This window comes from Nelumbo nucifera, chromosome 6, assembly GCF_055504915.1.
Source record: "Nelumbo nucifera cultivar China Antique chromosome 6, China Antique-T2T, whole genome shotgun sequence".
Taxonomy (NCBI): domain Eukaryota; kingdom Viridiplantae; phylum Streptophyta; class Magnoliopsida; order Proteales; family Nelumbonaceae; genus Nelumbo; species Nelumbo nucifera.
In genome coordinates this window covers 581,044-822,500 of record NC_142654.1, presented here as the reverse complement: position 1 = coordinate 822,500, position 241,457 = coordinate 581,044, and the positions used below count along the sequence as shown (strand labels likewise).

Here is a 241,457-nt window from a genome sequence, read left to right as displayed (position 1 = left end):
AAAATTGGTTGAGATGATTTATCAAGTGCACTGAAGAATGAATAATAATATCTGCAATAGCGACAAGCATCTTGTTGCAAGTTGAAGGGTCTAAAAGGGCAAGGAAAAGGAAAGAACATGAATAGAACTACACAAGTACTGGAAATGAGACAAGAAGAGGACTTTGTAATTTAATAGTTAAAATATGGATAAGACATGTGGAACAGTGGAGAAAGACTGTAGCCAACAGAAAATAGTTGAAACTTGATTGAGCTGAGCTGAGAACATAAACACAGCATGGGCATGGACAAGCACACTTACAGCCAATGGGAGAGAGTAATACTTGTCAAATAAAAGAAAACAAGAAAATGTGTTTCATCAGTACCAAGATCAAAAGAGTTTTATTATTTTAAACAAGGCAAAGGAGTAAGAGTACAATCACCTAATAGCCAACAAAGTTAGATACAAGAACTCTATCTCTGAAAATTTGCTCTATGCATGGCAAGTGGTGGAACTACCTTACACCTACTAATATCTCCTGTTACATCTCATACATTTGGTTCTTTGGCCTCTTTGGATGCAGATGGGCACCCTCAGGGTCTTGGCAAGCCTCTTTGAGGAGTTTTTCTTCTCTCCATCCAAAAAAAGGTGGAAGATTATTTACAAATGCACAAAAGCTGCCTTCTTGTGAGTAGAACTGCAAATGAATTGAATTTAATCCGATCCAAATATTTTATCCAATTCATTTAGGTTGGATTCAGATATCCATTTAGCCATTAATTGATCTGAAAATATGATCTGTAATCAGATCAATTCAGATATTGCTTGATCCAATCTGATCCAATAATATACATATACATATAAAGACCAGTTTTTAGTATTTTTAGAAAAAGGACTCATGCAGCCATCTCCATATAGATGATGAGGCTTGGGTGATGATGATGAGGAGGAGGAGTATATAACTATGTATTTAGTGGGGAAGGATAAGAGAGCTTATCATCTGGTATCAAAGCATAGATTCCATGGCTAGCACAGGGATTTACCAATGGAGACTAAGGTGAATCAGATGGCGGCGGAGCTTCATAAAGTTAATACTGACCTGAAGGATATTAAAGAAACACTCTCAACAGTGATGTTCAAGATCAATAAATTGTCTCAGGCAAGCAGCAAGGAGAGTGGGCAATAAGGGTCAAGTTCCAATAGAAACCACCAATCTGGTTCAACGACTGGTAAGTCGATCAAGCTTGTTTTTTCCCTCTTTCAATGGCGATGATCCAATTTCATGGATCTTCCGTGCTGAGCGCTACTTTGGTTACAATGAGGTTTCCGGACCAAATAGAGTACCCCTGGCTTCTATCCACTTCAAAGGAGAGGCAGTGCTCTGGTATCAATGCTACCGCCACTCCCATCCCAGAATGACTTGGGCTGACCTTACCAAGGCTATCTCAGTGCGTTTTGGATCCACCGGTTTTGAGGACTACAATGAAAGCTTGTAAAAACTCCAGCAGATAGGAACAGTGCAGGAATACCAGGTGGAGATGGCGGCAGCGGGAAGTAAAGGCCATGCAGCCTGATATGGTGATGGCGGCAGCGGGGCTGGCCAGTTAATAAGAACTCAGGTGGAGCAATAGAGTTTGATGGGCTTCTGGGCAGGCCCTCTAATTCCCCAACTGGACCCAACCTTCCCTATAAGAAATTAAATTGGGCTCAGATGCAGGCAAGGAGAGAAAAGGGATTGCGTTATAATTGTGAGAAAAATTTGGGTTGGGACACCCTTGCAAGGCCCAACAGATCTTCTTACTCCAATCTGACAACCCTGATCCAAATGAGGACTCTAACCCAACCGAGGGCCCAAATAACATTGTTAGAGTTCAAGAAGTTGACACCCCAAGATTTCTCTCAAGGCCCTCACTAGACTACCCCCTTCTTGAACTATGAGGGTAAAAGGGTTGTTGTAAGTAGGGGTGTCAACAGTATCCAAAAATCTGATTTCGAACCTCATTAATATTGATAACACTATAAAATATTCAGTGTATTATCTGTCCGCCTGGGTTGAGATGATCCAAAGATGATGTTGAAGTTTGGAGCTTCTCACATTTAGCATTCCAATGGTTTGTTCTCTCTGCTCCCAGCCTCCTACTTTATCCTACATTTTAGTTACTTAGATAACCATACTATAAGCACCATATAATTACCACTTTTAATTGTTTTTTGGTAATAAATAAAAAAGACAATTTTATTAATAAAAAAGAGTACATCAAAAAAGGTGGCAAGAGATCACCAATACAAACATCTCCAAAATAAAGACGACAAACTAAACATCCCAAAAATCAGGAAAAAAAAACTTCTCAATTCTCATTCAAAAAAGATCAAAAAATCATTTCGAAGTGCTTAGAAACTCTTTCAAATTCTGGAAGAATGAGAATCTCAACCCATGATTCTTTTTCCACATAAGATGGCAATTTGATCTCTACATTAAGCCTTTTAATTGTTGGCCATAGAATCTACCTAATTGTTATTTGACAAACAGTAGAGAATCAGTCAACATAAAATAATGCAATGGCACTGTATGTACTTAAAGTAGTTTATCAATATTGAGCAAGCAAATACCAATGAAAAGTCCAACAGCTTTTGGAGTTGTTAGCTGTGTAACATGTGCGTAAACCACTAAAGGAAAGCAACTCTTGTTCCAAGACTAAGACACAGAACAGAAATAACATGAATTAAAAGTTCACCATCATCCGAAGGGGCTGGTAAGTTGATTCCTCCGGTGGTATCTCAGTGGGAGAAGTACAAAAAGTTTGATTTATCAGGGATTACAAGTAAGGATGGAACTGATGTAGATGAGGCCTCTGTTGAGGTGTTGCCAGAGGAAAGGGATGTGAAGAAAGGAAGTGTGGACTTGAAGACTCAGGTTGATAAAGAGGTGGAAATTGGCAAGTCTTTAGGCTTGTTTTTCCTAGGATGAGAAAGCTTTGCCAGGAGAGCTTTTGAACTGTTCAAAATGTTGAGTGGGCCGGTTTGTTTTGTTGAGTGGCCCGGTTTGTCTTTAGTTTGTTTTATTTGATTAGGAAGTTGTTGGGCCTTCGGCCCATTAGTTTTTTATTTTTTAAAAGTTGTGACTATTCAGTTTTAGTAGCCACCCTACTAAGGGCATCCTTGTAATATCTCATCTTTAAGTTAAATATAAATATAATGAGGGGCTGGCGGCTAGGGTTAACTTTTCTCATAACTCTAGTTGACCTCCTACTCTTTTCTTCTTCTCCTTCCTTCTCTACTGCTGAAATCTTCACCTTCCCCCTCTTTCTCTCACAAGAAGCTTGACTGAATCAGAAAATAGTGATTTCTACTTGGTATCAGAGCAGGTTGAAGGTTCTTGACATTGTTCTCTCATGCAGCCCTAGATCGGCCGACTGCATGGTGATTTAAGAGGCTGATCGAAGCTCTCAGGTAAGCCCAGTTTTTGGATTTTCTTGATGGATCTGTGTGCCTTGTAGCTGGTCTAGGGTTTCTCATCAGAATCAGGAAAAACTAGAGAAAGGGGAAGAGTCATGTTTTTGTTGGACTCTTCAATTTTGACCTAGGAAGTGGCGCCCTAGTTTTTTAGGGTTCCTTGGAGTTTTTTGTAAGGGGCGATTCAAGTCCCCCATGGTTTGGAGGCTTCTAGAGAGGGCGGTTGTCTTTTCTCTCTCTTCTCCCATCCCATAGAAAATGAATCTTTTGTGGAAAGAAAGCCCATGACACCAAGAAAGTGTTGTTGGTTCCAAAAAGTGTCTTGTTTGATCTTGCTGCAATTTTTAGTTATTTTCTTTACCTTTTTTGAGAAGCATGGAGGGCCATAGAGTTGAAAATAAGCCTGGGAGTGAAATGGGACCAGTGGGAGGGGGTGCTAGAGACCCCTTCGGGGCAGGAACCATTACTACAGTTAGGTTGGATGGTGCAAACTACTTGGAATGGTCACAATCTGCAAAGATGGCCATTGGGGCTCGTGGGAAATTAGGGTATATCACTGGTGAAGAGGTGAAATCCGAAACTAGCAACTCCCGGTGGGTGCAGGAAAATTATATGGTGACGACTTGGTTGTGTAATTCCATGTTGCCACATATAAGTAAAAATTTCTTATGGGCAAACACTGCTAAGGAAATATGGGATGGAGTTGCAGAAACCTATTCACAAAGGGAGAATGTTGCTAGGGCTTATCAATTGAGAAATCAGATTATTGCTACAAGGCAGGGAGATAGATCTGTTGCAGCCTATTTTTCAGCCCTTAAGACCCTGTGGCAGGAGATTGACCATTTGGAGACCTTTGATTGGGAAACCACCAAGGATGCAGCTACCTGTCAGAGACATTTAGAGAAGTATAGGGTGTTTGAATTCCTTGCTAGCCTTAACCCTGAGTATGATATTGCACGACAGCATCTTCTTTCTAGGGATAGTGTCACTCTCTCCCAAGCATATGCTTCTATGTAAGGGGAGGAGTGCAGGAGGGATGTGATGATAAAAACCCAAATTTCTGATCAGTCTGCCATGGTAAGTGCTGTGAAACCTAAACAAAGTGGCGGTGAAATCAAGAAGGAAGACAAAAGAGACTTGGTTTGTGACTACTGTAAGAAGCCTAAACATACGAGAGATACTTGCTGGAAGCTTCACCCACATCTTGTGCCGACTAGATTGAGAAATAAGAAGGGAAATGCGCACATGGAAGTTACCGATGACACTCCGGCCCCTCCTACTACAGCTACTTTGGAGTCTGTTGCAGCTGTTGCAGTAAGGGCCGAACTTGAGAGGTATGGGCTACTTCTGAACCAGCGGGATACAGCTAGTTCCAGTTCAGCCGCAAGCGGACAACAAGGTACAAGTGGCACTGGTGGAACTCACTCTACCTCCTTTGCTCACACAGGTAGTTCACACGTCACTGCACTTCAGGTAAGGAGGGACCTCCTTGGATTATAGATTCTAGAACCTCAGAGCACATGACCCATAGCTCCATTATTTTTTCCTCTTACCAGCTCTGTTCTGGCAGAGATAGGGTCTCCACTGCTGATGGATCCCATGTTCCTATTGCTGGGAAGGGATCTAATGATTCTATTTGTTTACCCTCTGTCCTTCATGTTCCCAGACTGAGCACAAATTTGTTATTTGTTAGTAGTTTGACTAAGAATTTGAACTGCTCAGTAATTTTTTCTCCTGGACGTTGTATTTTGCAGGATCTGGATTCAAAGAGGATGATTGGGAGTGGTCGTGAAGTGAATGGAATCTACCTCCTAGATGTTCCCCCTCATCAGAGTCATCAAGTTAACAGGGACAGTGAGTCAGATTATGCTTTGGCATAATCGTTTGGGCCATTTGTATTTTTCTTCTTTGAGTTCTTTGTTTCCAAAACTTTTTGAGTATGTTAGCCTGTCAAGTCTAGAGTGTGAAGGTTGTCAACTTGGAAAGCATTGTAGACATTCTTTTAAGCCTAGTAATAAAAGATGTTCTTCTTTTGATGTTATTCATTCGGATGTGTGGGGTCCTTACCATGTTCCTTCTATGGGAGGCTATCGCTATTTTCTCCTATTTGTGGATGATTTCTCTCGATACTCTTGGATTTACCTGATGAAATCCTGCGATGAAGTACCACCCTTGGTGCGGCAATTTCATCAAATGGTAGTGTTCAGATCTGACAATGCTAGGGAATATTTTGAAAGACATCTTGCCTCGTACTTGTTAGAATATGGTGTTGTCCATCAGAGCAGCTACTCCTATAGTCCACAACAGAATGGTGTTGCAGAAAGGAAGAACAAACACATTGTTGAGACCGCAAGAAGCATGATGATCACATCTACAGTTCCGGTTCGGTTTTGGGGTGATGCAGTTCTCATAGCAGTATATCTGATTAACAGGGTGCCTTCTCGTATACTTGGATTCAGCACTCCATTCAGCCTTCTTTTTCCTCAGGGGGAGATGTTTCATGTTCCTCTCAAGGTGTTTGGGTGTGTCTGCTTTGCACACATCCTTGGTCCTCACCGCTCGAAGCTTGATCCCAAGGCAAAGAAGTGTGTCTTCCTTGGATATGCAAAGAATCAGAAAGGGTACCGCTGCTATGATCCAATCTCTGGGAACCGATATGTTACCATGGATGTCACCTTTTTTGAATCCACGTACTTCTTCTCAAAGAATCCTTTTTAGGGAGAGTGTTTTGGGGAAGTAAGTTAGCAGTCTATCCCTCTCCCAGTTCCAGTCCCTGTGTCACTTCCTATGCTTGACCACCACCCGATGCCACATCCTTTGCGCTCTGTTTCTCAGCATTACTCACGACAGAGACTTCACAAGGCGGTTGATTCCACTACAGCAGAACTCACACCACTTCCTGTCGATCCCTTGGAGACTCCAGATTCGGCTGATATGGATTCAAGTATTCCTCTTGATCCCGCTACTATTTCAGTTCCCATTGATCCTACTAACTCTGTTACCGATAACCTTGATCTCCCTATTGCTCTTAGAAAAGGGAAGAGAAAATGTATTGCTCATTGTATTTCATAGTACTTATCCTACAGTGGACTTTCTCCTTCCTACCGTGCTTTTCTCTTTTCTCTTGATTCAGTGTCTATACCCAAAGGTGTTAGTGAGGCTCTCTCCAAACCTGAATGGAAGACAGCTATGCAGGAAGAGATGAAAACTTTGATTAAGAATCAAACATGGGACATTGTGGACCTACCAGAAGGCAATGAGACAGTTGGATGCAGATGGGTTTACACAGTAAAATATAAGGCAGATGGAAGTATAGAGAGGTACAAGGAAAGACTTGTCGCAAAAGGATACACACAGACCTATGGCATTGATTATTTAGAGACCTTTGTGCCAGTTGCAAATATGACCTCCGTTCGGATGCTCATTTCCCTTGCTGCCTCATACTCTTGGCCCTTGTTTCAACTGGATGCGAAGAATGCTTTCCTAAATGGGGATCTGCAAGAAGAAGTGTATATGGATCTTCCTACTGGTTTCTACAATGATACTAAAAAGGGAAAAGTATGCAGGTTTAAGAAGTCACTATATGGCTTGAAACAATCTCCCAGAGCATGGTTTGACAAATTCAGAAAGGCCTTGATTGATTTTGGCTACACTCAAACTCAATCCGATCACACTTTGTTTGTGAAGCGCACGGGATCTTTGGTGTCAGTCCTAATTATTTATGTGGATGATATTGTTGTCATTGGGAATGATCTGAGTGAGATTGATAGTCTGAAGAGGAACCTACATAAGGAATTTGAGATTAAGGATCTTGGAGAACTGAGATACTTCTTAGGCATCGAAGTTGCAAGTTCGAAACATGGAATTTTTATCTCTCAAAGGAAGTATGTCTTGGACCTTCTTCAAGAGACAAGGAAGCTTGGAACAAAGTCAATTAGCACCCCTATTGATTAAAACCATAAAATCAGTGCAACAGAAGGTGAACCAGTAAAGGACATTTGGAGATATCAGAGACTTGTGGGTCGGCTGCTATACTTGTGTATGACAAGACCAAACATCTCCTATGCAATGAGTGTAGTAAGTCAATACATGCATGCCCCACGAGCCCAGCATTGGGAGGCAGTTGATAGGATCCTTGCTTATCCGAAGGGACATCCAGGTAGAGGCATATTGTTTACTGATCATGGACAGTTGAAACTAGAGGCTTATACAGATGTCAATTGGGCAGGATGCCTTGATGACAGGAGATCAACTTCAGGAGTGTGCACTCTAGTTGGGGGGGTAACCTAGTCTCATGGAAGTGTAAGAAACAAACAGTGGTAGCAAGATCAAGTGTTGAAGCTGAATACAGGGCCATGGCGCATGGAGTTTCAGAACTTCTCTGGATCTGTTCTCTGTTAGAAGAAATTGGTGTACAGGCAGAAGAACCCATGATGCTATACTGTGATAACCAGGCAGCAATTAACATTGCCCATAACCCAGTCCAGCATGACCAAACTAAGCACATTGAAGTGGATAGACATTTTATCAGAGAAAGGGTAACTTCTGGAGAAGTCTGTCTTCCATACATTGCTTCTGATCTACAGCTCACTGGTGTTCTCACAAAGGGTGTTGCAAAGAACAAGCTAGAGCATGATCTACGCAAGTTGGGAATGTGTGACATTTACTCCCAACTTGAGGGGGAGTGTTGAGTGGGTCGGTTTGTTTTGTTGAGTGGCCCGGTTTGTCTTTAGTTTATTTTTATTTAATTAGGAAGTTGTTGGGCCTTCGGCCCATTAGTTTTTTTTTTTAAGTTGTGACTATTCAGTTTTAGTAGCCGCCCTACTAAGGGCATCCTTGTAATATCTCATCTTTAAGTTAAATATAAATATAATGAGGGACTGGCGGCTAGGGTTAACTTTTCTCATAACTCTAGTTGACCTCCTACTCTTTTCTTCTTCTCCTTCCTTCTCTACTGCTGAAATCTTCACCTTCCCCCTCTTTCTCTCACAAGAAGCTTGACTGAATCAGCAAATAGTGATTTCTACTCAAATGAAAGAGGTAGGAAGAGAATATGAGAAAGGCTTCTGAAGCCTTAGGGGAAGAAATCTGGGATGAGTATGGAGACCTAGAAGAGTTTGGTGAGGTGGAAGATAGATCTTTCCTAGTAGTCTTGTTTTGTTGGTGTTGTGGTTGTTGTGCAAGTGTAGCTTCTCTTTCTGTTTTCTTTTCTGTTTTGTTGATGTAGGGGAGTAGTAGGAGATGTTGTTGGGTTTGGGGGATGTTGTCTTAACACCTGCCTTTAGGTTGTATCCAGTTTTTCTTTTTAATAATTTTTTATTGTTACTTATCAAAAAAAGTTCAATATATATTTGCACATTCAGGATAACTTATTAATGTCTATTAGATACTGAATGGCAGGCATGTTTACGTAACACTACAATTTTTTTTAATGAACACCACAATTTTGGATGTTCATTTGGCTAAGTAACACCAAAATGATAGTTACAGAAGCTGGAGGAGAAAGATAAAAAGGAGCACAACACATGTTGGTGAGCATGTAATTGGCAACCTAGGTGCTAAGATGAAGAATGAAGATACCAAAAGCTAAAAGGAAAAGGAAAAAAAAAAACATACCTTAAGGACACGAACAAGAAAGAATGCTACCACACCAGAAAATCCCATATGAATCATGGTAAGTGTTATAGGGAAAGGAAAATTGAAGTATTTTGGAGATAAAACCCACTGCAAATGAATGAAAATAGACATAAATCAAAATCAAGTTTAGTACATAAATCAATATTATTCAGAGTGTAAACAAACTAATTATAGATTGAATACCACCTTCAGCAATAAATTCTATGACATGAAATATGTAGATGGAGAAAATTAAGTGAGATAAATCAATGCAAACTACAAAAAAGGCAGATATTTAAGACCACATAACAATCCTTACTTGTTTGAAACATGCATAGACTGTGGGCATTCTTCTTAAATTTTTATTTTGTTTATCTACTTCTCATCTGTATACTGTGGGCATTTTTTTGAAAGGTAAAAATAAAATTCATTAAAAGGAAAAAGGAAGAGGATATAAGCAACAAGCGGGCGTTAAGATAACACCCCAACAATAAAACGACAAAGCAGATATTACAAAACAGAAATAATAGAAAGCCCTGACAAGCTTAATCATCAACTTCAAAAGTTTTGTCATGCCTGTCCCCATCCTCATTCCACGCTACTCCACCTTCACTGAATGGCTAATGGAAATACAAAATACTAATTCAGTTTAAAACTTCTACCAATTAAACCTGTAAAATCAAATAATTTCCATAACAATAAAATCAAATCTGTGAGATGTGATAAACTAAGTTTCATTAATCTAATACATGCAGGTATGATCAAGATCTTCTGTTCCCTTATAGCCCACCATTATAAAATATCCTACAAAATTTTATTAAAAGTTTCCTTGATTTTATCTTTAATTCAGTCCTTGGAGAATCTGCAGTTGCAGATTCTGAAGTAGAAGGCTTTCTAGGTAAAATCACAGTTAAATAGCCCCAATAGACTTTCTCTCGCATCTAAACTATCTTTCTTGAGTAATTCCCCTAATTTACTAAGCCCACCAAGCACTTTTAGCATTAGCAGAGCATAGCTTTGGGCCAATCACAAATTTTCTATCATTTTTTGTTTCCTAGAAATCCAATTTCGCCTTGGTTTTCAATTTGAAGAACCATATGCACTTCAGGTCAATATTTTAAAACATTAAGGCATGAGGAAAGGAGTTAGGGTCTCCCAATGCATAGGGCCTAAGCCTTATGATATCCCATTATTTCAAGGAACAATCACGAACTGAAATGAGAAAAGTATAAAGCTATACAAAAAAGGACTATAGTTGTAAATGAGAAGAATGTATAGATGAACTACTCAGCATATAAACAACAATTACAAGGTAGTAAGAGCTTTCTTACAAGTCCTATGAAGCTCTTAGTGTAAAGCAAAATAGATATAAAACTGGAAATCTTAGAATTGATCTTCAACAAGTTCTTGTGATGAAAATCATACTTAAATGAATGCATTATGTTTTTTGGTGTGAACCGCCAGGTCAAGACTCGTAGCATTTCCCTCTTACATGCCTCACATTACCTTGAGTTTTCCATAAAATTATCTTTTCCAAATATTGATGATTGAGCACAAACAATTTTCTAATTTTGGAAGGTAATAATCACCTACAAGTTCAAGGTTTTTTCCAAGAAAATATAACCACAGTAGTGGTTTCTACTTCACATAAAAAGCCTATAACATGAAGAACTATTTTCAATACCCATTGTTCTTCAATGGAAAAAAAAATGTTCCATCATTTTCATGATGCCTTTGTTTCATCTTTCTTCACAGTGCAACCAAAACGAAGTGCATAAGGGTGAGGACTAAGAATATTTCTGTATGCTTGAAGGGAGCAAAAGGAGCATACAGCTAATTGAATGAGAACCACAGATAGCCAATGAATTTAGGAAGGACTTAGTGGTCTAGTGTGATGGTATGTTAGTGGAAAGGAGGACATGGGTGATTCTTCACAGGCTTTGGCCCAATGGGAGATACTGGAGTACTGTGTTATAGAAGCAAAGAAGAGGGGGAAGGGAGAGTTTCTAGGAGTTGGAGAGGTTTCAGGAACGCCATCCAGCTTTTGATCTACAGCAGTTTTCTGTTCCATAGAGGTTGGAAAGGAATATGCAAAGCTTCGAACCTTTTCAGAAGGGAAGTTAGATTTAAAGTTGGGAATGAGAGAAGGATCAGGTTTTGGTTGGATGCCTGGACAGGGGAGAATTCCCTTAAGGATATGTTTCCCACCCTGTTCAGTTTGGCTGAAGATAAAGAAGCAGTGGTAGTGGATTCATTTGTGATAAGGGATAATGCCCGTCCAAAGGGGGGAGACTCACTCTCACTAGAGCATCTTTGGCAAACCTACCCACCTACTACCTTTCTATTTTCAGCTTGCCAAACAAGATTGTCATTCAGTTGGAAAAGCTTCAGAGAAATTTCATTTGGGAGGGAGGTGGGGAAAGGGGCTCTCACCTTGTGAGTTGGGCTCAGGTCTACAAACCAAAGGAGGGAAGTGGGTTGGGAATTGGCCACTTGAAAGAAAGAAACACAGCTCTCCTCAGTAAATGGTTGTGGCGATTCCCCCTAGAATCAAGTGCTCTATGGACTGCTGTAATCACTAACAAATATGGGAAGCACGCCAACGGTTGGGATAGCAACCTTCACTTGAACCAGGTCAAAGACAATCACCCTTTGGGTATAACCTTGACTTACACTTTCTTTATCTCTTTTATTAGACATAAGAGGGTGATAGAATTAAGTTCTGGACTGATCTTTGGTGGGGGGCAATTCAACCTTGGCTAACTCCTTCCCTCGCCTTTTCAGCCTTATCACAAACCAAGAAGCTCTCATATCCCAGGTTTTACCCTCTTCCCCCCCCCCCCCCCCCCCCCCCCATCATTTCAACTGGAACCTAACCCTTAGGAGACCACTAAGGGACCTGGAACTTAGTGAAATCACTAACTTCTTGCACACCCTGAGAGAGGTATACCTCTCCCAAAATTCCCCTGACCTTCATGTCTGAACCCTTCACCCTTCTGGTAAGTTTTCAACCAAATCTTGCTTCAAGGCTTCAGTGAGGGAAGAACAAACCACTGATCAGTACCCCTGGTCCCCTACAAGAGAATTTGGTGCGCCCAATATCCCTTCCAGGGTCAGTTTTTTTTTTTTTTTTTTTTTGTGTGTGTGTGGGAGGCCAGCTTAAAGAAAATCAACACCTATGATCTCCTTCAGAAAAAGAACCATGGAAGATCTTATTTATCCCCTCGTGTCTGTTGCTTCTGCCTTAAAGCCAGGGAATCTACCAACCACATCCTACTTTACTGTGAGGAAAGTAAGAAACCAGAAAATTTTGGAACTTTTTCCTAACTTTGTTTGAGTACAGTTGGGTCTTCCCAGAATATGTGGTTGAATGTTTAGGACAATGGACAAGAAGGGGTTTAAGAAAAAGAGGGAAAACTTTGTGGCAATCAGTTGCACATGCTATATTTTGGAGCATTTGGGAAGAGAGGAATAATCGGGTGTTTAACAACAGAACAAAAAACTGTGAGGAGCTTATTTCTCTAATCTGTTATAGATGCTTCCTGTGGACTTCCAGCTCAGTTTATTTCAGAGGTGTCACATTTGCTGACCTCCAAAGAAATGCTATAAGCTTTCTTCACTCCAATCACATACACCTCAACACTTCCCGCAGTCTCAGATTTGCCGAGGAAGAGGAGACAACTCTGTACTTTGATGGGAATGCCTTCGGAAACCCAGGTGCAGCTGGTATTGGAGGTATAATTCGAAGAAGAGATGGTACTATCAGTTGGGCTTTTAGTGGACCAATTGGGATAGCTTCCTCAACAAAGGCTGAAGTCTTGGCAGCATTAACTGGCATCAGGATTGCAAGAGACCCAAATCTTACCATTAAGGCTCAATTTGGTAAGAGTATGAATACAAATATGTACAGTGCAAATATTCATAAAAAAATATATATGTACAGTGCAAATACATACAAAATATAAGGTTTTGCGCTTTACATATTTGTATTTGTACTCCTTCCAATTAAGCCTAAAGGAGATTCAGCCAACACCATTAACTGACTCACCAATCCTGATAGTGGAAATCGGGCCTTAGCTCACTACTTGGCTGAAGCGAGAGACGTCCTCTCCTCCTTGAATGCACATGTGGGCTGGATTCCAAGAGAGCTAAATTCTGAAGCTAACAATCTAGCTAAATCTGGAGCTCACAGGGAATTCTTATTCAGTGATAATTTTCTGCCTATGTCACTCTTTGAGTTTCTTGATCTGTGTACATCTCCTCATGTACCTTTCTCTTCATGAATAAAGTTAACTTTTTCTCGGAAAAAAAAAAAACAAGGGATAATGCTATTTGCTGGGCTCCAACCTTTAGAAGGGACTTAAATGATTGGGAGATTCAGCAGGTGGGGAATCTCTTGGTTTTGCTTCAGTCTCAGGTTTTGAATTTGCATTCCGAGGATTCTCTAGTGTGGAAAGGGAACAGAAGTGGGGAGTTTTCAGTTAAACCCTTCTACAATGCCATAAGGGGAGGCTTTGAAGCCCCCTTCCCAAGCCGGGCCATTTGGGGAACAGTGGCTCCCTCTAAAGTAAAGTTTTTTGTATGGGGGGCAGCTTTAGAGAAATGTCTCACCAGAGAGATGTTGGTAAGAAAAGGTTTTAACTGCAGTGACCTGAGGTGCAGTTTCTATGGTGGGGAAACAGAATCAGTAAACCATCTATTTTTACACTGCAATTTTGCCTCAGAGATCTGGAGCCACTTCTTAAGTAGTCTGAGGGTAAGCTGGTGTATACCAGCTTCAGTTAAAGCATGCCTGGAGGCTTGGCAGATCCGAGGGATGACTAAGAAAGGAAAGATTTGTTGGTCTTCTATTCCCTTAGCAATTATGTGGACGGTTTGGACAGAAAAGAACAGCAGGGTCTTTGATCTTAAATCCTCTACTGAAGCTGAAGTCATCAATTCGGCTTTAGGTTTTGTTAGAAGTTGGCTGTCTATACATAATGAATTTAAAGAGGTTACTCCTGATTGTAATTTTTTGAGGATGGCCTTTTCTTGAGGTCCTTCTGTTTTGGTGTGTATAGCTTCGCATTGTACAAAGGACCTTTTACATCAATACAATTATACTTTACCTTTGCTCAAAAAAAACATAGAGGTTGGAAAGCTTTAGTAGGGTGGGAAATGGGAATATGGTGGAAAGCTTTTCTTTTGTGGGCTGTTAGGTTGATAGATGTGAATGGAGAACTTTGGAATATTTTGTTTTGATTTTGGACCCTTTCTCTCTGGAAATAATGCATGTTGATAGGTTTCCATTGCATACATGAGGCTTTAGGACCTCTTTGTGGGATCTTAGGCACTGTGGTGTTTTATTTTTCCTATACCTTTATTCCATATGGTTACACATAGTACATTTTATGCCATTTTTTATTTTAATATTTATTACATTAAAAGAAATTTTCATTAAAATAAAAACAAGGAGAATACATTTCTTTAAATTTTAGCATGGCTTCATCACTGATCAAAAAAAATACTGGTCAGGGCAAACAATGAAATGAAATTAGGTCCAATTTCCAGATTCAGGCTAATATTCAAGGCTTAATATGCAAATGAGGCTGGGAGTTACCTGGATTTGAACAGAAAAGTAAGTTTAGGATGACCCCAAAAACTCTAGACCAAATTTGACAACATCCTATTCCAATTTTCTTTTCTTTTTTCTTTAACTTTTGTACTATGTGTGTCTGTGATGAGTAAATTGGCACAAGTAGAATGTTCTGAAAGAGCAAGGGGAAGACCAAAGAAAATGTGGGCTAAAGTGGTAAGAAATGATCCAATGATTTACAATTTGACGGAAAAGAGAAAGCATTAGTCTTAATAGAGCAAAATGTAGGAAAATACTCGGGGTTAAGGCTGAGTTTAGTTGAATGGTTGTGAGAAAAAGATTTACAAGTAACACCCATGTACAGCGAGAATTATATAAGAAAGGATCCCAACAAAAGAAAATAGTTGAAACTACTCACAATCTATGCACAAAAACAAAATTCGGAGGTTCACAATTTCTTGGATAGACAGTTGTGAGTATAAGAATGATATCTAATAAAGTAAGGCAGAAAAAGAAATGATATTCCTTTGTCCCAAGCCACTAATACCCTAAGAATGATTTTACAACAGCCAGAACCCTTTGGTAGATGGATGTTGATCAATATGGATCCAATGTTAATGGTGATAAATTCAGAAAATCAACACCAACCAAAAAAGCATGCAAGCTACAAGGATATACACAACCACAACAAAATGAAAAGAATAAAAAACATTTAGGTGCATTACCTTGTTGTACAAAATAACACCTGATGAGAGCAATATATACACCAGCAGGTAAAGGTAGGTTAACAGTAGCGACTTTCCAATCATTGTAACAGCTTTTTACTTCAAAAGACGATCCTCTTCTATCAATTTCTATCTTGCAAATAATATGAAAACCTAAAACTTCCACTTAAAACCAGGAACACAAGGATCCTACACATTTTTCACAAGAAATATAGTCCAAGCTATCTAAACTCGCAATTGAAACCCATCTCGTCAGCCATCGGAGAATCAACTTTCCCATTTAAATTTGTTGAATTTCTGAAATGTCCAAAGCTATGACCTGGAAAAAAATTAAAAAGAAAGGAGTAAAAATCCAGGCAAGCCCAGAATGATACAGTAATGCAATTTTATGAGTAGCCCATTTTACTAATTGAAAAGAAAGCGAGTGTGCATTAGAAGTAACGGCCTAAACTGAGGCCAGATCATGCACTGTGACAGATGAAACAACTTCTGCAGAACATATAGACCCACTCTCTGACTCTCACATCACTTGAATGGTTTCATTTCAGGGTGTTAAGAAAAACAAGAAATACAGAAAAGATTTCACCTCCAATATTGCATTAACAATCAGGAATAGAACCCTTTAAGATGGTGCAATTGTGTTCAAAAAACAAAGTTCAAAAGAAATTTTCAGGTAGCAAAATACACAATTAGAATATGGGTTTTCAATTTTTGCCAAACGTTTTCAAGATTTCAGGGTTTTCTTGCCAATCTTGAGAGATTAGCATGAAATCCCATGATGACAGGCTATAAATCTGAAAGACTCAGTTGGTAGATCTGGATTCCTGGTGTGTAGAAATCGTATAGGGCCCTTATGTCAATGTCGATGGGATCGTCGGTTAAGTTGGATCTGGAGATTTAAAGTGACAGGCATGGTGAGAGAGAAGTTACCTCGAATGGGTGGTTAGCCGTTCTGAATAGCTTGATAATGGCAGCAGTGAAGAAACAGGGCAACGAAGAAATACAGATCTTTGCTTGGTTGCAATTTACGCAGAGACCCAGACAGTGCTGATATACAATAAAGAAATGGAGAAAGACCGAATAATGTTGCTCCCTGTTAATACTTGTTGCGAGTTTATTGAAGAGTCTCAAGACTTTGAGCTTAGGAGAGTAGCTTCGGGGAGTGCTACCATAACGCTCCTTGATGACACGTTGATAGACATCTGCTAAAAGACAAAAACTTGTTACATGCAAAAAGATTAACTAATCAGTAAAGCAACCGGTCGTATTTTTTATGTAGTATAAGACCTCTATGAATTCGGCTTCAGTCAGGCCCGTTCGAATAATCTTTATGGCCTTACATTGGGAATATCTCCTCATGATATAAGGTACGAAAATATTCACAATGTAAGGCTGTTCGAACGGCCCCTGCACTTACTGAAGCCGAAATTACACTCGGGCGGGTTGGGTTGAGTTTGATTTGGATTGGGTGAAAAATTGTCACCCCTAATCTCCTCCGTCATACACCGAAATTACTCTTGCCGAATGGTGTGGAAATGTAGTACAAGAGCTCTCTCATCCCTTGTTCCCTTACCAACATATTAGGTAACGTAATTACGAAAACACCCTCATCTTTCTTTCTTAAAATTTTTAAACGCGTTATTTTTTATGAAACATGTGGAAAAGGTGAGGGCAAGATGGATCATATTCTCCTACTTCCTCGCTTGTCATGATTCTGTGAACTTCCTAATGTTAGTGTATTTAGTCATCCATTGACTATTGGAAACGATTTAGGCATCTAGATTTTGCCAAGATAGTTTAGTAAGAATAAATACTTAAATCTGCCCTTTGTACGTTTATTAAGCTTTTAAAACCTCCCCTTGGTTTTTTTTCCTCTTTTCTTTTTTTTTTTTTTTTTTTTTTTTTGGATGACTGAAGTGATAGACCACCCCTTTTTTTTCTGGTAAAGATAGACCACCCCTTAGGTATGTGAAATAACTATGACCTCCCGTCGGCTGACCGACATAGCAGGATATAAATTGGGTGGCCCAATCCACGGCTTTGCATGATTTGGGCTTGAACCATCGGGTTACGACTGAGCCTGGCCCAAAAGCAAAGGCATGACCCAATATGAATCCACATAAGAGAAGAAGAAAGTCAGAAACACAGCACAGGTCCGAGAATACAACCAAGATTGGGGGGGAAAACGTAACAGAAAAGACAACTCAAACAGAGCCTATAGAATCAGCAGCAGTCAGGGTCAGCTCTAACAACCAGCTTCGGACAAATAAACTGAAAGCGCTCCTGCACCGACAAGCCTCGTTGAGCCGGATAATGCGCCGCACCATTGCTCAACCTAGGAACAAAATAAAAAAAAAAAAGACTTTGAAGCTAGCTGAGCAATAAAACACCTCATCCATTGGCTTATCAAAGGAATGATTTATATAATATAGGTCTTTTGTCTACTAACGGGCCCCGTGCGATGTACGGGCTTTCTTTTAAATAAAATTCAAGTTGTATTCTCTTAAATAAAATTCAACGTCTTTTGCTGAAGGAGTTCCAAGAGAATTGAGTTTTATTTGTTTCAGCGTTCTGTGGGGACGTGCTTCCCCCATCTTTCGGCTTACCAAAAGAAAATATAATTCAAGTTGCATGTCCCTTTATGATATTAAAAAATGGGCAAGGCCAAATTTATTCCAACTCAGACATTATTTTTGAATTATGTATTATTAGATAAATTTGCATTAATTTTTATATTAATGTTTACTAATTTTTATTATGGTTAAATTATTATTTGTTGTTAATTTTTATTATTCTAAATTGAATTGAAATGAATTTTCTTTTTTTATTATTTCCATTATTTTTTGTTAAATAAATTTGTGTTAATTTTTACTAACTTTTATTAGATTTTATTCATTTTCATTTATTTTAAATGGAACATGAGATTATGCATATATGGGAAAGTACATGGAGAAGATGAAGAACCATCTAAAGATTTTCTAAACGAGGGAAATGGGCCTTAAAAATGGAGAGACGGGAATAAAAGATGAATAGAGGGAAGTTGGGGAGTTTCATTTGAACCAAGGTTTTTAAAACCAAACCGAACAAGGGGTCTGGTTCTCAGGTTGAACGATCCGATCGTTTGAACCGAATGGATGATCCGTTTTAACAAAAAAATAAAGAAAAAATTAAAAAAAAAAATGGCCAAAACCGTTGGATGGTTCAAATGATTTGATCGTTCAAGTTAGTGGTTTGTTGATCAAATCAATTTTTTAAGTAAGTTTTACATAAAAAATTGATGTAAATTCCACTCATGGTGGAGTTTTACACCGATAAGCGATGTAAAGGCTACCTAGATTTTATCGATGTAATTTTTTACACGCACTAACTATACCTTTTTCACTTTAACGGTTCATTATATTTAAACTGATCGTTTCACTTTTCAAATGATGTACTTTTTACATCGTAGTGTTTGTATTTTCTACCTCAATAATGAAAAGAGAAAATTACATTAACACATATGCTCATGAGAGAAATTTTCATTTATTGAGAATTTTTCTCTCAATAATGAAGAGAAAAATTCATTGTTATTATTATTATATATGCTCATTATTATTATTGAGAGAAAAAATCATTCTCTCATTATTATTCATTTTTCTCTCAATAATGAAGAGAGAAAAATTCATTATTATTATTATTATTATTTTTATTATTATTATTATTAAACAAGAAAGAGGAGAGGTGAAGGGTCTTGCTCCACAATGCTCACACGGAGGCTTCTCATCTCTTTGGTTCTTACATGTGTGGATAATTTTTACTTAAAAACTAAAACATGATAGTATCCTTTATTTTTTGTATTAATACTAAGGGAAAATTCCTTATAGGTAACATGTACTTTAGGCCAAGTACCAATTTAGTATCCGAACTTTAAAACGCAACAATCTAGTATCCAAACTTTCATTTTGCGACGATTTAGTACATGAAGTTAACTCACCGTTAAGTATCATGGGAAAAAACACAAATGCCCTTTACGTGTCATCTAATTTTCTTTATCAACCTTCCATTAGTAGCTGATCCCAGGAGTTGCTAAGCTCGTTCCCTCAACCATGTCCACTAGCCCATCCTTTCCAACATTGACAACCTTCCAGTCAAGCCCTCGTTCTAGGTTATGGTTAATGACTCAATGCTTACCAAACGCGAATGGATGTCAACCATCAACCGTCAACCATCCCAACATCTTAACCATGGTTAAACCTAACTCTTCATTTGAAGCCAATGGCAATAAAACCCTTCACTACCCCATCCCCCTGCCCCCCAAAACCCAAACAGGACAAGCTCTGAAGAGAAAAACAGAGCCAGCCAACCAAGAGGGGTAGAGGGCAAACCATTAACAATGGCATTGTTCGTCGACGACGAAGAAGCTTGGAGATGTTGGAATCACCCTTCCAAGCATTCAACCACCGACGTCCGCCCCTTCTACCTCAGAGACCGCCTCATCACTCTCTACCTTGAATGCGCTAACATCCAACCCTAGTAAATCGGATCAGGCCGGCCCCTTTAGGAAGGGGCCCAACGACTAGTTTCAGCTTTTGGGGGGGTTTACAGAAATACTCCCAATAGCTATAAACAACCATATTAGGGGGGTATTTCTGTATTTTGCTTATGGGGGTTGAAAAAATGACATAAATGCCCCCCAACAGCTATATAACAACTAGTTTAGGGGGGCATTTTGGGTAAAGTTATAAGTAACTTTACAATGACCAAAATACCCCTCCCAACAACCAAATAACATATAGTTTTTTGGGTATTTTGGATAATTGAATTATGTCCAATTCCTATAAATAGCCCTATCCTCCACCACTCTCATCACACCAATTCACCAATTTTCTTAATTCTCTCTCTCTCTCTCATACTCATATATTCTCAATTATCTGCAATCTGAGAAATTTTGATTAGTTGATTGTCTGATTCTGCATTCTCCAGTTCTCAAGTCTCAACTTTATCGAAGTTTCAACTTTCAACAAGAAGAAGGCTTGCTCAACCAGCTCAAATATCTCAATTTGGGAGGCTTGGACGTTGAAAGGATTCAACCGTTGAAATTAAGTTGGGATTTTGAACCGACAATCCGGGTAAGTCGAATTAGATTAATTTTTATCTTTTTAGAATAAAAAAATGGTTGACCCTTCACAAAACCGATTCCCCAACATGTTCACCATGGATGACATTCAATCGCATCACGATAGTATTAGTGTTAGCACTGATGCGTTTGATGTCGATGAAAGTGGAACTCTTACCCCCAGTAGTAGTAGTACTATGGGAAAAAGGAGGGCTTCTAAGCTGAGTGACCCTGTTTGAAAATTTTTCAAAGTAGAGAATATTGAGGGGAAGAGTAAGGGTCATTTTTCAAAAATGTAGGAAATACTTTAGCTATTGTAGCAAGGGTGATACGAGTCATTTGAGTAGACATTTGCTCACACATGAGCGAGAGGAAGATGAAGGGAGAGAAACAACCCAAACATAGATTGAGAGGGGGACTAGCTTTGGTACTTTTAGATATTCACAAGAAAAAAGGAAACAAGAACTTGCTAAGTATATTGTGCGTGTAGAACAACCATTTATGTTAGCTGAAGATCCAAAACTAGAAAAATGGTTGCGTAGTTCTGTAAACCCACAATATAAAAAAGTTTATAGGAATCCTATAAGAACTGATGCTTTAGAAATTTTTTATTCATATAAACAAAATTTAATTTCTTTGTTAGCAAATCTTAATTCTAAAGTTACAGTTACTTCAGATGTTTGGACATCCAAATTTAATATTAGTTATATTTGTGTTACCGACCATTTCATTGATGAAAATTGGCTTTTGAATAAAAGAATTTTAAGTTTTACTAGGCTTGGCCAGCTATTGCTGCAAGTATTTTAAATACTTTGCATGCTTATGGAATAGAAAACAAATGCTAGCAATAATGATCTTGCAATAAATATTTTAAAATCTCAATTAAAACCATGCTTAAATGGTAAATTATTTCATATTAGATATGCATGTCACATCTTAAATTTATGTATTCAAGATGCCTTGAATATTATTTCAAATCATATTTCAAAAATTAGAAATTGTATTATATATATATATAAAGTTCAGGAGCAAGAAAACAAGAATTTAAATATTTATGCCAAAATTATGGTTTAAAATATAAACATTTTATATTAGATCTAATGCATAGGTGAAATACTACCTATGCTATGTTAGAAAGTTGTATATCTCATAAACAAATTCTTTCTGATTTTTATAATTTAAAAATGCCTAATGATATGATATTTGAGGAAGACTGGGAAATGGTAGTTTGTATAAGAGATTATTTAGAACATTTTTATGATGCAACAAATAAATTATTTGGAATTTATTATCCAACTAGTTGTAATTTACCGTATCAATTAATGGTAATTAGTAATTGTTTTTCCAAATATAGAAATAATCCACAATTTCAATGTATTGTTGAAATTATGGAAAATAAATTTAAAAAATATTGGGAGAACATTTATCCCCTTTATTGTTTAGCTACAATATTAGACCCTAGGATTAGGAATGATGGTTTAGATATTTTACTTGAAACATATTATGAAAATATGAATATTGATATAGGAAATAAAAAAGAAGAAATTAATAATTTATTATTTGAAATGTACAGTTTGTATGAATCTGAAGTTGTAGGAAATATTCTTACAACTTGTTCCTCTTCTTCTTCTTCTCCTTCTGACTTTGAGCCCAGTAGTATAGGAGAAAAGCTTTTTTATTTAATAAGTAGAAGGCAGAAATCTACTAGTTCTACAACAAGTTCATTTACTAAACTTAATTTTTATTTGCAAGCAATTTTTTCTAATTTAGGTGAAGTATCAAATAATTTTGATATTTTAGCCTGGTGGAGTGAACACTCGAAAAGTTATCCGGTTCTCACCGCCATGGCACGTGATCTACTAACCCCTCCGGTGTCTATAGTTCCATCGGAGTCTTGTTTTAGTGCAGGTACAAGGGTGCTAGATGACAAAAGAAATTGCATGAACGATGAGAGCATAAAGATGTGCATCTGCTTCAAGGATTGGCTAGATGCGGAAAATAGATTACAAGACAAGGGAGGGCATGATACAACACCGGACATTTCACCTAAAGCAGATGATGAAAGTCATGAATGATGATTCATGAATTTGACTACTTGTAGAATTTTCATTTTTTCAAATTATTGTGATATATTTTTTAATTTTTTAACAATGTAATTTTGTATTTTTCAATTTGTAACCATATTGTATTTTTTATATTTAATTAATTTATTCCATTTTTATATTTCATTCATCCAAGTATGCAATGATCCAATCATTGTATTTGTAATTCACTAATTTGTACCATTCTAATTTAAATGAAATAAAATTCATATTTTTCTTCCAATTTGTTATTCCATCATTCTTATTTTAATTTGGTTAAGTATTTTTTTTTCATTTATGTATTAAATAACTTAGATTTCTCATTTCTTAATTTTTCAAATAGTTCATAATTCCCAAAGTTCATAGGAAAGTTAAATATTTTAGTTTTACAATTTCACTTAGAAAAGAAATAAAAAATTTTAAAAATAAAAAAACAGTGCAGCCCGGTTTGGCCTAGGCGGCCCGCCTGTGGCCCAGCCCAGCACTGTCCAAGCCCACGACACGGCCTGCAGCCCAGTCGTGGGCCGTGCCTGGCCGACCCCCAAAATTTTCACCGGGAAGGACGGCACGACCCACTTTACACCTCTACGCTTGTTACCCCACTTCATCCTCTTCGTCTTCGTCCTCTTCTTCCTTCTTCTCTCGTTCCTCCACTAAGTCTAACATCGGGATCAGGGCCACTGGCCACATGTTGAATCTCATCGATAGCAAATGCCCTTTCCAATGCTCGAGATCCACTTCTTTGCCTTTTTTCCAACAACATATGGACAAAAAAGATGATGAAACAGGGAATCTTCCTCCTCTGCGTCACAGGAGCATAACCTCGTTGTGGTTCGTTATTAAGGCCAAGCATGGTAAAAAGACTAAAAAGCCTGAAGAAGTCAAAGAAGTGCAAGATGAAGGCGAAGCCAAGAAGAAGATGACGAGGTCCAAGTCGGTTCTGTTTCCATCGTGCTCACATTTCGATGGTAATGAGAAATTGAAAGCAAAAAGTTGGCATTTTTCCGAGCCCAATGAAAGTTTTCCAGCATCATAAGACACCCAAGGTTGTGTGAGAAGGGTCACCATTGAGTAGAGTCTAATCAAAATCAAATTAACCATCAACAAACTCCAATTGGAAAAGTCGTTTTTTGTATGTGTTTTCTTGCTCTCCTCTTCTGCAGTTCCTATTCCGCCTCTATCATAGTTCGTTTTCTCTCTCTTGATCAGGAGCGTCAAGCGTGAGCCATGGTGGCGGTTACGATGGCAAACTGAGAACACCACCCCTCCCGCTAGCCATGGTGGTGGCTAGCGGCGAACCCTTTATTTTGGAATCTTGGGTTTTCATCATGAAATGATGGTCTGAATTGTTGAGAGCTTGGACTCTATTTCATTTTATTGAGGAAGAAGATGATGAACAGTGTGTTTTATTTTCAAGGGTAATTTTGACATTTTCAAAAGTCTTAAATCGCACATGAGGTCACGTGATAACATAACTGACAATCCATTAACGATAGGTACTAGATTGTCGCATTTCGAAAGTTCGGGTACTAGATTGTTGCATTTTAAAGTTCAGGTAGGCACTCGGCCTAAAGTTCCCTAACACTTATCATTTTTAATGTTGTTAACATTACATTTCTACCATTAGTATTAAATAATTCCACATCAGTAAAGATTGAGGGGTATTTTGGTATTTTCATAAAAATGGGTGCCTTAAAAGATTTTTATTCTCTTATAGTCTTTCAATCTTTCCACCCTCATCCCTTTCCCATTGCTACATTTTTTAGTCAAGTGTATTTTTGGAAGATAAAAAAAATATATATTAGATAAGAGAAAGATGTACAAAGTTATAAGCTCTTGGAATCCCATCAAGATAATCATAATATTCAAAAAAAGATAAAGGATGTTTTTACCCTGTTGGAAGACTTTATGAGCTAGTACATTAAAAGTCCTATTTACAAAACGAAAAGTAATGTTAAGGTTCAAAGAAGAAATTAAGTTTTTGGTTCTCAGTAAAAACTAGTGGCAGAACCAATGAAGAGTAAATATCTTTTGTGGAGCTTGGACTATCTGTTTCACATCTAAGCGTATAACTATTTCTTTTTATTCCAATGTTGTAATTCCATCATCAATTGCATAATGGAATATAGTTCCGCTTGGTCAATAGAAGTAGGATGTGATGTTCTTCCTCCAATAACTTTTAAACATTCCAAGCCTGTATTTAATATTACAATAGCAAAGTTGTATAAAGAGTGAAATTTTCCTTGCATCAGTGAAGACAATCAACTCAGTAGTATTATTAATAGTCAAATTCATTCTTTGAGTTTCAAAGAGGGGTGATGTAAATTTTCCTACGGTCTTGATTCCATGGATTGTTAGAAGATTCTATTAACAATAGAAATAATTTGAGAAGGTAAAATTTGTTTTTTCGTGAATTTTTTTTTCATTCCTGGCATACCATATGTAATAACATGCAATAGCTAACCAATTCAAACATTGAAGGAAAAGGTGATTGTCAACTAGTTGGTTATAAAGTTCCTTAAGACAGGAAGTCCAAGAGTCCTGAAAAATATTTTGCAAGTTGAAATTGTAGGGATTTCCAAATAACATAACTTGAGAGAATTGGCAATTAATAAACAGATGAGTAAGTGTTTCTTCTGATTCTTCACACATAGTATACGGCTTGTCTATCGGATCTATAAAAAGAGAAGTTTTAACTGGAATGAAGTTGTTAAGAATTCTCCAGAAAAAAGAGTTGATAACGAGGATGAGTAGTCAACTTCTAGATCTTGGATAAACAAAATTTGAAATTTTCTGATAGATTTGGAAGAATAGTCCTTTGTTTAATTTTGTATTCCTCCTTAACTGTATACTTCCCAGAATGATGAGGGGTCCAGATCCAAATCATTTCATTATCGGAGGGAAAATAGGGGTTTGTAAAATATCCCTTGCTTCTTCTCTTGGAAAGAGTAGTTGAATTTCACTCATATGCCAATGCCCCATAGAAATTAGGGATGAAATATTCAAGTTTTGCAAATGAGGGGCAGTATGCAAAGTAATCCAATGCAAATTATGATTTTTCTGGATCCAAGGGAACTGATAAACCAAAAAGTTCGAATTTTCATTCACTAGATAACCTACTTCAGAAGCCAAATCTATTAATTTGGGACAAACAACTTTCCAACATATAGAACCAGTAGAGGCAAAGGCATAGGGAATTATATTATGCTTTTTGAGATATTTAGATTTCCAGACTTGTGCCCATAATTTGTGTTGCTCATTTAAAAATTTCCATGCTATTTTCTTAAGAAGAGCATGGTTTACCAAAGTAAGATTTTTAAAACCTAAACCACCAAAAGCTTTGGGTAACAAGAGAACATTCCAAGGACACCAACGATGAGGATGTTTTCGAGTAGCAGACACACCCCACCAGAAATTTTTAATTATTATTCTTTTGATCTATCATTTTCTGGGGAAATTGAATAAGACTCATAGTATGAATAGGTAAAGCTTGAAGAACAGATTGAATAAGAATTTTCTTTCCAGCTTGACTAATTGCAGAGGCTCTCCAACTGTTTAATTTGGCTTTCATATTGTCCAGAATAAAGTTAAGTTGAGAATGTCTATTACGGGACCAAAGAAGAGGAAGGACTAAATATTTTGAATTTTTGTTAAGAGGGCCTATACGCAGTTGTCTTTTAATCATATGTTGATGTCGAAGGTGAATATTCTTATTGCAAAAAACTATAGATTTTTCTAAATTAATCAATTGCCCATAAGCTTGTTGAAATTTAGTAAGAATTTGGAGTAAATTGTCTAAATCTTCCATATGAGCTTTCAGAAAAAGCATGACATCATCCGCAAAGAAAATATGATAAAATTTAGGGGAGTTAGAAGTTAAGGATATGCCTTGTATTTTGCCTCTAGTTTCAGCCTGAAAAAGAAGACGACTTAACGCTTCCATTGCTAGGATAAATAAATAAGGAGATAAAGGATCTCCTTGTCTTAAGCCTCTAGAGGGGCAAAAATGTCCTTAAGAAGTACCATTGATTAGAATTGAATAGGATATCGAGAAAATGCATTATTTAATGATTTGACAAAAGTCCTCAGAGAAACCTAAGAGAGAAAGGATATTTAAAAGAAAGTTCCATTCAAGGTGGTCATAGGCTTTTGACATGTCTAACATTAGAGCAAGATGGCCCGTACCGCGTCTCTTATGTTTTAAATAATGTAAAACTTCATGAGTCAGGATAATATTGTCAGATATCTAATGAACTGGAACAAAAACTATTTGATTTGGAGCTATACACTTATCCAGGAGGGTACGAAGTCTAGAAGCTATCAATCTAGTTATCACTTTATAAATTACATTACATAAACTGATAGGCCTGTAGTCTTAGACTTTTATTCAATCAATCTTTTTAGGAATAAGACAAATGAAAATATGGTTCAACCTTCTGAGCATTTTCTTATTCCTAAAAAATTGCTAAACCACTTGTACAATTTATGACCCCATCAAATCCCAACATTCCTTAAAAACCAAGGCTGGCATTCCATTTGGACTAGGAGATTTCAAACTGCCAATACTAAAAAGAATAGATTTAACTTCTTCTTTAGATGGAATATTTAGAAGCCTAGTATTATCCTTTTCAGTAATAATTGAAGGAAATAAATTTGGTAAGTCTTCAATTTCTTGAGTATCTTGGGAAGAGAAAAGCTCCGAGAAATAATCCACAAAAAATTTTGCAATATCTTCATGAGAGGATTTCCACTAATTATTGCCATCCATTATTCCTTCAATATAATTTATTTTCCTTCTAAAAAGAGTATTTTTATGGAAAAAATAGTATTTCTATCACCTAAATGTAGCCAAGTGTGGTGAGATTTCTATCTCCAAAAGATTTTCAATTGCCACGTAGTTTCTTCCAATTTTTTATAAAGGCTATGAATGTTTGAGTAATCTTTCAATTGTTCAACCTGAATGATTTTGGCTTCCAAATTGTTTATTTTTACTTCCGGATCAATAAAAGATGTTTCCTCCAATGGATTAGATTTTTCTTTGCTCTATCCAACTTTTGAGTTATCCAAAAGGCCGCATGACCATTGATTTGACAGTTCTAGCCTTCCTCCATAGCTTGTTTGCAAGAGGACTCTGCTAACCACATCTCAAAGAATCTAAAAGGTTTAGGTAGATTTTGAGTCTATGGATGGAGATTTAGAAACAAATGGTGATGGTCAGAACCCCATTTTGAACCTAGAGATAAAAAAAATCATTTAGAAATAACTGTAACTAGTCTGGAGACAAATTTTCTCTATCTAAAGTCCTATGAATATGACCCACTGTTCTTTTGTTTGATCAAGAAATTCCATCGCCTTGAAGATTTAATTATAGAAGATTATGATTTAAAATTAAATTTCTGTATTGAGTTGAGGTTAAATGAGTTATGTTAGAAGATGAAGAGGAAAGGATCTAGGGAGTCTAGAGAAGCAACTTCATTAAAATTGCCTATTAAAACAAAAGAGATAGCAATTGTTTGTATGGGAGCATTTGAATTTGCCCAAAAGGTATTCCTATGGTGCTTAATTGATGGGCCATAAATAAAACCTAACAGCCAATAATAAAAATTTGATTGCATTTTCAAAAAAAAAAAAAAAAAACCCTAGAGTGTGACAAAAAAACAGAAGCTCATAAACCCGCTTTCCATAATACTGCTAATCCCCCTGCTCGACTTTCAGGATTGATTATGAAAGAGTTAGGGTATGTAAGAGTATTTATTAAAGTATCTAATTTAACTTCAGGGATTTTTGTTTCACAAAGAAAATAACATCGGAATTAAAACGAGAGACAAAATCCCTCAAACCTTGAACTGCCTTGGGGCACGAAGCCCCTCGGCAGTTCCAACTCATTATTAACATGGATATGGGTGGGGCTGATTAGGGCCAGTCACCTCCACCCATAGAGAAACAAAACAAAGGAACAAGAAAAATGATACCCTTACCGAGAGCTGATGATCAGGATCAGAGTTCGAGTCACGATACGTTGCATCCACTATAGTAAGACGTTTAGTTGAGGAGGATGGTTTTGACACCTCGAGTTGATCATAAGCAAGGATAAGGTTGGATTCAAACTCGATTTGAAGACCTAACAAAAGGTCCACACGAGGTCTTTTCCCTTGGACCCCGATTAAGTAAAGATTGTGTATTTTCTGCTAGGTGAAATGTTTCAGCAGAGATTCAGACAGAGGGGGGATTTGACAAAGACGCCACAACTAAAGGATTTGGAGGTTGATTATATGATGAAACATGTCGAGGTATGGAAGATACAAAATCAGAAGGTTGCTCAAGAGTTGCTTCACCATTAAGGTTAGTGGGAGGGAAAGGCGAAGTAGATGGAAGATTAATAAAGTCACTGAACTGAGGTCTTTTCCAAGTACGTCAGAGAGTTTGTTCAACTCTCAACCATGTTCTTGGATGATTCATAGTCCGTCGGTTAAAGAACTGATCATAAGAGAGATTAGTGATATGGGGCATTGGCTGAGAGCATCGACGGAAAAGAGGACCTACATAAGTAACCAATTGGTGAATACTAACAAAACAACCAGTTTTCAAAGGTCTATCAACCGAAATGGTTACTTTAGCTCGGATATAATTTTGAACTACAAAAATGAACATAGTAGGGCCTAGACATTCGAACAAAGGTTTTCCAATATCAATAGATAGGGTTTCAAAAGGCAAATCATGAAGTTGAACCCATAATTCAATTTGTTGAAGATTCCAAGAATACGGGGTCTGCTTGGGGCCCAAGGCTGCATGAGAATCCATTAACTGTTTAAAGTCCAGGGACCATTGTTGCGTATTTTGGTATAATCTTCTTCATAATAGAACTTTAAACGAAAATGACCTCGATGGAAAGGAGCTAAAAGTAATTGATCCGGACTGAGATTCCAAAGATCATAGAGCCTTTGAACCACTTCATCAAATTGGTTAGTAAGATGAGGAAATAGACGGCATATTAAAGAAAGATTCCAGGAATTGTTAGCATTAAGCGGGAGTAAAGATTGGATGTTAACTACTTCTAGGTTTCCAGATCCTTGCCCTTGCATCATATTCTGAAAGGCTGCATTAAGAGCTTCAATATTGTCCATGACGACAAGGAGAAAGCACAGGAGAAAGAAAACTAGCTGTGAAACAGAAAAGGAAAGAACAGAGAAAAATGATGTAGAAAAGGAAGAGGAACAAAACAACAACAGAGAGAAACAAGCGGAGAAAAGAGACTGCCAAGACAATAAAAGCTGAAAAGACCGTAACTTAAATCACTATAAAGAGGAGACCAACCATTCGAGATACTTAAATTTAACAGTAACCAAACTAAAAACATCTAGACAAACTAGTAAAACAAATAGTCAGTAACTAAACACAACCAAGTTATGAGATTTTAAACGGGTTAAAGGATACTCCCTGAGCAATAATCGGCTTTTGGTTCCTTCATGGGAAGATTTTGCAACGTGTTCAACACGATCCACTAAAAACCAAACTATAACTCTACTCTGAGAGAAAGAAAACTTCTGCCTCAAATCATTGATTTCGTCCGCCTGAATTTGATATTCATTACTAAGCCGTGAAGATTTTGTTGTTGTCATAACTACAAGTAATTAACATCTGTCTACTCCGGATAACATCCGTAGACTGTAGTCGTTTCTCAAACATTTTTTAGTCAAGTTACGGTTGGCTTTCACGGCTTCTTAAATCCAATGTACGTTACTCTGTAACAGGTGAATTCAATGTACGTTCCCCCTTTCATATTTGAACCATCAGGTATGCAATACTCGTTCAATCTTCTTTTTATTTTTTGATGTTTATTATCACAATCGTTTGTTTTCTTAGTTTATTGTTGCTTGCTACATTTATGATTTCTAACTAATCTTCCTCTTGAAGCTCCAGGGATGTTTTTGTAGTATAATTCCAATCCAATTCTTTGTCCTTATACGCCTTCCTTGCTCTCTCCCTAAACCCCCAATATCAAGGTATGTATGTATTACATTTTTTTACATAAAAAAAACTCAAATGCTAATTCTAAAAACACAATCACTTGCTCACTATCTCCTTGTCTTTTTTACAATCAATTGATCAATCATCGGTTGAATGTTATTTTCTCATTTTGTAAAGGAGATTCAACAAGGTTCCATCTGAAGCTATTCAATCAGATTTTGCTGCGGCACGTGTTGGACCAACTCACATGACTTCTTTGTTACTTATTTTGTATTCTCCGTGTTTATGTTTGATACTAATGGCAAAAGGGTAAAGCTACACCCTTCAAGCTAGGGCAGGATTAAGTTCCATAATACCAATTGTCATTTATACAATTGATGGTACCAACATTATTGGTTATCTTACCAATGAATTCAAAGAGTTATGAATAATGTATATATTTTCCAACGGGAAGTTTTAGCTTGACATGAAGTTTTCCTTTTCTGTTTGGTTTGTGGGAAGATTTGGGTGGGATGGGAAGGGGTGGAAAAATGTAAAAAGGGGGAGAAGTTTACGAAGGAACATTATTCACCCTCGTCCTCCTCTCAACTGAACAGAGTAGCGACTAGGAAGAGAAGCAGCGGATCTGAACCCAATTCTGGCTTCCCTCTCCCGCTCTCTCTCCCTGATCTTCTTCCCCTCTTCCTCCATTTTCTCTCTTGCTCCATCTCTAATCTGTGATGAGTAGATATGCGCATCCCATCTCTAATCTCTGATGAGAACGGTAGATCTGCTCGTCCCGTCTCTAATCTCTCTCTCTCTCTCTTCTTCTTCTTCTTTTGCTTATTTTTCTTTTTTGTTTTTCGTCTCCACTACTCTGCCACCACTGAACCAGAAATGACAAGAGTGGCAGCGGCGTACTAGTGGATTCCTTCTTTGTTACGGGAGGAGGGAAATGAAAACTCGAGTTTTCTCACTGAGGTTGCACGGTTTTGGTATAACCCCAAATCCATGATTTTGAGATCTGACATCCCACACTTTTCTTATCCCATCTCTCTCTTTCCCTCAAAGCAAATGAGAGAAAAGGGAATATTTTCTCTCTTTCCCTCAAAATATTCCCTTTTTCTCATCCCCATCCCATAAACCAAACGGAACCTTATTTTCCTGAACTTTCTTTGGGTTAAATTGGAGGACGGTGACAGCCGTGAAAATCAAATGCATAATTCATCGACCAATATATATAGATAGATGTCAAGCTATGATGTGGAGAAAAAACATTGATCCATTTTTTACTGCCACCTCATCTATCGCATCCAATAATTGAATATCTTAACAGGCTACCATATATGCTTTAGGTAGGAGACTCTGAGGGCTACTACTTACCACTGACAAGTTTCTTATAAAGTTTGAAACGATCTCAATCACCAAAATGGAGAAATAGCAAAGTTTATTTCTTTGAAATGTTAAAACCTTACAAACATATTTTTTTTGGACAGTAAAAGGAATGCCAACTCTCAAAGTAGATGTCTAATCATCTACAAAAATTGTAGCAGATGTTGAATGAGAAAAAGTACCCGTGCCTACAGCGAAAGAGTATTGTGTTATCGGCACAAAACCAACTCCACTGCACTCGACAATTTGTTGAAGCAAAAGAATTGTACAGCATAGCTGTGTAATCACTACACCATTCTATTATAATTCATCGATGACAATTGTCAGACTATTTTTTTTCTTTCTTTTTCCAATTATCGTAATCTTCACCGGAGGCATTTCTACCATCGGTATTGACCACTTTCTGCAAAATCTGCACCGGACAATCTAAACAGCTTTTCCCCCAACCATAAAATCTTCATGACTTCAGATTGTATGAGATGTTCGTATCGTATTTATGTCCAAATTCTTCAGTCTCATAACTGATTCCATATGTCCTTTCAGTGTATGCGACTCCCCCAACCTGCAATGTTAAGAGATTATTCCATTAACCATCCAATCATTGATACTTCCATCTAAAATTAAGAGTTATAATTGAATAAAATATATCAACTAAAGTAAATGTAAAAGTAAAACCACAAAAGGGTTATCTTTCCTTCTTGTACTTACTATTAAATCTTTTCTTGTGTATTTACATTTGGAATTTCAAAGTTGCAGTGCAGTAGCCCACTCAACTATGTTGCAGACTCAAGCCTTGACATATTTTTTTCTTTTATTTTCCCTGTTCCTTTTATGAAGCATCTAAGAAGTAGTTGAGGTTTCCTTAAAGTTAACATTTGGAATTTCAAAGTTGCAATGCAGTAGCCCACTCAACTATGTTGCAGACTCAAGCCTTGACATCTTTTTTTTTCTTTTATTTTCCCTGTCCCTTTTATGAAGCATCTAAGAAGTAGTTGAGGTTTCCTTAAAGTTAACATTATGGAAATCACATCAGGTGGATACACCTGAGCTCATAATTCTAATGAAACTAATTTTGGGTATATTGTGAAAAACAATAATATTCTCAGAGTTAAGAACTCATACAGCAACAAATTATTACATACATTATACGCTCTTTAGTGAATCTAGTGGTATTGACAGCAAAAATGAAGAAATAGACTCTGGGATAATGAGATGAAACTTGGAAAACAACCTAGTGGGTGAAAGTTCCTTGTACCTGGCTATTTCAGCACGGCGTCTGGCCTGTTCAGCAATCAAAGAAGACCGCCGCCCATTGGTCTCTAATTCTGAAGGTATCAACCCTTCTAGTGTTCTCTGAGAAAGTACCCACTTGGCTTCCCTGTCTTCCTTTCCATAGTCCTTTTTAGAAGTAAATGCCGTCTGTTGAAATTGAGAAATAAAAACCAATATCAAGGATTGTTGCAAGATGGATCTTATTACTATCAGATGACTGTGAAACTGTGCAACTGACCTTTCTCTCAAACAACAAGTCCCAGGCTTCTCCACTCAAAGCATAACGAACAGTGAATTTGATGATATCTAGTGGTAAGTAGAAGATCACACTATATATCCATATGATACCAGCCCAACCCCATCCAATGCCACGGATTGAAGCAAAGTTGATGTGTGCATAGACTGCAATTAGAGTAGCAACCTACATGGACAAATAACAAAGCTGGAGTAAATCAGACCTGCTTGGTTCTCTGGCATATTGTCACCATGAAAATACATAAAAACCAGGGAATCTAGTCTGTGATATACTACTGTGGACGTATTCCCTTGAATGTATAAAAAATAATCTAGCCTGGTAAGTTACCCAGCCACTATGTGGGATATAATAGAGAACGATGATGGTTATATTCACAGCTCTCCATTGCTTACAAGGATGGTATTTGTGTAGGCTACAGTCTAAGTAGCAACCTACAAACCAAGAAAACAAAAATTTAATTAAATGAGTCAAAATTTTCTTGTCAAAGTGAATAAAAGGATCAACTGCTAGTGAATTCCGTCCTGAATCTCCTGATATAGCAAACTAAGCCTATTCCTTGACAATTATAATAAATTAACTATACAAATTCCACATCATTTTTTTTTTCGGATAAGGAAAATGATGATGATGATGATATCTAGAGCCGTCCATGTATCTACAGCACACAATGAATTACGTAATACTTTTAATACTTTGCTTCTCCATTCTGTTTATGTGTGTGCATACACACACACACAATAGTCAGGAAGCTCCAACAACCAAAAATTTTAAATGGGAAAAAGTGGAGGAAGGAAGCTATATAAAAGCTATGCTCTTTGCATGAGTAGAGCCTACTTGGCCAATCGATGAGAGACTTACCAGTTGAGCCACCACAAAAGCACACATAAGGAGAGTCCCAGGCCTCTCCATGAAAGACCAACTTTGACTGCGAGTAACAAATATGAGAGCCTGGCTGATGATGCTGACTTGCAGATATACAGCAGAGGAGATCTCTTCGGTACTGCTGCTTAGGGACCTCACATGAAAGTGGGTCTGCCACCAAATATATGAATTTTCATGAGTTTAAATAAGGAATAGGAAAATACGCAAGTTATTTATTAGAATTTTCTTCGCAGCATCTCAAGAAACAAAACCAATAAACTTGTTCCATATTTGTGGTACCTCAAAGAAAGTGGTGCTTTTTACAGCCCAGAAAAATAAGACAGTAACTAACGCAAGGTAAGTTCCTATGACAATGCCTGTTGCAAAAATCTCATTGAGTTTCCAACTGTCTGGTCTGGGAGAAGGCTTCACCCGGTCTTTTGAAATAGTCATGATAGTCCCTGTTTGGAAAAAAAAAAATAGTAAGGGGCATTTTTTTAGGTGAAAGCAAATCTAACTCAATTTGGATATAGGTCAATTAAGATTAGGTGTTCAGTGCCTGAATCTCAACCATGTATGATGATCATGTAATATAATTCTAAGCTTGGTACTCAAGACAAATCATTTGAAAATTAGTGCATAATCATGGTATAATTGAATTTCCCCTGTTGTCTAAAAAATATTCTTCCCTAAATGTATAAATTTAAATTTTAGTGTTAGTACAACAAGGAAATGTCTTAAAGAGTGAGAAGCCACCACTTTTGTTTTGGATTCTTATGTAAAGAGCAAATAATTAAAGTTTTCTTTTTTCTCCTTATGTAATTATTCTGGCTCTAAGTTGTAGTGCCAGCAGAAACCACCACTTTTATTTTGGCTTCTTCATGATCTGTGGTTTCTAACTATGCAATATGATTGGTCTCAAGCTTCTGATAATTGGTGTCTTAGTTTGTATGCCAAAAGAGAAGACATCATTTTTTTCACGCATTGCATTTATAGAATATGAATAAAACTTCATAAGGCAAAATGACTATAGCAAATTATATCAATTAAGCAAGAATTGAAATCTCTGACCACAATATGTGCACAACCATCACCTGTGATTTATAAACAGTAGTGCAGCAATGTGATTGAACATATTCAGTAGCTTTCTATTGATGGGCAATGCAAAAGATAGTAAGGACTACACTATAACTACAAGAGAGAGGAAAGGAGCAAAATAATGACCACATTTTCATTTGTATGATGTAAAGATGGAGCAAAATGAAGGCCTACCATTGAACTCAACATGGAAAACTAGCACTTTAGAATTCTACCTCCTAGATTAAATGGAATATTTTTAGTGAAGCATACTATTCTCAGCATTTCAATCTTTACAAAGGAAAAGAACTAAAGGAATAAACGACTAAACTTGTGAAGATGCATTACCATCATTCAGTATTGCTATAATTAGAACCATGAAGGGTGGAAAATCATACTCCCAGATCAATGCAAGGAGCACAAAACCAAGCTGCAACAGGAAAAGAAGGCGGGTGAACTAATGGTAATCACAACACAAAAATAGAAGAATAACAAAATGGGGAACATGTAAAAACCAGCATACCACAATTCTAATGGTTATGGAAACGGCATAAATCTGCAAATTCATGTAGGATAATCAATATCATTTCATAATATTTATAGAAACTGGAAATATAAAAAAAAGAGTACAAAAGGGTATACTACTTCATTGTATTATATGCATCATAGGTTCATTTTTGGTGCAACGGTAAAATCTTGGGCTGACAATCATAAGAATGTTGGCTCAAGTCTGAGAAAAGAAACAAATATGCAAAAACTGCCAAAGGTTGGGTCCATATCTGGTTCACCCCTCCAAGACCATGGAAATTTTGGATCAGCATTGGGTAATAGCCCTTGGCCTTTTAGATTACAGGGTCCATTGCTTGGTGCAATGGTAAAATCTTGGGCTGACAAGTGTGAATTTCAAGTATGAGAGCAGACACCTATGTAAGAAAATGCAAAAGGTTAATTAGGTCCATATCCAGCCCACCCTTTCCCAGACCATGAATAGCGGGGACCAGCATTGGGTAATGACCCTTCATTTTAAGCATCATATTATGGGTTCTCTGAAGTGCCACACTTGCTTATTGATATGGAACATTAAAGTGACATGTTTCTAGAATATTTCCATCCCAAAACTCAAGAAATAGTAAAAACCTTTTGTGCAATTTTTGGGTTCCTGTAAGATTCTATTTCTTATTTCCTCTTTTTTGGGAAGGGGTGAGGAGAAGAGGCCATATGTGACTGTTCATCAAATGAGGTGGATCTTAGTAAGTGTATCTGATTGAATGCATAGGTAGAACTCTACTATACATCCACAATGTGAATGTTAGAGACCCAGAAATATTAAAAATTCCATTAGTATTGTCATCATAATAACAAAACAATACTTAACCGTATAGTTCTTCATTCTCTGGAATATAGCCCGGCTTGTCAGGACAGCACTGACGATGACACTTAAACCAGGTTCAGTTAAGACTAAATCAGCAGCACTCCTTGCAGCATCAGTAGCATCTGATACTGCTATTCCAATATCTGCCTTCTTTAAAGCAGGTGCATCATTCACACCATCTCCAGTCATCCCACAAATGTGCTTCTTTTCTTGAAGGATTTTCACAATTTCATACTTGTGTTCTGAAAGTGCATAGACACAACTAACATAATTAGTAATAGGATAATAAAGAAGATGGAAAGAATGCAGAAATCAAGATGATTCAAAGATAACAAAAATTGCATTCTATTTATATAGGCATTTGAGTTTCACAAAATTACTTTATAATGCTAACCATTATGAGATGAGTCATAACAATTATCTGTGATTTAAAACCTTCATTATTGAATGTTTGCTTCTACTACTTTCTGAAAAGGGTTCTATGGAGACCAACTCCAAGATTTTCAATTTCTGGGTATTGCTAGAACTTGTGAATTAAGATTACATCCAGTGGAGAAAGTTCTGGTGGGAGCTAAAAAAGTAAAATGTTGGTGGTAGTGCAAATTGTAAAACTAGGTTGCTTCAGAACATAGTAACCATAAAGATGAGAAGAAATAGAATGAAAGTGGAAATTTTTGCACTCCATTGGTAGCAAAAAGCCCACTGATGGAGGATGAAATATTTCTGAAGCATGCTGTGTAATGACAATGAAAGGAAAATCACGTAATGTGATCTGGTAAGTGGCAGGGAAAGGGATCATTGACTTGGATGTTATGTTCATTATCAACCGAATTTTGTATGTTTTTTTTATCAATAACCACGTTTTGTGTTTTTGAATATCTATGTATTAGAAGGCAATAAAAAAGGTAGCCAACATGGTGGCCAAAGAAGGGAGCAAGAGTAATATTTGTTGTTTCTTCCATCCTAATTAATTTTTTGGGATGTGTTTGGTTTGAAAGAGAAGGTAGGGAAAGGAAAGGAAAGGTAGGGAAACCTATACAAACCTTGAGAAACAAATTTGGGTAATTGCCTCTTTTCATTAGAATTCATCACTCTAAAAAAATAAATAGAAGAGAATATAAAATACAAATACACATCCATTAACATGCAAAATATTATAAAATTAACTCTCAAGAAACAGGTATCAAGGGTTATACCAGGAAATACACCAGCAAATCCATCAGCTTTTTCAATGAGCTCATCCACAGGAAGAGCTTCATTTTCATCTCTATCACGGCCCAACAATGATGAAGAGGGATACATATTTGTTCCCATGCCAAGACGTCGGCCTGTCTCCTTTGCAATTGCCAATTGATCACCTATTTTAACATAAGGAGAATTGGTTTTAATTTTTTTAGTGCCAAGATTTACATATTGTACACAATATCCTAGGTATTGATGCATATGAGACTTTACCTTGTAATCATTGTTGGAAAATGATATAAGATGGTACTAGGTAGCAGATGCTAGCCTGAAAAATAAGGGATTGTTGCACTTTGATGTACATAATTATTCTTTCTCATTATTAACAAAATTGGACAGTTATAAAAAAATCCTCATTGAACCTTTGCATTTAGGAAATTTCTTTGAAGTTCTATTCGTGAAAAATATCCTGCCAAATATGGGGCCATAGAAAAATCTTTATCTAAGAACTTTTACTTCAAAAGGATACAATTTGTATACATAAACTAATGCATATATGCATAGAAAAGGCTATTGCTTTGTGTAATGGTAAATTCTCAGGCTGAAAAGGTGAGAACATGGGTTCATGTGTGTGTGGGAGATCAGAAAATTTCTCTCTCTTTCAAATGATATACACAATTAAGGTAAGACCAGTTATTTTTGGACTATATGGCAACAAATCCATGCCACTAACCAGATTTTCATGTAATCAGAAAAATAACAAAACTACTAGAAAGAAGTTCTTGATTCATATGAAGTTCAAAGGCTGTTTGAGTGGTGGGTAGCAGTTAAATAGGTGAAGAAGTATGAATTTCTCTTTGCACTAACTTCTTCCTCTATCATAAAAATAAATAAATAAAATACATAGGAACTATGGCTGTCAAAAGAGGTGAAAGAAAGTGAAGGCAAGAGAAGAACATCAAATCATACTATCTTCATTGGGATATTTAAATTTAAAAAAAATATATAAATTAAATCACAATAGGAGTCGAAATCAAGGTATGTTAGGATTGGAGACCAAGAGATAAGCTTAATGTGAATCTTTTGTTACCTTGGTTTGATAATCCATAACAAGAGAGAGATTAAGGAGGATGTTGCCTAATAAGATAGGAAAAATGGAGAGGTGCATCTAGAGTCTTATGTTATAGGAGAACACCACTTAGGATGAAAGGAGAATTTTATAAAGCAGTTGTAAGGAAAGACTGTTGTATGGAGTAGTTTGGGCAGTCAAGAAACATGTCCAAAAAATGAGTGTGGCTAGAATGCGAATGTTGAGATGGATGAGTAGGAAAGCTAGGAAGGACAGGATCAGAAATTAACTTATTTGAAGAAACTTAGGAGTAGCTCCAATAGGTGATAAAATGATGGAAAGTAGACTAAGATGGTTTGGTCAAGTGCAGAGATAACCATCTACAGCACTAGTAGGACCAAGTGATTTGTTACAAGTTGAATGGGATAGAAAAGCTAGGAGTAGGCCAAAAAGGACATGGGTTGAACTAGTAAAAGTGATTTAAAGGCTCACAATTTAAAAATGGCTATGACACTGAACAGAATAGCACTAGGCTGGGTTGGGTTGCCATTTTTATGATATGGCACTGAACAGAATGGAATGGCAGAACAGGATTCATGTAGCTGACTCCATATAGTTGGGACAAAGCTTAGATGATGATTAATTATAAGAAAAATAATATGTACGTTGGGTTTCTTATATGAACCATACATATATTTTTTTCTATCAGGCTTAGCTGAATTATATTTAAAAGAGGGGTCATTACTCAATGATGATCCTGGCTATCTAGGGTCTTGGTAGATTGGACATTGACCAAACCCTTGGAGCCTGAAAATTTTTCTAGGGATGTTTTATTTTATTTGTTTGAAAGTTAGATAGTTGATAAATGTTTAGGATTCTTTTTTTATTTAATGGAATAACTCAAGAAGAGGTAGAAATTGAGGAGGCAAGAGAGGATTAGTTTGAAGAGGAAATGCCATTTTCACCTGCTATCTACAGAAGGGAAACTTTCAGTCAAATGATCCTTTTAGTTGTTTTTCTTATTTTATTTTCATTATTTTAATGAATTTAGGCTTGGATGATGTAGTAATTCTGGGTTACTTCAGAAAATTTCAAGGATTAGACCTTTATCAAAAGTTTAGGCTAACGAACAAGGTAAAATACAACTGGGTCCAAAACATTCAATTTCTTCTTTTTATTTTGTATTATTCAGTCATCTTGTGCCCTCCAAATTCTCTAACAAATGGAGGTAAGCTTGAAAAGAAAGAACCTTTAGATTGGTAAAAAGTAATTTCAACAAATTAGGGATAGGAATTAGATAGTAATTTCAACAACATGAATATTAGAAAATCGATCATTGAAGGAGACTCCAAGTTGGTTGTGGGTTGGTTTCAAAGTAAGGAGGCTATCTTGTGAAGCTACAACAATTAAAGAAAGAAACTCAAATGGTTGACACAAGATATGGAAGTGAGGTTGCAATTGGTTAAAAGATGTGCAAATTCACTGTCTGATGCTTTAGCTAAACAAGGAGTGGGAAATGATCAATCATTCTGGGCACAATTGTAAAAAGAAGAAAGAGTTCTTTGGGGAGAGATAAGAGGGTTTATCATTATTTCTTTTTTTTATTTAATTATATTCACTCCTTTTTTCCATCAATGAAACTTCATAGTTATTGATAAAAAAATGATAGGAATTAGATAAATTTTGGCTTGCTATTATCTAAGTAAATTTCATAAGTACCTGTAATCATCTTGACACAGACCCCCAAGTTAAGTGCTTTGCGAATGGTTTCTGCACTGTCATGTCTAGGCGGATCAAACAATGGCAATAGCCCACAAAATGTCCATGGACCTCCAGGGCTCTCTTTCGTCTTTTCAGGAATTTCCTGGAAAGGTGGTTAAAACAATCAAAGAACTTGTCATCCACAAATTTCTAATGATTTGATATGTGAATCATACTTTCATATTATGATTAGTTTATCCAACTCCTGAGTTTTTTTTTTTTTTTTGATAAGGTTCACAGGATAATCATCTTTTTCTTGAAACTTCAATTTTTAGCAATAATTTATAATTCCATAGGTGTTTGATCAAGACAACAGAATTATTAAATAGATAATACCTTCTTTTGGAACTGGAATTATTTATTATAATTTTGATTTTTTTATTGTCCATCCTGAAATTAACCCACAACTCATTTGGCTTAGATACTGCACACCCTTATTTGAGGTTCTGGCTATGGATTTAAAATTCAATCCCAGTGAACCCAACAGAAGCCTCATGTGTGTGTGTGTGGGGGGGGGGGGACTGGTTTCGTCCATACCTGAGAAGCAATTGCAAGAGACCGCAACCCCCTTTCTGCAAATTTGTCAATAATTGAATGCACTTTTCGAGCAATCTCTTCCTTTTCTTTGCATAGACTTAGAATCTGAGTTAAAAACAAAAGGAATTTAAGTTGAATATGCAACATTTTGTAATGACCAATCAATAGAAAAATGTCGTAACCAAAGACAATTATTGATTCATAAAAAATCTAAAAAACATGATACACTTGGGCAAGTCAAATCGAAGACAAACCTCGAACATATTCAAGATGGATTGGCATCAAGGGCTTTGATAAAGTAGAATATACAACATTTTTTAATGGTATCAAAGGTTTGTGTTTCTACTGTAGCTACAGTAGTTCGAACCAGTAAGGAGAAGAAGAAAGAGAAGGAGAAGAAGAAGAAGATGAAAGAACTGTCGAACCTGATAGCTAAACCCTATCAGTCGACCTCTTAATAGTGATTAGGCTTCTAATTAAATGTACAAGGACTAAACTGCCCCTACTTAAGTATGGGACAGAGAACCTCTAATAAGACTGCCACATAAGCTCATAACTTAACCAAGGTGAGTTGACTAATCTACCCTTATTCGGCTAACTCTAACACTCCCCCTCAAGCTGGAGAATATATGTCATATAATCCCAGCTTGTTACATATATAGTTCACTCTCCCTGAGCTTAAGGCTTTTGTAAAAAAATCTGCCCACTGATCACCTGAGCTTACATGTTCTGTGCTTATCTCTCCAGTAAGAACCTTCTCCCTCACAAAGTGGCAATCAATCTCTATGTGCTTTGTTCTCTCATGAAAAACAGGGTTGGATGAGATATGGAGCGCAGCTTGATTGTCACAGTACAACTTCATAGGTTTATCCATGTGGAACCCGATTTCTTGTAGGAGATTCCTCAACCACACTAATTCACATGTAGTGTGTGCCATGGCTCTGTACTCGGCTTCAGCACTGCTTCTAGCCACAACCGTCTGCATTTTACTCTTCCACGTCACAAGATTTCCTCCAAGAAATGTGCAGTAACCTATAGTAGATCTTCTATCAGACACAGAGCCCGCCCAATCTGCATCCGTGTACCCAACCACTTCAAGTTTTCCTCCTGGTTTATACAATAGCCCACGGCCTGGAGCTCCCTTCAAATATCTTACAATTCTAAGAACTGCATCCCAGTGAGATATACGAGGGTTCTGCATAAATTGGCTCACCACACTGACTGCAAAGGAGATGTCTGGTCTCGTGATAGTCAAATAGTTCAGCTTCCCCACTAGTCGTCTATACCTTCCAGGATCATCAAATATTTCCCCTGTATCACTGCTCAACTTAACATTTGGTTCCATAGGAGTCTCAGTCGATTTTGCACCTAACAGTCCTGTTTCGTCCAATAGATCGAGAACATATTTTCTTTGGCACAAGTTTACACCTTGTCTTGATCTAGCAACTTCTATACCCAAGAAATACTTCAATGTCCCAAGGTCTTTTGTGTGAAAATGATTTTGCAGAAAGACCTTGAGTTTGTCGATCCCCAATTTGTCACTGCCAGTTATGACAATATCATCCACATAGACCACTAATAAAATCTTTCCAGCTTTTAAGTCATAGCTGAACACTGAGTGATCAACCTGGCATTGTTTCATTCCAAAATTCTTCACCACTTCACTAAACTTCCCGAATCAAGCACGAGGCGATTGTTTCAACCCATAAATTGCCTTTTTCAGTCTGCACACCTTACCAGCCTCCCCCTGAGCAACAAACCCAGGTGGCTGCTCCATATATACCTCCTCTGTAAGGTCACCATGAAGGAAGGCATTTTTTATGTCAAGTTGAAATAAGGGCCAATCATACATAACTGCCAGGGAAATTAACACACGGACAGAGCTAATCTTAGCCACTGGAGAGAAGGTCTCCATATAGTCCACTCCATACAACTGTGAATACCCTTTAGCAACAAGTCTGGCTTTCAGACGCTCCACACTACCATCTGGCAAGTATTTAACGGTATACACCCATTGACAACCCACAACATGCTTACCAGGAGGAAGATAGACATTGAGTTCATTTCTGAGGTTCTTCATACTGGCATAGTACTCTTCTAGGGTTTTATTTCCTTGTTGCAAACCAAAGTACTCCTGATAGAGCTGATATACCCTTGTAGTATTATCTTGCCCAGAATACAGCTTCTTGGCATGTTCCCATATGTCCTTAGCTGTATCTAAGAACATGAAGTTGGCACTTATTTTGGGTTCTATACTGTTCCATAGCCATGTCATGATTTGAGCATCCTCCTGTTCCCAATCATCAAACCCTGGAGAGTCAGCCGGTGGTTTATCTTCTTTCACATGTTTCACTTTTCTCTTTGCCTTGAGAAAAACTTCCACCGACTTGGCCCATGGAACATAGTTCTCACCATTCAGTTTAATTGAGGTCATCTGTACACCTAGATAGTCAGAGGAAACCACCACACTAGGTTTCTGATCACTACAGCCATCTCCCATTGCTGCCATGATACTCTTTCAATGCTGCCTCTAATCTGAATTCCCAATCACCAACTAAGTGCTGCTGTCAAGAGTTTGATGTTCCAGAACCTACAGCAGTCCCTAAACACAATGATAGATACACACACCTTTGTTCTTATCCACACTACTACTGATTTCACAAAAAAAAAACACAGACTACACCAACATTAATTCAGCACTTACTAACCACATGCAAGCTCTCTTACAACTACTCAACAGAGTTTGTGCATCGCAAGCACCACCACACAGCCATAGCTGTCACACACAATACAAACCTGCTTTAACGCTTTTAAGAGGGCACCACAAGACCAACAAAAACTCAACTAGTACCATTGCATTACACCTTGCACCATTCGGCCACCTATAGTAGCAGCCCTTACACCATTTGGTCACTGTAAACACAGCCTGTTCTTGGAATTTTTCCAAGAACCAGGGCAACAACCAACCTAGTTCTCTAGGTTCTGATCAGTCCTCTCAAGTTCTTGAAGATTTTCAACCCAGAAATACCAACAGCACACAGAGGAGAGATAACCAACCTTCGTTTGAGAGCTTCAGCCAACCATTCACTGCTGAAGTTGTTTTCTTAGGAAAGGAGGTTCTGTGCACCAGAAAAAAGAAGAGCTGTGATGTTTCAGGCCTGGGACGAACCACTTTTTTCCATTGACAGCCCAGAGAAGAAAAGGAGAGAACTGAAGCACGAACTGAAGTTGTCACGAACTGAAACAGGTCACGAACTGAAGTTGTCACGCTCTGATACCATGTTTCTACTGTAGCTACAGTAGTCCGAACCAGTAAGGAGAAGAAGAAAGAGAAGGAGAAGAGGAAGAAGAAGAGAAGAAGAAGAAGATGAAAGAACTGTCGAACCTGATAGCTAAACCCTATCAGTCGACCTCTTAATAGTGATTAGGCTTCTAATTAAATGTACAAGGACTAAACTGCCCCTACTTAAGTATGGGACAGAGAACCTCTAATAAGACTGCCACATAAGCTCATAACTTAACCAAGGTGAGTTGACTAATCTACCCTTATTCGGCTAACTCTAACAGTTTGCTTTATATAAGTTGTGCCAATTAATTAGTTGAATACCAGAAAAGATAACAAATCATGGAAGATTTTGTTGTAATCAATCATATCACAGATACGTTGGTAATGGTTTCCAACTTACAATGATGCAAGTGGCATCATTAGTTGTACAACCAGAAGGAATCTCTATTTTATCTTTTATAATCTATTTTCCATCCCATTTTCTCATTTTTTAATGTTAATAATCTCCTATAGTCTATACTAATAGAACAAGTTCATCAGATGATAATATTAGTTTGTTTTCCATCCCTTTTTCTCATTTTGGAAGATTCAATGGGCAAGGAAAAGAAGGAGACTGAACAAGAAGACCAAGAGGTAGAACATTGAGAGGAAGAGGTAGGGATCTTAAAAGGGTCACTCAAATGCTCATTACTTAGGCAATAGTTGTCTCTGTGTCTAGAAGAGTTGGTTGATTAACTGGGAAGTGATTTTAGTGTCCCCGACCAGCTGGGAGTTTTTCATGGTTGAAGGATGTTTTGGAGCTATTGGTCTTTGTTGGTGTTCTATTTGGGTTAGTCTCATATCTAAGGCTAAAGCCTTTTCTTGGGGAGGGGGGGGGGATTGAGTGGCCTTTTAACTTTTCCTCAACATTTTCCCTTTTGCATGTATATTGTATACCATTTCTTTTTTTATCTATCTTTAATACATATGTTTACTACTACTGATACATAATCATCCATCTAAACACATACATACAAAGGGAAAGAGGGTTAGTGCTGATTAAATGTCCAAATACCTGTTCAGGAGCCCCTTTGCTAGCTCGATGCCAGTTACCATCAGAATCAATGTATGTAATTGCTGTCCTCTTATCCACAGGATTGAAAGGAAGAAAATGGACTTCTGTAATGTTTGCCCGTGCCTGTAGGGAAATTACAACTTAATATTTTCAATCTTTTGTTCTAATAAAACCTAGTCAATGGAAAATTATAAAACAAAGCAATTCCATGGTTGTCATTATTCTCCCCTCCCTCTCTCTTTTACCTCCTTAGGATCAGAAAGCATGCTAACTATGGCTGTATCAATAGCATCTTGGTTTTCAATTCTTGAAGCTCTTGCTGCAAGCAAGATAACAGTGTCTTTGTCCATGTCTTTATTAAAGACCTACAAAGGACATATTTTGAGTTATTAGATTCATAACATCTTTAATAGAAGTAATAAAGCACGAGTATTTGATTTCATCTTAGAGATCTCTGTCTAGAAACTCACAAGTTTCAAACCACGTCATAAAAATCTAGAACTATGATATACTGGCCTCTTTCTACTTAGTGGAAACCAATTGGCAGTAATACATCACCACTAAGAGTAAAAGGACATATTCATATCATGGTTTTCTAGTTTTATAGTATGAATAATTTGAGAAGAGTGATGTACATGCACTTCCAGAATATCTTGTCAATAAAATACATTATCTATTTTTTCCAGATAAGCATCCCTATATAACATCCCAACTGCCAAATATTTACTACTGTAAACAGAACATTGAATAATATATAAAAGTATTTGCTCAGAACAACTGCTAAACCCAAACCAGGACTGCACACCAACAGTTGGATGTAATTTCCTGGCAATTGGACCCTTAATACTACATCCGACTTGTCTAACCTCAGGATTGGAATACATGATGCAGGAAAAATTTTCAACATAAGAAAAACAACCAAATCGGGAGCAAAGGAAGAATTTTGTTAATGATAATTTAGATGTTAAAATGATAAAAGAAAGAAAACAAACATACAAGAAAGAGACTAAAAACACTCAATATATGGGGACTCTCTCAACCTATTGATAGGAATCACAAAACTCTCAAAGAAGAGTTATTCAACCCTCAAAGAGACTAAAAACACTCAATATACCTCAAACTTAATTCTAGAATGCCTCCTTGCTCCACATTAGGTGCTATTTATAGTGTAGGAACTGTATGGAGAGAATCACATCACCTTGCTTTGTTGCAAGCTTTTCAAGAACATCTCAGGTTATCAGATAGACTGCTATTAGTTGGATATGAAGCCCTAATTTAAAAGACTCTCAAGCTTTATATTTCCTAAACTTTCTGTTGCTCAAATAAGACCATTTAAGTATCTTTTGATTTTTACTTATCTAATCTGTTTATGGCACTGCCTACCATTGAAAAATTCAGATGTTTGTATGCGTACATTCTCCAACAAGGATAACTCCAATAGAACCAGTAAATTGACATAAAAAATACCTATCATTTTATCCAAAAAGGTTTTATATTTCATTTCAGATGTTGACAAAGACGGAAACATCTAATACAAACTATAGAAAAAGTTGACTCTATTATACAAATTTCAGGAACAACTGAAAATTTTTAAATAGCATAAATCATGCATTATGCTTTAGGTAATGATAAAAGAGACATAGTTATGCAACCAAGATCACTATGCTACAAATACTGTAACCTATTTGAGATAAGATAGAAAAAAAGTCAAACCAACTACTCCATTCTGAAACGCATGCCTGAGGAACCAAGAACCAGCTACTGTGCCAGTATTAAATATAGGTATACCATATAAAAATAAATGCAGGTAACATTTTTACAATTCCAATACTATGTAAAAAATTATAGAGCAAAAAAAATTCCATCCCCAACACAGACATAATGTACTACTTGGTGCTAATTAGAAAATTCAATTGTACATGCTGTTCCACCATTACACTCACTCTCTAATTACCTATGGATCTTCAAAGAATGTTTCTTGGACTTCTTGTGAGATATTAGCTTACTTTTCCATGTTACATATATTGCCAAAACAGATATTGTTTTTAATTTTATTATAAAATATAAATTCACGATATGTTTTGGTATGTTACTTCATCATTATGTAGAGATGGAAGTATCTGACAGGAAACACTTGTAGAGAAACGGAGATCATATAGACATTTAAAAACATCTTGAATTACTCTAACAAATATCTATCCTTTAATAAGATTGCTATAGACATAGCTGGCCAAATTTTATTTTAATGGGTGGGTTAAGAATTGATCAAATTTGCAAAAAAAAAAAAAAAAAGAACATGATCCACAGATAACATAAGATTTTTTTTATCTAATTATTTCATTTCTACATGGAACAAAGGAGCTGTCAGATGTTACTGATTATACCTCAATGAGGTTTCGATCAACAGTGAGGCGATTCAGAGTAAGAGTTCCAGTTTTATCACTGCAGAGGACATCCATTCCAGCCATTTCTTCAATTGCAGTCATCCGCTTTGTTATAGCACCCTTTGGGACAACAAAGTTAAAAATGCAAATGAATGAATGTTTTATTTTCCAACAAAGCAGAAGAAAAGTCGTGCTTTAGTCTCTTCAATCTGCTATCCACATGGCACAGATAGATAAGGTAAGGATAATTCAGTTGATGAAGGATCATTTGGATTAATCATGGCCAGTAACCAGTCCAGAACAGATGAATCTAATTACCCAGTGCTAGGATCTTCTTTCTTTCTGGCAATGATCCTTCCAGGAGGGATCCTCCATGACTTAGATTGTTTAGGATCATTCAATGCAGTTGTTGCTCTAGGCATACATTCTTATTGATCCCATTCTCTTGCATGGGGGTCAAGTAAATGATATATTTTTCGTGAGCATAAAATTGATGGTGATATTTGCATATCATAAGTCTGAAGGAAATACCTGTTGAGAGAGTCGATGGGAACCAATTGCAAGTGTAACAGATAATACAGTGGGCATCGCTATGGGTATTCCACCAATTAAGAGAACAAGAAGGTTATTAATACCATCTCTATATGAACGTTGTTGTATAGGAAACATGACAATGATTTCAAGAATCATTCCCACAGCTATTGAGCAAATACAGAAGTTCCCGATGGAAGTAAGGACCTGAAGAAAGATATGCCATCAATTACACAAGAATACACACACACACACAAACACAAAAAGGCAAGCATATAGACAAACACACATTTATGACTGAATTAAAATGGTAAGACAGAAATTGATGTTGGATGATGAAAAAGAATTCCCTGAAGTAATTAATCTTCAGACATCTTAAGGGTTTTTTTGATAGGCATCTTTAGGGGATTTCTTTACAGATAACAAGATCCCTTTTCCTTATTTCAGTAAATATTTCAAGGGAAGACTTGAATTTAAAGGAGGCGTTCTAGACTTAGGAATAAAGAAACTCCATGATCACCTTTTGGAAATGCCCAACAACTTCAGTGGAATCAACTAAATGTGCTGCCTTCCCAAAGAAAGTATGAACTCCAGTGGATATCACAACAGCTTCAATTTCTCCATGCTTACATGTTGAACCAGAAAAGACTTCATCTCCTGTCCTCTTTGTGACAGGAAGAGATTCTCCAGTAAGAGCTGACTGCACAAGGAAAGATGGATTTTTAGAAGTGCCAATAGAATGGTTATGCAAAGCTAATTAGCTATATAACAAATTTTATAATGTTTAGAAAGAAACACTAAACTAATAATAAAAAATCTGAAAGTTCAAGATGGAAGAAAATTGATCTTCTTGATAATGTTCAAAAGCATTTGCCTGGTCAATTTTTAGTGGGTCCCCCTCAAGCAGGCGAGCATCTGCAGGGATGATATCACCAAGCTTTATGCTGATTATATCTCCTGGTACTAGAATAGCAGCATCTTTTTCTTGCCACTGTCTATCTCTAAGGACCTACATTATAGACAGTCATTCAGAAAGGGGATCATATGTCATAAATTCTGAAAAGAAGAAAGGCTTCCAGAGAAAAAGGAAAAAAAAGAAAGGAAGGGAAACTGTGCATGGTAAACCTTCTTTTGGTAGGAAATACCAAATATTTTAAAGGGAGGTACAGAAGCAATATAAAGGCAATGAGCCTACACAAAAGAGAAGAAAGAAAAAGACCAAGCAGGAGATGCCAAACAAACATAACATATACTACACAGCTCCTCCCTATGCAACAACTGCCATACAAAAAGAAGATCCCAATGCTCAGAATAACCAGAGCAGAAACCACCAATAGCTAAACCACAAACGCAACAAGCAACAAAGATTTCAACAAAAATACAACATACTCGATAAAGACCCCACCAAACATGTTCCCCCCAACCAACTCCACCCAAATCCTAAGATAAAAGACCAAAAGATGGACTCTTGAGCTAAAGCTTCATTATACAGGTATTTTAATGCTCGGAAACCAACCTTTGTTTTTGGAGCTAAACGTGCCATGAGTGCTGCTGCTGCATTACCGGCATTATTTTCCTCTATAAAACTAATTGTTGAGTTGATGATCAATAGACAGATAATCCCCACAAAGTCCTGCCAATCAGGACCCTGCCCCTGAAATATTATATAAACTAGGGTTACTAATAAAGAAAAAGAAATAAAAGAATAACAATTTTCTTAAACTCTGAATATCATGTGTAATCCACATCCAAGAGAATGAAGGGATCAAGCATGCAAGGGCTTTTTCAACTTACTCCACCATTGGCAAGGACAATTGCCATCACTGCTGCAGCTTCCATAACCCATGACAAGGGATTCCACATAAAACTAAGAAATTTCAAGAATTTGTTCTCCTGCACTCAGAAGCATGTGGTATGTGACGGTAAGTGATGAATCATCTGCTAAATCTTATTTTTGTTGAAATAAAAATGAAGGTACTGAGGTACTTGAGCAGGTTCAATATGGGCATCTCTTGCTCCTTGAATTTTTAGGAAGTCGTTGATTTGGCTGAGTTCAATCTACTTTCAAGTTAATTTGAATTAAACATTGATTTGATAAGAGAGCCAAGTGATCTATAAACTAAATTGAATAACCCAATCAACTAGATGTTGACATGATCTAGTTCTATCTTTTCTCTATTCTTTTCTTTTTCTTTTAACTCTTGGTGCAGGTACTGTAAATGCTTTACCGAAAGTGAAAAAGGGGCACTTTTATTTATGCTTTTTGAATGGATGAGTGGTTAGAGGAATCATCTCACAAGGCCTACTTTTCAGGTAAATATATACCCTCTCAGATATTTGTTGACAAATTCCAACTTTATCATTCTAAAATTTCAATTATTTATCTAACTGTCTCTTTCTGAAATTGTCATTAATTACCAATATCACCAATATCAGCTACAAATTAACATAAAGTGTGCAACTTGAATCTTTCTTACGAACTTATCTACAAAATCCATAGCCTGTGACTCCTAGGTTGACTCCATGACTCCTTTGAGTTGGCTCTACTCTCAGGCTCAGGAATAGGGAGCCATGTCATGGTGGTAACTCCCAATGCTTTTTGTTTGGTAGAGATTACTCCCAATGCTTGTGACTCTTCTAAGTCAAGTGATTAACTTCAATATCTCCTTTCACTCCTGGCTGAGTCGTTTGACTCATTCCAGTCAATTTTCAATTTCTCCTATCCATTACTGATGTCAATAATTTTGATTTGAACCTTAAAACAAAAAGTACGTATACTAGGTTCTTAATAAAATAATTATACATTTTTTGTTCTGCATATTTTCTATGGCATCTTAAATAAATAATAAGAAGAAAGGTCCCCTAATCGGGTCAACTAAGTAGGTTCTCTAGATGATCCCAAATATTTCTGATACTTAAAAGAACCTGCAGCCAATCTAAACCATCCATAAAGTTGGGGATCCTCCATATTGGCTACAAGTTCACTTTCCCTATCCATGTCATCCATGTATCCCATTTTATATTGGATTTTTAACTACCAACACAAGCCATTGGAAGTTATACATTTATGAATGTAAAGTCTTCTTATGAATTTGGAACTTAATGTCACAAAATCATAAATTATAAAATTCCAATCTGAAACGTGATTCCCAAAGTAAATTCCTTGACTCCCTAGTTGACTCCAGTAATCTTTCTGAACTCAAGTTGGCAAGTTATGCCATATCCATGTTTTTTTGTTTTGTTTCTTGTTAATGGGTAACAAGTCAAGATTCAAACCTATAAAAAAGTCAAAAATTCAAGGTTTAGTATAAGAGTTGTTGTAAGTACTGGCTTTTCTTCAAGCTTATTTGGTCCAAAAATCTTTAAACGGACTTCTGCATCTTCTGATGAAAGTCCTCCTGCTGATGTTCTCAATTGCTCAAAAACTTCTTCCAAAGGTAAGCGCTCCTGCAATCAAATTGTTCAACAGAATTTGAATACTATGGATGAAACCCTCAATAGATAAATATTTTTCCCTTCTCAATTGGTAGATGCTGTTTCTGTCCCTAACACACTTCTTACCAGGTCAATTGCATCTCGGTTGAAATTCTCAGGAGCAAGCAGCGGCTTCTCAAGTTCATCACCCATGATAAATGCTTTAAGGTTCGATGTCAAGACAAAACCAGATTTTGTTCTCAAGCATCAACCAAGCATCCTCAGCACTGCATCAGGTCAAAATATCTAGTTATTCCAGAAAAGGAGCCAATATTTAGCATAGAAGTCCATCAATTTTTAAAATAGGTCCATTGACATGACCATTTTCCTGAATGTAAGAGTAAGACATTAAAAACTAGTGAGATTCATTCAAATCTACACTCCCTTTAGAAAATGCGAATGGGCCTTTAAATTCCTGGACTTACTATGACAAAAAATACTCCCATTTTTTAGTCTGACTTCATTCTATTGTGGGGGGTAATAAGGAGGCATTTCATTTGATCATATATTATTATACATTATGAGCAATAATTAATATGAAAAAGAGCTGTTAATGTTTCTGGTACTTTTTGTGGCTGAACTACCCCTGTTTTGCAATCTACTCTCATTGTATAGTGAGGGCAAAATCTTAATTGGCTTAGGTTGCATTGAAGGAAGCTGTCCTGTCTTTCTTAACAGATCTCCAGTGGTAGCAATTTCATTTTGGCTCAATATGACTAATTTTTCAGTTAATATTTAAAACATATTTTTGTAACAAGTTACTTATTGAATAGGTTTCATGACTCGTTTGCTTCTCAAGCTTCTATTTACGGTGACTCAAGTGATACTAGACCACTAAAAATCAAGGCTAGAATAAGGATATTGTTAGGCCAACCAGTTCAATGGTTGAGAATGGTTAGATGTGAGTCTTCTATATAGCTCGGCCTTTTCACTATTGAGAAGCCTTGGTGAAAATACACTTGGGTTGATGTAATATTTTAATAGGATGGTTTAAAACCATGCCATTCAAACTCGAATGGCATGTGCCTTGCACATGACGATTTCAAATTAATAGATCATACAAGCCTTCTTATTAGATTTTTTTTTTCAACATTCAAGAATTTACTACATTTTCTTATCATAGATTATAAATTATATATGCAGCCTGCCCATTTTATGCATTCCTATAGAGGTCGTAACTAATAGATCTTACACTTCAAATTAAACCACACACACAGGAAGGCACATGCATTGCAGTGGTATTGATAATGAACATAAAAGATAAGAGTTCTGCTTTATATAGTGTCTGCACTCTCCCTAAGTGGGGCATCCTCTTTTTAGAATAATAAACTCTTAATTAGTTTATTCTAAATGTAAAAAGTAGACAGTAGAAATGACTCACTGAATTAGATAAGAGAAATAAATGGTGCTATCTTAAGTCATCCTTAACTCACTACTGAAATTCAATTTATTCAACCAAATGAAACCTTCTTTCTAATATTCACTTTAGGCAGACTTGGCAATCAAGAAGTTCATCTGAACAACTCAATAAAGCCTTAACTATTTGTGGTTGGTTAGGACAAGTGCAGTAATTTTCAAAATATACTTTCCTTATCATATGACCAATCACTTGAATGTAAGAAACTAATACTGGCATAGTTCATTCGGACAGAAGAAAAAATGTAGTGGACCAACTTATTTTCACATCTATCCATTTTCAAAATTTACTGCATTTTCTTAATATGATCTAATATCCTGTTTAAGTCCATATCTATTGCACGATCTCTTAATAAACCACTTAGACTAAACCATCATACAGGCATTTCTGTTAAAGCCACACACGGATGCACTAGATGCATTCAACTAAACTATATAATTAAAGAATCTCTTACCCCAGATTATCCTAAACTGTAACAGCATACTGCTGAAATGATTTACTGAATCCCAACTAAATTCAATTCAAGAAAGCCTTAATATCAATTTCCAACTATTTGTGGTCAGTCACACGAATCCTGCCCGTCTATTCAAGTCAAAATGCAATTATCAGCTAAATAAAGCGTGATAACTAGATTCCAGTTCTGTTCTAGCATTACTAACTCAAATTAAATCCAAGTCAAGCACAAATTACTTCAAAACGAAATCCACACCAATTTTGATTGAATCAAGAAAAAATTCACTAAAGCCTTAAGCACATTGCAATATCAGCAAGCAGGATGTTCTATTAAATTAAACAAATATGTGAAACATATCAACGATTTCTATGAACACTGACAGATTATTCAAGTCTAGTCGACTTACCCTTGAGTGTTCCGAGACTGAGAGATTCCAGCCTTGAGGGAAGCAGGAATCTCAATGCTTCTCCGATGGATTTGATGTACTAGCTCTGTAGAATGGGTTTCCAAGGACTCGAAGGAATCCATCGGAAAAGTGATGATAAATAGGAGGTAATAGAGTTGGGAGTTGACTGTTGGGTAGTAGACGAGGCGAACAAAACTTTGGAGCACTCTAACTGCGTCCCGCCATCTTTCCAGAAGCCTGCCTAACGGTCCTTCAAAAAAAATAAACTTAACGTTCCTACCAAACTTTCCTCGAATACCCGATCTCCCCATATGAGCGTCAAACCAACTTGACCTTCGCCAAAAGGCCGAGAAAGGCATAGCCGCATAGCGTAGCGTCAAACCAACACGAGGCACACATTAATTAGTAATTTAGTATGGAGTGTGGACATGCTGGGACTTTGGATCTGCTGACCAATCCAATCCGAGCATCTGATGGCCTGGCCTCACCTGCCCAGTGTCCGCGCTATCCCCACCCTGTGATGTGTCCCTAGTCACTCCCTACTAACAACCATCTACAAACCCCCCGCGACCACGCCATCGCATGAATGTGGTTCCACGGCCCACTAAACAGATAGCCATCGTGTTCAGCTAATCTTTTCACCGCATGGTCCACATCTATATCTAGAATTCGGTAAAGTCCGTGCAGCCTTTACAGCCTTACATTGAGAATATTTCCCTGTTTATGTGACAAGATATTCCCAAGATTGTAAAAGACGGTTGGAAGGGTGTAGACACGGGTTTGTCCTGACGAAGCCGATCTCCTATATCAATAAGAAGGAAGGTAAGTAAAGGGAGTCCGGATCTACTCACAGAGTGCGCCTCACACCGATTTCATGGTATGTCTTGGCCGTATATCGGAAATATCTTCTATACTTTTATTTATTATTGAGATGTTCCCGATATAGGGTAGGATGTAGCTGTGAATACGCTCTGTGAGGAGTAGATCTAACAAAAAAAATTCAATAAGTAAACGAATTGATCAAATATGTATTCTTGTTTAATGTGTTTTCTATTTGAAAGTTCAAGGCAAAAAATCAGCATGCTTTATGTTTTTAAATTTTTAAAAATATGTAGCTAACAAATTTTCCATGGCTTAAAATGCCAAAATTCTCAAAAACATGTCAATATGCAATAATAAAATGGGATTTCTTGAAAGCAAAAACTGTACAAATTTATGTTTTTAAATTTTTAAAAATATGTAGCTAACAAATTTTCCATGGCTTAAAATGCCAAAATTCTCAAAAACATGTCAATATGCAATAATAAAATGGGATTTCTTGAAAGCAAAAACTGTACAAATACTCTAAGAGCACAACATCCAACTGAACATTGGGAATATCTCTCCTATAAATTTAATATAGATGTATGTCAAATATTTCTGACGTGTGGTTGGATGCCAATGCTCTCTTTACTTCTAGGAGATCCAATCTTGCAAATAATAGTTCTTGAAAAAAAAAAAATCATAGAATCGTCTCTCTGCAACAAGGACATTAACTAGTGGGGCCCACAAGGTTTTTGTTAGGTTGATGGTCAACCTAACAAAAACCTGAAGATTGGGTTTTCTCGATTTCTTCACTTATTTTTACTTTTGAATTTTGACAAAAAAAAAAAATCTTACTTGTTACTTCTTTAAGCTTACAATTGGGTAGTTATATTTAATGCACAGAGTTACGGTGTTTTAGGAATATTATACTTATGTTACATTAAAAACTATTGCATTTAAACTTAAAACCATTGATTCATATGCATCATGCATGCCGGTATGTGTGCATATTTATATAATATTTACTAATAAATGTTTATGTGCTTTGCACGTGATAGTATTAGATGATGATGATGATGATATTTTTTCAAATGCTTCTTTCTAAATATTTTTGTATCTTCTTGTATTTTGTGCTTGATATTTTTTTATTTTTATTATTTAATTACAACATCAAAGGTTGATATATTTAACCCAAAAGTTGAACCGTTGACTTGTCAATAGTGTTAATTTTAAATTTTGTATTTTATTTTCATGACCAATAAAAACAATTTCTTGTCTATTACACTTATTTTCCTTTAATATGAATAATATAAAGTATTAGAGTTTCCCAAAATTTCTATAATTTCTTTTTCTAATTTTTTATTTTTCTTTGACATGATAAATACATGATATTAAAGATGTACTCAAATTTATACAAAATTTCATTTTTAATTGTTTTATGTTTTTTTTTTATCTTTTTGTAATTTTTCATTGAATTATGATTTCACAAGTTGATACATTTGACCCTAAAGATTAAACTATTGACCCGCCACCAAATAGGAGACCAATTTCATTTTTAATTTAGTTTTTAAACTAATAATGCTTAGGGGTAGAAGTAGGAACAGAGAAATACATTTTAGCATGAAACCCAAAACATAATATTTGATTAGAATTTCAAACATGTAGCACCACATAGGACAATAAGTAAAGCTGGTTTGTTCTATTAGATGTTACATCTGGATCATATATTTTGCTAGTTTGTTTCATCTTTTTCAAATGATTTATTATTCTTTTATGCTGATTTATAGACATCTTTTCATATTTCATTGTGAAGTTTATGTAATAATCATTCTTGGTCCTAGATTAAATCTTACATGCAAGATACTTTGAATGGTGTGACATGACAATATTGACCCTAATGTTCAGTTAAATAAATTTATTCAAAATAAAACAAAAATAAAAATATCATTTTTGCCCTTAATAATACATGGGCAACCACTCTATTGGTTATATTTGGTCAATTTTGTTTTCTGTACAAAAAGTGTTAAGGGTATTTTTGGAATAAAAATTTATGGGCCTAATGGAAAATAAACATCCTTAATGAAAGGTTGATAAGTAAATAAGTTGTAAAATATATGGGATGTTTTAGTAAAATGAAAACTATAAGGTAGGTTTAAGTAAATATATAAAATTATAAGGTGGGGTCTAGTAAATGACCCTAATAGAAACACATAAGAGTATATAATTGTTTTATATTTTTAACTTTTTAAATAATTAATAATTATTCATATTTTATTTACTACTTTTAATAATTTTTTATAATATAAAAATAGCAATAATTAATTTTAGTTAGGTTTATTCATCAAATTGATGAAACCGACCAACCCGATGAACTTGACCCAAGTTAGTCGGTTTTCTAGTATTTTAGGTTGGCTTTGGTTAAAAAATTTCCCAATTTGACCAAATTGGATTAGTTTCACTTTGGCCATTTGTAAACCAACCAAAATCAAACGACCTAACCATGGATATATATTAATATTTTAATTTTAAATATAATTTAAAATATGGAAAAGTGAAAAATTTTCCTTATTTCTTAGTCTAAAATGTTTTATATCATAAATCTACTTTTTAAATTTATTTTTTAAAAATTGCATTATAATTTTTAAAATTAAATTTAAGTTTTAAGTTTAAATCTTTTGAATCGATTGATCAAACCAAAAAAATGGCCCAAACCAATACAACTTGAGTGGGTCGGTTTTCACAAAAGGTCAATCAGTTTCAACTGACTAACTCCCCAACCTAACTAGGTCAATTTGGTTAGCCAAATAGCCTATGGTCAAACCAAACAAACTCACGAACACTCATAATTTCAGCTAAATTAATAGTCTCGTCTTTGATAAATAGCAATAGTTTAATTTTCGATAATTATTAAAAATTTATAGCAAAAATATACAATTATTAAAAATATATTGATAATGAAAAAATTACAAAAATATAATAAATTCTAAAAATATATTAACTTAGTAAATAAATAATATAATCTCAAATAAAAATTTAATCTTTAATAAATATAAATCAATAAGTTATAATAAAAATACAATAAATTAAATTTAAAAATTTCAATAATAATAATTTAAATAGATAAATAGATTAATTAAACTCAAGTTGGCACTGATTCCCGATCTCGACAACACTAAGAAATAATGAAGGTAAGACAGCTCATATCACTACAAGGCTCTCTTATTCCAACCAAACCTTCTTCAATCAATCAACCTCGATGAGAGAAGAAATTTAGGTACGACAAGGGTGCATATTAGAAAAATCAAGCAAAAAGTTCCACCTCCAGGAGACATAAGATTTAGGCCTTACTTAAGGCATCTTTCGTATCAAGGGACTCATAGAAATGGGTCCCACTGCTTCGTTACAGCCAAAAAGAAACCTTAGCATGTGACTTAATATATGGACTATTTTGTGAATCTTATGTGAATTATTTTTTAATCATTTTATAGCGATATCTTTATTTGAGCTCAAAGGAACTTTCCTATACAAATATAAAAGAACATATACTTGTTATCACGTCTCAGGCCAATCTATCTATCTATCATCTATCAATATATATTATAGCGGGATGGGTGTTTGTTTTGAGAGACGTGGCCTTTTGACCATTGAAATAATGATATCTCCATGTGATTTTTTTCTTTGCATCGTGCCAATATATATAATTTTATTTATTATTAATTAATTGATAAATTAATAATCAGAAATTATTGTTAATTAATTATAAGTATTTAAAGTTATTATTAATATTTAAAATTTTAATAATTATATTTTTTATTTAATATTGATTTATAGAAAATAATTATTATTAATTTAATATGAACAAATATACTAAAACTAATTATAAAAACTAATATTTTTATTAATAAAACTAATAATTAACAATTATATAGGAATGACATGGGGTGGGATACTTCACCCCTGCCCTATAGTCAAGACACTCTACCCCATCCTCGCCCCGTCCCCAATGTTAGGCAGGTTCAAGGCAAGGCATCCACTCCCTGTTAGAGACGGGGAATCCTCAAATTTCCTTGCCTTGTCCCCAGTGTCAAGCGGGTTTAGAGCAAGATACTCACTCCCTATTAGGGACGAGGAATCCTCGAATTTCCCCACCCTGTCCTCAATGTCGGGTGAGTTTAAGGCAAGGCACCTACTCGTCATAAAGGATAAAGAATGATTTTCTCGCCTTGTCCCCAATGTTGGGCAGTTTTAAGGCAAGGCACCCACTCCCTGTCAATCCAATATTCAATTTGATAACAAAAATGATCAAAAGGATATACTGAGTATCAACCACATGGTAAATTTCTAAAATTACACTAAATTGTCTTTAATTTTCAAAAATGTAATTTTATGAAAATTTTGGTAAATTTATTACATTTCTATAATTTTGAAAATGTATTCAAATTTATTTTTAAATGGTTTACTTACAAAATTATACTAATTTATCTTAATAATTTGTGTAATTATTGGTTCAAATTACAATTTTCCCTTTCCCATACTCATTTATCTTTAATAATTTTCAATAATTTACAATGAAAATTGATGAGGGGAGATTTGGCCCGACCTACTCATATACAGACACGTGGAAGCGACCTGCTGATTGGACATTGACTCAACACTTTCTGCCATCTCAACAGGCCAGGTCACCTCAGGTACCTCGGGTACCTCAGGCACCTTGAGCACCTTGAGCACCTTGACCAGGACCGAGGTCCGAACAGCTCGTAACAGCCTGACCTACCGATGTGATAGGAAGCCATCTTCTAGAAGCAGGCCAGCTATCTCCGAGCTCTTCGGCATTACGTCGCACGAGTATAGGCCTTATCCTTATCTCACCTAGATCGTACAGACTCGATAAGCCTTATCGGCTAGCACAAAGTCCTCCTCCTGGTGCGGAATAGACTCCTAACAGCGCAGGCCAAAGATCTCGGAGGCATTTCGTGAGACCTGCGGTAGCTCACCTATTTAAGGGCACCAACCTCAATGGTACAAGGTACGTGCAATTCATTGCTCACTAGCCTACTTGCTATCAAAATTTCAGCTCGCACACTAAGAGTGCTAACTTAAGCATCGGAGCATCCACACCGGGTAAGCCACCCTTGGTCATCTGAGCTCTGTTTCATTGCAGTTTGACCAGCCAGCTAAGCAACCAATGACCGATCTGCCCTCCAGCTAGGAGCATCCAAATCGCACACAATCAATTGGCACTATCTGTGGGAACCGCCACAAAAAGCTAATTTCTCACCTTCCACTATTTACTTTTCTGCAAAAATTTCTCTAATGGCCTCTTCAAGTACTGGTAAGAGCGTCGAGATGCCCGTCACTAGGGGGCAAGACCAGCCTGCACTCAACCCTGAGGCCCCTTCAGTGACCATCGGACAGTTTACCATGCCCCTCACTATTCCAGGGGTATTGACAGTCTAGAACTCGATATTCACTACTCAATTAGTTAGCGCACCCATGCCTCATGTGAGCACCACAGTCCCAACTGTAGAGCTCTCTGTAGTTCCTATTGGGGTAGAAGCACGACAATTCCATGAGCTTGTGCAAAGCGTTCGAATCATGCAACTTCAGTTCCAATAGTTCCAACAGTTTCAATAGTACCAACAATACCAACAATATCAATAGTATCAATACCAACAACAGTTCCCTCCACTTCACTAGAATCAGCAGAACTAGAACCAGCAACATGGACGCCGGTCACCTCCTCGAGGACCGGTGCTGTCATGAGTCCCAACTTTTCCTCAGAACCAGACTCCACCTTGGGACCCAGCACTAGGTCGGCGTTCATCACCACCATGGCAGGTAGTTGACTAGAGAAACTAGCCGCAGTGCAGCTACCAAAGCGATCAACAGCAATGATCGCGCAATGATCAACAACATCGTCGCCAGCCCGAGAGAGAAGTAAGTAACCGACAATCCAAAGTGAGGGATGAGGATCCAGCCTGGGACCCATCCTATCACCCCAGCTAAGGCTGTTCATGAGAAGACCCAACCCGACCAAACTGACCAACCCGGACCGACCAACCCGAGTCAATCGGGTTTTCTTCAGCACCGGTCGGTTTCGGGTTATAAAAAATCATAAACCGATGATTCGGTTCGGTTTTGGTTTTCATGTGTGAAAACCGAAACCGACTTAGTAGTTAGTTCCTAGTTAGTAGTTACAACCTACTTAGTTCCTACTTAACTAAGTTGTCTTTATCCTAGTTACAACCTACTTAACTAAGTTGTCTCTCAAACTCTGCTCCCTCCACAACTAGATCCATGGATGGGCCACAAAACATTAAGGAAATGCTGGTTTCCTTTGGGAATGTAGAGTCAGAAATGAACACTTGAACAACAACTAAGTCACCACTAAGTAGAGCCGAAATCGACCCAAACCAACTCAAACCGATCAGGTTGGTTTTGTTTAACACAGGGCCGGTTTTGGTTTCAATTTCAGGTAACCTGACCAGGTCGGGTCGGTTGGAAAAACATCAATAAACCGACCCAACCCGACCGTGAACAGCCTTAACCCCAGCCAGCAAGATCCAGCTTGTGTTTGTGAGAACGCCAGTAATAGAGACCAATTCTCTGCTCGTGGTAGTGTCTGAGATTGGGAGAACACTAGGGTTATTCCGGCCCATACCGAGGTAAACAACACCAACAACGAAGTAAGAAAGAAGTGACACCGTTGTCGTGCACGCCGCACCTCGGGTAAGAACAGTGTCGCCCCAACAACAACAACAGAGGAAAGAAGGGAAGAAGTGAGCTCGGTAGCAGCATAGTTGGCTCTTATCTCATTGAGCTGGCCTTCCCCTCTAGCACCAAAGATCCTCTCAGCCCCAAGGCCGGAGAACTTTAAGACCCCAGCCCTAGAGACCTACAACGTAAGCACTGATCCAAACGACCATGTAGACAATTTCCAGTTCCTGATGTTGCTCATGGGAGCTGATGAAGCTAGTCTGTGCATGGCCTTTTCAACGACTCTTAAAGAAGAAGTGAGGTTATGGTATCGGACTCTACCTCTAGGTTTGATTAGGAGTTGGAAGCAGTTTGTCAACTTCTTCACGGTGCACTTCACTACCAGTAAGAAGTGCCCGAAGTCAATAACAAGCCTCCTGAACGTGGTACAAAAGGAAAATGAGTCATTGAGAGACTACATCAGATGGTTCAACTCAGAGACACTACAGGTACCCAACCTTGACCCAGCCGTGCAGCTCATTGTGGCCAAGAGAGGAGTATGCCACCCCGATCTTTGTTGGCACCTCGAGTTGAACCCGCCGAGAACCATGGAGGCGTTCCTCGAGGAGGCCGACAAGTTCATTAAGGTGGAAGAGGATCTGGGGTCCCGGTTACAGTTGTACTAGGCCAGGAAAAGGAAGAGAGCAGAAGAAGAACCAAGTAGCAGTAAGCATCAGCGATGAAAGAGTAATTGCTGAAACGAAACAAATTACCGTGCAGCAGGCAAAGCAAGTTGTCGAGAAAGAGTCGACCACCACCTCGGGGTTCTAGGTTAAGTCAGCGATCTAGGACCCCCCCAATTCAGAGATCCATCTACACCACCCTGAATGTCAAGCGGAGCGAAATCTTAATGCCTATCAAAGATATCGGCTACATCAAGTGGTACTGCCATTTTCCATCGGGACATTGGGCACGACATAGAAAGTTGTCACAACCTGAAGGATGAGATCGAGGAGCTGATCCATTGAGGTTACTTGAGGAAATTCATCAAGTACGAAGACAGAGAGATAGATCGCTGACCTGTTGAGCCGCGAAAGGACGCACCAGAGTCGAGCAGGCGAAACGATCGCGAGCAACCACCTCGGGATCCACCAGTAGATGAGAGACCGATCTACGGGGTGATTAACATTATTACCGGTGGGTCATTGTAGCATGTTGTAGTACGGTAGCAGGAAAAGCATTAGTTTGGGAGCTCGAGCATGAAGAGGAAACCCACCGAAGTGCCCTCGGGTTGAGGAGGTGATCTATTTCACTGAGGACGACGCTCGCGGGATCCAGTATCCGCACGATGATGCCCTCATCGTCAAAATGATAATAAATGACTTTGAGGTGAAGCGGATCCTATTAGACTCAGACAGCTCCACAAATATAATATTCCTGGAGGCATTCGACAAGCTGAAGCTGGAAAGGAAGGACCTTTAGCCGGCAAACACCCCCTGGTTGGGCTTAGTGGAGATGTGGAGAGGCCCCTTGGTAGAATCATGGTATCGATAGTAGCAGGAGCGAGGCCCAATACAGTCCAGTTTGAGCACACGTTCCTAGTGGTCGCTACCCCGCCCCCTTACACTGTGATTCTAGGTCAACCCATCTTGCATGCACTTTGCGTAGCGGTGTCAACCTACTACCTCGTGATGAAGTTCACGACGAGCTACGGAGTGGGGGTAGTATGGGGCAATTAGTTAGAGTCACGAAAGTGCTATGTCGCGGCGTTGAAGGGCAAGGTGAAACTAGAGGATGACGTTGAGATAGAACCTCCCCCCGAGCACACCGAGGAGCGAGTTGCACCAATGGAGGACACAGTCCAGGTTCCAGTCTCAGATACCAAGCTCACGAAGACTCTCCAGATCGGCGCTCGCCTAAAGGAACCTCTTCGGTCGCAACTGGTAAGTTTTTTATTGAATAATTTAGATGCTTTTGCTTGGTCAGCAGCAGAGATGCCCAACATTGACCCTAGTATAATAACTCACAAGCTTAATGTGGACCAAGTCCCCCCAACGACAAGTTTCAGCTTTTTTGGGGGGGTTTTACATAAATACCCCCTAACAGCTATAAACAGCTATATAGGGGGGTATTTATGTATTTTGCTTATAGAGGGGAGAAAAATGACACAAATGCCCCCAATAGCTATATAACAACTAGTTTAGGAGGGATTCCTGGGCAAAGTTATAAATAACTCTACAATGACCAAAATACCCCTCCCAACAACTAAAAAACAATTAGTTTTTAGGGTATTTTGGGTAGTTGAATTATTTTCATTTCTTATAAATAGCCTTATGGCTTCTATGCAGCTATCATCCACCATTCTTCTCATCACACAAATTCAACAATCAACATTCAATAATTCTCTTATTCTCTTAATCTCTTCCCTCTCTCAATTTCTCTCAATCTTTCATACATTCTCTACAATCTGAGTGAACTCTGATAATCTGATTGGCTGATTGTCTAATGCTCCAAGTTAGCAATTTGGGAGGCTTGGAGCCTTAGACGTTGAAAGGCTTTAACCATTGAAATCAAGTTGGGATTTTGAACTGGCAATCCGGGGTAAGTCCAATTAAATTAATTTTATTTTTTTAGAATTTAAAAAAAATGGCCAGCTCTTCCCAAAACCCCAAGTTTAGTAGCTCGATTTGGAAAATATTTAAAATAGAGGATGTTGAGGAAAAGGGGAAAATAGTAGTTTTCCAAAAATGTAGAAAAGACTTTAGCTATTGTAGCAAGGGTGGTACTAGCCATTTGACTAGACATTTTCTCTCACATGAGAAGGAAGAAGAAATAACCCACAATTTAAATGAATTGTTGAAATAATGGAAAATAAATTTTAAAAATATTGGGAGAAGTTGGAGAACATTTCTCACCACCAATCCCGCCATGGCATGTGATTTGTGATCTACTAACCCCTTTGGTGTCTACAGGCTATAGTTCCATGAGAGTCTTGTTTAGTTGTTTTAGTGCAGGACTTGCAGGTACCCCTATACTAGGGTTGGCTAGATGCAGTCATGATGCTGAATATAGATTACAACTTTACAATTACAAGACAAAGGAGGGCATGATACTACTACATACACCAAATATTTCACTTGAAGCAGATGATGAAAGTGTTAATGCTTTCATCATAATGTATATGTAAATTTTGTTTAAATTGTAAATTTTAACAAATAACCCACAATTTTTTATTTTATTTTCAAGTTATTGTAAATTTTGTTTTAATTTTATTTAATTTATTTGCTATTAATGTAATTTTATATTTTCAATTTGTAACTATGTTGTATTTTTTATATTTTATTAATTTATTCCGTTTTCATATTCCATTCATCCAAGTATGAAGTATGAAGTATGAAGTATCCAACCATTTTATATTTCAATATTTGTATGCTTTGTAATTTGTATCATTATTCATTCAAATTCAAATGATATAAAATTCCTATTTGAATTGTTTTATACTTTTATTTATTTATTTTTTGGACAATTGTAAATTCATCATCCATAACCATATCCATTTAGTCTAACCCGGTTCGGCCCCAGGCCGCCCTGTGGCCCATCCCGGCATGGCCTGCAACACGACACGGGCCTGGGCTATGGGCCGTGCCGAGCCAACCCCCAGAATTTTCATTGAGAAGGGCAGCATGGCCATGATGGCCCACGGGCCAGCACGGCACCGTGCCGACCCGGCACGGCCCACTTTACACCACTAAGCGTGGCTGGCTATAGCCTATAGCCTATCCACAACGATGACAATCCTCTCTTCTGTTATACATGTTATGTTATCTTGGAGGATAAATGGAACCCATTTGCAATTGAGATCTAGGAGGTCGTACAGAGCTAGACCATAGAAACTAATTTTAATTTGTAGAGCGATCCGATTCATGTAGTAGAATTGAATAAAATTAATGCGTTACAAAAGAAAAAAAAAAACTAGAAGTGGCTAGAGAAACTAGTTCAATACATATTCCGATGCCCTTCAATTCCTTAAATTAAGGTGATGCGGGCGCCTCGTTTTGAACCAACCATGCATTATGGCGTGGCGTGATTTGCACAGAAGCTCTGGGAGTGACCGGGGAGGCTGCTAGCTCATCTCCTTCAATATAATCCAATTCATTTGTGCGTGCATCGATATCTGATATCTCAATAATTAATGAACAACAGTAGTACTTGTGATGATGGTGATCCACATCATCATCGTCGTAACAAATATGAGAATTATCATTGAATTTTGGTGGCTTCTTATACCCGATGAAGCGCTGCTGGGTGTCTTGGTTTGTTCGTGCTTGCCCACATCAATCATGATCTCAAACCTGCAATTTTCTTGAGATGGATCTACGGTTGTAATGACCGATAGATTGGAGAATTGGCATGCTCCCTTCTGTTGATTTTCGGTCTGATAGAACATATTAAAAGCATACGAGGCATTGTTCCTTATATCCAACCCACCACAAGATGAGCCATATCCCAGACTGGTGCAATCCGCATATGTGCATGCATAGTTAATGCTCTCCGGAAAATTTGAGTCCATAATATTTGCTTCAGGCGACATAATACACCACTGCCTTGCCAAATATTCAACGCCCTTAGCTGCGACTAGATTCCGACCATTACCCAAGTCCAAGGAGTATTTAATCGCCCCATCAAAGTAGAAAATACCCCAATGCCGCTCGAAGTTTCCGGGTTCAACGCTTTTGATATCCTCATCCACCAGTCCGAAAAGGTAAATGTCGGGTGGGTTGGGACGTTTTGGGGTGCCTTTGCCTTGGACTATACGATTGACAAGGCCTTGGTTGAACCTACGGGCGTACTCCAAGTTTGCGTTGGGATCACCATCTGTGGGCCATCCGACTTCCCCAACAATGATAGGAACTGATGAAAACCCATTCTTCTGAAGAGCCCAAATCAGAGTATCGTAATTGGCCTCGAAAACGTTAGTGTAAGAGATGGAACCATCCACAACCGAGGAAGAAGTTCCATCGAAGAACGCGTAGTCCACTGGGAAATGGGGGTCAGCATAGAGACTAAGGAACGGATAGATATTGATGGTGAGTGGTGCACCGTTGTCGCTGAGGAATCTGATGATGGACACCATGAGCGTACGGATGTCGGAGCGGAAGTCGCCGCCGGAAGGTAGATTGTTGTCCGTTTGGTACACATCTGCGTTCAATGGGATTGTTACCTTCACTTGTCTACCTAGTCCGGCTTTGATTAGTGCAGCTTGGATGTTTTGTAGCGCGGGAAACGTAGTTTGTTTGTAAGTGTCCTTATAGGTCTTGAGAAAAGGTTCGTTACCAACAGCAACATACCTGCAAATTATTAAGAAGACAAATTATTAATTAATTAAACGGCCGGGAGCTAGTGATCATCATATTCATCACATCGATGAGTTTTTCTTTCTTTCTTAATTTAATTAATTTATATATACTTGTATTTCTAGCTAGCATCTCTAGGTGAAGACTGAAGTGCTCGCTCAAGCAGTCAATTAAGCTGCATGCATATATATATATATATATATATATATATATATGTATATATATTCAGAATAAATAACTAATTATTATTAGTTTGAATGCAGCAGTCAACAGAGACCAATTAGCTTACGTACGTACCTTATATCCACACCATACTTGGAAATATACAAGGAGACGTTCTGTTGAACCCAGTCCTCGGCAGCTCGCACGGTACTCGCAAGTGGTGCCAAGAAGTCATTGGGTATTCCCAACATAACCTCAATCCCAGATCTTCCTAAAGCCCTTAATGGTGCAGGTTCGGCTTCGAAGAGCTTCACTTTATCGAACCCATTGTCCTTCAATAGCTTGACTACGATGTTGGGTGGCAATGGATGTGAGGCACGAGTTCCCCAGTTGCATCCGAGGCCCTTAGCAACTGCAGGACCTTTGCATACCGCATAGACAATGAAAAACCATACCAAATAATTATGGAACCCCATTTCTTTTTTCTCTTTCCTTCAAGTCAGCTTTGCCTTTGCGTTTTCTTTTCCAAACGCTTTAATTTAAATCATTGGTAGAGAAATTGCCCAAATAACGAAAAGAATAATTATTGTTTGAGTTAACAAGGAATTGGATTCCTCAAGGAAGTCCGATTCATAAATAACCTCAATTCTTGGCTGGGTAGTGTAGAAGAGGTCCCAAGGAAGAAAGGAATAGAGTGAAACTTGTTGGTGCATCGGCATCAGCATCAGCATGGCCATTATTTATTTATTATTATCACCCCTCCATCCAGTGATGAGCTATTCCTTGGATGATAGAAAAGAGTTCGCACATGGAAGAAAGGTACCGTACCTTTCTTAAAAACTTTTTCTTTCTCCAGAATAAATATCACTCCAACAGTTATCGGTGGCGTTGGACGGAAAGTCTCTATTGTCTTTTCTACACCATTTCTCATTGCTGCCACCTTGGTAAAATAAATTAATATTCTAGATTTAAATTCGCATCTCCACTTTCAGAACCTTTCCCATTTTTAATTGGGAGAATGAGCAATCAGCCCAGATCAGAATTTTATAACCCCATAGTACAGGCTGGAATTCAGAATTCTGCATCAGGTGTATCCTTACTTCTCTGTTTTTAATTTGTTTCGATACATTAATTGGCATGCAGCTGCTAAAAGGAAGAGCAAAACCATCCCTTGAAAAAAATGGTGTATGAAGAAATTAAGCGATCAATTACACTTGAATCGCCCATATATTAAGTAGTTCATTATTATGAACATAGCATATTTTGTATACAAATACAATACTAAAAGCCTCGTATTTACATGCTATCATCATCTCCCCATGATGATGGTAACATGTAAATACAGAAGATGTTCCTAATATACAGCTGTAATATCAGGTGTGGGTAGGGGATTCGGATTCCAAAAAGTTAAACTAGTGACCCATCATGGGACGATTAGAATTCAAAAAAATATGAAATACTTCCAGAGTTTATACTTTTTTGTAAAGATATCTATTAATTCTTTTTTCGTGTTTCTTATTCATGTGTTTTTCATTAAATTACTTTTCTGACCCAATGCATAAAAAACTAAATTTGGAGAGAGTTAATATTTCTAATCTTAATTGATTTATTTATTTTTAATTATATTACTTTTTGTAATTAGTTTTTATATTAAGTAGTTTTTCTAATATAATAAATAGAACATTGGATTAATACCAAATTAAATGAAAAGATATTGAATAGACATTTTAGGTAATGACAATCAAATTCCTAAAGTTTTCGCAATTAACGACAATTGAGTTTCTAATGTCAAATGGCCACCTTTATCTTTAAAAAAAATGCAAGAAAACGGAGAACGGTCATGGCAAGCATAGATTGTTTCCTTGTATACCATTGTAATAAAAAGGAGAAAGTATATACAAATGCACAATTTGAAACTTTAAGGAAAATATTCTTGGAAGGTAGGATTTGTTTTCAAGAGTAAAGGGCTTGCCAATCTTGAGGCAAATGAAAAGAAGAAAAGTAAACTGATCAGGATGTATTCATGATTTTTTTTTATTTTTTATTTTTGAGAGAAGGTAATGTATTCATGAATGGTGACTTTGACCTTGAGTTATTTCTTCTTGACTAACAAACTACACACTTCTTGCCTCAGCTAGCTTGCCTCTTTCACCCCGAGCAATAAGCAACTCATAGTCCTGCATTTCTCAATATATTTCAAGGTGAGAGTTGAGTGCCAACAAAATTATGCTATGCATGGGTGCATACAAATTGTTATGAGGGATACAACGACAGGTAAACTTATCAGGGCAATATCCATATGAAGATTAAAGTGCATACAAATTGTGTCTTTGTTGGAGGAAACCTGGTATCTTGGAAGAGCAAAAAATAAAATGTTTTGAGGTGGATCGCTACTTTTTTAGAGAAGAGTTGTATTGTGACAATCAAGCAACCATCAATATTGTCCACAATCCAATATAGCATGATTGTACTAAACACATTGAGGTAGATTGCTACTTTTCTAGAGAAGAGTTACATCTCAAGAGGTTTATTTGCCATGTCATATCTGATCTACAACTTGCTGATGTTTTCACCAAAATAGTTACTAGAGCCAAAATAAAAGTTGATTTACACAAGTTGGAAATGATAAATATCTATTCCCAACTTGAGGAAGAATGTAGAGTTATAACAGATTGATTATGGGCCTGTTTTATTTTCTCTTATTTTGTTCTTAGGGTGGTGCGGCATTTTGATCATTGTATACTTTTTAAATCTCTCTTATGTAAATACAATTTATTGGAGCTATTCTACTCCCTTTTTATTCTCATTCTCTTCTCTATTTCTTTTCTCATTCTTCTTCTTTCTTGTCAGATTTCTGTTCTTTTTTCTCTCTTAAACTGAAATAGAGTTCTGCTACTTGATAGCTCGACAAGTGTACTAGCATTAAATACTTGTAAGGCATAGTTTGGAAAGAGTACAAATACAAATATGTACAGCGCAAATACAGGTTTAAAAATGCAAAATACAAGACTTTGCACCGTACATATTTGTATTTGCACCCTTTCCAGCCTAAGTCGCAAACTCGCAATTATGTCTACTCCACCGTTGGATTGAGTGGTCTATGGCCCTCAATTTATCCTCCATGTGTTGGACAAACCATGGGCCCACAGGACCAGCCACATGATTGATGGAGGAGGTTCATTCACGTAGATATACATGCACACACAAGATACCTTCTCTATTATTATTAATATTATTATTCTTATAAAAATATTTGTTATTTGGTTTAACCTTTTCGCAAACATTGTTCATGTGAAATAATATGTTATTTGGTTGAGAGAAGATCTCAACCACTTGGGACAGGTGTCTGAGGTCTCATCCCAAGTAAGAGATCAGCATAACGTTTTAGTGAAAGAATGGGGGCTGTTACCTATTATTTAGACCTGCCCCAACATTTTAATTGGAGTCTCTATAAAAGGAGTTCCAGAGTGAGATAGCCCATGCATGAATGAATAAACTAAGCTATCTAATCTAGAGAACTCTCTCTTAATCTATTTCATCTCATCATGCACAGATGCACTTTCATTGGAGAAGAAAAGTTAGGTGCAAAAGGACTCCAACTTTTCAACAGCCCGGGTTTCAGCTATCTATACGACCTACTTCCACTTAGAACCCCAACATACTGGTCTTACACAATCCACGATTGAAGGAGGAGCAGAAATCCACTATGAGATCGGCAATGGAGAAGATTACAAGGCTATACACTCACAATCTCACACAGAAAACCCTAAACCCCAAATACACCCACAATCACTCAACTTCTTTAACAAACCAAAGACCAATATGCAAGAGAAAAAACCCCAAAATACATAACTCTTCGTATTCAGGTCGGACCCATAAGCTGAATATGGATTGGGTCCCCAAGCCCATAGCCCATCACTAACCACTTTGAAAATTTGCCTTTAGTTTTTTTTTTTACCTTAATTCGGAGTGGATTCATGAAGCGGGCCACAACAAAGAATTCAAGGCACAAACATAACATTACTAATAAAAAGAGGTAATACAAGTACATTACTATACGTTAGTTTAGGAGATTGTTAGAGCCGGCTGTACAAGGGTAGTATAGTCCTTTTATGTTTAGTTATGTATGTATTGTTCAACTGATGTTGCTCTCACTTAAGTGAGGGCACAATGGTAATTCTTGTATATCTTAGAAGAGTATAAATAAAAGAAGGGCCGACTAGAGGGATTTGAATTTTTTCTCTGTAGTTTGGCTGTGACCTTTTCTCCTTCTCCTTCTCCTTCTCTCTCTTCTTCTCTTTTTTCTTCTGATCTGAACTTATACGAACATCTAGTCTGAGTTTTATCATGGTATCAGAGCCACGATAATCAGTTTAGATAAGTCGTCTCCTTTTCTCTCTGTTCTGCGCATTCCTTTCTAGGGTTTTGCAGAATTCTCATTGATACTGTTGAGCAGAAGAAGAAGAAGAAGAAGAAGAAGAAAGGAAGAAGAAGAAGAAAGGAAGAAGAAGAAGAAAGGAGAAGAGAAGAGGCTGCAGACTTAAGGCCTCAAAAGAACTGCTTCATGCGAGTGAAGCATTTGTATTTATACTATACTGGCCGTACAACACAAGAGGTCTACAAAATTACAAAATTACAAAAATACCCTTGCGGGCACTAAACCTGTGTACAATACATACAATACATCTGTCAACACTCCCCCTCAAGTTGGGGCATAGATATCAATCATGCCCAACTTGTCACAGAGATCTTGGTGTCTGGAATGGTTTAACCCTTTTGTAAAGATGTCTGCTAGTTGGTCTTCAGAGCTGATGTATGGAGTGCATACTTCACCTGTGATGATTTTCTCTCTGATAAAGTGCTTGTCAACTTCAATGTGCTTTGTTCTATCATGTAGTACCAGGTTAGCAGCGATACTTATAGCTGCCTTGTTGTCACAGAGTAGAGTCATGGGTTTATCAACTCGAAAACCCACTCTCCCAATAGATTCTTTATCCACATACCTTCGGCTATTCCGTGTGCCATTGCACAGTACTCAGCTTCAGCATTGGATCTAGCTATCACGGTTTGCTTCTTACTCCTCCAAGTAACAAGGTTCCCTCCTACAAAAGTGCAGTAACCACTAGTAGATTTTCTATCACTTTGAGATCCAGCCCAATCCGCATTTGTGTAAATTTCAACTCTCAAATGTCCATGTTTCTGGAATAATAAGCCAGCACCCGGGAACTTCTTAAGATACCGCAGTATTCTCTTCGCTGCTTCAAGATGAGTGGACCTAGGTGCATGCATGAACTGGTTGAGGACACCAACAACATATGCTATGTCTGGACGAGTCATAGAGAGGTACAACAATCTCCCTACAAGCCTCTGAAATTGCTTCACATCCTTAAGAAGTTCACCTTGGCTGTCACTTAACTTATGGTTGGGGTCAATGGGAGAGTCAGCCGACTTAACCCCAATCTTTCTAGTGTCCTTAAGCAAGTCTAGGACATATTTCCTTTGGGAGATGAAGATACCCTTTTTTGATCGGGCAACCTCAATTCCAAGGAAGTATTTGGCAGGTCCTAGATCTTTCACTTTGAACTGAGTGGCAAGGAAGCCCTTCGAACTTTGAATTTCATCATTCCAATCACCAGTAACAATTATGTCATCCACATATACTATTAGGGCAGCCATTTTACCTTCTCCCCTTTTTACAAACAGTGTGTGATCTGACTGATATTGCTTGTATCCCCTCTGCTGAACTATAGTATGAAATCTGCTGAACCAAGCTCTTGGTGATTGCTTCAGCCCATATAAAGACTTCTTTAACTTGCACACTTTTTGTTTATTTCCTTGAGCCAGAAAACCGGGGGGTTGAACCATATAAACTTCCTCTTCAAGGTCACCATTCAAGAAGGCATTCTTGATGTCGAGCTGATGTAGATCCCAATTCAGATTGAAAGCAAGAGAGAAAAGTACTCTAATAGAGTTCATTTTGGCAACAGGGGCAAAGGTTTATGCATAATCAACTCCATATACCTGAGTAAAACCCTTTGCCACTAAACGAGCTTTATACCTCTCCACGGTTCCATCAGCCCCATGCTTAACAGTGAACACCCATTTACATCCAACTGGATCCTTTCCCTTAGGGAGATCAACAAGTTCCCACGTGCCATTCTTGTGAAGAGCATCAACTTCTTCCTTCATGGCATTTGTCCATTCTGGTACTGAGGGAGCTTCTACCACATTCTTGGGAATAGGGATACTGTCAATGGAGGTAAGGAAGGCATGAAATGAAGGTGAGATGTTCTCATAGGAAACAAAGTTGGAAATGGGGTGTTTAGTGGTGCACGACCTAACACCTTTCCTGTGGGCAATAGGAAGGCCAAGATCATTAGCAACAGGGAGGTCAGGACCATCATTGGGAGTCAAGTTACCTGAGTGAGTATGATCTTCTCCCGAGGAATTTGATGGCACTTGAGGTACAACTTCTGGATTCTCCACAGCTCTTGAACCTGGTTGGCCTTTATGATGACGAGAAAAAACACGGAAAGGTGGAGGATCAGAAGGAGAAGGGGAAGGAGGAGAAGGATTAGGAAGAGGAGGAAGCTGAACCAGTTTCTCCTCATGTCTACACTCCCCCTGAGGAGAAACAGGAAAGAATGGCTCATCTTCAAAGAAGGTAACATCCATGGAGACGCAGAATCTTCGAGAAACATGATCAAAGCAACGATACCCTTTTTGAGAGAATGAGTAGCCAAGAAATATGCACGGGATAGCACGAGAGTCCAATTTCCCTTGGGTGGGAGATAGGGTTTGGACAAAGCACTGACAACCAAAAACACGAGGAGGGCATTCGGTTAATGAGGTATGTAGAACAAAGGACAGCCTCAAGCCAAAATTGTTTGGGAACATTCATGTGGAGTAGTAGACCCCGTGCCACTTCAAGGAGGTGTCGGTTCTTCCGTTCAGCCACACCATTTTGTTGTGGCGTGCGGGCACAAGAGCTCCGATGAAGTGAGCCATGTGAAGCAAAGAACTTCATGGGGTCACTATGAAAAAACTCTTTTGCATTGCTTGACTGAAATATTTGAATCTCGGTCTGAAATTGGGTAAAGACCATCCGCTGAAAATCTTGGATAATTTTTGGTACTTCCTTACGGGTTCGCATTAGATATACCCAAGTGTATCTGGAATAATCGTCAATGAAGGTAATGAAGTACTTGTAGTCACTCTCAGAAGGTAAAGTAACAGAGCCCCACACATCAGAATGCACAATGTAAAAAGGAAACTCAGATTTACTATTTCTTTGAGGAAATTGAGTTCTACAATGCTTGCTTAACTGACACGTTTGACAAGAAAAATTAGAAACAAACACTAACTTACACAGTTCTGGGAAAACAACTTTCAAGGACTCAAAGGACAGATGACCCAGACGACAATGCCACAAATATATTTTACTCTTTCTGAACTGACTCATAGACTCTGTAACATGAAGGCCAGCCGTATTCTCCAGCATGTAGAGTCCATCAACCATACGTCCCCTACCAATCGTCCTCCCCGAGGCCAGATCCTGAATCACACAATAGGAAGGGAAAAAAGTCACAGAACAGTTTAAGGAATTTGTAACACTACTGACTGAGAACAAATTCATAGGGAATTTTGGAACATGAAGAACATCAGAAAGAGTAAGGCCGAGGGGAAGAGAGAGAGTTCCTTGACCAGATATGGAAGTGTATGATCCATCAGCTAGTCTCACTTTATCTCTTCCAAAAAGAGGGTGATAAGTTTGAAAGTAAGAGGACACACCAGTCATGTGTTTTGACGCTCCAGAATCAATGATCCATGGAGAGTCAAGGTTGTGAGAAGCAACATGGAAAGCTGTGGCAGGATTACCTGATGTGGAAGCAAAAGAAGTGGTGGGAGGAGCATCCACCTGGCAAATTGCTCTACCATAAAGCTGCAAATGGTCACGGAAGGAGTTTACAATATCCTCGGGTCAGATCCAGAGTAGCTATGTTGGCCATGTGGTGTTTGAGTCACAGTAGAAGTGGAGGGCTGATTCTCTCGAGTAACCATGTTGGCCATGTGGTGTTTCTTGGTACCTTGTTGCCCGGGCCTTCTAATTACATCTGAGCCTTGCTCCTTAGGTAGATCCTGAGCCCACTTTGGTTTCCCATGGAGATCCCAACAAGTATCTTTGGTGCCGGGGCGGCTTCTGACAATTAGTGCACCACAATTTTTCCTTATCTTCTGCTTTCTTCTGGAGATCCCCTCTCTTGGAAGAAGGTCCACCACTAGTAGAGGTACCCCCCTTTGCCGCCACCAACACAATTGCATCCCCTCCGGTGCTGTTCATCAAGTTTCTCCTGCTTTCTTCAGACTAGACAAGAGCATAAACCTCCTGAATTGAAGGAAGATCCTTAGAATTTGTACTCTGATGGATTCATAGTTAGGATTGAGACCATGTAAAAAAGCAAACACTCTTTGCTGTGAGATAAGTTTCTTATACAATTTTGCATCTTCATCACACTTCCAATCAATATTCTGGTAATGGTCCAACTCCTTCCAAACAGTGGTCAAGTCAGAGTAATAAATTGACAAACTTCTCTCCCCCTGTTGACAAGTAGATGAGGCTGCTTGCAGTTGATAAATCTTGGCATAGTGTCGACGTTTAGAATATGTGGATTTTGCCTGTTCCCAGATCTCATTTGCAGTTTCAGCCCACATGAAGTTCTTCCTTATTTGCGGTTGCATAGAGATCAAAAGCCATGAAATAACCATACTATTTTCCTGATCCCATCTATCATGTTCTGCATTTCCAGAAGGTGGTTCTTTGATTCTTCCATTTATGTAGCCTATTTTTCCCCTTGCAGTTATGTATAACTTGATCCCTCTTGACCACTCTAGGTAATTTAACCCATCAAGAGGAACAACAGCCATAGGGAAGGATAGGCCACTACTCCCACTCATTCCATTCAGCATTGTGGAGATTCCGGATGTAGCTGAATCTTCACTATTCATGATTCTAGGTTTAGAAGTACACAAAACCAAAGGCACACTGCCTTACAGAGCTGCTACAGTCCACAACTAGGCACTTGCTGATTTTTGGTTTCACAGAGAACCAAGCACAAACATTGCAGCTGCAGTACTAGTTTGTATGACCTACACTTTGTAAGAGTCCATAGAACAATATACGAACACTGCACTTGCAGTGTAACCAGGTCTGAATGACCTACAGTTTTACAACTTTCATGAAGCTCTCTCAGTAGGAACAGCAATACAAGTGGTGGTTCACCACACCTAATCGACTGATATCCACTTTCCAGGGCAGCCAAACAGTCACTTAGGGTTTAGGGTTCATCAACAGTCCCTTCGAGAGCTGAATAGAGCAACACACAATCGGAGGAGGGAAAAAAAACAGCCGAACAATCCCTACTCAGATTTTAGGACATTAACAGTCCATCGAAATAGTGCAAGAAGAGAACCATAAACAGAGAAACTTCAGTTCAGTACCTAGGTCACCCGAACTGTGAATAGGCAGTACACTCATGGACTCAATCTTCTCTGCAGGCCAGAACCCTTCTTCGTACATCTGGGATGGTTTTCTACAATCTTCTTAGCCGAGCAACTCCAGTCACCAGCACCTGGGCTAGAGGATAAAGAAGAAAAAACTTGTAGCAGAACCCTTTTCTGCGCTAGGAAGTTGAACAGTCAGCTTTCTTGTAGTAGAACCCTACTCGGTAGTGGAGACTAACCGCATCACTAGAGAATGCTTCCTCTTCCTTGTCTTCGAGCATCAGGACTATAGCTTCTACGCAGCAGTGGAGAGAGACCTCAACTGGTTGTTTTCCAGGCCTGGTCGGTTCCGCTCTGATACCATGTTGAGCTTTAGAAGAAGAAGAAGAAGAAGAAGAAAGGAAGGAAGAAGAAGAAAGGAGAAGAGAAGAGGCTACAGACTTAAGGCCTCAAAAGAACTGCTTCATGCGAGTGAAGCATTTGTATTTATACTATACTGGTCGTACAACACAAGAGGTCTACAAAATTACAAAAATACCCCTGCGGGCACTAAACCTGTGTACAGTACATACAATACATCTGTCAACAGATACCTAGAGAGTTTTCTAGAAAGAAAGAAAAGGACTGGTTGTTTTCTCCTTCTAGGGGTTTCCATGCCTCCAATGAGTGCAGTCATTGTGGTTTTGTGTGGTTGGTAGAAAACCCTCTACTCGGCAATTCGAAGAGGGCTGGTTTTGTGATGGTGACAATGCAGACTTGGTACCCTCTACTCGACAGGTACATGATCTTCGAACTAAGTTGTGGTATGTAGCAAGTTTTTTTTATATGTTGCAGAACTGAATATCCTATTTGTGAGGTGCGTTGCAAGGGTTTCTGTTTTGGAATGGTAGAATACAGATTTGTTACATTCTATTGCCAATGGGCATATTTATACAGTAAGCTGCTGCAATAAATAGAAAGAAAGAAAAATAGAAAGAAAAGAAAATAGAAAGAAGAAAAAATAGAAAGAAGAGAAAATATAAAGTACAAAAATAGAAAGAAAAAACTTTCTAAATCAATCCTTCCACAATCCTAGGAATATATACAATTCTATTTTCAGATCTGAACCAGTAACCCCACGTTTTCCAACACTCCCCCTCAAGCTGGTGAATAGAGATCCTCCATTCCCAGCTTGGCTATAATTCTCCGAAAGTCTGTACTATTGAGCCCTTTAGTAAGTACATTGGCCAGTTGTCCTTTTATAGACACATAGGGAGTGCAAATCAACTTGCTATCCAATTTCTCTTTTATAAAGTGTCGGTCAATTTCGACGTGCTTCGTCCTGTCATGTTGAACAGGATTGTGAGAAATATTGATGGCTAACTTGTTGTCACAATATAGTTTCATAGGCTCTTCTCGTGGAATCTTCAGGTCTTCTAAAATTATCTTCAACCAGAGTAATTCACACACTCCTTGTGCCATAGCCCTGAATTCTGCCTCTGCACTTGACCGAGCCACTACATTTTGCTTCTTACTCCTCGAAGTGACCAAGTTTCCTCCTAAGAAGGTACAGTAACCAGAAGTGGACCGTCTATCTACTGGAGATCCTGCATAATCGACATCTGTATATGCTTCAAGAGTCAGTCCTCCATTTCTTCTGAATAAAATTCCTTTTCCTGGATTGGCTTTCAAATAGTGCATAATTCGATGAGCAGCCTGCAAATGAACTTCTTTAGGATTATGCATAAACTGACTTATTACACTTACAGCATATGCAATATCCGGTCGTGTATGTGCAAGATAAATGAGTTTTCCAACTAGTCTTTGGAACATCTCCTTGTCTACACTTGCATTCTCGTTGGCTTCTCCAAGTTTATGATTGGGATCTATAGGCGTGGAAGCTGGTTTACATGCCATATTTCCTGTTTCTCTCAAAAGATCAACAACATACTTTTGTTGAGAGATAAAGATGCCTTGTTTAGAATGTGCAACTTCAATTCCGAGAAAATACTTTAGTCTCCCCAAGTCTTTTATCTCAAATTCTCTGGCAAGGCAGTTTTTCAATGCTTCCTTCTCTTTTTTATCATTCCCAGTAACGATTATATCATCCACATAGACTAATAGTGCAGTAACTCCCCCTGAGGCTGTGTTTGATAAACAATGTGTGGTCACCTTGACTTTGCTTGTAACCTGTACTCAGCATTACCTTCGTAAACCTTCCAAACCATGCTCTCGGAGATTGTTTGAGAGACCGTATAGTGCTTTGTTCAACCGACAAACTTTGTTCCCTTCAATGCCTTCTCCAAAACCCGGTGGAATGTCCATGTATATCTCCTCTTCTAGATCACCATGGAGAAACGTATTTTTTACATCAAACTGTTGCAAATCCCAATTATAGTTAGCAGCCAACGACAGTAACACCCTTACTGTATTCACTTTAGCTACTGGGGCAAAAGTCTCCTGATAATCTACCCCATAAATCTGTGTATATCCCATGGCTACTAGGCGTGCTTTGTACCTTTCTAATGACCCATCAGATTTGTACTTAATTGTGAACACCCATTTACAACCTACCGTCTTCTTGTTTCTTGGTAGATCCACAACTTCCCATGTGTTGTTTTTTTCTAATGCTTCCATTTCCACTCTCATGGCTTTTCTCCACTCCTTATTAGAAAGTGCCTCGGCTAGAGTATTAGGAATTGGAATGGTGTTAAGGCTGGCTAGAAAACTTTTATGGGATTTAGAGAATCTTTGGAATGATACATATTTGGCTAAAGGGTACAATGGGCGTTTGGTACATTCTCTGGTTCCTTTTCTCAGTGCAATAGGTAGGTCATACTCATACTCAGACTGTGAAGGTGTTGGTTCAGGATCTAAGCATCCCTCAGTTCTAGGATTAGGAGTTGAATCTTGGACTTGCACAGGTTGAGAATTTGGATTTTTCCTCCTAGAGTAAATCTGCATATATCTCACATTATCATGCACATCATTCGTGGGTTTAACAGTGTCCGAATTTGGTTCAATGGTCGGGTTGTTTGACTCTTGTTGAGACTCGGGAATGTGGGGCTCAGAGGAATGTTACTTAGAGGGATGTGATTGTTGATGATTGAATGTCTGTGAGGAGGGTAATACATCTAGGGAGAGTAGATCCGAAGCCTTATCATCCATTAATGAGGGCTCCCCTTGAAGATAAGGTTGAGTGAAAAAAGATTTTCCTTCCTCAAATGTGACATCGATGGAGGTGTAAAATTTTCTGGTGGTTGGATGATAACATTTATAACCTTTTTGAGTTGGGGAATATCCCAAGAAGACACACCTGATTGCTTGTGGGTCTAATTTTCCCTTATTATGGACATGAACAAAGGCAGTGCAGCCAAAAATTCTTGGTGTGAGATTATTTGAGGCTCGAATATTAGGGTAAAATTGAGAAAGGACTTGTATTGAGCTTCGGTTGTCAAGAACTTTAGATGGTAGTCTATTTATGGTGTAGGCAGCAGTAAGGACAGCTTCCCCCCAATATTGTTTTGGCACCTGATTTTGAAAGAGAAAGGCTCGGGTGGTTTGCAAAAGATGGCCATTTTTTCTCTCAGCTACCCCATTCTGTTGGGGAGTGTTAACACAGGAGGATTCATGCACAATGCCTTCTTTCTGAAAAAATGGGGACAAATTCAGATTAAAATAATCTGTAGCATTATCAAATCGAAACCTTTTAATTCTCGCACCAAACTGAGTTTGGACAATGTTATGAAAGTTGGGAAGAATCGTACCCACATCAGATTTAGACTTAAGAAGAAAAATCCATGTGATCCTAGTGCAATCATCAATAAAGGTGACGAACCATCTGGAACCAGTAATGTTGGGAATTTGAGAAGGGCCCCATATATCCGAATGAATCAAATAAAAAGGAGTTGAAGATCTTTTATTGCTGATTGGGAAAGAAACCCTTTTGTGCTTAGCAAGTTCACAAACATCACAATGAAAGGCTTCAACATCAATTCCTTTAAACAAGAAAGGAAGCATTGTTTTTAAAATAGGAAATGAAGGATGACCAAAACGGAAATGATGACGCCAAATTAAATCTTTATTGGAGGTAGATAAGAATGACTCGTGTGTAACATGCATAACAGTGTGAGATGATTTGCTGGTTGCTTCAAGGTAGTAGAGTCCATGGAAAAACAAGCCTTATCTCTATATTGCTTCAAGAGGGTGTCATGTGGTCAGTAGCTCCAGAATCAAGAATCCATGGAAAAACACTAGCCGAGGCATGTAATCCTAGAGATAAAAACTCACTTGAGAGAGCAAGAGAGGTAGAACCACTTCCTGGTTTCAAGGATTTCAGGAAGCACCTTAGCCTTTCAATTTCTTCATCATTAAATGGTCCCTGACTTGAGTGTTCTTGCTGCGGGGTTGTGGAGACATTATGGGCCTGTTGAACTCCTTTTGAAACTCCTCGATTTCCCCATTCCTTGCTGGATGTGGGAGTTTCCCATGAAGTTTCTAGCACCGATCTTTCGTGTGTCTGGGCTTCTTGCAATAGGTGCACCAGAGGTTATCGTTAGAGTCACGGGTGGTTGTGTCACGAGCCAAGTTCTGATTGTTCTCACCCTTTGAGCCACTGTAACTTCCTCCCCTTGCCACCATGGTTGAGCCTTCAGGATCTTTAGGCTCAAGCATGATTCCACGACGGCTTTCCTCAGCTCTGACAAGGGCTATGACTTCATTCAATGGAGGCACTTCTTCTTTGCCAAGAATTTGTATTCGGAGATCAAATTCAGCATTCAGTCCGACTAAAAAATCATACATCCTATCTCTTTCAATAAAATTCTTCAAGATCACAGCATCATCTGCGCACTTTGTCTCAAGAACCCGATAATGATCAAGCTCATGCCATAAATTTTGTAGCAGATTTGCATACTCTGTAACACTCCTGCTCCCTTGTTTGGCCGCCACAGTCTTCACTTTGACCTCATAGACACGAGCAGCGTCATGGGCTTTGGAATAGGTTTGTTGGACAGCATCCCAAATAGCCTTTGCAGAGGGAAGAAACATACAAGTATCACTGATCTCGGGTGTCATTGAACTCCACAACCATGACATAATCATGGAGTCCTCTTCGTCCCAAGCATCAAAATTTGGCTCGCCCAACCTTGGTCCTGTTCCAAGGAGGTGACTAATTTTTCCTTTTCCCTTCAAATAGGTACGCACTAGTTGTGACCACTTCAAGTAATTCTGGCCATTCAGTCTATATGTTGCCTGAATATTCTGCAAATCACCAGTGTGAGGATGAGAATTTGTTGCTCCTTCATCGGTTTGGACGGGAGCACTTGTTGCAGTCATGTCGGACATTGTTAATGGAGGAAAAATAAGGCCAGCAGGAAAGGAGAATAAAGGAACACTTCTAGTTACAGATCAACACTGAAGGCCAGAAGAGAAAAACACAAAAAACTGGCAATGAAGGCCGAAAAAATCTCAAGGTTGACAAACCTAGAGCTCTGATACCATGTTTTGGAATGGTAGAATACTGATTTGTTACATTCTATTGCCAATGGGCATATTTATACAGTAACTGCTGCAATAAATAGAAAGAAAGAAAAATAGAAAGAAAAAAAAATAGAAAGAAGAAAAAATAGAAAGAATTTTCTCACCTATACACCCTGTCCTAGTACATGACACCCTGTTCACTACATTTTCTCACCTATACACCCTGTCCTAGTAATAGAAAAATTTCTGTTGCTGATGGTTCTTTCACCACAGTGGCAGGGATTGGGAATATTCAAATTACTCCATCCCTATTACTTAAAAATGTGCTTCATGTTCCTAAGTTATCCACTAGCCTTATCTCTATATATAAACTCACCCAGGATGTGAATGTTGTGTTCTTCCCTTCTTACTGTGTATTTCAGGACCAGGTTTTAGGGAAGAAGATTGGACTTGCTAAGGAAAGAGATGGACTCTACTATCTTGAAGCAACCAGCAAATCATCTCACACTGTTATGCATGTCACACACGAGTCATTCTTATCTACCTCCAATAAAGATTTAATTTGGCGTCATCATTTCCGTTTTGGTCATCCTTCATTTCCTATTTTAAAAACAATGCTTCCTTTCTTGTTTAAAGGAATTGATGTTGAAGCCTTTCATTGTGATGTTTGTGAACTTGCTAAGCACAAAAGGGTTTCTTTCCCAATCAGTAATAAAAGATCTTCAACTCCTTTTTATTTGATTCATTCGGATATATGGGGCCCTTCTCAAATTCCCAACATTACTGGTTCCAGATGGTTCGTCACCTTTATTGATGATTGCACTAGGATCACATGGATTTTTCTTCTTAAGTCTAAATCTGATGTGGGTACGATTCTTCCCAACTTTCATAACATTGTCCAAACTCAGTTTGGTGTGAGAATTAAAAGGTTTCGATTTGATAATGCTACAGATTATTTTAATCAGAATTTGTCCCCATTTTTTCAGAAAGAAGGCATTGTGCATGAATCCTCCTGTGTTAACACTCCCCAACAGAATGGGGTAGCTGAGAGAAAAAATGGCCATCTTTTGCAAACCACCCGAGCCTTTCTCTTTCAAAATCAGGTGCCAAAACAATATTGGGGGGAAGCTGTCCTTACTGCTGCCTACACCATAAATAGACTACCATCTAAAGTTCTTGACAACCGAAGCCCGATACAAGTCATTTCTCAATTTTACCCTGATATTCGAGCCTCAAATAATCTCACACCAAGAATTTTTGGTTGGGAAAATTAGACCCACGAGCAATCAGGTGTCTTCTTGGGATATTCCCCAACTCAGAAAGGTTATAAATGTTATCATCCAGCCACCAGAAAATTCTACACCTCCATTGATGTCACATTTGAGGAAGGAAAATCTTTTTTCACTCAACCTTATCTTCAGGGGGAGCCCTCATTAATGGAAGATAAGGCCTCGGATCTACTCTCCCTAGATGTTTTACCCTCCTCACAGACATTCAATTGTCAAGAATCACATCTCTCTGAGTCACATTCCTCTGAGCCCCACATTCCCGAGTCTCAACAAGAGTCAAACAACCCGACCATTGAACCAAATTCGGACACTGTTAACCCCACGAATGATGTGCATGATAATGTGAGATATATGCAGGTTTACTCTAGGAGGAAAAGTCCAGATCCTCAACCTGTGCAAGTCCAAGATTCAACTCCTAATCCTAGAACTGAGGGATGCTTAGATCCTGAACCTACACCTTCACAGTCTGAGTATGAGTATGACCTACCTATTGCACTGAGAAAAGGAACCAGAGAATGTACCTGTTAGAGTGAGCCGAATAGGGGTAGTTTAGTAATCTCATGTCAGTTAAGTATTTTGCTTATGTGGTTGTTTTATTAGAGTACTCTGCCCCACACTTAAGTGAGGGCAGTTTAGTCTTTGTAAGTGTAATTAGAACCTAATAAACATTAGGGGGTCGACTGAATGGGAGACTAATCAGTTTCGACTAAACCCTCCTGTTCTCTCTTTCTCTTGTCTTCTTCCTCATCTTCTTCTTCCTTCTTCACTGGTTCGGGTTACTGTAGCTGCTCCAAAACATGGTATCAGAGCGAGGTTTCTGACCTGCTTCTGCTTGTAAAGCATCTCAGCTGTGTTCGTGACACCTTCTTCTTCGTTTCTGGTTAGCTAATGGAGAGAGCTGGTTCGCCCTAGGTCTGAGACCTCACAACTCGTTGCTCTCTGCTGCGCACAATTTTCTTCATTAAGGAAGGTGATTTCAGCAGTGAATGGTTGGCTGATACTCTCAAAGGAAGGTTGGTTATTTAGTCCTTTTGTGTTGCTAGTATTTCTAGGTAGGAACCCTTCAAGAATCAGTTAGTACTGATTAGAACTTAGAGAACTAGGTTCATTGTTGCCCTAGGAAGGGCTGTGTGTGCAGTAGCCGAATGGTGTAGTGCTGCTGTGAGTTGTTGAGTGGTGTTAGGGCTGCTGTAGGTGGCCGAGTGGTGTAAGGTGGAATGCAGTGACCTTGCCAAGCTCCTTGTGGTTGTGTAATGCCCTCTTAAGTGTGTTAAACAAGTCTGAACTGGGTGTAGCAGTTTGACTGTGTTGTGGTGCTTGTGATGCACAATTTTTTTTTATTGAGTGGTTGTAAGAGGGCCTACTGTTGTGTTGTGGTGCTTGTGATGCTTATGTGGGTCGTAGGTGTGTGAAGTCAACAATAGTGTGAAGAAAAACAAGTGTGTGCTCCCACTGTTGTGTTTAGGGGCTGCAATAGGTGCTGAAGTATCAAACTGTGAACAACATCAATCAGCTTGTAGCTGAGAAGTAAGGTTAGAGGCAATTGTGAAAGAGTACAATGGCAGCAATAGGAGATGGCTACAATGATCAGAAACCTAGTGTGGTAATTTCCTCCGACTACCTAGGGGTACAAATGACCTCAATTAAGCTGAATGGGGAGAACTATGTTCCATGGGCTAAATCAGTGGAAGTGTTTCTCAAGGCAAAGAAGAAAGTAAAGCATGTAAGAGATGAGAAGTCACCGGAGGACTCTCCAGGGTTTGATGATTGGGAACAAGAAGATACTCAAATCATGACTTGGCTGTGGAATAGTATGGAATCCAAAATTAGTGCCAACTTCATGTTCCTTGATACGGCTAAGGATATATGGGAGCATGCTAAGAAGCTATATTTTGGACAAGATAACACAACAAGAGTGTATCAGCTTTATCAGGAGTATTTTGATTTACAACAAGGAACCAAAACACTAGAAGAGTACTATGCCTGCATGAAGAATATAAGGAATGAACTCAATGTCTATCACCCCCTTACTCCAGATATTAAAGTTCAGCAACAGCAAAGGGAGCAACTAGATGTTACAAGATTTTTATTGGGGCTGAAGTCGGAATATGAACCAGTTAGAGCCCAAATATTGGGGGGCTCTATTCTTCCTACCCTTGAGGAAGTATTCTCAAGGCTTCGTAGAATTTCTTTGGGACAGACAGAGAACTCCACACAGTCTGATAGATCAACACTTGTGACAGCTAGAGGGGTTGGACATAGTACAAGAGGGGGAGGTCATGCTCCCCGAGGAGGCCGTGGCAGTTCCATGATTAGTCGGGGTGGTCGTGACTCAGGGGGAGGCCGTGGTAGAGGGAAGAATAACTCTACAAGGAAATGTACTCATTGTGGTAGAGAGGGACACATAGTGAATTTCTGTTATGATCTACATGGCCCTCCCTCTAAATGGGCTAATCATGCTGTAGCAGGTGAGGTTGATATTAGTGACAGTAAACCGGCAGACCGAACACCTCCCACATCTACATCTACCTCTGGGAGGGAAATGGTGAGCATACTGCATGATGAGTATGAATGATTCCTTCAAACTACTTCACAACATACCACTGTCACACTTGCCCAATCAGGTATTGCTTGCATGTCATCTAAAACCTCTCCCTGGATTATTGACTCTGGAGCCTCAGATCATATGACCGGGATTCCAGGTGTGTTCTCTTCTCTTTCTGAAACCTCCACATCACAAACTGTTACACTTGCCAATGGGTCCTCATCCCCCATATGTGGTGTTGGTAATGTTGACATGGCTTCTGTGCTCTTATCATCTGTTTTATATGTCCCTAAGTTTCCATTCAATCTTATGTCTGTTAGTAAAATAACCAAAGCTCTTAACTATTCTATTACCTTCTTTCCTTCCACTTGTGTTTTTCAAGATCTCAAGACGGGGAAGAAGATTGGTGGGGGGCATGAAGCTGGTGGATTGTATTATCTTGACGGTGGTGGATCTTCAATTGCTCTTCAGACTTCACTTACTCCTCTACAATGGCATTGCCGACAGGGAGATCCATCTCTCAAGGCTCTCAAGATTTTGGTCCCGTCATTGAGTCATTTGTCAGTTTTGCAATGCGAGTCATGTCAGTTGGGGAAACATCGTCGTGTGTCCTTCAGTCCAAGAGTTGAGAGTCGTATGTTGAGTCCTTTTTCTTTGGTTCATTTAGATGTTTGGGGTCCAATCAAAATAGTCTTAAAATGGGTACAAGTATTTTGACTATTTTTTAATGATTGTTCAAGAATGACATGGATTTACTTAATGAAAGAAAGAAGTGAATTGTTTTCCATTTTTCAAAAATTCCATGCTGAAATACGCACACAATTTGGTGTTCCAATCAAAATTCTCCGTTCAGATAATGGTCGTGAATACTTTCTTACTTCATTTCAACAGTATTTAGAACAACATGGCATTATTCATCAAACATCATGTGTATTCACCCCTCAACAAAATGGGGTAGCTGAACGGAAGAACCGTCAGCTTCTTGAAACTGCTCGGTCTATTCTTCACCACATGAATGTTCCTAAACGGTTTTGGAGTGATGCTGTACTCACTGCATGTTTTCTCATTAATCGGATGCCCTCCTTCATCCTTCATGGTCAATCCCCCTTCTCTATCTTGTTTCCCACTTTATCTCCATTCCCATTAATTCCTTGTGTCTTTGGTTGTGTGTGCTTTGTCCACAATCTGAGCCCTGGAATAGACAAGCTAGATGCACGCTCAATTAAATGTGTCTTCCTTGGCTACTCACGGACTCAAAAAGGGTACAAGTGTTATAATCCCATTACCCGGAAGTGCTATGTCTGCCCTGATGTCACCTTTTTTGAGTCAATCCCCTTCTTCTCAAGTCCTGAAGCGCCTTCGTCTCCACCCGTCCTTCCTCTTCCTCTTCCTGTTAGTGATCCAGTTCCAGATGCTGTTGTTGGAGTAGACTCATCACCTCATCCCGTGTAGATCACCACCGAACGTCCACCAATCCGGCAAGTGTATACACGTCGAACGACACCGGCCCCTCCTCCAGCTTCTACCTCATCTGCGGATCCTCTCATGACTCCTATTGTTGAACCTTCAGACCTTGACCTACCCATTGCCTTACGGAAAGGTAAACGCAGTTCTACCCTCCATCCCATTTCCAATTTTGTTTCATTATCTCGTCTTTCTACCTCACATCGCCAGGTTGTTTCCCTTTTATCCTCTATTTCCATACCTAACAATGTTCAAGAAGCTCTTAGTTCACCTGATTGGCGCGGGCAATGGAGGAGAAACTTTCTGCTCTTCAACATACTCAAACGTGGGAACTTACTACTCTCCCACCTGGTAAGCATGCTGTGGGCTGTAAATGGGTGTATACTGTGAAATACTTGCCGGATGGTAGTGTGGAGCGTTTGAAGGCCAGACTTGTTGCTAAAGGTTACTCACAGTTGTATGGAGTGGATTACATGGAGCCATTCTCTCCAGTGGCTAAGATTGGTTCTGTTCGTGTACTAATTTCCCTGGCAGTTATGTATGATTGGCCTCTATTTCAGCTTGATATAAAGAATGCCTTTCTCCATGGTGATCTTGTGGAGGAGGTATATATGGAGCAACCACCTGGGTTTGTTGCTCGAGGGGAGGATGGTAAGGTATGCAGATTGAAGAAGACAATTTATGGGTTGAAACAATCACCGCGTGCTTGGTTTGGGAAGTTCAGTGAAGTGGTGAAGAGTTTTGGAATGAAGCAGTGCCAGGTAGATCACTCAGTATTCAGCTATGACTCAGAAGCTGGGAAGATTCTATTAGTGGTTTATGTGGATGATATTGTCATTACTGGCAGTGATAAATTGGGGATTGGCAAATTAAAGGTATTTCTGCAAAATCATTTCCAAACAAAAGATCTTGGAACATTGAAGTATTTCTTGGGAATAGAGGTTGCCAGGTCAAAACAAGGTGTAAATCTGTGCCAAAGAAAATATGTTCTTGATCTATTGGAAGAAACAGGTCTGTTAGGTGCAAAACCGGCTGAGACCCCTATGGAACCAAATATTAAGTTGAGCAGTGATACAGGAGAAGTATTTGAAGATCCTGGAAGGTATAGACGACTAGTGGGGAAGCTGAACTATCTGACTATCACGAGACCCGACATATCCTTTGCAGTCAGTGTGGTGAGCCAATTCATGTAGAACCCTCGTATACCTCACTGGGATGCAATTCTTAGAATTGTGAGGTATCTGAAAGGAGCTCCAGGTCGTGGACTATTGTATAAACCAGGAGGAAAACTTGAAGTAGTGGGGTATACAGATGCAGACTGGGCAGGCTCAGTGAATGATAGAAGATTTACTACGGGCTATTGCACATTTCTTGGAGGAAATCTTGTGACGTGGAAGAGTAAAAAGCAGACGGTTGTGGCCAGAAGTAGTGCTGAAGCTGAGTATAGGGCCATGGCACATACTACCTGTAAGTTAGTGTGGTTGAGGAATCTTCTACAAGAAATTGGGTTTCACATGGATAAACCTATGAGACTGTATTGTGACAACCAAGCTGCACTCCATATCTCATCCAATCCTGTATTTCATGAGAGAACAAAGCACATAGAGGTTGATTGCCACTTTGTGAGGGAGAAGGTCCTTGTTGGAGAGATAAACACAGAACATGTGGGCTTGAATGATCAATGGGCAGATTTGTTTACAAAAGCTCTAAACTCAGGGAAAGTGAACTATCTATGTAACAAGCCGGGATTATATGACATATATTCTCCAGCTTGAAGGGGAGTGTTAGAGTGAGCCGAATAGGGGTAGTTTAGTAATCTCATGTCAGTTAAGTACTTTTCTTTCTATTTATTGCAGCAACTTACTGTATAAATAGGCCCATTGGCAATAGAATGAAACATATCAGTATTCTACCATTCCAAAACAAGGAGGTCAGCATGGCCATGGTAGTGGTGGTGGACCCATGTATGGTTGTGGTGGTGGTGGCATGTATAATCGTGGTGGTGGTCATGTTGGAGGACGAGACTCAAGGGGAGCCCGTGGTAGGGGATGCGGTAATACTCAGAGAAGGTGTACTCGTTGTGGTAAGGAGGGACATACTATCAACTTTTGCTATGATCTACATGGCCCACCTTCAACCTGGCCAAATCATGCAGCTGTAAATAGTGGTAGCTCAAGACAAGAATCTCAAGTTACTGATCAGATCCCCACTACATCTATAGATGCTTCCAGAAAGGAGATGGTGAGTGTTTCACGGGATGAGTATGAGCGGTTCATTCAGGGTACATCTCAACAGAACATGGCTACCCTTGCACACACAAGTATGGCTTGTCTGGCATCCACACCTTCCCGTTGGATTATAGATTCTGGAGCTTCCGATTATATGATTGGAACTCCAGGTTTGTTTTCATCCATTTCTCCGTCCACTTCCCAATCTGTTACTCTTGCCAATGGCTCTACATCAGCCATACGTGGTGTTCGTAATGTTGACACAGACTCATTATCCCTCTCCTCAGTTTTATATGTTCCCATGTTTCCCTTTAACCTAATGTCTGTTAGTAAATTGACTAAATCTCTTAATTGCTCAATAACTTTTTACCCTTCCTCTCGTGTGTTTTAGGATCTCAAGACGGGGATGAAGATTGGTGGAGGGCATGAAGCTAGGGGACTGTATTATCTTGATGGAGGTGGTTCGGCAACAACCCTTTAGTCATCTCTCTCCCCTCATAAGTGGCACTGCAGACTTGATCATCCGTCTCTTAGAGCTCTTTAGTTACTTGTTCCGTCGTTGAGTCATCTTTCTAATTTAAATTGTGATTCGTGCCAGTTTGGGAAACATCATCGTGTCTCCTTTAGTCCTAGAGTTGATAGTCGTACATCGAGTCCTTTTTCTTTAGTCCATTCGGACATTTGGGGTCCAAACAGAGTAGTGTCTTATAATGGTTACAAGTACTTTGTAATTTTTGTTGATGATTATTCAAGGATGACATGGCTTTACTTTATGAAAGAAAAGAGTGAATTGTTTTCTATGTTCCAGAAATTTTATGCTGAAATTCGCAATCAATTTGGTGTACATATTAAAATTCTTCGTTCTAATAATGGCCACGAGTATTTTTCCACACCCTTTCAAGAATATTTGGAACAACATGGCATTATCCATCAAACCTTGTGTACCTACACCCCTCAACAAAATGGGGTGGCTGAAAGAAAAAACCATCACCTTTTGGAAACTACTTGGTCCCTCTTACATTAGATGAATGTCCCCAAACCCTTTTGGAGTGATGCTGTATTTACATCCTGCTTTCTTATTAACTGCATGCCCATGTCTATCCTTGAAGGTCAGTCCCCTTTCTCTGTTCTGTTTCCCACGTTGTCTCCTTTTCCCCTTACTCCTAGAGTTTTTGGATGCGTGTGTTTCATTCATAATCTTGGGCCTGGAATGGACAAGTTAGATGCTAGATCCACTAAGTGTGTCTTTCTTGGCTATTCTAGGACTCAAAAAGGGTACAAGTGTTATAATCCTCATTCTCGACGTTCTTTTGTGTGTTTTGTTGTTACATTTTTTGAGTTTGTTCCTTTCTTCTCTGGGTCGGATACTTCTCCTCTATTGCCATAATCCCCTCTTCCAGTTCCTGTTGAGGATCCTGTTCCTCTTGTTCTAGTTATGACTCAGTCTTTGCCTCTAGTGCAGCTACCTGAGAGAGGACCACCTATCCGACAAGTGTATACACATCGTCAGGCATTGGTTCCTCCCCTAGCTTCGTCATCGTCGATAGATCCGGCAGTTGTTCCCACCCCAACCTCAACCCCAAGTTCTGACCTTAATCTTCCTATTGCTTTGCGGAAAGGTAAACACAGTTGCACTCTCCACCCCATTTCCAATTATGTTTCTGTATCTCACCTTTCGGCTTCCCATCGACAGTTTGTTTCTATGTTATCCTTTGTCTCTATTCCCAAGGATGTCTAGGAAGCCCTCACTTCTCCAGGGTGGCGCCAAGCAATGGAAGAACTCTCGGCCCAGACTCGTACTCATACATGGAACCTCACCACTCTTCCGCCTGGTAAGCATGTTGTTGGCTGTAAGTGGGTGTACACAGTTAAATACTTACTTGATGGGAGTGTTGAACGGTTGAAAGCTCAGTTAGTTGCCAAAGGTTATTCACAGCAGTATGGTATTGATTACACAGACACCTTCTCTTTGGTTGCCAAAATTGGGTCGGTTCGTGTTCTGATTTCTCTTGCTGCTATGTTTGGTTGGCCCCTACTTCAGCTTGACATCAAGAATGCTTTTTTACATGGTGATCTTCTTGAGGAGGTGTACATGGAGCAACCACTAGGGTTTATTGCTCAGGGGGAGGGTGAGAAGGTATGCATACTTAAGAAGGCTATATATGGACTTAAACAATCTCCCCGTGCATGGTTTGGGAGATTTAGTGAAGTGGTGAAGAAGTTTGGAATGAAACAGTGTCAGGTTTACCATTCCGTATTCAGCTATGAATCAAATGCTGGGAAGATTCTCTTGGTGGTATATGTAAATGACATTGTTATTACAGGCAGTGACAGACCGGGGATTGATAGGTTGAAGACTTACTTGCATGATCACTTCCAGACAAAGGATCTTGGCAAATTAAGATACTTCCTAGGGATAGAGGTTGCGAGGTCCAAGAATGGTATTAATCAGTGCCAGAGGAAACATGTTCTTGATCTGCTAGAAGAAACGGGGTTGTTGGGTGCCAGATCAGCTGAAACACCTATGGAACTGAATGCTAAATTGGGTAGTGATACAAGTGAGGAGTTTGAGGATTCGGGAAGGTACAGAAGGTTGGTGGGTAAGCTTAATTACCTAACCATCACTCGACCTGATTTCTCATTTGCGGTCAGTGTAGTGAGTTAGTTTATGCAGAACCCTCGAATCCCACACTGGGAGGCAGTCCTAAGGATTGTGAGGTATTTGAAGGGTGCCCCAGGTCGTGGTTTGTTATATAAGATTGGAGGAAGTCTTGAGATAGAGGGATACACGGATGCTGATTGGGCCGGGTCCATATTTGATAGAAGATCCACTACAAGGTATTGCACTTTTCTTGGTGGGAACTTAGTGACATGGAAGAGTAAGAAGCAGACAGTGGTAGCAAGAAGCAGTGCATAGGCTGAATATAGGGCTATGGCACACACAACATGCAAACTAGTGTGGTTGAAGCATCTCCTAGAGGAGATATCCTAGAGGAGATGGGATACTCGATTGACACTCCTATGAAGCTATACTGTGATAATCAATCTGCAGTTCATATCTCCTCTAATCCAATATTTCATGAAAGGACAAAGCATATAGAAGTGGATTGCCACTTTGTATGTGAGAAGGTGCTTAGTGGAGTGATAAGTACAACATATGTGAACACAGGAAATCAATGGGCAGATCTGTTTACCAAATGGTTGAATCGGGGAGGAGTGGACTACATATGTAACAAGCTGGGACTTATGACATATACTCACCAGCTTGAGGGGGAGTGTTAGAGCCGACTGTACAAGGGTAGTATAGTCCTTTTATGTTTAGTTATATATGTATTGTTCAGCTGATGTGGCTCTTACTTAAGTGAGGGCACAATGGTAATTCTTGTATATCTTAGAAGAGTATAAATAAAAGAAGGGCCGACTAGAGGGATTTGAAAATTTTCTCTCTAGTTCGGCTGTGACCTTTTCTCCTTCTCCTTCTTCTCCTTCTCTCTCTTCTTCTCCTCTTTCTTCTGATCTGAACTTATATGAACATCTAGTCTGAGTTTTATCAGAGATAAAGCCTCTTATCTCCTACCCATTCACTCATTTTTCATTTACAACTTTGCCCAAAACATTTAATCTCTCCCCTACCCCTTGTTTAGCTAGATAGTCAACCATGCTATTTGCTTCTCTTTGCACCCATTGAACTCTCACTTTATATCATTAGTTAGCTACTTAAACATTTTTAATTCATTTCTGTAAACCCATAAAGCATTGTCTTTATTCTGTAGCCACCCCATCACCAATTGTGAATCTCCTTCAATGATCACTTTATTCATATTCATAACCTTTGCTCTTTGCACACCCTCCATTACAGCCATTATATCTGCCCTTAATGAGTCTCCAATACCAATTGGTCCTGAGAATAGCACAATGATGTAACCAGCTTCGTTCCTAAAAGTGCCTCCTACTCCTAAATGGCCTGAATTTCCCCTACTACTCCCATCAAAATTAAGTTTATGAACCCTCTTTCTTGTGACATCCCATTCTTGAGGATTATGTCTTTTCTTAGTGAGGACCTTGTCACTTCCTTCCATCTTCTAATATTATTATCTGTTGAGAATACTGAGAACAACTCTAAAAACTTCAGCCATTGAACCAATCTGATGGTTATGCATTTGATAATGGCTTCCCTGATTCTCTTTCTCCTTAAATATTCTTGCATTTCTTCTCTCCATATTTAATATTTATATCTTGCTAACCTTAGGAGTGCCCATGAATGGTGAAACAGGATTCATGTAGCCAACCCCATATGGTTGGGATAAGGCTTGGATGATGAAATGTTATATTGGGTGTGTATTGTGTCTGACATGGGTACACTAGGCATGTACTGGTACCCAGGTACCAATGGTCAAAAGCAGTCCTGTATAACATGATTTCATGTTTTCTACAAATGTTGATAACTGCATCATTTTTTCCTTAATTCAGAAAATGCCCAGAAAGAAGGGTTCACCTCATGGTTCAAAGTACCAATACGCCTCTGTGTATCGGCAGAGGCATATTGGTACTTAGATACACGCGGAAACGTGGTTTTTTTAGTTTTTTTTTTTCAAAATTTGGTTTTGGAGAGTTAAATACATGTATTTTTTATTAAAAAAGAGTGGGGTCCCGAAACACCTGTAAACAGGCGTATTGGGACCCAAAAGATATGATATGATATGCCCGATACGGGGCGTATTGTATAAAAAATTTGAACCTTGGTTCACCTTGCCAATGTAGCAATGGCTTTGGGCTGAAATATGCACCGTAAATAGATGGCAGGGAGGAAAACACATGGGGCCCTTTTGTCCATCAACATGGTGCCATATGAAGGGGCCCTTTGTCATTTAGACTTCTCTACATGATATATGGGATAAACATGAAAGCTATGAAATCACTGCTTCTGTTACCTGCACAATTGCCTGTGCACAGAGCTTCCCAGACAAAACAGCACCTTCCATTGAAGCCAAGTACTTCTGCTTTGTGTAGTCACCAGCCAGATAGAACCCTTCTATAGGAGATCTCTGTATGGGGCGGCATGGTTCACAATTAGGAACTGTTTTATAAACCGACCTGAACAGAAACATGCAAAATATCTTTTTTAGGATTTTTCTATATTGATCAAACAAATAACAAACTTGTATTTTGAACTGATGTAATATATGTCTAAGTTGTATCCAAATGCACTATTTAGACAGTTCTAAAGGTAAAACTTAGTCAGCATTACATAGCATATTATCAATGACTAATAAAAAATTTACAGGCATACCCCACTAAATCTGACACTTTGAGAAAGCATGATACTGGATCCATATTGATACCAAATACTTTTAGAAACTCATTAGCTATGAGACAGCACACCAAGATCTAAACAATAATAATAAATGTGAAATAGATTGCAAAAAGTAACAAATAAGCAAATTTCTAACCATCCGTGCAGCAGCATAGACCCAGTAAGCCAATTGATGTGTCACACTAACCTAGATCACAGCATAAATGCATCATATGCGAAATTTAACTGGAGAACTACTCATGTATAGTGGGGGTTCAAAGTCTGAATGTCAACTATATTAGAAATTTCTTACTGACATGAATGTACATTCATTCAAATATAGAACTTCCTCATTCCTGCACCTCATCATGCACATCACCATATATTAACCACCCTTGACATTCATACTGATGGTCCCTATCTTGAATGTACCAGATTTCATATTAGATATTTGGACAAAATGGATGATCTTCGTAAGGAATGCAAACAAGATACAATTTCCTCCTAGTCAAAAGAAAGTTTCTAATTGGATTGCTTTGGCTCTAACCGTGGTGTTTTAACAACGTGATACTTCAAAATCTTGGCTTTGCTTTGATCTGCAGATATTTCATCTGGAAAGAGTTTTTCAAGCTCCTTCATGGTAGCTTCAATAATTTCCGAATCACTGCAAGAGATCCAGTCCTTGGCAGGTGCAAAAACCAATTCCAGCATGGATCTATTTGGGTCATAATACTCCTGCATGAAATATATTATGAATGGAACATTAGATCTGATTCACTCATCTAGTTTTACTTAAGGTTTGAAAGTCACGCACAATTGTCATTATCCAAAATATTGGAACTGGTTCAGGAATGAAATTCAGCCTGCTGCGGTGCAGCTTCAATTCCATACCACAATTATGTTGGATAAAAGTGTCTTCCTTTTAGTAAATCAATATTTTGCTTTCTTTTACATTTCAGGAAAGTCATATGTAAAAGAGTGAGTTTATGTAGCTTACATTAGTGGTAACAAATTTTAGGTATTCTATTTAGGTCTTCCTTATGAGCCAAGTATTAAGATTGACAAATATATAAAAACATGTTAACTGTCATTTTCTTAAATTTAGAAAAAATATATATTTTTTGTGGGCAACTAGTCAGCCTCCTGGAAATGACAAATCAAAACATCATCTTGGGAGAATGAAATGATTAGTTGTCATTTCACTGCATTGCCAACACTTTTTTCCATAAAGTTTCCAGTATACAACTTTTACTTGCGGATGATGGAGGGAAAAAACCAGAGATACAAGGTATTCCAGAAGTATTATGCTTTTTCTGGAGGAATAAAAGTGATGTAGATGGATTTCAGTGAGCATCGAATAAAAGTAGATGTAAATCAGTCCTCAAAAATTAGGTGTAAATTTGAAAATTAGAGAGAAAAAGGAAGAAGAAAAGTAAGAACAGCAGTACAAGAGAAGAAGATGGCGAAAAGAGGAGGAAGAAGAAGAAAGGTTCGAATTATTCTTCCCTTTCTTCTCTAATCCTTTTTATTAATAATTAATGTTAGTAATTACAAGTATGCCCTTAAGTGGGCGGCTAGCTAGGTAGTAACATAAAGAGATCAAACAAAAAGAAATAACAGGCCCATTAGCTAACAAGAAAAAGAAAAGATATTACAAGAGAAGATACTAGGACCCATTCGGCCCAGCCTCTTTACACTCCCCCTCAAGCTGAGCATAGATGTCAATCATGCCCAGCTTGCTTATATAGTGTGTCATTTTCTCTCTCGGAACTCCCTTGGTCAAGATATCAGCCAATTGTTCGTCTGATGTGATGAATGTGAAACAAACTTCTCCTGAAGAAACTCTTTCCCTTATAAAATGTCTATCAACCTCAATGTGCTTAGTTCTGTCATGTTGAACAGGATTATGTGCAATATCGATAGCTGCTTGATTTTCACAGTAGAGCATCATTGCCTTCTCGTAGTCAACCCCCAATTCTTCTAAAAGGGATCGTAGCCACAGTAGTTCTGACACACCATGTGCCATTGCCCTGTATTCTGCTTCAGTTGAGGATCTAGCAACTACAGACTGTTTCTTACTCCTCCATGACACAATGTTCCTAGCGACCAAAGCACAATAACTTGAGGTGGATCTCTTATCATCAATACATCCTGCCAAATCAGCATCAGTGAAAGCTTCCGGCTTCATGTGTCCATGTTTGGCAAATAGAATACCTTTCCCTAGAGTACCTTTCAAGTAACATAGAATCCTTTCTACAGCAGCTAAATGAGTATCTCTGGGAGAATGCATAAATTGACTAATAACGCTTACTGCATAGGAAATGTCTGGTTGAGTCATGCAAAGATATAACAACTTCCCAAGCAGTCTCTGAAACATCCCCTTATCAGATAAAAGGTCACCATCTGTAGCAGAAAGCTTATGATTGGGATCAATAGGAGTGGAGATTGGTTTAGCTCTAAGTTTACCAGTTTCAGCAAGGAGGTCAATGACATATTTACGTTGAGAAATGAAGATACCATCCTTAGATCTAGCAACTTCAATGCCCAAAAAATACCGAAGATCTCCCAAATCTTTGATCTCAAATTCAGAGTTAAGAAATCATTTTAGTTTATTGACCTCTTGAGTGTCATTACTCGTGACCACAATATCATCAACATAAACTATCAAGAAGGTCACCAAAGAGCCATTTCTCTTCAAGAACAGGGTATGATCAGATTGAGTTTGTGTGTAACCAAAGGAGACAAGAGCAGCCCTGAACCTCTCAAACCAAGCCCGAGGAGACTGTTTGAGACCATAAATAGATTTCTGCAGTTTACACACCTTGCCTTGCATTTTCTTCCCATACACCCCTGGAGGCAAAGACATATAGGCCTCTTCATGTAGGTCTCCATTCAAGAAGGCATTTCTAACATCAAACTGGTGTAGGGGCCAATCAAAAGTAGCGGCTAGAGATAACAAAACCCGGACTAAGGTCATCTTAGCTACAGGAGCAAATGTCTCAAGAGAGTCAATACCATACATCTGAGTGTAGCCTTTAGCAACCAGCCTAGCCTTAAACCTCTCAATAGATCCATCAAAGTGATATTTAATGGTAAACACCCATTAACAACCCACCGGTTCTTTCCCTTCAGGCAAGTCAACAATATCCCAGGTATGGTTCTTATGCAAAGCATCCAGTTCAGCCATCATAGCATTCCTCCATTCAGGTTTAGATAAGGCTTCCGGTACGGACCTGGGTATCACATGGAAAGAAACAAAAGCAAGAAAATAGTAGTAGGAAGGAGAGAGAAGGCTGTAAGACAGGTGTTTGGAGATACAATGGGCTGTACACTTCCCCTTGCCCTTGCGGAGAGCAATAGGAAGGTCAAGGTCTGAGAAAGATGTAGATGGGTCAGAAGAAGGCTGACCTGTTACCTCAGTAATGATGGGAGGAGCAAGAGGCACTTTTGTAGGAATGGAAACAACCTGCCCATGTCTGAATCTGTGCCTTTGGTACCACCTTTGGACAACAAGATGAGGAGGAATTATAGGAGAATGAGGTGGAGGAGGAGGAGGAACAGGAATATCGGAGGTAGGTCCAGTGGGAGAAGTAGACACCTCATGAGAGGACTCAAGAGGAATGGGAAGAGGAACAGTTGGAGACATAGCAAAGGGCTCTTCAGATTTCTCCCCCTCAGGAGAAATACTAAAGAAAGGAGTCAACTCAGCAAATGTGACATCCCGAAATACAAAGCGGGTGCCACTAACTGGACAATCCTTCTGCTATCTTCACTACTTACCAAGGCATATGCTTGTGATAGTGAGACACTATCCTTGGATAAAATATTTTGTTTTGTAATATCATACTCTGGGTTTAGTCCAGTTAAGAACTCAAACATCCTATTTCTCTCAACCAGTTTTCTGTAGGTCTCTGCATCATTAGTGGTGTCCCAGGTTACAGCTTCTATCAAATCTATTTCTTGCCACAAAGACTTCAGTGTTGAGAAGTATACAGCTAAAGGTTTCTCCCCCTGTCTTAAATTCTTCACATCACTTCTCAACTTGTAAGCTCTGGCCACATTTAATTTTTGGGAATAGGTTTCAGCAACACTATCCCAAATTTCCTTTGCTGAATTCATCCACAAATAGTGCTGACTAATCTGTGGCTGCATTGAGTTCACAAGCCACCCAATAACAGTATAATTTTCTTGCATCCACTTCTCATAAGATGGATCATCTTCTGAGGGAGCCTTTTTGCTCCTGGAGATAAAACCCCACTTTCCTCTACTACAGATATGAATCTTTACCGGTTGTGACCATGCCAGATAATTAGTTCCATCCAGCTTGACTGTAGTTACAGTCAGTAAAGAGTCAACAGAGACTCCCGGAACCTGCCCGGATTCAGCAACATTCTTGTTTTCAATCTCTGAGGAGTTCATCTCTTTAAACACTTCAAAAAGATTTCAACCAACTTCAAAAGACACCAAATGAAGATAGAACAAGGACTGTGTTGAGCCTACCTCTATGCAGCAGTACCAAAAATCTGAGTCACACCTGGAAGCTGGGAGAAACAGAAAAGGAGCCGCACCTTGTAGACTACATGAAACACCAACTAACTTGGTTCGATCTTCAAGAAGGAAAATCAGAAAGCCTCCAGACCCTGAGCACCCAGTCCAAATACTCTGTGGGGCCCGCAAACAGATTTCTCTAGAATATTAGGGTTTCGGGCAATACACTTGAATCAACCAAGGAGGCGACAAAGTCAGTCCTCTTCTCTCTAGAGACAAAGGCATAGGCTTGAGAGAGTGTCACACCCTCCCTAGAAAGAATATGTTGCCTAGCAATGTTGAATTCAGGGTTCAGCCTTGCCAAGAACTCAAAAACCGTATTCCTCTCTTCCAGTTTGTGATAAGTTGCTGCGTCATTTACACTTTCCCATACCACAGTTTCTAAGTGATCTATTTCCTACCATAGGGTTTTCAGCATGGAGAAATACACAGCAAGAGGTTTTTCTCCCTGTTTCATACTTATAACCTGATTTCTTAACTGATAGGCTCTGGCTTCATTTTGTTTCTGAGAGTAGGTTTCTGTCACTCCATCCCAAATCTCCTTGGCAGTATTAGCCCATAGGAAATTTTTTGCAATATGAGGTAACAATAATTACACAGCCAAGACATTACCATGTAATTCTCTTGCACCCATCGGGAAGAGTCTGTATCAGGTTTCTTCTCTTCCCCAGTGAGATACCCTAATTTTCCACGGGCACCAATAGCCATCTTAGCTGATTGTGCCCACTCCAAATAATTTGTGCCATCAAGTTTTACTGTAGTAATGATCCCAGACCCAAAAATATCACTACTACCTCCAACACCCAGTCCCATAGTACCGGTAGATTTCATCTCAGTATTCCAACTCTCCATTTTACTTCAAACGGTTCAACAGTAAGAAAAAATAGATTGGAAACCTTCCAAAAACAATTTAATATCACACACAGAAACAACCCCTTCTAGAAGAAGAAAACCCTAGCTAGAGAGATTTCTCTCTCCTCCCCACGCCTCCCAACAAAGAGGAGTGAATCGATCACTCCAGGAGGCTCAGAAAAATCCAGAAACCAAATTGCACTCTTCAGAAAATCAAAAGAAAGCTAACAATACCTGGTCGCCCAAGATCAAATAAAAAACAAAGAGTCCAACTTTTCTAGGACTCTTCCCCGTACTCCAGTTCTTCTGATTTTGATGCCGAACAGTAGATCACCTTCCTAATGACTAGATCCCACCAAAAAATCCAAGAACTGAACAATCTACAGCAGATCGATCAGCCCTTTATTACTTCATGCATTCGACTGATCTAGGATTGCATGAGAATGCTTCTAGAAACCCTAACCGCTGCTCTGATACCAAGTAGAAAGCTTGCTGAATTAAAAAATATGAAATAAAAGGAGTTTCTTGAAGAAAGAAAGAAGAGAGAAGGAGAAGAAGAGAAGAAGGGAAGTTGAAAAGTGTTAGTGAAGGGGTGTTTCGGTCTTTGTACCTGTTGAGAATGCTGATGTGTACTATTATGTTAGTTCGAGTGCCTCTTACTTAAATAAGGGCACTTATGTCTTTTCCAATTATATTAATAATATAATAACAGGTCTGGCCGAAACTAGGGTTGACTTTTTCCTAATTCGAACCAGACCTTTTCTCTTCTTCCTCTTTCTTCCTTCTTTCCTCTCTTCCTTCTTGCTGTTTACTTTACTTTTCAGCTAACAAACAAAACAGACTTCTAGGGCAGGCCGAACTTCAACATGGTATCAGAGCCACATTAAACAAATCAGACTTGCTAGAATTCTGTTTTCTGCGCATTCGAGCTAGGGTTTCTCTTGGATTTCTCAGCTGTTGGTTGGAGACTGGGAAAAGGGCTGAAAAGGAGTGATCACCCTCTTCCCTTGGAGGTTTCTATGCCTCCGGTGGTGTCGTTGGTGATCGGTTGCTGTGGTTTATAAGCCCTCCCCTAATTAATGTAGGGCTGGTGCGTGTGGTGCAGTGGTGTTTCATTCCTTCGTGTGGTTGGCCTTCAGGCGATGAGGTAAGGAGTTTTTTTTTATGCATAATTTCTGTTATTGAACACATGAGAGGTGTGGTACAGATCATATGATGGGTTTTCAGATTGCAGTATGCTAGGGTTTATGCTGGTTTGTGTGTGATTCGAAGGGAAGTAGTGTTTACTTAATGGTGAAACTTCCGGTAGCTGTAGAGTAGGGTTTGTGGTGTTACAAGTACGGCTTTCAGCCTTTATTATTGCTGAAATCAGTGTGCAGATTTCGGTGAAGTGTCTGTGTGCAGTGTGCAGTGTGCAGTGTGTAGTGCTCAGGATTCAGTGATAAGGGAATTCGGCAATGGCAGATAATAGTGACAGTAAACCTAGTGTGATGATATCTACTGACTACCTGAATGTCCAAATGACCTCCATTAAACTGAATGGAGAGAATTATGTCCCTTGGGCCAAGCCTGTAGAGGTTTTTCTGAAGGCGAAGAAGGTAAAGCACATAAGAGAGGAGAAACCCCCCACTAATTCTCAGGAGTATGAAGACTGGGAACAGGAAGTTGCACATATCATCACATGGTTGTGGAACAGTATGGAACCCAGAATCAGTGTGAACTTCATGTTTCTTGACACAACCAAAGAGGTGTGGGATCATGCTAAGAAATTGTATTCTGGTCAGGATAATACAACTAGGGTATATCAACTGTATCAGGAATACTTCAATTTGCAACAGGGAAATTAGAGCCTTGAGGAGTACTATGCCAGTATGAGAAATATCTGTAATGAGTTAAATGTCTATCATCCTCTCATTTCTGATGTCAATGTTCAACATCAACAGAGAGAGCAGCTTGATGTGACTCGGTTTTTGGTGGCGCTGAAGTCTGGGTATGAACCAGTACGAGCCCAGATACTAGGAGGATCTGCCCTTCCATCTTTAGAGGAGGTGTTTGCTCGTCTTCGGAGGACTTCCATTGGATCTATGGAAAACTCTAATATCTCAGATAAATCAGCATTTGCAGTGTCGAGAGGTCGAGGTGGCAGAAGTGGGGCTCGAGGAGCCCAGCCTGGCCGTGGTGGCAATAGTGGTCCAGTGTATGGCCGGAGTGGTAGTGGTGGATCTACACATATCCGTGGTGGTGGTCGTACTAGAGGCAGAGATTCAAGGGGAGCTCGTGGTAGAGGACGTGGCTCGGGTCCACGGAGGTGTACTCATTGTGGTTTGGATGGACATACTATTAACTACTGCTATGACTTACATGGTCCACCCTCGACGTGGGCCAACCATGCCATGACTAGTGACACCAGTTCCAGCTTTAGACAGGAGAACCGGTCAGTTGACCAGATGCCTTCTACCTCTTCAGATGGTCCAGGCAAGGAGATGGTGAGTGTTCCTCGTGATGAGTATGAAAGGTTTGTTCAATCCACATCACAACAGAACACAACTACCTTTGCACACTTAGGTATGGCTTGTTTGGCATCCACACCCAACCCCTGGATTATTGACTCTGGAGCCTCCGATCACATGACGGGAACTCCAGGTGTGTTTTCATCTCTCACTCATTGCTCAACATCACAATCTGTTACCCTTGCTAATGGCTCCACATCATCTATTCGTGGTGTTGATAATGTTGACCTAGACCCTGTATTCCTATCCTCTGTTTTATATGTACCTAAGCTTCCATTTAATCTTATGTCTGTTAGTAAGCTGACCAAGTCCCTTAATTGCTCCATTACATTTTACCCCTCTATGTGTGTTTTTCAGGATCTCAAGACGGGGATGAAGATTGGTGGAGGGCATGAAGCCGGTGGATTGTATTATCTTGATGGTGGTGGAAGAACATCAACGGCCCTTCAGTCATCTATTTCTCCTCTCCAATGGCATTGTAGATTTGGTCATCCTTCGCTGAAAGTGCTGAAGTCCTTGGTCCCTTCATTGAGTCGTGTCAATTTGGGGTGTTCTAGATTGGCTATCTTGATGGTGGTGGAAGAAAGTGCTGAAAGTGCAGAACGTCGACGTGTTCTAGATTGTGAGTCGTGTCAATTTGGGAAACACCATCGTGTTCCCTTTAGTTCTAGGGTTGGTAACCGTGTGTCGAGTCCTTTTTCTTTAATTCACTCAGATGTTTAGGGTCCTTATAAAGTGATGTCGTATAATGGATACAAATATTTTGTTATTTTTGTTGATGACTTTTCAAGAATGACGTGGCTCTATTTAATGAAAGAAAGAAGTGAATTATTTGCCATCTTCCAGAAATTTTATGCTGAGATCCGCAATCAATTTGGTGTTTACATCAAAATTTTCCGTTCTGATAATGGCCGTGAATACTTGTCTTCATCTTTTCAAGAATACTTGGACCAACATGGCATTATACACCAAAATTCATGTACCTACACCCCACAACAAAATGGGGTTGTTGAGAGAGAACCGACATCTTGTAGAAACGGCATGCTCACTCATGCACCACATGAATGTTCCCAAACCCTTTTGGAGTGATGCAATGCTCACCTCTTGTTTCTTAATTAATCGGATGCCCACGTCTATTCTTGATGGTCGTTCTCCTTTTAGTGTCTTGTTCCCCAACATGTCTCCATTTCCGCTTCCTCCTCGGGTATTTGGGTGTGTCTGCTTCGTCCATAATCTGGGTCCCAGGACTGACAAGTTAGATGCACGATCCCTTAAGTGTATCTTCCTTGGCTATTCCCAGACTCAGAAAGGGTACAAGTGTTACCATCCCAGTTCTCGTCGTTCCTTGGTATGTGCTGATGTTACTTTCTTCGATTCTACTCTGTTCTTCGTAGGGTCCGGTGATGTTGCTTCCTCCACATCACCTCCTTCTCTTCCCCTTCCTGTGGCTGATCCTCCTCCTTTGGTTCCAGTCGTGCCTACGTCCTTGCCTTCGGTGCCACCGTTCGTTGACCGTCCACCTATCCGTCACGTGTATACACATCGCCCACGTGTACCGGCTACGACTCCTCCGGCTTCATCACTGTCGACAGATCCAGCTCTAGATCCGACACTAGCCTCCGACTTTGATCTTCCTCTTGCCTTACGGAAAGGTAAACGCACCTGCACCCTTCACCCTATTTCCAATTTTGTTTCCCTTACTCACCTCTCCGCCTCCCATCGCCAGTTCATCTTTTTGTTATCCTCAGTGGTTGTTCCTAAGGATATCCATGAAGCCCTTACCTCTCTAGAGTGGTGCCGTGTTATGGAAGAAGAGCTCTCTGCCCTCCATCATAATCACACTTGGGACCTCACCGCTCTTCCTCTTGGGAAGCAGGCTATCGGTTGTAAGTGGGTGTATACCGTTAAGTACTTGCCAGATGGTCATGTTGAGTGCCTGAAGGCGCGACTGGTTGCAAAAGGGTACTCCCAAACCTATGGCATTGACTACACAGAGACATTCTCCCCGGTTGCTAAGATAGGGTTAGTTCGTGTTGTCATCTCCCTTGCAGCTATGTATGATTGGCCTCTATATCAGCTAGATATCAAAAATGCCTTTTCGCATGGTGATTTGCTCGAGGAGGTCTACATGGAGCAACCACCGGGGTTTGTTGCTCAGGGGGAGGATGGTAAGGTATGCAGACTTAAGAAGGCTATATATGGACTTAAGAAGTCCCCTCGAGCATGGTTTGGTAGGTTCAGTGAGGTGGTCAAGAAGTTTGGTATGAAACAGTGCCAAGTTGATCACTCTGTCTTCAGTCATGACTCTCTGGCAGGCAAAATACTACTGGTGGTGTATGTAGATGATATCGTTGTGACTGGGAATGAAAAAATGGGCATTGACAGATTGAAGGCATTCCTACAGGAACACTTTCAGACAAAGGACCTTGGCAAATTGAAATACTTTTTGGGCATAGAGGTAGCAAGATCTAAGCAAGGCATTAATTTGTGTCAGAGGAAATATGTGCTTGATTTACTGGAAGAAACATGTTTGTTGGGTACTAAACCGACTGAGACACCTATGGAAACAAATACGAGGCTGAGTAGTGATATAGGTGAAGTATTTGAAGACCCTGACAGATACCGACGACTTGTAGGCAAACTAAACTACCTAACCATTACTCGGCCAGATATTTCATTTGCGGTTAGTGTGGTGAGTCAGTTCATGCAGAAACCTTTGGTCCCACATTGGAATGCAGTGCTAAGGATTGTGAGGTACTTGAAAGGAGCTCCTGGCCGTGGTTTGCTGTACAAAAGTGGCGGAAAATTGGAAGTAGAAGGATACACCGATGCTGATTGGGCAGGTTCTATGTCGGATAGACGGTCTACCACAGGCTATTGCACCTTTTTGGGGGGTAACCTGGTAACGTGGAAAAGTAAGAAGCAAACAGTTGTGGCAAGAAGCAGTGCAAAAGCAGAATATAGGGCCATGGCACATACTGCTTGTGAATTAGTGTGGCTAAGGAACCTTCTACAGGAGATAGGATATGACATCAGTACTCTAATGAAGCTCTATTGTGACAATCAGGCAGCGGTTCATATCTCTTCCAATCTGGTGTTTCATGAAAGAACCAAGCACATTGAAGTTGACTGTCATTTTGTGAGAGAGAAGGTGCTGAATGGAGTGATAGAGACTGCATATGTTAATACGGGAAACCAGTGGGCAGACTTGTTTACAAATGGTTTGAGTCGGGGGAGAGTGAACTACATATGTAACAAGCTGGGATTATATGATATATACTCACCAGCTTGAGGGGGAGTGTTAGTGAAGGGGTATTTCGGTCTTTGTACCTGTTGAGAATGCTGATGTGTACTATTATGTTTGTTCGTGTGCCTCTTACTTAAATAAGGGCACTTATGTCTTTTCCAATTATATTAATAATATAATAACAGGTCTGGCCGAAACTAGGGTTGACTTTTTCCTAATTCGAACCAGACCTTTTCTCTTCTTCTTCCTCTTTCTTCCTTCTTTCCTCTCTTCCTTCTTGCTGTTTACTTTACTTTTCAGCTAACAAACAAAACAGACTTCTAGGGCAGGCCGAACTTGAACAAAAAGAAAGGAGAGCAATGATCTGGCCGCCCCCTTCACTTATTATTTATATGAAAAATAATAGAGCAGTACAAAGACAACTATGCCCTTATAGGGTGGCAAGACATAAAACAGCATATATAAGATACATAAACATTATAAAATTTGGACTCACATAACTACTGTGGTCCCCACCTCCTATCTAACAACTAACATAAAACATCTACTCATAAAAAACATCATAAAACTGATTAAGCTTCAACAAGTTCCATATCTGACACCTTGTCTAGGCATGTCCTAGTCATATCTAGGTAACATAGTATAAAAGTTGTCAATAAAAGAGTCTTTTAAACATGTGGCAAGGTCTTTTAGCTGGAATTTTTTCTATGAGAAAATGTGGGGAGGGGAACATGGAGATTCCTTTCAAGCTCTGAAATAAGTTGCCACAAGAAGATTCATAGAACATTCAGGAACACTCACTAAAAAATACCATGTACTTCAAGAAAATTTTTCTTGATAGGCGTGAAGAAATAATTCATTAACCACCTTACCTTACATGTTACAGACATGTCAGCATAAACACTCAAAAGGGGACTTCTGCAATAAAAAAAAAGATAATAAATAAATCCAGTATTAGATGAATGGAATTCATTAGGAAAAAGAACCCCAAAAAAACTTGCCTTCAAACTACACAATCAAGCAAAATACTCCCAAGACTCAAAATGGCAAAACTAGAAAAATAGCCAACCCATATTACTACAAGAACAATCCTTAGGCTGACAATTCACACAAACCCTTACAGTAAAGCTCCTAACCTAGAAAACGTCAATAGACCAAAATCAGGCACTAAAAAGATGATGCATAAGCAACATTGATGATTAAAAAACCAAGAAAAAAAAAGAAACATGTGCCTTAAGGTGGGAAAAGGGATGTCCATCTCAACTAATGTCATACAACAAGAACTGTGGGTTGAAACACATCAAACTTTAGTCACGCATGAGAAATCTTCTCAAGCACCTGATTGGTTGATACTACCTACATTTTTCTGCAAATTTGTGATGCATAGATCACATATAATCTCAGTCCATTTTTTTGGACAACCCATTAGTTTATACCAGCAATTTTCTTGAATTATTTTCTGGTCCAAATGTGAATCTAGACAATGTGCAACTTGGTTTGGCTCAGGTATGCAATATCAGAAAGATTTGGTGAAATTAACCTGTAATCTTCCATTTTTCTGGAGGCAATACAAAATATTGCAAGGATATTTTTTTCCTAGTATATCTAACGTATTTCTGATATATTGATGATATTTCAAATTTTATTGATAAACTATGCTTTTAAGATTGAAGGGATTGTGAAAGCAATGTATTCAGGGCCAATTGGTGAAGAAGATTCTATAAGGGCTGAAGTAACTCTACAATTATTCACAACTCAAAAGAAGATGCCTTTATTAAGAGTTCTTAGCTGACCTGCTGAAAAGTAGATGATCATATGTATTCTTCAATTTCCTATCAAACCTGCGTATTCAACCACAAGAAAGCATTCAAATGTCAGTTAAAGGTATCGAAAACAGCAGCATCAAAAATAGTTTGTCAAACATTGAAGAGTTGATATTGGCATACTGATTAGGAAAAGTGGGCCAAACACCAAAAATCACAAAAGAGAACAACACCAAATATCAAGGTTCATGACAAGGCATCTTAGGCCAACAAAAAAGTGGGCTTAACTTGTATTTTTCTGGACAGTGATTTTTGGCCAATTAAACCAAACCGTATGGTGGCCTACTCAGTTCAATCTCCCATTGGATTTTCCACCTAAATAAACACGATTGGCAATCTGCATAATCTTTCTGTAGTGCATGTAGGTTGGGTTTGATGTGTTCAGCCATGCAGTTCACATGGATGATGTCTATGACATCAGATCTATTTTTAAAAAAATCATCATGAAGTTAATGGGCAAACTACAAAGTCTTACTAACAAGTGAAGACATCAGGATGCAATAATGAATTTTCGAATTGTTACTTTAGTTTTAATTTAAACTAGAATTTTAATGTTTTATACATGTAAATGAGATCTATCCTTTCATTCAGTGTTTTAAAAGGCGTGGGAGGCGTGTGCGCTTCCAGGTGTATGCCAGAGGTGCCCCCAAAATGCCCTGAGGCATATGCTAGAGGCGTATGCCTGACATTTTTTTTCATGAGGCATGCTAAAGGCGTACGCCTCATGCACACCTCATGTAAAATGACAGAAAAAAAAGGAAAGGAAGGAAAAGGAAAAGAAAGGGAAGGGGAAGAAAAAGAAAGAAAGAAAAGAAAAGAAAAGGAAAGGGAAGGGAAGGGAAGATAAAGGGAAAGAAAGTGGGCTGGGGGCTTCCTCTTCTTTCAACTAGTGCTATGCATCTTCATTTTTCTTAATATAAAGGATTTTTATTAAAAATAAAGAAAAATGAGATTTTTCTTCCTCTTCTTCCTCCCCATCCCCCCTCCTCTTAAGGAGGTGTACGCTTCCTTGTGTTTGGGAGGCTTATGCCTCTTACGTTTTGAACTATGACTCGTGCCTCTAGGTAGTGGAACACCTCGTGTCATGCCACCGCGTTTTAAAACATTTCTTTCATTTTGTTTTATTGCAACTTTCTCTCCTAGAGACATGTACTCATTTTAGTTCAATTTATTTATTTATTGTATGTTTCAATAGACTGTTATGTCCCAGAAATTTGACACGCAGTTCACAGACTCACAGCAGAACCTAAACCACTAGTACTTCAACAGGGAACTGATATTCATTCAGAAGAAAAGAGGATCACTTACAGTAGGTCGGTTCTTCGAGAGACCGCCGGCTCTCCCAAGCACTCTCAGAATTCTGTACTCAGAAAAAGTCTGTCTTCTCCATCCCCCAAAGCCCCTTCTTATACACATCTTACAGCATAACTGCCTTCCATAATAAATGCCCAGCTGGCCGAAATATAAATGCCACACTCTTCTTATTCCCACTAACAAGCTATAAATGCTAAATGCCCTATACTCTTCCTATTCTCAACTGACAAGCTATAAATGCCACAAAAACTCTCCTTATTCCCTCCAGCCATAAATTCCCCCATGTTCAATTATTTCCCCCCCTTGGCCGCCAGCTGACCTTTCCCCTTCCTGGTGTATGTAAAATTAATTGGGGGCCTATCATTACCCGCCGCCCAAAGTCTAACCTTGTCTTCAAGGTTGAAATGAGGAAATTGGTCGCGAAGTAAGTCAAAAGGCTCCCATGAATCTTCAAAATCAGGCAGGTCCTGCCAATGGATAAGCACTTCCGAACCAGTAACTCCAGGCATAGTGGATGGAGACACCCTCCGAACGGCCGTAGGTTCCACCAGCATTTCCATATCAGCTGACAAAGTGGAAGGAATCACGGGAAAAGAGATATGATTGCCAATTGCCTTCTTGAGTTGCGAGACATGAAAAACAGGGTGAATCCTTGCCTCTAGAGGAAGTTGAAGTTTATAAGCGACCACCAATTCTTTCCACAATAGCAAATGGTCCATAAAATCGAGGGGCAAGCTTTTCATTGGCTCGGCGAGCTAGAGACTGCTGGCGATAAGGTCGCACTCGTACATACACCAAATCCCCAACCTCCAAATTAACATCACGGTGGTTCACATCAGCCGAGTCTTTCATCTTTTGTTGTGCCAGGTGTAGATGAGCACACAACTCCCTGAGTATAGCATCTCGCTAAAGGAGAACGACTTCAACATCAGCATTAGCCGTAGAGCCAAGCTCATAGCGGATTAATGGAGGAGGATCACGCCCATAAACCACCTTGAAAGGTGCCATGCCAGCAGCAGTGTGAAAAGAGGTATTATAGCTGTATTCTGCCCACGATATCCAAGAAGACCAACGGGAAGGGGAATCAGCCGCAAAGCACCTCAAATAAGTCTCCAAACAACGATTAACCACCTCCAACTGTCCATCTGTCTGAGGATGGTAAGCTGAGCTACGACGCAATTCTGAACCCTGCAGGGTAAAAAGCTCGTGCCAGAAGAAGCTCATAAAGACCTTATCACGATCAGATACAATCGAGCGAGGAATGCCATGTAAACGGACTATGTTGTGCAGGAAGGCCTGAGCAACTGTGAGAGTTGAGAAGGGATGACTGAGAGGGATAAAATGGGCATACTTGGAGAGATGATCGACCACCACCATAATTGTATCAAACCCCTTTGATTTAGGAAGAGCCATAATAAAGTCCATAGCAATATCTTCCCAGATCTGTTCAGGTACGGGTAAAGGTTGTAAAAGGCCAGCAGGGGACATGGCTTCATATTTACTGTGTTGACACACATCGCAGGCCTGCACAAACTCCCGGACAGAACGCTTTATCCCCCCGCCAGTAAAATTCAGCTGCTATGCGCCTATATGTCCAGTGGATACCCGTGTGTCCTCCCACAACTCCCGAATGAAACTCCTTAAGTAAGAGGGGGATAAATGGGGAAGAAGCTGGCAGAACCAATTTACCCGAATAGGCGGGATAGGCAGCCGGATCCTGTTGTATGGTATGCTTGATGTTGGCCAGAAAAGGATCATCATCAATTTGCTCCTTAAGGTCATCAAAATCAAGAAAAATAGGTACTGTAAGTGAGTTTAAGTGCATTTTGGCAGGAACTCTGGATAGGGTGTCAGCCACGGTATTATCGACACCCGGTTTATACTGAATCTCGAAGTCATAATTCATAAGCTTAAGAAGCCACTTATGATGCTCACCTTCGACAATCCGCTGCTCCAACAGATACTTGAGACTCCGCTGGTCGGTCTGAACAATAAAGCGTCTTCCAAGAAGATAGGGGTGCCATTTTTTAATAGCAAAGACAATGGTCATGAATTCCCTCTCGTAGACAGATTTTGACTGTGCCGACGGGCTAAGCTTATGGCTATAAAAAGCTATAGGCCGATTATTTTGCATTAATACCGCCCCGAGACCTACCCCGGATGCATCTGTCTCAATCAAGAAGGGCTGGGAAAAATCTGGAAGGGCCAACACTGGTACGGTCGTCACGACCCGTTTCAACTCCTGAAATGCATTCTCAGCCTCCGCATTCCATGAGAAAGCATCCTTTTTAAGCTGCTGTGTCAATGGCCATGCTATTTTACTATAGTTACGCACAAAATGGCGATAATAGCCTGTAAGTTCCAAAAAACCGCGAAGAGCTTTAAGTGAAGGTGGTTGAAGCCAGTCAACCATGGCCTGGATTTTAGAAGGATCGGTAGAAACACCAGCCACGCTAATAATATGACCCAGGTACTCAATTCTAGGCTGAGCAAAGATACATTTCTTTGAGTTGGCAAAGAGATGGTGGGCGCGCAACACAGAGAAGACCTGTTGGAGGTGATCCAAATAGGCAGCTTCGGAAGCATTGTAAACCAAAATATCATAAAAAAATACCAGCACAAAGCGATGAAGGAAATCATGGAATACAGTATTCATTAATGACTGGAAGGTCGAGGGCGCATTGGTGAGACTGGAGGGCAAGGAATTCGTAATGGCCCTCGTGGGTGCGAAATGCAGTCTTGGGAATGTCCTCACTGTGGACCCGAATCTGGTGGTAGCTCGATTTAAGATCAATTTTGCTGAAAATAGAAGCACCATGGAGCTCATCGAGAAGTTCTTCGATGACTGGAATGGGGAACTTATCCGGAACCGTAGCACGGTTAAGGGATCTGTAATCCACACAAAAACGCCAACTTCCGTCTTTCTTTTTGACTAAAAGGACCGGGCTCGAGTAGGGGCTTGTACTTGGCTGAATAATACCCGTAGCCAGCATCTCAGAGACAAGACGTTCAATCTCATCTTTATGGAATTGAGGATATCTATAAGGACGAACAGAGATAGGAGAAGTGGCTTCCTGTAAGACAATAGCATGTCCGTAGCCCGTGCAGGGGGTAAGCCCGTAGGCATGTCAAAAATATCTTTGAACTCATCTAGTAAGGCGGAGATTGACGGGGATGTAGGCAAGACAGAGTTCAACGGAGGATCCACTATCTGCAATTGTTTTAATTCTATCAAAACCCCCTGTCCCTCATGTTGTAAGTTGCGCATCATGACATGCAAAGATACTTGAGAGGAACAGAGAGAAGGGTCGCCTTGCAACTTTACCCGGACACCTCCCAAATTGAGCTTCATAGACATGTTGCCCCAATTCATCACTGAGTCCCCGAGGGATGCTAACCAAGGAAAACCAAGAATGGCATCCGTAGAACCCAACTTTAAGGGAAAGAAATCAGCAATGACATCCAATTCGGGTAAGTTGAGGCAAACCTGACGACAGACTTCGGAAGTTCTCACCTCATCACCATTTCCCATCTGAACTCCAAATTCGTGTGTAGGGGTGCGGGGTAATTTCAATTCTTCCACTAAAGTTGCGGAGATAAAGTTGTGGGATGCACCCGAGTCTACCAGTATGACCACCTCATGTGACAAAATGCGTCCACGCACCTTAAGGGAATTTGCCGCACACAACCCAACAAGAGACGAGACACAAAGTGCGGCTGATTCTGGAGCTGGAGCAATTTCAGTGTCCCCGGAAGTGCAATCCCAATTAGATGCATCAGAATCAAGTTCCTCCACGTCATCTTGAACCCATAAAACCTGAAGTGATTTCTGAGCACAACGATATCCCGGGCTGTATTTCTTGTCGCAACGGAAGCATAGACCCTTTGCTCGTTTTTGCTGCATCTCTTTGTCGGTCATCTTTTTGAAAGCAGGAGGTGGGGCTTTAATAATAGGGGCTGATGCAGGAGGAGGGATTGCGACTCGTGTAGGTCGGGTGACAGCAGAAGTAGTCACTTGTGAAACCCGTGAGTTAAAGTGGGTTCCAGAGAGGGACGTTGCGGGCCCACGAGGATATGAACTGGATTGGTAGGCCCATAAGGCCTGAATCTTTTCCTCAAATTTCTGGGCTGCAACCATTTTTCTAATCAGCCCGACGGGTTCCATCTATCGGAGTTCGGTCTGGATATCTGGGCGCTGTTAGAATGTTAGAGTTATGTTCGGCTGATAAGTGTTCTTATTAGCCCATTCTTATGTTTAACTTATCTTGTAACTGGGCTTGTGTTAATGGGCCTAATCCTGTTTAATGATTTAAGTCATCTGGGTGTCCCATCACTAATCAGGGGCATCCCAGTAATTTCTTGTACCTTGTACTATATTCATCTATAAATAAAGAACTGGTCGACTGGCTAGTACAGTTCGACATTCTATTCTTTTCTGTCATTCTCTTTTCTTTCTTGCTACTTCGAGTATAGCACTTCAGATTACATGGTATCAGAGCATTAGCTCCTTCCTGGTTTCAGCAGGCGCACTCTCTTCTCTTGCTGTCTTTTCATCTTCTCTCTTCCTTTTCTGGGTTGTTGCAGTGAAGACCTAGGAGTGTAAGAGAGTAAAGCAAGTTCGAACCTAGGGTTTCTCTTGGTTGTAGGACTCAAGAGAAGTAAGACCCAGAAGTAGATGTCCTACTAGATTATCTCCAGCAAAGAGTAGCTATTGGGCTACTAAGAGAGGTCTGTATAGGACAGACCTAGTTGAGGACTGATTTCAGCAGTCCTAGCACTAGCCGAAAGAGGGAGAGCTTCCTCTACAGTTGCAGCTTCGTGCTCCAGCAAGACTTGCGCAGAACAAGTGGTAAAGACTTAGCCTTCTCTACAGTTGCAGCTTTGTGCCCCGGCAAGACTTGGGCAGAACTGTGGTAACTTCAGTTACAGATTCTCTTCAGCACTGTGAACTGGTTCAGCTACAGCCCTGTACTTGCTACTTCGGCCAGTCCTAAACAGCACTGTGAACTGGTTCAGTTAGCAGCCCTGTACTTGCTACTTCGGTTATCAGTACTGAACTGGTTCAGTACCCGAACTGTGAACACTTCTACCAGCACGGTGAACACTGTAACCACTTCGGCCAGTCCTAAACAGAATCAACTACAGCACTGTGAACAACTCCTGGACTGAAGTCAAGATGTCCTCACTATCCGGTGAAGTTTCCTCTAGAGATAACAGACCTGTTACAAGGTCCTCAAACCTGGAAAACCCTAATCTGCACAGCTTGCAGATTACAAGTGTGCTGCTAGATGAGTATAACTTCAGAGAGTGGTCTGTCTCAGCAATGCTGTTCATTACCTCTCGTGACCTCACAGGTTATTTGGATGGAGACAAGAAACAACCAGAAATTGGCAGTCCTGAATACACTGTGTGGCGTAAGGAAAATGCCACAGTCATGTCTTGGTTGCTGGCCTCTATGACTCCTAGGGTGGCCAGAACTGTTCATCACTTCCCCACAGCTGCTAAAATTTGGGAGAAAGTATCTAAGACATATGGCCAGAAAAAGAACAATGCTAGAATTTACAGGCTGAACCAAGACATTGCAGCCCTAAGGCAAGGAGACATGTCTGTGGCAACCTACTTTGCAACATTGGAAGGCCTCTGGGAAGAGCTTGACCACCATTTGATTTTGGATTGGGAAAATGCTAATGATAAGGAGAGGCATGATAAGCAGATTGAGGAGGGCAGAGCCTTCAAGTTTCTGGCGGGTCTTGACCCTGTATATGAAGGTATAAGGTCACAGATTCTAGGGAGAGATGAATTACCTGAGCTTCACCATGTCTACTACCTGGTGAGGAATGAAGAAGTAAGGAGAAAGGAGATGCAAGTTGACTCCCAGACACAGTCAACAGAACAACCTGGAGAACATTCAGCCTTAGTCTCCACTAAGGGGAATAGATTTTCAGACAAGAAGTCCCTCAAGTGTACACATTGTGGTGGTGAGAAACACACAAAGGAGAAATGTTGGGTCCTGTACCCTCATCTGAAGCCAGCTGCTCTGAGAAAGGACAAAAGGCAACAGAAGGGCCACACAACAAGTGGGAATCTTGCCACCAACAACAGTAGTGACAACTCACAGAGTATTCAGACAGTGTCATCTTCCACCACAAAGCAGGCTGCCGACTCCTCTGGACCAAGTACTTTGGGCTTCACAGCTAGTGAGGTAGAGGTTCTCAGTCGGGCATTAGCCCGTCTGAAGAACAATTCTTTAGCTTCCACCTCTCTTGCCAAATCAGGTACAGCCTCTGCATTTAGTGCATCTAGTTCCATTAATTCTACCTCTTGGGTGATTGATTCCGGAGCCACTGACCATATGACACATATGTCCTCCTTATTCTCCACATATCATTTGTTGTCTGGCCAGGATAAGATGAGAGTAGCTGATGGGTTCCTCTCCACCATCTCTGGAAAGGGGGTGGTTGACCTAAGCAAGGATCTCTCTCTTAAATCAGTCCTACATGTTCCTAGTCTTACCTCAAATCTGTTGTCTGTTTCAAAGCTTACAAAAAACTTGAACTGCAGTATAACTTTCTTTCCTTCTCATTGTGTCTTCCAGGACAGATTGACGAGGAAAATGATTGGGAGTGGTCATGAGTATGGGGGCCTCTACTACTTTGATGAAGATGTCAGCTCAGCCATGCAAGCTTCTACTACTAGTCCGGAGAGTGTGGAGTCAATAGCTAGACTGCACTTGTGGCATGCTAGGCTAGGTCATTTGTCTTTTTCTTCCTTAGCAATGTTGTTTCCCGAATTATGTAAGGGCATTTCGAGTCAGAGTTTAATTTGTGATGTGTGTCAAATGTCAAAACAATGTAGATCAATGTATCCAATTTCTAGTAATGAAATTCAAGCCCCTTTTGACTTGGTTCATTCTGATGTTTGGGGTCCTTCACCCATTGTTTCCATTGATGGCTTCCGTTACTTCATCAGTTTTATTGACCATTATTCTCGGTGCACTTGGATTTATCTGTTGAAAGGACGTGAAGAAGTTCCCCGGATAACTATGATGTTTTGCAAGATGGTTGAAACACAATTTGATAAAAAGATCAACCAATTCCGTTCAGACAATGCAGCTGAATACTTTGAAAGATCCCTGAACTCATTCATGGAAGATGCAGGCATGTTACATCAATCATCGTGTGCTTACACCCCTCAGCAAAATGGGGTCGCTAAGCACAAGAACAGACATCTATTGGAGACAGCTCGAGCCCTTCTTTTCCAGCACAATGTGCCCAAGCAATATTGGTCTCAAGCTGTTCTCACTGCATCATACCTGATAAATCGGATGCCATCTAAGGTACTGGGTATGAAGACCCCTTTCTCTGTTTTGTGTCCCACTCTTCCAGAATTTCCTCTTCCCCCGCGGGTTTTTGGTTGTACATGCTTCATACATGTGAAAGATCCAAAGAAGACCAAGCTGGATCCTAAGGCTACAAAGGGAATATTTTTGGGGTACTCTCCTACGCAGAAGGGGTATAAGTGTTATGATCCTGTCTCCAAGAAAAAATATGTCACCAGGGATGTAGCCTTTTTTGAGTCTCAATCCTATTTCGGGTCTTCTCAGAATCCTCTTCAGGGGGAGAGTAGTGGGTTGGAAGAGGATTCTCATTCTCCCTTCTTTTTTGTTCCCATTTCAGCACCTTCCACTACTACTAGCTATAACATTCCGGGTCAACCTAGTGAGACTTCCACTGTGCTAGTTGCTTCTCCAGATTCGGCTGATACTTCTGAAGGTTCTAGTAAACAAGAGAAAGAGATACTTACATACAGTAGAAGGAAGAAGGCCCCTCAACCTCATGATTGCAACCAGTTGAACTCAGATCAATCTGTCTCTGCAATCCAAGGTAATTCTGATTCACTCAATTCAGATTTGGATCTTCCTATTGCTCTCCGTAAGCCTGTTCGTTCTTGTACCACTCGGCATCCCATAGCCGATTATGTTTTTTACTCACACTTATCCCCTGCCTATCATTCCTTTGTGTCTGCTCTTTCCTCTGTATGTGTCCCTTCCAGGTATTCAGAGGCGGCATCTGATCCAAGGTGGAAAGAAGCCATGAATGAGGAGATGAAAGCCCTAATGAAAGCAAGGACATGGGAATTGGTAGACCTGCCAGAAGGGAAAGGCACTGTTGGGTGCAAGTGGGTATTCACAGTAAAGCACAGGGAAGATGGGTCAGTTGAGAGGTACAAGGCCAGACTCGTGGCAAAGGGGTTTACACAAAAGGAAGGAATTGACTACAAGGAAACCTTTGCCCCAGTAGCAAAGCTCAACACAATCAGGGTTCTACTGTCACTAGCAGCAAAATTCTCTTGGGAACTTCATCAGCTGGATGTGAAGAATGCCTTCCTAAATGGTGATCTTCATGAAGAGGTGTTCATGGAACCCCCACCTGGATATGATGTTGGAAAGAAGGTATGTAAACTAAGGAAAGCATTATATGGTTTGAAGCAATCTCCCCGGGCATGGTTTGAGAGACTTTGTTTGGCCATGAAGAAAGTAGGGTACACTCAGAGCAGTGCAGAGCATACATTGTTTACAAGGAGACAGGATGACAAACTTACAGCACTCATTGTGTATGTGGATGATATGGTGATTACTGGAAATGATGTGAGAGAGATGAAGAGGCTGAAGGAGTTCTTAGCTTCAGAATTTGAGATCAAAGACCTGGGAAATCTGAGATACTTTCTTGGAATTGAAGTTGCTAGATCAAGAGAAGGAATCTACATATGTCAAAGAAAGTATGTGCTAGATCTCCTAGAGGAAACAGGCATGATGGGGTGCAGGCCAGCAGACACTCCAATAGAACCAAGCCATGGATTACAAGAATCAATGGGTGAGGAATACTGTGATAAGAAAAGGTACCAAAAATTGGTAGGAAAACTGATATACTTATCCCTTACTCGGCCAGACATTGCCTATGCAGTACATGTTGTCAGTCAATTCATGCACTCACCAAAGACCCCTCATATGAGAGCAGTGGAAAGAATCCTCAGATACTTGAAGACTTGTCCAGGGAAAGGAATTTTATTCAGAAAAAACAGCAGACTTGAAATTGAAGCCTACACTGATGCTGATTGGGCTGGGTCTGTTGGAGACAGAAAATCAACCTCAGGTTACTGTACATTCTTGGGAGGAAACCTAGTCACATGGCGCAGTAAGAAGCAGAATGTTGTGGCTAGATCAAGTGCAGAAGCAGAATACCGAGCTATGGCACACGGGGTTGCTGAACTCTTATGGCTCAGGACTCTCCTTAATGAGCTTGGTATCAAGACAGATAGTCCTCTCAAGCTGTACTGTGATAATAAAGCTGCTATCAACATTGCCAACAATCCTGTGCAGCATGACAGGACAAAACATATTGAAATTGATCGACACTTTGTCAGAGAGAGAATTATTTCAGGAGAACTCTGTGTGCCTTATACTCCATCAGAGATGCAGATTGCAGATGTATTAACTAAAGGGCTGGCATCAACGAAGTTCAGGGACATACTTGGCAAGCTAAACATGATTGATATCTATGCTTAGCTTGAGGGGGAGTGTTAGAATGTTAGAGTTATGTTCGGCTGATAAGTGTTCTTATTAGCCCATTCTTATGTTTAACTTATCTTGTAACTGGGCTTGTGTTAATGGGCCTAATCCTGTTTAATGATTTAAGTCATCTGGGTGTCCCATCACTAATCAGGGGCATCCCAGTAATTTCTTGTACCTTGTACTATATTCATCTATAAATAAAGAACTGGTCGACTGGCTAGTACAGTTCGACATTCTATTCTTTTTTGTCATTCTCTTTTCTTTCTTGCTACTTCGAGTATAGCACTTCAGATTACAGGCGCAACCCATTCACAAAGGCTGCTTCAAGGACTGATTCTGGTAGGTCACGTAAGGGGGCAGAAAACACCTCGAAATGGCGACGATATTCCTTGACAGTAGTGGATTGACGTAATGATAGAAGCTGCTCCTGCAAGTTTCCCTCCTGAGTTGATCGGAAACGTTCAAGGAGGAGTTCCTTGAATTTTGCCCAGCTACGAAAGGGTCGCCGACCATCCTCCCAATAATACCACGCTAGTGCATCACCCTCTAAATAGACCACTGCCACCCGTAGACGTTCCGCCGGAAGCAAGCCATTAATCTCAAAATAGCGCTCCGCGCGAAAAAGCCCGCCGTCTGGATTTTCCCCATCAAAAATAGGCAGCTCCAACTTCCGAGGAAGTGAATCAGAAGTATGTTCCGGGACTGTCATTGAAGGGGACGTCGGGAAAGCTGCACCCTTCCCTTTGTCAGCTGCACGACTTGATGCGGATACAGGAGGAACATTGTCAGTTGTAGACAAAGGAGCTGACAAGGACTGTTGCTGCAGCAACTGATCAAAACGCCTTACCAAGTCTTGAACGCCTCCTTCCAGGGATGTGATCTTCGACAGTCCAGTTGTTATCTCATCATGCAAGCCATCCACTTCAGAATGTAGAGAAGTCAAGCGTTATTCGAAACCCTCCACCTGCGATGCCACTTCCTTAGCTGCCACCATGGCCGAGGAAAAACGTGCTCTGATACCACTGTTATGTCCCAGAAATTTGACACGCAGTTCACAGACTCACAGCAGAACCCAAACCACTAGTACTTCAACAGGGAACTGATATTCATTCAGAAGAAAAGAGGATCACTTACAGTAGGTCGGTTCTTCGAGAGACCGCCGACTCTCCCAAGCACTCTCAGAATTCTATACTCAGCAAAAGTCTGTCTTCTCCATCCCCCAAAGCCCCTTCTTATACACATCTTACAGCATAACTGCCTTCCATAATAAATGCCCAACTGGCTGAAAAATAAATGCCCCACTCTTCTTATTCCCACTAACAAGCTATAAATGCTAAATGCCCTATACTCTTCCTATTTTCAACTGACAAGTTATAAATGCCACAAAAACTCTCCTTATTCCCTCCAGCCATAAATTCCCCCATGTTCAATTATTTCCCCCCCTTGGCCGCCAGTTGACCTTTCCCCTTCCTGGTGTATGTAAAATTAATTGGGGGCCTATCATAGTCATTATTTTAATGTTTTCACTTAGTTCACTTTTTCCTCTTCGGTTTTATTTAGGTTGATTTTCTGTCAGCCTATGTTCAAGGGTTTGGTTTGGATTTTTTAATCTATGTATTCAGCTCTTTATTCTCTTGATGTCCCAGATTTTTATATAAGTTAAGTTCAGCTAGAGGACCTGCTTTGCATTTAATTTTAGCTAACTTGGATAAAAGAAACCAAAAACTATTTGTTTTTTTGATATAAGTTCAGTAGAAAAAGAAGAGAAAAGAAGGTCACGAACAGAAGAGAAAAAGAGAGAAGAAGAAGAAGAGAAAAGGGTGCGGTTAGATGATCTTGCCGCCCCATCTGATTAGTATTTATATGTTTGTAACTCAACATTAGTGGAGTTACACTAATACCCCTGCTGAAACAGAAATAAACATAAAACAAATATATCTGGGCTAACTATCTCTACACTCCCCCCTCAAGTTGGGAGTAGATATTAGTCAGTCCCAACTTGTGTAAATCTGTCTCCAACTTGGTCTTTGTAACCGCCTTAGTGAAGAGATCGGTTAGTTGCATATCTGAGGCAATATAGGGAAGAAACACTTCTTTATGCAACTCTCTCAGATAAAGTGTCGGTCCACTTCAATACGTTTAGTTCTGTCATGCTGTATCGGATTGTGAGAAATTTTCATTGCAGCTTGATTATTGCAATACAACATCAGAGGCTTCTCATATTCAACACCTAGTTCATCAAGTAAAGATCACAACCATAACACTTCTGCCACTCCATTAGCAATAGATCTGTATTCAGCTTCAGCACTGGAACGAGCAACAACATTTTGTTTCTTACTCCTCTAGGAAACAAGATTTCCCCCTACAAAAGCACAATACCCAGAGGTATATCTCCTATCATCAACACAACCAGTCCAATCAGCATCTATGTATATAATGTATGCTCCTATTTTCATGTGACCATTATTCTTGAAGAGTATACCTCTCCCTGGGCATCTCTTCAGATAGGCAAGTAGCCTTTCCACTGCAAGAAGGTGGGTGGTTTTGGGAGAACGCATGTACTGGCTAACAACACTGGTAGCATAAGAAATTTTTGGTCGTGTTAGGCAAAGATAAAGAATTTTCCCAACCAACCATTGATACATCTCTTGGTGAAGAAGTTGCTTAAGGGAGTCAATCACACCAATGTCACTTCCCGTCACTACAATATCATCAACATAGACAGCAAGCAATGTTAAAGAGGAGTCTATTTTCTTAAAGAAGAGTGTAATCTGATTGAGCTTGAACATAGCCAAATTTCTCCAAAGGCAGTATAAGTCTATCAAACCAGGCTCTTGGAGACTGCTTCAGCCCATATAAAGTCTTCTTTAGTCGGCAAACCTTCTTTCTTGCCTCTGCACTATAAAAGCTAGGGGGCAACTCCATGTACACCTCTTCTTGTAGATCTCCATTGAAGAATGCATTCCTAACATCCATCTGAACCAATGGCCATGAGAAATTTGCAGCAATGAATAATAAGACTGATAGTATTCATCTTGGCTACTGGTGCAAACGTCTTCAAATAATCTATGCCATAAGTTTGTGTGAACCCCTTTGCAATCAATCTGGCCTTATATCTCTCTACGGAGCCATCAACATTATATTTTACTGTAAACACCCATCTACACCGAATAGGTTTCTTCCCCTTAGGTTGGTCAACCAACTCCCATGTATTGTTTTTAACAAGAGCATCCACTTCTACTTTCATTGCATCTTTCCACTCAGGTATCAATAAAGCTTTCTGCACTATTCTGGGAATAGAAATAGCAGCAATAGAGGCCATGAAAGATCTATAGGATTGTGAAAGACAATCATAAGAGAGAAATTGGGAGATACAATGAGTAGTGGATGAAGTACAATGACGCTTCCCTTTACGAACTGCAATTGGGAGATCAAGGTCATCTGAAGGTAGGGGCCGAGGCTCAACATTGTTAGGTATATCATCTGTAACAATGAGCTCAGTGGACTTAGCAGTGAAGGTAGTACTTGGATCTGGAGCTGTAGAAGGAACTAGGATCAGCCTGGATTGCTGAGGACCAAATCAACCTGCCTCCACCATCTGTGAAACACCTTCAATTCCCTACACTTTTGACAACCCTCTTCTCCACTCTCCCCTTTAGTGATTGGAATAGGTAACGAAACTTCTGGGGCTGAATTACCCCCCTCACTACTCTCCCCCTGAGAAGAGACCCTATGATAGTAGGGCACATCCTCAAAGAATGTCACATCCATGGATACAAACCATCTACCAGAAATAGGCTCATAACAACAATACCCCTTTTTGATTTTGTGTATACCCAAGGAAGATACATTTGGTAGATTTGGGATCAAATTTGGAGCGATGAGGTCCAAAAATTTGAACAAAACAAATACACCCAATGATCACAAAATATCTCCATTTTATCTTCTTCACTTTCCTTTCCTTATCTCCCCCAAATTTTGGTTTTTTTGCTGCTAAGGCTGATTCCATAGGCTGAAACTATAACATCACCTTTCTCCTACTCTCTTCACTGTACACTAGTGAATAGGCCTGAGACAATGTCAGACTCTCCCTGGTAAGTAGTTGTTGTCTTACAATGTCAAATTCTGAATTCAGACCGGCTAGGAACTCAAACACTTAGTTTGTTTCAATCATCTTGCTATAAGTTGTTGCATCTCTCTGACTTTCCCACTCAATTGTCTCCAAGTGGTCAATTTCATGCCAAAGAGACTTCAACGTAGCAAGTAAATAGAGACTAGCTTCTCCCCCTGCTTGAGATTATTCACTTCACACTTCAGTTCATAAGCCCTAGCAACATTAAGGGGTTGGGGGTATTCTCTTTCATATTGTCCCAAATCTCCTTGGCTGTTTTTGCCCATAAATAATTTCAGCTAATGTGAGGCTGCATTGAATTGCACAGCCAAGTCATCACCAAATAGTTCTCTTGAACCCATTTGGCATGTGATGTGTCTTCCTTGGCTGGCTTCTTTATATCCCCAGTCACATAGCCTAATTTGCCTCTACCTCCAATGGCCATCATAGTTGATTGGGCCCATTCCAAGTAATTGGTTCCATCAAACCTAACAGTAGTAATTTGAAAAGAACTCTTAGTCATGCTTCCACCCCTACAAAACCTTCCCCTTGAGTCTTTGACTCACTTCCAGCCTTCTCCATTTTATATAAGACATTAACAGGTCACTATTTCAAGAAGGAAACCCCTGAACTGCCTTTTTTTTATGCAGAAAACCTTAGATGATTGAAATCAACCACCCAAAAATCACTTACAGTAAAGAATTATCATCTAGGAATCATTCACAGTTGAGAATCACCACCAAGAAATCAGTCATAGCCAAGAATCACCACCCAGAAACCATTCACAATTAACTATAATCACCCAGAAATCTTCCACAATCAAAATAACGTCTGGGAGTGTTAGAATCAACAGTACAAGGGTAGTTAAGTCTTTTGTCTATCTATTAAATTGTCTATTTTGTTTGGGTTTAAGTTGTCCCATACTTAATAAGGGACAAATCTGTTTTTTGTAATCTAATACAAAGAGTATAAATATAAAGTGGGTCGGCTGAGGGAGAGTGACTTTTCTTCTTCTCAGACCGAACCCTTTCTCCTTCTATTCTCTTCTCTCTTCTCTCTTCTTCTCTTCTTACTTACTTCAGACCTAGAACTGAACTAGGGTTAATCGAATCATTCACATGGTATCAGAGCCCTAGAAAACCACTTTGGGACTCAGTTTTTTTTCTCTCCCTTCATCCTCCTGAGATCGCCATACTAGAACTTCTCTTTGAAGTAACTCCTAAACAAAATGGAAGATCAATAAGGGACCAAAAAAGAGTGGTCGTTTTTCCTTCTTGGAGGTAAATATGCCTCGAGTTGCTGTGGTGGTGGTCGTTGCGGTGATTTGCTAGAAACCCTCTAATCGATGACACGAAGGGGGCTAGTTGTGGACAGGTGTGAACAAAAATCTCTAATCGATTGATAGTGGAGTGTGTTCTCTCTCTTTTGGGCTGGATTTCATCCATGTGGCAGTGTTGATTGGTAGGTATGCATATGAACTTTTTTTTTTCTGTTTATTCCTGGATATGCATGGTGATAGTAGCGCTTTTGGGTGCTGATCCCATGACAGCAGCAGTGTCATCATAACAGTACTTTATTGTGTGGTGTGTGGTGTAGTGCTAAAAAGTAAAGGGTGTTTTTTGCTTATCGTAGTTGAATCTTTTTTTTTTGTGGTGTGAGGTGATTTTGTTTTAATGGCAACAACTAGAGAGAGTAGTGATAATAAGATAGGTGTTATGATTTCTCCCGATTACCTGAATGTTCAAATGACCTCTATCAAATTAAATGGTGAGAACTATGTGCCATGGGCTAAATCAGAGGAAGTGTTCTTGAGAGCCAAGAAAAAGGTGAAACATGTGAGAGAGGAGAAACCCTCTTCTAACTCTCTAGGGTTTAGTGAGTGGGAATAGGAGGATGCATAGATTATGACCAGGTTGTGGAATAGCATGGAACCTAAAATTAATGTGAATTTTATGTTCCTGGATACAACTAAGGAAATCTGGGACCACGCTAAGAAACTTTATTCTGGCCAAGATAATACCACTAGAATGTACCAACTTTACCAGGAGTACTTTAACCTGAAGCAGGGTAATCAAAGCTTAGAAGAATACTATGCAAGCATGAGAAACCTTCGTAATGAGCTTAATGTGTATCACCCTCTAACTTCAGATGTTAAAATTCAGCAGCAACAATGAGAGCAACTTGATGTGACTGTAGAGGCAGTGAAATCTAGCCGTAGAAACAACATGTGTCGATTGACACCCTAAAAGAAATATTTATATTAAGTTGTAAAAGGACAGATCTGCCCTTAATATACATGAGAGATATAATACAAAGAGAGATATACATAAATGAAAAGTAAAAGTACAAAAATAGCCCTATGGCTAGATTTACTGTCTCTACACTCCCCCTCAAATTGATGCCTAGGAATAAGCATCAGTTTGTCCATGAGAAATAGATGCCGAGCCCGTGTCATTGCTTTAGTTAACAAGTTTGCCAGTTGGAGCCCGGAGGAGACATGAGGAAGAGATTTGGTACCCTCAAGAAGGAGATTGCGAATGAAGTGGCAATCAACTTCTGTGTTTGGTGCGTTCATGGAAGACGGGGTTGGATGCAATTTTGATTGCACTGATGTTGTCTGCATAAAGAGGAACAGACAATGGTGGCTCACTTAGTATTTCAAATAGAAGAGACCGAAGCCATATGATCTCACTACACACGGAAGACATAGCCTTGTATTCAACTTCAGTGGAAGATTTGGACACAGTAGCTTGTTTCTTGCACTTCCATGAGATAAAGGAGTTGCCTAGGAAGACACACCAACCAGTTGTGGACTGTCGGGTGTCAGGGCATCCAGCTCAATCAGCATCTGCGTAGGCCATAAGATGAATGGGAGATGAGGAGAAGAATATCCCATGTGACAATGTGCCCCGTACATATCTTATAATCCGATGAACTGCAGATAAATGTGGTTGTCTCGGAGAAGACACAAGCTGACTTACTATATGAACTGCATAAGATATGTTCGGCTGAGTCAGGGTGAGATAGATTAAACTGCCCACTAGCTGACGATAAAGGGTAGGATCTTCAAGAGGAGATCCATCATCTTTGCCGAGTTTCAAATTCAGTTCTAGTGGAGTCTCCACAATTTTAGAATCCCTAAGATTTGCCAGTTTAACCAAATCAGCCGCATACTTCTGTTGATTAACAAAGTAGCCTCGAGAATTTCTACTCACCTCAAGGCCCAACAAATATGTCAACGGTCCCAAGTCCTTCATCTTGAAGGATTCACTGAGTAACTGTTGTAGCCTAGAAGTTCCTTCTATGTCATCCCCTGTAATAAGTATATCATCAACATAAAGGAGTAATATCGTTACTCCTTGCGTCCGCCTTAGGGTGAACAAGGAGTAATCAGAAGGACTCTGAATAAAGCCAGCATCAGTGATGATAGATCTGAGCTTCTCAAACTAGGCCCTAGGAGCTTGCTTCAGGCCATAAAGTGACTTCTTCAGACGACAAACAAGCTGTGGATTTGAACAATATCCTGGAGGAAGCTTCATGTAAACTGTCTCTTTCAATTCCCCATGGAGAAAAGCATTCTTGACATTTATCTGGTGAATTGTCCACTGTTTGACTACAAACATAGCCATCAAAAGTCGTACGGTAGTCATCTTAGCTATAGGAGCAAAAGTCTCCTCATAGTCTATCCCATATTCCTGTTTGTAACCCAGTGCAACAAGCCTAGCTTTGTATATGTCTAGGCTTCCATCAGATTTTAGTTTCATAGAATAGACCCATCGGCTTCCTATGAGAGAGATCTCAGGTGGAGCTTTGACTAGGTCCCAGGTGTCATTCTCTAGAAGAGCTCGAATCTCAGAATCCGTTGCATCTTTCCAGTGTGGTTCTGCTACAGCCTGCTGATAAGATCTAGGAATGTCTGTGGTAAATAAAATGGTAGAGAATGAGCTATGGTCTGGTGAATAACTATAACGGTTAGGTGGACGAGAAATTCTAGAGGAATGGCATAAAGTAGGAGCAATAGGTTCAGAGGGAAGGTCTTGAACACTTACTGAGGCAGCTGGAGTGACCGGACCAGCAACTAGAGGCAAAGTAGAGGGGGGATGGAGACCGAAGAAGGTCGTTGCTTCCTAAAGTAGGTCTGAAGTTGTTGTGGAGGTGACAATGGAGTATCCGATGTACCTGTAGAATCAAAACTATGCAGCAAGGAAACAGAAGGAGCTGGGAACTTCACAATATGTTCAAAAAATGACACACTTTCAAGAAAAACTACATTACGAGAAATTTGAAGACGACGAACCAAAAGGTCATAACAAAGATACCTTTTATGTTTAGAGCTATACCCCATAAAGGCGCACAAAGCTGCTTGTGTAGTTAACTTTGTGCGTTCATGGGGTGGAAGGTGGATAAAACAAGCACATCTGAATACTTTGAGCATGGATAAGTCTGGGGATTTGTGGAAGAGGGATTGAAAAGGAGAGGAGTTGTTCAAAATTGATGACAGTAGACGATTTATGAGATACACAGAAGTGCTGGCCGCCTCCACCCCAAACCAAGAGGGTACGTGGGAATCCTATAAAAGGGTTCTGACTACACTCAAGATATGCCCATTTTTCCTTTCTGCAGCCCCATTTTGTTGTGGGGTGCCTGGACAAGACTTTTGGGTTTGAATTCCATGTTGTTTTAAGTAGTTTTGGAAATCTCCATCAATATACTCTCCCCCTGAATCCGATCATAGCACACAAATTCGGGCATCAAACTGAGTAGCAACATAGGTGTGAAAGTGCTGAAATACGGAGTACACTTCAGATTTCTTTCGAAGAAAATAGGCCCAAGTGAAACGAGTGCAGTCATCAATAAAGGTTACAAAATATTTAAAACCCATCATTGAGACAACTGGAGACGACCAAACATCACTATGTATTAAATAAAAAAGGAATGTTGCATGTTCAGAATGAGAAGGAAAATGCAAAATATAACTCTTACATAAGCCACGAGTAATGCAGTCTTTATTCACATTTTTAAGAGAAACATTAGAAACAGGTAAACTACCAGAGGAAAATAACTGATCAAATTTCTTAGAGAAAAGATGGCCCAGTCGTTTATGGCACAACTGCCAATCTTTATTACAATTAACAGATTAAAAACTAGAAGTAGTAGAAATCAAACATGAAGTAGAAGCAGGCATAGTTTTATTCTTCTCAAATTCTAGAGCAAAGAGTCTTCCCAGTCTACGCCCCTTCCCCTTCATCTCCCCAATTTGCCGGTCTTGTATCAAACAACCATCAGAAGTAAATGAGACATTGTTACCTTCCTCTACAAGTTGGCCAACAGAAATTAAATTGGTGGTAAGCTTAGGTACAAATAGGGTTTTGGACAAATGAAATGGAGATGGCTTAGAAGTAGATAAATATAAATCATCACATCCAAGTATATCTAATTTCTCACCATTAGCAGTGACAATGTGTTTATTGAGGAGATGGGGTTTAGGACACTGACCAAGAGTGGCCCCTATCATATGGTTAGAGGCTCCTGAGTCAGTGTACCATAGATGGTTTGGTGAGGAACAGTAGGTAGGAGACTTACCAGACAGGCCCATAGCAGAGAAGGCAGAAGAGATAACAGAGGACATGAGCTGTCGAATTCATTCTTCAAACATGCTACCTGAGGTGTCATTCTGCCCAGTCACAGAAGTAATGAAGGATGCTGCATCTGATCCATCTATACCTATCTGATAAGCATTGTAGCTTCCTTTCTTCTGATTTGATCCACTGCTTTTCTGAGGCCGAGTGGGGCATTCAGTGATAGTGGGAAGTCTAATCTATCTCACCATGATTCAACCATACATATCTTATGCAGTTTAGATAGTAAGTCATTTTGCTTCTTCTCCAAGACAACCACATTTATCTGTAGTTCATCGGATTATAAGATATGTGTGAGGCACACTGTCACATGTGATATTCTTCTCCTCATCATCTCCCATTCATCTTATGGCCTATGCGGATGCTGATTAGGCTGGATGCCTTGACCCCCGACGGTCCACTACTGGCTGCGCAGACCTGTTCATGGGCCGGGCCAGGCCGAGCTCGGGCCAGGCTTTCACTCTGTATTAACAAAATTTTTTAAGGCCCGAGCTTGAGCCCGGCCCAACCATCGGGCCTATAACTTGGGCTCGAGCCCGAAATTTAGCCCACACTGTTACTATTACTACTACTGAAGCGGCTGAATAGAGAGAGAAATTATAAAGAAAAGAATAAAAAATATATATATTAAATTATAAATATATATTTTAATAAATATTATATTATTTATATATTTTATATAATATATAAAATACATATTATATATTTTATAAAATATATAATGCTGAGTCGGGCCGGGCCGGGCCGGGCTGGGACCGGGCTTTTTTGACAAATCCCGTGCCCGGCTCGAAACACAGTCGGGCTTACTGTGTTAGGCCCGAGGTCAGGCCCGCGGGCCTAATTACATGACCAAGCCCGACCGGGGTGCGGGCCGGGCGAATAGGCTACCCGACCCATGAACAGGGAAATTGGCTGGTGTGTCTTCCCAAGCAACTCCCTTATTTCCTGGAAGTGTAAGAAACAAGCTACTGTGTCCAAATCTCCACTGAACCTGAATACAAGGCTCTATCTTCCGTGTGTAGTGAGATCATATGGCTTTGGGCTCTTCTATTTGAAATACTAAATGAGCTTTCATTATCTGTTCCTCTTTATGCAAACAATATCAGTGCAATAAAAATTGCATCCAACCCCGTCTTCCATGAGCGCACCAAACACATAATAGTTGATTTCCACTTCATTCGCAATCTCCTTAAGGGTACCATATCTCTTCCCCATGTCTCTTCCGGGCTTCAACTAGCAAACTTGTTGATTAAAGCAATGACACAGGCTCGACATTTATTTCTCATGGACAAACTGATGCTTAGGAGTGAAGTCTAGCCGTAGGGCTATTTTTGTACTTTTGCTTTTCTTTGCTGTATATTTATTCTTTGTATTATCTCTCTCTTGTACATTAAGGGCAGATTTGTTCTTTTACAACTTAATATAAATATATCTTTTAGGGTGTCGACTGACAGAAGGTGTCACACCCACCATTCGGCTATTCTCTCTGTCTATCTCTCTCTTTCTCTGACTTTCAAACTGACTCTGACAGTGACAAGGTTTTTAGTGGGTTTAAAACCTAAATATGAACCTGTTCGAGCACAAATATTAGGTGAATCTTCTCTCCCCTCTCTTGAGGAAGTGTTTGCTCGACTTCGAAGGATTTATGTTGAACCTATGTTTTCTTCCTCTCTCTTGGACAGGTATGGTTTTGTGGTGACAATAGGGGGAGGTCGTGGAAATAGAGGTGGTGGAAGTGATCATGGATTTCCAGGGCCCTGAGGTGGTCCTATGTCTAACTGCATTGGTGGCCGTAGTGGAGGTCGAGATTACAGGGGGAGGTCGTGGTAGAGGAAGAAGTACTGGTACTAGGAGGTGCACATACTATGGATTAGAGGAACATACTGTTAACTTCTGTTATGACTTACATGGTCCACCCAACACAAACCAGCAGGCTGATCAGACTCCCTCCACATCTACTGGTGCTTCTAGGAAGGAAATGGTGAGTGTCATACGTGAGGAGTATGAGAAGTTGCTTTAGACATCCTCTCAGTAGAACACAACTACTCTTGCACATTCGAGTATGGCTTTCTTGGCTTCCAAACCCTCACACTGAATTATTGACTCTGGAGCCTTTGATCATATGACTAGGACTCCAGGTGTGTTTTCTTCACTTTCTCAGTCGTCTACATCCAAACAGTTACCCATGCTAATGATTCTACCTCTCCCATTTGTGGTGTTGGTGATGTTGATCTTACCTCCTTCTCTTTATCCTCTATCTTATATGTACCCAAGTTCCCTTTTAATCTTATGTCTGTTAGTAGATTAGCCAAGTCATCCGTCGCTCAAGGCCCTGAAGTTATTGGTCCCATCTTTAAGTCATCTTCCATCTTTGGATTGTGAGTCATGTAAGCTTGGGAAACACCATAGAGTCTCTTTTGGTCCTAGAGTTGATAGTCGTGTTTTGAGTCCTTTCTCTTTAGTCCATTAAGATGTTTAGGGTCCAAATAAAGTAGTGTCATACAATGGTTATAAGTATTTTGTAATTTTTGTTGATGACTATTCAAGGATGACATGGCTCTATCTTATGAAAGACAAAAATGAATTGTTCTCTATTTTTCAAAAATTTTATGCTGAAATTCGTACCCAATTTGGAGTTCATATTAAAATTCTTCACTCAGATAATGCAAAAAAATACACCTCAACACCATTTTAGCAATACTTGGAGCACAATGGGGTAATTCACCAAACTTCTTGTTCTTATACCCTACAACAAAATGGCGTGGCTGAACGGAAGAACTGACACTTACTTGAAACTGCTCGGTCCATTGTGCTTGATATGAATGTTCCAAAGCGTTTTTGGAGTGATGCTGTCCTTACATCATGTTTTCTCATCAATCAGACGCCTATGTCCATCCTTGGAAGTCAATCTCCCTTCTCAATCTTGTTCCCTACTGTTTTGGAGTGGTAGAATACTGATATGTTTCATTCTATTGCCAATTGGCATATTTATACAATAAGCTGCTACAATAAATAGAAAGAAAGAAAAAAATAGAAAGAAGAGAAAATAGAAAGAAAAACTTTCTAAATCAATCCTTCCACAATCCTAGGAATATATACAATTCTATTTTCAGATCTGAACCAGTAACCCCACGTTTTCCAACACTCCCCCTCAAGCTGGTGAATAGAGATCCTCCATTCCCAGCTTGGCTATAATTCTCCGAAAGACTGTACTATTGAGCCCTTTAGTAAGTACATCGACCAGTTGTCCTTTTGTAGACACATAGAGAGTGCAAATCAACTTGCTGTCCAGTTTCTCTTTTATAAAGTGTCGGTCAATTTCGATGTGCTACGTCCTGTCATGTTGAACAGGATTGTGAGCAATACTGATGGCTGACTTGTTGTCACAATATAGTTTCATAGGCTCTTCTCGTGGAATCTTCAGGTCTTCTAAAATTATCTTCAACCAGAGTAATTCACACACTCCTTGTGCTATAGCCCTGAATTCTGCCTCTGCACTTGACCGAGCCACTATATTTTGCTTCTTACTCCTCCAAGTGACTAAGTTTCCTCCTAAGAAGGTACAGTAACCAGAAGTGGACCGTCTATCTACTGGAGATCCTACATAATCGGCATCTATATATGCTTCAAGAACCAGTCCTCCATTTCTTCTGAATAAAATTCCTTTTCATGGATTGGCTTTCAAATAGTGCAAAATTCAATGAGCAGCCTGCAGATGAACTTCTTTAGGATTATGCATAAACTGACTTATTACATTTACAGCATATGCAATATCCGGTCGTGTATGTGCAAGATAAATGAGTTTTCCAACTAGTCCTTGGAACATCTCCTTGTCTACACTTGCATTCTCGTTGGCTTCTCCAAGTTTATGATTAGGATCTATAGGCGTGGAAGCTGGTTTACATGCCATATTTCCTGTTTCTCTCAAAAGATCAACAACATACTTTTGTCGAGAGATAAAGATGCCTTGTTTAGAATGTGCAACTTCAATTCCGAGAAAATACTTTAGTCTCCCCAAGTCTTTTATCTCAAATTCTCTGACAAGGCAGTTTTTCAATGCTTCCTTCTCCTTTTTATCATTCCCAGTAACGATTATATCATCCACACAGACTAATAGTGCAGTAACTCCCCCTAAGGCTGTGTGTTTGATGAACAATGTCTGGTCACCTTGACTTTGCTTGTAACCTGTACTCAGCATTACCTTCGTAAACCTTCCAAACCATGCTCTCGGAGATTGTTTGAGACCGTATAGTGCTTTCTTCAACCGACAAACTTTGTTCCCTTTAATGCCTTCTCCAAAACCCGGTGGAATGTCCATGTATATCTCCTCTTCTAGATCACCATGGAGAAACGCATTTTTTACATCAAACTGTTGCAAATCCCAATTATAGTTAGCAGCCAATGACAGTAACACCCTTACTGTATTTATTTTAGCTATTGGGGCAAAAGTCTCCTGATAATCTACCCCATAAGTCTGTGTATATCCCTTGGCTACCAGGCGTGCTTTGTACCTTTGTAATGACCCATCAGATTTGTACTTAATTGTGAACACCCATTTACAACCTACCGTCTTCTTGTTTCTTGGTAGATCCACAACTTCCCATGTGTTGTTTTTTTCTAATGCCTCCATTTCCACTCTCATGGCTTTTCTCCACTCCTTATTAGAAAGTTCCTCGGCTAGAGTATTAGGAATTGGAATGGTGTTAAAGTTGGCTAGAAAACTTTTATGGGATTTAGAGAATCTTTGGAATGATACATATTTGGCTAAAGGGTACAATGGGCGTTTGGTACATTCTCTAGTTCCTTTTCTCAATGCAATAGGTAGGTCATACTCATACTCAGACTGTGAAGGTGTAGGTTCAGGTTCTGAGCATCCCTCAGTTCTAGGATTAGGAGTTGAATCTTGAACTTGCACAGGTTGAGAATCTGGATTTTTCCTCCTAGAGTAAAATCTTGAACTTGCACAGGTTGAGAATCTGGATTTTTTTCTCCTAGAGTAACAGTGTTCGAATTTGGTTCAATGGTCGGGTTGTTTGACTCTTGTTGAGACTCGGGAATGTGGGGCTCAGAGGAATGTGACTCAGAGGGATGTGATTCTTGATGATTGAATGTCTGTGAGGAGGGTAATACATCTAGGGAGAGTAGATCCGAGGCCTTATCTTCCATTAATGAGGGCTCCCCCTGAAGATAAGGTTGAGTGAAAAAAGATTTTCCTTCCTCAAATGTGACATCGATGGAGGTGTAGAATTTTCTGGTGGCTAGATGATAACATTTATAACCTTTCTGAGTTGGGGAATATCCCAAGAAGACACACCTGATTGCTCGTGGGTCTAATTTTCCCTTATTATGGACATGAACAAAGGCAGTGCAGCCAAAAATTCTTGGTGTGAGATTATTTGAGGCTCGAATATCAGGGTAAAATTGAGAAAGGACTTGTATTGGGCTTCGGTTGTCAAGAACTTTAGATGGTAGTCTATTTATGGTGTAGGCAGCAGTAATGACAACTTCCCCCCAATATTGTTTTGGCACCTGATTTTGAAAGAGAAAGGCTCGGGTGGTTTGCCAAAGATGGCCATTTTTTCTCTCAGCTACCCCATTCTGTTGGAGAGTGTTAACACAGGAGGATTCATGCACAATGCCTTCTTTCTGAAAAAATGGGGACAAATTCTGATTAAAATAATATGTTGCATTATCAGACCGAAACCTTTTAATTCTCACACCAAACTGAGTTTGGACCATGTTATGAAAGTTGGGAAGAATCGTACCCACATCAGATTTAGACTTAAGAAGAAAAATCCATGTGACCCTAGTGCAATCATCAATAAAGGTGACGAACCATCTGGAACCAGTAATGTTGGGAATTTGAGAAGGGCCCCCATATATCCGAATGAATCAAATAAAAAGGAGTTGAAGATCTTTTATTGTTGATTGGGAAAGAAACCCTTTTGTGCTTAGCAAGTTCACAAACATCACAATGAAAGGTTTCAACATCAATTCCTTTAAACAAGGAAGGAATCACTGTTTTTAAAATAGGAAATGAAGGATGACCAAAACGGAAATGATGACGCCAAATTAAATCTTTATTGGAGGTAGATAATAATGACTCGTGTGTGACATGCATAACAGTGTGAGATGATTTTCTGGTTGCTTCATGGTAGTAGAGTCCATCTCTTTCCTTAGCAAGTTCAATCTTCTTCCCCGAAACCTGGTCCTGAAATACACAGTAAGAAGGGAAGAACATAAATTGTAGTTCACATCCTGGGTGAGTTTATGTATAGGGATAAGGCTAGTGGATAACTTAGGAACATGAAGCACGTTTTTAAGTAATAGGGGTGGAGTAATTTGAATATTCCCAATCCCTGCCACTGTGGTGAAAGAACCATCAGCAACAGAAATTTTTCTTTTACTAGGACAGGATGTATAGGTGAGAAAATGTAGTGAAGAGGGTGTCATGTGGTCAGTAGCTCCAGAATCAAGAATCCATGGAAAAACACTAGCCAAGGCATGTAATCCTAGAGATAAAGACTCACTTGAGAGTGCAAGAGAGGTAGAACCACTTCCTGGTTTCAAGGATTTCAGGAAGCACCTTAGCCTTTCAATTTCTTCATATCATTAAATGGTCCCTGACTTGAGTGTTCTTGCTGTGGGGTTGTGGAGACATTATGGGCCTGTTGAACTCCTTTTGAAACTCCTCGATTTCCCCATTCCTTGCTGGATGTGGGAGGTTTCCCATGAAGTTTCCAGCACCGATCTTTCGTGTGTCTGGGCTTCTTGCAATAGGTGCACCAGCGGTTATCGTTAGAGTCACAGGTGGTTGTGCCACGAGCCAAGTTGTGATTGTTCTCACTCTTTGAACCACTGTAACTTCCTCCCCTTGCCACCATGCTGAGCCTTCGGGATCTTTAGGCTCAAGCATGATTCCACGGCGGCTTTCCTTAGCTCTGACAAGGGCTATGACTTCATTCAATGGAGTCACTTCTTCTTTGCCAAGAATTTGTATTCGGACCTGATCAAATTCCGCATTCAGTCCGACCAAAAAATCATACACCCTATCTCTTTCAATAATATTCTTCAAGATCATAGCATCATCTGCACACTTTGTCTCAAGAACCCGATAATGATCAAGCTCATGCCATAAATTTTGCAGCAGATTTGCATACTCTGTAACACTCCTGCTCCCTTGTTTGGCCGCAGTCTTCACTTTGACCTCATAGACACGAGCAACGTCATGGGTTTTGGAATAGGTTTGTCAGACAGCATCCCAATAGCCTTTGCAGAGGGAAGAAACATACAAGTATCACTGATCTCGGGTGTCATTGAACTCCACAACCATGACATAATCATGGAGTCCTCTTCGTCCCAAGCATCAAAGTTTGGCTCGCCCAACCTTGGTCCTGTTCGAAGGAGGTGACTAATTTTTCCTTTTCCCTTCAAATAGGTACGCACTAGTTGTGACCACTTCAAGTAATTCTGGCCATTCAGTCTATATGTTGCCTGAATATTCTACAAATCACCAGTGTGAGGATGAGAATTTGTTGCTCCTTCATCGGTTTGGACGGGAGCACTTGTTGCAGTCATGTCGGACATTGTTAATGGAGGAAAAATAAGGCCAACAGGAAAGGAGAATAAAGGAACACTTCTGGTTACAGATCAACACTGAAGGCCAGAAGAGAAAAACACAAAAAACTGGCAATGAAGGCCGAAAAAAAAATCTCAAGGTTGACAAACCTAGAGCTCTGATACCATGTTTTGGAATGGTAGAATACTGATATGTTTCATTCTATTGCCAATTGGCATATTTATACAGTAAGCTGCTGTAGTAAATAGAAAGAAAGAAAAAATAGAAAGAAGAGAAAATAGAAAGTACAAAAATAGAAAGAAAGAAATAGAAAGAAAAACTTTCTAAATCAATCCTTCCACAATCCTAGGAATATATACAATTCTATTTTCAGATCTGAACCAGTAACCCCACGTTTTCCAATACCTACTCTTTCTCCATTCCCTCTTACTCCTAGAGTCTTTGGTTGTGTTTGTTTTGCTCAAAATTTAGGGCCTGGACTGGACAAGTTAAATGCACGTGCTACAAAATGCATCTTTCTTGGCTACTCCAGAACCTAAAAAGGGTATAAGTGTTATAACCCTAGCTCTCATCAGTCCTTTGTGTGTTTTGAAGTCACTTTCTTTGAGTCAGTTCCATTCTTCTTGAGTGCTGATGTTCCTCCTGCTCCTATGTTTCCACTTCTAGTTCCAATTGAGGACACTCTTCCTATGGTTCTTGTTCTATCTTAGTCGTCGTCTTCTCCAGTGCAGGTTAATATTGTGAGGTCACCAACCACACAAGTGTATACTCATAGAAGGGCACGGCCCTTCCTCCAGTTCAACTCTTGTCGCTGGATCCTGTAATTGCACCTCCTCCTTCTGACCTTGATCTTCCTATTGCATTGCGGAAAGGTAAACATAGTTGTACATCTCAACCTATTTCTCATTATGTTTCTGTTGCTCACCTTTTTGCTTCCCATCGACAATTTATATCCTTGTTATCATCTATTTCCATTCCTAAGACTGTCCAAGAAGCCATCACTTCTCCAGGGTGGTGACAAGCAATGGAAGAGGAATTGTCTACATTGGCACACAATCACATGTGGGAACTTACCACTTTTCCTCCCGGTAAGCATGTTGTTGGATGTAAGTGGGTCTACACAATGAAATATCTTCCAGATGGTAATGTGGGATGGTTGAAAGCCAGGTTAGTGGCCAAAGGCTATTCTTAGTTGTATGGTGTTGACTATACAGAGACATTTTCTCTTGTGGCTAAGATTGGTTCAGTTTGGGTGTTGATTTCTTTAGCAACAATGTATGATTGGCCCCTCTTTCAGCTTGACATAAAAAATGCCTTCTTACATGGTGATCTTGTTGAGGAGGTATATATGGAGCAACCACCAGGGTTTGTGGCTTAGGGGGAGGATGGTAAAGTTTGCAGACTTAAGAAGGTGATTTATGGACTAAAACAATCTCCACATGTGTGGTTTGGCAGATTCAGTGATGTAGTGAAGAACTTTGGCATCAAACAGTGCCAAGTAGACCATTCTGTGTTCAACCATGAATCAGAAGCTGGGAAAATCTTGTTAATGGTGTATGTGGATGATATTGTCATAACTGGTAGTGACAACAATGAGATTGACATGTTGAAAAACTTTTTACAGGATCACTTCCACACAAAAGATCTGGGTAAGCTAAAATATTTCTTGGGGATAAAAGTTACAAGGACAAGGCATGGCATTAACTTGTGTCAAAGAAAGTATATCCTTGATTTACTTCAAGAAATAGGGTTATTGGGTGCCAAACCAACTGAAACACCCATGGAACCGAATGATAAGTTGAGTATTGATGCAAGTGAAGAGTTTGATGATCCTAGAAGGTACAGGAGGTTGGTGGGTAAATTGAACTACCTGACTATTATTTGGCCAGATATATCATTTGCTATAAGCATGATGAGTCAGTTTATGCAACATCCTCGACTTCCACATTGGGAAGCAGTTCTAAGAATTGTTAGGTATTTGAAGGGAGCTCCAGGTCGTGGACTGTTATATAAGAGTGGAGGAACTCTTGAGATAGAGGGGTATACAGATGCTGACTGGGCCGGATTTGTGTCTGATAGGAAATCCACTACAGGGTATTGTACCTTTCTTGGTGGTAGTCTGGTAACTTGGAAGAGCAAGAAACAAACAGTGGTGGAAAGAAGCAGTGTTGAAGCTGAGTACAGGGCTATGGCTCATACTACATGTGAACTAGTGTGGCTGAAAAATCTTTTGTAGGAAATTGGATTGTCAGTTGACAGACCCATGAAGTTGTATTGTGATAATCAAGCTACTGTCCACATTTCTTCTAATCAAGTCTTTCACGAGAGAACAAAGCATATCGAAGTTGACGGCCACTTTTTAAGAGAAAAGGTGATTAGTGGAGCGATAAATACAGCTCATGTGAGTCAGGAAACCAGTGGGCAGATTTGTATACAAAAGGATTTTTGTCGGGGAAGAGTGGATTACATATGTGACAAGCTGGGACTAATATGATATATACTCTCGAGCTTGAGGGGGAATGCTAGAATCGACAATACGAGGGTAGTTAAGTCTTTTGTCTATCTAATTAAGGTTAAAAGTTAAATTGTCTATTTTGTCTGTATTTCGACTGCTGCTACAGTAGTCCGAACAGGAAGAGGAGAAGAAGAAGAAGAAGAAGAAGAAGAAGAAGAAGAGAAGAAGAGGGGTCAGTCGAAAATCTGATGGTTAACCCATTCAGTCGACCCCCTTAATCTATATTAGCTTCTAATCATGTTTACAAAGACAGAAATGCCCTTACTTAAGTGTGGGGCAGAGTAACTCTAATAACACAGCCACATAAGCAAGTTACTTAATAAACAGAAGAAGACTAAACTACCCCTATTCGACACATCTTAACACTCCCCCTCAAGCTGGAGAATATATGTCATATAATCCCAGTTTGTTACATAGATAGTTCACTTTCCCTGAGCTTAGAGCTTTTGTAAACAAGTCTGCCCACTGGTCATTGGAGCTCACATGTTCTGTATTTATCTCTCCGGCAAGAACCTTCTCTCTCACAAAGTGGCAATCAACCTCTATGTGCTTTGTTCTCTCATGAAAGACAGGATTGGAAGAGATATGGAGTGCAGCTTGGTTGTCACAGTACAATTTCATAGGTTTATCCATGTGAAACCCAATTTCTTGTAGAAGATTCCTCAGCCACACTAATTCACAGGTAGTGTGAGCCATGGCCCTATATTCGGCTTCAGCACTGCTTCTGGCTACAACTGTCTGCTTTTTACTCTTCCATGTCACAAGGTTTCCTCCCAGAAATGCGCAATAGCCTGTAGTAGATCTTCTGTCACTCACTGAGCCTGCCCAGTCTGCATCTGTATACCCAACTACTTCAAGTTTTCCTCCTGGTTTATACAATAGCCCACGGCCTGGAGCTCCTTTCAGATACCTCACAATTCTAAGGACTGCATCCCAGTGAGGTATACGAGGGTTCTACATGAATTGGCTCACCACACTGACTGCAAAGGAGATGTCGGGTCTCGTGATAGTCAGATAGTTCAGCTTTCCCACTAGTCGTCTATACCTTCCAGGATCTTCAAATACTTCTCCTGTATCACTGCTCAACTTAACATTTGGTTCCATAGGGGTCTCAGCCGGTTTTGCACCTAACAGTCCTGTTTCTTCCAATAGATCAAGGACATATTTCCTTTGACACAGATTCACACCTTGTTTTGACCTGGCAACCTCAATTCCCAAGAAATACTTTAATGTTCCAAGGTCCTTTGTTTGAAAATGATTTTGCAGAAATGCCTTTAGTTTGCCAATCCCCAATTTATCACAACCAGTGATGACAATATCATCCACATAGACCACTAATAAAATCTTCCCAGCTTCTGAGTCATAGCTGAACACGGAGTGATCAACCTGGCATTGCTTCATTCCAAAACTCTTCACCACTTCACTGAACTTCCCAAACCAAGCACGTGGAGATTGCTTCAACCCATAAATTGCTTTCTTCAGCTTGCACACCTTACCACCCTCCCCCTGAGCAACAAACCTAGGTGGTTGCTCCATATATACCTCCTCCTCTAGATCACCATGAAGGAAGGCATTCTTTATGTCAAGTTGAAGGAGAGGCCAATCATACATAACTGCCAAAGAAATTAGAACACGAACGGAACCAATTTTAGCCACCGGAGAGAATGTCTCCATATAGTCCACGCCATACGACTGTGAGTAACCTTTAGCAACAAGTCTGGCCTTCAGACGCTCCACACTACCATCTGGCAAGTATTTCACAGTATACACCCATTTACAGCCCACAGCATGCTTCCCAAGTGGGAGAGTAGTGAGTTCCCACGTTTGAGTATGTTGAAGAGCAGAAAGTTCCTCCTCCATTGCCCGCCGCCATCCAGGTGAACTAAGAGCTTCTTGAACATTGTTAGGTATGGAAATAGAAGACAAAAGTGAAACAAACTGGCGATGTGAGGTAGAAAGACGAGATAATGAAACAAAATTGGAAATGGGATGGAGTGTAGAACTACGTTTACCTTTCCGTAAGGCAATGGGTAGGTCAAGATCTGAAGGTTCAGCAATAGGAGCCATGAGAGGATCCGCAGACGAGGTAGAAGTAGGAGGAGGGGCCGGTGTCGTTCGACGTGTATACACTTGTCGGATCGGTGGTCGTTCAGTGGTGACCTGCACTGGATGAGATGAGTCTACTCCAACAACAGCCTCTGGAACTGAATCATTGACAGGAAGAGGAAGAGGAGGTAAGGGTGAGGACAAGGGTGCTTCAGGACGGGAGAAGAAGGGAACAGACTCAAAAAAGGTGACATCAGGGCAGACATAGCACTTTCGGGCAATGGGATTATAACACTTGTACCCTTTTTGAGTCCGAGAGTAGCCAAGGAAGACACATTTAATTGAGCGTGCATCTAGCTTGTCTATGCCAGGACTCAGATTATGAACAAAGCACACACAACCAAAGACACGAGGAGTTAATGGAAACGGAGATAAAGTGGGAAACAAGATGGAGAAGGGTGACCGACCATGAAGAATAAAAGAGGGTATCCGATTAATGAGAAAACATGCAGTGAGTACAGCATCACTCCAAAACCGTTTAGGAACATTCATGTGGTGAAGCATAGACCGAGCAATTTCAAGAAGATGACGATTCTTCCGTTCAGCCACCCCATTTTGTTGAGGGGTGAAAGCACATGATATCTGATGAATAATGCTATGTTATTCTAAATACTGTTGAAATGCAGTAAGAAAATATTCACGACCATTATCTGAACGGAGAACTTTGATTGGAACACCAAATTGTGTACGTATTTCAGCATGAAATTTTTGAAAAATGGAAAATAATTCACTTATTTCTTTCATTAAGTAAATCCATGTCATTCTTGAACAATCATCAATAAAGGAGACAAAATACTTGTACCCACTGTAAGACTCAATTTTGATTGGACCCCAAACATCTGAATGAACCAAAGAAAAAGGACTCAACATGCGACTCTCAACTCTCAACCCCAGCATGATTAGCTCATTTAGAGGGAGGGCCATGTAGGTCATAACAGAAATTCACTGTGTGTCCATCCCTACCACAATGAGTACATTTCCTTGTAGAATTATTTTTTTCTCTACCACGGCCTCCCCCTGAATCACGGCCACCCCGACCAATCATGGAATTGCCACGGCCCCCTCTGGAATGACCTCCCCCTCTTGTACTATGTCCACCACCTCTAGCTGTCACAAGTGCTGATCTATCATACTGTGTGGGGTTCTCTGTCTGGCCCAAAGAAATTCTACGAAGTCTTGAGAATACTTCCTCAAGTGATGGAAGAGTAGAGCCCCCCAATATTTGAGCTCTAATTGGTTCATATTCTGACTTCAGCCCCACTAAAAATCTTGTAACATCAAGTTGCTCCTTTTGCTATTGCTGAACTTGAATATCTGAAGTAAGGGGATGATAGACATTGAGTTCATTCCTTATATTCTTCATGCAGGCATAGTACTCTTCTAGTGTTTTGGTTCCTTGTTGTAGATCAAAGTACTCCTGATATAGCTGATATACTCTTGTTGTGTTGTCTTGTCCAGAATATAGCTTCTTAGCATGCTCCCATATATCCTTAGCCGTATCAAGGAACATGAAGTTGGCACTGATTTTGGGTTCCATACTATTCCACAGCCAAGTCATGATTTGAGCATCTTCTTGTTCCCAATCATCAAACCCTGGAGAGTCAACCGGTGGCTTCTCATCTCTTACATGCTTTACTTTCTTCTTTGCCTTGAGAAAAACTTCCACTGATTTAGCCCATGGAACATAGTTCTCTCCATTTAGCTTAATTGAGGTCATTTGTACCCCTAGGTAGTCGGAGGAAATTACTACACTAGGTTTCTGATCATTGTAGCCACCTCCTATTGCTGCCATTGTACTCTTTCACAGTTGTCTCTAACTTTACTTCTCAGCTACAAGCTGATTGATGTTGTTCACAGTTTGATATTTCAGCACCTATTGCAGTCTCTAAACACCACAGTGGAAGCACACACTTGTTCTTATTCACACTACTGCTGACTTCACACACTTACGTCCCACATAAGAATCAGTTTACCATTCATTAATCACAAGTAGAGGCCCTCTTACAACCACTCAAGCACCACAACACAGCCAAATCTGCTGCACCCAGTTCAGATTTGTTCAACACACTTAAGAGGGCATTACACAACCACAAGGAGTTCGGCAAGTTCACTGCATTCTACCTTACACCACTCAGCCACTTACAGCAGCCCTACACCATTCGGCTACTGCACACACAGCCACTCAACAACTCACAGCAGCCCTACACCATTCGGCTACTGCACACACAGCCCTACCTAGGGCAACAATGAACCTAGTTCTCTAGGTTCTACTCAAAACTAACAGCTTCTTGTAGGGTTTCTACCCAGAAATATAAGTAACACTAGAAGAAGAGAGAACCGACCTTCCTTTGAGAATATCAATCAACCATTCACTGCTGAAGTTACTTTCCTTGTTGAAGAGAGTTATGCGCAGCAGAGAGACAAGCTGTAATGTTTCTGACCTAGGGCGAACCAGTCCTCTCCATTGACTGACCAGAAACAAAAGTGAAGAGTCACGAACAACACTGAGGTGCTTTACCAACTGACTTAGATCAGGAACCTTGCTCTGATACCATATTTCGACTGCTGCTACAGTAGTCCGAACAGGAAGAAGAAGAAGAAGAAGAAGAAGAAGAAGAAGAAGAAGAAGAAGAAGAAGAAGAAGAAGAAAAGAAGAGGGGTCAGTCGAAAATCTGATGGTTAACCCATTCAGTCGACCCCCTTAATCTATATTAGCTTCTAATCTTGTTTACAAAGACAGAAATGCCCTTACTTAAGTGTGGGGCAGAGTAACTCTAATAACACAGCCACATAAGCAAGTTACTTAATAAACAGAAGAAGACTAAACTACCCCTATTCGACACATCTTAACAGTCTGGGTATAAGTTGTGTGTCCCATACTTAATAAGGAACAAATCTATCTTTTGTAATCTAATACAAAGAGTATAAATATAAAGTGGGTTGGCTAAGAGAGAGTAACTTTTCTTCTTCTCAAACCGAACCCTTTCTCCTTCTATTCTCTTCTTACTTAGAACTCTAGGGTTGATCAAATCATTCACAGGGAGCAAAGAACTGATCATAGGGTTTGAAAAACCCTAGAGAAAAGAATAGGGAAAACAGAGATATGTCAAAAACCCTTGAGAAACAAACAGGGAAAACAGAATCTGTCAATCATTGCTTCCAAAGTGGTTTAAACTGCTCTTATTCAAGGCTGGTCTCAATAAAAAGTTCTTTCTCAAAAAGAAACTGATTGCCACCTACAATCTCCAGTTTAAACCCTAATCTTGGACTTACCTATTTTCTTTGATCCTTCTTGGTCCTGGGCATTCTCCAAAGGTCATGCAATCCCTTGGGCAGCAACTAAAGACTCCAGCAACCTCCAAGAATCAGGCAATGATGCAGAGCTTCCGGTCCTAGAAAGTTCTCATTGCAGCCAGCTGGATTAGGCTTACATAAGAACCCTAATCTGTCCTAGGTTGGCTCTGATACCAACTTGGATAAAAGAAACCAGAAACTGTTTGTTTTTCTAATATAAGTTCAGTAGAAAAAGAAGAGAAAAGAAGATCTTGAACAGAAGAGGAAAAGAGAAAAGAAGAAGAAGAAGAAGAGGAGAAAAGGGTGCGGTTAGATGATCTTGCCGCCCCATCAGACTAGTATTTATATGTTTATAACCTAACACTAGTGGAGTTACACTAATACCCCTTCCGAAACAGAAATAAACATAAAACAAATATATCTGGCCTAACTATCTCTACAAGCTACATAACCTTATATTTTCCCAATTTTTTGGTTGGATAACTTAAAATCTCATTGAATTTGAATAAAAGACTTGGTATTTACAATGTGCCCTAAACCCTGCACCCCTTTTACAGAAATGGTAAAAACACCCACTTAAAACCAATTATTAGTTTACATTCATTCTGCATTTGTCTCCAAAGCAACTATTTGCTATGTAGCCAACCCATTGACTTGTTGTAGAGGAAGTATCTACCTGCTGTCATGCTTAAATTTTCCATTTTCTGCAGCCCTTTTCACCATGTTAAATTCAAAAAAATCCTATTTGAGGCATCACTTTTTTTATTGGTATTTGAGACATCATTTTTATGCCTATATGATTGGTTATTTGAACTACCATTCCCGAAATGTCGTCTTTATTATTACCTAAATAAGAACAAACAGTATAAATGATAAAAGAAGGATTTTGAGGGAAAAAATTGTTTGTGCTCCACTCCTTTAACAAACATATCAGTTTGAAATAAATATATACAATTACACATCTACCCTTTGTGAGTAAACCCTAGTAGATTCTAGGTCAAAGTAGAGAAGAAAGAAGAAAGAAGAAAGAAAGGAGAAAGAAGAAGATGAATAAGAGTATTCGGCCAGACTAGAAGAGAGAATGTAAAATCACTCCTCTCCTAGCCGACCCACTTGAATTTATTCAAAAAACTTAGAGTTACAAGAAAGACTATTTTGTCCCTCATAGAAGATGGGACACATAACTTAAACTCAGATACAATAGACCTTTCACTTTCAAGAAGATAAACCAGAATGACCAAAATACCCCTGACTCGAGCATTCTAACACTCCCCCTCAAGCTGGAGAGTATATATCATATAGTCCCAGCTTGTTACAAATGTAATCTATTCTTCCCCGAGACAATCCCTTTGTGAAGAGATCTGCCCACTGATTTCCTGAGCTCACATGAGATGTAGTTATTACCCCACTTATCACTTTCTCTCTCACAAAGTGACAATCCACTTCAATATGTTTAGTTCTTTCATGGAAGACGGGATTGGATGAGATGCGAACAGCAGCTTGGTTATCATAGTATAGTTTCATGGGTTTGTCAATTGAGAATCCCATCTCCTGTAGTAAGTTCTTCAGCCATACTAGTTCACATGTGGTATGGGCCATAGCCCTGTACTCTGCTTCTGCACTACTTCTTGCCACCACTGTTTGCTTCTTGCTCTTCCAAGTTACAAGATTGCCGCCCAGGAAGGTACAATACCCTGTGGTTGATCTCCTGTCTGATATAGAGACAGCCCAGTCAGCATCTGTGTACCCTACTATCTCAAGAGTTCCTCCATTTTGGTATAACAAACCACGACCTGGAGCACCCTTTAGGTACCTAACAATTCTCAGAACAGCTTCCCAGTGAGGAACCCGGGGATGTTGCATAAACTGATTCACCACACTCACAGCAAATGATATATCTGGTCGGGTAATGGTCAGGTAGTTCAACTTTCCCACCAACCTTCTGTATCTTCCAGGATCATCAAACTCTTCACCTGCATCCACACTCAACTTGGCATTGAGTTTTGTAGAGAAGATGGGCCGAATGGCCCCTAGGCTGTTACTGTATATTATCTTTATGTTATTCTCTGTAATGGGCCTTATTCTGGGCCCATACTCTTCTATGTTCCTTTTTTGTAATTTCTTGTCCATCTAAGGACCTCTCTTGTAATTACTAAAAGATTAACTTAATAAAAGAGTATTAGTGTTAGAGGGAGGTTAAGTTCGAACTCCTCATCCTCTAACTCTCCTTGCCGCAGCTCTCTCTCTCTCTCTCTTCTTCTCTAATCTTCTCTAATCTTCTCTTGTTAGTTTTTTCTGGTTTTCTAGCACAGTCCCATACTTCTAGGACTGTTTTTCACCTTGGTATCAGAGCGGGTCACTGCTTGGCATGTCCCTCATGTGGTTCTAGTTCAGCCAACTGCATGAGGAGGTTCTAGGGCTGAATGTTTACAGTCATTCACCTGGTTCTTGGAGGTCATTGGAGGGTGCCCAAGTTTCTATACACTTGGAGAAGGGTTCGGTGACCAGGAAGAATCAGAGAGCAAGTTTTCAGCCTGATTTGAAATCAGAGAAAAAGGGATTTCAAAGCTAGCTCAGGGAGCAAAGTGTTCGGCCTGGTTTGAAGTTCAAACCAGAGATACTGTAAGTTGTTTTCTCAGTTCTTTGCTAAGTTATTTTGTTATTTGGAAGGTTTGTTAAAGCATTCAAAGCACACCTCCATTCGGCCCACTGTTGCTGGACTGATTCTACTCAGAAATTTCTGGGTTATTCTGGAAGTGTGGTTCGGTTGTTATTGGACTTCCAAACTGCTGAAAACTGATCTAAACTAAGTGGTACAAGCCTCTACTTTAGTTCAGCTACTTCTTGGACCTATACGGAATGTTCTTGAAGTGATTCCTACTTGTTAACAGTGGAGTGTTGACTGCTGCATACATAGTGTTTGTAAAAAGGTCCCTTAAGTACTGTGGATTATATTTTTTGTTCTCTTTGGGAAAATATTGTTGGGAACCAAGAATACATACTGTTTGGAGGTCGGCTGATTGTTCCTTGAAGGCTGAATCAGGCTTCCTTCTTCTTGAAAGTGCTGCCACCGAACTTGGTCTCATGACTGTTAGGCCTGAACTGAGTTTGTGAGTTGCTGTGTTTGTTGTTTGATTCAACTCAATCTGAGTTCTTTAAAATCAGTATACTATTGGTAGCTTGCCGAAACCCTAATTAGAGTTGTTACATAATGGACTTCTCAGAAATTGAGAACAAGAGTACTGCTGAATATGGACATACTTCGGGAACTACAACTGATTCCTTGTTGGCTGTAACTACAGTTAAACTGGATGGAACCAATTATTTGGCTTTGTCACAATCCATAAAAATTCATATTTGCAGCAAAGGGAAGTGGGGGTTTATCTCTGGGAGCAAGAAAGCTCCCCTAGTGGATGATCCCTCTTATGAGAAATGGGTGCAAGAGAATTACACAGTGATTGGGTGGCTTGTGAATTCAATGCAGCCACAGATTAGTCAGCATTATCTCTGGATGAATTCGGCTAAGGAAATCTGGGATAGTGTTGCAGAAACGTACTCCCAGAAACTGAATGTAGCCAGAACCTATCAACTAAGGAGTGATGTGAAGAATCTGAGACAGGGGGAGAAATCCCTTGCAACATATTTCTCCACCTTGAAATCTCTGTGGCAAGAAATTGATCTAATAGAGGCAGTGACATGGAATACTCCCAATGATGCAGAGACCTACCGGAAATTAGTTGAAAGGAACAGGGCTTTTGAGTTCCTAACTGGGCTAAACCCTGAATATGACATCACAAAACAAAATATTCTGTCCAAGGAAAGTGTCTCACTATCACAAGCATATGCTTTAGTCAGTAGTGAAGAAAGCAGAAGACAGGTACAGGTACAGGTACAAGGAGTTGGCACTAATGCATTTGCAAATATGGGGGTTAAACCCAAAGGAGTTATAGGGGCTCCCAGTGGAACTGGAAAGAAAGAGGTTGTCTGTGAGTAATGCAAGAAGCCAAAGCACACCAAGGACAAGTGCTGGAAATTACATCCTGGACATGTTCCTGCTCGATTTCAGAAGAAAAATGATGGTAGGAAGACAAAGAGTGCAAATGCAGCCATGGGTACAGATGCTGAAATTGAGTCTGCCTGTGCACAATTGGCAGCCATGAAGGTTGAGTATGAAATGTTTGGAAAGATGATCAGCCATCTTGAAGGAGTGACCTCATCATCCAACCCTTCAGAAAATTCAATCACCACTGCATTTGCTCACTCAGGTATAAGGGCTTTTGCTAACCATGCAACCACCTCAGGTAATCCTAAGATCCCTTGGATCATAAACTCAGGTGCTTCTGATCACATGACCAATCTTTCCACTTTGTTTGTTTCATATGATTTGCTTCCTGGCCGTGACAAAATCACCTTAGCCGATGGCTCTCTTGCCTCTATTTCTGGCAAGGGAATTGTCAAGGCTATGGACTCCTTACTCCTACCCTCCACCCTTCATGTACCTAGATTGAATACTAATTTGTTATCTGTAAGTAACTTAACCAAATCATTGAATTGTTGTGTAACCTTTTTTCCTTCTCATTGTGTTTTTCAGGACCTGGAGTCTCGGAAGGTGATTGGGAGTGGCCATGAAGCGAATGGAATATACCTGCTTGACACTCCTGGACAATGCATTGATCAACCTAAGAATGCTGCCTTTGGATCTACCTTGTCAGAGTCTGTCAGTCGAATCATGTTGAGTCATTGTCGTTTGGGTCATTTGTCTTTTTCTGCTTTAAGTCATCTATTTCCTGAACTATTTAAGGGAGTCAGTGTGTCCAGTCTTAATTGTGAGTCTTGTCAGTTATCAAAGCATTGTAGAAACAGTTACCCTTTGGGCAATAAAAGATCCCCTTCTCCTTTTAATATTGTGCACTCTGATGTGTGGGGGCCTTACCACTTATCTTCTATGGGGGGCTATAGATATTTCATTCTGTTTATTGATGACTTTTCTAGATTCACTTGGATATACCTAATGAAATCTCGTGAAGAAGTTCCAAGACTTGTGAAGCAATTTCATGAATTTGCTTTAACTCAGTTTGATACCAGAATCAAGATTTTCAGATCTGACAATGCAAAAGAGTATTTTGAGAAGAGTTTATCCTTGTATCTCTCTGACATGGGAGTTGTTCATCAAAGTTCCTATGTTAAAACCCCTGAACATAATGGAGTTGCTGAAAGAAAAAATAGGCATATTGTTGAAGTTGCAAGGAGCCTTTTATTTGCCTCACAAGTTCCCACAAGATTTTGGGGTGATGCTGTTCTCACTGCTACCTATCTCATAAACCGTATGCCATCCAGGGTTCTAGGGTTTAAATCCCCCTTCAGTCTTCTTCATCCAGACAAGGATCTCTTCCCTATTCCTCTCCGTATGTTTGGCTACACCTGCTATGTTCACATTCCAAGTGTCCAGAGACGTAAGTTTGAACCAAAAGCCCACAAATGCATATTTCTTGGTTATTCCCCCACACAAAAGGGGTACTGTTGTTTTGATCCAAAGACTGGCACTCGATATGTCTCCATGGATGTTACCTTTGATGAACTTTCTCCTTTTTATGGGTCCTCTCAGGAAGGACATTGTCAACAGGGGGAGAGTTTGTCACAAGTGTTTGGTCTTCCTCTCCCTGTCCCAGTTGAGTCTCTTGATGGGCCCGTGTCCTCACAAAATGAATCAGGGGGGGACCGGTCACTTCATTCTTCTTGTCCTAGTACTTCTATCTCTTTACCTCCTCGTCCTACCCACAATCCCAAGGTGTATCAAAGGCAAAGGTCCAGGAATGAGCAGGTTGTTTCTCTTACTGCAGATGAGTCTCATACACTTCCAATTGCAGATGAGACAACAGGTGCTGTTTTAACCTCTTTGGAACCATCTTTCCCAGACCTTGATGTTCCTATTGCTGTTAGGAAAAGAAAACGTAAGTGCACTGCACACTGCATTTCCAAACACCTTTCTTATGACCTACTTTCTCCTTCATACTTGGCCTATCTCTCTTCAGTTGCTTCTAACCCTATTCCTAGATCTGTGTCAGAAGCTCTTGAGATTCCAGAATGGAGAGATGCCATGCAATCTGAGATGGATGCCCTACACAAAAATGATACTTGGGAAGTGGTGGATTTGCCTGAAGGGAAGGATCCGGTTGGTTGCAAGTGGGTCTTTACCATTAAATACCAGGCTGATGGGACTATTGAGAGGTATAAGGCCAGACTGGTTGCCAAAGGGTACACACAGACGTATGGGATTGATTACTTGGAGACCTTTGCTCCAGTTGCGAAGATGACATCTGTGAGAGTTCTCTTATCTCTAGCAGCTCACTTTGATTGGCCCCTTTATAAGTTGGATGTAAAGAATGCATTTCTGAATGGTGACTTACATGAGGAAGTCTATATGTCTCTCCCTCCAGGAATGTATGGAAATGAGATGCAAGGAAAGGTATGCAAATTGAAGAAATCTCTTTATGGCCTCAAACCGTCTCCTAGAGTATGGTTTGAGAAATTTAGAACAACACTTGTTAAATTTGGCTACACTCAGACACAGTCAAACCATACTCTCTTTGTGAAGAGAAGTGATTCCTTGGCAGTCTATCTCATTGTGTATGTTGATGACATTGTTGTGACTGGTAATGATGCCTCAGGAATTCGTGCTCTTAAGTCTTTCCTTCGTACAGAATTTGAGATTAAGGATCTGGGGGAATTGAGATACTTCCTTGGCGTAGAAGTTGCTAGATCCAAGAATGGGATTCTTATCTCTCAAAGGAAGTATGTCCTTGACTTGTTCTCTGAAATTGGGAAGATGGGTGCTAGACCAGCTGCTACTCCTATTGATATGAGTCACAAACTGTCTACTTCAGATGGGACATTGTTGGAAGACAAAGGGGTTTTTCAGAGACTTCTTGGGAAGCTTCTGTACATGTGCATGACTCGGCCAGATATTGCATATGCTGTTAGCTGTATTAGCTAGTACATGCATGCACCTAGAGATACTCATATGGTAGCTGCAGAACGAGTTCTGTGTTATTTGAAAGACTCTCTGGGAAAAGGGATTATGTTTACCAAGCATGAACATCTGAAACTCGAAGCCTATACTGATGCTGACTGGGCTGGAAATATTGATGACAGAAGATCCACTTCAGGGTATTGCAATCTGGTGGCTGGTAATGTTGTCTCTTGGAGGAGCAAGAAACAATCAGTTGTGGCCCGATCCTCAACAGAAGCAGAATACAGGGCCATGGCACATGGAGTCTCTGAACTGTTGTGGCTAAGGTCATTGATGGAAGAACTTAGGATTGATTATGACAAGCCAATGATGTTGTACTGTGATAATCAAGCTGCCATCAACATTGCCCACAACCCCGTATAACATGATAGAACTAAACATATTGAGGTTGATAGACACTTTATTCGAGAAAGAGTCTCTTCAGGTGAAGTGTGTCTTCCATTCATTACCTTTGAAGGACAATTGGCCGATTTCCTCACCAAAGGACTTCACAAGGCAAGGCTTCAGCATGACACTGGCAAGCTAGGCATGATTAACATCTATGCTCAGCTTGAGGGGGAGTGTAGAGAAGATGGGCCGAATGGCCCATAGGCTATTACTGTATATTATCTTTATGTTCTTCTCTGTAATGGGCCTTATTCTGGGCCCATACTCTTCTATGTTCCTTTTTTGAAATTTCTTGTCCAACTAAGGACCCCTCTTGTAATTACTAAAAGATTAACTTAATAAAAGAGTATTAGAGTGTTAGAGGGAGGTTAAGTTCGAACTCCTCATCCTCTAACTCTCCTTGCCGCAGCTCTCTCTCTCTCTCTTCTTCTCTAATCTTCTCTTGTTAGATTTTTCTGGTTTTCTAGCACAGTCCCATACTTCTAGGACTGTTTTTCAACTAGTTCCATAGGAGTCTCTGTTGGTTTAGCACCTAACAACCCTATTTCTTCAAGTAGATCAAGAACATATTTTCCCTGACATAGGTTGATCCCCTGTTTTGACCTCGCAACCTCTACTCCTAGGAAATACTTCAACTTCCCCAGATCTTTCGTATTGAAGTGGTCCTGTAAGAATTTCTTCAGCCTGTCAATTCCATTGCTGTCACTTCCAGTTATGATAATATCATCCAGATACACGACTAGTAAGATTTTCCCATCCTTTGAGTTATAGCTGAACACAGAATGATCAACCTGACACTGTTTCATCCCAAAGGCCTTCACCACCTCACTGAACCTGCCAAACCATGCACGTGGAGATTGTTTCAATCTATAGATTGCCTTTTTAAGCCTACACACCTTACCAGCCTCCCCTTGAGCAACAAACCCTGGTGGTTGCTCCATATACACCTCCTCAACAAGATCACCATGTAGGAAGGCATTTTTTATGTCAAGTTGTACGAGAGGCCAATCATACATAGCAGCTAATGAAATCAACATCCGAACTGAACCAATTTTAGCCACAGGAGATAATGTCTCCATATAGTCCACACCATATAACTGAGAATAGCCCTTGGCCACTGGGGGGCCACCACCATCAAGGTAATACAAACCACCTGCTTCATGCCCTCCACCAATCTTCTTCCCCATCTTGAGATCCTGAAACACACAAGAAGAAGGATAGAAGGTTACAGAACAATTAAGGGATTTGATTAATCTGCTAACAGACATAAGGTTAAAAGGGAACTTAGGAACATATAAAATAGATGCTAAAGACAATGAGGAGAAATCAACATCACCAACACCACAAATAGGAGATGTAGAACCATTAGCAAGTGTAACTGTCTGAGATGTGGAGGAGCGAGAAAGGGAAGAAAATACATCAAGAGTCCCAGACATATGGTCCGAGGCTCTAGAATCAATGATCTAGGGTGAGGCTTTGGAAGCTAAGCAAGCCATTCCTGAATGGGCAAGTGTAGCGGTGTTCTGCTAGGATGTTTGAAGGAATTGCTCATATACTGCACGTGGTACACTCACCATTTCCTGCCCAGAAGCACAAGTAGATGTGGAGGGGGTTCGGTCAGTTTGCTGGCTTTTAGTAATTGTGCTACTACTCTTAGACGTAGCATGGTAAGCCCAAGTGTTGGGTGGACCACGCAAATCATAGCAGAAATTAACTGTGTGCCCCTCTAAGCCGCAATGTGTACACTTTCTCTGAGCATTACTCCTTCCTTTTCCACGGCCTCCCCTGAGTCTCGGCCTCCAGTCCAGCCACTAGCCCGGTTAAACAAGTGTCCACCACGGTTGCTTGGAGGTCCACTGCTGCCACCACCACTTCTACTTCCACGACCACTCCCTTTAGTATCTACCAAACCAGATTTATCAGAGAAGGAAGAATGTTCTACCGGCTCAATGGACGTCTTCTTAAGACGGGCAAAAACTTCTTCAAGTGAGGGGAGAGCAGATCCCCCCAATATCTGTGCTCTGACAGGCTCATACTCAGCCTTCAAGCCCACAAGAAACCTACTCACATCAAGTTGTTCACATTGCTGTTGTTGGATCTGGACATCTGATGTTAGAGGGTAATACACATTGAGCTCATTGTGGATGTTCCTCAAACTTGCATAGTACTCTTCTAAGCTTTGACTCCCTTGCTTCAAATTGAAGTACTCTTGGTACAACTGATATACCCTAGTTGTGTTGTCTTGTCTAGAGTACAACTTCTTAGCATGATCCCAGATTTCTTTGGCTATATCTAGGAACATGAAGTTCACACTAATCTTTGGGTCCATGCTGTTCCAAAGCCACGTCATTATTTGTGCATCTTCTTGTTCCCAGTCACTGAACCCAAGGGAATCAGAGGGAGGTTTCTCCTCTCTCACATGTTTTACTTTCTTCTTGGCCTTCAAGAACACCACGGATTTTGCCCATGGTACATAATTCTCACCATTCAACTTGATGGATGTCATTTGAACACTTAGATAATCTGGAGAAGGCATGATGCCTGTTTTGTTGTCATTCCCATCTACAAATGAAGCCATCTTAATTATTTCACCTTCAAATATACACCACAACCTCACACACTTCACAAGACTAATCTCACTTATGATACCACAAACTCCAACTTCTTCAACTGCACATTACACACTACACACTAAGGCGGAAATCATTCAGTCAACACATCAAACACCTTGACTGCACACTGCAGGACCATTTACCATCAACACACCAAGGCTGAAATCACTCAGTTATTTCATCGAACACTTGTTTTTCATACTGCAGAACTGATTACACGCAAGGTCTAGGAGTTCACTTTTAAGCATTTAGAATCATAGATATGTCAGCCACCACGACACAACCACCACCACGCCACTGCTGTCGTGGACTTCAGCAGTCTACGACTCTTCTTTCATCACACATATGAGCAAGAAAAAAAGGACATGACTGATATGCATATCAGTCTCACCAAGCTCCACAACAACTAACTTTTGAAGCACAAAATAGCATTCACAGTCCATTATTTGAGCACATGACAGCAGTGTTCATACCTGTTTACGTTCAACCCTCTTCGTACACTAAATAGAGGTTCTAGTGTACCACTTCAACGACCACCACAGCACCGGCCAGAGGCATTCTCACCTCCAGGCCCTCAAAACGACAACTCCTTTTTCAGCCCTTTATCGAATCTCCAATCAGGTCAGCTGAAGGATGAAAAACTACTGTGAAGCTGGCGGTGAACCCAGGAACAGGACAGCAGCAAGAAGAGAGAACACGAGACCTTATTACTCTGATACCATGTGAGTAAACCCTAGTAGATTCTAGGTCAAAGTAGAGAAGAAGAAAGAAGAAAGAAAGGAGAAAGAAGAAGAAGAATAAGAGTATTCGGCCAGACTAGAAGAGAGAATGTAAAATCACTCCTCTCCTAGCCGACCCACTTGAATTTATTCAAAAAACTTAGAGTTACAAGAAAGACTATTTTGTCCCTCATAGAAGATGGAACACATAACTTAAACTCGGATACAATAGACCTTTCACTTTCAAGAAGATAAACCAGAATGACCAAAATACCCCTGACTCGAGCATTCTAACACCTTTGATTATAAAAAACGTATTACATAGACAAATATACCTTCACTCTGTAAGACATTTCAAATTCCCCCTTAAGGTAAGCATAGATATTAATCATGTCCGTCTTGTTTAGATAATCTAACTTAGACTTATGCACACTTTTTGTGAAGACATCAGCCAAATGGTTCCTAGACTTTACAAAAGGTAAATATACTTCCATAGAAACCATCTTTCCCTAATGAAATGCTAGTCAACCTCAATGTGTTTGGTCCTATCATGTTGGACCAGATTATGTGCAGTATTAATTGCAGCCTAGTTGTAGTGCAACTTCATAGGCGAATGAAAGACAATTCCTAACTCTCCCATCAGGTTCTTCAACTAAATCAGTTCTGATATACCATGTTCCATTGCCCTATATTTAGCTTATGTACTTGATCTAGCAACAATTGAAACTTGCTTCCCCAAACACCAAATTTCCTCCAAAAAAGTTGCAATAGCTAGGAGTGCCTATCATCAATATAACCTACCCAATTAGCATCTATAAATGCTTTTACTTACAGATCATATTTTTCAAGGTGCCAAGGTGAGGCTAGGTGATGGGGGGGGGCGCCTTGTCGCGTCACCTAGTCGCCTAGGCGATGGATTTTTTAAGTAAAAACCACATATCCTAGGGTAGTTCCTTAGGTTCCATAACCATATTTCCTTAATAACTATCCATAATTTTCATAAGAAAATTATAAACTTCATGTTTAAGTCTAGAAAATCAACATATTTATGAGAACAAAAAGAAGAAAGAAAAGAACATCCAAAAAATATAGGGGCTGAACCTCTATTTTTGTTATAGGAAAAGAAGAAAAGAAAAGGTGGAAGAAGAAGAAGAAGATGTGGAAGAAGAAATGCGTTGATTAGACAAAATTTTAAGTTCTTCCCTTATTAGTTCAGATTTTGAATCTATGAGGGTTCAATACAGTAGTTAGCAATGTTTGGGTTGATTAAACCCTAAGAAATAAGAAAATAATAAAATGAAATTAGTTTATAAACACAAAAAATGCATATTTTTGTTTAATAATGTCTATTTTATAATTATGATCTCAAAATAACAATACAAAAGTATTTTATAAGACAATATATAAAACTGTTTGGTGACTGGGCGAGGCGAGCCTCCAACGGTGCCTTGTCGCCTTGACAACTATGTTACAAGTACCATGATTTGCACATAGAATTCTTCTTCTCGATGACCCTTATAGGTAGATCAAGATCCTTTTAGCTACATCTATATGAGGCTTTCTTGGCTGGTGCATGTTCTGGCTTACAAAACCAACCTATGCAATGTATGGCCTAATTAGACATTAATAGATATGTCTACTGACCAGTTTCTGGATACCCCTCCATCTAAAAGTAATTCACTTTGATCAGGACACAACATATGGCTGGGATCTATAGGTGTACCTTCTGGATTTACTCCCAAATTTCTAGTCTCCTTAAAAAGGTCGAAAGTGTACTTCCTCTATCAGATGAAAATTCCCTTGGTCAAGCCACCACTGTTCCTAGGAAGTATCAAAGTTTTCCTAGTAACCTTAAATTTAGATGCTAGAAAGCTCTTCATTCCTACTTATGTCTTCTTGATTATTTCCAGTGACTACAATATCATCCACATAAACAATAAGAGTTATTGGGGAGCTTCCTTCTTTTTGAAGAAACAAGGTGTGATTAGCCTAAGATTGTTTGAAACCAACCTTTGACATTGCTCCATTGACCTATTAAAGCATGCCATAGGAGATTGCTTTAGCCCATAAATTGGCTTTTTCAATTTACACACTTTGGTTCTGTCATTCTATCTTGGAGGTAATTGCATGTACAATTCTTGTAGGTCACCATTTAAAAATACATTCTTCATATCCAATTGAAAGGGTGGCCAAGAATTTTTTTTTTTTTTTGTAGTAAATAAAAAATAAGTTTTATTAATAAAGAAAAGGAGTACATCAGCTAGGGTGGTTAGAAATCACCACAAGAGAAAACTATAGCCTCAAAAAACTTGTACAGAAGAGGAGAAAACAAAAAAGAACTATCAACTTGATTCCGATCAAGAAGACCCAAAATCTGGAGCCAAGATCGTCCCTTGAAATCCCTTCAAACTCTGGAAGTATGGTAACCCAATCCCTTGAAACTCCTTGAAAGAGTATCCAAGAATAATGAGCTGCAAATGACAAAAGAACCCTTATAGAGTTCATTTTGGCAACGTGCATAAAGGTCTCCTGGTAGTCAATTCTATATATCTATGTGTACTTTTGTGCCACCAATATTTCCTTGTACCTTTCTATAAAACCGTTTGCCCTGTACTAAGTCTGACTTGATCATCAACCAGTCTGTGTTAAAGCTGAGTCAGGTGGAGTCACCACAGGGCCCAATGAAGCCAATTCAATCTAGAGGGTATTCAACAGGTATTTACACCAATCAAGTAATTGAAAGTTGCAATATGATCCTTCTTCCAATAAAACTCAGAACTGCAACAGCAAGGAAGGACTTGTTCCCATAAGATCTCAATGCTTGTCTTCTACCATGATGGAATCTTAGAAAACAGTTTGCAAATCATTTGAAAAACTAATACATATATAGTTGCTTATGTATTTTGCAAAACCTAATGGTCAAAACCAATTTGAAATCACCTGTTGACAGGATTCGTGGAATCCATCATAGAAGACATACTAGAGTATTTTCTCTATAAACAGAGGAGTAGATCCTATCACAATGATCATTTATCTCCATTCCTTCCCTGAATGCATCAACATACTCAAGTATATCTCCCAATTGAGCTGTACTGGTTCGTGATGTCAAATGCAACCAAGTCAGAACAATATTAAATATCATTATCAAGATTGAGGATTATAAATAGCAACCTAGAAATCTCTCATAAAGTCCAGAAGTCATATAGAAGGGGTCCTATTAAATGTTTCTGTAAACATCTATGCTCATACCTTGGGTCATAATTCTGACAAGAAAAACAAACCATCCCTTCTCATAAGGTAGTATTTGCACATTAACCTACTCAAGCTAACTTCCCCAAGTTATCCACTGGTTGAGAACAGATTAAATCTATATACAGATAATGTCATGTCTCTAAGTTAGTGGTATTAGCCAATAATTGAACACAATCCTAATATATAGAACAAGGGCTTTTTCTTTTGAATTAATGTAACTTATTAATTGAACCATATCAAAATAGTAAGCCGATCTTTTATTTTTTTGTTTTTTGATCAGCAAAGAATAAACTCTCTATTTTTTCTTTAGGAAAAGATTTTTAAAAAATTATGATCATTTTAATGAAATATCAAAATATTTCTAATAATGTTCTAAAATTTTAAACCATAAATATATAGTCTGTTAATGAATTATAACATTTTGCTAAAAATATTGGCAAAATATCAGAGATATTAATAAAAAATAATTCTTGGAAAATTTTGTGTCACTGCACACCACCTAGTAAAATGGGGAAATTCTGCCAAATATCGCCAACATTCCAAACCATGATATTCAACCAAATCACACAGGAGAAGTGTCAATCTATTCTAAAAGGTAAGGAAACTCAGATGGATGCAACAAACCTTGCCCAAAATTCTCTAATTGATTGCAACATCACTTGGATATAAATGTGATTTTTTTTTATTTTCTGGAAAAACTTCTCAAAAATGCCAAACTGAAATAAAAACAATCATTATTCTTGCACCAAATTTTTTCTAAAATCAACCTTTATCACAAACTAGGGTTTCTTCATCCAGGTGTGTAAGCTGTCCATAAAGTCTGCTAAAGTCAGCAGAAGGAATGGCATCAGCACATTAGGAAGTGTACAATTGATGGAGAGGGTTTAGTTCTTTACTCTGACACCAAGTTGATGATTTTACGCTTAAAAAGATAGGTCATAGAAGAGAAAAGAAGAATAAGAAAAATAGAACAAGGAATTCATAATTTTTTTTTGAGACAGCAAAAATGTGGACTCTAACCCCTTCTCATCAGAATTTATAATTTCTTTTGAAAGTTAGTGTTGTGAGACCTAGCTTGTGGGCTTGGGCCTTATTTGTTTATGTTATGTGATGCTATCTGTTATGCTTCTCTCTTGGGCTTAATGGGCCTGGGCCTCTATTGTTCTAATATGTTTTTTCTTCCTTTCTTTTCTGCATACTAATCAGGGGCGGATTTATCTTTGTACACCTTTAAAATCCTACTATAAATAATAAGATTAGGGGCTGTGAAAGTGCTGCCACCCCATTTCTCTCAAACTTCTTCTCCTCTCTTCTTCCTCTCTCTAATCTGAACACTAACAGTAAGTAAAAGTATTGTATTACTATAAGGGTAAATCCCAATAGATACAAAAGAGAGAAATGCCCTCACATAATAATAAAATGATAACCCCACATATAGACTAAACCATTTGCAAACACGAAATCAGAAAATAAACACTCAGCAATCTTTACTGTTATCAGATGTGTAACAACTGCTTTGTTTACTTCTGATTGGGTGTTACTAGACAAATTTACAATCTTGTTTCTTGACGATCCAGACTAATTTTTTTCTGGTTGTTTATACATTGCTCTTGTTAGAACTGTGTATGGGGTTTTCATGTCATCAGTGAATGTGTAGTTTCTGTAATGGAGTTCTGCTTCTTATTTGGCATACCCAGTTTTCTGTTATGTCTTTTCTTTTTCTGTTATTGCAGCCTTGTGGCACTTGCTTCTTGTTTTAATGACTTTTCATTTACACAAAACAGTTTTCCATTGCTTTTCTTATATTTATTTCTTGTATGTTGCAAACAATTCTTTTTCCTGGCTTCATTTATTTTATGGCTGGGCAAAAAATTTCCAACACAAACATCAAAAGAATCTGTTACTCACCATATGTGAACATTAATAACTGGAACTCCAACTAATTTGGCCAACCTCCTAAAATACGGGAGCTCTTTCCAATCTTCAGGTATAAGAAGCTTCAGGATATCAACTGATACAAAGAGAACAGATATTAGAAATACTAAGTTCTGTTTATGTCATAGGAAAAATCAAGTACAAATAAGATAAACAATCCAAAGCATACCTGGAGTTGCAAATACATAGGCATCCCCTTCTATTTTATTCCCATTACCTAGAATAAGACACTTAGCAGTTTTATCATTGTTCAGCTCGATCTTTTGTATGCGTGAATTAAGTTGAACTTGACCACCCAGTGACTGGATATGATCCACAATAGGCATGCAGAGTCTCTCTGGAGGGTTGCCATCTAAAAATGCCATCTTAGAACCATGTTTTTCCTGTCAATGTGTTTATGAAAATTTTCAAATAATTCAATTTATGTTTGATAAATAAAAAGATCCTTTTCTCATTTCTTTGAATATAAAAAACTAACGTCTTTAACAAAACTAGAATGGTTCAGTTAATAAATCCATGAATAATATGATGATAAGGTATCCTCCATCCAGAAAAAAAAAACAAAACAAAATTGCAGACACACATACACACAAACACACATAATATTTCTAGTTAAAGATTATGGGTCTTTCTTATGTAAGGAAAGAACTGTCTTTCTATCCATATTATTAGAAGCTATATTTTACTTCTAAACTGAATCAGCTATTCAGCTATTGGAACATGGCATAGAGTCAATTTGAGGTGCAACTTTTGAAAAGAAAAAAAAAAAAAAAAAACTTGACATATAAAAATATGTAAATTTCGAATCCAAATCAAATAAAAACCACATATAAAGTTATAAAGCTTTGTGATAGCCAATAACCATATTTCTTGAAAACATCAGTAATTCAATATTTATAAAAATCCATAATCAAAATCCATACTCCATAGAAGACAACCTAATTTTCCCTTGCTAGACTCAAGGGTAACACACTTACCACAAGATGATACCACACCACAAACCACCACAAAATCATTACACATTGAGAACTTATCTCACAACTTGAGACATCACAAGGCTGCCCTCTTCGAACTGCAGAATAGAGGACCTTTAGAAAAGCACCACCAACCACACAACACCACAACTTTAGAAATTAAAGCCTCTTTTCCAAGGGGGCGATTAGTCCTCTTGAGTCCTTTTCCTTTCCAACCAAGAATAGAGAATATTCTCTATTCCTAGGGCACAAAAAGTTGAGACGTGAACAGTGTCGTGAACAGTCCAGTCAACCTCAATGCTCTGATACCATGTTCCAACTTCAATAAGGAAAAGTAAAGTGGAAGTAAAAGAGAAAAAGAAGAAATGGAAGAAAGTGGGAAGAGAAAGAGAAGTGAAAGAGAAGAGAAGGAAAAGAAAAGAGGGAAGACAAGCAAGGAGAAATCTCACACTCCTCTCCTTACTGTCGACCCATCTTGTATTAACATTTACTAAAGCTGAAATGACAACAATGCTCTTAGATAAGTTACAGCAAACATAAGTAAGAAAAATGACAAGGAAAAGACAATAATACTCCTGTCAACTAATTCTAACAATACAAATAGGCTAAGACCATTCTAAGTAATTGGTCCCATCTAATCTTATCGTAGTCACAATATTGAGGAACTGATCCACAACCTACTTGAACCACCCTTGGATTCCATATACTGTTTGGAGTCTGAATCAAGTCTAGATTAATCCATTGATTCAAAAACCCACCAAAAATATCACTGTAAACGGAACAGAGGTATAATAACCTTAAAACAACTGATGTGCAATCAGTTTTCCTTCAACCAACAGGGTTTCATAAACCCTAGATCTCAGGAGAAACTAGAAGTTGCAAAGGCTCCTACCAGTGATCCCACAAACCAACTTCAAACACCTCCTATATGCTGTAAACAGAAATGGGTCTTCTTCTCTCAGGTTGGTTCCGATCCAGGGCAAAACTCTATGGGACTTCTTCTGGGAAGAAAGACAGCAATCTGTAGACTCCTAGACCTTCTCCCAACCCGGCGAAAACAATAGAAAGTGATCAGCCACTTAACCCTCCATACACACCATTGGTCCTAGTAGTGTATGGATTGAAAGAAGAGAACAAGGGAGAGAAACTGCTCTGATACCAAGTAGTTGATAAAATAGGAGTAAGAAAGTGTATTTAAACAAGAAGGAAAGAAGAGAAAAAGAATATCAGAGCAGTTGGAGGGAGAGAGAGAGAAGAAGGGTTTTGGAAGTCTGAATCTTAGCTGGTATCCAGCCCTTCCCATTGTTATATTCACTTAACATAATTACACGTACGGTTACAAGTAGGACCTCAAGAGGTTGGCTACATAATTGAAGGATAAAATAGGTCTTGTAAGGCCCAAAAACATAAAACTGAAACATAAACAACCCAAGAACATAAATTAACTCTTGGCACAAACAACTCAACACTATACTACAATGATATCATAATCATCTAAGCCTTGTCCCATCTATATGTGGTTGGCTGCTATGCTGTCAACAAACCACCAGCCTATGCTGCTGTTAACAATCACCCAGTCCATAGTAATGGCTACACTTCCATCAAAAAGCACCAGCCTACACTGCTATTAACAGTCACCCAGTCCGCATGAACAGGTACAACAGTCAATTGGGAGGTTTTTTTGCTCACACAAACCAAAGCACATGGTTACATGTCTGTCAAACAATTCATTAGAGGCATCAAAGGAATATATAAACTGGAAGAAAATCTAGACTGACCCATAATAAGTCTCACACTTCAAGCATGTGAAAATACTTATGGACAATGATGGATGAGTTACTTTCACCTTTAACATCAGTTTCCCTAAGACACAGCATGGAAAAAAGTTCCCTAAGATCTGGGAAACTCAGATCAGCAAGGCAAATGCATTTAAACTCAATATAAAACACCGGACCACCCATAAGAATGATCATTGGCCTATGACCAAGAAAGAAGAAACAAAAGTCTTCTCGTCTATGATCAATCACAAAAAAGTAGGTCTTCCAATATGTTATTCTAAGATCAAAGAACAGGAAGAGGGAACAAGAAATCAGTGATTTGTTCGAGAGTGAATCACTTATGTGGCAGTGCCAACACAATAACCTTTATTAATGTTTTTAAACAAAAGGTACAACAACCAGATTACTCTTGCACCCCAAAGGTGTTGGGTATACAACAAAAATCTTTTCATAAATTAAATCACAATAACCTTAACTTCAATTTCCTATCAATTAAAATCTGAATAATTTCTTATAACATTCTGAATAAAATAATAAACAAAGACAAACCTGAAGAAACCGATTCAAAGCAATCAGAATGCATTGCATTGAAAGCTCATCTGGATTTATGAAGTTTAGTGCCTTAGACATTGCGATAAACACCTCATCAGTCACTCTATCTGGTATACCCTGAAATACAGCCCCCATGAACACAACCCCACCCCCACCCCAACAAAAAGAAGGGAAAAAGAATGAGAACGATAAAATCAACATAAGATGCAAGGAAGCTTATGAAAACTTTAACATTACAGAGAATGACCAGAATTGGCATGATCAGCTTATCAACCAAATCACAACAAGTGGCATGATACATGCATCAAAGTAAAATTTTGTGGTTATTGATAAAAAAAGTAAAATATTGTGGTGTAAGGAAAATAATATTTCTGCATGTCAAAGAGAATTTTCAGTCCATTGAATGGTTGGATGACCAATTAATTAATTGAAAATTTTTTTGTTTCATAAGTTTGCCAAGTAACCCTAATCAACTCCAGGTAAGAACAGATACATGACAAAGATTGTAGAAATGCAGAAGTTAAAGCTAATGCAGTTTGCACTTGGACTCAATCCCCCTATTGGTACTTTTTCCTGTGTTTCTTTTTTCAAGGTCTTAAGTTCTTAACCCAATCCTCAGATAGTGTAGGGCAAGTTTTCCTTGTTAAGGAGGTCTGGAGTAGGCCTATGCCCCCCCCCCCCCCCCCCCAAAAAAAAAAAAAAAAAAAATGGAGCTTTCTGTTGGGAAGTGTTCCTGGAAAGAATAAATACTTCCAATTTGCTCCAAAGGAAAAGATCTAGGTGTGTCAGCAGGTATAACACTTAGCTTCCCAGTTTCTTCCAAAATATCGAGAACATACTTCCTTTTGGGAGACAAATCCCAGGTTTGGGTCATGCTACCTCAATTCCCAAGAAATACCGTAGTTCTCCCAAATCTTTGACCTCAAACTCTTGGTGAAACAATTGCTTAAGAGAGTCAATCTCATGGGTATCACTCCTTGTCACAACAATATCATCCACATATACAACAAGTAGGGTCAAGGAGGAATCCATCTTCTTAATGAAAAGGGTGTGATCTGACTGGGCTTGTACATAGCCTAATTTTTCAAGGGCCTGTCTAAATCTATCAAACCACACTCTGGGAGATTGTTTCAGTCCATATAAGGCTTTATTCAACTAGCAAACCTTCTTCCCTGTTTCTATATTATAGAATCCAGGAGGTAATTCCATATACACCTTCTCTTGTAAATCACCATTGAGGAAGGCATTTTTGACATCCATCTGAAACAATGGCCGTGAGAAATTTGCTGCAATGGATAGTAAAACTTTGATAGTATTCATCTTGGCTACTGGTGCAAAAGTCTCCAAATAGTCTATGCCATATGTCTGTGTAAACCCCTTTGCAACTAATCTAGCCTTATATCTTCCAACAGAGCCATCAGCGTTACGTTTCCTCGTAAACACCCATCTACACCCAACCGGTTTCTTCCCTTTTGGTTGATCAACTAACTCCCAAGTATTGTTCTTTAGAAGAGCATCCATCTCCACCTTCATTGCATCCTTCCACTCAGGTATTGACAAGGCTTCCTACACTATTTTGGGAATGGTAATAACAGCAATAGATGCCAAGAAAGACTTATAGGATGAAGACAAATGATCATAAGATAGAAACTAAGAAATACAACGACGCTTTCCTTTATGAAGTGCAATTGGAAGATCAAGATCATCCAAAGGAGGAGGATAAGGCTGAATAGTGGGAGGCATGAGAGGTATCTCATATGTAGTGGGGGATAAAGGAACTGTGGTACCTGAATCTAGAGTTGCAGAGGAAATTGGAGTTGGCCTGGACTGCTGGTGAGCAAAATTAACCTGCCTCCACTGCCTGTGATACACCCTCAAATCCCGACTTCTCTGACAATCTTCCTCACTACACTCCCCTTCAATGGTTGGGACAGGTAATGGAATTTCTGATGAATGAGACTACATCCCACTACTCTCCCCCTGAGAAGAAGCTCTATGATAATAGGGTACATCCTCAAAGAATGTGACACCCATAGAAACAAACCATTTCCCAGAAACAGGCTCATAGCAGCAATATCCTTTTCTGTATGTCTGTGCATCCTTCTGACCTTACTCAATTATCTCTAGGTGATCAATTTCATGCCACAAAGACTTCAAAGTAGAGAAGTAAACTGAGATTGGTTTCTCTCCCTGCTTAAAATTATTGACTTCACATTTCAGTTCAAAGGCCCTAGCAACATTAAGTGGCTAAGGATACGTTTCTCTCATGATGTCCCAAATTTTCTTGACAATTTTGGCCCACAAGTAATTTCGGATGATATGAAGCTGCATGGAATTGCACAGCCAAGTTATGACCAAATAGTTCTCCTGAACCCATTTGGCATATAATGGGTCTTCCTTGGCTGGTTTCTTTACATCCTCCCATCACATAGCCTAATTTCCCTCTACCTCCAATAGCCACCATAACTGATTGGACCCACTCAAAGTGTTAAGACCAAGAGCTACGGCAAACCAAGACCTGTGCATGGGAACAGCCAGCCTACATACCAAGTCTACAACAAGAAGTTAGTCCAAGTGGCATATTATTAGAATAACAATCCTACAACAAACTATAACCATCTTGTAACAAACTGCAAACTATAAACAGCTTACCTGACTATAAAGACCAGAGGAAGAAATAAAGAGGCAGGAATTCCATTCGAACAAACTACAAACTGTTTTCCCTTCAGTTTTTCCTCTCTCCTCAAGAGCTCAGTGCACTCTACGAACCCTGAGTTAGGCAGCACCTAACAGTTTGGTATCAGAGCATGACCAATACGTGATCTACAGCCTTGGAGGCACGAGTTGATCAGGTGGAAGTCAAGCTCCACCGAGTTTCAGGCGAGATGCGAGGTATCAAGGATACGTTAACAGAAATCTTGCATAGATTGGAATAGAGCCCACCAGCAGAAGATAGGGAAATCGACCAAGATCGGCTTAGCCAAGGAAGTAACCAAAGAAGTAGCTACACCTTGGAAAGAAACACCAAACTAAGCTTCCCAATTTTCTCAGGCGAAGACCCCATCTCGTGGATATACAGGGCGGAATGATTCTTTGAATACAATGAAACGTCCAGACCAGACAGGGTGGCATTGGCAGCAATGCATCTGGATGGAGACGCAATCCTATGGTATCAGTGGTATCGTCGAGGGCACCCCCGCATTTCATGGCTCAACTTCACAGATGCCTTGTGTGTCCGATTCGGGGCTTTTGGTTATAAAGATTTTGATGAGAGTCTTGCTAAGATAAAACAAGTAGGAAGTGTTTGTGACTACCAATTGGAGTTTGAACGTCTATCTTTAAGAGTCCAAGGGTGGCCAGAGAAGGCTTCGGTCGAAGCTTTTGTGGGAGGACTCAAGGAAGAAATTCAGTTGGAGGTCAAGGCGATGCACCCATCAACTGTAATGGCCGCGGCAGCCCTAGCCCGCACCCAAGAAGAAAAGATAGCTCGAGCCCGACGTCTAAACCTCCCGTGGCAGTAGACAAACAAATCATTTACTGCCCCTAGATTGGAAGGGATAGGATCCAGTAAAGACGGCAGCATCTTAGGCAAACCACTAGGTAACTTAGGCCCGAGCCCCATTATTCCATTCAAGAAATTAACATGGGCAAAGATGCAAAATCGCCGAGATAAAGGTCTCTGCTACAACTGCGAAGAAAAGTTCGTCCCCGGTCATAGATGCAAAACTCAACAAGCCTTCTTATTACAGACTGAGGAAGAAGAAGAGGATCAACAACCGGAAGAAGGACCATCAACTGACGAACACTGGGTTGAGACCATACAACCAGAAATATCGTTGTAGGCCCTAGGAGGGTTTTCATCGCCCCAAACCATGAGGGTGATGGGTCTAGTTCAGGGTCGCCAGCTGTCTATCCTGATCGACAGTGGTAGCACTCTAAACTTTGTAGCCACTGTGCTAGTCAGACAATTGGGATTACCAGTTCGGCCCACAACCTCATTTAAGGTCCATGTGGCAAATGGGGCCGCACTCCAATGCGATGGAATTTGCACAGACACTGGGTTATGCATCCAAGATCAACAAATTTTGGTTGATCTTTATCCACTGGAGTTAAGTCGGGCCGTCATTGTATTGGGAATTCAATGGTTGCAGCAACTTGGGCCTGTTCTATGCGTCTGGGCTTGTTTGTCTATGGATTTCATGAAAGAAGGAACAAGAGTGCATTTGCAAGGCCACCAGCTAGCCGAGCCAGCCCAGTAAGCTTGGCATCCATGTTGAAAAACACACGAGACCCAAATCAGCTCATCATCTGGGGATCAAATCATACAGGCCCAACGTTATCCCAGGCCCAGGATACAACAACTCAAGCTGACTACAAACAACAGCTCCGCAACATCCTCCAACAATATGCTGCAGTTTTCAAGGAGCCCACGAACCTACCTCCAACAAGGAGTCATGACCATAGAATCCCACTATTGCCGGATGCGTCTCCTACCAATTTAAGGCCCTACCGTTACCCCTATTTTCAAAAACATGAAATTGAAAGGCAGGTTCAAGAACTGTTGGATAAAAATTTTATTCAACCCAACCATAGCCCATTTTCTTCACCCATTCTTCTTGTCAAAAGGAAAGACGGGACATGGCGATTTTGTGTGGATTATTGGGCACTTAATAATATTACGTTAAGGACCGCTTTCCAATTCTGGTAATAGATGAGCTACTGGATGAACTCAAGACTGCGAGCATTTTTTCAAAGTTAGATTTGCGGGCTGGATACCATCAGATCAGAGTCCATGAAAGTGACATTCCAAAAACGGCCTTCCAGACTCATAATGGCCACTATGAGTTCTGAGTTATGCCACTTGGTCTCACCAATGCCCTGGCAAACTTCCAAGCCTTAATGAACGACTTGTTTAGGCCACATTTACGTCGTTTCATATTAGTCTTTTTTTATGACATTTTGGTGTACAGCCCTACATGGGCCCAACATTTAGTGGATTTGCAGATTACTCTAGACATTCTCTTACAAAATCAATAGTACCAAAGAACCGAAGTGCGCCTTTGGGAAGGCCCGTGTACACTATTTGGGCCATGTGGTGGAAGATGGAAGGGTCTCAGCAGATTTGGACAAGATAGCTGCCACCCAACAGTGGCCAACGCCATGTAACACCAAGGAACTCTGGGCATTTCTAGGACTCACAGGATACTATCGACGTTTCATTAAAAACCATGGGATAATTGCAGCACCACTGACAGCCCCTTCTAAAGAAAGACTCTTTCAGCTGGAACAACAAAGCCCAAGTAACATTTGAAGCCTTAAGAGCAGCGGTGTCATCCCACCAGCTCTAGCTTTACCGGATTTCAACAAACCTTTTGTGGTTGAGTGCGATATATCCGGACTGGGCATGGGAGCAGTGCTGATGCAAGATGGTCAGCCCCTTTCCTTCTTCAGTAAGGCATTATCCACCACACAAAACCAGTCTTCAATCTACAACCAGGAATTGATGGCAGTTGTATTAGCAGTAATGCATTGGCGCCCTACCTGCTAGGCCGTAAGTTTGTAATTAAGACTGATCACCAAAGTCTGAAATTCCTATTGGAACAACAGGTCCTTTCTCCAGACCAGCAGCATTGGGTCTCAAAGTTAATGGGCTTTGATTACACTATTGAATACAAACCGGGATCAACAAATAGGGTTGCTGATGAACTGTCACGTTTAACCCAAACATGTAGTGGAGAGCATACTCCAATTGCAAGTGTTCCAACAACCCACTGCAGCACTATGGGACCAATTAAGGGAGGAAGCAGACAGTAATAAGGAACAATAAAGGCACAATTGTTGGAGCAACCAGGGGACAAACCGGGGTATTCTATCCAAGGGTTAGTGCTGTACTATAAAGGTAGAATGGTGTTACCAGTGGACTCAGCCCTTTTGGACCAACTAATGAATTACTTCCATGCGACACCAATGGGTGGACACTCAGGAGTCCTACGCACATATAAGAGAGTGTCATCCCAATTTTATTGGAAGGGTATGCTAAAGTCCACAAGGAAATACATATCTACATGCCAGGTATGTCAACAATGTAAGTATGAGGCTCAATCCCCATCTGGCCTGCTAAAACCACTACCCATACCCAACCAAGTTTGGGAAGATATTTCTATGGATTTTATAACAGGCCTACCGACCTCTGCCGGTAAATCAGTCATATTAGTGGTGGTTGATCGCCTTACAAAATACAGCCACTTCTTAGCACTGTCACATCCATTTACTGAAACTACAGTATCTGACACTTTGTGCTGGAAATAGCTCGTCTTCACGGGTTCCCAAAGTCTATTGTTTCTGACAGATCCAGTCTTCATCAGCCTCTTGTGGAAAGAACTTTTTCGCCTCCAAGGTGTACCACTCAGCAAATCCACAAGCTACCATCCACAGTTAGATGGGCAAACAGAGGTGGTCAATCGTTGCTTAGAAACATATTTACGATGCTTCACCAGAACAAAGCCGAGACAATGGTTCAGCTGGTTGCATTGGGCTGAATGGTGGTACAACACTACCTATCAGATATCAGCAGGAATGACCCCTTTTAGGGCATTATATGGTCGTGACCCACCACACTGATTCCCTATGAGAAGGGTTCGACAGTAGTAGCTTCACTGGAAGAACACCTGCTGAATCGAGACAACATTCTACAGGAACTTAAACAGAACCTGCTCTGGCCCAACAATGGATGAAACAATCATATGATAAACATCATAGGGAAGTACACTATCAGGTTGGTGATATGGTTTACTTGAAATTGCCCCCCTACAAGTTGCTTTCTGTACAAAAGCAGAGATGGAACAAGCTGGCACCTTGCTACTTTGGACCCTTCAAGATCTTGGAGAAAATTGGACCTCTTGCATACAGATAGGATCTCCCACCAGATTCAATAGTGCACCCAGTCTTCTATGTCTCAGTTCTCAAAAAATGCTTGAAACCAGATGCTATAACTCGACCACATCTTCCAAAATCCTCAAGTGATATGAACATAGAAACAGAGCTGGTGCGTATCACTAATTTCAGATGGGTCAAGAAAGGCTCCCACATTGTTCCAGAAGCTTTAGTTGTGTGGTCACAGCTGCCGGAAGAGGATGGAACATGGGAACCCTATCTACAACTGCAACACCAGTTCCCCCATGTTGACCTTGAGGGCAAGGTCCAGCTTAACCAGGGGGGTATTGTTAAGACCAAGAGCTGCGGCAAACCAAGACCTGTGCATGGGAACAGCCAGCCTACATACCAAGTCTACAAGAAAAGGGAGAAGCCACGTCAGCAAGAAGTTAGTCCAAGTGGCAGACCGTTAGAACAGAATAACAGTCCTACAACAAACTGTAACCATCTTGTAACAATATTGTAGTAGAAATATTGTCTAGGGCATTGTGGTAGAGATCTCTACTAGAAGATTTGGGCATGACTGTTCAGATACCACTGTTTACTGTGAAATCCAAGTTGCTATCAATATTGCACACAATCCAGTACAGCATAATAGGACAAAAGACAGAGAGGTTAATTGTGCCACTTCATCTGCGAAAAGGTTGTTCTTGGTGATGTTTGCATTCTACTTGTTAGGACAGATAAACAATGAGCAAATATATTCACTAAAGAAGCTCCTATGGCTGCACTATGGTTCACATTTAACAGCTAGGCATGATTGACATAGGCCTCATTCGTTTTCCGGGAAACGGGAGTGGGTAAGTTGGTGGGTCCTACTGAAAAGAAATAAACCCATGTTCGTATTTCAGTATTAGTGGGTCCCGTAGAAAAGAATGATTCTTGAACGGCCCATTTACCTAGGCAAGTAATACCCTCTTCAGACTTGGGTAAATCACTTACCCATCTGCACTACGTGATGGGATAATATTGTCCCTCGAATAATGTCACGTTTTTCTGGATAAAACAGTCATTATACAATTTTACCTTGGGAATAAAAAAACACTGGTAAGTTCACTTATCTGGGTAAGTTTTCTTGGGAAACACTTGCCCGGATAAGTGCATTTGCCTAGGTAAATGACTTACTGAGAAGTGAACAAGACCATATTCTCAACTTGAGAGGGAGTGTGGAAAAGTGTAAATTTTGTTCTCTTTAGTTTATGTTTCTGCCGTCTTTTATTCGCTATTAGTTATGGATCTATAGCAAGTGTACCATGGGCTTTTATTTATTTGTTATTGATCTTTTTTAGTGCTGCCACCTAAGGGTAGGAATGCAATTTTATCATTATTATAGTAGTTATAAAAGATAATGGAGTCTCACATTGAGCCCCACAATCTGTTCACCCATTCTCATCTCTTTCCCTTTTCTTCTCTCTTCATCTAGCTTCACGTCTAATGACTGTTTTTTTTACATTGTTTAATCACTTTTATATAACCTGAAACCTGCTGGACTGATTGACAACTAGTATTATCAAAACTTATCCGATATTTCATTGAAATCATTGATTTTTTTTTGAAAAATGTTTTCTTTAAGGATCCTAATATTCTGTGATTAGATAATTGACTTGCTATTTTAAATATGATTCACTTAATAAGTAATTATAATTCAAGAAAGAAAAGAAAGGACACACAAGTACAAAAGAGAATTCTCAAATGAATTAAAACATTTAGTAACAAAAATAACAAAAGTCAAAATGTCAAGTGAGTGACATGAGTATAGACGAAGAGAAGGACAGAAGATTAAAAGGGAGATAAAAGATTTCTACTTAAGCCTCTTAATCTTCTCTTACTTGATATATGTAAATGTTTGCTATGGTTATTTGAATTTTAAATATGCGAGTATACTAGTTCTAATAATCCATGAAGTTTTATAAATAAATTCCACAATTTTAGTAATTTCCCTTATTTCTTTATGTTTTCCAAATATCTTGGAAAAATTTGCAAAATGTTTCCAAAATATCCTCATCTCTGCATAGCAAAACATCCATCAATATCGAAATTGAAAACTAGGATAGTAAAGTATGGTGACACAAATTTAACTGCCATACCTGTTTTCTCATCCACTCTTTAACAGTTAGACCATCTTGAGCCTCAACATAAGCCTGTCCGCCAATCATTGCAGGCAAAAGTCCAATGGCAAACTGTACTTTCTCTGACCAAGTCAGCATTTCATTGTTCTTTAAGATGGCCCAGATCCCTGCAAAATCATTGTCCCAAATAAATAAGTGCTACCTTTAAAACTAAATAGAAGATAGGAATCCTAAAACAATAATTAAAGAAGGGAAATGTAATAGCAGATCATTCAAGATATGAGCTGTTGTGTCCCATAGAAGAGATCTTAACAATATTATAACTGCACTGAATCCTTTGTTCTGTTGAAGAAATGTAACATTAGCTATTTCCCAGATAAAGTTTATAAAAAAGATATTTATATTATGGAGGCTTTTGGCAGATATGATCTACTTTTTTTTTTATGAATTGTTAAAGTGAGCCAAATAAGGGTAGTTTAGTCATCTTATCTTTGTTAAGTTGTATGCTTATGTGGCAGTTTTATTAGAGACACTCTGCCCCACACTTAAGTAAGGGCAGTTTAGTCTTTGTAGAAATTATTAGAGACTAATTACTATTAAGGGGTCAACTGATAGGGTTTTACCTATCAGATTCGACAGTCCCTTCTTTTCCTTCTTCTTCTCTTCTTCTTCTTCCTCTTGCTGGTTCGGGTTACTGTAGCAGCAGTCGAAACATAGTATCAGAGCCATGTTCCTGACCTACTTCAGTTCGTGAAACATCTCAGCAGTGTTCGTGACCTCTCTTTCTTCGTTTCTGGTTTGTCCTAGGTCTGAAACATCTCAGCTCGTCTCTCTCTGCTGCGCATAATCTTCTTCATTAAGAAAAACGACCTCAGCAATGAATGGTTGGTCGAGACTCTCAAAAGAAGGTCGGTTATTTCTTCTCCTTGTGCTACTGGTATTTCTGGGTAAGAAAATCTTCAAGAACCTGCTAGTACTGATCAGAACCTAGCGAACTAGGTTTATTGTTGCCCTAGTTCTTGGAGAAAATCCCAAGAACGGGCTGTGAGTACAGTAGCCGAATGGTGTAGGGGCTGCTGTAAGTTGCCGAGTGGTGTAAGGGCTGCTGTAAGTGGCCGAGTGGTGTAAAGTGTAATGCAATGACCTAGCCGAGTTCCTTGTGGTCGTGTAGTGCCCTCTTAAAGGTGTTAAACCGGTCTGTACCGGGTGTAACAGATATGACTATGTGATGGTGCTTGTGATGCACAATTTTTATTGAGTGGTTGTAAGAGGGCTTGCATGTGATTAGTAAGTGTTGAATTGATGTTTATGTGGTTCGTGGTGTTGCGAAATCAGTTGTAGTGTGAACAAGAACAAGGCTTGTGTACCTATTATTGTGTTTAGGGGCTGCTATAGGTGCTGGAACATCAAACTCCTAATAACAGCACTCAGTTTGTAGCTGAGAATTCAGGTTAGAGGCAACGGTGAAAGAGTACCATGGCAACAATGGGAGATGGATATAATGATCAGAAACCTAGTGTGGTGGTTCCCTCTGACTACCTAGGTGTACAGATGACCTCAATTAAACTGAATGGGGAGAACTATGTTCCATGGGCCAAATCAGTGGAAGTTTTCCTCAAGGCAAAGAGGAAAGTGAAGCATGTAAAAGAAGATAAACCACCGGCTGACTCTCCAGGGTTTGATGATTGGGAACAAGAGGATGCTCAAATCATGACCTGGCTATGGAGTAGTATGGAACCCAAAATTAGTGCCAACTTCATGTTCCTAGATACGGCTAAGGATATATGGGAACATGCTAAGAAGTTGTATTCTAGACAAGAAAATACTACAAGGGTATATCAACTTTATCAGGAATACTTTGATTTGCAACAAGGAAACAAAACCCTAGAAGAGTACTATGCCTGCATGAAGAATATAAGGAATGAACTCAATGTCTATCATCCCCTCACTCCAGATGTTAAAGTTCAGCAACAATAGAGGGAACAACTAGATGTTACAACATTCTTAGTGGGGTTGAAATCGGAGTATGAACCAGTTAGAGCCCAAATATTAGGGAGCTCTACCCTTCATACTCGAGGAAGTATTTGCATGGCTCCGTAGGATTTCTTGGACAGACAGAGAATCCCACACAGCCTGATAGATCAGCACTTGTGACAGCTAGAGGAAGTGGACATGGTACAAGAGGGGGAGGATCCCGAGGAGGCCGTGGCAGTTCCATGTTTGGCCGGGGTGGTGGTCGTGACTCAGGGGGAGGCCGTGGCAAAGGAAAGAGTAACTCTGCAAGGAAGTGTACTCATTGTGGCAGGGAAGGACACACGGTGAATTTCTGTTATGATCTACATGGCCCTCCCTCTAAATGGGCTAATCATGCTGTAGCTGGTGAGGTTGATATCAGTGACAGTAAACAGGCAGACCTAACTCCTTCCACATCTACATCTGCTTCTGGGAGGGAGATGGTGAGTGTACCGCGTGATGAGTATGAACGGTTCCTTCAAACCACTTCACAGCATACCACTGCTACTCTTGCCCACTCAGGTATTGCTTGCATGCCATCTAAAACCTCTCCCTGGATTATTGACTCTGGAAACTCTGATCACATGACCGAGACTCCAGGTGTGTTCTCCTCTTTCTGAAATTTCCACATCACAAACTGTTACACTTGCCAATGGCTCTTCATCTCCCATCTGCGGTGTTGGTAATGTTGACATGGCTTCTCTTTCTTTATCATTTGTTCTATATGTACCTAAGTTTCCATTCAATCTTATGTCTGTTACTAAATTAACCAACACTCTTAACTGTTATGTTACCTTCCTTCCTTCCTCTTGTGTTTTTCAGGATCTCAAGACGGGGAAGAAGATTGGTGGGGAGCATGAAGCTGGTGGATTGTATTATCTTGATGGTGGTGGATCCTCAATTGCTCTTCAGACTTCACTTACTCCTCTACAGTGGCATTGCCGACTGGGACATCCTTCTCTCAAGGCACTCAAGATATTAGTTCCGTCTTTAAGTCATTTGTCAGTTTTACAGTGTGAGTCATGTCAGTTTGGGAAACATCGTCGTGTTTCCTTCAGTCCTAGAGTTGAAAGTCGTATATTGAGTCCTTTTTCTTTGGTTCATTCAGATGTTTGGGGCCCGATCAAAATAGAGTCTTATAATGGGTACAAGTATTTTGTCTCTTTTATTGAAGATTGTTCAAGGATGACATGGATTTACTTAATGAAAGAAAGAAGTAAATTATTTTCCATTTTTCAAAAATTCCATGCTGAAATACGTACACAATTTGGTGTTCCAATCAAAATCCTTCGTTCAGATAATGGTTGTGAATACTTTCTTACTTCATTTCAACAGTATTTAGAACAGCATGGCATTATTTATCAAACCTCATGTGCATCCACTCCTCAACAAAATGGGGTGGTTGAACGAAAGAACCACCAGCTCCTTGAAACTGCTCGGTCTATTCTTCATCATATGAATGTTCCTAAACGGTTTTGGAGTGATGCTGTACTCACTGCATGTTTCCTCATTAATTGGATGCCCTCCTTCATTCTTCATGGCCGGCCCCCCTTCTCTATCTTGTTCCCCACTTTATCTCCATTTCCATTAACTCCTCGTGTCTTTGGCTATGTGCTTTGTCCACAATCTGAGTCCTGGAATAGACAAGCTAGATGCATGCTCTATTAAATGTGTCTTTCTTGGCTACTCTCGGACTCAAAAAGGGTACAAGTGTTATAATCCCATTACTTGAAAGTGCTATGTCTGTCCTGATGTCACATTTTTTGAGTCTATCCCCTTCTTCTCAGGACCTGAAGCACCTTCGTCTCCACCCTTACTTCCTCTTCCTCTTCCTCTTCCTCTTCCTGTCAGTGATCCAGTTCAGGATGTTGTTGTTGGAGTAGACTCATCATCTCATCCAGTGCAGATCACCATTGAACGACCACTGATCCGGCAAGTGTATACACGTCGAACGACATCGGCCCCTCCTCCAACTTCTACCTTATCTATGGATCTTGTCATGGCTCCTGTTGCTGAACCCTCAGAACTTGACCTACCCATTGCCTTACGGAAAGGTAAGCGCAGTTCTACTCTCCATCTCATTTCCAATTTTGTTTCATTATCTCACCTCTCCACCTCACATCGTCAGTTTGCTTCATTTTTGTCATCTATTTTCATACCTAACAATGTCCAAGAAGCTCTTAGTTCACCTGGGTGGCAGCAGGCAATGGAGGAGGAATTCTCTGCTCTTCAACATACTCAAACGTGGGAGCTCACTACTCTCCCACCTGGTAAGCATGTTGTGGGTTGTAAATGGGTGTATACTGTTAAATACTTGCCAGATGGTAGTGTGAGCGTCTGAAGGCTAGGCTCGTTGCAAAAGGTTACTCAGTTGTATGGAGTGGACTACATGGAGACATTCTCTCCGGTGGCTAAGATTGGCTCTGTTCGTGTGCTAATCTCCCTGGCAGTTATGTATGATTGGCCTCTATTTCAGCTTGACATAAAAAATGCCTTCCTTCATGGTGACATTGTGGAGGAGGTATATATGGAGCAACCACCTGGGTTTGTTGCTCAGGGGGAGGATGGTAAGGTGTGCAGATTGAAGAAGGCAATTTATGGGTTGAAACAATCGCCACGTGCTTGGTTCAGGAAGTTTAGTGAAGTGGTGAAGAGTTTTGGAATGAAGCAATGTCAGGTTGATCACTCAGTGTTCAGCTATGACTCAGAAGCTGGAAAGATTTTATTAGTGGTCTATGTGGATGATATTGTTATCACTGGCAGTGACAAATTGGGGATTGACAAACTAAAGGTATTTCTGCAAAATCATTTTCAAACAAAAGACCTTGGGACATTTAAGTATTTCTTGGGCATAGAAGTTGCCAGGTCAAAACAAGGTGTAAATCTGTGCTAAAGAAAATATGTTCTTGATCTACTGGAAGAAACAGGATTGTTATGTGCAAAACCGGCTGAGACCCCTATGGAACCAAATGTTAAGTTGAGCAGTGATACAGGGGAAGTATTTGAAGATCCTAGAAGGTATAGACGACTAGTGGGGAAGCTGAACTATCTGACTATCGCGAGACCCAACATTTCCTTTGCAGTCAGTGTGGTGAGCCAATTCATGCAGAACCTTCGTATACCTCACTGGGATGCGGTTCTTAGAATTGTAAGATATCTGAAGGGAGCTCCAGGCCATGGACTATTGTATAAACCAGGAGGAAAACTTGAAGTAGTTGGGTACACAGATGTAGACTGGGCAGACTCAGTGAATGACAGAAGATCTACTACAGGCTATTGCACATTTCTTGGAGGAAATCTTGTGACGTGGAAGAGTAAAAAGCAAACAGCTGTGGCTAGAAGCAGTGCTGAAGCCGAATATAGGGCCATGGCACACACTACCTGTGAATTAGTGTGGTTGAGGAATCTCCTACAAGAAATTGGGTTCCACATGGATAAACCTATGAAATTGTACTATGACAATCAAGCTGCACTCCATATCTCATCAACCCTGTTTTTCATGAGAGAACGAAGCACATAGAGGTTGATTGCCACTTTGTGAGGGAGAAGGTTCTTGCTGGAGAGATAAGCACAGAACATGTGGGCTCGAAGGATCAGTGGGCAGATTTGTTTACAAAAGCTCTAAGCTCAGGGAAAGTGAACTATCTATGTAACAAGCTGGGATTATATGACATATATTCTCCAGCTTGAGGGGGAGTGTTAAAGTGAGCCGAATATGGGTAGTTTAGTCATCTTATCTTTGTTAAGTTGTATGCTTATGTGGCAGTTTTATTAGAGACACTCTGCCCCACACTTAAGTAAGGGCAATTTAGTCTTCGTAGAAATTATTAGAGGCTAATTACTATTAAGGGGTCAACTGATAGGGTTTTACCTATCAGATTCGACAGTCCCTTCTTTTCCTTCTTCTTCTTCCTCTTGCTGGTTCGGGTTACTGTAGCAGCAGCCGAAACATGAATAATAAAGTATTTCATTAAAAATTTTAAGAATGGTTTACAATTGATACAGCATTTAGTTTTCCCAAGAGGCGCGAGATGCAGCCTCAGAAGTCAAAATAAATTACAGTATAGCCAAGAAAAGTTGACTCCTATTCACCCCTTAGTATGTCTGCTGGCCCATTTGCCGATCTTCTCTCCCACTGAATTCTGACTGTTAAATTAGAAGTTGGCCATTTGAATCTTCTCATTGCCCCCATGAAGCGCAAAGCCGCTCACTCCGGTTCTTTCAGCCACCCAATTACCACTTTGGAGTCTCCTTCTATTACCAGATTTCTGAGGTTCAACTCTTTAGTAATTTGAGCCCCCTGTAAAACAGCTTGGACCCCTGCACTAACCGTGTCCCCCACTCCAATTGGGCCAGAGAATAAAGCCACTATCTGGCCCACTGCATTTCTGAAAACTCCCCCAATCCCAGAGGGCCCAGGATTACCAAGGCTGCTTCCATCAAAGTTTAGTTTTGTGAAACTTGTTTCCGGAGGCTTCCAAGCTATCACAGGTTTGTCTTTAACCGAAGAAGCTTTAGCAACTAGTTCCCAGTTTCTCCATATGTTGTCAAAGGAGAAATGTGAGAATCGATATATAGCTTTAGCCCAGTTAATAGCCCTAAACAGCGGACATTCCCACACAGAATCCTCATCCCTTTCTTTGTCAATAAAAAATCTGTTATTTCTTTCCTCCCAAACTGTCCAAACTAAAGCACCCCTAACACACCTCCATAAGACTCTCCCACTTTTCTTAGACCACCTGAAAGTATTAGGGTCGAAAAGCCCCCTGATTTGCAAAGGCCTCCTCCACCTTCACCCAAAAAGATCAAAGATCTTTTACCAAAATTTCACAACAAAAGGGCATGATATTAGAAAATAGTAACAGCTCTATCCATTTGCTTTGCAAAGGAAACACCAATTTGGGGAGATACAAAGGTTGGGCCTTTTCTTTTGTAGGTTATCAAAGGTGTTTAATTTCGCAAGGGAGACTTCCCAACAAAGGGATTTAACCTTAGAGGGAATAGGTTTAGACCAGATTTCCTTACAAAAGAAAGGTTGAGGGTTAGGAACAGAACACAACTAAGAGAAAAAAGAGGCACAAGAAAACCAAACCCCGAGAATTGGGAGTCCAAATTCTAGCGTTGGGTTTAGAGAAGCCCAAACAATCAATGTCAAGGGTTTCGAGCAATGAAGCAGCTTGATTAAGCTCAGAGCCTCTCAGGTCTCTTCTGAACTCCAGATTCCAACTAAAACCCAAGGATTGGGAGAAATACAAGTTGAAAACAGCCCTTTGAAGTATGGGACTGTGTAAGATTAGATGAAAACCAGAAAACAAACAAATGAGAAGATAAGAGAGAGAGAGCTGGGGCAAGGAGTGTTAGAGGATGAGAGTTTCGAACTAACCCTCCCTCTAACACTCTAATACAATTTTATTAAGTTAATTCTTGAATAATTACAAGAGAGACCCTTGGTTGGGCAAGAAATTACAAAAAACACAGCATAGAAGAGTATGGGCCCAGAATAAGGCCCATTACAGAGAAGAACATAAATATAACATAGAATAACAGCCGATGGGCCATTCGGCCCATCTTCTCTACACTCCCCCTCAAGCTAAGCATAGATGTTAATCATGCCCAGCTTGCCAATGTCATGCTGAAGCCTTGCCTTGGGAATGCCCTTGGTGAGAAAATCTGCCAATTGTCCTTCAGAAGTGATGAATGGAAGACACACTTCACCCGAAGAGACTCTTTCTCGAATAAAGTGTCTATCAACCTCAATATGCTTAGTTCTATCATGTTGTATACTAGGTTGGGGGCAATGTTGATGGCGGCCTGATTATCACAGTACAACATCATTGGCTTGTCATGATCAATCCCAAGTTCTTCCATCAATGACCTTAGCCACAACAATTCAGAGACACCATGTGCCATAGCCCTATATTTTGCTTCTGCTGAGGATCAGGCCACAACTGATTGTTTCTTGCTCCTCCAAGAGACAACATTACCAACCACCATACTGCAATACCCTGAAGTAGATCTTCTGTCATCAATATTTCCAGCCCAGTCAGCATCAGTATAGGCTTCAAGTTTCAGATGGCCATACTTGGTAAACAGAATTCATTTTCCTAGAGAGCCTTTCAAATAACACAAAATCCGTTCTGCAGCTGCCATATGAGTATCTTGGGGAGCATGCATGAAATGGCTAATACAACTAACAACATATAAAATATTTGGCCGAGTCATGCACAGGTACAGGAGTTTCCCAAGAAGTCTCTGAAAGACCCCTTTGTCTTCCAACAATGTTCCATCTGAAGCAAAAAGTTTGTGACTCGTATCAATAGGAGTTGCAACTGGTCTAGCACCCATCTTCCCTGTTTCAGAGAGCAAGTCAAGGACATACTTCCTTTGGAAGATAAGAATCCCATCCTTGGATCTAGCAACTTCTATGCCAAGGAAGTATCTCAACTCCCCCAAGTCCTTAATCTCAAATTTCATACGAAGGAAAGACTTAAGGGCACGAATTCCTGAGGCATCATTACCCGTCACAATAATGTCATCAACATACACAATAAGATATACTGCCAGAGATCCACTTCTCTTCACAAAAAGAGTATGATTAGACTGTGTCTGAGCATAGCCGAATTTAACAAGTGCTGCTCTAAATCTCTCAAACCATGCTCTAGGAGACTGTTTGAGGCCATAAAGGGATTTCTTCAATTTGCATACCTTTCCTTGCATATCACTTCCATACATTCCTGGAGGGAGAGACGTATAAACCACCTCATGTAAGTCACCATTTAGAAACACATTCTTTACATCCAACTGATAAAGGGGCCAGTCAAAGTGAGCTGCCAGAGATAAGAGAACCCTCACAAATGTCATCTTAGCAACAGGTGCAAAGGTCTCCAGATAATCAATCCCATACGTCTGTGTGTAGCCTTTTGCAACCAGTCTGGCCTTGTACCTCTCAATAGTCCCATCAGCCTGGTATTTAATGGTAAAGACCCACTTGCAACCAATCGGATCCTTCCCTTCAAGCAAATCCACCACTTCCCAAGTATCATTCTTGTGTAGGGCATCCATTTTAGATTTCATGGCATCTCTCCATTCTGGAATCTCAAGAGCTTCTGACATAGACCTAGGAATAGGATTAGAAACAACTAAAGAGAGATAGGCAAAGTATGAGGGAGAAAGCAGACCATAAGAAAGGTGTTTGGAAATGCAATGTGCAGTGCACTTCCGTTTTCCTTTCCTAACAGCAATGGGAACATCAAGATCAGGGAAAGATGGTTCCAACGAGGTTGAAACAGCACCTGTTGTCTCATCTGTGATTGGTAGTGCATGAGGCTCACTTGTTGTAAGGGAAACAACCTGCTCATTCCTGGATCTTTGCCTTTGATACACCTTGGGATTGTGGGAAGGACGAGGAGGTAAAGAGATAGGAGCACTAGGACAAGGAGAATGCAATGACTAATCCTCCCTTGATTCATTTGGTGAGGACACAGGCTCATCAAGAGACTCAACTGGTACAGGGAGAGGAAGAGCAAACACTTGTGACAAACTCTCCCCCTGTAGACAATGTCCTTCCTGAGAGGAACCATAAAAAGAAGAAAGTTCATCAAAGGTAACATCCATTGAGACATATCGTGTGCCAGTCTTTGGATCAAAACAATAGTAACCCTTCTGTGTGAGGGAATAACCAAGGAAGATACACTTGTGGGCTTTTGGTTCAAACTTATGTCTCTGGGCACTTGGAATGTGTACATAACAGGTGCAACCAAACACACGAAGAGGAATAGGAAAGAGATCCTTGTCTGGATGAAGAAGACTGAAGGGGGATTTAAACCCTAAAACCCTGGATGGCATACGGTTTATGAGATAGGTAGCAGTGAGAACAGCATCACCCCAAAATCTTGTGGGAACATGTGAGGCAAACAAAAGGCTCCTTGCAACTTCAACAATATGCCTATTTTTCCTTTCAGCAACTCCATTCTGTTCAGGGGTTCTAACACAGGAGCTTTGATGAATAACCCCCATGTCAGAGAGATACAAGGATAAACTCTTCTCAAAATACTCTTTTCATTGTCAGATCTGAAAATCTTAATCCTGGTATCAAACTGAGTCAAAACAAATTCATGAAATTGCCTCACAAGTCTTGGAACTTCATCACAAGATTTCATTAGGAATATCCAAGTGAATCGAGAAAAATCATCAATAAACAGGATGAAGTATCTGTAACCCTCCATAGAAGATAAGTGGTAAGGCCCCTACACATCAGAGTGCACAATATTAAAAGGAACAGAAGATCTTTTATTACTCAAAGGGTAATTGTTTCTACAATGCTTTGATAACTAACACGATTCACAATTAAGACTGGACACACTGATTCCCTTAAACAATTCAGGGAATAGATGACTTGAAGCAGAAAAAGGCAAATGACCCAAATGACAATGACTCAACATAATTCGACTGACAGACTCTGAAGAGGTAGAACCAAAGGCAGCATTCTTAGGATGATCAAGGCATTGTCCAGGTGTGTCGAGCAAGTATATTCCATTCGCTTCATGGTCACTCTCAATCACCTTCTGAGACTCCAGATCCTGAAAAACACAGTGGGAAGGAAAAAAAGTTACACAACAATTTAATGACTTGGTTAAGCTACTTACAAATAACAAATTGGTATTTAATCTAGGTACATGAAGAGTGGAATATAGGAGCAAGGAGTTTGTAGCCTTGACAGTTCCCTTGCCAGAAATAGAGGCAAGAGAGCCATCGGCTAAGGTGATTTTGTCACGACCAGGAAGTAAATCATATGAAACAAACAAAGTGGAAAGGTTGGTCATGTAATCAGAAGCACCTGAGTCTATGATCCAAGGGGTCTTAGGATTACCTGAAGTGGTTGCATGGTTAGCAGAAGCTCTTATACCTGAGTGAGCAAATGCAGAGGTGGCTGGACTTCTTGAAGGGTTGGATGATGAAGTTACACCTTCGAGATGACTGATCATCTTCCCAAACTTTTCATACTAAACTTTCATGGCCGCCAATTGTGCACAGGCAGACTCAACTTCAGCATCTATACCCATGGCTGCATTTGCACTCCCTGTCTCTCTACTATCATTTTTCTTTTGGAATCGAGCAGGAACAAGACCAGGATGTGATTTCCAGCACTTGTCCTTGGTGTGCTTCGACTTCTTGCAATATTCACAGACAACCTCCTTCTTTCCAGTGCCACTAGGAGCCCCTATAACTCCTTTGGGTTTAACCCCCATATTTGCAAAGTGATCATTAGTGCCAACCCCTTGAACCTGTACCAGTCTTCTGCTCTCTTCACTGCTGACCAAAGCATATGCTTGTGATAATGAGACACTTTCCTTGGACAAAATATTTTGTTTTGTGATGTCATATTCAGGGTTTAGTCTAGTTAGGAACTCAAAAACCCTGTTTCTTTCAACCAATTTCCTATAAGTTTCTGCATCATTGGAAGTATCCCATGTCACAGCCTCTATCAGATCAATTTCTTTCCACAGAGATTTCAAGGTTGAGAAATATACCGCAAGGGATTTCTCCCCCTATCTTAAATTCTTCACATCACTCCTTAGTTTATATGCTCTGGCTACATTTAGTTTCTGGGAGTAGGTTTCTGCAACACTGTCCCAGATTTCCTTAGCTGAGTTCATCCAGAGATAATGTTGACTAATCTGTGGCTGCATTGAATTCACGAGCCTCCCAATAACGGTATAGTTCTCTTGCATCCATTTCTCATAAGAGGGATCATCCTCTGGGGGAGCCTTCTTGCTCCCGGAGATAAACTCCCACTTTCCTCTACTACAAATATGAATTTTCACAGATTGTGACCATGCCAAGTAGTTGATTCCATCCAGTTTAACTGTGGTTACAGTCAATAAAGAATCAGCTAGGGTTCCCAAAGCATGTCCATATTCAGCAACGCTCTTACTCTCAACATCTGAGAAGTCCATCATGTAAAGGCTTCAATTAAGGTTTTGGTAAGCTTCCACTAGTGTACTGATTGTTGAACTCAGATTGAATTAAATCAACAACAAACGCAGCCACCCACAAGGCCAGTTCAGACCTGACAGCTGTGAGAATCAAGTTCGGTGGCAGCTCTTTCAAGAAGAAGAAGGCATGATTCAGCCTTCAAGAGACAACCAGCAGACCTCCAAACACTATGTACCCGATTGAAGTTCCTTTCTAGTTAGGGATTCTAGGTTCCCAACAATAAGTGCCCTCAAGAGAGCAAAACACAGTCCACAGTACTTAAGAGGCCTTTTTACAAACACTATGTATGCAGTAGTGAACACCCCACTATTAACTACTAAGAACCACTTCAAGAGCAGTCTGTATAGGTCCAAGAAGCAACTGAACTGAAGTAGAAACTCCTACCACTGAGTCCAAACAAGTTTCGGCCACTTGGCAGTCCAACAAGATGAGAAACTAACCCAAAAATCTCGGAGTTAAATCAGGCCAACAACAGCCAAACAGCAAAGCAGACTTAGAGGGGTTTCGAGCACTTTAACAGTTCCCACAAATCAGAAAAACAACCCAGTAATAACTGAAGCAACTTACAGTTGTATAAATCTCTGATTTGAGCTTCAAATCAGGCCGAACAGTCCTTCTCTCTGATTCTTCCTGGTCACCGAACTATTCTCCAAGCGAATAGAGCCTTGGGCACCCTCCAATAACCTCCAAGAATCAGGCGAATGAGTCTAAACTTTCAGCCCAAGATCACCTTCATGCAGTCGGCTGGACTATACCCACATGAGGGCCACGCCAAGCTCAGGCCTGCTCTAATACCAAGTTGAAAACAGCCCTTTGAAATATGGGACTGTGTAAGATTAGATGAAAACCAGAAAACAAACAAATGAGAAGATAAGAGAGAGAGAGAGCTGGCGGCAAGGAGTGTTAGAGGATGGGAGTTTTGAACTAACCCTCCCTCTAACACTCTAATACAATTTTATTAAGTTAATTCTTGAATAATTACAAGAGAGGCCCTTGGTTGGGCAAGAAATTACAAAAAACACAACATAAAAGAGTATGGGCCCAGAATAAGGCCCATTACAGAGAAGAACATAAATATAACATAGAATAACAGCCGATGGGCCATTCGGCCCATCTTCTCTACAATACACAAAACGTTCAATGGGTTCATTTTTAAAGAGGGATAGGGAGTACAAAGCTGGAAAAAGGTCCTTAAGAATGTTGTTACCGATCCAAGTGTATTCCAAGAAAAGAACCCGATCTCCAGTACACACATCATACCTGATTAGGCTAAGGAAATGGGGAAGGATATTGTGAATAGCCTTCCACGGAGAGTTCAAAGTAGCTCGCCGAGACACTCCAACATCCCAACCTCTAGGTGCACATCCATGATTCATAAAACAAATTATAGGATTCAAATAAAAATCATAAGATTTTGTAGAAATGGATTCAAACATAAGATTCAAATCAAAACCCTTGGGATGCATGATTCAAATTGTGAATCATATTATAGATTGTAAGATGTTTTGCAGAAAAGATTCATGCATAAGATTTTTGCACAAAAGAATTAAGGCATCAATGTGAACATTGCCCCCATTTATTCAACACCTTGACCTAGCTGCATGGACCATGGAAAAAGAATTGGAATGAAGATCAGAAATTTAGAAAAAAAAGTACACTAACAAAGAAGATGTGTACATTATAGGAACATATATAGTCTTATATAAGTATTCAAAATCATGGAAGTTATATAGCTCTCTGCAGAGCCATAGTAGCCATAGTTGGTAATGGATGCAGCAGGAAGGAAGAAAGACCATGAGCAATTTTCCAAACATGGGGAGGTGCATGAAAAAAAACAAAAAGAATGAAAAAAGAAATGCATAGCAATAGAAATATAGGTCGTGTCAGTAGTGGATAATGTTCAGTATCACTGGCATAACAAATCACAACTAACAATCATAACAGAAAATTGAACATATAATGTAAACACAACTGCTATCGCAAGGTGGATAATGTAACTATAAATAAATCATTAATATTCAACCATCAGAAATTGGAGATTTAATCCATGTGAAGAAAATCCAAATTCTGATACCTAGTTGTCTAATTACCACAACTGTGTAACTCTTTTTCCCAATTGATAAAAAAATAATTTTATTAAAGATCAAAGGAAGAAATGAAATATCAATGAAGAGATGGGAAGGACAAAAGAAATAACAAAAAGGGATATGGCAGAAGAATCTAACCCAAAACCACACTCAAATAAGAACATTAAAGAATGAAATCCTCTCAACCATCCCCTTAGAGTAACCCACCACTGAAAAACAAAACAAAAACAGTACCCTTAAACTCTGATCCCTGCTATAGACAACACTCTCAAACCTCCTTGTATGGTCTTAATTTTTATAGATCTACTCCATTTATCCTCTCCCTTGAACCCCATTCCCCTTCCTCCGTTTCCTCTGTGAGGTGATTGTGCAATTTGAGTTGCTGAATTGGTTTAATAACAAAAAGTAAATTCCTCTGTAAATGACGAGATATATAGATTGATTCTTCCAAAAGATTAATAAAATAGCATACCGTTTAAGGGTGCAGGAAGAACTTCAGGGAAATCAAATCGGCTGAACTCCCCTGGTTTGCTTGGCATAGCAAAAATCATAGAATGCTCCTTCCATTGCAACCGATCATTAATACCAAGTTCTCCAAACAAGTTTTGCATGTTTGGATATGCTCCAACTTCAAGCAGAAAAAATAATTTTCATTATGGATTAAATTTCTAATCAAAGATAAATCAGGAACAAGCAAATCTGCAAAGAACACTAAATAGGACTACCAAGAAACAAGTGAAAAGAACTATTATTGGGAAAATATTTCATATCGGTGCACACTAATAAAATTTCAAGGACTGACTGGGAGGCTCATATATCTTTTGTTGGTCAGGCTTGATATAGCTTATATCACTTGAATAAGAGAGAAGTAAGAGAGAGATTGGTTTTGAGGGAAGAAAAGAATATGAATCATGCAGCCTCCTTCCACTATTTAAATTAACTTGTAACACAGTTAAAATATAATAAACTCAAGAAAACAAAGAAAAACAGAAAATATAATCAGCCCCATACACCTTTCAAGAAGACATTTTTTTATCAGTATTTAAGAAGACTATATTAAAGTCCTACTCAAACACAACAAAAGAAAAATATAGAGCACCATTCAACAAGAACGCAGGTGCCATTAGTCAATACATGCATATAACAAGGATTTCTCATCCTGAGGCAGCTAGGGTGCAAGTCAGGAAACTCGACTTGAAGAATTTACACAGTATTGGGTTTGGGCCCTCTGGTCAGGACCATTCAAATTTTAACAAATGCTCAACTGAGCCCAGACAAGTTGAAGATCTAGAGGCAGATGAAACAGTACTAAGGTATCCAGAGTCCTCACTAGAAAGAAGGCTTCTGTTTGTAATTGTGGTTACTTTCAAGTGCAAACATACACAGATGCAGCCTGGGCAGGTGTTATTGATGACAGATCAAGTTTCAGATACTGAAATTTAATTGATGGAAATTTAGTTACCACAGATAAGCAAAAGCAAGAAGCAATCTGTCATTTCCGGATAGAGTGATGAACCGAGTTCCAAGCTATGGCTCACAAATAGATTAAAATTGTTATGACTGAAGCTATTGTTGGCAGAACTTATAGTGACAGTAGATGGTCCTGTGAGATTGTTTTGCAACAACAAGGCAGCCATCAACATGGCATATAACCAACTTCACTTTGACTAAACTAAACAGATTAAGGTGGACAGGCACTTCCATCAAATAAAACGTTGATTCCCATTTACCAACTTACTTTCTTACTAAGATGTAGAAGAAAAACAAAATTTCTTAGTGGACGTGACAAGGTGAGCATGATATACATCTATACTCCAGTTGAGGGGGAGTGTAGAAAACTGTAGGGTCTCATTCTTATTTTCCTTCTTTCATTTGTTCTTCACTTAATGTAGTTGTGGTATTTTTGTCTGCCTGTATTCTTTAAACTTAAAGTATATAAGTATACCCTTATTCTCTCTCTCTCTCTCTCTCTCTCTCTCCCTCTGATTTAACTTGAATATTTAAAATAGAATCACCAATGAGTTTCAACTGATACAAGTCAACTAGAGGGGTAAGTAAACCACATAAAAAGCATCAAATGAGTAAATTCTCTTGACCTCAAGACCTTAATAGGACTTAGCAAATCAAACTTCCATGACATCTTTTTGTTTTGTTTGAAAAAAATATAAAATAAAATAAAGGAGGTAAGCCCAAAATATGGGGTTTCACCTTTCTTTTTAGTAGGTTTTTCAAATTTGCAAACAAGATGGTGATTGTTATTTTCCCCATCTATTCACTTTTCACAACAACAAATGTCTTCTTTTTCTTATAGAAAAGGAGTTTCTTGCCCCAATAGTTATACATCATTAAAATGCATTATTTAAGATTTTTTAAAGGATATACTATAAGTATAAACAAGGTTTCAAACCCTTTTTTTCTATAGAAAAATAGATATAATATAAGATCTTTAGCCAAAATCAATAGATCGCCGAAAATCAATCCCTATCTACATTTGAAGACTTGTTTTGTAATTTTCTGAATCATTACAGACCCCTACTTTATGACCCAAGCAGTAAAAGGAAAAAAAAAAAAGAAGACCTTGAATTCCACTTAGATCCATAATCATTCCTCGAGTCTCAGAAGTAACATGTTTGTAACAGGAAAAACCATGAAGTCTAAGGAATACTAAAATTTGCCACACATTTTTAGTTCTATAACAAAGATACATAAATATTCAAACAGAATCACATGGTCAACAATCCTACTAGCTATTGGCAGAATAAATAAACTAGAGAGAAATTATTTGTAATTCAAATGCCCTAAAAGTAATCAATTCCATCCATTCATGCAATATGGGCTAACTTTATAAAACTCCTTTGAAGGCAATGGGTAATCCTGGGTGATATGGTATTTTTGACTCTAAGATTGCAAGGGGTTTCAGCAAACAAATGGATTTCACATAGAATTTGCCCCATTTACAATCTCTTTGAGCAATTGAAGAGAGGGGAATAATAAGATTGTTGAAGGAAAATAAAATGAAGAATTAGTTGTAAAAGGGAAGGTGGAGACGTGGAGTAGGTATCTCCTTTTGTGCCTCCATTCCTGCCAACTTAAGTGGCCTAAACTTCTCTAAATTTTCTTTTTCTTTTTTTCTTTTTTGGTAGTAACTTCTCCAACTTTTCTAACGACTAGGGGTTGATGTAAATATTGTAGATGGACTGAAACTTTATGTTTGTACTTTCTATATAGAAAGACTTTCCCTTCTCTCCTTAAATACAAAAATTGAGACACCCCTATAAATAGTGACTACCATATAGCTGAATATGCAACATCTTTTTGAAACCTAAACATTAGAATTCTAGCATTGTTGACAAATAACTGATATAGATACCAAAAGATGTTCTCAACTAGGAAACAATTGTCAAAAATGAATTTAATGAACTAAGTCATTTAAAAGTCAGTATATGACTGGATTAGGCTTGGGCTGGTATTGGGTTTATTCCCATGTCAGGGGTCCATGCAAGCTGTCAAACCATGTCAACCAATGTATGAATATATTATCTGGATCTGTAAAATGAGAAACAATCAAAACAAAACCATAAATAAGATGTATTCACCAAAGAAAAATATGCATCTTAGAAATGAGAAACTGCAATAAGTCTAAGAAATCAAACTCACAAAATATATGTAGCCCAGTTTCATACCAGTCTCCATCATTATCCTTCCAAGCAGCCACCTACATGATGAAAGGTCAATTTTTCATTGTTCAAAATTATTCCTTTCTTTCATTTTTTAAAAGAATAAAAAGATGAATTTGTTGCATACAGATGGATGAAAGGCAAAATTTTCATTGCCCAAGGTTGTCCCCTATCCCCCTTTCTTTTCACATTGGTGATGGATATCTTCAGTCAGCTTTTTGACAAAGCTAAAAGTCTTAACTTGGTAAAAGATTTTGAAGTGGGAAGAGATACTCTCCATGTCTCACATCTACAGTTTGCAGATGACATTATCTTATTTTTGGAAGCATCTCTGGACAACATAACCAATGCTAAGAGGGTGATTAATTTTTCAACTGGGTAACTGGTTTGAGGGTCAATTTCTCCAAAAGTAGTGTTGTGGCTGTGAATAAACCCTAGTTGATTCTAGGTCAAAGTAGAGAAGAAGAAAGAAGAAAGAAAAGAGAAAGAAGAAGAGGAGAGGAGAAGAGTGTTCGGCCAGACTAGAAGAGAGAATATAAAAAATCACTCTCCTAGCCGACCCACTTAACTTTTATTCATAAAACTTGAGTTACGAGAAAGACAATTTTGTCCCTCATAGAAGATGGGACACATAACTTAAACTCAGATACAATAGACCTTTCACTTTCAAGAAGATACACCAGAATGACCAAAATACCCCTGACTCAAGCATTCTAACACTCCCCCTCAAGCTGGAGAGTATATATCATATAGTCCCAACTTGTTACAAATGTAATCTATTCTTCCCCGAGACAATCCTTTTGTGAAGAGATCTGCCCACTAATTTCCTGAGCTCACATGAGATGTAGTTATTACCCCACTTATCACTTTCTCTCTCACAAAGTGACAATCCACCTCAATATGTTTAGTTCTTTCATGGAAGACAGGATTGGATGAGATGTGAATAGCAGCTTGGTTATCACAGTATAGTTTCATGGGTTTGTCAATTGAGAAACTCATCTCCTGTAGTAAGTTCTTCAACCATACTAGTTCACATGTGGTATGGGCCATAGCCTTGTACTTTGCTTCCGCACTACTTCTTGCCACCACTGTTTGCTTCTTGCTCTTCCAAGTTACAAGATTGCCACCCAGGAAGATACAATACCCTGTGGTTGACCTCCTGTCTGATATAGAGCCAGCCCAATCAGCATCTGCGCACCCTACTATCTCAAGAGTTCCTCCCTTTTGGTATAACAAACCACGACCAGGAACACCCTTTAGGTACCTAACAATTCTCAGAACAGCTTCCCAGTGAGGAACCCGGGGATGTTGCATAAACCGACTCACCACACTCACAGCAAATGATATATCTGGTCGGGTAATAGTCAGCTAGTTCAACTTTCCCACCAACCTTCTGTATCTTCCAGGATCATCAAACTCTTCGCCTGCATCCACACTTAACTTGGCATTGAGTTCCATAGGAGTCTCTGCTGGTTTAGCACCTAACAACCCTGTTTCTTCAAGTAGATCAAGAACATATTTTCTCTGACATAGGTTGATCCCCTGTTTTGATCTCACAACCTCTATTCCTAGGAAATACTTTAGCTTCCCCAGATCTTTCGTACTGAAGTGGTCCTGTAAGAATTTTTTTCAGCCTATCAATTCCATTGCTGTCACTTCCAGTTATGACAATATCATCCACATACACGACTAGCAAGATTTTCCCATCTTTTGAGTTATAGCTGAACACAGAATGATCAACCTGACACTGTTTCATCCCAAAGGCCTTCACCACTTCATTGAACCTGCCAAACCATGCACGTGAAGATTGTTTCAGTCCATAGATTGCCTTTTTGAGCCTACACACCTTACCAGCCTCCCCCTGAGCAACAAACCCCGGTGGATGCTCCATATTCACCTCCTCAACAAGATCACCATGTAGGAAGGCATTTTTTATGTCAAGTTGTACGAGAGGCCAATCATACATAGCAGCTAATGAGATCAACACCCGAACTGAACCAATTTTAGCCACAGGAGAGAATGTCTCCATATAGTCCACACCATATAACTGAGAATAGCCCTTGGCCACTAACCGTGCCTTCAATCGTTCCACATTGCCATCAGGAAGATGCTTCACTGTATAGACCCATTTACACCCAACAGTGTGCTTACTAGGAGGAAGGGTGGTGAGTTCCCACGTGTGATTATGTTGTAGAGTAGAGAGTTCTTCTTCCATGGCTTGCCGCCACCCTGGGGAGGTAAGGGCTTCCAGTACAGTCTTGGGAATGGGAACCGATGAGAGTAATGATATAAACTTGCAATGAGAAGCAGAAAGGTGAGCAGTGGAAACATAGTCTGAAATGGGATGAGAAGTACAAGTACACTTACCTTTCCGCAAAGCAATAGGGAGGAGCAGTAGTAGGATCTGTCGACAAGTGCTGAAGTGGAGGGGCCGAAGCACTTCTGCGGGTATACACTTGAGTAATTGGCGGCCTCTCTGTAGTAACAGGCATATGATGTGCATCTGCAGTAGGAATAGGAGCTACGGGAAGAGAGTCCACAACCGGAACAGGAAGAGGAACCACAGAGGGAGAAGAAGAGACCCCGGCATCTGAGAAAAAACAAACTGATTCAAAGAAGGTGACATCAGGGCACAGAAACGATTTATGAAACTTTGGGTTATAACACTTATACCCTTTCTGAGTCGTTGAGTAGCCAAGAAAAATACACTTCGTAGCTCGAGCATCTAGCTTGTCTACTCCAGGCCCCAAGTGTTGAACAAAACAAACACAGCCAAAGACTCTTGGGGTGAGAGGAAAGGGAGACAAAGTGGGAAACAACACGGAGAAAGGGGATTGACTTCCAAGGAATTGACATGGGCATCCGATTTATCAGAAAACAGGATGGAAGAACAGCATCACTCCAAAAATGCTTTGGGACATGCATATTGATCATCAAGGACCGAGCAGTTTCAAGAAGATGTCTATTTTTCCGTTCAGCTACACCGTTTTGTTGCGGGGTGTAGACACAAGAAGTTTGATGAATTATTCCATGATGTTCTAGGTATTGCTGAAATGGTGAGGAGATGTATTCTTTGGCATTAACGGAGTGAAGTTATTTTCATATGAACACCAAATTGAGTGCGTATTTCAGCATGAAATTTCTGAAAAATAGAGAACAATTCACTACGGTCTTTCATAAGATAGATCCATGTCATCCTTGAAAAGTCATCAACAAATATTACAAAATACTTAAACCCATTGTATGACACCACTTTAATTGGACACCATACATCATAATGAACTAAAGCAAAAGGACTTGAGACACGACTATCAATTCTTGGACTAAATGAGACTCGATGATGTTTTTCCAACTGACATGACTCACAATCTAATGATGAAAGATGACTCAAGGAAGGAACTAGCAGCTTCAAAGCCTTGAGAGAGGGATGACCAAGTCTGCAGTGCCATTGGAGAGGAGTAAGAGACGACTGAAAAGCCACTGGGGTCCACCACCATCAAGGTAATACAAACCACCTGCTTCATGCCCTCCACCAATCTTCTTCCCCATCTTGAGATCCTGAAACACACAAGAAGAAGGATAGAAGGTTACAGAACAATTAAGGGATTTGGTTAATCTGCTAACAGACATAAGGTTAAAAGGGAACTTAGGAACATATAAAATAGATGCTAAAGACAATGAGGAGAGATCAACATCACCAACACCACAAATAGGAGATGTAGAACCATTAGCAAGTGTAACTGTCTGAGATGTGGAGGAGCAAGAAAGGGAAGAAAACACATCAAGAGTCCCGGACATATGGTCCGAGGCTCCATAATCAATGATCCAGAGTGAGGCTTTGGAAGCTAAACAAGTCGTACCTGAATGGCCAAGTGTAGCTGTGTTCTGCTGAGATGTTTGAAGGAACTGCTCATATATTGCCCGTGGTACACTCACCATTTCCTGCCCGAAAGCACAAGCGGGTGTGGAGGGGGTTGGGGCAGTTTGCTGGCTTTCAGTAATTGTGCTACTACTCTTAGATGTAGCATGGTTAGCCCAAGTGTTGGGTGGACCATGCAAATCATAGCAGAAATTAACTATGTGCCCCTCTAAGCCACAATGTGTACATTTTCTCTGAGCATTACCTCTCCCCGACTCTCGGCGTCCAGTCCGACCACTAGCCCGGTTAAACATGTGTCCACCACGGTTGCTTGGAGGGCCACTGCTGCCACCACCACTTCTACTTCCACGACCACTCCCTTTAGTCACTACCAAACCAGATCTATCAGAGAAGGAAGAATGTTCCACCGGCTCAATGGATGTCCACTTAAGACGGGCAAAAACTTCTTCAAATGAGGGGAGAGTTGATCCCCCCAATATCTGTGCTCTAACAGGCTCATACTCAGCCTTCAAGCCCACAAGAAACCTAGTCACATCAAGTTGTTCACGTTGCTGTTGTTGGATCTGGACATCTGATGTTAGAGGGTGATACACATTTAGCTCATTGCAGATGTTCCTCAAACTTGCATAATACTCTTCTAAGCTTTGACTTCCTTGCTTCAAATTGAAGTACTCTTGGAATAACTGATATACCCTAGTTGTGTTGTCTTGTCCAGAATACAACTTTTTATCATGATCCTAGATCTCTTTGGCTGTATCTAGGAACATGAAGTTCACACTAATCTTTGGTTCCATGCTGTTCCAAAGCCATGTCATTATCTGTGCATCATCTTGTTCCCAATCACTGAACCCAGGAGAATCAGAGGGAGGTTTCTCCTCCCTCACATGTTTTACTTTCCTCTTGGCCTTCAAGAACACCTCCACAGATTTTGCTCATGGTACATAGTTCTCACCATTCAACTTGATGGATGTCATTTGAACACTTAGATAATCTGAAGAAAGCATGATGCCGGTTTTGTTGTCATTCCCATCTACAGTTGAAGCCATCTCAATTATTTCACCTTTGAATATACACCACAATCTCACACTCGTCACAAGACTTATCTCACTTATGATACCACCAACTCCACTTTCTTCAACTGCACATTACACACTACACTCTAAAGCTGAAATCATTCAGTCAACACATCAAACACTTGGACTGCACACTGCAGAACCATTTACCATCAACACACCACGGCTGAAATTACTCAGTTATTTCATCGAACACTTGTTCTTCATACTGCAGAACTGATTACACACAAGGTCTAGGGGTTCACTTTTAAGCATTTAGAATCATAGATATGTCAGCCACCACAACACAACCAACACCAACCACTGCTGTCGTGGACATCAGCAGTCTACTACTCTTCTTTCAGCACACATGCGAGCAAGAAAACAAAGGAACATGACTGATATGTGTATCAGTTTCACCCAGCACCACAACAACTAACTTTTGAAGCACAAAAAATTAGCATTCATAGTCCATTTCTGAACACATGACAGCAGTGTCCATACCTCTATACGTCCAGCCCTCTACATACACTGAATAGAGGGTCCAGTATACCACTTCAACGACCACCACAGCACCGGCCAGAGGCATTCTCACCTCCAGGCCCTCAAAACGGCAACTCCTTTTCAGCCCTTTATCGAGTCTTCAATCAGGTCAGCTGTAGGATGATGAAACCTACTGTGAAGCTGGCGGCGAACCCAGGAAGAAGACAGCAGCAAGAAAACACGAGACCTTACAGCTCTGATACCATGTGAATAAACCCTAGTTGATTCTAGGTCAAAGTAGAGAAGAAAGAAGAAAGAAAAGAGAAAGAAGAAGAAGGAGAGGAGAAGAGTGTTCGGCTAGACTAGAAGAGAGAATATAAAAAATCACTCTCCTAGCCGACCCACTTGACTTTTATTCATAAAACTTGAGTTACAAGAAAGACAATTTTGTCCCTCATAGAAGATAGGACACATAACTTAAACTCAGATACAATAGACCTTTCACTTTCAAGAAGATACACCAGAATGACCAAAATACCCCTGACTCGAGCATTCTAACAGTGGCAATAAATTATGTAGAAGCAAGTCTGCTGGAATCTTTTAAAGCCATTCTGGGATGCAAAGTGGAGTCCTTGCCAATCCTCTACTTGGGGATGCCTCTAGGAGGGAACCCAAAAAATTTCAGCTTTTGGGGGCCGGTGATGGAAAAATGCGAGAAGAAACTAGCAACTTGGAAGAGCTGTTACTTATCAAAAGGGGGCAGAATCACTCTCTTAAAGGCCTCTCTTGCAAATCCCAAGGAAAGTCAGAAGATTGAGAAACTTCAAAGAAACTTCCTTTGCGAAGGCAGCAGGGAAAAATGTCACTTAGTAAGTTGGATCAAGTATGCAAACCTAAGGAGGAAGGTGGATTGGGTATTGGCCATCTCAAGGAGAAGAATACTTCCCTTTTGGGGAAGTGTCTTTGGAGATTACCCAGAGAATCAAACTCTCTATGGGGCAGCTATCATCTCTAGCAAGTACAGGACAAGCTCAAACGGTTGGGATAGCAATCTCCATTTGAACCGGGTAAAACCCATGAACCCTTGGAAAGGTATCACTTCTATTGGCAATTTTTTCCCTTTAATTAGGTACAAAGTAGGTAATGGTAGCACGATTAAATTCTGGAAAGACATCTGGTGGGGCCACTGTACCCTAGCTGATTCTTTCCTAAGACTCTTTAATGTAACCCAAGATCAAGATGCAACCATTTCTGCTTGCATTCCTACCTCTTCCTCCAAAAACACCATGAACCTCAGCCTTAGAAGACCTCTAAGAGACCCAGAGATAACTGAAGTAGCAGGCCTACTCCAAGCTCTAAAGGAGCTTTACATCTCACCTAGTTCCCAAGACTCTACGATTTGGTCCCCTCACCCTATAGGTGAATTCTCTTCCAGTTCCTTCTACAATGTTTTGACTGCAGGTGATCAGACCTCCCCCTTCCCGTTGAAGAAGGTATGGAGCAGCCACATCCCCACAAGAGTTTGCTTCTTCATGTGGGAAGCCAGCTTGCAAAGGATCAACACTTGTGACCTTCAAAACAAGAGCTTGGGAAGACTTTTCATTTCTCCTCATGCTTGCACTTTGTGCTGGAGTGCAGGAGAATCAACTAATCACTTACTCCTCCACTGAAATGAGAGAAAATTTGGCACCACTTCCTGAAGTTGGCGGGGTATAGTTGGGTTGCCCCTGAAAGTATCCAGGATTTCATTCAACAATGGCGAGGAAGAGGTCTTAGCAAAAGAGGCAAAATCCATTGGCAAACAATCCTACATTGCAGTGTTGTAGGGAGTTTAGGAAGAAAGAAATAATCACTTACTTGAAAACAAGAAAAAATCTCATGAAGAGTTAGGCTCCCAAATTACTCTACACTGTAATCTTTGGGCCATTAATTCTGATGTGTAAAGGATTCTCAGTAAATGATCTCAACAGAAGTGCACAGTTTCTCTTCTCCCAGTCGATTTCCCCCCCTGCTGTTCCCCGTGTATTAGTAAGAAGAAGGTAGGGAGGGACAACTATAAACTTTGATGGGAGCACCTCAGGAAACCCAGGAGTAGCTGGTATAGGAGGCATAGTAAGAGACGAAAGGGGTGTTCTTGTGTGGACTTTTAGTGGTCCAATAGGTGTCGCTGATTCTACCAAGGCGGAAGTGCTGGCAGATCTCACGGGAATCAGAATAGTTAGAAACCTGAGGATTCAAAACTTAACCATAGCAGGAGATTCAGCAAATACTATCAAATGGTTAAGAGAAAAAGAGGGAAGTCCGTGGAGATTAAGTCATTTTCTGACAGAAGCTAGAGAATCTCTGGATCTGCTGAGTGCTAACCTGATTTGGATTCAGAGGGAACTAAACTCTATTGCGGATGGTTTAGCTAAGTTAGGAGCACACATGGATGTAATGTATAGTGACAACTTGATTCCAGTGTAATCCCCAGGGGTTTCCCCTTTTATGGCGTACATCTCCTCATGTACTCTTAATTTTATCTAAGAAAATTCTGTTACCTTTTGCTCAAAAAAATATCATTGCCCAAAGTAATTCTCCTTTCATTGTATGAAAGTGTAACAACATTAAGCTGAAACTTTTTACCAGTAACTGAAAAAGAAATTCTATTAACAACATGGAAAACATTTTCAACCATTACATTAGAGCTAGCCCAATGCTGCCCTCCCCCAAATTCTATTAAGCTCCCAGTTACAGAACTGCCTTTTTTATCCAAATGCCCCTAGGCTACAGAATCTGATAGAATATTTAGAAATTGTAAGACCCATAAAAACATTACTTCTATGATGACAAACAAGTGTCTCACCTCCCTGATTTGATGTCTTAAATGCCATGGATTGCCGTCCCATCCTATAGTGAATCCACAATTATCCCCTTCCACAATCTGATTTCAATACCCTAGACATCTTGCCAGTCTTAACCCATGGAGTGCTGCAAACAATCATTCCCTTACAGAGTTTCTTTCACCTAGTGAACCTTAATACGCTATTATAATTTCTCCCTGTTGGTTTCTGAAGATACCTCCTATTCTTGATATCCCTAGATTACGGAGAGCACACCCATCAAAGTTCAGCTTTTTTTTTTCTGGAGAATAAAGAGAAATTTTCATTAAAAAGGAAAAGCAATGCAACAGAAAGTTGATAACATATCACCTGAAAGAGAAACACGACCAACGGACCCAACATTAAGACATCAAGATCCCCTTAACAAAACCAAAAATACCATGCAACTTAACAAACATAAATTCTCATCACACCAGACTTGAAAAAACACCAAAGAAAGCCCCAAAAAGAAATCCCTTGAACCAAGAGAACCACCAACCAGACACCTGATCAGAAATGCAACCACTACTTGCAAATAACAGAGGCCTCATTCTTCTTCCACGAGTGCATCCTCCTGGCATGAATCATCCTCATTCCATGTCTCGCCTCCTTCACCAAGAAAATGGATGGGTAACTTTGTAATTTTACTTTCTTTTATTTGGCTCTTTTGTATATCTCCTTGTACATTACTGTACATATCTCACACTTGTAAGGACAGAACTGTCCATATATAAATATCTTTTTCTGGGCGTGTGGTACTGTACACACCCATCCATTTTCGTGTGACTCTCTTGTCTCTTCTCTTCTTCAACTGAAACTGACAGTCACAGCACACACGGGTCATCTCCGACCTACACACACTCCACAAAGCTGTTGTCGCAGCACATACAAGTTACCTCTGACCTACAACCACCACAAGGATTACTTGATCCTACAAAAAAAGGAAGGTACAGGTGCTGATCACCTCACATCTGATTGGTTTCTCCCTTTTTTAGGTCTGTCCTGATACATGATCAGGAAAAAAAATAAAAAAGATGAAAACGAAGCTTCTGAGACCAGTCCAAAAAAATACCTTGGTTCTTCAGAAAAAAAAATATATATATCAGTAGCACGATGAGGAAGGGAAGAAGATAGATGACTCAATCTCCTTTCAGATCAGATAACCTGCTCTGATACCATCTTGTCCAGAACTGAAGTGAAGAGAAGCGAGAAGAGAGATTCGAGAGCAGAGAAGAGAGAAGAGAGAGCACCAAAAGATACTGGTGGCGCCAGCTTTTTAGTATTTATATTAGGGTGACCAAACATAACATAAAGAGAAGGGGAATTACAACAGTACCCCTGCAACACTAACAGAAATAAAAACACAAAGAAAAACAACTTTAACCAGTCTTTTAACAGCTGTCATATCGTATTTCAATTCAAAGAAGACTCAATAACTCTAATCCTACTTATGCAATGACTGAAATTTTTAAACATAAACAAACTATAACTAGACAATTTAAATCCTATCAGTGGACCCTACAGAAAATTGCAAAATTGAAAAAATACCCTTGGTATTCAATTCAGTCCAAATCCCAAGTACCATCACTATGCCATATCAGGACCTGTTGTAAGGCCTTCTTCTTTCTGGAATAAGTCTTCAAGGGTTCTGATCGATTCCTATCACCCCCCCCCCCAAAATAAAAAAAATAAAAAATAAAAATAACAGACCTAGGAATTTACTTACTCCCAACTCTTTATTTACCACAGTCTCCAAATCAGCATATTTTTCAACTTCATGGGTTTCATCAATCATTACATCCTCTTCGCTTGAATCTCCATTTTCTTCTTCTTCCTCTCCATCCAGCTTTTTCTCCTGCAGAGGTTTAGTTCTGTAAGTTCTCTTTCTTTTATAAACCTTCAGCCCAGTAGTCTCAGAACTTACTTCATTTTCTTCCCTTCCTTTCCCCAACCCAGCTCTTTAGTCTTTCCTCAAACTCTCTAGAACTCCTCGTATCACCCTTATCAATCTCTGGCTCCCCACAATTATTAAGCAGCTCAACGTCCTTCTCCCTAAACCCCTCCTCCTTATCTCTTCCCACCCATCCCCTTCTGAACTCTTAGTTGACACAACATCCAAACTTTTCCCCCAACTCTTCTTTCTTCCTCCCAGATGGCCTCTCCTCCTCCTTTCCTTAGAAATCATCCGCCCACCCTCTTTTTGAGAAAAATCCCCCAATTCTAACTGGTTTTCTTGAACTGAAATTTCCTTCATCTCACGACCTGCTTTCTCCCTAGAGTTAGCACTTGAAATTTTCAAAGCTTAGCCAATCATGCATTCCTCCACAGCTACAGATTCTCCTCCTAAGGTCCAACCATCAACCACCATCTTCCTTGTTTCCAACTGTGTATCCTCAAGCTCTTCTTTTGGACATGAAGCCTCTTTCTCGTAAAAAAAATGTCCTATGCCCTGCAAACCCATCTGAATTCATTGAAGCAATCTCCGTAACCTTACTTACAATCCTTTTCCTTTTCTGACTTCCTCTTATGCCCTTTTCACAGATCACCGCAGCCAAATAAAAACCCTTGCCATGGTCAACAATTCAATCCTCCATAGACTGGGTATCCTTACCTACCTTCTTCCCATCACTCCCACATAGAATTCAAAACCCACCAATCCCTCCATCCCAACCCTGTAACCTTTAATTAATCCCGCAGCCGCTCCTCTAACAGCTTACTTAACATTTCTGCTACCAAAACACAAGCACCATTGGAGATAAAGGATCCCCTCCCTGTTGAGACACTATTAACTAATACTCCAAAGAAAAAAGATGAAATGCATGCAAAAATCCAACTCATCCACTTCTTCACAAATCCCATCCTCCTAAGCATCTCCTCTAAAACCCCCCAACCCGCATGGTCATAAGATTTTTCAATATCAATCTTATAAATCAAACCTTCCACCTCACTTCTAATTCTTGCACCCACACATCCACTTGCAATTTGCACCTGATCCAATAGTTGTTTTCCTTCCACAAAAGCCATTTGTATAGGTCCCACTACCATGTGCACAAGAAAAGGCCATCCAATATTATCTTCCTTCCACAAAGGCCATCCAATATTTTTGCACAAAGACCTAACCTTTGGAAGCAGTACACAATGTGCACAAGAAAAAAAGAAACAGAAAATAACTAGATCGGAAGCAGACTTAATTCATATTAAACTCTATATATTACAATTGAGTCAAGCCTTGACAATGTCAGTAGAAAGATAGAAAAGATCATAGAAGAAGACATTACTCTCCCACTTGACTCTTAATTTGTAATTCTTCCTTTAGTAACATGGACCACAAACTAAATTAAAATGAAATGACTACAGTACCCTCCTTTAGTAACTTCATAATTGTTGAAATAGTTTATTTTATTTCTTGTCTATTAATTTTGTCTTGTTAGGGTCTGTTTGATCGGTTAAAGCCTTTTTTATTTTTCTGTTATTGTACTTCACTTACAGCAGGGGCACAAAGGTCTTTTCCCTTTTTATTTTAGTCGCCCTATATATACTAATAGATGCTGGTGCCGCCAGCACTGTTCTATTGTCGCCAATCTTTCTTCTTCTCTTCTTCAATCGACTTTATTGCCAAGATGGTATCAGAGCAAGGTTATTGACTGTGAGAGCGATCAAGTTTCTTTCTTCTTCAAGTTGCTGAATCTGGGCAGAACAGAGGATTGAATCTGGGTTGATCGAATCTGATCTGCTACTGGTACAGCCCTATTTTTTCCTTTCTTTTCTTTCCTTGGTCGTGTACCAAGAGAAAAAAACAAATGAATCTGAACTACTGAATGTCGTCAGACCCTTGTGAGGTTTATACCTCTTTTGTTGTGGATCGTATGATCCTGTACCTGTGAAATGGAGACTATAGGTCACAGATGACCTGTTTTCTCTGCTTTTTGGCTTGATTTCATGTGTGTAAGGATCTCTCTTAATGATCAATGCTTGTAGACCTTCTGGAAAATTAGTAGGCTGGGACTATTAACCCGTACAGGTCTGAAAATCAGTTTGATCATACCTTTTTTTCTGGAAACTGGTGCAGTTATTGTGCTCAGATTAAGTCCAAAACCGAAGTGTGTGTGGACTGGTCACTTGTGTGTGGAGCAATTTTTTTCTGATATAAGGAGGGATCCTAAGTTGAGAGTATAGACTAAAATTCTGTATTGACCATGTCGTCTGAGAATTCTGCTACTTCAGGGGTTTCAAGAAGTCAAAATGGAGTGAGTGGGGGAATGGATATGAATTTTCCCATGGCTGTTATTCCCTTTGACGGTCTGAACTACCTTGAATGGTCTAGGGGAATAAAACTCTACATCACTGCTAGGAAGAAAATAGGATACATCAATGGGAAAGTGAAGGAACAGAAGAACGGAAGTGCTGAATATGATAGGTGGAACCATGAAAGTAGTATGGTGATGTCATGGCTCTTGGTTTCCGTGTGGCCACAGGTAAGAAAGACATTTATGTGGGCTGAAACTTCTTGTGAAATATGGGAACAAGCAAAGTCCACCTATTCAGAGCAGAGACACTATGCCAAGATATACCAACCGCAAGTTGAATCCTCTACTTGCAAGCAGGGAGAGAGGAGTCTCTCGGTGTACTATTCAGATCTGACATCGATCTAGAAAGAACTTGATCACTATCAGAATGTGAATTAGAAGTGTGACAAAAATGCAAAGGCATACAAGTCACTTGTCTCTCAGCAACGGGTATTTGCTTTTCTCTTGGGGCTGAATCCTTCATATGAGTCCATCACGGTGCAGATCTTGGGAAGTAAAGACTTGCCATCAGTTCAGGAGGTTTATGCCTTAGTTCAGTTAGAAGAGAGTAGAAGAAGTGTGATGAATTGTACAGAGGGGGAACCAATTGCCCTAGCTGTCCGGGGAAGTACAGATACTAATGTCAGAGGTTCTTTTAAGAAGGGTGATTCTCAGAAGAGAACAGATGACAGGAGTAAACTTTGGTGCACTCACTACTAAAAGACAAGACACACCAGAGATACATGTTGGGATCTCCATGGAAAACCTAAATGGGCACAGGATTTGGGTAAGAAGTCAACAACTAATCGGGGTAAGAAACCAATTCAGCAGAGTCAGAAAAAGTATAACTCAGCTAATATGGCATCTCAAGAGACTAGTCACATGGTAACTCAGGAAAGGCATCCCAATTTTGACCCTAAGGAAGAGATTATCAACTCCTTTCGTGACCATTTGGAGTTATATGGTAAGACTCTTCGCTAGATGGATTCTAGTCCTACTCCTTCTACCTCTTTCACGTCTACATCAGGTAACACTGCCATTGCTTTCCATGTGTCATCTCATACCTTTGATTCCCCTTGGGTAATTGACTCCGGAACCTCAAACCACATGACCAGTAAGTCAAATTTATTTCAAGCATACAACCTTCTCTCTCGGAGATATAAGGTGAGACTAGCTTATGGTTCTTTCTCCACCATAACCAGCCAAGGAACCATATCTCTCTCACTCGGCCTTACCCTTTCTAATGTACTGCATGTTCCTAAATTACCTATAAATTTGCTTTCCATTAGTAGTATTACTCACTCCTTGAACTGTTCAATTACTTTCTTTCTGTCTTCATGTGTGTTTTAGGATTTGGCCTCGGGGAAGACGATTGGTAGAGGAAGCATGGTGGATGGTCTCTATGTGTTGGAGAATAAAGCTGGTCTTGTGGCTACAGAGTCCTTGAGTTCGTCCAGTGAGAGTCAAGCCTATTTATGAAACAGTCATCTTGGTCATCTTTCTTTTGAGTTATTAAAAGTTATGTAGAGTCTTTGTCAATGACTCAGTTGCAATGTCAGACATGTCAATTGAGTAAACATTGTAGAAGTTCTTTTCCTTTGAGAAATAAAAGATCTGAATTTCCATTTCATATTGTTTATTCTGATGTTTGGGGCCCTATTACTCTACCTACTGAGGCTGGATACAAGTACTTCATTACTTTGATCAATGATTACTCTAGATACATTTGGGTTTATCCTATGCAATCTAGAGATGAAGTGCCTAAAATTCTGAAAGATTTTCAACGCATGGTATTCACTCGGTTCCAAACTGAAATTCATATTTTCCAGTCGGACAATGCAAAGGAATACTTTCATAGTGATCTCACGGAATTCTTTGCTTTGAGTGGATCTCTTCAATGAAGCTCTTGTACTAGGACACCCCAGCAAAACAGTGTTGCTGAAAGAAAAAACCGTCACCTTCTCAAAGTAGCTTGTGGCTTGTTAATCCATATGAATGTTCCGAAACGCTTTTGGATGGATGTTGTTTTGTGTGCTACGTACATCATTATCTGTATGCCACCTCGGTTACTAGAATATAAGGCCCCACATCAGCTTTTGTTTCCTACAGCTCTGTTGTCCCCCATTCCAATGCGTGTTTTTGGGTGTCATTGCTTTGTTCATAACTTGTCCCCTACTCGGGGTAAACTTGATCCTCGTGCTATTCCTTGTGTTTTCCTCGGTTACCCTTTATCTCAAAAGGGGTATCGTTGCTATGATCCCACCTCTCACAAGTACTATGTCTCCATAGACGTATCCTTCTTTGAGAATCAACCTCTCTTCTTGGTTTCTCCTTAGGGGGAGAGTAGGGTTAAGGAGAAACAGGCTCAGACTCAACTACCTCCTCTACCCGATCCTCCTCCATTCCATGTTTTTCTTTGCCGCCACAAAAGCAAGCAGAGTTCAAGAGTCGTGGAACCTGACATTATGCAACCAACAACATCGGATTCGCCGGAGGCAGATCCTTCTCATTAGCCAGGTACACTTGCTCCTATTGATATGCCTATACCTCTCAATGTTGATTCCCCTGTCATTAATGATCTTGATGCTCCTGAGAAGTGTAGAAAGAAGTGGGACTCAATGCCAAAAACCATGGGAGAGGAGAGGAAGTTCAAGCTGGCGGGGAAATGGAGACTGGAGTTGATCATTGAAGCCAAATCTTTCCTATTCGTGTAGGGAAGGACAAAGGGGAAGGTTCACTTGAAAATCAAAAAAGGGAGTAGGGAGACGATTCTTCTACCAGAGGAGGCATGTGTGTGGTTGAAAGGTGTTGTAGATGGAACTGTTAATTCTTTAAGGGAAGATGGTTGGAGAAACTCGTTGACCTGTGAGAGTAAGATGTTCGAAACTGTGCTAAAGAGGAATGGAAACAGGTGGTTTATAATGGTTATTGAACTCTTTGGTAATAACAAAAGGCAAGTGTTGTGTATTCCGAAAGGCCAAAAGCGGAGAGGGTGGGCTTCCTTCGCTTTTAATCTTCAAGCTTTTCTTCTGGAGGTCGAAGGGAGAGTGGAAGAAGTCCTTGGCTTGAAGGATTGTAATCCTTCTGTCCTGTGTAATCAGGTGCCCTGCTTTAAGCTACCCTGAAGTTTTGGTGTCTAGCTCGACTGTCCTCCGACGAGTAGCTTTGGAAGAAGGGAGTGGGAGCTGGGAGAAGAGGATGGTCCTAGTGGCAGATAGAGTGATAAAAGATTGGACAAAGGTTTTAGAAGTAGTTGTAGAGAGGTTGGGCTTAGATGAAGATGTAGTGTTGTTGCCTTTTGCTGAAAAGAAAGCTTTATTAGATACTGGCGATAAGAAACTGAATTTCAGTACATTCCATGTAGAGGGAAGTTTGATTCAGGTCCAGTATTGGGCTCCAGTTTGCAACGAAATTGAATCTAGAGTCGACAGCTTCTTGATCAAACTTCTCGATCTTCCTTTCAACCTTTGGAATGATCAAATACTAAGGAAAATTGTCAGAGCGTTGGGTGGAGTTCTGTTGGAGGTTAACTTAAGAAACTTGAGAGCTGTGGAACTTAAGGTTGTTGGGAACAAGCCGGAGTACTTGCCGCGCACCTTCGAAGTTCTCTCAGAAGATGCCTGGTACAAGGTCTGGTTAGCTTCAAAAGATGAAGCCTCGCTCTGGGGAAGACGAACAGATGTTGAAGGAGCTAACGAGTCTGCAAGTTGGTGTACACGTGGCCTTCAGGGGCTGGCGGGAAAGCCTGGTGCGTGTGGGCAAGCTATAGAGGAAGGGGAACAGTCGCAGGGGTGCCCCAAGTCTCGAAGCTTTCCTATTCAGGCTTCTAATTCAAATTTTTTTGAAGTTGGGTTGTTTAAAGAGGGTGGCCCGTCCTATGCTGACGTGGCTAAAAGGGGTAAGGTTCGAGTGTACTCAAAGTCATTGTCTGAACCGGCTTTAAGGAAGCCTGGGCCGAACGGGTCAATGGGTGAGCCTTCACGTGGGACGGGGCAGGCATCGGGTGGTTTTTTTAAAAGCCCACATGACAACTTAAGTCATCACGTGGGGCGGGGCAGGCATGGGGCGATGATAGATGGCAACATTCATCTATCATCGTCTAGGTCTCGCCCTCTCGACTGTGGAGGGGCTCAGATGGCGAGCAAGGCAGAAGAACGCCGTCCTCTGTGCTGGGTCCAACGGCCAGTCGTCGACGCGCAGAAACACAACGTTCTTGATCGCCCGAACCCACGCTATTTGAGAGTTAGAACAAAAGAGAAGGAAGAGGCTGACTAAGGTTGAATAAGCTGCGGCTCAGATTCTGACTATGATGAAAGATCGGAATCATGTGGGAGTTTAGGCAGTGCGGCAGACGAAGCTCTATCTGAAGAACAGAACAAGGATTCTTTCAGCCTGGATTGTTTGTTCATAGGGGATTCGGTGGGGGAGGGAAAGGAGGAGGGGGAGGAGCGGGTGAATGATCTTAACCCAAATTTGGCTGAGCCCTTCCCTAGTTCTAGCGCTTTGCAAGAGGCCGAAAAGGAGGTAGCTTGGGTCTTCTCAGAGTTGAACAAGGGTACCTCACAGAGAGGTACATATTTTGGGTACAGAAAGGGGTCTTTGTGTTGATACAGCGACAGGGATTTTCTTCCCCCAACTCAGGGAGACAGAGTGCTCTAATTTCTCAAAAAAGAAAGTGACTGCCACTCCTTCGCCTATGCTCTTTCCTCATATATCTGCCTCAGGTAAATCCCTCAACTCTATCAATTCAGTTTTGGCTACTGATGAGCGCTCTGTGTCCCTTGTTCCAGATTCTCTTCCCAACCAAAAGTCAGAAGCCCTTGGTCTGAAAGCCACAGTGCGTCTACGAGGGGGGGAAGTGGGTGAGAAAACTCGCAGAGAGACAAAAATATGGGAAATCATAGAGAGCCTTTTGGGTGAAGTGAAGAGGAAGGAAATGCAAAGAGGGAGCACGGAGGGGACAGAAAGGGCTGTTGTTGGAAGTAAAGTGAGAAGGAACGAGAAGTTTCCTAGGAGTGAGGAGAGTGCAACATTAGAAAAAGAGGAAACTAGTGGGGAAGAGTCAGTTGCAGAGTTTGTGAAAAAGTTGGGGTGCAAGCTGAAGAGCCCGAATGATCTAAAAGCCTACATGAAAAAAAAAAAGGATAGCAAGATGAAGAATAGAAAGTTGAGTGAAGTGGAGAGATTAAAAAGAGATATTGAGGGGGACAAGAAGTTTGAAGTGAAAGGGGATAGAAGAAAAGGGTCTAAATAGATCTTGGAGGAGTTAGGGTTAAGGCTAAGAGTTTTCAATGAGAATCCTAAGTTGGAATGTGAGGGGGTTAGGTAGCATTAGGAAGAGAGCAACAATTAAAGAGGTAATTAAGAAGTTTAATCCAGATGTGGTAATGCTTCAGGAGTCCAAAAGAATGGTTTTGATTGCAGATGGGCAAGGGGTGTCTGGAGTTCTAGGGGTAGGGATAAATTGTGGACTAAGATTGTGGCTAGCATTCATGGGCTGGAAGACAATGGCTGGGACCCTGGAATCTTGGCAAGGGCTTCAGCTGCTTCTCCTTGGAAATCCATTCACAATCTGCTTCCAATTTTCTCCCCTTGGATCAGGTATGGTCTAAACTCTGGTAACCAAATAAAATTCTAGGAACTTTGGGTCGGGGATTCTCCTCTGAATGACCAGTTTCCTTCCTTGTATGCTCTATCAGACTTGAAAAATGAACCCATATCTTCTTTATTGGTCCCTTCAACCTCCACTTCAGGCTTTGGATGGAACCTAGGCCTGTGTAGGGCAATTAGAGATACAGACATGGATAGCTTGGTAACTTTGCTAGCCTCCCTTGAGATTGTCTTCCTAAACCCTACTAAGGAAGACACCAGATTTTGGACCCCTTCTAGCCCTGGTACCTTTTCTTGTGTTTCATTCTTTGAAACCTTAACTCAGCCTCCTATCCCCTTTGGGTTGTCCTTTTCAGTTAAGGAAATTTGGAGCAGGCCTATTCCTCCTCGGGTTGGTTTTTTTTGTTGGGAAATTTTCTTGGAAAGAATCAACACTTTAGACTTACTTCAGAGAAAGAGACCCAACTATTGTCTAATTCCTAATAGATGTGCTCTTTGTAAAGCTATGGGGAATCTGGCTACCACCACATGGTCTCTTGTAAGGCTGCTAAAACTGTTTGGGAGTGGGTTTTCTCCCGTTTTGGGTGTTCTTGGTATCCCTCGGAGATTGTCCAAGGTTTGTTTACTCCTTTTTTCAGTTGGCCTAGGAAGCGAGGGAAGACTATGTGGAGGTGTATTAGGGCAGCGGTATGCTGGTCATTGTGGGAAGAAAGAAACTCACGCATTTTTTTCGACAAGGAAAGAACATTGGAATAATTGTTAGATCGAATCCTTTTAAGGGTTGTCCACTGGCTAAAATCTTTGGAGTTGTTTTCAGATTTTCCTGTGGATGGCTTGCTAAGAAACTGGAAAGAGATTGCTTCCAATGCTAGATGCAAGAGGACTCTTTGTCCGTTTTGGTCCCCTCCCCCCTCGGGCTTTATAAAGCTGAATTTTGATGGCAGCAGTGTAAGGAATCCAAGGCCCTCTGGGATTGGAGGAATCTTCAGGAATGAGAAAGGGATTGTTATTGCTTTATTCTCTGGCCCTATTGGAGAAGATGACTCTCTTAGGGCTGAGATCCTTGCAGCGCTTGAAGGAATTCGAAGAGCAAAGGAATTAAATATCAGTCGTTTGATCCTGAAAGGTGATTTGAAGGTGGTGGTTAGTTGGTTGAAGACAGAGGACAGTGGTTTGTGGAACTTTAACGATAAAAAAAAAAAAAAAAAAAACAGTTCTTATGGCTGGGTAGGGACATTGAGATTCAGTACAGCTGGGTGAAGAGGAGTGCCAACTCATTTGCGGATAGGTTGGCCAAGCAAGGAGTGAATAGGGAGTTTGTTTTTTGGGCTAGTTTTTAATCTCTTCTCTTTGCACTCCCTTTGTTTTCTGTTTTTTGGGAGCTAAGATATTTTATCTCCCCTTTTGTATCCATATTCCCTCTTTTCTTTTAATTTAATGAATCTAGTGTTATTGATAAAAAAAAAAAGATCTTGATGTTCCTATTGCTAAGAGAAAGGGTGTTAGATCCTGTACCACTAATCATCCTATCTCTCACTTTGTGTCCTATGACCATATTTCACCTTCATATCGTGCATTCCTCTCTTCTGTTGACAGTGTCCCTATTCCTAAGAATGTGACGAAAGCTTTATCCAAACCTAAATGGACAGATGCAATGAAGGAAGAAATTGATGCAGTACACAAAAATGGCACTTGGGAGTTGGTGGATCTTCCTGAAGGGAAGGAACCAGTGGGTTACAAGTGGGTGTTCACAGTGAAATACAAGGCTGATGGAACTATTGAAAGGTACAAGGCCAGACTAGTGGAAAAAAGTTTTACATAGGTATATGGAGTGGACAATGCAGAGACATTTGCTCTAGTAGCCAAGATGAACTCTATCAGGATTCTTCTTTCATTGATAACAAATCTTGATTGGGAACTTCACCAATTGGACATTAAAAATGCTTTCTTGAATGGTGACTTAGAAGATGAAGTGTACATGACCCAACCTCCAGGTTTTTGTGCCAAAGGTAGTGAACAGAAAGTGTGCAGGTTAAAAAAATCTTTATATGGGTTGAAACAATCACCTCGGGCCTGGTTTAGTAAGCTCCACTTAGCAGTTCAACAAATGGGGTTCAAACAATGTCAGTCAGACCACACTCTATTTGTGAAGAAAGGTGAAAGGAAAATTACAGCTTTAATTGTGTATGTGGATGACATAGTGATCACAAGAGATTGGGAGACTGAAATACATAAACTAAAAAAAATCTTAGCCACTCAATTTGAGGTGAAAGATCTAGGCCCCTTACGTTATTTCCTTGGAATTGAAATTGTCCGCTCTCACAAGGGCATCTTTATTTCCCAACGGAAATACGTACTAGATCTACTAGAAGATACAGGCAAGCTAGGGGTGAAACCAATTGACTCACCAATTGAACCTAACCATCAGCTGGGAGACAGTCAGGGAGAGTTCTTGAAAGATGTGAAGAAGTTTCAGAGACTTGTAGGGAGACTCTTGTATTTGTCTATGACCAGGCCTGATATTGCTTATGCAATGGGTGTCCTTAGTCAATTCATGCACAATCCTAGGACAACTCACTTTGAAGTTGTAGAGAGGATCCTTAGATACCTCAAGAAGTTTCCCGGAGCTGGTTTGTCGTTCCAAAACCATGGACATTTAAAGGTGGAAGTACATAATGATGCTAATTGGGCAGAGGCAGTTGATGACCGAAAGTCTACCAATGGGTATTGTGCCTTTGTAGGAGGAAATTTGGTCACATGGAGAAGTAAGAAGCAAAGTGTGGTGGCTAGATCCAATGCTGAAGCAGAATATAGAGCTATGTCTAATGGGTTTGCTGAAATCATGTGGATAAGAAACCTATTAGGTGAACTGGGTTTTGCAGTTAGCAACCCTATGTCACTCTATTGCAACAATAAAGCTGCTATCAACATTGTAGCTAATCCATTCCTCCATGATAGGACGAACACATTGAAGTGGACAAGCATTTTATTAAAGAAAAACTTGTGAATGGAGAAGTGCTCCATATGTCAGCTTAGAAAAACAACTTCCAGACATCTTCACCAAGGGTTATCATCATGTGTGGCATAATGATTTGTGTGACAAGTTGGGCATGATTGACATCTATGCTCCAACTTGAGGGGGAGGTGTTGAAATAGTTCATTTTATTTCTTGTCTATTAATTTTGTCTTGTTAGGGTCTGTTTGGTTGGTTAAAGCCTTTTTATTTTTTTTGATATTGTATTTCACTTTATAGTAGGGACACAAGGATCTTTTCCCTTTTTATTTTAGTCGCCCTATATATACTGATAGATGTTGGCACCGCTAGCACTGTTCTATTGTTGCCAGTCTTTCTTCTTCTCTTCTCTTCTCTCTTATTTTCAATCGGCTTTATTGCCAAGAATAATAAAGACAAGACTGACCTTTTACACAACACTATAGTTATTAATTAAAAGTTTGTAACAATTCGGTTGACTAATCAAAACTGAAGGATAAGAAAGCATAAGGCTTATTGTAGAATAAAGACAATCAAGAGAATAAGATAACACATAAACCTTTCCACCTAGAACGTCTCTTGCTTCCAATAATATAGGCATGTGACCTGCATCTGCTAGATACTTGGCAGTGGATAGACCTGCTAAACCTATGAGTAAATTAAAATGTAGATTTCAGAAATATAATCAAATAAGATCATCAAAATTTCTCCAAAGTAGATCAATTTCATCTGTATGTAGTATATACACTTGCTTAGTATAAGTACTTATAATCAAATAGAGATGTAAATAATGTAAGAATCTGAAAGAGAATATTAGATGAAAGACATGAAAATTGTTAAAAAATAAATAAAGAGATAATGGGGATAAAAGCTGTCAAGACATAGAAGAAATACCAAGAGAGCATATCCCATGTGATGGAATATGAAAAATGAGATAGAGAGATATGTTGTATTCGTCACAATTATGTCATTTTTTTGGTAATAAATAAAATGGAAATTTTAGCAAGAAAAACAAAAAACTACATCCAAGAAGGTGATATCAACCACTGGTACAATATCCACAATTCAAAAGAAAAAAGGAAACACAAAAGGTAACAACAACCACCAAATGTTCTAAACAATTATAACATCTTGTTTTGGTTTCAGTTTACTATGCAGTTGAAGATTTATTAATGGCTGGTTTATGGTTCAGTTAGCTGTGTTTAGTTATTGTAATTGCTGTTTTTTATATTTTTATTTTCCTTTTTGAGTTATGGGCTGTTAGGGGTAGAATGGTCCTTTAAGTGTTGGCAATTGATATATAATGTTTGTATCCAAATCTTGAAGAATATAAGAGAAGAAGTTTTGAAGAAAAAGTGGCAGAAGATTGTATCTTTCTGCCTGTGAGTGGTGTGGTAAGGCTACTTGTGGTGGTCTCCTTGAAAGACGAAGGAAGGCTAAGGGCAAAGGGTAGGCTAGAGGCTCTAATTGACAGAATGTCCCTCTCATTCTGAGTTAGGCCTCCTTTTATAGGGAGTGATCACGAGGTCCTAAAAGGAATGAGCTAAAAGTATTTGATTCCCATTTGGAAAGGGAATCTTAGATTCGGTGTCAATTGCCAGGGGAACACCGCTAAGGGTTCACCACACGTCTTATGAGATCTCTCAAGGACGAAGTTTCCTTTCATCTGAGGATTCTCATAACACATTGTACACTACTTTCTTTTGTGGGTCTCCTATACTGACGTGTCACGAATGATGTCATTACTAATCTTACGTATCTCTCTTAATTTGACTGGGCATCCTATCATGAATGACATTGATCAGTCATCATGTTTATTCGCTTGTCATTGATCTATGATGGCTGTGAGCTCATCGCAGGTCTGCGATGGCTATGAGCTCATCGCAAGCTTGCGATGGCTTTGTGCTCATCGCGGGCTTGAGATGGCCTTGTGCTCATCACAGATCCCTGATGACTTCGGGAGTGTCATTATCGCAGCTTTGAGTCTGCTGTAGGTTCGTGGTGAGTTCATCGCAAGCTCGTTTTGGGCTTTGAGCTCATCGCAGCTTTGTGTCGAGTCGTGGACTCGTCACGGGTGTCTCTGTGACATTGGTTTAGCACCTTCTACGCTATTGCGGTTGTAGTGATCAACATGTACCTACACTGCCCAAACCAAAATAGCTTTTATACTTGGGTTTAAAACATAGTAAAATTATAAAGAAGCCCTTAGAAGGGCAGTACAGTAAAAAAACAACATAACATAAGAGGCCCAGACTATTTATCTCATACAACACTCCCCCCAAAGTTATTGATATAGGATGGGTAGGGGTCCTACCAACTTTTTTTATCAATAGCTGGATCAGATTCATTAGATTAAAACAAAAAATACAAAGAGCAATAAAAAGGGCAGCCCAATGCATGAGGCTCCCGCTAATGTGGGGTTTGGGGAGGGACAGCTGTACGCAGCCTTACCCTACACATACAAAGAGGCTGTTTCCAAGATTTGAACCCTGGTCATCCAAGTCGCAATGGTGCAACCCAACCATTGTGCCAAGGCCCACCCTCATACAAAGAGCAATAAATGGAGGGATAAAACCTCTTAACTCTCCCTTAATAGATAAAAAAACATGCTTACAACAAAGCCGAAAATATTTGATTCCTCCTCCCACCCACCCTTGTTCATCCAACTTAGGATCTGGTGGTAGGTTTTGTGGGTTTTAATGAGAGCTGTGGATGATTAGGGATGATGAATATGTGGTAAAGCAAGTAGAATGCTTGTCATCAAAGAATGAGAATGAAATTAGAGAGAGAGAGAGAGAACTTTTGCTGTTAGGATAAACAGCACAGAGATAGATCACTTGGAAGAAGAAACAAGAGAGACGGGGAGAAGAGAAATTTTTGGCAACAACCAGAATTCACTAAACTAAACTTTATTTCTTCAAATTACTCTTTCTTGAACCCCAATTACAATGACTCTATTTATAGACTCAACTTACTAACTCGGATGTCCCTTTTCAGACTCCAATTTGGATTGGGAAATTGACCCAACAGATCTCATAATTGCTTTAAAATTAAGACAAATCCATAACTAACCCATTAGGACACTTAAATAAGGCCCCCAACTCCTAAACAACTCTAATAACAATTTCCTAATATCACTAAAACTACTTAATTTAAAGACATCAGAAATTACTAAAAATAGTAAACCGCGAGCTTGCTAAAATAGTGATTGCAATAATTACTATAAATAGTAAGTCCGAGAGTTACCATAAATAGTAATTTCGAAATATCAATGAAAATCTAAAAACAGAACCCTATTCTTAACCCACAACTAGAAAATTAAAAAAAAAAAAAAAAAACAGAAATAGTACCAATAACCTATAACACAAAAATAAATTTCGTTTGTTTCCCCATTAAGTATTTCCTGCTTCTGCTTTTGCATCAATTACCATTGATATTTATCACGTTCGGCTTGCCCCAACAATTCATGGAACCTAGCTTTCATCCATCCTTTAATGAACACATTTGCAAGTTGTCTCCAAAGGGCATGTAAGGAATACAAAGGCATTTCTTGAACAAAATGTTTGTCAAACTCAATGTGTTTCGGTCATGTTGAATACTTGAATAGGATTATTTGCTATATTGATTACTACTTGATTATCACAATAAAGCTTAAGAGGACTAGTAACTTTGACTCACAGTTCCTCCATCAGAATTTGAAGCCACAACAATTTTGTAGCACCATGGACCATAGCCCTATACTATGCCTCAGCATTGAATCTAGCCACAACAGTTTGTTTCTAACTCCTCAATGTAACTAGATTCCTATAATAGAGGTTTAGTACCCAGTTGTGGACTTTCTATAACTAATGAAACCTCCCCAATCTGCATAGGTATAAGCATCAATTTCCATTTTCTTTCTTGGACAAGTCTTTATGTATCAAAGATTCTTTGAACTGCTTTCATATGAGAATTTTTGGGAGCATGCATGAATTGACTCACAACACAGACTGCATATGCAATATTTTTTTTGAAAGATAAAAGAATATTTCATTAAAATTTTGATTACAGATGGCAGTAGGTGTTGAGACAACACCCAGAGCAACACAAGCCAAATACAACAAAAATAAGAAAGAAAAATGAAGAGGATGAAACAATCTCCAGAAATCTTCCAGCAAAATTAAAACTCCTAAACTACCTGACCGCCACCCTCCCAACACTTTGCCCAATGCCGACACCCCAACATTGAAACTTCTACTCAGTGATTTAAAAGGCGTGCCTCAGGCGGTAAAAGGATCATGGATTGGGTTCTCCATGGATTATTGGAAGATGAAGCTCGATCAAGGGAGACCATATCACTCTTCTTTGCGGTAAAAGGATCATGGATTGGGTTCTCATTCTCCCAGAGCTTGAAGGGGTTACAAAAGAAGATCTTGGTGTTGGTTGGATTTTGGAACATTCTTGAGTTGGCTTAAAAGCTGTCTTTTCTTGGCTTTTGTATTTTGTCTTTCTTCTTTGAGTGCCTATTTTTGCATCCTTTTGTATTTCTACTGATCCCTTATCACCCTCAGCTGTACTTTCCTTTTCTGTCAATAAATTTTATTTTTTATTTATTACCAAAAAAAGAGAATAAGAGTATTTAGGTATTTATGTTAGTAAGGATATGTTTGCCTTTTAACTTAAAAGGGTATTATTGTCTTTTGGAGGGGTGCCAGCCCAATGGATAGTTCTTTTCTCTTCTACCATTTGTTTCTCTATTCCCTTCTCGTTTTTCTTTTTTTTTTCAATTCTCTTCTAGTCTCTATTTCTGCACCTCTAAACAGGACACAGAAAATGCAAAGATTTGCAACTGATAAAATGCAAAGAAAGCCAAGAAAAAAGTTTCACTTTTACCTGCACCAACAATTACAACTTGTAATGGTTTGTTTGGACGGGGAGAAGTACGAAAGGATGAAGATAAGTAAGCAGCTTCTAAGAAATTAACAGTATTCTCAAGTTCTGGTCTTGGATAATCCATGCAAACAACCTGCATCATAAAAATAATGGTTTTATCTCTTTTCCTTATGTTTTCATGCAAATCTTCCATAAATATAAATAAAACTATAAATGCAGCAATAGCAAACCTGCAAGGGGCCAATATGCTTCCTTGGCCTTCTCAAATGATATCCCATGAAAACACTCCTTCCAAAGGCTAATGGATTGTTGTAAGTGAAAATAGAAGAGAATCTATAACCTCGAGTTGAATGCAACTTCCACAGATTTGTTCCATTAGCTTTCCCAATTGGATTGATAGCAGAAGCATATCCAGTTATAGTCATTTTCACCAACCAACTTGATTCTCTGATTTACGATTTCACCACAATTACACACACCGTATAATTAACTCCCACACTGATGAAGCTGTAGAATAGCCATAACAATGGAAAATTAGACTTTCTTTTCCTGTAAGTGTGAAGTCAATCTATGATTGATCAAGCTTTAGCACCATTACAAAAACCAAAAATGAGATACCAGAAAAAATAAAATCAAGTCACTTCAATCAAAGAAAGTGTAAGCTAAGCTCTGATCACTTGAAAAGACTATTAATAATTATCTGCAACAAAAAAAATACCGTTAAGGATAACTATGCAACTATTCAATGACCAAATAAATCCTGTGAAAAATCATGTGAATGTAAAATGCAACAAGCTAGTTCTGGAAAACTAAATTGTTGTTTATACTGAAGAGCAGAGGTTATGACATGAAACAAGTAAAATAGAGAACCAATTTGGGTCTATGCTAGGGAGATTAACCATGGAAACTATATTTCTTTTGAGACGACTGATAGAAAAGTTTAGAGAGAAGAGTCTCCATATGGTGTCATTGACCTAGAAAAAGCATATGATAGAGTCCTCATAGAGATAATATGGTGGGTCTTGGAGGAGTCTCCAATAAGTATATAGACCTAATTAAGGATATGTATGAGAATGCAATAATCAATGCTAGAACACCTGTGGGAGAGTCATCAGATTTTGCGGTTACAATAGGTCTTTACCAAGTTTTAGCACTCATCCCTAATTTATTTGTATTGATCATAGATGAATTAATTGGACATATTCAAGAGGACGTCCCATGGTGTATGTTGTAGTCGAATAGGACTACAATCAGTCTTAGGTTTAATGTGCAATTAACAAAGAAAGATTGAGAAGAGAGAAGAAGATAAGAAAAGATAAGAGGAGAAGAAGAATTCAAGAGATTTAAGAAAAGAGAGTCAGTCAACTGTTGCCCCACTCTTACAATTTATATTAATTCTCAAATAAAAGTAAAAGGGCTGAATTACCCTTACTGCTTACATGGCAAAATAATAAAAAGAAACTAATAGCTATAAACTGAAATAAACTACCAACTAACAACTGAAATAACTAACTGCTAACTACAGTCATATCAGCACAGTGGGGACCACATCAGTGTTCTCTACACTCCCCCTCAAGTTGGGAATAGATGTTTGTCATTCCCAACTTGTATAAATCTGTTTCTAACTTCTTCTTTGAAACAGCCTTGGTGAGAAGGTCAGCAAGCTGCATGTTGGAGGTGATATATGGAAGGCACACTTCTTGAGAGGCAACCCTTTCTCTAATAAAATATCGGTCCACTTCAATATGCTTAGTTCTGTCATGTTATACTGGATTATGGGCTATATTAATAGCAGCCTGATTATCACAGTACAGCTACCCAACTCCTCAAATAGTGATTTCAACCTTAGTATTTCAGCCACATCGTTTGCCATGGACATATATTTAGCTTCAGCACTAGAAGAAGAAACAACATTTTGTTTCTTACTCCTCCAAGAGACAAGATTACCTCCTACAAAAGCACAATATCCAGAAGTAGACCTTCTATCAACAAGACACCCAGCCCAATTAGCATCTTTGTAAACTTCTATCTTCATGTGATCATTATCCTTGAATAGTACACCTCTGCCTGGACATCTCTTCAAATATGCCAATATCCTCTCAACTGCAAGTAGGTGAGTAGTTCTAGGAGAGTGCATATACTGACTAACAACACCGACTGCATAGCTGATGTCCAATCGTGTGAGACAAAGATAGAAGAGTTTTCTAACTAACCGTTGGAACATAGATTTATCTTCAAGGGGCTCTCCACCTTCTGCACTGATCTTGTGATTTTGTTCAATAGGTGAATCAGCAGGCGCAACACCCAGTTTTCCTGTCTCTTCCAACAAATCAAGAACATACTTTCTTTGAGAAACAACCGGTTCCGGGGGACTGTTTTAGTCCATACAAGGCTTTATTCAACCAGCAAACCTTCTTTCTTATTTCTGCACTATAAAATCCAAGAGGCGTTTTTAACAACTGGTTTATTTCTGCACTATAAACTTTTGAAGAGCATGTAAACTTCTTCTTGCAAGTCTCCATTGAGGAAGGTGTTTTTAACATCTATCTGAAACAAAGGACAGGAGTAACTGGCTGCAAGAGATAATAAAACTCTGATAGTGGCCATCTTTGCTACTAGTGCAAAAGTCTCCAAGTAGTCTATACCATATGTCTGAGTAAATCCCTTTGCAACTAATCGGGCCTTATACCTTTCAATGGAACCATAAGCATTATGCTTTACAGTAAACACCCATTTGCATCCAACCGGTTTCTTCCCTTTAGGTTGATCAACTAGTTCCCAGGTATTGTTTCTCATAAGGGCATCCATTTCTACCTTCATTGCATCCTTCCACTCAGGAACTGACAAGGCTTCTTGCACTGTTCTAGGAATGGGAATATCAGCAATGGATGCAAGAAAGGACTTGTAAGAAGGAGACAGATGATCATAAGACAAGAACTGTGAAATACAATGGATTGTGGATGAGGTGCAACAGCATTTGCCTTTACAGACTGCAATGGGGAGGTCAAGGTCATTCAATGGAGGTGAGGGCTCAACAAAAGGTGGTGAAGGCTCAACAGTGGAAGGTATCTCATCTGTAATAGAAGAAAAAGAAACTGTGGTACCTGGACCTGGATCCACAGAAGGAATTGGGACTGGCCTAGACTGCTAATGACCGAAATCAACCTGCCTCCACTGTCTGTAATAGACTCTCAAATCCCGGCACCTCTAACAACCCTCCCCATTACACCCCTCTTCACTCAATGGGATAGGTAAAGGAACTTCTGATGAGTTAACCCCAACCTCACTACTCTCCCCCTGAGAAGAAACCCTAGGATGATAAGTTACATCCTCAAAGAAAGTGACATCCATAGAGACAAATCTCCTCCCAGAAGTATGTTCATAACAACAATATCCCTTTTGAGTTTGTGCATAACCAAGGAACATACATTTTGAAGCTTTAGGATCAAATTTGGAACGGTGAGGACCAAGAGTCTGAACAAAGCATGTACAACCAAAGGTTTTAAGAGGAACGGTAAACAGCTTTTTATCAGGATATAAAAGAGTGAATGGAGGTTTCATGTCAAGAACTTGTGAAGGAATTTGGTTGATGAGATATACAGCTGTAAGAATGGCATCTCCCCAAAAACGTATAGGCACATTGGAGTTAAACATGATGCTTCCAGCCACCTCCAATATGTGCTTATTCTTTCTCTCAGCAACCCCGTTTTGTTGAGGTGTACGAGGACAAGTACTCTGATGGATAATCCCATGGTCAAGAAAATATGAGGCTAGTGGTTTTGCGAAGGTAAGAGAAGGACTACTGAGGGAGCAGCTAGTGTAGGATTGCCCTGGGCTGGGTTGTAATCTGTAACAAGTTGCTTTTTGTTTAGTTGTTTTTGTTTTGTTTTCTGTATTGAGGATCCCCTTCATGAGCTATTGTACTTTTTGGTTGGGTGTGTGCTTTCTTAGCAGCTGGGCAGAGTTAATGAAATTTTTGTTGCTAATAAAAAATGTTGTTTATGTAATTAGGGGTCGTTATGTCTTTTCATCTTATTTTAATTCACCCTAATATAATAATGAGTGGGGTAGCCGTCCACTCTAACTTTTTGCTCTCATATTGTGTCTCTTCTCCTCTTGACTTTTTGTCTATCAAACCTACACATGAAATCATTTGTAGAGATGCAGAGCAATAACTTTTGTTGTTAGTTATTTATTGTGGTCCCCACTGCTGCTGTTAGTTAGTTTTATATTTGTTGTTAGGATGTTGTTAGCAAAGTTAGTTTATTAGTTATTTTGTTATTTGCCTATGTAAACAGTAGGGACTTAAATGTAATTATCATCTTTTAATGTTATTATAAATAGATGAGTGGGGTGGCAGATATAGCCTATCACTCTTTCTTCCATCTTTCTCTTCTCTCTTCTTTCTTCCTCTTTCTTCTTCTTCTCTCTTCGCCAGTTTTCTTTCTTTTAAATCTGCATCAAGAATTGGACTGATCACAGTCCAGAATTGTCTACTTGGTATCAGCAAGATCTAGGGCTTCTCATGTTAGTCTAATCCAGCCAACCACATGAGAATTGCCTAAGACTGGAAGTTTAGAAAGATCATTCCTTTCAGCTGATTCTTGGAGGTTACCAGAAGTTTTTAGCAGTTGTCCAAAGATTGGAGAATGTTCTTGGTAATCAAGAAGAATCAGAAAAGGTTAAAGGGATCAAGATTAGGTTTTGATCAAGATTGAAGGTGGCAATCAGAATTTTCTGGGTAAATTTTCATCTCTTCTTGAGGCCAGCAGCAGTAAGAGATAAGTTGGACTTATCTAGAAGGGGCGGCTGAGCTTCCTTTATTTTCTCAGTTTTTTTCTAGGGCTTATTCTTAACCCTACGACGAGTTTTGACTGTGAGCCTTATTTAGAGGGTGCGGCTGAAAAAAATCTGACTTTGAACCTTTTTGGAGGGTGTGGCTGAGAAAAACCTGACTGTGAATCTGTTTTGGAGGGTGCGGCTGAGAATTGTTGTTGTTCTCACAAGGTTTTCTCCAAGTGTCCTTAACCCTAAGATCAGACCTGATCTTTGACTGGTTCCTAAACCTGTTTTATCATTTAAAATTGTTTTCTGAGTGAATTCTAGACTTGTTTTCAGCCTCCAAATCTGTTTTTGAGGAATCCCTTTACTGAGAACTGGTTTCTCTTGGTAAACCTACTACAGAAATGGCAGGAGCTGAGTTTAAGACTCAAGGGGAAGGTTTTTTGGGGACTGGAAACATGGGGGAAAACAATTTTCTGATTTCAGTTTACTTTTCAACTTTGAAATCATTATGGCGTGAAATTGACCATCTAGAAACTATTGAGTGGGAGAATCAGAATGATGCACAAACCTATTAAAAACAAGTTCAGACCAATAGGGTTTTTGAATTCCTAGCTGGTCTGAATTCAAATTATCATATTGTGAGACAACAATTACTCACAAGGGAGAGTGTGACCTTATCTCAAGCCTATTCTTTAGTGCATAGTGAGGAAAGTAAGAGAAAGGTAATGTTGCAGTTTCAGCCCATGGAATCAGCCTTGACAGCCGTAAAACCGAAATTTGGGGGTGACAAGGAAAGGGACACAAAGGATGATAAGAAGGACCTAGTTTGTGACCACTGTAAGAAGCCAAAGCACACTAAGGATACTTATTGGAAACTTTATCCTCATTTAATGCCAGCAAAGATCAGAAATAAAAGGGGGAATGCCAATATGGCTATGACTACTGATGGTGCTTCATCTTCCAGCACAAGAACCACATCCCTAGACACTTTAGTCGTTGTCCGGGCTGCTCTGACTCAGTTAGAAAGTGAAGTTTGTACTTCAGCTCTGTCATCTCAGCCACCAATTACTCCCACCTGGCATTTGCTCATTCAGGTACATGGGCATCAGCATATCATGTTTCAAGCCTAGGTAATAATGGACATTGTTGGGTCATAGATTCAGGTGCATCTAACCACATGATAGGTTTATCTTCTCTGTTTACTACTTATTGCTTATCCTCTGGAAGAGATAGAGTATCCATTGCTGATGGGATCTCTTGTTCCCATTTTTGGGAAGGGAGACACTAGATTATCGGATGCCATCTCCTTGTCCTCAGTTTTCATGTTCCTAAACTTAGTACTAACCTAATGTCAGTTAGTGACATCACTAAAAATCAAAACTGTTCAGTGACTTTTTTCCCTAATCGATGTGTTTTTCAGGATCTAGAGACAAGGAAGGTGATTGGAATTAGCCGTGAGACGAATAGAATCTAACTGATTGGAGGGTGTCTACATGGAGAAGATAAAGAAGTTGAAAGGCCATTTGTTTCTCAGTCTGTGAGTCAAATTATGCTTTGGCATAATAGGTTGGGTCATTTGTCTTTTAAGTCTTTAAGAAGTCTATTTCCTAGTTTATTTGAGTTAGTCCAGATGTCTAGTTTAAAATGTGAAAGTTGTCAACTACAGGTTCTCTAGAGTGTTCCATGTCTAATTGGCCTTTAACCTACTTGGGTCTTCCGTTAGGAGCTAACCCAAAAAAAAAGTCGATTATGGTATCCAATTGTGGAAAAGTTTGAAAAGAGGCTGGCTGCTTGGAAAAAAAGTTACATTTCGATAGGGGGTAGAGTGACCTTGATAAGGGCGACACTTGCTAGTCTTCTGGTTTATTTTCTTTCTGTATTCAAGATACCCTCAAGGGAAGCCAAGAAGCTAGAAAAGGTAATGAGGGATTTCTTGTGGGAGCCAGGGGAAGAGAAGAAGGATCATTTGATTAGGTGGGAGATAGTCAGCAAGAGTAAGGAAGAAGGGTGATTAGGATTGGGAAATCTATTTCTTAAGAATGAAGCTCTACTAGGGAAGTGGCTTTGGAGATGGCTGTTAGAGAGAGAGAGGTTGTGGCACAAGGTGGTGAATAGTATTCATGGCTGTTTGCAGAACGGTTGGGATGTTGGGGTATCTCGACAGGTGACTCTTGCAACACCCTGGAAGGCCATTCACGGAATTCTACCCCATTTTCTCAATATGGTCAGGTATGATGTTAATTTTGGACACAATGTTCTTTTTTTGGAAGACATTTGGGTGGGCAACCAACCTCTTAAAGACCTTTTTCCCTCTCTTTACTCTCTTTCCCTTTATAAGGAAGAGTCGGTTTCCAGTTTTATTTCCTACTCAAATTCTTCCGTGGCCCTAAACTAGGATTTTGGTTTCTGTAGAGGGTTATGTGATGATGAAAGTGCTTGTGTTTCAGTTTTATTGTCTTCACTTGAGTCTATTTGTTTAGATCCCCTCAAACCTGACACAAGAATTTGGACCCCTAACCCGAAAGGTTTTTTCACTTGCTCCTCTTTCTTCAAGTCCCTTTGTTCCACTTCTACACCTCAGAATTTCCCAATTAAAGAATTTTGGACTAGGCCCATTCCCCCAAAGATTGTTGTTTTGTGTTGAGAAGTTTATTATGGTAAGATTAACACCTTTGAAAACCTACAAAAGAGAAGATCAAATTGGTGCTTATCCCCTAATTGGTGTGTTCTTTGTAAATCTCAAAATGAGGACTGTCACCATTTACTAATCTCTTGCTCCTTTACTACAACTTTATGGAATTGGATTCTTACGTTATTTGAGTGTAGGTGGAACCTGCCATCTGATGCTAGCTTGTTGTTTAGTCCGTCTATTTTTGAATGGCACACAAAGAGAGGGAGAATTATGTGGAAGTGCATAAGAGCAGCTTTGTTGTGGACAGTTTGAGAAAAGGAACACCAGAATCTTTTGTGAAAAAGAAAGAAGTTTCTCGGAAGTTAAAGAACGTATTTTGACAAGGGCAATTCAGTGGCTGAAAACTCTAAAGATCTTTAATGCATACTCTTTTGATGACCTATGGAGAAGCTGGTTAGCAGTGGCTAATACTTCTACCAGGAAGGACAGACATGGGGTTGAATGGATGCCACCAGAGGAGGAGTTTATCAACCTGAACTTTGATGGAAGTAGCCAAGGAAATCCAGGACCTTCAGGCTTAGGAGGAGTGCTGAGAAACAAAGATAGTAACATTATATCTTTGTACTCAAGTCCTGTGGGTGTGGGAGACTCTTTAAGGGCCAAATTACTTGCTGTTGCACAAGGAATCCAGCTTGCAAATCAGCTAGGCATAGAGCATCTGATTATTGAAGGGGATTCCCAAGTGAGAGTGGGTTGGCTTAAGGATCTGAACACTGTAATTTGGGGTTTTAGAGATCTTCTCAAAAAGGTTAAATGGTTAACAAGGAATATGACAATCAGAGTTCAGTGGGTAGGCAGATCAGCAAACTCATTGGTTGATTCACTTGCAAAACAAGGGGTTCTCCGAGATACTTTATTTTGGGCTTCAGTGTAATTTCTTTTGTACTTATAATTCTGTAACTAGCTTTAAAGGAAAGGTCACATCTCGTGCTTTTCCTCGGGTTGCAATAATGAGGATGGGGTTAATACTTTTGGGGCTGTTCCTTACCTATTCCATTGGGTGATGAGGGCTGCAATAGTGAGGGTGGTCAGAGGGATCAGGAGTTGAGAGTCTATCACAGGCGATGCAGGCAGGTTGATCCCGGTCATCAGCAGTTCAAGCCAGCTCCAACCTCTTCTATGGCTTCAAATCCAGGTATTACAGTCCCAGGGCCCATAGAGACTCCTTCCACTGTTGCCACTTCACCTCCTACAAACGACCTTGACCTTCCCATTGTCGCCCATAAAGGGAAACGGCATTGCACCACATCTACAGCCCACTGCATTTCCCAGTTTTTATCCTATTATCGCCTATCTCCCTCCTACAGGTCCTATCTTACTTCCGTTGCCAATGTCCCTATTCCAAGAACAGTGCAAGAAGCCCTATCAGTCCCGGAGTGGAAAGGTGCAATGCAAGTTAAAATGGATGCCCTATTGAAGAATAATACCTGGGAGCTAGTTGATCTGCCCAAAGGAAAGAAACCAGTTGGATGCATATGGGTATTTACTGTGAAGCACAATGCGGATGGCTCCATTGAGAGGTACAAAGCTCGGCTAGTTGCAAAAGGGTTCACCCAGACTAATGGTATAGATTACTTGGAGACCTTTGCCCTGGTAGCCAAGATGACCACCATTCGAGTTCTATTATCTCTTACAGCAAGCCACACTTGGCCTTTGTACCAAATGGACGTTAAAAATGTTTTTCTGAATGGAGACCTACAGGAAGAGGTTTACATGCAGTTGTCTCCTAGATTCTATGATACAGAGACAAGTAAGAAGGTCTATCGGCTCAATAAGGCATTGTATGGTTTGAAGCAGTCACCTAGAGCTTGGTTTGATAGATTCAGACTAGCCCTTGGGAAGTTCGGTTATGTACAGGCCCAGTCAAATCATACACTGTTCATCAAGAGGGTGGAGTCCTCTCTGACACTACTTGCAGTATATGTTGATGATATTGTGGTGATAGGAAATGATAGCCATGAGATTGAGTCCCTCAAACAGCTCCTTCATCAAGAGTTTGAGGTGAAAGATCTTGGTGCACTACGGTATTTTTTGGGTATTGAGGTTGCTAGATCTAAACAGGGGATCTGTCTCTCAGAGGAAATATGTTCTAAATCCGTTGGCGGAAATTGGAAAGTTAGGTGTCAAGCATGCAGATACACCCATTGAACAGAACCACAGGATTAGTGCAGAGAGTGGGGAGCCTCTTGAAGACAAAGTTATGTTCCAGCGATTAGTGGGAAAGCTCCTATATCTCTACCTCACTCGGCCAGATATCAATTATGCAGTTAGTGTTGTCAGCCAGTACATGCATTCTCCTAGAACCACGCACCTTCTTGCAGCAGAAAGAATATTAGCATATTTGAAGAGATGCCCGAGTAGAGGTATACTGTTCAAGAACAATGACCACATGAAGGTGGAGGTCTATACGGATGTCGATTGGACTGGGAGTGTTGATGACAGAAGGTCTACCTCTGAATATTGTGCCTTTGTGGGAGGTAACCTTGTCTCTTGGAGGAGTAAAAAACAGAGCGTTGTCTCTCGATCTAGTGCTGAAGCTGAATACAGGTCAATGGCTAACGGAGTGGCTGAAATTCTATGGCTGAGATCACTACTTGAGGAATTGGGTATTGTAGAGAAGATGGGCCGAATGGCCCATAGACTGTCATTTCATGTTATGTTATGTTTCTCTCTGTTGTGGGCCTTATTCTGGGCCCATACTCTGAAATGTTCTGTTTTTGTATTTTCCTGCCCACTCAAGGGCCTCTCTGTAATTTGTCAAAGATTAACTTATTAATAAGATGTTTAGAGTGTTAGAGAGAGGTTATGTTCGAACCTCTTACTCTCTAATGCTCATTGCCGCCAGCTCTCTCTTCTCTTCCTCTCTTGTTTGTTTATTTTCTGGTTTACATCTAATTTCAAACGGTTCCATACATCAAGTGGACTGTTTTTCAACTTGGTATCAGAACAGGCCCATTGGTGTGTCCCTCGTGTGGTTCTAGTTCAGCCAACTGCATGAGGAGGTTCTAGGGCTGAAAGTTTACAGTCATCCGCCTGGTTCTTGGAAGTCATTGGAGGGTGCCCAAGTTTCTATACACTTGGAGAAGGGTTCAGTGACCAGGAAGAATCAGAGAGCAAGTTGTTTGGCCTGATTTGAAATCAGAGAAAAAGAATTTCGAAGTTATCTCAAAGAACAAGTGTTCGGCCTGGTTTATAGTTCAAACCAGAGACTCTCTTACTATAAGTTTTTTCTCAGTCCTTTGCTGGGTTATTTTTTGTTGTTTGGGAGGACTGTTAAAGCATTCAAAGCCCACCTCCATTCGTCCCACTGTTGATGGACTGATTCTACTCAGAAATTTCTGGGTTGTTTTGGAAGTGCTATTCGGCTGATTATTGGACTGCCAAGCTGCTGAAACTGATCTAAACTAAGTGGTACTAGTCTCATCTTCATCCCAGCCTCTTCTTGGACCTATACTGAACACTTTGAAGTGGTTTCTTCTAGTTAACAGTAGGCTGTAACTACTGCACATTGAGTGTTCGACGAAAGGTCTCTTAAGGACTGTGGCCTTTTTTTCTTCTCTTTGGGACAACGGCTGTTGGGAACCTGAAATACCTTGTGATTGGAGGTTTGTTGGGTGTCCTTTGAAGGCTGAAACAATATAGAAAGAACTACCACCGAACTGGACTATCATAGTTATCAAGTTTGAACTGATTCTGTGAGCTAGTTGTTGTTGCCTATTCAGCTCAAACTAAACTCATCAAGACCCCCAGTACTTTGGGAAACCTATTGAAAATCCTAATTGGAGCCATTACATGATGGATTTCTCAAGCCTTGAAAACAAGAATGCTGCTGGATATGGACAGATTTTGGGAACCCCATCCGATTCTATGTTGGCTATAACTACAGTTAAACTTGATGGGACCAACTACTTGGCTTGGTCACAATCAGTGAAAATCCATATTTGTAGCAAAGGAAAATGGGGTTTTATTTCTGGGAGCAAGAAAGCTCCTCCAGAGAATGATCCATCTTATGAGAGATGGGTGCAAGAAAACTACACAGTGATTGGGTGGCTTGTGAACTCAATGCAGCCACAGATTAGTCAGCATTATTTGTGGATGAACTCGACTAAAAAAATCTGGGATAGTGTTGCAGAAACTTACTCCCAGAAGTTGAATGTTGCCAGAGCCTACAAACTAATAAGTGATGTGAAGAATCTAAGAAAGAGGGAGAAGTCACTTGCAGCATACTTCTCAACCCTAAAATCTCTATGGCAAGAGATTGATTTGATAGAGGTTGTGACATGGGATACCCCTAAGGATGCTGAAACATACAGGAAATTGATTGAAAGGAATAGGGTCTTTGAGTTCTTGACAGGGCTGAATTCTGAATACGACATTACAAAGCAAAACATCTTGTCCAAGGAAGATGTTTCATTGTCTCAAGCATATGCTTTGGTTAGCAGTGAAGAAAGTAGGAGGCAAGTGCAAGTTCAAGGAGTCAGTACCAATGATCATTTTGCAAATATGGGAATTAAGCCCAAAGGGGTTACAGGAGCTCCCAGTGGCACAGGAAAGAAGGAGGTGGTGTGTGAATATTGCAAGAAGCCGAAACACACCAAGGACAAGTGCTAGAAATTGCATCCCAGTCTTGTCCCTACCCGATTCCAGAAGAAGAATGATAGTAGAAAGGCAGGAAGTGCACATACAGCCACAAGTACAGATACAGAGGTTGAGTCTGCCAGTGCACAATTGGCAGCCATGAAAGCTGAATATGAAAAGTTTGGAAAGATGATCAGCCAGCTTGAAAGTGTAACTTCATCATCCAACCCTTCTGTAAGTCCAGCCACCACCGCATTTGCTCACTCAGGTATAAGGGCTTCTACTAACCATGCATCCACCTTAGGTAATCCCAAGACCCCTTGGATCATTGACTCAGGTGCTTCTGATCACATGACCAACCTTTCCACTTTGTTTGTGTCATATGATTTGCTTCCTGGTCGTAACAAAATCACCTTAGCCGATGGTTCTCTTACCCCTATTTCTGGCAAGGGAACTGTCAAGCCTACAGACTCTTTACTCTTATCTTTCACTCTTCATGTACCTAAGTTAAATACCAACTTGTTATCTGTAAGTAGCTTGACCAAGTCATTGAATTATTGTGTAACCTTTTTCCCTTCTCACTGTGTGTTTTAGGACCTGAAGTCTCGGAAGGTGATTGGGAGTGGCCATGAAGCGAATGGAATATACTTGCTCGACACCCCTGGCCAATGCTTTGATCATCCCAAGAATGTTGCTTTTGGTTCTACTTCTTCAGATTCTGTCAGTCAAATTATGTTGAGTCATTGTCGGTTGGATCATTTACCTTTTTCTGCTTTAAGTCATTTGCTTCCCAAACTGTTTAAGGGAGTCAGTGTGTCTAGTCTCAATTGTGAATCATGTCAGTTGTCAAAGCATTGTAGAAAAAATTACCCTGTGAGCAATAAAAGATCTTCTTTTCCTTTTCATATTATACACTCTGATGTGTGGGGGCCTTACCACTTATCCTCTATGGGGGGTTACAGATATTTTATCCTGTTTATTGATGACTTTTCTAGATTCACTTGGATATACTTAATGAAATCCCGAGATGAAGTCCGGAGACTTGTGAGGCAATTTCATGAGTTTGTTTTAACTCAATTTGATACCAGAATTAAGGTTTTCAGATCTGCCAATCAAAAGAATATTTTGAGAAGAGTTTATCCTTGTATCTCTCTGACATGGGGGTTATTCACCAAAGCTCCTGTGTTAGAACCCCTGAACAAAATGGAGTTGCTGAGAGGAAAAATAGACGTATTGTTGAAGTTGCAAGGAGCCTTTTATTTGCCTCACATGTTCCCACAAGATTTTGGGGTGATGCTGTACTTACTGCTACCTATCTCATAAACCGTAATGCCATCCAGGGTTTTAGGGTTTAAATCCCCCTTCAGTCTTCTTCATCCAGACAAGGATCTCTTCCCAATTCCTCTTCGTGTGTTTGGCTGTACCTGTTATGTTCACATTCCAAGTTGGGTTCGGAGGGAGTGTTTGGGTCCCAACAGTGTAACTAAAGTATTATGGTTGAAGTCCTTATTTGAGGAACTGGGAATTACTTATGAGAAACCCTTGATGCTATACTGTGATAATCAGGCTGCTATTAGCATTGCTCACAATCCAGTACAGCATGATAGAACTAAACATATTGAGGTGGATCGACACTTTACCAAAGAGAGAGTTGCCTCCCAAGAAGTGTGTCTTCCATATATTGCCTTTGATATGCAGCTTTCTGATCTCTTCACCAAGGCAATTACAAAAGCTAAGTTGGAAACAGATTTACACAAGTTGGGAATGATAAACATCTATTCCCATCTTGAGAGGGAGTGTAGAGATGCAGAGCAATAACTTTTGTTGTTAGTTATTTATTGTGGTCCCCACTACTGCTGTTAGTTAGTTTTATATTTATTGTTAGGTTGTTGTTAGGATGTTGTTAGCAAAGTTAGCTTAATAGTTATTTTGTTATTTGCCTATGTAAACAGTAGGGACTTAAATGTAATTATCATCTTTTAATGTTATTATAAATAGATGAGTGAGGCGGCAGATATAGCCTATCACTCTTTCTCCCATCTTTCTCTTCTCTCTTCTTTCTTCCTCTTTCTTCTTCTCTCTTCGCCAGTTTTCTTTCTTTTAAATCTGCATCAAGAATTGGACTGATCACAGTCCAGAATTGTCTACTGTATCAAAGCAGAAATCTTGACTGATCCAATAGACTTTCTCCATATTTTCTCTTTTTTTTCTGGTTTGAGAAGCTACAAAAAAAAAGGAAAGGGGGCAGATCTAACCTTCTTGGATCTTCTTGGACTAATCAAAGGTAGGCTTTTTCTCTTCCTTTCATTCTTTTGGAGTTTTCTAGGTTCTCTTCTCAACTGCAGGTGTGTACCTGCATGCTTTTGGGTTTCTAGAGTACTAAGGTATCCCTATTGTGCTAAGCTGTGATGTATATGTGCTGATAGTGACTGATGGTGTGACTGTTGTGTGATTCTGATACTTGGAGAATTTTGGGCATGCAGAAGAAAACTCGTTTGATCTAGGAAGCTTGTGAAACCTGGTTATTCTCTATTTATTGATCTGTTATTGTTTTTAGGGGGGTTTCTCCCTGGACAGACCTGAGAGCTTGAGAAATAGTGGGTCGGCTGGCAAGTGGTGTGTGGTCATTCGGTTGCTAGTTGTTGAGGATATTCAGGTGTGTTGGGTTCTGTTATACTGCTTAGTTACCTTGTTTGGTGATTATTGTGGCTGATGCCAGTACTCTTCTTATGAAGAATAAGCTCTCTTTTGTGACTTGGGGAGATGGCAAGTGAAGATACAGCTACATCATCTGTTATAGGAATCCAATTTACTAGCAACAATAGTGCAGATAACATGTATAGCCCTACTTCCATACATCCCCAAATGGTTCAAACTATCTTGAATGAGCCAAAAGTCTTGAGGTTTTTTGTTGATGGGAGAGGAAAGACAAGTTACTTAACTGGAAGTATTACTGAACCCAATTGAACCTGCTATACCAAACATGAATTTGAACATTGAAGCTGAATCATTTATGCGGTGCTGATGTGACAGCAACTTAACTTGAAATGGGAACACAACCAAATACCCTCTGAGTTATCTACCTTCAATTTTAAGTTTCCCTGTTACAAGAAAATCAATAACTATACATGTCAAAAAGAAGAGGGTTCAGTATGTCTCAGGGGGAGACAGATTGACAGCCTAAATCTTCCAACAACTGAATTTACAACATAAATAGCTTCAAAAACAAAGTTAACTGCTCACCTTCAGTTTTTTAATGCACAGCAAAATATATAAAAAACATTCGCTTGTATCCAGCAGCATATATTTCATAAGGTCTAAGACAATCAATTGACACCTTAAATGTTCTAACAACGGAATTCACAGCAAACATAACTTAATTGACATCTTAAGCTTCTAATAAGGGGATTCACGACGAGCCTAGTTTCAAATCAATTGACATCTTAAGGGTACAACAACTGAATTCTCAACATAACCAATTTCAAGTGCGCACCGTGAAGGCTTGAATTCAGATTGATTTTTTAAGCATAATCAACTAAAATCTCGAAACCTATCTCTTCAGCTCAACTTTAAGCCTTTTTAAATCTTACAACTAAATTCTTCAAAACAAACAACAAACACGATTTCAATTACACCAAAATGTTTCCAGCTTTTTCTTTCTTTTCGACATAATTAACTCGGAACTCCAGAACTTATCACTTGAACTAAACCAGAATAAACCCAAACGAAGTTATAATGAGAAAGAAACGCAAATAGATAAATAACAAATACCGGTTGCAAAAGGCCTCAAGAACTCAAAATAAAAAAGAATTTGAACTTTCTTTTCTCGGAGATTGAATCAAGTCAAGGTTCTTACCTTCAGCAGAATAAATGGAGAACCAAACAAAATGATTTTTTCAGTGAGAGACAGATAAAGTGATAACGAATTTACAATGCATAGAAAACTAACAAAAAGAAGCGAAGTGAGTAGGTGACGATCAGACGGGCGGTAAGGGCTTGAGAGTGAGCCAGCGTGTTAATTACTTATGGTTTTAGAATGCTAAGCACGAGTGACTTACAGGGGCGCCTAATCCCATTTCCTATTGTATGACGATGAGCACTCCATCATCCTGTTGCCGAATCGGGATTTGCTCCTTACACCTCACACCGAGTTTATTCTCGATTTTAGCCGCGGTAGGACACTGTCCGGTTCGGAACTGTTCCTCAAAAAGCGCGCCTCACCTTAATCTGATGCGAGATTTAGGTGTTGTTTGGCGCGTCTTTTTGCGCAGTTTTTCGGCTGTTTACAAACCGGAAAGAACGAAAATCGGTCTATTCCCGTTTTGCACGCAAAAAATCTAGCCACCAAAAGATGTGGTGCCAAAAAGACGTGCAAGTCCATTTTTGGTTGATTTCGAGAAGCTCTAAATAAAACTTTTCACGCCTTTCATGTTTTAATCTCACACGGAAATACATGTATCTGCCAAACGGTCTTCAGGCTGCTCAGATCTTATGTCAAAAATTTAATGTATTTATTAACTGTCAAAACTACGAGAAGATCTTCTCAAAAAGATTTACCAAACGAGCCATTAATTAACCACGTGAGCTTCATCAAGGAATGTTAATTAAAAGTTGATTACAGGTTTTGACATCTGTAACAATTTGTTGTATAAAAATCTGATCTAAACACCAAATGGAAAAATATATTCACACCAGAATTTTTTTTTCTCTTTCGCTTTCCCTCTCCCTCTCCCTCTCCCTTCTCTCCTATTCCTAATAACCTCCCCCCCCCCCCCCCCCCCCCCCCCCCCCCCCCCCCCCCCCCCCCCCCCCCCCCCCTAACTGTTATTGACTCTACAATTCTTCTAAATTCTTGAACCCCAATTCCCAAGAATTGGTATCAATTGGAAGGTTCCTTGACAGTAGGAGGTAGGTTCCTTGACAACAAGGCAAGAGCAGCAAGAACAATTGCATGGGAAGACTATGGCCGAGCTCAAGGATATCATAATTGGCCTTTAGATTCAGAATAACACTACTACTAGTCCAGTTCCAAGCCTTGCCAAATTCTAAGGTTAATTCTACCAATTATCAATTTCACACCAGAATTTCTAGAGCTGAACTTCTCAAGTTCAATGGAGAAGATTTAAAGGGATGGTTATATAAATGTGACTAGTTCTTCCTAATTGATGAGACACCTGTTGACACCAAGGTGAGATTAGCCTCCATTCATTTGGAAGGAAAAGCTTTGCAATGGCATCAAGCTTATATCAAATCTAGGTTTACGTAGGCACTACCTAGTTGGGATGACTATGTTAATGCTTTAATTGCTAGGTTTGGTTGTGTGTATGATGACCCTATGTCTAAATTGATGAATTTGAAATAGCACGGTACTGTGCAAGAGTACCAAGATGCCTTTGATTCAATTTTGTCCCATGTGAGCTTATAAGAGGAATACACTATTAGTTGTTTTCTAACTGGGTTGAGAGAGGACATTCAATTGTCTATAAGAATGTTTCAACCCAAAACTTTGCAACATGTTGAAGGGAAGAGAGATCCATTATATGGATGGCCGAACCATGCAGGGTGGCTATGCAAAATTTCAAAAATTTCTTTCTCCTTTCCGAGAATCCTATTCATTGATTTAGAAAAATTATATTTTTCAATGTTCATTCTTGAAACAAATTGGACCAAATCTGAAACCAAGATTAAGGGAGGGATATACCTGATATGGAATCCACACTAGGGGTTAGGTGTAACTTTCCAATTTTGCCCATCTATCACCAAGGTCCAGGGCATAACTAGAAAATGGTTCGGTTCAGGGTTTCAAGCAAACCCACACTACATGTGCTTCAGGTCTCACCCTAGTAGCTGAGACAAGCCACCCCAACCAACTTAGTAGCACATTAGTGTCAGCCTTGGCAAGATAAACCTCCCCAAGTCTATCCAATGGCTATGAGGATTCTAAACTAACACGAGTCTCATAAGTGTCTAGTAGATATTACACAGAAACACACCATAGATAACATGAATTAATTATGTATTTTATTCATTTATAATAAATGTCAAAATGTACATCAATCTAATTGGAGCTAAGGGCATACACTATCTAACACATGCAACTTGCTTGGCAAAATTGCAGGAAGTTGCTATTGTTGCACAAAATAAGAGAGCTAAATTCTCACAAAGACTGCCTCAATTATTACCTATCCCCTCCCTTTCAAAACCAAACTCAAGCTCTGCCAATGTAATCCATAAATCAGCCACACCCATCCACAACCCTACAGCCAATCCACTTACCAACAAGAAACCCACCTTACTTGATAAACCCCACAAAATTATTACAACTACTTAAATGAATGAGAGAAGGTCTAAAGGGTTGTGCTATTTCTGTGATGAGGCATTTGTTCTTGGTCATAAATGCAAACAAAAGAGGCAATAATTATTCTTGAGGTACAAGGAGATGAAGAGGGCAACATTGAAGAAGAGTCAGATGATGACATTGATACCACAAATTTTAGTACATGCCTTGATTGGATCCCAGGCATTTCAAACTATGAGGGTTACTGGCTACTACAATGCTAAACCACTACACATTCTTATAGATAGTGGGAGCACTCATAATTTCTTGGATGTACATGTCACCAGAAAATTAGGCTGCAAGATATCTACTATGGGACATCTTTCTGTGGCAATAGCTTATGGGAGTAGGATGTTCAGTATTGCTATATGCAAAGATTTTTGTGAAAATCCAAAACACTAGCTTCAAGGCTGACATGATGTTGATTCCATTAGGGGGTTGCGACATGGTGCTTGGAATTCAATGGCTCTCTACGTTGGACCCTATAGTATGGGATTTTCAACAACTCAAAATGGAATTCTCCATTAATGGCAAAAGGCATGTTCCACGAGGTTCTTCTTCTATCCTCAAAATGCTAACAACAAGCATTTTGCCAAGCTATTACATTCTCCTCAAACATCTATGTTGCGGCTTTGTGTTTTGCAAGTGGAAGAAAATCCTTCACAACATTCTTTTCATTACACACATCCCCCAATAATGAGGTACCTCCTTCTATCTCTCAATTATTGAATGAATATCAAGACATTTTTTATGAACCTCAGTCCTTACCCCCTTATAAAACCTCCTTTGACCAATAGGATACCCCTAAATGAAGGCACCACTCCTGTAAACAAGAGACCATACAGGTATACCTTAGTTCAAAAAGATATCATTGATAAGTTAACCCAAGAAATGTTGGATTATGGGGGTCATCCAACCAAGCAATAGTCCCTTTGCATCTTCAGTTGTTTTGGTTAGCAAAAAAGATGGAAGTTGGAGGCTTTGTATGGACTATAGAGAATTAAACAAAAACTACTATCAAGGATAAATTTCCAATCCTTGTTGCAGAAGAGCTTTTTGATGAATTGGGGGGACCCAATATTTACTCAAAAATTGATCTTAGATCTGGATATTATCAAATTAGAATGCACTTGACAGATTACATAAAACTGCTTTCAAAACCCATTTGGTAGGGATGGCAATTTTACCTGCAAAACCGAGTCCTCGATCCGACTCGCCCCGAACGGGGCAGATTTCCCTAGTCACAAATGCATACGGGTCGGGTTTGGGGAATTTTCTTTGGCCTCAAACCGGGGACGAGGCGGGGATGGGGTCTACTTATAAATCCCCAAACCCGTCCCAATCCTGGTTGTGAATTACAGATATACTCTTTTATATATAATGTATTAATTAAGGTATTAGGTTAGGAGTTAGAACTTCCGCTTATTTCGTCTTCCTTCAACCTTCGCACATACAGAGACTTAGAGAGTCACTAAGTCTTCCTTCAACCTTTGCACAACCGTTGACTGCTTGACGCCGCCACCGTCGTAGCACAGAGGAACCGCCAACCACTGACTACTGTAGCATAGAGGAACCGCCGACCGCCGCACGACCGTAGTGTTTCACTCTTCAGTCTTCATCTTCGAGACTTCTCACATTCTCAGTCTGGCAGTCTTCCTCCGATCTTCACAGTGAATTAGTCATTCACTCTTCTTCCTTTCTCCGTTTGTAACAGATCTAACAGCCCAGTTTGTAATAGATCAATAGCGGTTCTTAGCTTTTTCTTCCTTTCTTGCTCTAGCGATAACAGACCACTGGGCGCCACCATCTCCGTAGCAGTAGACTTCCCAGTCTTCCTTCGTTCTTCGATCTTCACTGTATTTCTAGGCAAGTACATGTCAGGGATTCCCCATCCCCGAAGGGGCCGAGGATGGGGGTTGAATCTTTACCCTGATACCGGGGATGGGGCGGGGACGGGTGCGGGGATTTTAAACACGGGGCGAGGATGGGGAGGGGGTGCCCCGCCCCATATCCACCCCGTTGCCATCCCTACCATTTGGGCCATTATGAATTTGTGGTGATGTCTTTTGGGCTCACTAGTGCACCCTCTACCTTTCAAAGTTTAATGAATTATGTGTTCCAACCACATTTAAGGAAGTTTGTACTAGTGTTCCTTAACGACATCTTAGTTTATAGTGCTAGTTTGGGCCAACAACTCATACATCTCAAAGTTGTTTTCACTATCATGAGAAAAAACTCTCTTTTTTCCAGAAGCAAATGTTCTTTTGGAGTTGATCAGATTGAATACTTGGGGCATTACATCTCAGTTGAAAGGGGTTTTAATTGATTCCAAAAAGATTGGAACAATCAAGCAATGGCCTAGGCCTACAACCATTAAGCAACTTAGGGGTTTTCTTGCCCTTACTGACTATTATCTAGGGTTTGTGCAGAACTATGGAAAAATTAGAAAACCTTTGACTGATCTACTAAAAAATATGGGTTCCAATGGAATGAAACAGCAACAATAGCATTTTAGCAACTCAAAACTGCCATGATATCAACTCTTGTCTTAGCATTACCTGACTTCTCCAAGTTGTTTGTTATAAAAACAGATGCATCAAGCTACGGTGTGGGAGCGATTCTTATGCAAGATGGGCATCCTATCACTTATATTAGTAAGGTCTTAGCTCCTAAACACATGGCTTTATTAGTATATGAAAGAGAACTACTTTCCATAGTGTATGCAATCAACAAATGGAGCCAATATTTAATGGGGAGGCACTTCATTATTAGAGCAAACCACAAAAGCATCAAATTTTTACTAGAGTGGAAAATCTCCACCCCTTTTCAACAATTCTAGTTAGCAAAACTTTTGGGGTATGACTATGAGATCTCTACAAGCAAGGGAAAGAGAATGTAGCAGTTGATGCCCTTTCTAGAGTACAAGGAACAGATATGATGCTTATGTCTTTATCCACTATTTCTATTTATCTATATCTACAAATCCAAGATAGTTGGAAGCAAGACCCCAAGTTACAATATTTTATTTCCCGGTTGGCAAGGTGACCTATATTCTCATCCTAGTTACTCTTGGTAGCTTCCCAACACTAAGGCTCAAACTTATAATCTATTTCCATGCCTCTCCAAATGGTGGATGCTTCGGTATAGAAGCCACTACTAAAGGACTATCTACATTATTCTATTGGAAGGGGCTTAGGAAAGATGTTAAACATTTTGTTAGGAAGTGTGATGTTTGCCATAAATTCAAATATGATAATACTGCTTCACCTAGCCTTCTACAACCTATATCAATTCCTCAAACGGTGTGGGCAGACATTGCCATGGATTTTATCGAGGGCCTCCCTAAATCCCTTGGTAAGGATGTCTTCATGGTGGTTATTGATCGTTTAAGTAAATATGCTCATTTCTTGGCTTTGTCACACCTATACACAACCCTTATTGTAGCTCAAGCATTCATGGATCATATTTTTAAACTTCATGGAATGCCTCAAAGCATAGTTAGTGACAGAGATACCATATTCTTGAGCAAACTTTGGCAAGAGTTGTTTACTATCTAAGAGTTGATTTGAAGTTTTCTTCTTCCTATCACCCACAGACATATGGTCAATCAGAGGTTTCAAATAGGTGTTTGGAGACTTACTTGAGATGTATGTGTTCAGACATACCTTATGAATGGGCTCAGTGGTTATCTATGGCAAAATGGTGGTACAACACTACCTTTCATACAGCTACCCAAACCACCCTGTAGGTGTGTACAACTCACTCAGACCCTCAAAGAGCACTCAGACACCAAGAATAACACTACAGAAACACTTACAAGCAGTCTACAGTCAACCCCCCACGCTGCGATGAACTTACGATTCATCGTCACCGTCACAATGAACCCACAACATGTTAAGTAAAACCGCGATAAACCCGCAACCCACCAAGTCCAGTCAACACCCAAACCTAAACAAGTCTCAGAAAGACTTGGCTAAAAGACCCAAGCACATTTGAGTGTGCAATGAAGCCACACTTGCGGTGACGTGCAGGAAATTCACACAAACCCATGACGTACGTGTGCCCAAACACACACAAATCCATGACAACGAAGCACCTTGCGAACCGCCATGAGGCATTAACAAAATACCGACTTTTGAATGGTGATGTCATCGTTGCCACATAGGAGTAGTCATGGCGCACAAAATGATAGTAGTACACGTGAGTAATGAGGGATCTGGAAGATAAGGAAAGCTAATCCTTGAGAATATCTTCATGAGACACGTGGTGATACCCCAACAGCATATCCAATAATTGCCAGTGAGCCAAATATTCCCTTCCCCGGTACGAAGCGAATATCCTCGTCTCCAACCTTTTAGGATCTCGGGACCTTCTCCATAAATAGAGGGTCCTCCTCGTGTTAGACGTCATTGAATCTTGAGCATTTCGCTACCAACACTCTTGAGTTTCCACGACCCCCTCATTTCCTAATCCCTTACCAAAAGGCTTTTGTCTTCCTTGAAGGCTCTTCTTCATCTTTCAAAAAGACCATTCCTCAACCTAGCCTTACACCTCAGTCCTACACACCCCATATGAAATGCTCTATGGCCAGCCCCTGCCTCTTCATCTACCATACCTCCTTGGTGAATCTATTACGGAAGTGGTTGATAGGAGTTTGCAATAGAGGGAATCTTTCACTCAATTGCTTAAATACCATCTTTGTAGGGCTCATAACAGAATGGTTTAGTTGACTAGTAAGCACAGGAGTGATCGCTAGTTTAGTATTGGAGATTGGGTATACCTTAAACTTCAACCTTACCGGCAACTTTCTATGGCAGCTAGACCTACTCCTAAGCTTGCTCCTAGGTACTATAGTCCCTATAAGATTATGGACAAAGTGAGCGCAGTAGCCTATAGGTTGGAGCTCCCTTCTCAAGCTAAAGTTCATCCCATTTTCCATGTATCTCAATTGAAAAGATAACTTAATCCTCCAACCATTTTGTACCCTCTACCTCCTTTCATGACTACGCGTGTATCTTCTGAACCTGAAGCTGTCTTAGACAAGCATATGGTTAAAAGGGGTAATAAGACTGCTACACAGTTATTGATCAAATGGAAAGGACTACCACTTGAAGACTCCACCTGGGAATATTTCTTTGATATCTCCAATAGATATCCACAATTCAACCCTTGAGGACAAGGGTACTTTGGAGGGGGACGTATTGATGCAAGATTTAATTGGCCACATGAGCTTCATGATGTAAACACCAAATTGAAAAATATATTTATACCAGATTTTCTTTCTCTTTCTCTTCCTCTTCCTCTTCCTCTTCCCCTCTCCCTCTCCCTTCCTCTCTCTTATTTGTAGTAGTTTCCCCCCAAGAACTCTCGAGAACTATTCTTGACTCTGCAATTCTCCTGAATTCTTGAAGCCCAATTCCCAAGAATTGGTATCCCGATCTCATGGCATGTTTCAGTTGTGCGTTGGGAACATTTCCCCATAAATATTTACAATTACAAAGATGTTCCAGATGCACAGCTAAAACGTGTTGTGAGATTGGTGTGAGGTGCAATCTGTGAGAAGTAAATCCGATCTCTATTTTCCTTCCTCGGCCGTAATGGGGATTCTGGATCTACTCTCATAGCATGCTCCTCACATCGATCTCACAATATGTTGCAACCACACATTAGGAACATCTCTTGTATTTGTATATTATTATTGAGGGGAGATGGCTGTGATGGTTATGAAGTTAGTGTAAGGAGCGCTCTACGAGGAGCAAATCCCAATTCCATAATGGGACAATCCCCAAATTCTTAGATTTTCATTTTCCCTTTTTATCTTGTAGAAAAGATCTGAAGTGGTAATCGATAAAACCTGTGTACGATACCTACTCTGCAAACCAAGGATATCAAAGGAACTTGGCTAAAATTAATTCTATTAATAGGTGATAAAATTGGAGAAAGTAGACCAAGGGCAATTTGTTTGCTCTTAATTCTTAATTCTTAAGAAGTGAAGAGCAACAATTTTATGGTGGGTCTCAATTCCATGGTGAAAGGGTGTTGAAATGTGCTTTGAAGTGAAGAGCAACAATTTGGCCCTCTAGTGACATCGTGCCACATAGCGCTTTCGAACTGTTGCATAACACCTTGATGCCACGTAGGCAATGACACATCCTTACCAAGTCAATCGGAATCGCCTCATATTCACCTCGGACACACCTTGGCTAGGGCCAAGGAGGGGATGGCCTTATGCGGCGTACGCACCTTGGCAGAGTGGACCGGCAACCTCAACAAGAGTAGACCAAGGACCTCAATAGGAGGGCCAACCTCCTGTCAAGCACTTATCGACTTGGCTGAGGCCCAAGGTGGCAACCTACGCGACATGGAAATCGGATTCCGCTATGTGTGACTTATCGCATCCAAGTCATCTGGGATCACGTCGCCTGATTGATAAAACTAAATTCCATGCTGCTTGCTTCAGAGATAATTGGATAAGACTTACCGCTATCCACTAAAACCATCTCCGAGGGTGGCGGGCCGATTAGCCATATCCTTATGTTGATCTCTAACGCGCTATGCCTACCCATGCCTATATAAAGGCACCTTCTTCAACCACATAAGGTATGCACAATTGTGCACTAAAATTGCTCTTGCATTCTTAGCTCTCTACTCTTTTCTCACTCTCATCACTAACTTAAGCATCGAAGTGCTCACCCCGGGTACTCTGACACTGTTCTCTTGCAACTCGGTCTACCGACCTCGCTAGCCAGATGTCTAAGCTATCCTCCAGTAGGGAGCTACCAGATCGCGCACCATCAATAATATATTATAATATAACATATATAACATATAGTTATATAAATAATATACAGAAT

At 39.8% G+C, this 241,457-nt stretch overlaps 4 protein-coding genes across 21 annotated transcripts in view; all 4 read right to left on the bottom strand.

The window, feature by feature from the left end:
- The window catches only part of LOC104609238 (putative sugar phosphate/phosphate translocator At3g17430), a 37,842-nt gene extending 21,348 nt beyond the window's left edge, over window positions 1–16,494 (bottom strand). Inside the window, exons 1-3 of one of the 2 annotated variants that reach the window (XM_010275490.3) lie at window positions 16,279–16,494; window positions 15,349–15,667; window positions 9,049–9,156 (exon numbers count right to left, since the gene is read on the bottom strand). In XM_010275490.3, the coding sequence (XP_010273792.1) occupies window positions 9,049–9,156; window positions 15,349–15,432 (192 nt within the window). In that variant the 5' untranslated portion in view covers window positions 15,433–15,667; window positions 16,279–16,494. The remainder of the gene's footprint in view (window positions 1–9,048; window positions 9,157–15,348; window positions 15,668–16,278) is intronic. The other variant, XM_088889565.1, reaches the window with a different exon arrangement.
- Window positions 16,495–31,901: 15,407 nt separating this feature from the next.
- On the bottom strand, window positions 31,902–54,487 carry LOC104609237 (plasma membrane ATPase-like). 4 transcript variants are annotated; one of them, XR_016077168.1, is made up of 23 exons: window positions 54,257–54,487; window positions 52,067–52,206; window positions 51,833–51,952; window positions 50,300–50,398; window positions 50,022–50,159; window positions 49,380–49,514; window positions 49,026–49,205; window positions 48,506–48,712; window positions 47,975–48,094; window positions 45,836–45,955; window positions 45,591–45,713; window positions 41,251–41,355; window positions 40,672–40,816; window positions 37,898–38,059; window positions 36,705–36,943; window positions 35,853–35,885; window positions 35,678–35,759; window positions 34,553–34,713; window positions 34,250–34,423; window positions 33,719–33,822; window positions 33,374–33,556; window positions 33,119–33,282; window positions 31,902–32,425 (listed from the first exon to the last, which is right to left on the bottom strand). XR_016077168.1 is itself a non-coding variant. In XM_010275487.3 (22 exons), exons 2-22 carry the CDS (start codon window positions 52,130–52,132, stop codon window positions 32,329–32,331), a joined length of 2,853 nt encoding a protein of 950 aa, XP_010273789.1. In that variant the 5' UTR covers window positions 52,133–52,206; window positions 54,257–54,487; the 3' UTR covers window positions 31,902–32,328. The 4 variants fall into 4 exon arrangements, 3 of the variants coding, with proteins under 3 accessions (XP_010273789.1, XP_010273791.1, XP_088745457.1); XM_010275487.3 differs by lacking the exon at window positions 33,719–33,822; XM_010275489.3 differs by lacking the exon at window positions 33,719–33,822 and having other exon boundaries at window positions 51,782–51,952; window positions 54,257–54,366.
- Window positions 54,488–65,660: 11,173 nt separating this feature from the next.
- LOC104609236 (glucan endo-1,3-beta-glucosidase 5-like) lies at window positions 65,661–67,869 on the bottom strand. Its single transcript, XM_010275486.3, has 2 exons — window positions 67,408–67,869; window positions 65,661–67,104 (listed from the first exon to the last, which is right to left on the bottom strand). Exons 1-2 carry the CDS (start codon window positions 67,746–67,748, stop codon window positions 65,946–65,948), a joined length of 1,500 nt encoding a protein of 499 aa, XP_010273788.1. The 5' UTR covers window positions 67,749–67,869; the 3' UTR covers window positions 65,661–65,945.
- A 1,244-nt stretch (window positions 67,870–69,113) lies between these two features.
- PDS3 (phytoene desaturase 3) lies at window positions 69,114–232,502 on the bottom strand. Of its 14 annotated transcripts, none has more exons than XM_088889557.1 (17): window positions 232,325–232,463; window positions 231,209–231,367; window positions 216,830–216,911; window positions 216,442–216,718; window positions 216,212–216,344; window positions 211,899–211,987; window positions 190,156–190,213; window positions 186,971–187,126; window positions 172,421–172,569; window positions 163,398–163,517; window positions 160,266–160,479; window positions 160,070–160,172; window positions 108,003–108,050; window positions 107,082–107,127; window positions 95,600–95,787; window positions 94,691–94,853; window positions 69,114–69,449 (listed from the first exon to the last, which is right to left on the bottom strand). In XM_088889557.1, the coding sequence occupies exons 4-17, from the start codon at window positions 216,634–216,636 to the stop codon at window positions 69,387–69,389; spliced, it is 1,725 nt and encodes a 574-aa protein (XP_088745683.1). In that variant the 5' UTR covers window positions 216,637–216,718; window positions 216,830–216,911; window positions 231,209–231,367; window positions 232,325–232,463; the 3' UTR covers window positions 69,114–69,386. The 14 variants fall into 14 exon arrangements, with proteins under 14 accessions (XP_088745683.1, XP_088745682.1, XP_088745679.1 ...); XM_088889556.1 differs by lacking the exon at window positions 232,325–232,463 and adding an exon at window positions 232,123–232,322; XM_088889553.1 differs by lacking the exon at window positions 216,830–216,911 and having other exon boundaries at window positions 232,325–232,464.
- Between the last annotated feature and the right edge of the window lie 8,955 nt (window positions 232,503–241,457).

Excerpts from the sequence above, each read along its gene's own strand:
- LOC104609237 (XM_010275487.3), bottom strand. The coding sequence starts at position 52,132 with ATGGGTGATGAACTTGAGAAGCCGCTGCTTGCTCCTGAGAATTTCAAC. Across the intron at positions 50,160-50,299 it reads TTGTCCTTGCCAATGGTGGA|GGGCAGGGTCCTGATTGGCA; the intron begins GTAAGTTGAAAA and ends ATAATATTTCAG. Across the intron at positions 32,426-33,118 it reads CGCCGTGCTGAAATAGCCAG|GTTGGGGGAGTCGCATACAC; the intron begins GTACAAGGAACT and ends TTAACATTGCAG.
- LOC104609236 (XM_010275486.3), bottom strand. The coding sequence starts at position 67,748 with ATGGGGTTCCATAATTATTTGGTATGGTTTTTCATTGTCTATGCGGTA. Across the intron at positions 67,105-67,407 it reads AAGTATGGTGTGGATATAAG|GTATGTTGCTGTTGGTAACG; the intron begins GTACGTACGTAA and ends AATAATTTGCAG.
- PDS3 (XM_088889554.1), bottom strand. The coding sequence starts at position 216,636 with ATGACTATAACTGGATATGCTTCTGCTATCAATCCAATTGGGAAAGCT. Across the intron at positions 190,214-211,898 it reads GAGACGTTCTAGGTGGAAAG|GTGGCTGCTTGGAAGGATAA; the intron begins GTTTATGTGTTA and ends TTCATCATGTAG. Across the intron at positions 160,480-163,397 it reads CTTTGAATCGGTTTCTTCAG|GAAAAACATGGTTCTAAGAT; the intron begins GTTTGTCTTTGT and ends ACACATTGACAG.